The sequence below is a fragment of the Schistocerca cancellata genome, chromosome 10 (assembly GCF_023864275.1).
Source record: "Schistocerca cancellata isolate TAMUIC-IGC-003103 chromosome 10, iqSchCanc2.1, whole genome shotgun sequence".
Lineage (NCBI taxonomy): Eukaryota > Metazoa > Arthropoda > Insecta > Orthoptera > Acrididae > Schistocerca > Schistocerca cancellata.
The window spans coordinates 101368810-101657167 of record NC_064635.1 but is presented as its reverse complement, the minus strand read 5'-3'; the positions used below and the strand labels follow the sequence as shown (position 1 = coordinate 101657167).

General features: G+C 41.0%; 1 protein-coding gene and 1 non-coding gene across 3 annotated transcripts; one reads left to right on the top strand and one right to left on the bottom strand.

Annotated features, from left to right (window-relative positions):
- The first annotated feature begins 66106 nt into the window (after positions 1 to 66106).
- LOC126106855 (nuclear RNA export factor 1-like) lies at positions 66107 to 230135 on the top strand. 2 transcript variants are annotated; one of them, XM_049913250.1, is made up of 16 exons: positions 66107 to 66652; positions 66741 to 67057; positions 67965 to 68067; positions 68155 to 68492; positions 87273 to 87607; positions 110297 to 110380; positions 113038 to 113142; positions 131752 to 131878; positions 142573 to 142775; positions 151918 to 152027; positions 155610 to 155646; positions 164148 to 164377; positions 171193 to 171361; positions 190832 to 191005; positions 197735 to 197880; positions 227299 to 230135. In XM_049913250.1, the coding sequence occupies exons 1-16, from the start codon at positions 66582 to 66584 to the stop codon at positions 227417 to 227419; spliced, it is 2670 nt and encodes an 889-aa protein (XP_049769207.1). In that variant the 5' UTR covers positions 66107 to 66581; the 3' UTR covers positions 227420 to 230135. The 2 variants fall into 2 exon arrangements, with proteins under 2 accessions (XP_049769207.1, XP_049769208.1); XM_049913251.1 differs by lacking the exon at positions 66107 to 66652 and having other exon boundaries at positions 66794 to 66921; positions 227299 to 230134.
- Trnal-caa (transfer RNA leucine (anticodon CAA)) lies at positions 224045 to 224119 on the bottom strand. Its single transcript has one exon. It is a non-coding gene; the product is annotated as a tRNA-Leu (tRNA).
- Positions 230136 to 288358: the final 58223 nt, after the last annotated feature.

The window sequence follows — 288358 nt, the reverse complement described above, 5'->3', positions numbered from 1 at the left end:
ACCCATTTTATAGGTTCATTTATCAGCTTCTTGATGAACTGCCTATCATTTTGTTAGTAGTCATAGTCAGTGTGATATTTCTATATTAGTTAAACTACTGCAAGAAATTCTTCAAGTTTGCAGTGAAAAATAGAGGTCACTACCAATATGCATTTGGTGCACGTTATGAAATGTAGTTAACATATTGAATTATTCTTTAAACTTTGAAGGATATTATTATCTATCACCAATCTCAAGAAAATGGATTGTATATAAAGCACTACATCCTGAAAGCCAGAATGAAATATTCATTTCTCATAAATGGTTTCAGATATTAAAACAAGAATTTGGCAAATGATAGTATGGAAAAAGTGGAGTATTTCACCATACAAGTTGTTGTGACTTGCCGATCTTTCAAAGTGCCGCCGCACAGTTACGCGTGTCCTCTACATGCGGCGCTGTCTGCCAGCCATGCAGCAGCAGCGCCACCTAAGCGGCCAGCCAGCCAGTGGCCGCTAGACTCGGACTCAGTTGCGATTTGACTGTTAAAGTGTACACACGTCTTACTCTGTTTACTTGATCTGTGATTTTCATGTATTGTGTCTTCCTTGAAATATATTTCTTCATCTTGAAGTTATAACACAAGTAATATGTGAAATTTCCATATCTAGCATGATATTCAAGCAACTACAGACTTTTCCATTGAAATAATGTAATATCTAAGTGCCATCGGTAGCTGGTGAACCAAGAATTGCTCTGAGTTTGGAGCAATATACCAGAAGAAATTATAGTTTATTTTTATATCGAGACTAGGCATTTTCAAAAAATATTTACCTGTCTTTACCTCAGTTCCCAGTTTAATAAAAAGCTCTTCCACGTTTCTGATGCAATTTTAGTTGCATTAGAATGTTAGTAATATGAATATTTATGAACTCTGTTGTATTTTGGTGAAAGTAGCAGATTTTAACGTGGCAAGAAGGGGACTTACCTATTACTCAGACGTTGTCACCGATAATGTTTCTCTGAAGGAAAATATGGGTAATAATAAGTCTGGGGAAAATAAATCATGACTTTTGTTGAAATTGTGGTGGAATCCTGTACCCCACTGAATTTGCAATTACAAATGGCATGGACTGAACCTGGCCAAAAGATTTTATTTCATGTCTCAATTATCCTTTCCTATCCATATAAAGAATGAAGGATTGTACTTTTTCACCCCAAACATCTAGTTCATCATAGACACTGACAATCTGTTCACACCTAGAAAAGTAGCTGGCAGGATTCTGCAAATTTAAATGTTTTCATATTTCTCAGATCATTAAGATACAGAAATAAAATTCTTTGGTCACTGGTTCACTATTGTGGAAAACATCTTCACCACGAATGCTGCCATCACCAACGATGTGAAATATGTCGCCTTGCTGAGCCACCTGGGCAGCCAAGCAAACACCATTAACATCATTCTCACACACCCCTTGAGTGACAAGTACCGGGCAGTGAAAACTATACTCTTATGGCACTGTCATGCACACCCAAAGAGCAGCAGCATCATGTGCTGTATGACAAACTTTTTCAAAGTCCGACTAAACTCTAATTGTGGCAGAGCCTCTGCACAAAGATTGACCTGCTTCCACCCCTGATGAGACATTATGAACGTTTTGAATGGTTGCACTACCCATGCGAGTTCAAGCCATGATAGCAGCAACCTCTAGATATCCATCTTCACTTGGCTGATAAATTTTTGAACTTGTTCAACATCAACAATGCCATCAATAATGGTGCCAGGTACGACAAACTGCCACCACGTATCTTTCCTCCTGCTGCCTCTGACTGCTATCAAGCACTTTTGACCCCTCCTGATGCTGATGTCACTGCTGGCAGCACAGTCAACCTCCTGAGTGTTGACAAAACAGACGCTCCCACCACAGTCGGCTTGCTATGCTGTACACCTTCCCTACCGACAACAGTTGCACAGCAGCTCCAACTAACGGCTGCTAATGAATCTGTCTTTACTGTTCATGGTTCTCATTCCCACACACTCGACCTATAACTCTCTATTGCTATTAAAGAATTTGGTGGATAGATTGACTGACAGTGGACCTACAAATTTAAAAGCTGCTTTTCAGAAAATCAGGATTCTACCATCTCAAAAGCAGTAAAGTTCTAAACAGGTTTTTGAATAATGATCTTGTTCATCGCTACCATTGTTGAGTGCTTCCTTCACAGATCATCTCGAATCAGTGCAGGCACAAGAAACTCGTACCAACTCTGGTGATACTGTCAGAAGGAGGAAAAAAGTCAATGTCAAACCAGGAAAAAATGTACATTCCAGTTCAAGAACTTTAAATAAAGGAAAAAAGAGATTTACAGTGTGTGTATATTACACACAGTATTCTCCTTTACTTTTATTATTTGTATTAAGGTGACGAGATTCATTTTCAGATTTCCAAGAAGACAGTGACCGCTAGGAGTGACGAAGGTTTATATCAGATGATAATGGCTTTGACTTGAGCAGGTCACAAGAAAGTGATGCTGTATTAAAGAATTCTATTGATGGGACCAAACTACATGTGCCTCAAGTGGGAGATAATGTGATAGTTTAATATGAGGGAGATCACTGTCCTGGTGTTGTACAGAAAGTGCATAAATCAGGCATCACAGTCATCTGCATGGAGAAAAAGGGGGTTTTTGGACATAGCCGAACCTAAAGGAAGTTTTAACATATAACCCATCAGAATTTGTATGTAAAGTTAGTGTGTTTTAGTTTATTATTCGTTGTATCTCCTTGGGTAGAAAACATCAATTATATCAATAGTATATGCATATGTGGAAACAGCAGCATCACTGACCAGCAAGAACTTTAAACCAGATTCTCTCTGACAGGGGCAGTGCAGTCTTGAACATTGTAATGGGCAGGTGTGTACTGTTATATGTATGGCATTATCAAATTGCTTGTTATACTCAGTACCTACAGTGTGACTGTTCCTATTATGTACCCAAGTTCCACACATCTTGATGACAAATTAATATTTTCACACAACTTTGACATTCATTCTTCTCATCAAAAACAAGTTCTCAGTGCACTGGCTGATAACAGTATTGTGATAAACAAATGGCAACTACACCAAATACAAATGACTGTTTTAGGCTATCTTGCGGATGCCACGGACATCTGACCCATCCCTGAGGACATGGAACGAGTTTGCAGCCTACCAGCACATATCATCTATCACAAAATTCAGTGGTTCTTAGGAATGATTAATTTCTGCCACCATCTATCCCATTCTGCCTCTCTCCAGGTCCTTATCACCCAAGTTCTAAAGGGCAAGAACACTTCTGGCCAAAGCAAACTTACATGGACGCTGGATAGGTAGCAAGCCTTCAAATGCATCAAGGACATCCTTCTGCAAGGTTTCACCTTAGTATATCCTTTCCCCAATGCATCACAAATGCATTGATCCAGCCATCAGTACCATATTGCAACAGGAAATTAACATCTCCCAAAAGCTTACACAGTCACAATGCAAATGGTCTGCTTTCGACAGAGAACTCTTAGCAGTCTATGAAGACATCCATTGTTTTTGAAAGGACATGCTTTATAGTGTACAGTGATGACTGACCGCTCGTGGATACTATCCGCAACCTCCGCAAAGGCTAGTGCCATAGACAATACAGACACTTAGAGTACAGTACACAGTACACAATTGATGTCTGGCATGTAAAAGACACTGACAACATTGTAGATGATTACCTCTTGTGCATTACTGGTATTTCTGTGTACATTGATTACAAGGAATTTGCACAGGCACAATATAATGACTAGCACCTCCAAGATATACTTAAGCATGTGTTCCCTACCAACAAAGCAAAACCTCACATCACACCAAACTCCCTCTTGACCACTCTAATGTACTGAAGAATCAGTTCCAGCATATACATGAAAACCTCATAGACCTCTCCTTCCCTCAGTCAGTTACTGTTACACCCTGTCAATCAATGACTGCATGACACGATTGGTGGAAGCAGCCCACACTTCCAGGAAGTATGGCAGAAATTGTTGTGAAGGGTCTAATGTCTACTTGATTCACTCATTTTGGAAGCCCTTTGCTCGTCATCACAGACCAGGGCAGACAGTTTGAGTCAGTCTTATTCTTTGAACTTTGCAACTTGTGTGTCATCACCAGCTGCATATCATCCACAAAGTAATGGGCTCATTGAGATGTGGCATCATACCCTCAAGGCAGCCCCAATGTGCCATGGAGGTGAATGGGCTGACACCTTCCCCGGGATCTTGGGCTGTGTATGCAGCTCATAAACATGACGTGGACTCCTTACTTGCCAAGCTGCTGTATGGCAAAACATTGTCCCTCTCGGGCTATTTCATTTTGCACCAACCTCCCACTGTGCCCTCCCTTGCCCAACAAATGGGAAACACTCCCCAAAGACCTTCCCCATACCCTCACTCTATGCCGAAAATCTTTATCTCCAAAGAACTTGCGATCTGCAGAATTGTCATGCTCCATGATGATATGATGAGTGCTGCCATTCAACCCCCTTATTTGGGCCTGTCATGGTGCTTATGCATTTCATATCTTGCTGCATGGCAAAGCCCATCACTGTCTCTCTCTTAGCAGACCCAAGCCAACCTGAACACTCAACAATGAACTCATGGTTACAGCTACCTAGAAGTGGAGACATGTGGTAGCACCGCTTACAGTCATTAACGTGCAGCGAACCGGCTTTATTGTCGTGTCCACACACTATGTTCAAGGGGGATGTTTGGTGATGGAAATGACTTGAGCAGTTTTAGTCGTGACACATTTATTCTTCACAAGTCTTACACTAAGTTGCAAATACAATTCATCACTAATGCCCGTCCGCATAGGCATGTTGCACTAGTGGTACGGCTTGATCACCAATCCCAGAGGGTATACACTCCAGTGATGAGCCATGGTATGACCCCATGGACCGAGCAAGACAAAAGCCGCGTCACCAAATATTCATCTCCTGCCACGACCGGAGGCGCCGTGATGTCCACGAAAGGGAGAAAGGCACTGCCAAATGGAAGGGTGCACAACACGAAATGAGCAACTGCGTTTAAGATTGTGCATACACGTATGCAGGGGAGTCGCGTTAACTTGATGCATGTGGTCAGCAATGGTAGAAGTCTGAGACGTGTGTCGAGTTGTGTTGATGAGCTTGGGTTCCATGCGGTCTGGTGTGCAACACACAGTTGCCGAAGTTCGCCATAATGGTATAGCTGCACTCATGGGCATCGTTTACTTGTGTCAGCTGTGCCATCGTTCAGCCCTTCGCGCGTTTGAACGGTACCCCCTTGGACAGCAGAGCTCCGTAGCTGCAAAAATGCGGCGATTGTTCTGTGGCACGCATGTGTTTCAAGTTCGCATGCTGCATGATGACAGTGTGACAGAGTTGGTGGGGGTCAGTCAGTGTTGGAAGGCCGGTGGCCTGTGAAGTCATCAAGCCGTACCGGTGAGAGTGCGGTGGGAGTGTCCACGGGCGGTCAGCTAGTGACAGTGGCGGCAGGCACTGGCTACAATTGTTTGTAGCAATGCGCGGTGATGGTGCACGCTGCAGGTCATTTGGTATGACATCTCGAAGGCACTGGCATCTTAATAACAACGCTGAATATTCACAAGAGCTATAGTTCAATATTTACATTGTTCAGAGTGGTGTCGAGAGTGGCAAGTCCAAGTGTTCATACATTGCACTGTTCCACAAGTTTGCCGAGTGACTCAGTCGCAGGAGCACAGCGCAGCACTCGAACCTACCTCGACGCTCGAGACAATGGAGGTCCAGAGAATATGTGCGAGTGTGGTATCGATGGGACTCGAACGTGGGTCCAGGAGCTGCTACAGACAAGCTGGGCAGTTGGAGCAAGATATCCAGAGCTCGATGGCGACGCGAATACGGTAAACTGGCACGGATGCCGATTCAGCATCAATGCCCAACATGGTGGAGGCACAGGGATGCGAACGTGGGTCCAAGAGCTGCTACAGACACGGGAGATGTTGTCTGGGGCTCGAATGGAGTTACTTACTGAAGGCGCAGGCAGCTGGAGGCCGGGTCTCAACAGCAGACAGCAGCTCGTGGATGCCGGATTCTGATAGTGATCGGTGGCTCGGGCATGTTTGCTGTTTTGGGCGGCATGGCACGTTGGCGACACAGCATGGCTGTTTGGATTGGATGTGGTGGCCGAGGCGTGTGACATAGTCCCCTGGTGGCTATGGTGGGGGCAACCGGTGCGCCTGTGGAGGGCGTGGTCTGGGTGGCTATGCCGGCTGTCTGGGCGGGGTGGTGTGAGGTGCAAGTGGCAGCACGATGACAGCTGGCTGCAGCTGTGCACCACCAGCAGCTACGGGTGTGGACTCCGTCTGACTGCTGGCAGGGGAGTGTCGTCTGTAATCAGATCTTCCGCCGGGTCAAAGGAATGTGTGGCTGCTGGAGCGGGCAATAAGCTGGCTTGACGCAGTCAATTGACACTGTAGACGGCTTCCCATTGCACTTCATGACCAGTGTTTTGTCTCCTCGGGTGATCATGCAGCGCAATCCGCAGTAGGGTGGCCAGACAGGTGGGTGTACAGCGTTGGTACGCAACATGACATGCGTACAGCGCTGCAGGTCGGCATGCACAAATACCTTCCCATTACCATAGTGTACACTCGGAGGCCAACCATGTGAGTGCGCAGATGTTCTGCCAGAGTGAATGCTGCGGCATTGTGTGGGAGTGGTCCTTCTTCGACAAATTCGCCCAGGATTGTCAGAGGTTGTCCATAAATGAGGTCGGCAGGTGACGCGCCAATCTCCTCCTTTGGTGTTACAGGCGCCAGTGGGAGTGCCTCCAGACATGAGGTGTCGTGGCAAGTTAGGGTGGCTTCAGAGTCCTGTGGCACCGTTCGACCATGCCATTCTATGCCAGATGGTAGATTGTTGTCCTGTGTAACTGGATGCCACACAGTCTGGCAACGTGTGTGAACAATGTACAGGCAAACTGGCAGCCACAGTCACTTGTCACATGACTGGGGCATCTGAAGTGTGCCACCCAGGTGTTGACGAATGCCGTGGCGATGGTCTCGGTGGTGATGTCTGCGATGGGCATTGCTTCCGGCCAGCGAGTGAAGCGGCCCACCATAGTTAAGAGATTTCACTTGCCTTGAGAGAGAGGAAGTGGGCTGACGAGGTCCATGTGAACACGCACAAATAGGCGTGTCACATCAGGGAAGATGCCCATGGGTGTGTGGGTGTGCCTCCCGACTTTGGTGTGCTGACATGCTGTGCAAGTGCGCGCCCATTCGCAGCAGTCCTTCAGACACATGTGCCAGACGAAATGTGCAACCACGAGCATCACAGTGATGTTCGTGCCTGGGTGTGATAGTCTGTGGGCACGGTCGAAGGCACTGCACCGGAATTTCTCTGAAAGGAATGGTCAGTGCATGCCAGTTGAGATGTGACACCAAATCTTCTGGGCAGAGCCAGAGACAGGCACCAGCTCCAGTTGCAGGCCACTGGAAATGTCATGACGGAAGTGGTGCAGTTCTTCATCACTCTCCTGTACTTGTGCGATGTCCTCAAAGTTCACAGGGGGGTGAGGAAACAGCACACACTCGGAACAAACAATCGGCAATGATATTGTCTATCTCTGAAATGTGTTGGATGTCTGTCACGAATTGCAACACATACTCTAATTGCTGGAGTTGGTGCGGTGAACACTTAGTGTAATTGTTCTGGAATGCGTGAGTAATCGGTTTGTGGTCGGTGAAAATGGCGAATTGTCGGGCTTCTATGGACGCACCAAAGTATTTCACCACTGCGTACACCACAAGCAACTCTTGGTCATAAGTGCTCCAATCACATTGCAATTTGGATAGCTTCTTAGAGAAAAAACCGAGAGGCTGCACGCTCCCGCTGACGTGCTGTTGTAACGCCTCACCGATGGTGGCCTGGCTGGCATCCACAACCACAGCTAAGTCCGCGTCGTACTGGGCGCGCGAGGACCGTCACTTCTGCAAGATTCTGTTTGGAGTCCGTGAAGCTCTGCTCCATTGCATCCGTCCAATTCACAGGGGTCTTTCCCTTTCAGGTAGGACCATGTAACCCCCTAGTCAATGGCTCTCGCACGGCGGCAGCGTTGGGCAGGTGTCGGCGATAAAAGTTCAACACACCGAGGTGAGGGCGTAATTCTTTGTGTGTCTGCGGACGTGGCATTTTCAGTATCGCCTGCACTTTCTCTGGTACCAGCGTCATTCCGGTGGGGGTAATTAAATGGCCAGGGAACTCGATTTCCATCACACTGAATTCGCATTTCGCTGGATTAATAACGATGCCGGTTTCACTCAGGCACTGAAATACGGTCGTTCGGTGGTGGCGCTGGAACTCAGAGGACTTGAGATACACCAGGACAGCGTCAAGGTACGCGAAACAAAATGGCAAGCCTCACAAGACACCATCCAGGAACTGCTGCCAAGACTGGGCAGCATTCAGAAGGCCAAAAGTCATAAACAGGCTTTCAAAAAGCACAAAGGGGGTTACGATAGCTGTTTTTTCAATGTCTTCAGGCGCCACCAGAATTTAGGTGTACGCCTTGGCGCAGTCTATCTTGCTGAACACAGTGCAGCCCGCCAGAGGATAACTGAACTCTTGAAAGTGTGGGACTGGGTATCAGTCCGGTGCCACTCGCAAATTACGGGTGTGATAGTCCCCACACAGGTGCAACGTATTGTCTTTTTTGGTACTAAATGTAATGTCGATGACTACGGGCAGCTCAATCGTTGAACACTGCCTTGCCGCAGCATGGCCTCGAACTCTACCTTTTTTGCTGCAAATCTATCAGGTGCGAGTCAACGTGGGCGACACGATGTGGTGGGTCCGGGTGTGGTTATTATGTGGTGCACCATTGAATGTTTAATGTCTCTCGGTGTGCCGGCTGGGTGAGTGAGGTTGGGGAATTTATCGAGGATGTCTGCGTAAGGTCCGGGGCATTTCACGGGCTTAACACTGTGGAATGCAGCCTGCTGGCACTGTCCCGCTGTCTTTAAATTTGTTGTCGCATCAATGAGCTGGCTGTCTGCGATGTCGGCTAGCAGCTCGTAGTGGCCGAGAAATTCCCCGCCCAGGATCGGATCATTGACATCGGCCACAGTAAAAGTATACAAGAATGTGCGGCGTAGAGTCAGATTTAAATTGCAGCTGTGTGTGCCATAAGTTTTAATAGCTGAATTGTTTGCCACTTTAAGGGAGAGTGCTTCGACCTGCCTGTGGCCTCTTAACATAGAATGGGAGAATATTGAAAGGTCTGAACCTGTGTTGACAAGGTACCTCATGCCCACGCCCCGTTTCAGGACAAACAGACACTTCGGTATCATACTGCAGCCCAGTGAATCTAGGTTGGGTAGCAGATGGCGTTTGGGTGCGAGGAAGGAGTGTGGCACCTAGTTGCTTCGTTGCCAAATGGGCGAGGTACCAGCAGTGAGCCACGCCCCCTATAGCCTGGTCTGCTGCCGCTGTGTTGCGTGCTGCCCTCGTGCATCGAGCGTGCCAACCGGTCGCCTTGCATCGAGAGAGCTGCCACCTGTGCAGCAAAGTTTTGCAATAGCTGGTGCAAGTCGGCATCCGATGCGGGTGCCGGAGGTGTGTGCCACCACGGGGGTGGCGGAGACTGTGTCATAAACTGCCACGGCCACAGTGCTAGACGCCGATGCCAGCGCATCGTGCACCCGGTCGGCCAAGTTAGCAACGCCGTCCAGCCGCATCTCTGTCTGTGCTGTTATCACTGCCAGCACCTGCGCTGGGAGGCTGCACACCCAGATAGTGCGTAACACCGAATCTGGCACCATGTCGGACTGCACGAGGTTCCACAAGTGGCGCAGGAATTGTGAGGGCCTCCGATCGCCGCATTCCTCTTGCCGTAGCAGCTGGTGCATTCGATGTTCTTTGGACAAGATTGCCTGGTCAGCTCTTCCTTGAGTGGTTTGTAGGATTATTGTGTCGGTGCGGTGGTAATTATATCCTGCACTTCGTCCACATATTTCTGGTCGAGCTAGCTCACTATGTGTCCAAATTTTGTCAGGCCACAGGTTACAAGGTTGCTCATAAAGACCCCTCCACGTGGCTGAACCACATTTCAGAGTCACAGGGCCAAAAGAGAGATAGCCTGATCAACACATGCCCAATGCTTGTGGGCACTCCAGCGATTGTAGGAGGCGTTAGTGTGGCGGGGATTTTCGCGCCAGATTGTCCTGGGCTGTCTGTGGCTGCGCAGCGTCTGCGCGTGTAGTCTGTGGTTGTAGCTCACTCTCCAGTCCCTTGTGGCATGCGAGCAGGTCTTGACAGTCTTTTGCAACTCCTCTAATGTCACCATCTTAGCTTAGAGTCGAGTCCTCGCACAAGGGGAAAGCACACAACGAAAATAACGAGACAAAGGAAAACACACAAAAAGAATAACAGTAGACAGTTCACGAACGAAACATACACACACAAAAACAATACAAAAAAAGAGTTCATTCAAAAAGAAAATACTTTATCACTATGGAGCACTCTTTGGGCATGGGCATGTATGCGCCGACCTACTCACAGTTCCACATCACTTGTACCGATGAACATTCGTCACCATGTGTTTTTAGCCTCAGATCGCGTCGGGTTCACCAGTGAAGCAGAGACGTGTGGTATCACCACTTACAGTTCAAATGGCTCTGAGCACTATGGAACTTAACTTCTAAGGTCATCAGTCCCCTAGAACTTAGAACTACTTAAACCATACTAACCTAAGTACATCACACACATCCACGCCTGAGGCAGGATTCAAACCTGCGACCGTAGTGGTCAGGAGGTTCCAGACTGTAGCGCCTAGAACTGCTCGGCCACCCCGGCCGGCTCACCGCTTACAGTCATTGAAGTGCAGTGAACCAGCTTTATTGCCGTGCCCACGCACTATGTTCAAGAGTGAGGCTAGGTGACGGAAACAATTAGAGCAGTTTTGGTCGTGGCACATTTATTCTTCACAAGTCTTACAGTTACAAATACAATCCATCACTAATGCCCATCCGTACAGGTGCGTTGCATTAATGGTACGGCTCGATCACCGATCCTGGAGGGTATACGTGCCAGTGATGAGCCATGGCAAGACCACGTGGACCGAGCGAGACAAAAGCCGCGTCGCCGAATGTTCAGCTCCTGGCGTGACCGGAGGCGGGAGGCGACATGATGTCCACAAAAGGTAGAAAGGCACCTCCAAATGGAAGGGCGACTGTGGTTAAGGCTGCATGTATGCATTTGCGGGGGAGTTGCTTTAACTCCATTCACGTGGTCAGTGGGGGGAGAAGTTGGAGACGTGTCTCGTCATGTTGACCAGTTCACCCTGTGTGCTTGCTTTGTCCCATGTGGTCTGGTGCATGACGCACCATTGCCAAAATTCGGTGTAATGGTATAGTTGCACTTGTGTGTTGGCTGTGCCATAGTTCAGCCGTTCGCGCATTTGAATTATGTGACCACCACAACCTTCCACCTACCGACCTCTCGCCACCTGACACCTCCCCTCCTTGTGTCACTAACATGTAATACTTCCATGGGTGGATGTGTCAGGTGACTCGCGGTGGTTTATGGCCAGTGTGGGGCAATAGGTAGCAGCAGGAGGTAAGGAACAGAGGCACTTGAGGAGACAGCGTATTTCAGAAAGTTCATCTTTAGACTGCAAGGATGCAGTGGCGAAGCATTATGTTCATATTCTGGAATTGAGCCCATTCTGCATGAGTATCCATGTGGAGCTGCTGAATGTCTTGGATGCATTCAATATTAACAACACAGTGTCCTGTGGAAGTTGAGTCGGTACGATCCCATCAGTGGTTGATGATTCCCTTGACAAAGCGTCTGGAAAGCAAGTGTATTAAGTCACCTGTGTGCAGTGAGGGAACAGAGTGAAAGGCCTGAAGGAAATCGGTATCAAGAACATGTTAGCTCATGTCGGCAATTAGAAATGCCCAACTGAATGTCTTGGAGAGTTATAGGTCGAGTGTGTGGGAATGAGAACCATGAACAGTAAAGACAGACTCATTAACAGCCTTTAGCTGGAGCTGCTGTGCAACTGTTGTCGGTAGGCAAGGTGAAGGTGAAAAGTGCAAACCAGAGAACTGCTGTGGATGAGAAAGTGGAGGGCGCTGGGCCAATTGAGAACATATAGTCTGATGAGCAGGAGACATTCTTGTGAGGATCGAGGAGAGTTCTGCATCTGGCAGGCCGTAAGGCGAGCTTAGGTGTTGACAGTTATGCAAAGCGTCCCCGAAGTGCGTGTGATACCAGCACTAGCGTGACTGTGCATTCGTGTTGTACAGCATAGCAAGACGACTGTGGTGGGAGCATCTGTTTTGTCAACACTCGGGAGGTTGACTGTGCTGCCAGCAGTGACATCAGCATCAGGAGGGGTCAAAAGTGCTTGGTAGAAGCCAGAGGCAGCAGGAGGAAGGATACGTGGTGGCGCTTTGTCGTACCTGGCGCCATTATTGATGGCACTGTTGATGTTGAATAAGTTCAAAAATTTATCGGCCAAGTGAAGATGGACGTCTAGAGGTTAATGTTCACTCGCTGCTATCGCCGCTTGAAGTTGCATGGGTAGTGCGACCACTCAAAACATTCGTGAGGTCTCATCAGGGGTGGAAGCAGGTTGATCTCTGTGCGGAGGCTCTGCCACAATTGGAGTTGAGTCATGCTTTGAAAAAGTTCATCATACAACACATGATGCTGCTACTCCTCGGATGTGCATGACAGTGCCAGAAGAGTATAGTTTTCACTGCCAGGTACTTGTCATTCGAGGGGGTGTGAGAATGATGTTATGATGTTAATGGTGTCTGTTTGGCTGTGCAGGAGGCTGGGCAAGGGGACATATTTTGGGATTACTGGATATTTTCTTTCACAAGATGTTTGTTTATATTCATATAGTATCTGATACCAGCATATATTATATTTCTCTAGTAGCTACTAGCGGTACAGTCAGGTGTGCTGCATTTGAAGATATGGCAATGAATGAAATATTATTGGCTTGACACACCTTAATAACTAATGTAACAGCTTAGCTTGTCCCCTATAATGGCCTTCCTTCCTTCTTTGTTATTCAGCTCAGGTAAGATGAAAGTCATGAACCAGTCTTAAGAACTGATTCTGTCAAAACAACCGCTTTTCATCTTGTTATACATGCTTCCTAGAGGGCCACCTTCCATTCAAGAAGCCCACATTTTATCTACCTTATAACTGACATATGTTGGTAAGATGATACCAGCTGCAGTCCCACACATCACGATAGACACCAATGCTTTGGTTGAACTCATTATGACTTCAGGATATTTACATCCCCATTTAGTTTAAACCCTCCTCTCTTCCAGGTTATCAACCAGTTTTGTCTCATTGTAATTGTAAATACTTTTAGGAGCAATGCCTTCCAGTTCTTTACCAATGTTCCAATGTTATTGAAACTTTTGTATGTCCATCCTTTTAGCAGGATGTCTCTGGGACGATGGCCATTTACTATCGTGACAAAAAATAAAAACACCTATTTTTTGTCATGAATGTTATCAAAGTATAAATGTAGGACATTTCAGTTCATGGCAGCTGTATTCCTCTTAACATTACTTGTAAATCATTGTGATAATTGATCAAGGTGTCACAGAACAAATAATTCAGCCCAACATTTTCCAGGAAAATTGTTGGTGAACTTTAATTCTTCACAGCCACATGAATACAGACACATTTTTACATTGCAGTAGAAGTCAAATGTGGAAAAAGGGAAGACAAACTTGCCACTGTATAACTGATTCCTCCTCTTGAGATGTAAATAGAGAGTTTCATCCAAGTTGTGCTACATTATTTTCCCATACAGCCTTCGTTTTAAAAATAATAGAAATATGTGCTGTGTGCTGTTTCCTAGACTGATGCAGTTTTACAGGAGGATAATCTTTGTGCATTGACATTTTCCAAACACTGCTGCATCACTTCAGAATAAAGTTTGTATGGGTGACTCTCAGTCTTCTGCCGTTAACTCTTACTGTTGACTGAGTAATTTTTATTTGGTCCTATACAATTACCTTAGGAACACAGTGTGTACTTGTAAATATATGATAGGTCAACTTAACGTAATATCTTATAATATTTAACCTACATTTTACAATATAAAACAACATACTATGAAGTATTTAAATACATCAGAGTACAGTATTTTCAATTGATCACAATACATACAAACAATTAATAAAAGCACTTCTCATTCTTAACAGACATACTCCTCCTCATTATAAAATTCCTTTTTCATTAAGCAATCTGTAAGATATTTTTAAAATGTTGTTACACTCATACTGTCATTATTGGGAAGATGCTTTATCAATTGTACACCAGAGTATTGAGGATCTTTTTCAGCATACTGTCTGTGAGGAATGCTTCTCAGCTGATCTTTATTTCTAGTGACATTCGAATGAACAGTTGTGTTTTTTTTTTGGGGTTCCATGCTCCAAATCTGTAAAAAAGGAACTCTTATAGCATCGCATTGTTGTCCACCTGTCTGTCTGACTGTTAAGAATTCTTTTTCTCAGGTACAGGTTGAAGCATCAAGTTCAAATTTATGTCTTTTTAAGGTCTATTGTCCGTCGGAGGCATAAAAATTTTAACCTTCTAAGTCACTTCACTTAAAAGATACTGCCATGTATGTCACATATTTTGATACTCGGAAGACTCACTCGTTGAAACCTATAGAGTGCTTCCTGCGGACCTACAATCATGAAATTTGGCAAGAAGCAAGGTTTCACTGTACAACTAAAGTTAAATACCCAAAAATCATAACTTGTCATTGTATAACACAAAAAAATAATTTTTGTCATGTTTTTAAACGTTTGTTTGTTCGACTTTCCATCACATAAGACTCTTTTCTCTGGAACAGTTGGGCGTATCAAGTTGAAATTGATATTACGCGATAAAGTCACAGTCTAACATAGCAGTTTTTTTATTTTAACCAGCGTGGCAGGCAGGTGGCGGCAAGGAGGGCAGGGGTCAATTAGTCCGAGGCCTGGCCACGGTGCCGCCCACATACCCATCACCACTCACATTGACTGTAAAGGAACTTTGAATTTTTTTTTTTTTTGAGGGGGGGGGGGGGGGGGGGAGCATCAATACGGGATTGGAGCCAGGCTATTCGCTTGATACATAAATGGGTGAAGGTTTTAGAGTTCGAACAGCTATCCAGTACCTGTTCTATTGAATGCAATATGGAGCATATTACCGTACTTGCGACGGTGATCTGCGTAGTGTCTAATTTTAATATATTCCATTTCCATGATTACAGAATTTCGCTGTAATTGTCGCCCGTCAGCTGATTGAAGACATGACTTGTATAGTGGCCCAACAGTCACATGACGGCATTATTTTTAGTTGGCGGAAAGTATTTGACGTTTGGTCTGTGCAGTAAGGTCGTGTCTATGTTATTTTCAGAAACCCTAGTTATAAGGGCGACTTTTTGACGATCCCATTGCCAATTGCGCATGCGGTGACTGCAAGTATATCTGTGGAGAACAGTATCCACTTGGTGACAACCTGGACAATGGGCTGTGTCGCTTAGCCCAATCGCATGCAGGCGCTCATTTGTGCTGATAATGTTGTTGACCGTTTTGTATCGCGTCGACCTGACCAAGGATGGAAGTACACTGCTGCTGATGTTCGCCCACAGGACATCCCAATTGACAGCAGTATGCTTTTGTTCGATTTTGTTCTTGCCCTCTTATTGTTTCCTGTGCTCCAGAATGTCCTTGGCAGTTAAGGGGCGGTGTTGGAGAAGGACCTCGCTCAAGTAGCTCTTTTCCAGATAATATGTGCGGATGTGGGAGAGCCGGTAGTCGATCGTCTGCACATTGATCGGCGCGACTGCCTCAAACAACTTTGCCGTAAGGGTGTCAGAGTAGCTTTGGATTAAGGATGTCATCTGTTTAATGTACAAAGCCATTGCTTTGGCATTCAGATCGGTCAGATCCATACTGCCATGCAGAGGGTCGATGGTCACAGTCTTCGTGTCAACTCGAAATATTTCCCCACGCCACAGAAAATTAGTCAACTTGCTCATTATCTGACAGTTATCATGATAGTGGAGATTGGAAAGACCTGTGCCACATAATATGCTCTCGACAGGATACATGTATTTATAAATTTAACCCTCTGAATTTGGTCCATGCTGCGATAGACGTTATCTATTAAAGCACCCTTGACTTTGAGCGAGACATCCCGCCAATTCGCCGTTATCATCCTTTGTGGGGGGACCGTCAGTATCGTCCCAAGAGATTTGTGTTCTGTAACATGGTTAGCCCATTCGAGGCCGACATCGTCAAGTCCCCTTATACGTAGAAATTTGCTTTTAATTTCATTCATTTTTGTGCCAGAAGCGGAACAATAGCTTCTGAGGTCTGCCTCCAGTTGAATCACATCTTCCCTGTACCTCACGACGATGCCGACATCATCAACATATGCACGAACTGCAGTTTTATCCCCAGCGATCGATATGCCCGTCATGTGCTCTTGTACTAGCCGCAGAAATGATTCTAGTGAGATGACAAAGAGCAACATGGAAAGGGGGCTACCTTGGGGGACACCACTTGCGATGGTAATTGGTCTTGTGAGCTGGCAGTTGATGGAGATCATGGCGGCCAGACCAGTGATCATACTGCGCACGACAGCGATGGAATCCTGCCGGAAGCCCATCCTCCGCATCGTTTCGAAGAGGTATTTATGGCTGACACGATCAAAAGCTTTATACAAATCGACAAAAAGTACGCCACAATTAATGGTACTGGCAAACGTCAGAGCGACGATATCTCTATATTGTGCTGTAGCCTGAAATATTGATCGCTTATAAGCACAAGTTTGCTGTTGCCCAATAATGTTTGCGGTCAACGGCATCATTCGTTTGTTTAAAGCTCTCGCAATAATCTTATAAACTGAATTAAGAAGAGAAATTGGCCGGAAGTTGTTAATCTTTTTACATCCCTTATTTTTAGGAATCAACACAATTTTACTTTCTTTAAGTTCTGGTGGTACAAGCTTTCCCTGCAGGACGTCGTTGACGGCTTGGGTCAACTTATCACCTATGATACTCCAATATCGTTGATAGAATTCTACCGGAAGGCCATCAGGGCCCGGCGATTTTCTTTTAGGGGAGCCGCGAATTATTTCAAAGACGTCATGTAGACTAAGAGCCGAAAATAAGCTGGCGTTGTCGTCGGCCGTAATTGTAGAGGTTGTAAACGCAAATAGCTCATCCGAATCCACCTGTTGCATTGCTCCTGCCTCATACAGGGCACTGTAATACCTGTGGATTTCTCTGCTTATCTCGTTTTGCACAGTGAGGACAGCACCGTTTTCTAATCTAAGTTCGTCCATGAATATCCGTCGTCGGTTCTTGCGGTGTTTAATCAGATGATATAACGCAGCCGTTTCGTCCTCGCTGACAGATCTGGCTTTTGACTTAATTTAAGACCCTCTAGTTGTTTTCTCTTTAAGCTTAATAATGTCGCTTTAATTTTCTTGATGTCGGACAATCGCCTGTCTGAGTCATCTGCATGATCATACAATTCCCGTAAAACCATGTAGTAAAATTCCATTGTACGGTGAACTGCCCGAGATTTCTCTACACTGTAAGATATAATTACTTTCCGTAATTTGGGCTTCGCCTTGCGGGTCCACCACTCCAAAACACTCGGAAAGTTGTTTACAGAGCGGAAGCAAAATTTCCAAGCTGTCGTTAGTTCGGCCTCGAGCTCGTCGTCTGTTAAAAGGCCGACATTCATGCTCCACTGATTCCTAAACCAGTGAGTTGGTTGCCGGTCTAAGTTTATGCAGGCACTCATACTACAGTGGTCAGAAAAGCTGACTTGAGTTATTTCCACTTGTAACAAATTCCTCACTATGTGACTCGACATGTAGATTCTATCAAACCTGCTGTTGGAATTATGTGAAATATACGTGTATTTCACAAGCGTGGGATACTTAACTTCCCACGCGTCGCTCAATTGCATTTGGGAGACAAGAAAGTTTAATTCATGGGAATAATTAAAATTGGGGGATTGATCTTTATGGTGTAATACACAATTAAAATCGCCTGCAATGATCAAGTTCGGAGAGTGTCTCCGTAATAAGTAAATGATATTTTCCTTAAAAAACTTTGATCTGTCAGCGCGCCCTGCACTTCCGGATGGTGCATACAGATTGATTACACTGACACCCATGATATTCACGCCTATCCCCCGTCCAGAGTCTAACTTTTCGACATCGGTTAGAGGTATTCCTTCCGTGGCTAAAATCGCTGTGCCTGCACTCAATTCGGGAGCGAAATTGATTATTGCAACATATCCGGGAATGTTAATTTGCCGAGTGGCGACCTCTTGTAAGAGGGCAATATCCGTACCAGAGTCAAACAAAAATTGTTTTAATAATGCAAGTTTTAATTCAGACATAATCCTATTGATATTAAGGGAGGTGATAGTGTAGGCCTGTAGCATATAGATAATGAGATACAAAAATACAACAAAACAATGGCATGGAGCTCAAGAGGGCCGTCTGCAGGATTAAAAACGATATAATGTGAGCCGCCATGGGAGGATTGCAGTCGTGACACTCACTGCTGTTAACCGGCAATGGTTATAAAAACACTACAGACGACAGAATGCTGCAGCGATGCTAGCGCTCCATGTGGTAACATGTCAGATTATAGTGAACAGAAGACAAGCGGTTTCTTTGATCAAATATACAGCGAGGCCCTAGATTTGATCAAATATTGGACGACATTTGACAAAGTCCCTATTACACTATCAAATATCTTTGACAAAGATATTGGACAAAGAAATTTGATCGTGTAATACCGGCCTAAGAGTTGTTACTTGTTACCGCTTGACAGCTGGAGCGACACTAGCGCTCTAAACGGCGAGAAAGGAGAACGTCTGATGCGTCGTACGCGTAGTGTTTGTGTTTCATCCCATTCCTACATGATTTACGGTATATTTGATTTTTTTTTTTGCCTCCAAGAATTTGTGTGATAGCAGAAGACATGGGTGTTTCTAAAAATGAGCGCCAGGAGGGATAAAAATCATGAATCCAGACGAAAGCTACAACACAGTAGTATAGAAACTCTTGCGATATTGGATGGAACAGCAACTTACAACGTTGATATCAAAAGAATATAAACACCAGAGTCACACGTAAGCAGCAGATACGTATTTTTACATGCAAAAGGGATCGACGCCTCATTTGTCGTGCCGCAGACCTACTGTGATTTAGTCATTGTCGTCTGCAATCCTTGTAATGCCAGTATTGTAAATGGGACACGCAAAAGTCAAATGACGGGAGAAATATTTTGAAAACATTATAATGAGCTGATGACATTACATTTCACGCAAAATCAAATATTTAAATATTTTTCAGTCTGTTAATGAACAACGTGCAAAACAAAACAATGCCATCACACGAAGGAAGCAAGGAAAATTAGTAACTTAGCAACACAAGTGAATGAAACACATACCAAAGAAATCAGCAACCCAAATGTGCCAACAACTTCAGTTCCTCATTTGGTTTCTTGTTGTAGATTGTAAGTCATGATTCCAATATTTGAGACAGTAAAAGAGTCTCACTTTAACAAATAACCTGATCGGCAGCAGCTTAGTTTCTTCACCACATCCAAGAGGAAAATTAGGAATAGCCATCAACAAATCCCAAATAATGCACCACAGTTTATCTTGTGAGCATGTTCATCAAAAACTGAAGCCTTCTGATCTTCACAAGCCCTCAAAAATAAACCAACTCTTTCATTGCAAACAACCAAGCATCCAAAATTGTGAAACTTCCTGGAAGATTAAAACTGTGTGCTCGACCGAGACTCGAACTCGGGACCTTTGCCTTTCGCGGGCAAGTGCTCTACCAACTGAACTACCCAAGCACTACTCATGCCCCGTCCTCTCAGCTTTACTTCTGCCAGTACCTCGTCTCATGCCTTCCAAACTTTACAGAAGCTCTCCTGCGAACCTTGCAGAGCTAGCACTCCTGAAAGAAAGGATATTGCAGAGACATGGCTTAGCCACAGCCTGGGGGCTGTTTCCAGAATGAGATTTTCACTCTGCAGCAGAATGTGTGCTGATACGAAAGTTCCTGGCAGATTAAAACTGTGTACCGGACAGAGACTCGAACTCGGGACCTTTGCCTTTCGTGGGCAAGTGCTCTACCACTGAGCAACCCAAGCACGACTCACGCCCCGTCCTCACAGCCTGACTTCTGCCAGTATCTCGTCTCTTACCTTCCAAACTTTGCAGAAGCTCTCCTGCGGACCTTGCAGAACTAGCACTCCTGAAAGAAAGGATATTGCGGAGACATGACTTAGCCACAGCCTGGGGGATGTTTCCAGAATGAGATTTTCACTCTGAAGCAGAGTGAGCACTGATATGAAACTTCCTGGCAGATTACAACTTTCATGTAGCTCAATTTTTTTTATTGTTCCTTCATTTATTTTATTTTTGTTATAAGTACTGAAGCCACTGCAATGTCCGTGCGGCGAGCGTGGCAGGCAGGTGGCGGCAAGGAGGTGAGAGGTCAATTAGTCCGAGGCCTGACCACGGTGCCACCCCCATACCCATCACCACTGACACTGACTGCAAAGGAACATTGATTTTTTGAGCCAGACTATTCCCTTGATACATAAACAGGGGAAGGTTTGAGAGCTCGAACAGCTATCCAATCCCTGTTCTATTGAATGTAATATGGAGCATATTACCGTACTTGCGACGGTGATCTGCATAGTGTTTCATATCAGCGCACATTCCGCTGCAGAGTGAAAATCACATTCTGGAAACATCCCCCAGGCTGTGGCTAAGCCATGTCTCTGCAATATCCTTTCTTTCAGGAGTGCTAGTTCTGCAAGGTTCGGGGGAGAGCTTCTGCAAAGTTTGAAAGATAGGAGATGAGGTAATGGCAGAAGTAAAGTTGTGAGGACGGGTCGTGATTCGTGCTTGGGTAGCTCAGTGGTAGAGCACTTGCCCGCGAAAGGCAAAGGTCCCGAGTTCGAGTCTCGGTCTGGCGCACAGTTTTAATCTGCCAGGAAGTTTCATATCAGCGCACACTCCTCTGCAGAGTTAAAATCTCATTCTGGAAACATCCCCCAGGCTGTGGCTAAGCCATGTCTCCGCAATATTCTTTCTTTCAGGAGTGCTAGTTCTGCAAGGTTCGCAGGAGAGCTTCTGCAAAGTTTGGAAGGTAGGAGACGAGGTACTGGCAGAAGTAAAGCTGAGAGGACGGGGCGTGAGTAGTGCTTGGGTAGTTCAGTGGTAGAGCACTTGCCCGCAAAAGGCAAAGATCTCGAGTTCAAGTCTCTGTCCGGCACACAGTTTTAATCTGCCAGGAAGTTTCATATCAGCGCACACTCCTCTGCAGAGTTAAAATCTCATTCTGGAAACATCCCCCAGGCAGTGGCTAAGCCATGTCTCCGCAATATCCTTTCTTTCAGGAGTGCTAGTTCTGCAAGGTTCGCAGGAGAGCTTCTGTAAAATTTGGAAGGTAGGAGACGAGATACTGGCAGAAGTAAAGCTGTGAGGACGGGGTGTGAGTCGTGCTTGGGTAGCTCAGTGGTAGAGCACTTGTCCGCGGAAGGCAAAGGTCCTGAGTTCGAGTCTCTGCCCGGCACACAGTTTTAATCTGCCAGGAAGTTTCATATCAGCGCACACTCTCTGCAGAGTGAAAATCTCATTCTGGAAACATCCCCCAGGCTGTGGCTAAGCCATGTCTCCGCAATATCCTTTCTTTCAGGAGTGCTAGTTCTGCAAGGTTCGCAGGAGAGCTTCTGTAAAGTTTGGAAGGTAGGAGGCGAGGTACTGGCAGAAGTAAAGCTGTGAGGACGGGGCGTGTGTAGTGCTTGGGTACCTCAGTGGCAGCCGGCACGGTAGCTCAGCGTGTTCGGTCAGAGGGTTAGCTACCCTCTGTAGCAAAAAAACTGAGTGAGTGGATCAATAACGAACTTCAGCGGGCGTCAGGGGACGAACAATTGCAACGAACAAAATGAACCAAACAAAAAAAGTGCTAGAGCACTTGCCCACGAAAGGCAAAGGTCCCGAGTTCGAGTCTCGGTCCAGCACACAGTTTTAATCTGCCAGGAAGTTTCATGTCAACGCCCACTCCGCTGCAGAGTGAAAATCTTATTCTGGATAGAAAATTGTCTTCGTAAATTTTGAAATGGTTATAAAATTTGTCATTTGCATCTTAAGTCCTGGCTGTTCTCTACAAGCAGAGTCCTGCATTTGACACAGTTATGTAAAGAAAAAAGTTTCTTCAAGACTTAGCCAAATACATATCTCATACTATTTTGTTCTCCGACGTCCGCTGGAACATCCACATTTGATAGCTTTGTTATAAGACTTGTGTCACTGTTTGATAACAAGAGTGTGACCTGTAATTTGTGAGCAGATTTCATGTCCGGTATTGCCTGACCCCAGTCAATTCCTTCGCAATTACTTCTTGCCACATTCGAAGAGTTTGTCAATTTACATATTGTACAGTGCAGCACATAACTGCCTTGGAGATGGGTTGCTGCAAAAACCACTGCTCGGCCTTATAGGTGAAAGAAAGCTTTCTAATGTGCCTTGGTTAATTTTACATGAGAATAAGTATAATTTGGTTCCAGTCAGTTCCTCAGCAGCATTTTCAAAGCACATATATGACTTAGAAGCCCCTTTACACATTTTATCCTCATGGGGTAAACTTTCCTATCACAGTTTACAAATTTCCAAGAGTGAATCCATGGCTTCATCACATGTAGAACATCCAACAGCTCTGAATTACTTCTAGTACCGTTTCTTAAAGGTACAGGCCCTTTGACACTGTGTGTGCTAAAGATGTCATTAACTTTCTGACAAAAGTCTGAAGTACCAATCACAGAGAATGGTGTACTAGCACAAAAAGCACGTGTGTAATTACCAGCCACCACTGTGTGGCTTAACACACAAACTGCAGTACCCACTTTCATTTTTGAAAATGCTGGCAGTTCCACAGCTTTTTTTGTCACCTTGATACCTAACTTGTATTTTCTGGGCAAGTAATTTGAATAGAGCTGGGAAATGTTCTTTGGAGAAGTAGTACCAATCAAATAATCACTTGATGTATGAATTATGTCATACCTATACAGATTGTTTCTGATGCTCTTTAACAAATGTGGGGTGTCATAAAAGAAATAGATCTTCTGCTCCTTATTTAACAAACTTGGATTGTCTTGTGTAATTCGCAGTCTCTTTCTCCAGTCCACAAAATTTGAACCCTGGTCAGTCAGACACATCTTCACAACCAAGCCAATTTCCTTAACTATCCTGACTATTTCATAAAATGTAGCAGTCAAATTCATAGCTCCCACTGTTCCTTTACAAAAACGGTACAGCAATGGTTGTTTGAAACATGACAAAATGCCATTAATCATTATCACCAACACACTATTGGCAATTTTAGCTGTGCTTGTAAAACCGAAGTCCTCACAGGCAATAACACTGCCAGAAGTGCTGTCATGTGTTAAATCTGCTATTAGAGACATTCATCCAATGCCGTATTCACAGGTTTACCAGTGTCGGAGAAATGCTGTACCATCTGCTTTAAAAGGTGGAATACATTGTCACTTACCCCACGTTTTATTTGTATGCATTGCACACACCACTATAATGTACACACTGATGGGAACATAAAATACTGTGACAAAAATCTGCATGCCCGAATGCTGTAATGTGATAAATTTAGAGGAAACAGCTTATTTTCGTCTTTCGATCTTGCAGCATGTTTCTCCTTCAATGGTATGTTAATCTGGCCTAACAACATCTCAAGGGCATCTTTTTTCAAATATCGTGATCCTATAATCTTCAAAATTTGTTTGCCCTTCTTCACTTGATCCTTCTGACATAGTTTCTGTTGCTGTCTGTACTTACAATGATAGGCACTTTCCTTGCCCCATAATACACTCCTGAAAATGGAAAAAAGAACACACTGACACCGGTGTGTCAGACCCACCATACTTGCTCCGGACACTGCGAGAGGGCTGTACAAGCAATGATCACACGCACGGCACAGCGGACACACCAGGAACCGCGGTGTTGGCCGTCGAATGGCGCTAGCTGCGCAGCATTTGTGCACCGCCGCCGTCAGTGTCAGCCAGTTTGCCGTGGCATACGGAGCTCCATCGCAGTCTTTAACACTGGTAGCATGCCGCGACAGCGTGGACGTGAACCGTATGTGCAGTTGACGGACTTTGAGCGAGGGCGTATAGTGGGCATGCGGGAGGCCGGTTGGACGTACCGCCGAATTGCTCAACACGTGGGGCGTGAGGTCTCCACAGTACATCGATGTTGTCGCCAGTGGTCGGCGGAAGGTGCACGTGCCCGTCGACCTGGGACCAGACCACAGCGATGCACGGATGCACGCCAAGACCGTAGGATCCTACGCAGTGCCGTAGGGGACCGCACCGCCACTTCCCAGCAAATTAGGGACACTGTTGCTCCTGGGGTATCGGCGAGGACCATTCGCAACCGTCTCCATGAAGCTGGGCTACGGTCCCGCACACCGTTAGGCCATCTTCCGCTCACGCCCCAACATCGTGCAGCCCGCCTCCAGTGGTGTCGCGACAGGCGTGAATGGAGGGACGAATGGAGACGTGTCGTCTTCAGCGATGAGAGTCGCTTCTGCCTTGGTGCCAATGATGGTCGTATGCGTGTTTGGCGCCGTGCAGGTGAGCGCCACAATCAGGACTGCATACGACCGAGGCACACAGGGCCAACACCCGGCATCATGGTGTGGGGAGCGATCTCCTACACTGGCCGTACACCACTGGTGATCGTCGAGGGGACACTGAATAGTGCACGGTACATCCAAACCGTCATCGAACCCATCGTTCTACCATTCCTAGACCGGCAAGGGAACTTGCTGTTCCAACAGGACAATGCACGTCCGCATGTATCCCGTGCCACCCAACGTGCTCTAGAAGGTGTAAGTCAACTACCCTGGCCAGCAAGATCTCCGGATCTGTCCCCCATTGAGCATGTTTGGGACTGGATGAAGCGTCGTCTCACGCGGTCTGCACGTCCAGCACGAACGCTGGTCCAACTGAGGCTCCAGGTGGAAACGGCATGGCAAGCCGTTCCACAGGACTACATCCAGCATCTCTACGATCGTCTCCATGGGAGAATAGCAGCCTGCATTGCTGCGAAAGGTGGATATACACTGTACTAGTGCCGACATTGTGCATGCTCTGTTGCCTGTGTCTATGTGCCTGTGGTTCTGTCAGTGTGATCATGTGATGTATCTGACCCCAGGAATGTGTCAATAAAGTTTCCCCTTCCTGGGACAATGAATTCACGGTGTTCTTATTTCAATTTCCAGGAGTGTAGCTTTGCACAAAGGCCAGAGATCTGCACATTCTGACACCTCACACACTTTTGCATGACATGAATAACTGCACTTAATCTAACAACTTCATCGTCAAAGCAGGTCTGTGCTGACGATTTAGATAAATCTTGCACTTATACACGGACAGCTGAATTGGTTGCTTCTATGCCATAGGACTGTTTTGCAAGTTTAGACGCATTGTTGAACCTTCGCGGCAGCTTCGTCTTCATTGTCAGTTAAGGTGGCTTATTTGGGATGTCAAACAGTGTGGGTACTGCATTCCACATGAGTTTATTATTGTCTGCATTCATTGAACTGGTTTTGTTTGAACTGTAGCAAACAAAACTTAACATTATTGTGATAGTAGACAGGGTCTTTATTCATAAGATCTTCTCGTTGCTATTCGCTAGCCATTTTCTGCTCCTAAATCGAAACATGGATCATTAAAACACGTGTAGTTCGCAAACGAATCTTAACGATACAGTTTAGTAACATGATGGTATATACCTCTAGCCTAAAAAAGACAAACGTGGTGTCTTCTTATTGTTGTTGCTCCAGTTTATTGCGCTACAGATGCTCCCGTTTGTAAAAACCACTGTACAAGCCATAAACAATTATCTGTTTCTAGTCTCGAGAAAGTGGAATGTACATAAAGAGCTCTGACACGAAGTTCGTGTGTCAGTGAAAAAACTGGGCCGGCCGGAGTGGCCGAGCGGTTCTCGGCGTTTCAGTCTGGAACCGCGCGACCGCTACGGTGTGTGATGTCTTTAGGTTAGATAGGTTTAAGTAGTTCTAAGTTCTAGGGGACTGATGACCTCAGATGTTAAGTTCCATAGTGCTCAGAGCCATCTTGAAAAAACTGGAATGCGATGTTTTGAGATATCAAAACAGGCTTTTGGCAAATGATAACGATTACGAGAGTGTTTTGCCATATGATTAATATGCGGAATTTCCATACCTACAGCGATATTCAGGCGACTACAGATTTTTTTCAAAGAAGTAATGTAATTATTGAGGTCCTTGTTGAAATGAGATCTGTTGTTTGTTTTGTAACAATATGAGTGAATAAGTTACACGTTTACTTTTATACTGAGAATTTGCTGATTCATAAACTATTGACCTGACTTGCATTCGGTTATTAGTTTAATAATACACTATTTCAGGAGTCTGTCGCAATTTCAACTGCATTACAATGTTGGTGAGATGAATATTCCCAAACTCTGCTGTGTTTTAACAAGAGAAGCAGTTTTTAACGTGGCAACCGTAGAAGTTATTACACGCGCAAACGAAGTTGACACTCGCCGTGGTAGATAATGGGAGCGATCATAAAGGCATTTCCCATTTACAGTCGCTCCCATTAGCCACAGCGCCGAGTGTCAACTCTGTCTGCTCGAACAATACTAATTCCTCAAAACTGGCAGTCCTTCACGAATCAATGTCTGCTCAACTACTTTCTTCGTATTATTGCTGACAACTGAAGACAAGCCCTGTCGTGTAACATTTGCAGTGGCTTCTTTTATCAGCATTTCAATCTCAGTGTCCGTAAACTTCTTGGCACATTACTTTTCACCTACCCCTCTGTCGGATTTAAATGAGCATGATACGGATGAAGTCTGATTAAACTATTTCCTTTACTGTCAGCCTGATCGTCGATATGGTAGCATGACGTTTTGGCTTGTGCAACACAAAAAGTTCCGTTAACTGCCCTTTATACATGGTAGGTTAAACTTCATCTCTTGGAACATTTCTTTGTACCCAGAGCAAAATATGTACTTTCATCCACTGCACTGTTGGAAGTTAATGCATCAAAACAGGGTGGTATGGCATTTTGGGCGTTACTATTGACGAATTATAAGGAATGTTTTGCAGCAGAACATTATTTTCCCAGCTGGTGAACGTGTTCTTAGACAACTGTTTTGCTGCACATCTCGTATTGAGATTTTGATTTTATCATGGATTTTCCTGTCTGGTTTGAAATTATCAGAGAACATACAAGCAATAAAAGTAATGATAATAGTAGACCATGAACCATGGACCTTACCATTGGCGGGGATGCTTGCGTGCCTCAGCGATACAGTTGGCCTTAATGTAAGTGCAACCACAACGGAGGGGTATCTGTTGAGAGGTCAGACAAAAGTGTGGTTCTTGAAGAGGGGCAGCAGCCTTTCCAATAGTTGCAAGGGGCAACAGTATGGATGATTCGACTGATCTGGCCTTTTAACACTAACCAAAACGGCCTTGCTGTGTTGGTACTGCGAAAGACTGAAAGCAAGGGGAAAATATATCCGTTTTTTTCCCGGGGGCATGCAGCTTTATTGTATGGTTAAATAATGATGGTGTCCTCTTGGGTAAAATATTCCAGATGTAAAATAGTCCCCCATTCGGATCTCCGGGAGGTGACTACTCAGGAGGACATCGTTATCAGGAGAAAGAAAACTGGCGTTCTACGGATCGGGATGTGGAATGTCAGGTCCCTTAATTGAGCAGGTAGGTTAGCAAATTTAAAAAGGGAAATGGATTGGTTCAAGTTAGATATAGTGGGAATTAGTGAAGTTCGGTGGCAGGAGGAACAAGACTTCTGGTCAGGTGAATACAGGGTTATAAATAAAATCAAATGGGGGTAATGCAGGAGTAGGTTTAATGATGTATAAAAAAATTGGAGTGCAGGTAAGCTACTAGAAACAGCATAATGAAACCATTATTGTGGCCAAGATAGACACGAAGCCCACGTGTACCACAGTAGTACAAGTTTGTATGCCAACTAGCTCCGCAGATGACGAAGATATTGATGAAATAGATGATGAGTCACTCATATAATGAAGGAAGACGAAAATTTAATAGACGTGGGTGACTAGAATTCAATAGAAGGAAAAGGAAGAGAAGGAAACATAGTAGGTGAATATGGACTGGGAGTAGAATTTTCCACAGAGCATAACTTATTCATAGCTAACACTTGGTTCGAGAATCATGAACGAAGGTTGTATATATGGAAGAGGCCTGGAGGTACTGGAAGGTTTTAGATAGATTAGATAATGGTAAGACAGAGATTTAGGAACCAGATTTTAAATTGTAAGACATTTCCTGGGGCAGATGTGAACTCTGACCGCAATCTGTTGGTTATGAACTGTAGATTATAACTGGAGAAACTGCAAAAAGGTGGGAATTTCAGGAGATGGGACCTGAATAAACTGACAGAGGTTGTAGAGAGTTTCAGGGAGAGCATTAGAGAACGACTGACAGGAATGGGGGAAAGATATACAGTAGAAGAGGAATGGGTATCTTTGAGAGATGAAACAGTGAAAGTAGCAAAGGATCAAGTAGTTAAAAAGAAGAGGGCTAGTAGAAATCCTTGGGTAACAGAAGATATATTGAATTTAACTGATGAAAGGAGAAAATATAAAAATGCAGTAAGTGAAGCAGGCAAAACAGAATACAAACGTCTCAAAAATGAGATCGACAGGAAGTGCAAAATGGCTAAGCAGGATTGGCTAGAGGACAAATGTAAGGATATAGAGGCATATCTCAGTAGGCGTAAGAAGGATACTGCCTGCAGGAAAATTAAAGAGACCATTGGAGAAAAGGGAACCACTTCTATGAATATCGAGAGCTCAGATGGAAACCCAGTTCTAAGCAAAGAAGGGAAAGGAGAAAGGTAGGACGAGTATATAGTGGGTCTATACAAGGGTGATGTTCTTGACGACAATACTATGGAAATGGAAGAGGATGCAGATGAAGATGTAATGGGAGATTAGATACTGCTGCCAGCCTATGTGGCCGTGCGGTTCTAGGCGCTTCAGTCTGGAACCGCGTGACCGCTACGGTCGCAGGTTCGAATCCTGCCTCGGGCATGGATGTGTGTGATGTCCTTAGGTTAGTTAGGTTTAAGTAGTTCTAAGTTCTAGGGGACTGATGACCTTAGAAGTTAAGTCCCAAAGTCCCATAGTGCTCAGAGCCATTTGAACCATTTTTTTTAGATACTGCATAAAGAGTCTGACAGAGCACTGAAAGACCTACGTCGAAACAAGGCCACGGGAGTAGACAATGTTCCATTAAAACTACTGACAGCATTGGTAGAGCCAGGTCTAACAAAACTCTACCATCTAGTGAGCAAGATGTATGAGAAAGGCGAAATACCCTCAGACTACAAGAAGAATATAATAATTCCAATCCCAAGAAAAGCAGGTGTTGACAGATGTGAAAATTACCGAACTATCAGTTTAATAAGTCACAGCTGCAAAATACTAACACGAATTCCTTACAGAGGAATGGAAAAACTGGTAGAAGCCAATCTCGGTGAAGATCAGTTTGGATTTTACAGAAATGTTGGAACACATGAGGCAATACTGACCATACGACTTATCTTAGAAGACACATTAAGGAAAGGTAAACCTACGTTTCTAGCATTTGCAGACTTGGAGAAAGCTTTAGACAATGTTGACAGGAATACTCCCTTTCAAATTCTGAAGGTGGCATGGGTAAAATACAGGGAGCGAAAGGCTATTTACAATTTGTACAGAAACCAGATGGCAGTTATAAGGATCGAGGGGCATGAAAGGGAAGCAGTGGTTTGGAAGGGAGTGAGACAAGGTTGTAGCCTATCCCCGACGTTATTCAATCTGTATATTGAGGAAGCAGTAAAGGAAACAAAAGAAAAATTTGGAGCAGGAATTAAAATCCATGGAGAAGAAATAAAAACTTTGAGGTTTCGCTGATGACTGTAATTCTGTCAGAGACAGCAAAGGACCTGGAAGAGCAGTTGAACGGAATGTTCAAATGTGTGTGAAATCTTATGGGACTTAACTGCTTCGGTCATCAGTCCCTAAGCTTACGCACTACTTAACCTAAATTATCCTAAGGGCAAACACACACACCCATGCCCGGGGGAGGACTCGAACCTCCGCTGGGACCAGCCTGAACGAAATGTCTTGAAAGGAGGATATAAGATGAACATCAACAAAAGCAAAATGAGGATAATGAAATGTAGTCTAATTAAGTCGCGTGATGCTGAGGGAATTTGATTAGGAAATGAGACACTTTAAGTAGTAGATGAGTTTTGCTATTTGGGGAGCAAAATAACTGATGATGATCGAAGTAGAGAGGATATAAAATGTAGATTAGCTATGTCAAGGAAAGCGTTTCTGAAGAAGAGAAATTTGTTAATATTGAGTATACATTTAAGAGTCAGGAAGTCGTTTCTGAAGTATTTTTATGGAGTATAGCCATGTATGGAAGTGAAACACGGACGATAAATAATTTGGACAAGAAGAGAATAGAAGCTTTTGAAATTTGGTGCTATAGAAGAATGTTCAAAATTAGATGGGTAGATCTCGTAACTAATAAGGAGGTACTGAATAGAATTGGGGTGAAGAGGAGTTTGTCGCACAAATTGACTAGAAGAAGGGATCGGTTGGTAGGACATGTTCTGAGGCATCAAGGGATCACCAATTTAGTATTGGAGGGCAACGTGGAGGGTAAAAATCGTAGAGGGAGACCAAGAGAGGAATACACTAAGCAGATTCAGAAGGATGTAGGTCGCAGTAGGTACTGGGAGACGAAGAAGCTTGCACAGGATAGAGTAGCATGGAGAGCTGCAGCAAACCAGTCCCTCGACTGAAGACTGCAACAACAACAACAACAACAACATTAGTATGTGATCAGTTTATACAAACTTTGAGCGCTTGACAATGGCTTTTTGCTTAAGGTCTGTTCATTGTAAGCTTGACCGATTTTTCTGAAAATATCTGACTTCGTAGATTGAATAATTCCAAAGCTTAGGTTCGTATTGGACCTTTAACACGATTTGTAATACGGAACCTTTAGCCTTGCCAAGACTCTATTTAAATGGAACAACAGCTTGTAACATAAATGAAACACAAGATTAAATAATATCACTGTATACACAAAATTTTATACTAAATTAAATAACATAGACACTTTGCTGTGTGCTGTTGTGAGTACGCCTAGTGAGATTGTGTCTCAATATATGTATAACAATGGCCATGTGCGATAGTAGATAGGCGTCCGATCAGGACGGCTTCCTGAACAAAAAAATTTGCCGTCTTCTCGGCAAGACAACTGAACTGCATATATTATTCTAATGTTTTAGCGGTTGCACGCCACACTCGATACAACCGCTTATACTAATTAATATCTTATGTAATTCTTTATTAATATTCTGAATTTATATCTACGTTTTTGCTCTATATCCACTCCCGTCCTGCAAATGTGCCTTTAAATTACCCCCTGAATAGCGAGGCAAAAGGACGCACCTGCAGGCGAGCAATTCACCCTAAAGCACATTCAGCACAGCATTTACATACATATTCAAATACAATTCATGACATACAGTATTGCGTCAAGATTTCAATTTTGGTACTGCGGCTGCCGCGAATGCGTAGTCGCATGTATTTCATTGTAACATTAGCCGTTTTGTACTCACGACACGGTAATCACAGTTGATATACAGTTCGTATGTGCTTGTGCGCAAGACATCACTGTGACAAGACATTCCAAGAAGTTTTTACAAAAAATATGCACTCACATCTAGCACAGGCACAATAATCTTAAAAGTACAACATATGTTGAAAATACATTTCATTATTGGTCATTGGCTCTAAGCACTATGGGACTTAACATCTGAGGTCATCAGTCCCCCTAGACTTAGAACTATGTAAACCTAACTAATCTTAAGGACATCAAACACATCCATGCCCGAGGCAGGATTCGAAACTGCAACCGTAGCAGCCGCGTGGTTCCGGACAAGCGCCTAGTACCGCATGGTCAAAACGGCCGACATTGGTCATTGTCTATCATGGAAAGTATAGCATTTAAAATGTCTTTCTGTTACAGATTAGCTGTTCTTGTACGACGTGTCGTCCCTTGCAGTCCATATACATAATAAATACAATAATAGCGCAAAGGAGAGGATAGTTTTGGTAGTTTGCCTAACGTAAATGACATTGCATATCGACGTCACTGTTCACAGATTTGATAACCGATATGTGGGCATGCTCACTCGTTGCACTGTTTATTTCCGTTGCTAACACTGTTCTTCCTAGGTCATGCGACTCGTGATTGAAGACCAGTGAATTTCCATTCCACAACATAAGTTCCGTGAAGGCATGGATGCAAGACTTCGGACGGCAAACTGCTGGCATCGATCCTCGGTCTGTCCAGGTAAGAGTGGCCGTCGTATTCCGAGAACATTACATTCCCTGAAGTCCCATCCAAAATTCCTCCAGCTGTGGAGTTGTCTTCAATGCTTTTGTGCGTCGCAACTGTAGGTCCAGTGGTTTACCAATTCCTTATTTTGCACAGCTGCATCGCGGTAAATGTCATTAGGTGATACACTACAAATGTTGTTACACTTTACATGCGCATTTCCATCATGCTCACAGTTTATCCGGCGACATACAAAGAATGTTTGTTATCAAGTTTTTAAATAAATATTTAATCGCGATTATTCTCATAGCGATACAAGAAAAATAGTTTTAACAATTTTGCACACATGCGATTACAGGCATTGCGATGTATATAGAATGTCTTTAAAGCAGTCTCTTTCACATAAATCTCGTATTTATACACATTTTGATAGATTTTACAAATTATGATCACATATACATACCAACATACTACATTTTGCTTTACATCAATATAGATAATTACATATAAATACAGGTATTACATTTTGGATTTATATGGAATACAAAAATTTACATAATTTTACAGACATTACAGATTTTTGAACCAAATTTTGCAATCACGCAATGATGTCACCTGAAATTGAAAAGGTTAGACTTAACATCTGGATACATCAGCAAACAAGCCCAAGTGCACATATACTAATGGACAAACGTCTAAAGCAACACACTAAAATCAAATCTACAGAATTCTTGCATTACAAGTGGCAGAGTGTGTATATGGCCTTGGCTTCACATAAACATGTGTTATGCAGTATGAAGTGCATCTAGTCCATTCCTAAGTGATAGTGTTTAGTTGTCACGTGGTTTTGTGTATATGTCAGTCAGTCATGAATATTCCTCGACTGACACTACGGTTAGTCAATTATGTTGTCTCAAAAATATTTTCATTGAACTTGCGTAAATGTCATCATAACATTTGCATTAAAATTTAGGTTGATGTTGTTGATGTGCATTTGGCGAAGGCGAAATCTCCTCTTTCTTCTTCTGCTGCTGGCTCAATCAGCTGAAATAAAATTTCTTATGCTACCTAATTTCTTTGCAATAGTACTGAGAGGTACATGTGTTTTATAAACATAAAGTTTACTGACTCTTTACTTATAGATATACGTCTACTGCTTAGAATGAAATACTCTTAAGTTTTGATCAGCGTAAAGCCCAATTATTCTATTTGTTTTTGTGTTCTGCAACAGGAATGCACCAGGATGTTGTATGTTGACAATGGACCATTGTACAGCAGACGCCACTTCGCATTGCGACGCTTTAGTGCAGAATATTTGTGGTGAGTATGCAATAGTACTTGCATGCCTACCTTGAATTCCTGCTTTCGCTTAATGGTACTAGAGTAGTATCTGTTTCTTTCATTAGCATGCTGTGTCAGCGAAGTTATCTTTTCTTCGTGTGACTGCTGCTGAGGTGAAAGCTTTGGCAGTGGATCGCTCCACTCATTTGATTCTTTGCGGTCGAATATAAACTCATTAGGTATGTAGGTTGTATCATATATATTCAGATTGTTATGAACTTCTTCCAATAATGACAAATAATTTATCCAATTAGAATGTTGTGTAGGTATATATGTCCTTATGAATCGGTTCAGTTCTCTGAAAATTCGTTTAGTAGGATTAGATTTTGGGCTAAACTTCGAGATAAAGATACTCTTAATGCTATTGTCCTTAAACAATTTACGTCATTTGTAGGCTGTGTAGTACGTGTCGATGTCAGATAAAATTGCCTTGGGTTTTCCCACGTGAGGAATGTAGTCACGTGAGAATCGTCTGATGGCTGCATTAGCAGTTGCAGATTTTATGGCGTACAGCTTAACATGTTTATAAAATATGTCATAAAATGCAAAAATATACTTCACACCACCACTACTTACTGGAAGTGGATCACTTATGTCCATACTTAGAGTCTCCAGAGGTTTGCTGGGTAGTATGGAATGTAGATCTGTCTTTGAAGATAGTTTCTGAGGTTTCGATTTCTGTCAAGATATGCATGTTATAAGTACATTGTCAATTTTTTGTCTCGTATTTGCGAAATAACAATACGTGCTAAGTTTTGCAAGGCACTTCTTCGTTCCATAATGTCCCGAAACTAAGTGTGTGTTCCAGATTAAACTGTTTTCCGAGTCCTTGGGAATGCATATACACCAGTTTGAGCCGTCAGGATGACGCCGATAGAATAACACATCATTATATATAAGATAACGGCTACACATTGGATGGTCAGGTGGATCTATTAAGTTCTTACCTTGTTCCAGTGTGGATCAGATTTTTGTAAAACTGCTATATTTCTGCACAAATCAATATAATATTGGTAATATTGTCTATCCTGCATTAGGAGTATTCTGTAGTCGTTGACATTATCAAGATGAGTGTTACAGTCATCCATACCTTGTGGCAGACAGGACAAAGCATCAGCAATGATGTTGTTTCTATCTTTGATGTACAAAATTTCAATTTCAAGTGAGTAATTCTGCAGAGATAAAGCCCGGAGTGATAATATAGGATGAACTAACTTACATATTAACAAAAATATCAGAGCTTGGTGATCTGTATAAATTTTCGTGTGTTTACCATACAAATAATAGTTAAACTTTTTTGGAAACCCAGACAATAGAAAGAGTTTCAAGTTCAGTGGTTGAATAAGTATGTTCTCATTCACTTAAAGTATGGCTTGCAAATCCAATGATTTTCACCTTTTCCTCTTCTCCGTCTTTAACTACTTGAAATAGGCAACAACCCAAGCCACTGCATGATGCGCCACACATCATACAAAAATCTAAACTAAAGTTTGGATTTTTCTAAAATGTTTGCATTGACCAATGTGTGCTTAATGTTATCAGAATCTGCTGGTACTGCTCAGACCAGATCCATATCTGATTCTTCTTAAGTAAACATAGGAGATGCTTACTGTTCAATAGTAGTTGCGACAGGAAACATCGAACGAAAGAGCAGAGTATTAGAAATGACTTCAGTTGTTTTTTAGTGCGAGGATTCCTAATAGCGTCCTGCTTACCTGGATCAGAGTGTATACTTTGTGCATTAATTATCTCACTACATGCAGATTTTGACTTCTTTAGGTTAGCTGTTACACCAGCCTGTGCAAATTTATCCAGAATCTTTTCAAGTTTGCCAAGATGGTCATTCCAAGACTTAGTAGCTATCAAAAGATCGTCGACATAATGTGTAACAGTCTAAACTAACTCTTCACCAAGCACAGTATCCAAAGCAGTAATAAATTCGCCTCAACTGACGCTCAATCCGAAAGGAAAAACACAGAATTGATATGTTCGCCCCAGAATATGAAAGCAGTATATTTTCTGGAATCAGGAGTGATTGCGACTTGCCAAAACGAATTTTTCAAGTCGATCGTGGAAAAGTATTTCGCATCTAAAAATTTCTGTAATGGTTCCTCTAAATTTTATGGTTTAGTATGTACAGATAGTGTAATTTCATTTATGCCATGTGTGTCCAACACCACTCTAATATTTCCGTTACATTTCTTGACAACAAGTAATGATCTACAATAGGGAGATGTGGAAGGTTCGATGATCTTCCACTCTAACATCTGTTTAAGTTCTTGCCACACCACAGGTCGTTGGGATAGTGGTACATTATAGGCTTTGTTATAGAAAATTTGGTGAGGCTTGACTTCAGTTTTATAAACATATGTCTTAATGACACCTAGTCGTTTAGTGAAGACCTGTATATACTTAGATAGTACTTGATAAAGCTCATTGCGTGGTTTCACTTAACTTATGGCTAATCAGTGTTTTCATGTCATCATATTCTGTATCAGGCGCGAGTTTCTGTATGTTTGTTTCGTCGCTCTCTTGCAAAAATTGAATTTTTACCATGTACAATACTTGTCATGTTTGAGAGTCCTGGTATCCAAATCAATTGTGATTTATAAGGAAACGTTTACGTTTCGAGAAGTCAATAATACTGTCCTTCTCATATAACATATCTGAACCTATAATACAATTAGTAACTGTCTCTGGACCACGAGTAATGGCCATTGTACTGTTCCATTACCTGTCTTAATGGTCACGAAAACCTGTTTTGTAACTCTCCTAGACTTATTATCTACGGCAGTTAAAATTTTTCACTTTTGAACAGGAAACTGTGGTACAGGTTCAAATTCAGTCATTTTCTTATAGAAATTATACGACAAAACATTCACAGCCTCTCCTGCGTCCAAAATAGTACTGGTTGGAATATCTCCTACTATACCATTAATTGTAGCTAAAACTATTTCATTGCTGCATGAACGACATTGTGTATTTTCCTGCAATAGTTCGTCAGCTAAGCTTTCATCATGATTGTAGAGTATAAGCAACAGTGGATGCTGCTAACTCTATTTCCTACATAATCATTGTGTTGTTCATCAGTGGATGTATGATACAATGTTTGATATTGAAGTCGCCTCCCAAACCTTCTTCAGCCACGACCTCGGACCCAGTAGTGACTGTCCTTAGTTTGACGTTGTCATGATTGGTGCTGATGATGACACAGGCGGAGACGGAGTTTCACTTGACAGTTGTATTACTTCTACATTGGGGTATTGTGTATTCCTCTCTCCAATCCGTTGTGGCTTCTGTGGTTGAACACCTTAACTTATCTGCTGTTGGTGGGTAAAGCCCAATTTTGATTTTATACAGGCTGTGGCGGCGTTTGGCACGAACCTGTGTTGATGTTGTACTGGGGTTGTGGATCAGTATTTTGGAACGCATTAACGCAGTTTCTGTTCCAGTTTTGATGTTGATTTTGTACAGGCTAATAATTGTTTCTGTTTAAGTTCCAGTTTTTGTTGTTTCCATTTCTGTTATTTCCATTATTATTGTTGCGGCGTGGGTTGTCGCTTGTTGTGGATGATATGTTATGATTATTTTTCTTCATAATGGGGTGTGTCTGCTGATTTTGGTACGTGTACTGGTTTGCGAAAGGAAGCTGTTGATTCTGCTGCGCTATGTAACCGACAGCAGCTGTTGCGCAAGGATTAAGATGGCTAGCCTGTGCGTTTTGCATGCCACTGACGTAACATTGTGGCAGCTGTTTGCCGTGTGGAACGTCGATCCACATACATCAACAGAATCAAGCACGGTCAGAAAATATTCTGCATCATTGTCTGGAATGTGCAGTAACTTCTCTTTGACGTTAAAAGGCAGTCTGACTTTCAGTGGAGTATGTCATACAAAGCTACAGGTTCATCAAGAAAGTAGCCCATATTCAAATATTTCGCAAAATACCAGCGCAAACTGCCATGTTTAGCATTGAAAGGCTCTGGTTCCACATCTGTTTTCTTGGACGTTCTTGTACCGACTATGACCAAAATTTCGCCAAGAAAGCTCTTTGAAATTGCTCATACATCACACATCTGACGGTTTCATTATATGCCCAGACAGTCACCCTGGATGTAACCTACAACGTAAAAAATTCTCTTTTGATCACTCCACGCTCTTGGAAACGCATTTCTAAATGCTTTCAGAGAAATTACTTGATGTACAGTACTTTTTTATGGGATGAAAGGTTGAAATTGCAGGTTTTTAATCAAGACTTTCTTCTTCTTTGGCACTGTAATGTCGATTTATTTCACTGTAATTATAGTAGTAATCGGCTTGTGAATGGAAAGGAATGTACTGCCCACAAATGTCGCGACTGTAATTAGGTGTCATGTGTATGGGTGTGTACAGCTGTTACTGTGAGGTGGGTGTTGTGCATGGGGAGTAGGTGTCATACATATATCTCTTTTCATTACCAAAGTGAGCACTTTGATTATTAGTTTTACTACACTCCGGCCGTATGTCATCATTTACTTGTTTCTGTCGTGGTACGTTGGATTGAGCTGACTCAGCTATGACATGTTTATTATTTTTAACAAATTCGACTACAGTGTTGTGCACAACCGTCGGTACATTTTCCTCTATACATTGGTCAAAATATTTATTTTTCTGATCAACCCAGTCATGAAATTCTTTGAAACTTGCTGGCAGATTAAAACTGTGTGCCGGACAGAGACTCGAACTCGGGACCTTTGCCTTTCGCAGGCATGTGCTTTACCGTCTGAGCTACCCAAGCACGACTCACGCCCCGTCCTCACAGCTTCACTTCTACCAGTACCTCGTCTCCTACCTTCCAAACTTTACAGAAGCTCTCCTGTGAACACTCCGCTGCAAAGTGAAAATCTCATTATGAAATTATTTATTTATGTTCGCAAGATAGATGTCAGTGTATAATTGCAGTTTGCCTGTAAGTTGTTTACACATAGTGTTAACTTTGCCTTCAAATACAGTAATGCATGTTTTTACTGAGTCATAAACTGACGGATAAGATTTCACTTGAGTGGCCACAGCTTCGCATGTAGCGTTTAAATGTTTGACTTCAGTTTGAATACCTTTAACATCTTTTATGGTTTTTTCCTGCTGCATTTTAAAACTGTCATGTGTTTGTCAATGTCTCTTTTGTTTTTGGTCATCTGATTATGTATTGATAACATGTGTCCATCGATGTCTTACTTGTTTTGTAGTCATTTGCTTGATAATAGCGTCAAACATACTGGCAATATTTCTCAGCTGAAACTGCTCTGCTCCGCCACGTCGTTTGACATGATGTCACGGACAAGAATGGGCTCTGAGTTGGATGTAGCCATTACCTAGTGGTCGGCCTATTTATGAAATTTCCGTCACTAGGTATGTTAACTGCTGATTGATCGTTACTATTGGAGTCAACTCTGGAGTCATTGTCAATGTTTTGACCAATGTCCAAGTTGGATTCGGTTTGTGCCTGTTGTCTGTCATGCTCCATTTTTGCTAATAGTTTATGTGTTACCACCATGCTACATGTAATGTATATTGCAATAAAAATCTTTAAACCCATTTAAGAATGAATTCATGAAATTAAATCCGTATGGCAACAATGTTGGCTTAACTGAGTAAGAATTGCAATTTATGGTGAAAAAAGTAACAGTAATGGCTGCTCGCCATTTTTCGTTGCACATGACGCCAATAGGACATTTTGTGGAATGGTACGCCTGTATTGTTGTAAGAAACTGTATGATAAACTTAATTTGGAATATGCGAATTTGTGCAAAAATTACTGCTACGGTTACAGAAAATTTTCACAAGACTAGAAAGCAAGTTACAATTACTGAAAGTGCTTGGGCTAGCGTGCTAAGATGAAAATGCAATGTCTTACCTTGAATCCAAGTATTCAGCGTAGATTCCAGGGTTCATCAACAAATTCAATGGTACGCTGGGGCGGTGGCAAGGGGGCAGCTATGGGGGGCTATAACCTCCCCCCCCCCCAATGGAGTTTCATATTACACTGGATAAAACGGCTTCATGAATCAGCGAGTATATTAATCCAACAGATTCAATCATTTTTTTAAAATAATTATGTAGCAATATAGGTACAATGTATTTAAAACACATTGTTTACCCTGAACTCCAAAACAGTTACCAAAAACTACTTTAAGCAGCACTAAATTTTATCAGTTTGTCGTTAGAGGACCCGAACTCTCCTTTTGTTAAGCGATATTCCATTTCTCCAAACCCCCCTCCCCCATTAGCCCCCTCCTTGACTGACTTCTGGAATCGCCCCTGGTGGTTTGTCTTTTTATTTTGTCTTTACAAGTATTCAATGGCAATGGCTCGTCAGATATGATCTCGTTATCCATGCAACAAAGAAAAACAATGTGGCAAATACAATAAAAGGTCCAGACACGAAGTCGCCAGTTTGATTTATCGTGGCTTTTCCTGTCCGGTCTGAGTATATCGAAGAATAAGCAAATAATAATAAGTAATGATAATAGCATGTGATCAGTTTATACATACTTTGCGCGCTTGACAATGGCTTTTTGCATAAGGTCCGTTGATTGTAAGTTTGAACGTGTTTTTTTTCTGAAAATATCGGACTTTGTAGTTTGAATAATTCCAAATCTTAGGTTCGTACTGGACCTTTGATATAATTTGTAACATGGAACCTTTAGCCTTACCTAGACGCCGTTTAAATGGAACAATAGCTTTCAACGTAAATGAAACACAAGATTAAATAATATCACTGTATTCAAAAATATTATATTAAATTAAATAACATAGACACTTACATCAATTCTGTTGCTGTACGCAACAACGCCTAATGAGACTGCGTCTCAATAAATAAACAAATAAATATATAATAATAATAAAGACAATGTGACAAATAATAGATAGGCGTCTGATCAGGACGACTTCCAGAACAAAAAAGGTGCCGTCTTCTAGGTAAGATAAATGAACTGCCTAATTATCCTAATGTTTCAGTGGTTGTGCTTATACTAAACAATATCTTACATGATCTTCATTTATATTCTGAACTTATATCTACGTTTTTTCTATATATTCACTTCCATCCTGCAAATGTGCCTTTAAAAGATGTGCAGCACTGTTGTCATTGATGCAATGTCAACACAAAACACTTGTTGACAATACCTGACGACTACAGAACACTTAACCGTCAGAAAATATGATTTTACTACTAGAGCAGACGAAAGTTGATGCATCTAATGTGTGAAACCACATGGTACTGTTTACTCATGGTTTGGCAACAGGGGTGCTTTACCAGCCAAGCCGCTGGCGGCGTGGTAGGGAAAGCCGTCTCGCCATTGATGTTACCTGGGCAATGGGGTCACGTCCCAATCTGGTCATCCAAACATCAAGTCGCAACAAATTTGAAACGCACTATAATATTCGCTTTCGCTTTCACGATCATGCCGAACTCAACAGTTTTACTTACTGGCCACTTGGCGTGCTTCTTGCGCAGTAGGTAACAAAGCCGAGAATTGCCTTTATTTGTACACACACCACAAGAGATACTACGGCTGCACTCCTTTCGAGGATATACTTTGGCTAAAGCATCTGGATGAGGCCATATTGGATATCGTCAAGCTCGTGTTTGGCGTGTTTTACATTATAAACAACTTATAACTTACGTGTACAGAAAGCAGATGGCAGTTATAAGAGTCGAGGGACATGAAAGGGAAGCAGTGGTTGGGAAGGGAGTAAGACAGGGGTGTAGCCTCTCCCCGATGCTATTTAATCTGTATATTGAGCAAGCAGTAAAGGAAAGAAAAGAAAAGTTAGGAGTAGGTATTAAAATCCATGGAGAAGAAATAAAAACTTTGAGGTTCGCCGATGACATTGTAATTCTGTCAGAGGCAGCAAAGGACTTGGAAGAGCAGTTGAATGGAATGGACAGTGTCTTGAAAGGAGGATATAAGATGAGCATCAACAGAAGCAAAACGAGGATAATGGAATGTAGTCGAATTAAGTCGGGTGATGCTGAGGGAATTAGATTAGGAAATGAAACACTTAAAGTAGTAAAGGAGTTTTGCTACTTGGGGAGCAAAATAACTGATGATGGTCGAAGTAGAGAGGATATAAAATTTAGACTGGCAATGGCAAGGAAAGCGTTTTTGAAGAAGAGAAATTTGTTAACATCGAGTGTAGATTTAAGTGTCGGGAAGACGTTTCTGAAAGTATTTGTATGGAATGTAGCCATGTATGGAAGTGAAACATGGACGATAAATAGATTGGACAAGAAGATAATAGAAGCTTTCGAAATGTGGTGCTACAGAAGAATGCTGGCGATTAGATGGGTAGATCACATAACTAATGAGGAGGTATTGAATAGAATTGGGGAGAAGAGGAGTTTGAGGCACAACTTGACTAGAAGAAGGGATCGGTTGGTAGGACATGTTCCGAGGCATCAAGGGATCACCAATTTAGTACTGGAGGGCAGCGTGGAGGGTAAAAATCGTAGAGGGAGACCAAGAGATGAATACACTAAGCACATTCAGAAGGATGTAGGCTGCAGTACGTACTGGGAGATGAAGAAGCTTGCACAGGATAGAGTAGCCGGCGCGCTGCATCAAACCAGTCTCAGTATTGAAGACCACATCAACAACATAACTTATGTCCTGTAAATAAATACTGTTTCAAAATAGTAGAAATCTGAGGAGCTCTCGAAAAGGTACAATTTATTGACACTGAATGTCAAAAAGTTATTGGCGTTTAAAAGGTTTTGTAGTCATATGACACAAAACAAAGCTTAAAGTTGTTTGTCACCACTGTGTTGTCGTAAGCCGCACAGTAGCTCAGCATGTTCGGTCAGAGGGTTACCTGGCATCTGCAATAAAATACTGAGTGAATGGATCATTGATGAACATGAACAGGCGCCACGGGACATCCGCCCTAAAAATAGTGGGTAACGACATTAGCAGCACAAGAGGTGGATGAGTCACATTTGCGGTATTTTTGGTTTGTGTCATGCTATCCGCAAAAAATTTTGTTATTCATTTTCACGTTCCTGATAGCTTCTGTGACTTGTTATTGTCAATCATTTACGAATTAAGTATGAAATATGGAATTGAGAGTGAATATCCGAAACAGACCGATTATCTGGCAAAAATAAACTACCACTCATCGTCAGAGCAAAAAACATAAACAAGACTGAAGCATGCGAGAAAGAATTAAATGGTGACTTAGTCTCACTGTCAGCCAACTATAACGTATAAAAGAAAATTTACAAACTAGTTATTTTCGGAGACTTCCTTTCCAAACAAGACTGTCTCCAAATTAAGCATATATGCATGTGAAATATATTCTGGTAATGGAGTAGCCATATTTCTACTGATGTTTTTTCTAGTTCTTTTACTTTCAAGAGCAAAGGAAGAAGTTTAGTTTCCTGGCAATGAATTGTAATTTTTGCCAAAATTAGAATATTCTTCACACAACCAGCACACTTATTTAGCGTTGGGGGAGCTTCTTACTTACTATTCGTGCTACATACCACTTTGTAAATAATGGGTATGAAGCGGGCAGATTGTCACATTCAGAGAAAGACAAGTCAGCGACAGCTTACGGATTTGCAATTTATCAAGTAGCTGAACAACTGTAGGGGAGGAGTGGGACAGAGTGAGCAATGGGACGTTTGAAATTTCCCGTTTATTTCGTTTCAGTTGTTAGTTCAATACCTCCTCACCAGATGGTGTTGGTCTGACGCACTTCCAGTTCTATCTTGGTCAACGAAGCTCCTGTTGTTAGGTGAGGAGAGAACATAATCAACTTTAGTTCTTAAAACGTAAGAATTCATCACAGAAAACAACTCTATTGTTTTTCATTATTTAGCGTGACTTGAAAATGTGAATTCGAATGTGGGGTCGTTGGTTATGTTCCTGAATCAACAAATAAAATTTCGTAGATTTGTAGGTTTCTTTTCTGAATCTTACTTATTAAAGTGCTCCTAAGGGAGGACTGGGACATCATGTCTCAGGAGGAGTGGGACATTCCTCCCACTATAATCATTATGATAGTTACTGTTCTTATACATTGACTGTGTGGTACTTACAGGACATAATGACCCATAAGTGGATCAAGAAGTTCCCTGACAGGATGGCTCCAGCAAAAAGTCTTATTTTGAGGCTATAATGGAAGTCAACAACGGTCACAGCAAAAGACAAGTGGCAAAATTATTTGGGCTCTCCAGGTCAACACTCCAGCGTCATCTTCAGAAATATTTCCAAGCAGACAATAAGGAGACCATTGTCTTTCAATGTAATTTGGTACGTGGCCTGGTATTTTCCAAAAATCAGGAGTCAGCACTAGTGGAGTATCTTTTGACTGCCAGTAGAATGCATTATAGGTTGACTCCAATTCATGTGAGAATTCTAGGTTACCAGTATGCTTGTGCTTTACAGTGCAAAATCCCTAAATCATGGGAAGCAACAAAACTGGCAGGACATGCCTGGTTCAAAGAATTTATGGGACAACACAAGGAACTAGCATTGAGGACCCCAGAAGCAGCAAGTTTAGGGCGAGCAACCACCTTTAACAAACCAAATGTTGAATAAATAATCTCAAGTCTGAAATGATAATTAAATCAAGACGCTACACTGTCGACAGGCGTTGATGTACATCAATGGGGACAGTTGAAAATGTGTGCCTTGACCGGGTCTCGAACCAAGAATCTCCTGCTTACATGGCAGACACACTATGCATCTGAGGCACCGAGGGCACGGAGGATAGTGTGACTGCAGGGACTTATCCCTTGCACACTCCCTGTGAGACCCACAATCCCAACTTAAATTCCACACACTACATTTGTAGTGCCCCTGCCCATTACACTTTTTACTCGTGGCAGACAATCTTACTGAGTCCCATAAGCCTTTGGGCAATATGTGTGCATCCACATGGAAGAAGAACGTCAATGGCCAGTTAGCCTTAAGTTGAGAGTATATGAAGATGGTATCTGTTCTTTTGGACATGTCCAAAAGAAAAGATACCATCTTCAAATACTCTCAAGTCTGTTTATGAAAAATATGTACTTACACCAGATCGCACATTCAGTTACGATGAAACAGGAATATCTACAGTCAATCACCATCGAAGGATATTGCAAAGCATGGTGAAAAACAAGTAGATCAGGTATCATTTGCAGAAAGAGGGGAGCAAATTACGGCATTATTCACTGTAAATGACACTGGGAATGTTTAGAGGCCAGTTTTTATTTTTCCAAGAATTAGGTATAAAGATTTCTTTTTAAAGGGTGTTCCTCGAGGAAGTCTTGTACTAACTAGGAGGACAGGTTGGATGTCCAGTGCACTTTTCAAGCAGTGTTTAGAGCACTTAATTGACCATACCAAGTGTAGAAAGAGCCAACCTATACTACTAATTTTGGATAATCACGAGATACATGTAGCAGAAAACGGAGTTATTTTCTTAACCTTTCGACCACATCGTAGCTATCTAGTCCAGCCTCTTGGTGTGTAAATATTTGCTCCATTTAAAAGCCATTACAACAGAATTTGTGATGACTGGTTATGAAACCACACAGGGAAAATTATTTCCATCTATTCCTTAGGTGAGCTGGTTGGACAAGCGTATCCTTTGGCTGTCACACAGAATACTATTCTTTCTGGCTTTAGGAAATCTGGCATCTCCGTAAGTTTCCCTTGAATCAGGTGGAAAGAGCCTACTACATCTAAAGAATGCATTCAGTCAATTGTTTCTTCACGAGTTTCTTCTGTTGTAGTTGAAAAAGAATTCACAGTGGGCAGTCCTTCAGTGATGCAAGCAGTAAGTCCTAAACAGGTTCGTACTTTTCTGGAAGCAGAACCACGAAAATAGGCTAAAAGAGGAAGTAAGAGGGGTAACAGTCGGATTTTAAATAGCACTCTGGAAAAAGCAGAGGTGAATAGATTAGCACGTGATCGGGAAACCAAGCAATCAGAAAAATCAAGTAGGCCTAGGCCCAAAGTGGCCATGGTTGTAAGAAATCTTTCAAGAAAGAAAGCACTTGATGACGATTCCGAATCATCAGAGGATGTAAAGTACGAAGATGCTCATGATGATCTTGAAATGTACCTGAGCTCGGAGGATGATGAAATGGAAGAAACAGACTGGAAAGGCAATCCGATAAAGATTAAGGATGAAGACTTTGTTCTTGTAAAGTTTTCCCCAAAAAATCTGTTATTTATAACGTTTGGGGAATAATTAAGTGTGATCCAAACAATGAAGTCGAAATTACATTTATACGGAAAAAGTGGAATTTCCAAATTCTATTTTCAAGGTGAAAAAATGTGAGTGTTGGGTAAGAAATAGACATTTTAATGAAGTTGCCAGCCCCATTATGTTCTGAAAGCATGAATAGTTGCAGGGGGGATAATATGTAATATATAATGGAAATTGATCAATAATTACTGTTTATAGAATTAAAAAAAAATTTTGAAAGAAAAATTGGAAAAAAATTGGAAAGTGAACATATCCTGAGTGAACTTTAACTGGCACTACTATCGACAGACCCTCAACATTCAATACATATATTCAGCATTTAAATTAACGCACTTCTTTTTCTTGTTACCGCCATTGTGCATAGACCTTGGTACAATACTGGTTCCGCATCGCCTCTCTTCTGCTCATGCAAATTATCTTGTCTGCTTCGATCCTCTTGATGCAGGATTCTTGGCACGTTGCTGAATGATGAACAGTCGGGTATGGTCATTGTGATTGTACGAATAAACTTTTCTATCTCGATCAGTTTCTATTACACCTTTTAATGTACGATTGGAATACACTTTTTTAACTCGTCATACATCCACCCACTACCACCTATACAGACAGACAGATGAATATAAAGAAATTTAAAATTTGAAGATCATATCTCTACTTGTTTTGTTTGTGACCCAGTAGTATCACTGGTACAAAATGACTTTTATTTTTTATATATCTTGTATGTATAAAAAGAAAAGAACAGGGAAGAAAAGAAAAAAAAATATGTTACATTACAAACATTGAATGTGTGAAATCTTTATATACATTTTCCGTAAATATTTTTTATTATTAAATCAAATCTTTCAATGTCTAATGTACAGTAGTGCTACTGACCAATAAAAGTTACATATTCAACAGAATCTTGACAAACTAGCACTGTATGATATCATCGCATACCTCTCTAGTTCTGTCCTGTTCCTCCCTCAGGCATGGTAGGTATGGGACATTTGTCCCAATTCACAGCACACTTCATAAATCATTGTTGAGGTGAATTATGCTATCCATTTTCGTGAATTTATGTGCACCAAAGATGTATGTACCATTATCTATAATTAACTCTGTTGTAGAGTCTTTCGGAAATGAATGAGAATGAATAATTTAAATAACATCCCATTCCTCACACTCTTCCCCTACGTATAAAAAGCTTCTACTTTTATTCATCTGCTAGAATGGTTGCCGCAGTAAGGGCGATACCTGGGCAACAGAGACATCTTTTGATGCCTTCGAGAAAGCCAAAGTGCGAGGGTGAGTCAAATGTAAACCTTAAATATTTTTTTAAATATTATTTATGTGCAGAAGTGGTACAAAGCTGTATCACTTTTCAACATAATCTCCCCCACGCTCAATGCAAGTCCTTGAGCACTTACAAAGTGCATAAATTCCTTTAGAAAAAAATTCTTTTGGTAGTCCGCACAACCACTCATGTACTGCGTGGCGTAACTCTTCATCAGAACGGAACTTCTTTCCTCCCATTGCGTCTTTGAGTGGTCTAAAAATATGGAAATCATTTGGGGCAAAGTCTGGTGAGTATGGTGGATGAGGAAGACACTCAAAATGCAGGTCTGTGATTGTTGCAACTGTTGTACAGGCAGTGTGGGCCTGTCATGTTGCAAAAGAACACCTGCTGACAGCAATCCACGTCACTTTGATTTGATTGCAGGCCGTAGATGATTTTTTTAGGAGATCTGTGTATGATGCATCGGTGACAGTGGTCCCTCTATGCATGCAATGCTCCAAAATGACACCTATTTCGTCCCAAAAGAGACTCAGCATAACCTTCCCTGCTGATGGTTCTGTTCGAAACTTCTTTGGTTTTGGTGATGAAGAATGGTGCCATTCCTTGCTCGCTCTCTTCGTTTGCGGTTGGTGGAAGTGAACCCAGGTTTCGTCCCCAGTAACAATTCTTGCAAAGAAGCCATCACCTTCTCGTTCAGAGTGCCGAAGAAGTTCTTCACAAGCATCAACACGTCGTTCTCTCATTTCAGGAGTCAGCTGCCGTGGCACCCATCTTGCAGCGACTTTGTGAAACGGCAGCACATCATGCACAATGTGGTGTGCTGACCCATGACTAATATGTAAACATGCCGCAATATCATTCGGTGTCACACGGCGGTTTTCCTTCACTATGGTTTCAACTGCTGCAATGTTCTGTCAAGTCACATCTCGTTGTGCCTGACCTGTACGAGAGCATCTTCCACTGAAGTCACGCCATTTGCGAACTTCCTACTCCATTCGTAGACTATCTGCTATGACAAACATGAATCACCATACTGATCCTTCATTAGTCGATGAATTTCAATAGATTTCACATCTTCACTTTGCAAAAACCGAATAACAGAACGCTGTTCTTCCCTGGTGCAAGTCACAAGTGGGGCGACCATCTTTATACTGATACTGCTACCTACAGGTCATTCTGCACGCTGTTTGTAGCACGCTTACCAACTTACAGGATAACGGCGCGAAATTTCGATGTATTATTACAAATTTAAAGTTTTCATTGGACTCACCCCTGTATATCTTTGAAAGCAGCGCAGCCACGGTACCTCTCGTGACGTATATGTGCAAATAAAGGCACGTAAACTGAGGTGTATGTTAGAGTGTGCTAAAGTGTATAGTCCCTTGTCGGAGTAAGGAATTTAAGCTTCTAAGTCAATGCAATCAGAAGGTATGGCCGTATGTCACATATTTTATACAAATATACTCATCAAAACGTGTATACTACTCACTGACATAGAATCATGAATTTCAGCAAGAACCAAGGTATCACAGTAGCAATAAAGTAAAAAATCTGAAACCTGATAAACTGTAATTATATTGTTATATCTTTTGCCATTTGAATATACATTGCAATCATCATCCTTCAAACATTACTGCATGAGAACATATGATGTAAGTTGTAGTCAAGTCTTAGTACATAAACAAAACAAACGTTTAATTAAGTCTTCTACCACCACATCTGTAAACGGAAGTCCCCTGCCCACTTCTATTTGTATGTTTGGGGTAGTTTGAGGAACTACTGTACAGATTTGGTACGATATTTGAATTTCCTGGGCCAGTATCATGCCAGTGTCGATATCGATAAGAGACAAAAATAGTTGAGATTCTCGATTACCAGTGTATATATATATAAAACTTCGTTTGCACAGAACCCTCAGTGCTTAAGTCCTACTCACACTTGGGCATTTCTTTAGTAATGTACTTTCTTTGATTAATGAAACTGTTTTGAAAACATAAATGGATGGAAAAGTCAACATTTATTGGTCACAGAAGGCAGTTCAACATGAGCTTGTTTGCTTTTTCATTTAAAATGGTCCGAATGCCCTTTTTAGCAATACAAAAATTGATGGAGTTTCCCCAAACAATAATGTTGTTGTTGTTGTTGTGGTCTTCAGTCCTGAGACTGGTTTGATGCAGCTCTCCATGCTACTCTATCCTGTGCAAGCTTCTTCATCTCCCAGTACTTACTGCAACCTACATCCTTTTGAATCTGCTTAGTGTATTCATCTCTTGGTCTCCCTCTACGTTTTTTACCCTCCACGCTGCCCTGCAATGCTAAATTTGTGATCCCCTGATGCCTCAGAACATGTCCTACCAACCGATCCCTTCTTCTTGTCAAGTTGTGCCACAAACTCCTCTTCTCCCTAATTCTATTCAATACCTCCTCAGTTAGCCGAAGTGGCCATGCGGTTCTAGGCGCTGCAGTCTGGGACCGCGAGACCGCTATGGTCGCAGGTTCGAATCCTGCCTCGGGCATGGATGTGTGTGATGTCCTTAGGTTAGTTAGGTTTAACTAGTTCTAAGCTCTAGGGACTAATGACCTCAGAAGTTGAGTCAAATAGTGCTCAGAGTCATTTGAACCATTTGAATACCTCCTCATTAGTTATGTGATCTAACCATCTAATCTTCAGCATTCTTCTGTAGCACCACATTTCGAAAGGTTCTATTCTCTTCTTGTCCAAACTATTTATCATCAATGTTTCACTTCCATACATGGCTACACTCCATACACATACTGCCAGAAACGACTTCCTGACACCTAAATCTATACTCGATGTTAACAAATTTCTCTTCTTCAAAAACGCTTTCCTTGCCATTGCCAGTCTACATTTTATATCCTCTCTACTTTGACCATCATCAGTTATTTTGCTCCCCAAAAAACAAAACTCATCTACTACTTTAAGTGTCTCACTTCCTAATCTAATTCCCTCAGCATCACCCAACTTAATTCGACTATATTCCATTATCCTCGTTTTGCTTTTGTTGATGTTCATCTTATATCTGCCTTTCAAGACACTGTCCATTCCGTTCAACTGCTCTTCCAAGTCTTTTGTTGTCTCTGATAGAATTACAATGTCATCGGTGAACCTCAAAGTTTTTATTTCTTCTCCATGGATTTTAACTCCTACTCCGAATTTTTGTTTTGTTTCCTTTGCTGCTTGCTTAATATACAGATTGAATAACATCATGGAGAGGCTACAACCCTGTCTCACTCCCTTCCCAACCACTGCTTCCCTTTAGTGCCCCTCGACTCTTATAACTGCCATCTGGTTTCTGTACAAACTGTACATAGCCTTTCGCTCCCTGTATTTTAACCCTGCCACCTTTAGAATTTGAAAGAGAGTATTCCAGTCAACATTGTCGAAAGCTTTCTCTAAGTCTACAAATGCTAGAAACGTAGGTTTGCCTTTTCTTAATCTTTCTTCTAAGATAAGTTGTAAGGTCAGTATTGCCTCACGTGTTCCAACATTTCTATGGAATCCAAACTGATCTTCCCCAAGGTCGGATTCTACCAGTTTTTCCATTCCTCTGTAAGGAATTCGTGTTAGTATTTTGAAGCTGTGACTTATTAAACTGATAGTTTGATAATTTTCACATCTGTCAACACCTGCTTTTCTTGGGATTGGAATTATTATATTTTTCTTGTAGTCTGAGGGTATTTCACCTGTCTCATACATCTTGCTCACTAGATGGTAGAGTTTTGTCAGGACTGGCTTTCCCAAGGCCATCAGTAGTTCTAATGGAATGTTGTCTACTCCTGGGGGCTTATTTCGACTCAGGTCTTTCAGTGCTCTGTCAAACTCTTCACGCAGTATCGTATCTCCTATTTCATCTTCATCTTTATCCTCTTCCATTTCCATAATATTGTCCTCAAGTATATCGCCCTTGTATAGATCCTGTATATACTCCTTCCATCTTTCTGCTTTCCCTTTTTTGCTTAGAACTGGGTTTCCATCTGAGCTCTTGATATTCATACAAGTGGCTCTCTTTCCTCCAAAGGTCTCTTTAATTTTCCTGTAGGCAGTATCTATCTTACCCCTAGTGAGATAAGCCTCTACATCCTTACATTTGTCCTCTAGCCATTCCTGCTTAGCCATTTTGCCATTCCTGTCGATCTCATTTTTGAGACGTTTGTATTCCTTTTTGCCTGCTTCATTTACTGCATTTTTATATTTTCTCCTTTCAGCAATTAAATTCAATACATCCTCTGTTACCCAAGGATTTCTACTAACCCTCGTGCTTTCACTTACTTGATACTCTGCTGCCTTCACTATTTCATCCCTCAAAGCTACCCATTCCACACTTTAAATGCCATTCAAACAGTGCATGGTGCACTGTACATATGAATTGTTTATTATCGTAATGTGTAAGAAGTTTCATAATAAAAATTATTGTGCTTCATTTGCAACAGACATTGTCTGTATGTTGTTTCCATTGGAGCATTTTGTCAACAGGCATGCTAAAAAAGTGTACAGAGATAATTGATTTCAATATTACTTAATCTATGAATAGATCCATGTGATCTTCCTTTCCTCTATTTGTGAGCGACATGAACATCATCTTTTTTAGGTTTATAATTAAGTCATTCTCCATGAGCCACTATACTGTGTTATCTGTCTACATACAGGGTGGCAGTTATTGAATGATATGTAACAAAATCGAATAACTTCTGAAAGGTTTGCATTAGGACGTTCAGAATGCACGATTGGCCAAAGGGCGTGTTGGGAATTAGTATGCATATACATGTTTGGTTTAGTGACAACATCCACTTTCATTTGTATGGGTTCCACAAAAAGCAAAATTGTGGCATTTAGGGAACTGTGAATGCGGATTTCGCTATCAAGAAGTCTCCTCACCCTCAATGGGTGACTCTGTGGTATCCTATGTTCAGTCATGGAATAATTGGAGCGATATTTCTTGATGCCACGGTGACTACTGAACAGTACACGAAAGTTTTGGAAGATGATTTCATCCCCATTATCCAAACTGACGCTGATTTCGACAAGATGTAATTCATAAACGATGAAGCTCGACCCCATCGCAACAGGAGGGTGTTTGAAATCTTGGAGGAACACTTTTCGGACCGCATTTCGGCTCTGGGATACCCAGAGGCCACTGGCATTGGTCTCAAGTGGCCACCACATTCCCTAGAAGTGAACACATGCAACTCCTTTTTATGGAACTATATTATAGGCAATTTTTACAACAAAGATCCGAAAACCATTGTTGTTGTTGTTGTTGTTGTGGTCTTCAGTCCTGAGACTGGTTTGATGCAGCTCTCCATGCTACTCTATCCTGTGCAAGTTTCTTTATCTCCCAGTACCTACTGCAGTCTACATCCTTCTGAATCTGCTTACTGTATTCGTCTCTTGGTCTCCCTCTACGATTTTTACCCTCCACACTGCCCTCCAGTACCAAATTGGTGATCCCTTGATGCCTCAGCACATGTCCTACCAACCGATCCCTTCTTCTAGTCAAGTTGTTCCTCAAACTCCTCTTCTCCCCAATTCTATTCAATACCTCCTCATTAGTTATGTGATCTACCCATCTAATTGCCAGCATTCTTCTGTAGCACCACATTTCGAAAGCTTCTATTATCTTCTTGTCTAAACTATTTATCGTCCATGTTTCACTTCCATACATGGCTACACTCCATACAAATACTTTCAGAAACGACTTCCTGACACTTAAATCAATACTCTATGTTGACAAATTTCTCTTCTTGAGAAACGCTTTCCTTGTCATTGCCAGTCTACATTTTACATCCTGTCTACTTCGACCATCATCAGTTATTTTACTCCCCAAATAGCAAAACTCCTTTACTACTTTAAGTGTCTCATTTCCTAATCTAATTCCCTCAGCATCACCCGATTTAATTCGACTACATTCCATTATCCTCGTTTTGCGTTTGTTGATGTTCATCTTATACCCTCTTTTCAAGGCACTGTCCATTCCGTTCAACTGCTCTTCCAAGTGCTTTGCTGTCTCTGACAGAATTACAATGTCATCGGCGAACCTCAAAGTTTTTATTTCTTCTCCACAGATTTTAATAACTACTCCGAACTTTTTTGGTTTCTTTTACTGCTTGCTCAGTATACAGATTGAATAGCATCGGGTAGAGGCTACAACCCTGTCTCACTCCCTTCCCAACCACTGCTTCCCTTTCATGCCTCTCAACTCTTATAACTGCTATCTGGTTTCTGTACAAATTGTAAATAGCCTTTCACTCCCTGTATTTTATCCCTGCCATTTTAGAAACCATTGTTGAGCTGAAAACGGCCATTCAGAAGGTCATCAACACTATCGATGTTCTGACACTTCAGCAGGTCATGCAGAACTTCGCGATTCGTCTGAGCCAATGATAGCAGTCGTATCGAACATGTCATAGCCTACATCTGAATGTCTGTGCTGACATTAACATGTTGAATAAAGTTTGTTATTGGTGTAGTTCGTGACTAATTTACTTTTTCACATAGTTCAATAACTATCACCCTGTAAACGCACTTTTCTCCAATGTTTCAAGATTTTCTTCTACAGTCAATAATGTTATGTCATCAGCATACATTATTTTTGATCCTTCTCAGTGACTTCAATATTTTTTACAAACAGATTGAACAGAAGCAGGCCAAGTACAGATCCTTGAGGTTCACTAAACTAAATATCGCTGATTTCTGATGTGCATCCAGATTATGTTGCCACCTACTGACATGATTTTGTCCATTGCATGCATGTCCACATATGCCATAGCTTCCATGTTTCCAGTTAGCACTGTACGGAGAATCTGTCAAGAGATTTACACATATAGAGAAACATAGTAGGTAATGAGTTCCTTTTTTTCTAATTCATCTATAACAGATTCTGATAGGCTTGCATAGTAGTTTCTGTAGATTTCTGTTTTTGGAGACCACGTTGACCTGGAATCAGGATCCTGTGCTTCACTAGGAATGTGGTCATCCTACTACAGATGAGAGGCTCTAGTATTTTTGAGAAACCAGTGATTAAAGGCAGTGGTCTGCAGTTATTCAGGTCGTATTTGGTACCTTCCTTACATATTGCTTAACTTTAATTTTTTTCTGTAAAGATTCCTTCTCTGAATAAACTGTTTGCTACATTCAAAAGATGTTCACTTATTTCTCCATTTACATGCTTTATTACAGAATTTGATATTTTATCATCTCCTGCAGACTTCTTGGATTTTATTTGGTGGGTTACTGTTATGAGTTCTGTGTTTGTTACAGGTTTCAGGAACACTGATTGGGATGGTTGTCCAAGTAGGTACTATTAATGGAGATATTTGCACTACAAAAATTTTGCACCAGAATGTTCAGAATGTGTGCAATAAACTTGATGAAATTGAGATATTATCAGCAAGTGAGGCACCACAAATTTTTGTTATGTTAGAACATGGCCTTAAACAGAATAAAATATGTGCTCATAATCTATAGAAAAGAATAATTCATTTCTGTAAGGATAGGCGTGATCGAGGGGTAGTTGCTACGTATATAAGCACTGTGAGGAAGGAAATTTTTCCATGATCAGTTGAAAATAGCTCATAAATGTTTTCTGCAGCAGTAGCTATGCAAATAAAGTTGCAGTTAGGGAAATAGTTGATATTGGATCAGTACTTATCACCTACTTCACCAATTAATAGTTTTTTAAAAGAACTGGAAGTGTTTCTAGATAGGGTCATAAATGACTGCCCTTATGTACACACATAAAAAAATTTTTTACGTCACCCCGGTTTCCAAAACTCCTGAAGACAGATGTTGGCTGTAGTTGTTATATCACAGACACAGTCCCTTTCACTGTTCAGAGATGTCACTAAACCCGCCCAAAGACGTAAATAACCATGCATGCGCAGTGCTTATTACACAGAGGGGTCCAACAGCCGATTAGTTTCAGTCATTCCACCAGCAAGGAGGTATGTGGCTCGTGTTATCTGTAGTCAAACCATGCCTAAACGTAAATACCGCGGTTCGATCGCGTCCACATTGTTACTTTGTGTCAAGAAGGGCTCTCAACAAGGGATGTGTCCAGGCGTCTCATAGTGAACCAAAGCGAAGTTGTTCAGACATGGAGGAGATACAGTGAGACAGTAACTGTCGATGATATGCCTCGCTCTGGCCGCCTGAGAGCTACTACTGTAGTGGATGACCGCTACCTACAGATTATGGCTCGGAGGAACCCTGACAGCTACTTCACCATGTTGAATAATGTTTTTCCTGCAGCCACAGAACGTCGTGTTATGACTCAAACTGTGCACAATAGGCTGCATGATGAGCAACTTCACTCCCGACGTCCATGGTGAGGTCCATCTTTGCAACCAGGACACCATGCAGGGCGGTACAGATGGGCCCAACAACGTGCCAAATTGAACGCTCAGGATTGGCATCACATTCTCTTCACCAATGAGTATCGCATATGCCTTCAACTAGACAATCATCAGAGACGTGTTTGGAGGCAACCTGGTCTGGGTGAACGCCTTAGACACACTGTCCAGCGAGTGCAGCAAGGTGGAGGTTAGGGGTTAGGTTAGGGTTTGTTTTAACGTCCCGTCGACAACGAGGTCATTAGAGACGGAGCGCAAACTCGGGTTAGGGAAGGATGGGGAAGGAAATCGGCCGTGCCCTTTCAAAGGAACCATCCCGGCATTTGCCTGAAACGATTTAGGGAAATCACGGAAAACCTAAATCAGGATGGCTGAAGACGGGATTGAACCGTCGTCCTCCAGAATGCAGATGGAGGTTCACTGCTGTTTTGGGGTGGCATAATGTGAGGCTGATATACTCCACTGGTGGTCATGGAAGGCGTCATAATGCCTGTACGATATGTGAAAGCTGTCCTCTGACCGACAGTGCATCCTTATCGGCAGCATATTGGCGAGGCATTCGTCTTCATGGACAACAATTCGCGCCCCCATCGTGCACATCTTGTGAATGACTTCCCTCAGAATAACGACATCACTCGACTAGAGTGGCCAGCATGTTCTCCAGACATGGATCCTATCGAACATGCCTGGGTAGATTCAAAACGGCTGTTTATGGACGCTGTGACCCACCAAACACCCTGGCGGATCCACGACGAATCGCGCTGAGGAGTGGGACAATCTGGACCAACATTGCCTTGATGAACTTGTGGATAGTATGCCACAACACATACAGGCATGCGTCAATGCAAGAGGATGTGCTACTAGTTTTTAGAGGTACCACCTCTAAAGGTCTCACTGCACGGTGGTACAATATGCAATGTGTGGTTTTCATGAGCAGTAAAAAGGGCGGAAGTGACGAATATGTTGATCTCTATTCCAATGTTCTGTACAGGTTCCGCAACTCTCGGAATCGAGGTGATACAAAACTTTTTTTGATGTGTGTAGTTATAGTGGGGGATCTAAAGTGATACATTGAAAGATAGTTGTCATACAAGAAGTTTCTGTGATCTGCCTACAATCCCCATTTAGGTATACAAAGCCCAACAAGAAGTTGTCAGACCTCACAAACACTGATGGGTCATGTAATTAATAATATTCCTCACAGTTTTAAACATGACTGCTTTTTGCAATGACCGTTTATAAATTAAAGTTGAAACAAGTGATCCCTCAGTCACAATTTTTAGTTTTATTAACCAGGTTTCAACACTTCTAAGAGCGCCTTCATCAGAACTGAAACGTTTAAAGTGGCATATAACATAATTACAAATGTAAGGAAAAAGCAATTTTTATACAAAAGTGTAAGTACAAGACATGTCATATATAAAGCAACTAACAGGCCAAAAGGGCTTTAGTAACAAATTTTTTTTAAAAAGAATGCACGAAGGTGAGCCACTATGGGCTGCTCGCACCTGTACAGCCACAGGTTGTAATTGCTACATGGTCGGTGCGCAATTCAACTGACGAAATAATTAGTCATTTTGGGGGGGGGGGTGGAAGGAGGGGCAATGGGGAGAATACTGTGGTGACTAATGCATATAGTGAAAATTAAGGTGACCCAAAGTGTTCCAAGTCAGATGTGTAATGCACGTTATTCGGTGTTTGTGTGACCATTAATTTTTATTCTTCATTTCTCCCTGTTGTTACGTGTATTTAGACATTTCACTTATTCATGTTTTTCTGTATCTTATGTTCATTAAACATTGTGAATAAATATCTTGTTAAGAACCGAACAGGGTTATCACTCATATTAAATACACAGTTTCAGCACACAATAACTAAATATTTAAATAATCATGAAATGACCCATGAAAATACCTAGTGTTGGTATATCCACTGGGAAGGGGAATAGGAAACAACATGTGGAAATAGGGGAAAATATTATAGTTGGATGCAGCCTAACATACCCAACTTACACAGGTTTCACAATATATCTATACACCACAGAACTATTTCTACAATGACAAGGATAAGATTTAATCACGCCAGATTTCCTTCTCATTTACTTAGTCTTCAACTTAGGAATTGTGACACCTTTGATGCAGAAGCTTTGGACAGCAATCGTTTAATCTTTGCCAACAATTAGCATTTTAATAATGAATGATGGAGCAGTTCTTCGATGTGTGACAAGATTTATTTTTGTGTGCAATTTTAAAACCTAACCACAAATTATAGACAAGGTATAATCAACATCACACAGATAGTGTGGTGTTGGTGACATATACACCTCCACAATACAATCACCATTTCACAGGAAATCCTTTAAAACTCAAAGACATAGCATAGACAATAAAATGAAATCAGATCATTGAATATACAATGCAAGAAAAATAACTGACCACATATTGCCAACAAGCTGACTTGGTACATGAAAAACGTGGTCTGGTATAAATATCAGCTGATTCTTGACTCAGAGGTAAAATCAGTAGGAAGAAATCAACCTCCACACTGGGCCTACACACAACTACATAAAAGCATATATCATGCAGCAAACGAATCCATCTCAAAACGACCTTTATCACCAAAAGCAAGACGACTAGATAATCAACGCTGGAATGAAGACAGAAGACAGAAGCCATACAAGACAGAAGGGCACGTTATTTGAAAATGTTAAACAACCTAACATGAACGACTTTTTGCTCAGTAAACAAACAGCAACTAGAACCAAGATAATACTTAAATCCACCAAGAAGAATAGCTGGATAAAATATTGTAATAGTATGACCAAGAATACTAAATTATCAGAGATATGGCAGAATGCCAACAGATTTAGGAATATCGCCTATGCAGTCAATAATATACAATCATATGAGTGGATACAAGAATTCTGTGATCTTATTGCCCGACCAAGTGTTTGCAATAAGTTATTCAGGAGACAAAGGGAAACTCCTGCAACTCAGCATGTGCTAACTACACAGTATGGTATTGATGAGTTGACATCAGTCATCAAAGAGAGCCCTAAAACTGCCCAGGAATGGATCAGATCACATATTCCATTGTACAAAACATGCCTGACAATCCTGCAGATTTAGTTCTTCAAATCTGATAGAATTTGCGTGCATCAAGAATTAGTTCCAGAATGGAAGACAGATCATAGTCCTCCTATGTCAACGAGGGAAAGATGCATTATTAGCCACTTCTTACAGACTGATGGCGCTGTCATCATGTATTGCTAAAACATTGGAAAAAACAGTATAAAGACGATAGGAATAGGGGTAGAATCATCATCCTTACTAACTGGATCGCAACTGGGTTTCTGTAGCGGTAGAAGCTGCATGGACAACATTTCAGTACTGATTTCGTCGGTGCTAGCTGGCTTTGGTAGAGAACATATACAGCAGCACTATTTTTGGATATCACAAAAGCATATGATAATATTCATACAAATATACTACTAGATCAGTTACTACTATTAGGGGCTCCACTTCAGTTTATAGAACATATATCGTCATTAATCAGTGAACAAACTGCAAATATTAGAAAGGATACTAGATTCAAGTGCCCATGCATGGTGAGCAATGGCACACCACAAGGATCAGTACTCAGCCCACTACTGTATGCAATATATACCTACGATAAGGAAAGGGTAATAACTCAACTAATTGGGATTATGCAGTTTGCAGATGATATGTATGTTTACTTTCCACTTAGTATTACAGGAGGTAATATACAACATTACATCATCGATAAAGAATCTGAATCGGTGGCTTCATGTTAATGGCCTGATGATGACACCAGAGAAATGTTTGGTAGTAATATTTACTAGGAGTGTTCATATACCAAGAAATTGTTTAATGCATGTAGATGAGAAAATAATACAAGTTAAAGCACTTGTTCGGTTCTTAGGAATGGCACTTTACAGCAAGCTTATTTGGACAGCATATATTAATATCTTGATCGAAGCCAGAGAATAAGCTCTTAATAATTTTTTAGATTTGCAAGTTATTGCTCCCGGCCCCTATGGAATCCCTGTCAGATTCTATACTGAATTTGTGTCTGAATTACCCCTTTTCTAACTAAACTCTATCGCAGATCCCTCAAACAAAAAACTGTTTGCAGTTCTTGGAAGAAGGCACAGGTCATGCCCATCTACAAGAAGGCTAGTAGAAGTGACCACAAAACTACTGTTCAATACCCTTGACATCGATTTATTGAAGGATCTTGGAACATATACTGAGCTCAAAATTAATGAGGTATCTTGAACAGAATGACGTCCTTGATGCCACCAGCATGGATTTCGAAAACATCGATCATGTAAAACTCAGCTTGCACGTTTCTCACAAGGCATACTGAAAGCTTTGGATCACATCAGTCAGGTAGATGTAACATTTCTTGATTTCCAAAAAGCATTTGACTCAGTTCCGCACTTACACTTATTGTAAAAGGTACGATTATATGAGGTATCAAGTGAAATTTGTGACTGGTTTTAGGACTTTTTGGTAGGGAGGACACAGCATGTTATCTTGGATGGAGAGTGCGTTGGGACCCTTGCTGGTTATGCCATATATTAATGACATTGAAGACAATATTAATAGTAAAATCAGGCTGTTTCCAAAAGTGTCTATAATGAAGTATAATATGTAAGAAGCTGGAGAAATATACAGGCAGAGCTTGATAAGATTTCATCATGTTGCAGAGATTGGAACTTGCTCTAAATGTTAATAAATTTTGCACTTTAGAGAAAGAAAGAACGTAGTACCTGTGACTGTAACATCGATGACTCACTGTTGGAATCGGCCATCTTACACAAACACCTGGGTGTAACATTTTGTAGGGATATGAAATGGGATGATCCCATAGGTTCAGTCATGGATAAAGCAGGTAACAGCCTTCGATTTATTGATAGAATACTAGGGAAGTGCAATCAGTCTATAAAGGAGATTGCTTACAAATCGTTCATGCGACTAGTTCTAGAATATTGTTCAAGGGTGTGGAACCCATTCTAGACAGGGCTAATGGGGGATATTGGACGTATACAGAGAAGGGCAGCACTAATTGTCACAGGTTTGTTTAATCTGTGGGAGAGTGTCTCAGAGATACAGAAGGAACTGAACTGAAAGACTCTTGAAGATAGAAGTAAACTATCCCAAGGAAGTCTATTATTAAAGTTTCGAGAACTGGCTTTGAATGAATACTCTAGAGCTATACGATAACCCCCTATATATTGTTCATATAGGGACTACAAGGATAAGATTAGAGTGATTACTGCATGCACAGAGACATTCAAACAGTCAATCTTCGTGCACTCCATATGTGAAAGGAACAGGAAGAAACCCTAATAACTGGCACAATGGGACATACCCTGTGCCTCGCACCTCACAGTGATTTGCAGAGTATAGACGTAAATTATTCGATCACTTATAGCTCCCGCCTTAGATTCAGATTGGGTTATGGATGTATATACTACAAATACACGACTTGCAAAATATTAGAGATGCTGGATAGATTACACTATCGCTATGTACGCATATGATTAGGAGTAATGAAATCCACACCAACAAATGCACTCCTGATGGAAGTGAAAGAGGTGCTCCTCCATATAAGGAGGAAGTTTCTCTCAGAACGAATAGAAGTGACATTATCATGCTCATGGCATCCGAGTTACCAGACTCTACGACTGTACCGTCCTTCTCAAGGAAATTGGCGGAGAAAGCGTTTTGATTTGATTTCAGCATGTAATGAATTGGCAGATGAGTGCAGAGATATTACCACAAGTACAGAGTGACCTGTTTACCAGTTAACGATTTCATAATCAGTGATTGCATCTCTTTCCAAACGATGAAGGGAACATCTGATTTCTTGGAGACAATTACGACAGTGCAAAGACAAATGGAGGAAACAAAACAGCAAGTAACCCACATATACACAGACAGATCGAAGACTACAGGAAAGGACAACACAGTATGTGCTATATTCAGTCCACAACTGCAGATAGTAGAAAAATATAAATTATCAGCATCTACTTCTGCCTATCTGGCCGAAACAATCGCAGTATTAAAGGCAATACAATGGAGTACAAATGAGAAATACACATCCTATGCAGTATTATCAGACTCGAAAAGTGTACCTCAAGCAATATGAAACATAAAAGTCTCAGAAACCACCAATGAGTACATACTCAAAGTTCGTTCTTGGTATTATGAATGTCTCAGAAGGCAGAAAGAAGTTGCCTTTATGTCGGTGAAAGCCCATTGTGGAAACCCAGGCAATGAAAATGCAGATCAATTGGCAAAACAGGCTATGAGCAACGGGACACCACGAAGTATAAACTTTCCTTATATGGAATAAGGACAACTTATTCGGAAAAAGGCATTAGAATTCTGGCAGAAAGAATAGACGCAGAGCTCATAACGCAGAGGAGACGACGGCTTGTAAATACAGACACAGATTCCGAAACGACCTTGTTTGAGTACGTTTATGGGCCCGACATTGGGTAAAATAAAGCAAAGATCAACCTGTGGTTGTAATGATATTACTGAGGGAGATATGTACCATATATTATTCAAATGCAGAAAATTAGTGAGGAGAAGAACAAGTTTTCTGTATTTGTTATCAAGAATAAAATTCCGCAAACAATGTCAGTCAAGTCCATGCTATCTGAACCCACCATTAAACCCACAAGAAGATAACTGAATTTATTTGTAGTTGACAGACAAAGAAATGAAGTTCAATAGTAAACTATAAGGAGCAGGAAAACCGAAGCTACACAAAAAGAAGTGGGTATGGAGTGAACAGGGATATTATTATTATTATTATTATTATTATTATTATTATGCAGCAATGACTGAATACGTGGATTGACACTTGCCAGAACGTCACTATCACGTCTTTGAACTTCGAGGAATTTCTGAGCATTCACACTAAATGCACGTCAAACTCAAGAGAACGTTGTGACCTTACAGCTGGTTCATAAAATACTGGCCAGAGGCGGTGTTTCGTAGTTCGTGGTAGATTGTCAGAAAATGCCGAAATGTACTTTAAAGCAGTTTGGAATGATTGCTGTTGCACCGATGGTGAGGAACAAAGACCAAAGAGAACCCGTGTTAGAAAAATGTTAAAAGATCGAGACTGTGAAGAAGTGTTCCACACTCTTTACAAGAAGCTGGAAGGAGAGAAGTCATCGCTCTATATTTCAGAATGTCTAAAAAACAGTTTTTTTGCCTGTTAAGCAAGATATAAATAAAAATTACGGAAAGACATTCAAGATTTAGGCGTCCAATATCACCTCAACAGCAGCTGATGGTGTCTAAAGTGGCCGTTTTAGTGTACTTGAACTATGTTTACATATATTTATGCTACCTGCTGTTCGTCGTTAATTTGTTACGAATCTTATTTTAAACTTCTGCATGCAGCATCAGCTTTACTCCCGGTTTTTCTTTTCGCTATTTCACTGGAAAAATCGTTAGTAAAGCTGGAATACTCGCCAAGTAGGCTACATTATGGCCCGTCGAAATTTTTTCTTCCCGAGAAACCTTACATGGAGTGACTTGTCGACGATGTTCAGTTGCCGACGTGTGTGAGTGCCACCATTTGAATTACAGAGGAGAGTCTTTCTACGCGATGTTGACGTTCCGTTAAGTGCGAATACATTTTATACGGTACAGGAGATACTGTGGCCGCTCTCCTTACATAGATGTACTTTGGCTGAAACATCTGGTACAGGCTGTAGTAGATTTCGACAAGCTCATATTTGGTGTGTTTCACATTATAACTGAATTGTAACCTATGTCCTATAAATAAATGCTGTTCCAATACACTAGTACATTGAGGACCTCTCGAGGACATACAGTTTATTGATAATAAATTTCAGATAATAAGTTATCGGAGTATAAATATTCTAGGAGGTGTATGACACACGACATAGCTGCAAGCTGTACATCACAGTATGCATAACGTGCATGGAGAATGAAAGAGACAATTTTGGTTCGCGTCGTGCCAACGTCAAAAATTTTATTAATCGTCTTCACCATTTTGAGAGATTCTGGTATTTGTCTTTGTCATTAATTTACAAATTAAGCATAAAACATAGATGGGTGAGTCAATATTCAAAACACATTGATTAAATGGGAAAAACAAACTACCACTCATTGTCAGAACAAAAAAAATGAAAAGGGCTAATATATGTGATAAATAATTAAAACGTGACTTTGTCTTACTCTCAGCCACCTATAAAGTATAAAAGAAAAGTTACAGGGAGGGCATTTTTAGGAGATTTCTTTTACAAACAAGTGTGTCTTCAAATGAAGCAAATATGCCGAAGAAGTATATATTCTGGTACTTGAGCAGGAATGTTCCTGCTGGTATTTTTCTCGTTGTTTCACTTACTCTCAAGAGGAAAGGAAGAATTTTCTTTCCTGGCAGTGAATTTTAATTTTTCCCACAAATTAGAACATTGTATTGTATTGTATTGTATGTTAACCGGGGACCTAGAAACGACAGAGAGGTTCCGTCCCCGCCGCAGCCGCAGTGGTCCACAACCTCACGACGACTACCGCAGTCCACTTCACCCCTCCGCCACCCCACACCGAACCCAGGGTTATTGTGCGGTTCGGCCCCCGGTGGACCCCCCAGGGAACGTCTCACACCAGACGAGTATAACCCCTATGTTTGTGTGGTAGAGTAATGGTGGTGTACGCGTACGTGGAGAACTTGTCTGTGCAGCAATCGCCGACATAGGGGGTAACTGAGGCGGAATAAGTGGAACCAACTCGCATTTGCTGAGGTAGATGGAAAACCGCCTAAAAACCATCCACAGACTGGACGGTTCACCGGACCTCGACACAAATCCGCCGGGCGGATTGGTGCCGGGGACGTGACGCTCCTTCCCGCCCGGAAAGCCGTGCGGGCAATTAGAACATACTTCGCACAGCCAGCACATTTATTTAACTGTTCTTTTCATGCTGCATAGCACTACGTAACTACGAATATGAAGTAGACGGCTTCACACTTTCAAAGAAACAAAAGACAGCAATTGTTTCCAAATTTGCAGTGAACGATTCAGCTAAACATTACAACAGCTTCTGGTATTTATTCGTCTGCTGGAATGGGTGCTATAGTCACGACGATTCCTTGACAGTTGAAAACAGACACAGCCATGGATACAGCTATCGACGCTTTCGACAAAGTCAAAGTATAAAAGGCGCGCAGGCACAGTGCTTCGCGTACTCCGCCTCGCCTTCCGTATCCGCCTCCCGTCCCCCACGCGGATCCTCTATGATCTCATTCCTTTCCCCCATCTGCTCCTCTTCCTCGAACATATCCGCATCCTCTACACCTCCCGCCGTCTTGAACCCCCTCACCCCCTGGTTGCTCCTCTCCTCTCCCATCCTCGCCCCCTGCCCCGTCTTCACCGTTGTGTCCCCCCTACCCTCCATCTCTACACCCTCCATCTCCTTTCCCAAGGTGGCTTCCGTCAACTCCCCCTCCCGGATGATGCCCTCTCTCCCTCCATTTATCCTTCCTATCAACTCTGATCCTCCCTCCCCCTCCTTTCCTCTGTCCTTTCCCTGGGCTCCCTCTCCCCCCCCCTTCCGTCCTGTTTCCTCCCCACTACACCTCTCCCTACCTCCCTTCTCCCCCCCCAGTCCTTTTGTATTCCCCTCCTCTGCCTACCCCCCTCCCTGTCGCGTCTGCCCCCCACCCCTCTTATGGGTCCTCATCCTCCATCCGCTCCTTTCCCGGTTCCCCCCCCCCTTCGCTTTTACTCTCCTTTCCCCCCCTTTTTGTTTTCCCATCTCCTGTCCAGTTTCCCCCCACCTGCTCTCGACTGTGGTGTCACCTTTGCCGCCTTTTTCGTGCTGTGTTCTAGTGACTATTCAGTGTTGTGTTGCGAACAGAAACCATGCTGTCGCTGGGTGTGTATTTTATATATTTTGCGAACAGAATCCAGACTGTCGCCGTGTTTTTTTTTTTTTGTTTTTTTTTGTTTTTTTTTTTTTTTTTTCCCCTGTCTGCTCCGTATGTATTTTTATTCGCTTCATCATCACTCTGTTGTTTGTTTTAATTTCCCCATTTTCTTTTCTCCTTGTTACTCACTAAGTCCCCGATTTTATCGCCTGTTTTTTATTATTATTTATTCTCCTGCTCTTTGTCACAAAATCTGTAGGCTGAAGAGCGGCGTCCTAAGCTGCTGCCAGCCCGCCCCCTTCGGGGGGGAATTGAAATTCAATAAAAAAAAAAAAATAATAATAAAAAAAAAATAAAAAAAAGTGCTTCGCGTGGACGTGAAGAATATACAAATCAAATAACAGCATTGAGCATATGAATGAGGGTAGTTTCTGGGGGGGGAAATCGAAATTCAATATAGGAAAAAAATAGGGAAGTCATCATTGGACCGAAGTCTAAAAACAAAAGTATCAAACAAACAATTAATCTATGGGCGTCGTGGCGGACAGCAGACTGCAATTGTTCTCAAGGTGTCTGTGAGTGTGAACAGTTCCGTGGTAAACATATGGGCAGCTGTACAATACTGTATGAATCAGTTTTTAATGCCAAGGTGGAAGAACTACCTCACAGTTTTCCTAATTTTGTATGGTGAGCGGGGAAAGAGTTCAGCGTGCTATTATTGCAGTGTGTTGATGCGTTGTAAAATTCCTGCTGGAGGTGTGTATGTTTGAACTGTGATTTTCCCGCGGAAATGAGGCGAATGTGATCGGATACAAAAGTTGTAGGACTTTATATTGAAGCGGCAATGGGGAGGAAGAGGAAGGCGAAGAGGCATGAGGACAATCAAGGAATTCACCCTGTCACCGCTGATTTCAAGTATTTATATCTTATGAACAGTAGTTTTAATATTGTACTTTTCTGTTGATGAGATAAACAAAAAGCTTATATTCTGTCTATTTTGCAGCCATGAAATGAAATCTGTCAAGAATGTGCAGAGCTCTGGCAATACCATACACAGACCTGGCACGAGTGTACATAGCCCTGCCACGAATGTACATAGCCCTGCCACAAATGTACATAGCCCTGCCACGAATGTTTCCATCCAGCAACCGATCGCGCCGGCAAATCCGAAGAAGAAAAAGAAGGTAAAGCCAAAGCAGAAAACGCAGGTCACCGGGAATAATAATCAGCAGCTGGCAGCACAGTCTGCTCACACGCTGCAGTCATTGGTGCCGTATCCTCTTTCGTCAGTATTTGTGCCTTCCACATCTGGAGGAGCAGGTAATTGCAGTGCAGACCTTATTAGAGCCTCTTTGTAAACGAATATTTTAATGCAGATTTCTATGAAAACTTGTATAGTGAGCTCATTCATATCTGTTCATTCTTTTGCTGTGTCTGTATTTTCTAATATTTGCATTTTCTCTAGCGTTTTCCGATATTGATATTAGGTTGAAAGATGAAAATATGGTTGTCAGTTCCCAAAGCCAACTGCTGTGAATGCGGAATAAGGTTTTGGCAACCGATCTGTAGCCCAGCCTAATGACCATGTTTGTGCCCTGTTAAAACTACTATGCCACATGTAAAGCAGTTTCTGTTATGAAAGCTAAAATTGCTGTGTGAAGTCAGAACACATCTATTACACAATGGCTAAGTCTCCGTCGAGTGTTTTGGTGCATGATATATTGTACTGCAAATGAGCCCGGTACGTAACTTTTCCCAAGCTTTGTGCCTGATAAAGTTTCCATTTTCTGACCCTCTGAAATTCAAGAGGGGAAGGTCCAAGAGAGCAATGGCTGTTTAATGTTCAGATGCTTCCATCTGCACTACATCAGAAGCTTAAACTGTAACAGGAATAAGTTTGTTTCAGATTTCCACAACTTTTGTCCAACTGAACCATGCTTGCTGATTTTCTCATCACATGCTTCACTGGTATCTCATTAGCTGAGCTAGAAATATCTGAGTCTTCTATTACTCATTTATCAGATTCATACAGAAATTTTGAATGTAATCTGTAATAGTTGAGTGGAGAAAATCTGTAACATTAAATTATCTGACAGGGAAACACAATGAAGCATAGTGTAGGATAGTGATTTATTCATTCGAGGATAATTTTTACGATGATATAAAATTATTCAGTTTAAGACAATGGGGTGTGAGCTGTCACTATATTTTGTGCCCTGTTTTCCAGGTGTAGCTGGAAATTACATGGAAGTGCCTATGAGGAAGAAAAAGAAGAAGAAACCAAAGAGACTTAATAATAAAGGAATTCACCCTGTCACTGCTAACTTCAAGTATGTGTATATTTTTAACGTTGTTTATTAATATGATTCTTTTTTATGATGATATAGAAAGAAGATTATATTCTGCCTGTTTTATAGCCATGTAATGAAGTCTGGCAAGAATGGACCAAGCCCTGGCAAGAATGTACAAAGCTCTGGTACGAATGTGTGTGCCCAGCGACCAATAGTGCAGCAAAATCCAAAGAAGAATCAGCAGGTAAAGCCAACGAACAACACACAGCCCACTGGGAAGAATATTCAGCAGCTGGCATTGAAGTCAGCTCACACACCAGTGCTTCAGTCTAAGGAAAAAGCACAGCCCCCCGGGAAGAATGTTCAACAGCTGGCATCGCAGTCACATCACACACCTGTAATGCAGTCTTCAGTGCCATGCCAAAATTCATCAGCAACTGTGCCGAGCAGATCTGGAGGTGCAGGTAACTGCTGAACAAACATTATTTGAGTCACAGTGTAAAAGAGTGTTTTAATCCAGATTCATATGAAAATTTTATAGGTGTCTTATTTCTATTAAGCACATTTTTATACATGCTTTTGCTAATTCTACATTTTCTGATATTTGGCTTTTTCTGTAGTGTAGCCCTAGGCTGACATTAGGTTGAAAGGTGATAATTTGGTTGCGGGTAGGTGATGCTAACAATTGTGAATGCGAAATTGGGATTGTGGCAAGTGATCCGTAGTGTAGCTTTAAGTCTGTGTTTGCGCTGTGTTAAAAGCACATTGCCCCATGTAATACATTTTTGTTATAAAACACTAAAGTGACTGAATGAAGTCAGGACACCTGTATTATTTAATGGATAATGCAAGTAAGTCTGATACTTAACTTTTACCGAGCTTTGTGCCTGGACAAGTTTGCGTTTGCTGATCCTCCGAAGTTAGAGGTGCAACACCCAGGGGTCGACAGAAACGTCCGATCCCACGCGTCGGCTTTGACCCGTGACGTAAGGGTGTTGTCGTGTGTGACGTCATGACGGCGTGGAGTTTGGTTTGAGTGTGGCGTGTTTGTAGATGTCGTCGTGTTGTGGTTTGTTGTGCTCTCTGGTGGTATGTTCAGGGTTTTCGTTCGTGCAGTGTAATGGGCTCATATTTTAACTAAAGTTCAGTCTTGATCACACCATTTGTTTCAATGAAACAATGAAACCCATATCATTGAAACATAAATGGTGTGATCAAGACTGAACTTTAGTCAAAATATAATAATCTATTGATCACTGTATTCCAAAAATGTTTACCAAAATTGTAATGGGCTCAGTTTGCATTTGCTCATTATCCAGAATTGTTAGTGTGTCAGCTGTGTTTGTAGTGGAATTCGTTTCAGTGAGTTAACGATTTTGTGTGAAGGTTAATTTAGTGTTCGCTGTACGTCGTGTGGTAATTTTAGTAAAATTAATTGGTTGTTTTTGTTCAGGAATGGATATGACGGATAAAATTAAGTGCTTAGGTCAAGGGAAGTGTTCGATCCAGATGTGTGGCTGTGTATGTTGGTATCAGGAGATGTTTTTGAGCTATATAGGCCAAGGGACCTGTTTGATCCTAATGTATGGGATCGGGAGCTGCTGTTGAGCTATATAGGTCAAGGGAAGTGTCCGATTCCAGACGATATTGTTTAGTGGTATTTGGGGAGTTTTGTGGTGTCGGTTTTTTCGTCTTTTTGTGCAGTTTTGTATGGGGGTGTGCGTCTAAATTTGTTTATATTTAGTTTGCCCCCACCCGAAACACTCCATTTCCCGCACTTGTACCGTTAGTGTCATTACGCTTCTTGTGGAAAGTGTGTGTGTTTGTTTTTCGATGTATATTCGTCCTCACAATGTGTACATAATGACTTTATATGCGCCATATTGGAATCGTGGTTTATGGTTGTTTCCGCCACATCTGTGACGTCATGGGTCAAAGCAGACGGGCGGGATCGGACGCTTCCGTATTACTGTTTAACTGTCAGATGTTTTCATGTGCACTGCATCAGAAGCTTAAACTGTAAGAGGAGTAAATTTGTTACGTATTTACACATGACAAGTTAATCTCAACTTTCGCCCAGCTGAACCATGCTTGCTGATTTTTCTCCCATGTGATTTGCTGGTGTTGCATTAGCTGAGCTAGAAATTTCTAAATCTTATATTAGCCACTTACTAAATATGTACATAAGTTTTGAACAAAATCTCTGATAGTTGAGTGGAGACCATCTCTCGAATCAAGAAGTGCCAACATCAGTAACTTAGAAGAAGATATCCTCAGAGTAGTGAAGCAACTTAAAACACTTAATAAATGTAAGTCTTCTGGTCCAACCTGTATATCAGTTAGGTTCCTTTCAGTGTATGCTGATGCAGTAGCTCTGTACTCAAGTCATTTACAACCGCTAGCTCGACATAAGATCCATACCCAAAGACTGGAAAGTGGCACAGGTCACACCAATATTCAAGAAATGCAATAGGAATAATTCACTAAATTACAGGCCCATATCATTAATGTTGATATGCGGCAGTATTTTGGATCATATTTTGTGTATGAACATTATGAATTACTTTGAAGACAATGGTCTATTGGCATGCAGTCAGTGTGGACGTCATTATTATGAAACACAATGACCTCTTCACTCACATGAAGTGTCGTATGCTATTGGCAAGGGATTTCAAATTGATTCTGTATTTCTAGATTTCCAGAAGGATTTTGACACCTCTCGAGTTGCTTCTAATCAGTTTGCATGCTTATGGAATATTATCTGTTGTATGACTGGATTTGTGATTTATTGTCAGAGAGGTTACAGTTCTTGGTAACTGACAGAAAGTCGTTGAGTAAAACATTCCCCAAAGTAGTGTTATAGGCCCTCTGCTGGTCCGTATCTGTATAAACAATTTAGTTGTTTGTGGAAGATGCTGTCATTTATCATCTAGTAAAGGCATCGGAAGATCAAAACAAATTGGTAAAGATTTAGAAAAGATATCTGTAAAGATTTAGAAAAGATATCTGTATGGTGCAAAAATTTGGAACTGAGTCTAAATAATGAAGAATGTGAGGTCGTCCACATGAGTGCTGAAAAGAATCCGTTAAACTTTGGTTACATGATAAAGCAATCAAATCTAAAGCCGTTAAATTCAACTAAAAGCCTAGACTGTGTGTCAATAGACCATTGTCTTTGAGAAATTACGGTTAGGAACAACTTAAATTGGAAAGAACACACAGAAAATGTTGTGGGGAATGCGAACCAGACAGTGCATTTTATTTGCAGAACACACAGAAGATGCAACAGATCTATTAAAGAGACTGCCTACACACCACTTGTCCATCCTCTGTTAGAGTACCGCTGTGCGGTGTGGGATCCTACCAAATAGTGTTAACGGAGTACATCAAGAAAGTTAAAAAAAAAGGCAGCACATTTTGTATTATTGAAAAGTAGGAGTGAGTGTATCACGGACATGGTACAGGATGGGGGTGGACATCATTAAAACCAAGGTGTTTCTCATTGTGGCGGTATCTTCTCACAACATAGCAGCCACAAACTTTCTCCTCGAAATGCGAAAATATTTTGTTGACATTGACTTACAGAGGGAGAAACTATCATCATAATAAAATATGGGAAAGATATAGTTGCTCATTTTTTCCACGCATTGTTAAAGAGCAGTATAATAGAGACTTATTGTGAAGGTGGTTCGATAAACCCCTTGTCAGGAACTTAAGTGTTATTTTCAGAGTATCCATGTAGTTGTAGATGTAACACACCTGATGTGGTATCATGATGAAGTGTAGTACAGTAATTTATCCATTCAGGTTTCATGTTTATGATGATGTATGGTTAGTCAGTATAGTACAATGAAGTGTGAGCTGCCTCTGTCTTTCATGCACTGTTTTCCCGGTATAGCTCTTATAGCTGTAATTAACATTATACGTGTAATTAACATTAACAGATTGCATTAATCAAACCCAGCACTTGGTGCGATGGTATGACGTGCTATAGCATAGATACAATCACTTATGGTTTGCACAGACAGTAATTTTGACAGCAATCATTGCATTTCTGACATTTAAAAATTGGTGGATGGACCCTATCTTTGAGGTCTAGCGAATGCAGTATATGTAACAGAAAAACGTAAGTTAGCATATTACTCACACTGTCTTGATCTACCCCAATGCAGTGAGTGTTTGGTGGTTCCCTGCCAGCACATTTTTCAGCTCTGTCTCACACTGAAACATTTGGTCATGAGTTGCTAAGTGGCCAGCTCACTACTGCATGTGAGGCCCTACGACTGATAAACTTGGCGTAGAGCTGTACCAGTCTGGAATGACATACCTTTGTCATCTGAGCTCAGTTTGACTCAGTGCCCAATGGAGGTATAAGAATTGTTGGAGCCACAAGAGGTGGTAATTCTGTATTCTTCCAAATCACAAATATAGTCACATATTCTTGCCAATATACTATACATACACAATAAGTAAGACTTCATTGTTTGCTATCATTCCAGATGTTGCTGTTTTAATGGTTTAAACCAGACTGATTTCTGTGTTTGTGGCCACCTTGCAAGTGTAACATAAACCATTCCAGTTAACATGGTTGGAGCGGAGCAGAGCAGAGAGTTATCAGTGCCTGTAAAGAATTTTGAAGGGTGTATCATAATTAATGGTGTAAATATGTACAGTTGAAAGCACACAATACTAGAAGCAAAAAGATCTCAATAAATGGAGGTCCGTAAATGAACCATTTGTAAGATAATTGGGACTTTCTGCTTATCACCCACTTCTTATGTCGTCTTTGTTTACATTGTCAAGACGGAGTTGTAACCAGTATGGATATGACAGTACAGTACACAGTCAGAGTGCAACTTGTGTCATTTGTTTGTTGTGTTTTACGAGTGTTGGTGGTAATGTTATTCATTCCAGTAACGAGGATTATGCGGGTATGCATTTTGTGTACAACAGGACTAACAGCAATGCATGGGAGTAAGTGCTTGTACCAAGAAGCATGCTCTAGCCCAAGGCACACTGAGGCCGGAATGATTATGAGGGTGCATCGACCACTCCGAGAAAACAGGAGCTTTGCACAAGCTGTGGGAGTGGGTTGACCAGCTTGAATTACCCCTGTTCTTGAATATGTGGTGTTGGAAACAATCAAACACACACCAGTATTCTTGCAGGGTGTATACGACCCGGGAGATCCGGGAAAAACCAGGGAATTTTTTCATCCGGGAGAAAACCGGGAAAAACCCGGGAATTTTTTAGAATTCCTGGAATTTTTCATTGTTTTAGTTTTCAGCTAATTTTTTTTTTATTTTGACTGGTAAGAACCAACACTCTAACAAAGGATATTATTGTATCCCGCTATTGCAGAATAATACTGCAGCAACAAAACATGAACGAGAGGAAAAAAAACGAAAATAAAATTTAAGTTGCAAAGGAAATGCACCGTATAAAACAATAAAACACAGTGCTTATACAAGCGTCTGCCAACAGCAAAGTGTATCAAAGGCTTTAGGAAGACTATGCAATGCTTCCTAACAACAAACTGCCTCCGATGACCGTGACGTGACAACTGTTAAAATTAGATTCGTTTGAGCAGTGGGGGAGGGGGGGGGGGGGGTTTGCGCATGCGCAGTTGAGTCGTATATGAGTAGTACCTTCTTTCGCTTCTGGTTACAGAAGTACGGCTGGGCGCCACTACTTAATATTGCCCCGGTTCGGAAACATAGTAAGTCTGGCGCTGATGCCCAGAACAGTCTGAGTTGTGGGGAGATGGATTGTCTCCACGTGACCTGTATTTACGTTCAGTGATTTTGTTGTTCCCTCTTAGTTTTATTGCTCTCACGTTAAATGATAGCAAACGGAGTTATCAAATGAATTAAAATACGTTCGCATAATTACGGAAGGCTAAAATATGTTACTAGTTTTAGATTTTATTTCCACCTTCCTGACAGTCAAGCATTAATTGCCTTGTAGAACAATGAAGTTATTTTTGTTGGTTTGCTAAAGAGATTTGGCTTTCATTAATCTTTTCTGTTTTATTTGAAACGAAGTGTTTAATTTCACACTATTGGCTAGTTTCAACTGTTCGCTGCCTTTCAAGTGCACGTATGGCATTGTGCCATAATAAAGAACCAAACATGAGATAATAAAGTACTGGTACTCCAAGAAAATTTACATACGAATCTGGACATATGAATGTGCATTTTAAGCCGAATTATGCTTTTAGCATGGTTCACGAAATTCCGATGCTCTTGAAGTATCCTCTGATGTCTTGTTTCTTGTACGACATAATGTAAGATCTTTTAATGTTTTACACGTACGAACATATGGGCTTCCTGAGTCATCGTAGCTGCGTAAGCGCGGTGACGCCTATTATCTGGCGCTTTCTTCCAACTGCTGAAACGAACATATTTCTAACAGGTCGCGGGAAAATATTGCGAATGGCGTTACATTCAAACCAAATTTCCTTTAACGCAAGATTAAATATGTGCGAGAATGTACGATGAATTACTTAAATCACAAAACGTTTGACTCTCATTTAAAAATCAGATCTTTGAGGACGACCATTCAGAAGAATTTCGAACCCATAAGATCAAACATTTACGTCGTTATTAAAAATTTTACTGGCACATTTATGTGATGTATCTTAAAATGTAACACGCGCGAAAAAGATCAACATTATATGTGGAAGCTTAGCATCTCTTCCAGCTTATTAATCTTAGAGACCAATATTATATGTGAATGCTATGTATATTAAATTAAACCATGAACTTTTCTTAATTGTGTGTTCACGCTACTAAAGAGTGATCTTGCTATTGGCTTACTTATCACGTGTCCGTGCTGTCATCAGCTGGCGAGATCACGTGACAGTGAGCTATGACTGGCTTACAGAAGCGCCTCGCAAACTCGACTGCAATGCTTCGGAAAGTGACATGCGGTGGAATTCAAATTTATACCTTCGTAATACGGAAATATGCAGCATACATGTTGCTGCACATCAAAGGTCTTTCAAAATGTCGGTATATAAAAACATAAACATTCAAAGAATTGATGAGTTTTACAGTGCCGAGAAGAGTATACTGTCACTTAACACAGAAAAAGTGTATTTTCACCTGGGAGAAAGTGTATTGTTAACCGGGAAATCCAGGAAAAATCCAGGAATTTTTTTTCCTTGTCCACGTATACACCCTGTCTTGGCAAGGGAACTTGCTGCACTAATTCCTGGCAATCGTGTTTGGAGAATAACTAATTGTGATTCAATGCACCTTACCACCTCCAGTGAGTTCTGTATTTGTGAGGCGGACTTTGTTTCTTTATTAATGTTGTGTTAGTGGATGCAACAACAAGCTATGGGCAACCCTAAATTTGACAATAACATGTTATTTACTGACGAAGTGGAGTCCACTCATGACAATGTGTTTAATTATCACAATTCTCACGTTTGGAATCATCTAGGCTCCAACCCACATGCTGTGCATGAGTCTCTACATGAGTGATGCAGGGGTATTAGGTGACCATCTTATTGGGCTGGACACATTAGCAAACTAACTCGATGTACTGAATTACGTTCAGTTTCTTTGGCATCATCTTGCAGGCTTGCTGGCGGATGTTCCCCAGAGGATGTAGTACATGCTAATGGGGCACCGGCGCATTTGCCTACTATGGTGAGATGACATCTAATGCGCCAATATGGCCACTGGTGGATTGGGCGAGGAGGTCCTGTGTCATGACCTCAAAAGATGACCTGATCTGAACAACACAGATTTCTGTGTTTGTGGCCATCTTAAAGGTGTAACATAAGCCATTCTCGTGAACATGGTTGGTTCAGAGCCAAGAATTTCAAAATGATCCAGGCGTATTTGAAAGGATTCGAAACTCATTGTGGCGACGGGTTCAGATCTGACTCTGGCTTCAAGGATGACACTTTGAACACCTCTTTTAACTAAAGGTACATTAATATAACTGTTATGTTCATTCAGCACTCCTGCACCTCTAGCAAACTCTCTCTTATAACTTTTTTTTTATTGTTGCACAGTATTGTTACCTTTTCCTAACTGGGATGGCATTTATGCAGAATGAGGTCAATGGTGGCTGGTAACTAGCTATTAGTTTGTAATGGTTTGTTTTCGGATCTTTGTTTACTGAGACTTTTCTGCTTGTAGCTTCATGTACTTTCAACTGTGTGTGTTTATACAATTAATTACGACACATCGTGAATAAAAGTACAAGGAGACAGAATGGCTGGCCACTACTTATCTTTAACCTTTTGGCAGCTTGTGAGGGGTACACTTACCACTAACTGTATTTCTTTACTGTGTTTGTGAGTGTATGTAAATGCTTCTGTACATTCCTGACATGTAGTGGTAGCCCACTGCACCAGCTGTAGTTTCTGTTTGTTGTAAAATATAGTTTTTAGGGGTGTGGGAAGCATACATCCACCAAGTAATGTAGTTTTAAAGGTTCTTGGAAAGTGTACTTACCACAGTAGTGGTTTCTCATGGGGGGGATTGGGACATACACGTACCACAAACTTGATGTCTTTCGTGGTCCTTGGGAAGCTTGTTTACCACCAACTTAAAGGGTTTAGAAAGCTTTTGGGAATATGTCATCGCCTTGGATGTACCTGACACCTTGTGGTAGTTCACTATCAGGTGATTGAAAACTAATGCAACAACAAGTTTTTTAAGCTCATTATTTTTGTCATTTAGAAAATGTGGAAAAGATTGCATTGCTTCTGCTGTGGAAACACACTTGCAACCAGAATAACAGTGCAGTGGGGTGGGTTAGAAATGTTGTGTGTAAATGTTTGATCACTATCTCTTGTCATACTGTGCACTACACAAGTTACACCATACTTCAGTATGGCGTCTGATCACCACCCCGTTTCTGTACACATGTAGATACTGTTCAGGTGGTGTTAAAAGCAATGTTAATACTTATGTTTGCAAAGTCTGTACAAACTATCCTGTAATATCTTATAACAATTTTCGGGTGGAGGGCGATTGATTCATCTCTTTAGAAAAATGTCAAAATTCTGCAACAAGTTCTTCTATTTCTTTAGGTTCAAAATAAAACTTGCCATCAGCCTTAATTCACGAATAATATTGCTGTCCTCAGCTCACAGTCCATACAACCTCGTACACACACAAGGCAGTCAAGAATGTACTTCAGTCCGACCCGAATTATTAGGCAATTTAAAGTCATTACTCTGCCACAATATACGAGTTTCACATTCGGTCCTTTTTCAGTGGATATCTAATAAAGAAATTGCTCACGAAATATTCCATAGACGAATATGAAACATGCCACACGGAATTTTACAAAGGCTAAAAGTTCACATGCGGTTCTCTTTCCAACAAAACGATCCAAAAATTTCCAAACTTCACAAAACTGCCCGTAGATGCAACTGATATTACGGCCACTAAATCTGGATGCGAGAAGCCAAGTATTTCTTCATTTTGCACATAATAAAGACGCAAGTGTTCAACACGACCTGAACGTCCGATAGCTGACTAGGGACTGACTAATGCTGTTCCTTCCAGAGCCTATAACTACTTCCATTGTATGGGAAATGCTTAACTCTGATTGGTTGTTCAAAATGACCAACCACATACAAAGTGACCAACCAATCAAAACAGTCCTTAGAGATCATTTTCCTGCTAAAACTGTCCTACGCCAATCATTATTCACAATGCATTTACGTCACTTCATCATGCAAATATTAATAAAATGTTTAACACCACCAAACAAAAAGAAAACTAATCTTGAAATAACTTTAAAAAACTATTACTCTACAAACGACTATTCTGGCTGCCATCTTACAAAATCAAGTACCCTTGGACATACGCCATCAGCAAGGTGGAGATAACACAGCACAGCTTTCCCATGACACATCATATTATACTGATCTTTATGTATGTCCCACATACACACTCTCACTCATTCTCAATTGCTCATGCCACAGCATATTAACTATATAATAATCTTTTCTGAATTGTATATTACGAAAAATGAAAAGTAGTTAAAATTTTTTTTATTTATGAAAATCTAAGTAAATTGTTCTGCCATTTTGTGACCGTCAGTAATGATTCCAAATTATACTAAAAGACAAACTGTTATGAATCCTAACTGACTTTAATCTTACAGGTGTTGGTTTGGGGTGTTTTAGGCAATTTTCCCTAACTCTGAAAGTATCCCAGCTGGAAAGCTGAGATTTTTGTACAATCTTCTTTTTAATAACAAAGGGCAGTATATAGACTTTTAACTAAATTGAATAATATTTAATATAGTTTATTTAGATTCTTAAGGGCTTCAATATTCTGTCGTTCGAATTGACACAGGTACCGCTTCCCATGGCTAGGCTAGCGACAGGTGCGAATGAGTTGCACTAAGATACAAGCGGCTGTTTCTATCACCAACATTAATTCCAAAGCTACGAGTCGTACTGCAAAGTAGTGCATTAAATGCTATTGTATATTGACTTGTGACATTATAACAGGTCACAAGAGAGGCGTGTGGGATATGCAGAGTGATTATAATTAAAGTTAAACTTTCAAACTGTTGTAAAAATAACAGCACTGGTCAGAATGACGTCAAATTGGTACAGAATATTATCGGAGGAGGGGGAAAACATATGGCAGAAGAAAAATAAATTGTTACAAAATGTAGCAATAGATGACAATGTAAGCATCATAATTAAATAGTGGTAGACTACAAATGACAAATGAATCCTACAACAATGCCAAAGGTGTATGTTTGACGTTAAACAAACTGTGCTACTCAGTGTGCATGAGTGTACAGGTGGGATAGTGTTAGTTACATCAGCACATCCACCACAGCAAGGTCGTACCATATCGGGTGGGAAAAATTGGTTTTTAATTGCCCTGAGGCCAAAAACCACATAAAAAGCATCAATCAAAATCAAATTGGATTATTGATTTTCGTATGACTGGCGCAAAACATGTTCATATGCTGTCCACCGTTTTCTGCAACAAGTTGAAATCGAGAAACAGCATGTTCGACAACTGATCAAAGTGTTTCCAGGGTCATGTTCAGAATGTGTTGCGCAATGTGTGCCTTCAGTGCAGCTAAGTTTGCAGTCAAAATACTGAACACAACATCTTTCAGATAACCCTACAGCCAGAAGTCACACGGATTAAGATCAGGTGATCGGGACAGCCAGGCTGTAGGGAAATGGCAGCTGATAATTGTTGCAGTGTGCAGAGGTGCACCATCTTGAATAAAAATGACCCCATGCACACATGCTTGCTGTTGGAGAGCTGGAATGGCGTGGTTGCACAAAAGACACACATAGCACTTGCCAGTGACGGTACAGGTAACAGGACCAGAATCACCTGTCTCTTCGAAAAAATATGGCCCTATCATAAATGCCGTAAATGAACACCACACAGTGACCTTCTCAGGATGAAGTGGTATTGATTGATTTGCGTGCGGATTTTCCTTTCCCCAAATTCAACAATTCTGTGTATTGACATATCCTGTCAGATGGAAGTGGGCTTCGTCTGTCCACAATATCTCCCATGGCCAATCATTGTCCAATTCCATGCGAGCAAGAAATTCTAAAGCAAAGGTCTCTTACTGGTAGGTCAACAGGAAGCAACTCGTGCACATGGGTAATTTTAAATGGATAACAAAGAAGAATGTTTCATAGGATTTTATGCACCGTGCTCACGGGTGTGTCCAATGTTCGTGCGATTCTGTATGCACTACACGTTTGCACGCCGCCACTCATCTCCTCCTTCATAGCTGTGGCCACTGCTTCCATTGACGTCGAGTCAGTTCATTCCCTCCCTCTTCCACATTGCACGCCCAAAGAACACGTCTTATCGAATTTCAGAGTCATTTTCTCCAGACCCACGGCAGTCTTCGGATAGACATCTTTTTTCAAACCCTTCAGTATCTGGAACTTCTGCAGAGCGACATGTGTCATCGTTCTTGTAATACAGCTTTACAAGCAGAGCGCGATCCTGCATTGAGACAGTCACAGTGAACGTTGCAGGCACAAAAGAAGGATAATCCTTGTACCCGGCATGTTTATACCAACTTCAATAGGTCATGTACATGACGTGTTTTCATTTACTTATTCTGACACATACAGCACTGTCTCTTGATCAATTTTCACACATTGTTTTTCTTCTGCCATATGTTTACCCCCTTCTCCGATAATATTCCGTTGCAATTTGACATCATTCTGACCAGTGGTGTTATACCTACAGCGTTTTGAAAGTTTAACTGTAATTACAATTACCCTGTACATACTGCCAAAGTTTTTGGTCCTAAATCACAAAATAACTGTAAAAAAAGTAGTTGATCATAATTCTAATATGATACAAAAAAAATTAATTTTGGCAAGTCACTACAAATAATGCACCTGCGAAATGGTTTATGCACAAAACTCCAGTATTGTTGATTGACACACACACACACACACACACACACACACACGCACACGCACACGCACGACTGGAATGAACTATCATAGCTTCTGAAACTGTTGGTTCCTTCACCAGGGAAAAGAAGGAATGGATTGCAGGGGTGATGGATCCCTCACACGCTTTAGGATGTCAAATCAAACACCTTTCAGCCATCTAATTTACAGACTTATTTTATTTGGCTACCAGTTTTGGTGATTTACTACGCCATCTACGGACCCTATGTACAGACAACAGTGGTACCAGTATGAAATAGATAACAAAAAAGGGGGAGGGGGTGTAAGTGTCGTATACAGTGGTAATATGTAATAACATAAGAATACCAACCAGTACAGGGAGTTATATAAAGTTACAGGTAAATTAAGGAATAAAAGAAGAGAATAGTTGCACACTGTATTAACTTAAACTAGTGAGCAAAGTATATACGTTGTTATCGTAAAAAAGGAACCTACTAAATGGAGGTCAATATTGCATATTATGCATAGATAATCACAGTATAATGCTAATACAGTGCCCGTGAAACAACTGGAGTAAAACAGTATATTCATATACTGATGAGTACAGACTGAAGATAAAACATTTGATTACATGCCATCATATACTAGTGAAACACAATGCCATCATATACTAGCGAAACACATACCACTTACTGGAGGTCAGCCCCATAACTAACTATATCATCATGTTTCATATACTACTAATAACTAATAAAAGGAGAGTATAAAAATACAGCAATGAAATTTATCGATCATGAACTCATAAGATGCAACTTATTTAATAAAACATTTCTGGTGATCCAAACTATACTGCGACAATTTCCCACTAGGCAGTAAGTATTGAAATATATGGAAAAGGCATAACCAACATTATCAAAAAAGTGATAACTCTGCTGGTAAGCAGGCATGTGGCTGGGTGAAATGTACCAAACCATAAGCAATGAAGTAAGTCTAAAGAAAAGTACTGCGATACATACGCAGTACATTAGAAAGTCACTTGTTACAATCGGAACAACCAAAATTGCATTGTTCTATATGTCATCTAGCTGTTAAGCAAGGGAAGAGAAAGGGGGTATCAAGGAATATACCAAAACACTGTGTCGGGTATTATCAAGGCATTTAAGGTTCAGGTGTGCAATCTGTATAAACACCCATGTCAACTAATAAAACTTGTAGTTGCGTAAAACAAACAGTCGTCAATGTAAAGAGCGAAGAATTCGCAACACTGACACCATAATGCAACCAATGTAGTGTAGCAACTATTGTGGTTACAAGTTGAAGAATAAAGGTAAGCAAGTAAGTAGGTTAAGGCAACATTAACCTACATCACACAGGACTTGTGAAAAAACTAGGAAGCTGCAAAAAACTAACATCATCTGTATAATTCGAAAAATGGTAATGTCATGATTGTAGTGCTGCCTAGAAAAGTGACATTACACAACAAGTAAAAAATATGTGTAAATAAATATTCTTGTACATGTTCAAGATCAGTAAAAACATTATTGTGTGTCATTTCATGTTTAGTATATGAAATTGTTAGCGAGAAGTAAGACAGTCACAGACTACAATTATGTATTGCTCATAGAATGGTGTCTCATATGTACAGTACACTTGAAAGTGTTGCACTCAGTGGAAATGGAAATGAGTGTTTGGCGTCATTGGCCTGGAGGCTCCTCACGGGGCAGGTCCGGCTGCCTCGGTGCAGGTCTTATTACATTCGATGCCACATTGGGCAACCTGCGCGCCGGATGGGGATGAAATGATGATGAAGACAACACAACACCCAGTCCCTGAGTGGAGAAAATCCCTGACCCAGCCGGGAATCGAACCCAGGCCCCTTAGGATGGCAGTCTGTCGTGCTGACCATTCAGCTATTGTGGCAAATGTTGCACTCAAGGCATAACCAGGAAACTATGTTGATCCATTTTAATATACAGTCAAACACAAATGTAAAATAGTCAAATAAAATACACTCCTGGAAATTGAAATAAGAACACCATGAATTCATTGTCCCAGGAAGGGGAAACTTTATTGACACATTCCTGGGGTCAGATACATCACATGATCACACTGACAGAACCACAGGCACATAGACACAGACAACAGAGCATGCACAATGTCTGCACTAGTACAGTGTATATCCACCTTTCGCACCAATGCAGGCTGCTATTCTCCCATGGAGACGATCGTAGAGGTGCTGGATGTTGTCCTGTGGAACGGCTTGCCATGCCATTTCCACCTGGCGCCTTAGTTGGACCAGCGTTCGTGCTGGACGTGCAGACCGCGTGAGACGACGCTTCATCCAGTCCCAAACATGCTCAATGGGGGACAGATCCGGAGATCTTGCTGGCCAGGGTAGTTGACTTACACCTTCTAGAGCACGTTGGGTGGCACGGGATACATGCGGACATGCATTGTCCTGTTGGAACAGCAAGTTCCCTTGCCGGTCTAGGAATGGTAGAACGATGGGTTTGATGACGGTTTGGATGTACCGTGCACTATTCAGTGTCCCCTCGACAATCACCAGTGGTGTACGGCCAGTGTAGGAGATCGCTCCCCACACCATGATGCCGGGTGTTGGCCCTGTGTGCCTCGGTCGTATGCAGTCCTGATTGTGGTGCTCACCTGCACGGCACCAAACACGCATACGACCATCATTGGCACCAAGGCAGAAGCGACTCTCATCGCTGAAGACGACACGTCTCCATTCGTCCCTCCATTCACGCCTGTCGCGACACCACTGGAGGCGGGCTGCACGATGTTGGGGCGTGAGCGGAAGACGGCCTAACGGTGTGCGGGACCGTAGCCCAGCTTCATGGAGACGGTTGCGAATGGTCCTCGCCGATACCCCAGGAGCAACAGTGTCCCTAATTTGCTGGGAAGTGGCGGTGCGGTCCCCTACGGCACTGCGTAGGATCCTACGGTCTTGGCGTGCATCCGTGCGTCGCTGCGGTCCGGTCCCAGGTCGACGGGCACGTGCACCTTCCGCCGACCACTGGCGACAACATCGATGTACTGTGGAGACCTCACGCCCCACGTGTTGAGCAATTCGGCGGTACGTCCACCCGGCCTCCCGCATGGCCACTATACGCCCTCGCTCAAAGTCCGTCAACTGCACATACGGTTCATGTCCACGCTGTGGCGGCATGCTACCAGTGTTAAAGACTGCGATGGAGCTCCGTATGCCACGGCAAACTGGCTGACACTGACGGCGGCGGTGCACAAATGCTGCGCAGTTAGCGCCATTCGACGGCCAACACCGCTGTTCCTGGTGTGTCCGCTGTGCCGTGCGTGTGATCATTGCTTGTACAGCCCTCTCGCAGTGTCCGGAGCAAGTATGGTGGGTCTGACACACCGGTGTCAATGTGTTCTTTTTTCCATTTCCAGGAGTGTACATTTGGAAACTCGACAGTTGAAAGGTGTTTGATTTGACATCTTGCAGTCAACAGCTGAGTGCTGAAACCATCTCTGAGAAGACGGACATACAGAGACCTCAGACCCTGGCCAAGAGTGACCCATCTGTTGTGATGACAAGGGCTAACATGAATAATGTTTTGTTTGTGATGACTGTTGTTCATATAATGGTGCAGAACATGCCCAGTCTATGAATGCTAAGCACATGTTGCAGCTCAAAGGAAACAATCATGTCATCCATCCAGAAAGTGCTGGGAATTCAGCTGTAACCAAAGTGTGCCTGCTGGTGATATCTTGTTCAGCCATGTACATAGTGAGCTTAAAAGACTGGCAGTAAAAAGCTCCCATCCACTTTATACGTTGGTATGGTGAGCCAAGTGTGTGTGAATAACGTGTAAAATTATTGCGGAATAACTATGGCATGGGTAGCAGACGTATAAGCTACTATGACATGCTCTGTGACGGATGCCATTTCATGAATTCTGTTGACGGGGACAATACCATCACTTGTGAGAGTTAATTATTGCCAGTGCCCCATGACGTTTTGTCAAGGTTAAAACGATTTATTAAATCATTTATCAATCATATTTCAATAGCTTTCCTGGAAACTGAATCCCAGAAGGATGAAACAGATAGTAAAATGTATTCTAGCGGTCCGAAGCGTGATTCACCAATATATAGTGCTTGGCTGCTGTAGATTTATCAAGTTGTAGCAAGTGGGAGTAGCATCGATGTTCTGAGCAACATTCTCGAACTTTATATGTGATGTATGACAAATCACAGTGACAGGTAATCGTATACACTCCTGCCTTTCGTAGAATTAAGTCATCCAATACAGAGCCATCGAGTATGGCAATCTGTGGTGCTGGCAGGGAAATTATTTTGACTTTATATTTAGAGAGTAAACAGCCTATTTAAAAAAAAAGATTCCGTATGAAGGGTGGGGATGCCATGGAACCTTTCCTCTTCAGCTCTCGAGCTGGGATGTGCACCTTTGGTTTGATTGCAATACCTTGCAAATCTTCCACGGGGGACAGCCATTATCTTCAAAAACTGTTTTGAGATGGAAAAGCTCTTGCTGTAGATAGTCTTTATCAACATTCAAGTGCGTCCTGTGTACCACAGCATTTAGGACACCATTGGTGTGCCCAGGATGATGATAGTTGTCTGGTAGTAGGTGCAGGTCTGGATGTGAAGCTTGTGAATCATGGCCATGTCCCAGGATGCGATCGGTGTTACCATAAACTGCAATGTTAGCAGGAGTCAAAATTTGGTTATGCCTGAATTTCTGCAATTTTTATGGGTGAAGTAATACACTGTGAGACTATGAAGATTCAAATCATATCACGTTTTAAAAATTTTTCATAAAAAATTTATTTGATAGTCGTTACTCTCTATCGCTTTACCAGTTTGAAACAAGAATTCTACTGATAAAATATTCTTGGGTGATCACCCGAATGGTGGCGTCATCTTGTCACATTTCAATGAGTTATGTACCCGTCATCTTCAGACAAAGCGGTGGATGCTGTGTTCTGCCTATCTATATAGCTGCCTGACTGCTGACCTCATCTGTGGACAAGCCAATTGAGCCTCCAGAAGCAGGTGGGGGAATGCATCGCGGGCCCTGGTGTTAGCATCGAGTCGTGGTCTGTTCATTCTGTTTGCAGATGCCACCGCCTTCAAAACAGATCATTCGTCTGATATTTTTCTAATTGCAGAATCCCATGCTGTGCTGAGTTGAAACCCACTATCTCGGTTTACTAAGTGGTTGTGCAGATGTATTTCTGCCGCCTCTTTGACAGTTGAGAAACTGTTGACACCGCACAGTTTCTTCATTTGTTCAAAATCAGAGGTGTTTTCCTTGTCGATGCTATGCTCTGCCACTGTGGACTTGCCTCTCTGCTCTAGTTGAGCCTTTCTGATGTGTTCTGTCTGTGGTGAAAGAGCATAGTTCCCAAAGGGAATACACCTTTGGTTTTGAACAAACGAAGACTTTGGAGCACCAGTGGGTTACGGGACTCGATTGTCAAAGAGGTGGTAAAAATAAGACAGCACAAAATAATAATAATAATAATAATAATAATAATATAGGTTAGTGGATTTCAAGTTAGCACAGTGTGGGATTCTGCAGTAACAAAAATACAACACTAACAGGTACAGTTGTCCATGCAGGTTCAACATGATACCACAGTTCATCAAAAGTAGTGACTGGCGTATTGTGACGAGCCAGTTGCTCGGCCACCATTGACCAGACATTTTCAATTTGTGAGAGATCTGGAGAATGTGCTGGCCAGGGCAGCAGTTGAACATTTTCTGTATCCAGAAAGACCCGAACAGGACCTGCAACATGCGGTCGTGCATTATCCTACTGAAATGTAGGGTTTTGCAGGGGTCGAATGGAGGGTAGAGCCACGGGACGTAACACATTTGAAATGTAATGTCCACTGTTCAAAGTGCCGTTAATGCGAACAAGAGGTGACAGAGATGTGTAACCAATGGCACCCCTTACCATCACGCCGGGTGATACGCCAGTATGGCGATGACGAATACACACTTCCAATGTGCGTTCATCGTGATGTCGCCAAACACGGACGCGACCATCATGATGCTGTAAACAGAACCTGGATTCATCCGAAAAAATGACGTTTTGCCATTCGTGCACCCAGGTTTGTCTTTGAGTACACCATCACAGGCGCTCCTGTCTGTGATGCAGCGACAAGGGTAACTGCAGCCATGGTCTCCGAGCTGTTAGTCCATGCTGCTGCAAACATCGTGGAACTGTTCGTGCAGATGGTTGTTGTCTTGCAAACGTCCCCATCTGTTGACTCATGGATCGAGACGTGGCTGCACGATCAGTTACAGCCATGCGGATAAGATGCCTGTCATCTCAACTGCTAGTGATACGAGGCCGTAGGGATCCTGCACGGTGTTCCGTATTACCCTCCTGAATCCACTGATTCCATATTCTGCAAACAGTCATTGGATCTCGACCAACGCGAGCAGCAATGTTGCAATACGATAAACCGCAATCGCAATAGGCTACAATCTGACTTTTATCAAACTCGGAAATGTGATGGTACGCATTTCTCCTCCTTACACGAGGCATCACAACGTTTCACCAGGCAATGCTGGTCAACTGCTGTTTGTATATGAGAAATCGGTTGGAAACTTTCATCATGTCAGCATGTTGTAGGTGTCGCCACTGGCGCCAACCTTGTGTGAATGCTCTGAAAAGCTAATCATTTGCATATCACAGCATCTTCTTCCTGTTGGTTAAATTCCGCATCTGTAGCACATAATCTTTGTGGTGTAGCAATTTTAAAGACCAGTAGTGTAATTAGCATGAACTAAATAAATTACTAACTGTTGCTTTTTTTCTATTTTGTAGGAAGTGTAGCAGCCCTGAAACAAGGGACAGATGTGGACCCTACAGATGATGTGATAGTGGTGGAATATACAAAAGAGGTGGTACTTGTGGACCTTACGAATGAGGACACAGAGGAGGACAGTACCAAGGAAAGGACAGAGGTGGATAGTACAAATGAAAGGAGTGAGGTGGGAAGTATGCATGAAAGGACAGAGGTGGTCAATTCGAATGAAAGGACAGAGGTGAACAGTAGGAATGAAAGGACAGAGGTGGACAGTATGAATGCTGCGTGCTTACTCACTGCAAGACCCGGTATTCTGTCAGATACCAAACTCGACATCTGGCATAAAGTTACCGTAAGTAACAACGAACTTCTAAAATTCCGAGAATCTGACATGTGGGCTTACAACGTAATCACACTCCATATTGTTTATTCTTTGTTGTAATAAAAATAAAAACCCTTCCGATGAAAAGCATACTTTATATTGAAAATTGTAGACGCTGGCTATGCTGGGAACATATTCGACCACTTATTGACCTGCAGTAAACGTCGGATATTGGTGAGACACGTAATGATGTCGAGAGTGCCAAGTAGTGTCAACCCCAGTGGCAGGTGGGAAGGTCAGGAGTAAACTTGTCGAAGCTGCCAGGTCGACACACTCACCTGTGTCGTGTGGGTTCTGTACTGGGTGCAGCAACTACGGCCACACTGAAGTTGGAACTAGTCAGATTATTTCTGCAGCACTGCATATATCACAGGTTCTCTATCCTCATCCAGTGGATAGAAGGGACGGTTGTCGACCCCAGAGTCCTCGGCGGTGGCACACTTGTCAGAAACCTGGCTACAGCCGCGCGTGCTCACTAGGCAGGAACCGTGTGTAGCTGACATCGAGTCAGTGCCGGCTAAGAATTCCTGCCCCGCCGGTTGGGTGATGGCCACATTGTGCTCCCAGCTCGGCTGACGGCAGCTTGTGGTGATCGTGGTGTCATCCGGGAAGTGAAAGCCGTCCCGCGACATCTGGCTAGTGGCCTCTGGCAATGGCAGTCGGTAAGCGGATCTTTGGCGAGAAGTGTCCTAGTTTGACCCTCAGCCCGGGACCATTTTGCAGGTGGCCCTGTGGATTGTTTGCGCCAGTATGATGACTACAGAGGGATTGTGCTTCTCCTGGCCACACGGGATAGACTGTGTTGCTGACCCGATGCCCTCTGCCAGCTGGGTGGCCAGTGCTTAATATAGTCTGTGGCCGAGAGTGTCAACACTGCCGGTCGGAGACCGAGTGGTCGTACTGACGTACAGAGGCTGACTGTGGTGGTGAATTGGTGTGACAGAAGACTGCTGCAATTAGACCCCTTCTGGCAGTGGTGTCGTGTGTCGACCAGCACTGCCACAGAGTGGTGCTGCGTTACTCGATAGCTGGAATAAATGCAGCCTTACTGCTGATGATGCTGTTCTCACCTTTCTCTTCTGGACTTACCAGGCACTGCCAGAAGGTCATAACGGTAGTTGTGCCTCCTAGTTCTTAAAACTAGCCAAAGGAGGTAGTACAAAGAGGGAAGAAATACTGTTGACATTCGTGCGTTGTACGAACATTCCTTTATCGATTCCCTAAAAATGTGTTCCCAGAAAGTTAAGTTATTATAAAGTTGCCATTTTGTTGTAGATCATTTTGAAATCTTATCAAAGTTTGGCTGTATATTTGGGCAAGTATTTGTTTGTGTGTTCTCCTGCCACCGCTTGGTGAGTAGATTTTTGTCTCTATCCATTTACATTACATTATCTTTAGTATTTATGCAGCTTTTTACAGACCAAACTCATTAGGCATTGATAATGTGCCAGATTTGCATTAATTGTGTGACTGTTTAAATGAATTAATGTAATAAGAAACAGTCTTGAGCACTTGTGTCTAAGATTGTGTTGTTCCAATCTAATAATGTAAAAATCACTTTGTCGTTGCTAAAGAAATTTAATTTTTTCAATGGCTTGCTCAGGTCACATTAAAGGTTTTTTTTATACAACAATGTTAGGGTTCAGTAACCTTTGCCTTTCATTGGTATTCATCGAAGAATGAGCACGCCAGTGGATGATTGTTCGAAACTTAACACACTGGAACTGTTTTTGTGTTAAATATATATTTGGTGCTACACAGTTCTTATGCAGAATTATGTCAAGAGGCATGACAAAGGCTTCCACCAAGTGCTGACAAATTACAGCTCTCTTTGTAAAAAGTGTTATTTGTAATCTAGAATGCTACTTGGCAATTACAGAGCTTTACAATTGTGAGTAGTATAAAACAGTTCCCTCTCCACCTTGTATAAGTATGTTTTGGAGTGTATTTGTACCAATAAGTCAAAAATTATTTAAATAATGTCATTTTATGGTAATGTAATTGTAGTTGATAAGATATTAATTACCTCTGAGTGAATTGTATGCCTGCTCCATTACTAGACAACCACTTTCTGCTTAGTTGGAGCAGAATTTAAGCTGTAGTATTATTATATTTTTCTATAAACAAAGAAATATTTAGTTTAAAATCATTTTCAAGTTATTGCACAGTACATAAAATGAAACATATGCTATAGCCAGGACAGGGTGTATACAACCCGGAACAATCGGGAGATCCAGGAAAAAGCCAGTAATTTTTTCATCCGGAAGAAAACCAAGAAAAACCTGTGAATTTTTTAGAATTCTGGGTGTTTTTCATTGCTTTAGTTTTCAGTTAAATTTTTGTAATTTTGACTGTTAAGGACTGATACTCTTACAAAGGATATTACTGTATCCCGCTACTGCAGCAATAAAACATGAACCAGAGGAAAAAAATGAAAAAAAAAAAAACAACTTAAATTATGAAGGAAATGCGCCATATACAACAACAAAACACAGTGCTCAAACAAGCATCTGCCAGTAGCAAACTATGTCAGAGACTTTAGGAAGACTATGCAATGCTTCATAACAACAAATTGCCTCCGATGAGCATGACGTCATAACTGCTTACATTAGATTTGTTTTAGCAGTTACAAACAGGCTCATGCACATATGAGTCGCGTATGATAAGTACCTTCTCCCGCTTCTGGCTACAGATATGTGGCTGTTGGCTATGCAAGCAGTCACAGCAAGCAGCTAAGTGCTACTGGGAAAAATTTTAGTGGCACGCCCAAGCTGCCAGAGTCACGCATGTGCAGCAGACCCGGTTCTGGGTGGGGGGGGGGGGGGGGGGGGGGGGTCCAAACTGAGGTATCTGATCTGTGTGACAATTTGGGGAGGGGGGGGGTGCCAAATTCATATTCTTGAGGGGAAAATACCTCATTTCACAAAGCGCCTAGCATCCAGGGCACGATGGTCTATCAATTATTCATATGATTTTGAATTGATGGGATTCCAATTCGGTTTTACAGAGAGTACTCTACTGCATTGGCTCCTTGCTTAGCTTGCATTTATCGCGAATCTCTTGTCCAACGTAAAGTCCTGAGCGACTGGAAAAAAGCGCAGGTGACGCCTGTATATAAGAAGGGTAGAAGGACGGATCCTCAAAATTACAGACCAATATCCTTAACATCGGTTTGTTGCAGGATTCTCGAACATATTCTCAGTTCGAATATAATGAATTTCCTTGAGACGGAGAAGTTGCTGTCCATGCATCAGCACGGCTTTAGAAAGCATCGCTCCTGCGAAACGCAATTCGCCCTTCTTTCACACGATATCTTGCGAACCATGGATGAGGGGTATCAGACGGATTCCATATTCCTTGACTTCCGGAAAGCGTTTGACTTGGTGCCCCACTGCAGACTCCTAACTAAGGTACGAGCATATGGGGGTGGTTCCCAAGTATGCGAGTGGTTCAAAGACTTCTTAAGTAATAGAACCCAGTACGTTATCCTCGATGGTGAGTGTTCATCGGAGATGAGGGTATCATCTGGAGTGCCTCAGGGAAGTGTGGTGGGTCAGCTGTTATTTCCTATCTACATAAATGATCTTTTGGATAGGGTGGGTAGCAATGTGCGGCTGTTTGCTGATGATGCTGTGGTTTACGGGAAGGTGTCGTCGTTGAGTGACTGTAGAATGATACAAGATGACTTGGACAGGATTTGTGATTGGTGTAAAGAATGGCAGCTAACTCTAAATATAGATAAATGTAAATTAATGCAGATGAATAAAGAAAAAGAATCCTGTAATGTTTGAATACTCCATTAGTAGTGTAGCGCTTGACACAGTCACGTCGATTAAATATTTGTGCGTAACATTGCAGAGAGATATGAAGAGGGACAAGCATGTAATGGCAGTTGTGGGGAAGGCAGATAGTCGTCTTCGGTTCATTGGTAGAATTTTGGGACAATGTGGTTCATCTGGAAAGGAGACCACTTATAAAACACTAATATGATCTATTCTTGAGTACTGCTCGAGCGTTTGGGATCCCTATCAGGTCGGATTGAGGGAGGACATAGAAGCAATTCAGAGGTGGGTTGCTAGATTTGTTACTGGTAGGTTTGATCATCATGCAAGTGTTACTGAAATGCTTCAGGAACTCGGGTGGGAGTCTCTAGAGCAAAGGAGGCGTTCTTTTCGTGAATCGCTACTGAGGAAATTTAGAGAACGAGCATTTGAGGCTGACTGCAGTACAATTTTACTGTCACCAACTTATATTTCGCAGAAAGACCACAAAGATAAGATAAGAGAGATTAGGGCTCGTACAGAGGCATATAGACAGTCATTTTTCCCTCGTTCTGTTTGGAAGTGGAACAGAGAGAGAAGATGCTAGTTGTGGTACGAGGTACCCTCTGCCATGCACCATATGGTGGATTGCGGAGTATGTATGTAGATGTAGAAACGCATCCCTGTTGGTTCTTGAACATATTTGAACACATTTTGGTGAAGTTGATTTCTGAATGAATCGTAAGTTGATCTTCAAATGTACACATAGTGTATGTGAGGTCTCTGCCAGCGGAAACCTCGTTGCATCTAGAAATAAACTTTCCTGCAGACAAAAGGGGACAAGGCTATATGAGCTGAGCCGAATAAACCTGAAAGGGTGAATGCCAATCGCTGTCTGATTATATGGTTGATTGGGTTTGCGAATGATCAGCTTCGTTATAGTTACTAATGAAATCCATAGATTCAGACTACCAGAGTGGAAATAAATGACTAACAGGTAAGAAAGATGACATATCTTCTCGGTGTATCTAAGAAAATGAAATTTTGGCAGAATATTTTTGGCCAGATCACTACATTAGTAAGGGCCAGTTGTACAGTCCCTGGCTAACAGCCGCTGAAGTTCTATTCTGTAAGTACCACGGAAAATGCATTGTACAAACATGTAACAACGCCTAACTGGAGAATAATCGCGAGATAACTAAACTGGTGATTCTGGTAGCTTTAGTGAAGTTAACCGGCTAATAAGTTTTGACAACGGCAGGAGTGGTTGCAGAATTAGTGATGATAAGATTGTTTGTTAGAACGAGGAAGGAGAAGAAACAGCGACATCACACAAATTATGTCGGAATATGATGATTCTAAATTTATATAAAAATTTCGTGCTGCTGCTTTTTGTTGTCGTGCTTGAGAAAGTGGAGAGTATAATGAAACGTGAAACTGTTTCCTAACATAAAGCTTTTTGCTTTTAGTAGGCCTAATAGGCATTTGATATTGGTACTTTGTGAATTATATTCTGTTGTGTTATAAAAATGACCATTTGTGCCAAAACAGTCTCATTTATTTGGTGTGTATTACAATTGCTGGCCTATCGACGTAATCAGATCGAGAAACCACACCAGTCTTGGGTACTATTTGTATTAACAGCTTTTTCAGTGTTAGACAACTACATTTCAATTTTTTGTGTAGCAAAACATTTGACGAACTTTGAGGTAATAGATTCTTTTGCAGAAAGGAAAGCACGCCATGTAAAGCTGTAGCAAGATTAGAGAGAAAAAAAATGCTAGGAGCTAAGGATTGAAGAAATGTGTACTGTCTTGCTTGTCTTTTGTCTTTACTGGTTTTATGTACCCTATATTTAATTTTATGTCACACAATACAGCAAGTTATTAGCTAATAGGTAATAAAGAGTGCAAATTTTCTGAAGAGTTCTTGTTCTCACAATTACAAATAATCCCATCCAGTATTAATTTTCTAAGTGTTAAAAAAAAAGAATGGGGTCAGGTTGTTAAACTGACCGACTGGGAGCAGGAGAGGCACCACAGCATCCATTACAAAATATACACTTTTCAATTCCACAGAGTGAAGTACAGTGATGTGCAATAGAAGAATCCTGTGTGAAGAGGCGTGGCACTGCACTTTGGCTCACTGAAGACCAGACAACATGTCTTAAATTTCCTCGGATTCTGCCTGCTTAGCTGGGTAGTAACGTGCTTGCCTCCCATGCACTGGGCCTGGGTTCAATTCCCGGTCGGGTTGGAGATTTTCTCCACTCGGGGAGTGGGTGTTGTGTTGTCCTCATCATTTTATCCTCATCATCGGTCGCAAGTCACCCAATGTGTTGCTGACTGAAACAAGACTTGCACTTGGCAGCCTAACCCGACTGGGACATCCCAGCCAACAATGCCATATGATTATTTCATTTCCTTAAACACACGTCTTTTAGAAAATTCGATTTTTTTTTTTTTTTTTTTTTTTAATTTTTGATGCCCTATTGCAAACGCTCGAGGGAGGGGGGGGGGGGGGGGCTCCACTATCTAGTATTGCCCCGGTTCAGAAATATCGTAGATCTGGGGCTGATGGGCAGAGCAGTCTGGGTTATAGTGGGTAAGTGGGTAGACTCCCTGTGTCCTGTGTTTACATTTAATGATTTTGCTGTTTCCTCTAAGTTTACTGCTTTCACGTCAAATGAAAATAAAAGGGCTTTCTGTGGCTGGGAGCTATCAAGTGAATTAAAATACATTCACATAATTACAGAAGGCTAAAATATGTTGTGTGTTTCAGATTTTATTTAATTTTCATCTTTCTGAGAGTCAAGCATTAATCGCCTTGCAGAACAATGAAGTTAATTTTGTCAGTTTGCTAAAGAAATTTGGCTATTATTAATCTTTTCCACTGAGGCAGTCAATGTATTTGAAACAGAGTGTTTAATTCCACATTATTGGCTAGTTTCAACTGTTCGCTGCATTTCAAGTGCACATTTTCATATTCTAGCACTTGTGACATTATGCCATAATAAAGAACCAAACATGAGATAATACAGTAATGGTACACCGAGAAAATTTACATCCTGAAAACCACGCTGAAAAGCTTAATATCACGTTGAGGCCTACCTCATTGGAAATCTGGACATACCAATGTGCACTTAAAGTATGCACTTTAAATGTGCACATTTTAGTATGGTTCACAAAATCCCGATGCTTTTGGAGTATCCTCTGATGTCTTGTTTTTTTTATGACATAACGCAAGATCTTTTAATGTTTTACACGTACAAACATACGTGCTTCCTAAGTAATCGTTGCTGCGCAAGTGTGGTGGTGCCTGTTACCTGGTGCTCTCTGACAGCTGCTGAAATGAACCTATTTCTAACATGTCGAGGTAAAATATTGAGAATGGTGGTTTGAAAAGTGTTACTTTCAAAGTAAATTTCCTTTTACCCAAGTTGAACTATGTGTGAGAATGTATGATGGATTTCTTAAATCGCAGAGCATTTGACTCTCATTTAAAAATCAACTCTTTGATGACAAGCCAGTTAGAAGAATTTCAAGCCCTGAAGATCCGAAATTTTATCATTATTAAAAATTTTCCTGACACATTTGTGTGCTATATCTTGAAGTGTAACACGTGCAAAAAAGATCAACATTATATCTGAAAGCTTAGCTTCTCTGCAGCTTCACTAAGTACATTAATTTAAACCAATAACTTTTCCTGTTGGTGTGTTTGCGCTACTTACCAGTGATGTTATTATTGGCTGACTGCATCATGTGTCCTATGCTCTGAATATCCTCTTGTTATCGGCTGGTGAAATCACGTGACATGAGCTATGTCTGGCTTACAAAAGAATATCCCAGTCTCAATTTCAATGCTTCAGAAAGTAACATGTGGTGTTTGGTGGAATTGAAATTTATACTTTCATAATACGAAAATATGCAGCATACATGTTGCTGCACATCAACAGATCTTTCCAAAATGTGTGTGTGTTTGTGTTTTTTTTTCCCCCTGAGTTTCAGATTCTAAAGTGCTGGGAAATTCTACGCACGTGTATAAAATCATAACCAATTGAAGGATTGTAAGTTTTACAGTTCCGAGGGAAAAATATAGTGTCACTTAACACAGAAAAAGTGTGTTTTCACCCGGGAGAAAGTGTCTTTTTAACTGGGAAATCCAGGAAAAATCTCGGGAATTTTTTTTTTTTTGTCCGCATATACATCCTGTCAGGAAGCCTAGTACTTTGTCAGTAGCCTTATAGCCCTATATTCTGTCAAACATTTATTAGTAAGATTGAATTTTTGAAGTATGTGGTACTATTGAATTTTAAATATCAAATTCACCTGTGAAATAAAAATCTCTCAGCAACATTAACTGTTTCACAGTATGCAGTAATACAGAAATGACATCCTAAATAATAAATTCCTGCAAAACATAATCTTTCAAATAATTTTGATTATCTGCTAAGTAATTGTTGCTCTTGTAATTTTCCCAGTGCAAATAGTATTCCAACAATTTTCGAGATTGCGGCTGGATTATGTCAACTTCTTGCCATGATATTTTGGCTGGCAGCTTCAGGTGAGTGTTTTGCTCTGGAGATTGCATGTTCACATCACTAAATTTATACCAAAAATTGGTGTGAAAACACATTTACAAAGGCAGCCACTACGTGAGTGGCCCCTTCGAATATTGCTCCATCTTTGGCACAGAGGCATGCATGATGGTGATGCTAAATGTGTGCTTTCATTGAGAAGGTGTGTTTGCAAAATTAAAATTCAGATGTCAAAATTAATAAAATTACAGTTGCTAGACATGTCATTACTCATTAAATGTTTTCATTCTGTAGAAATTAGAAAAAATACTGGGCCCCACACATTATTCTGTTGAAAGCTGCCATCACAATTGATAAGATCTTCTGCCAACTACATTTCCACTGATTCCTTAATAATTAAATCCCAGAAGGATATTATCGAAGCCAAGATTTCCATGGCAGAATAATCCATGGAATGTCTTGTGGAGATACAATGTTCGGCTATAGTTGACTTACTTGACTGCAAAAGGCAAGTGTGCCAATCATGTTCAATGCATCTTTCATGCACTTTGCTCTTGACTCGCCACTGAAGGCTTTGTCACACTGGCAAGGTATCCTGTAAATTCAGCCCTCCACAATCCAAAATCGTTCTTCGCCGAGGTGAGAAGAAAGCAAGTTTTTATAAGTGGGCACAATATATTAGTTTGACATAATGTTTCCTTAAGATTCTGCCTAATTTCTACAAAATATTGCTGACTATGGGAGGAACGCCCTCAACTTGAACTGCTCCTTCTCCTCTTAATCTTGTGGGTGGTTAAGTTTCTTCTTCCTTAATGCCATGCTGATCTGATGAGAGAATATCCGTCATCTTTGAACACAGAATGTGTGTGTTCCAGCTCCTTTGCAAGTCTGTCTCCATCAAACACAATACATGCCCAGTGCCTGCAAATACAGGTCTGCATGTGTGGGCTAATAGTGAACAGAATTCCCTAATGGACCATCCACTTGGCACGTCAGCAATATTTTGTCGAAATTAGGGTGGATATTAAGGAAATGTTACCTCAAAGTAATCTTCTGCTCATCTACAAAGACTTTTACTCTTATTGGTTTGACAAAGGACGATCTGGGATTGTGGAGGGCTAGAATCTACAGAAAACCTTGCCAGTGTGGGAAAGCCTATGTTGGCCAGACAGTGTCCACAGTGCATGAAAAGTGCATTGAACACGAGTGCCACACTCGCCTTTCTCATCCCACTAAGTCAGCCATAGCTGAGCTTTGTATCTCCACATGAGTCTATGGATTATTCCGTCATAGGAATCTTGGCCTCTGCAAGATCTTCTGGCATTCAGTTAGTAATGAATCGGTGGAAATGTGTTTGGCAGAAGATCTTATCAAACGTGATGGCGTCTTTCAACTGGATAATGCATGGGACCCAGCGATTTCTTTAATTTCTTCAAAAAGAAAACATTTTATGATTAATGACACATCTACGGGAATAATTTTGTTAATTTTGACATCTGACTTCTGACTCTGTGAGCACACATTCCGACAGAAAGCGTGCATATAGTATCACCATTACTTATGCACCTATGCGCTGTAAATGGAGCAATATTTGAAGAGGGCACGAAACTCGACAGCTTTTGCGCATGCCAGTTATGGTATAAATTTAGTGATGTGAACTAGCAATCTGCAGATCAAAGCACTCACCTGAAGAAGGGTGAATGGTTGTTAGCTGAAATATTGTGGCAAATTAATCCAGCTGCATTCCCAAAACTTTGTGGAATAAATAATTGTTGTTTGAAAATAAATTTTGAAAAAAGGTGGTATATATTTATCCCAAAAGTGGAAATCTTTCAGCCTGATATATGTAAAATTTCATCAGTGTGTGGCACTTGTCTTACCCCATTCTATGAAATTCGACTGGGCACTTAAGAAAGCTGCTACCAAGAACATATTTTTGGAAGTGAACAAAGCCAGCACAAGAATCGCCTACCAGAAGTGATGCTAAACAACAAATTGTTTTCTTATTTTGTAGAAATTGACTGAGCTTGTCATTGTACCCTCATACAGGTTACGTCATGTTTTGTATAGTGATTTAACTTTTTGTTTTCCTTTGTACTGATGAATTGACAAGAAGAGAGATCAGGTTTGCTTCCATGGGAATAATTGTGCACCACTACTATGATGTGATCCAGGACTGAAAGGTCAGCATTGCTTGTAATATTGCTGCTGTTTCATTACAGATCTAGATTTCAGCTAACAGCACAGCTGTTGCCAATGCTATAAATACAGGATACCACGGGAAGCAGACAGTGAAAAAATGCACTAACTGATAACCATGGGAAGTTGTACAAAATGCCAGTTGCACAACTACCATTGTTCGTAGTAATGTGTACTCGGCAGTTATAACGACACATATTATGATATAACTTTAGTGTGCCAGTCAAATTGAAGCTGCTGTTTACATACCTATACAGCTAAGCTCAGCTTATGCCATGTTGGTTGGCCAACACACTCTATTTTCACTATTCATATTAAAAGGTGTATTAAGATAAATTTTATATGTAAGAATAAAATGAATTCAGATGGTTCAAATGGCTCTGAGCACTATGGGACTTAACATCAGAGGTCATCAGTCCCCTAGACTTAGAACTACTTAAACCTAACTAACCTAAGGACATCACACACATCCATGCGTGAGGCAGGATTCGAACCTGCCATTGTAGCAGTCACACGGTTCTGGGCTGAAGTGCCTAGAACCGCTCGGCCACCATGGCCAGCTAAAATGAATTCAATAATAATTATAGCAAAATATAATTTTGCTCGGTGGCATATAAATTAAAATAAGCTTATACAAATATTGCAATACATTGAGTTCATTGTCATGAAAATGTATTAAAAAGCTTTATATTCCATAAAATATTAAAACAGAGTAACAAACTGGTGTAAGAGTTATAATTTTCCATTATTTATTTTATAATGTGAAAATATAAAATACATGATCACCAATACAAAAGTATGGTGATGCTACATAATGAAATTTTGAAATTAGTGTTATGGCTGCTAAGCAAAAGGGAATGCTGTAAAGTATTTATAATTATGCTTATTAGCAGATTTCAAAAAAAATCAGTAGCGTACACTGATGTTGAAAAACTACAGTACAAAGTGTGGATCCTGTAAATACTGAAAGGACAACTTAGATGTTTCGCTATACAGTTTTTACCCGTATGGCACGCAGTTACTACATAAGGATGGGTCCATACATTGAGTGCATCCCTGCTGGGTCACCACTGTATCATCTATTGAGAAAGCGGCTTTCAAAAAGCTCCCAAAAATGGATGCTTCTCCTTACCACTTGTTCATTAAGAAAGCTAGTGTGATGAAAAAAAATCTCCATCTCCTCAAGTGAATCTAAAAATCTCTCCTCCTCGCCTCTTCGAAGCAATTTCAGTTTGAGGTCGGATCCAGAACACTGTGTCCGCAATCATTCAGGTGGACGGCAAAATTAGATTTCTCAGCCACTTCCCTTCTTCCCAGCACCACATGCTCCTGGAATCTGACCTCAAGTTGTCTCTCAGTTTGGCCCACATAACAGGTGTTACAGTCTGAGCACTCCAATCTGTATGCATCAGATTTATGAAAAATGCAGATTTTTTTTTTTGCACATTGTGTAATAGTAACCGTCAATGAATTGCAATATTTGTCATGATGAGTATTTTAATTTACATTACTCCATACAAAATTGTATTTTATTGTAATTATTATATGAACTCTTTTTGTTCTTATATATAAATTTTGTATTAACACACTTTTATGTATATGAATAATGGAAGTAGAGGGTGCTGGTAATCTGACATGTCATAAACCGAGGTTAGCTCTGTGGGTTGGTAAATGGCAGCCCTAGTTTGACTAATTCTTGTACATGCCACAGTTAAATTGCAATATGTGCTGAATCCACATGACTATCTATAACTTACCAAACGAAATTGTTGGTATGTTGATAGAGACACAAAAACACACACAAAATTCAAGCTTTCGCAACCCACGGTTGCTTCATCAGGAAAGAGGGAAGGAGAGGGAAAGACGAAAGGATGTGGGTTTTAAGGGAAAGGGTAAGGAGTCATTCCAATCCCGGGAGCGGAAAGACTTACCTTAGGGGGAAAAAAGGACAGGTATACACTCGTGTGCGCGCGCACACACACACATATCCATCTGCACATATACAGACACAAGATAAGCTGTGAATTTCCCCTGTTTCTTTAATAATGCTGTCCCAGTACAAAGACACTGATGAAAGAATTTTGGTGTTTTTGTATTCCACACTATGTCCATGTCCTGTGCTGAGACAATGCTCAGCCACTACAGATTTCTCAGGCCAGTCCAGATGCGTGTGTTGTTGACGTTTGAGACGTCTTTCCTCCACGGTGCGATAAGTTTGTCCAATGTATGATGTCCCGCAGCTACAAGGAATCTTAGAGGCATGAGGGCTTCTGAAACTGAGAGGCCTACAAGAACTCTGAGTTTTGTTGGTGAACAAAAGGTGCATTTATGTTTCTCCAATAATATTCCTATTTTCAAAGAAAAGCTATCGACATATGGCGAGATGACCATTTCTCTTTGTTCTTCACCTTCTTCCAGTTTGTTTATTTATCTAGTGTACACAGAGTGTAAGGTGTGGTGAATCTGTGTTCAGACTGACCATTGTCTAAAAATATGGTATGGAACTGGTATAACTAATCAGACAAGCTTCCTGAGTCTAATATGGCTCTGCTCTGTGGACCATCCTAAGCATGTCGCTTCATTGTGGAGGATGGTGGCAGCTGGTGGCCTGTAAGTATAAATCCGAGTATGTAGGTTTACGGTATACAGCATGAGCCAAGGTTCCAGCATCTTTTCTCTGCAGCAACACTTCCAGGAATGGTAGTTTGCTGTTTTTCTCCACCTCCATCATAAACTTGATGTCCAAATGAAAAGAATTTAGACATTACAAAAACGAATCCTGTGATGGAGTGCCATGGAGCCAGATGACAAAGGTGTCATCCAAATATCACCGAAGCACATGGGTTTCAACTTCGCTGACTGGAATGATCTCTCTTCAAAATCTTCGGTAAAAAGACTGACCACAGTGGGTGACAAGGGATTACTCATTGCGACACTGTCGGTCTGTTCAGAGCATTGGTTGTCAATAAAAAATAAATTGAGAAGAGCACATGGTGATGCTTACCAGAGCACATGGTGATGCTTACGGGTGCTCAAAGCAAGATTATCAACGGAGGGGAGCACATGTGTAAACAAATTGACAAGTTCCCATTCCAGCTTCTCACCAGTGAGCAATAGTGATCCCTGCAGTGGTACTTGAGTAAAAACTAACATGGAAACTAACGAGAATATCTGATTATGCAAGTCACAGGTTCTTGAGCTGATGAACTAAATCTGAGATGCGGATGTTGTGCTCATATTTTCCCTCTAAAGGGCTTAGTTGTGATGCTAGATGTTTAGCCAAATTGTATGTTGGTGCCGCAGTATTGCTAACAATTGGTCGAAAGGCATGGTATGCTTATGAATGTTGGGTAGCCCATATAGTCTGGGAGGAAGAGGTGTCTGTATATGAAGTCACATTTTAATAGTGGAGTCTTTGTTTAGAAGACAGTGTGCAGGGTTGTTCAATAACTGGTTCATCTTGCTTAAGTAAATGTATTTGGAGAGGATAACGGTTGCGTTGCTTTTATCTGTTGGTAAGATTACAATATTAGGATCCTTATGCAGAGATTGAAGCACTGATCTCTCTGCAGCCGAGACATTAGTTTTGGGTGCTGGCATGTCAGAGCATGGAAAGTAACTAGTCTTGCTTACTTGACAGTGTTCCTAATCAGTTTCAGGAGTTCTATTTCAATAGAGATAGTAATATCCTGAACAGGTGGTGTCCTAAGAGTGGTGTGAAGTCCACTGATTTCTCAGAGACTAAAACTGCTGTGCCAGGCACAGGTTTGTCCGTAAGTTTGTACACGGTCTGCCTTCAAAGTCTATTCTGAGGCAGTTATAAATAGGAGGCTTCGATCACAGCCTCAGTAGAGTGTTCCCTGCACCTGAAGTTGTTGGTCTGTTTCACCAATGGAAATATTGTGGAAATTTCACGATGACATCCGACATCTCACCTGAGAACCGTATTTACAACTACACCATCAGGAAAGCCTCGAGTTATAGGTCTGTTTGACTTCCAGGTGTCACAGAGACGCTGAAGAAACTGAACTGGCAGACACTTGAGGATATGTGCAAGTTAGTACCAGCTTTAATTGATGGCTGTAGGAATATATGACAGTGTCCTGTAGGGATTGTGCGGAAAATATTAAATTAATTACATTGCTCACAGAGGCAATTAAACAGTAATTGTGGCTGCGCTCCATTTGGGAATGGAACAGGAAAAACCATGAAAACAGGGTATGTACACCCCGGGACAATCAAGAAATCTGGGGAAAATCAGGGAGTTTTGGCATCCAGGAAAAATTTGGAAATTTTTTTAGAATTTCTGGAATTTTTCATTGTTTTAGTTTTCTGTTGGATTTTGATAATTTTGACTGATAAGAACTAACACTCTAAAAAAGAAATTTACTGCAGCAGTAAAGCAGAAATGAGAGAATAACACCAATATAAAACTTTAGTTGCAAAGAAAATGCGTCATTTACAACAACAACACAACACAGCCCATATTCAAGTGTCTGCCAACAGCAAAATGTGTCACCGACTATGCAATACTTTGTAACTACAAACTGCTTTTGATGCGGGGCCTGCATCATTTCAATTAGCATGACATCATAGACTGTTTACATTTCTAATGGATCTTACATGTTAGAATGCACAGTAAATTGCTTAAATTGCAGAGCAATAGACCCTCATTCAAAACTTAACACTGAGGATGTTAAAAAAAGTTTTGGGCCCATAAGACCAGACATTTATGCCGCTATTTAAAATTTTACTGTCACATTTGTGTTTGATATACACTCCTGGAAATGGAAAAAAGAACACATTGACACCGGTGTGTCAGACCCACCATACTTGCTCCGGACACTGCGAGAGGGCTGTACAAGCAATGATCACACGCACGGCACAGCGGACACACCAGGAACCGCGGTGTTGGCCGTCGAATGGCGCTAGCTGCGCAGCATTTGTGCACCGCCGCCGTCAGTGTCAGCCAGTTTGCCGTGGCATACGGAGCTCCATCGCAGTCTTTAACACTGGTAGCATGCCGCGACAGCGTGGACGTGAACCGTATGTGCAGTTGACGGACTTTGAGCGAGGGCGTATAGTGGCCATGCGGGAGGCCGGGTGGACGTACCGCCGAATTGCTCAACACGTGGGGTGTGAGGTCTCCACAGTACATCGATGTTGTCGCCAGTGGTCGGCGGAAGGTGCACGTGCCCGTCGACCTGGGACCGGACCGCAGCGACGCACGGGTGCACGCCAAGACCGTAGGATCCTACGCAGTGCCGTAGGGGACCGCACCGCCACTTCCCAGCAAATTAGGGACACTGTTGCTCCTGGGGTATCGGCGAGGACCATTCGCAACCGTCTCCATGAAGCTGGGCTACGGTCCCGCACACCGTTAGGCCGTCTTCCGCTCACGCCCCAACATCGTGCAGCCCGCCTCCAGTGGTGTCGCGACAGGCGTGAATGGAGGGATGACTGGAGACGTGTCGTCTTCAGCGATGAGAGTCGCTTCTGCCTTGGTGCCAATGATGGTCGTATGCGTGTTTGGCGCCGTGCAGGTGAGCGCCACAATCAGGACTGCATACGACTGAGGCACACAGGGCCAACACCCGGCATCATGGTGTGGGGAGCGATCTCCTACACTGGCCGTACACCACTGGTGATTGTCGAGGGGGCACTGAATAGTGCACGGTACATCCAAACCGTCATCGAACCCATCGTTCTACCATTCCTAGACCGGCAAGGGAACTTGCTGTTCCAACAGGACAATGCACGTCCGCATGTATCCCGTGCCACCCAATGTGCTCTAGAAGGTGTAAGTCAACTACCCTGGCCAGCAAGATCTCCAGATCTGTCCCCCATTGAGCATGTTTGGGACTGGATGAAGCGTCGTCTCACGCGGTCTGCACGTCCAGCACGAATGCTGGTCCAACTGAGGCGCCAGGTGGAAATGGCATGGCAAGCCGTTCCACAGGACTACATCCAGCATCTCTACGATCGTCTCCATGGGAGAATAGCAGCCTGCATTGCTGCGAAAGGTGGATATACACTGTACTAGTGCCGACATTGTGCATGCTCTGTTGCCTGTGTCTATGTGCCTGTGGTTCTGTCAGTGTGATCATGTGATGTATCTGACCCCAGGAATGTGTCAATAAAGTTTCCCCTTCCTGGGACAATGAATTCACGGTGTTCTTATTTCAATTTCCAGGAGTGTATATTAGAGAGTAACACACACTAAAAAAGACAAAACTTCAATGTTAGTTTTTCATATTTATTTTAGTTCTTTCATAGATTACAAATTATTCAATAACAGCAGCAAAATGTCTAATTATACTTAAAAAATAAGTGTGAAGTGGGTGTTCGACAGAACATACATTTGGCCAGGTGACCCATGAAATGTTCGGCGCACACCTGTGAATCAGTAACAGTGCTTGTCAGAAATTTTCAGCTGCTGCAGTTTAAGCTATGCTCTTGGGATCCTGCCTAACCTCACACTTGGACAAAAAACAGCAAAACATTTTTTAAGACCAGTGTTATATGTGAAAGCTTAGCTTTTCTTGTAGCTGTACGGCATGTATATTAACTTACACAATAACTTCTCCTGTCTGTGTGTTCATGATTATTAACAATGATACTGCTCTTGGCTGACTATGGCACGTGTCTGCTCTGAATATCTGCTGTCATTGATTAGTGATATTGCGTAACATGAACTATGATTGGCTGACAAAAGCGCATCGCTATCTAGATTTCAGTGCTTGGAAAACTGCCATGCTGTATTTGGTGGAATTCATGTTTATACTTTCGTAATACAAAAATATGCACTGTAAATGTTGCCGCCCATCAAAGATCTTTCCAAATCACATTGTCTCCTAAAGTGCCGAGGAGTTCTATGCTGGTGTATAAAACCTTCTCCACTCAAAGGAGTGATAAGTTTTACAGCTCTGAGGGGAGTATATTGTCACTTAACATGGAAAAAGTGTACTTTCGCCAAGGGTATCGCGTATTTTCACCAGGAAAAAGGTGTATTTTCAACTGGAAAATCGAGAAATTTCTTTTTCTTGTCCACGTAGACACCCTGTAATAACTGATACAGTAGGAAGGTTAAGAGCCGCAGTGTGTAACATCATGCTGTTTTTGTGGGTGCTATGGTATGATGCTGACAGATTGTGCTCACAAGGGGCGTATTACCAAAATCTCCTGATCATTACAAGAGGCTGTCAAGATGACACATCACAGGAAGCTATGATGTGCTGATTCTGCTCCGAGGCAAAGCCCCATCTGATTCTGCTCCGAGGCAAAGCCCCACCTCATTCTGCGCAGTTATGAGCTTTTGTCTCGGCCGATGCCCCCCCCCCCCCCCCTCCTCCCACCCCAGCACCTGCGCCCCTCCTCACGTCATTTTCATGGAACAGTACCCAATTACTTTTGTCTGTTTACTCGGATGCAGAAACTGTTATGTGGCAGGCATTTTTGGAATGATAACGAGGTAATTTTTGAGGCGGAAAGTTTTGTGAAAAGCCAAAGTAGTCCAGTCATATGGAATGGAAAGTCTTGTAGAAGTAAGTGTCACCATAACAACACACCACCTTATCTACATTTATACTCCACAAACCCCTGTGAGCTGCATACCAGGGGTATGTCCCACTGTAACACTTATTAGGGTTTTTTCCTTTTCCATTGATGCATGTTGCTTGGGAAGAATGATTGTTTGAATGCCTCTGGGTGTGCAGTTATTATTCTAATCTTATCCTCACAGTCCCTATGTGACTGATACTTAAGGGATTCTAGTATATTCCTAGAGTCATTTAAATGTGGTTCTTGAAACTTTGTTAGTAGACTTCCTTGAAATATTTTACATTTATCTTCAAGAGTCTTCCAATTTGGTTCCTTCAGTATCTCTGTGACACACCCCCATGGATCAAACAAACCTGTGACTATTTAGTGCTGCCCTTGTCTATATGCATTCAGTATTCCCTGTTAGTCCTATTTGGTATGGGTCCCACACACTTGAGCAATATTCTAGAACCAGTTGCATGAGTGGTTTGTAAGCAATCTTCTTTGTAGACTGATGGCTCTTCCACAGTATTCTACCAATAAACTGAAGTCTACCACCTGCTTTACCCACGACTGAACCTATGTGATCATTCCATTTCATATCACTACAAAGCGTTATATCCAGGTATTTGTATGCGTTGGCTGATTCCAACGGTGAGTCATTGATATTATAGTTATAGCAATTTTTTTACATTTCTGAACATTTAAAGCAAGTTGCCAGTCTTTGTACCATTTTGAAACTTTATCAAAATCAGTCTGAATATCTATGCAGCTTCTTTCAGATAGTACTTAGGTATAGATAACTGCATCATCTGCAAAAACTCTGAGGTTACTATTAATATTGTGTGCAACACAACATGAACATCAAGGGTCCACTTGTACGCACCTGAAGTTACTTCTACATCTGACGATGACTCGCCATCCATGAAAACGTGCTGTGTCTTCCCTGTCAAAAATTCTTCAATCCAGTCACAAATTTCACTTGATAGCCCATACCATTGTACTTTTGACGATAAGTGTAAGTGTGGTACCGAGTCAAATGATTTTCAGAAATCGAGAACTACTGCATGTACTTAACTGCCTTATCCAAAGCTTTCAGTATGTCATGTGAGAAAAGTGCGAGTTGGGTTTCACGTGACTGATGTTTTCGAAATCCATGCTGGTTGGCTTTGAGGAGGTCATTCTGTTCAAGATAGCTCACTGTGTTTCAGCTCAGAATATATTCTAAGATTTTATAACAAGTCAATGTCAAGGATATTTTCACGGTAGTTTTGTGGATTACTTTTACTACTCTTCTTGTAGATGGATGTGACCTTTGCCTTTTTTCCATTAACTGGGCATATTTTTTTATTCAAGGGATCTAGGATAGGTTATAGTTAGAAGAAAGGATAACTCAGCCGTAAATTCAGTATAGAATCTGACAGGGATGCCATTAGGCCCTGGAACCTTGTTCAGTTTAAATGCTTTTAGCTGTTTCTCAAAACCAGTGACACTAAGACTTATTTCACTGATCTTTTCAGTGGTACGAGAATTAAATTGGGGCAATTCTCCTGGGTTTTCCGTGCTAAAGAGGGAGTTAAGCATTTCAGCTTTTGTTTTGCCACCCTCAGTTTCAGTTCCTATCTCATTCACTAGGGACCGGATACTAACTTTGGTGCCACATACGACCAGAATTTGTTTGGGTATTGTGTAATATCATTTGACAGTATTCCGCAGTGGTAGTCATTGAAGGCATCATGCATTGCTCTCTTGACAGTCAAATGCCTTTGTTTCAGCATTTCTCTATCTATAGTTGTACGCTTTGTTCTACACCAGTTGTGCTGTAATCTCTATTTCCTTAGAAGTTTCTTTACAGTGAGTGTATACTGTGTAGGTTCTCTCCCATTGTGAAATGTTCTACTGGGTGCATATGTATACTGTGCACGGTCAACTATTCTTTTAAGCTTGAGCCATAGTTCCTCTACATGCTCCTGCCCTGTGCTGGAAGTTTCAAGTTCATTACTGAGATGTGACTCTACTGGATTTTTTTTCTCTAGTTTACTGAGCATGTGTATCTTTCTGCTTGTTTTAGTTGTTTAGTTATCCTGCAGTATGCTGTGATGTTCATTGAAAGGATAAAATGAAAGTTCTTGTCACTCGCACAATTAAAAGGTGTTATGATAACTTATGTAAATTGCATAATAATTATGCTTTATTTGGCAGTAATAGTAAATATTATAATGTTATCTTATTTAGTTGAACAGATAAAAAATCTATTCACCAAGTTGCGACAGGACACACACATGAAAGGCTGTTGTCTTTATGTGTGTATTTTGCTGCTGCTTGGTAAGTAGATTTTTTATCTATCCAATTAAATACTTTGTCAGTAATTGATTGGTTTCATTGTTATAATATTATGTTAATAATACAGCAATTGTAAAGAAATTTCAAAGAACTTTCGCCCTCTTTGTGCACCTCTGTCCTCGTCTTTACTTAGTTCATCTTCAAAATGAGAATATATATGGGTGTGGTAAGGTAAGTAAAATAATGGATGACTAATTTCAATTCATACCAGATAATATGTAAATATTTAAGAGCTGAAACCAGTGTACAGTGTTTGTTAGGCTAATGAGGCCATGAGCTTTCACAAGGAGAATTATAATAATGACAAAGCGAAATATGGCTTATCTTCGTCTGTATGCATTGATGACACGACAGCATTGGATCTGATAGCTGCCATTGTGCTGTGTGCCACAGCTATACTTTTTGTCTTCCACTTATTCTAGTTGCCTCACTCCTTCTTTGTAACTAATTGATTAACGAAATGTTGGACAGTAATGCATATGAGGACCTTGTTCTCTATAAGAAATTGCTCTGGAGTGGGAGATTCCACTGTGTTGTAAATCTGTGATAAAATATCTTCGAGAAGTATGTCTGCTGCTGCTTCAACCACACATTGACGCTCTTCCTATGGAGATGATCTTGACTGATGCCAACTATCTGTAAGAATTTTATACCCAGTGTTTTTGAAACACAACAACTGATTTCTTCACAGATAGGAGAATCACTTTCATAGTTCAACAGTTTGGCTTTCAGTCTTGACATCAGGATGGCAGTCACTGTATATCTGGTCTGTTAACTGCTGAAGGCAAAATTGACACTCTCACTGAGGTAGTTGAAAATTTACTGCATAGCACCATCAAATTCTGTGCCATATGGAAATATTGTCTTCTTTTCTACCTACTTTGGATTGCTGTGCGGGACTGTCACAGATTTGATGTGTTACTTGGCACCTGTTGGAACTAAGTAGAAAGTAATCTAGCCCAATGTATTATTGAGCATCCTAATTCATTGTTTTGTCTGTCACTGAGCTTCAGAGCATCCCCAGCTCGTGCATACAAGACAGTAGGTTCCATCGATTGTGTCGGAGCTCGTTTTGCTGAAATGGAAATTCTGGCCTAGTAGTAGACCGACAGAGGAAATAGTTGCTTTTGAAACAAAAATCCATTGAGCAGTTCAAGTTTCTCTTATACTGCAACCCTCTTAGCCTCCACTGCAATTAATTTTCTGCGCTCTGGAATTAATTTTTCGTTAGTGTTCTTTTCTCACTATGGTTCATGAACTTTGACCACAGTTTTGCCCTTCAAAAATGCAGCTCCTTCCCCCCCTCCCCCTCCTCCCTAAAGCTTCCTGTACCGACTTGATTCAAGAACATTCTTTGAGGCCACTTCTGGTTTGTGTGATGACACTTTTCTCCCACCATCCCATACACCATCACAAAGGACACACTTCTCACTTGAACTTATTATATATGACCATCTTATACATTTAAACTAAATTTACTGAACACAGATGTGTGTTAAGCAACCATCCGAGGGTGAACTTTAATCCAGTTGCAGCCGCAGGAGACTGACACAAAAAACTGGCCTCTCTCCTATCAGGAGGGGAGGCCATGCCATCTCATAAATGTCGTGCCCCTCCACCATGGTAAGTATCAACTACCAACTGGAGGATGGAATTTGGCAATGAAAAGGCACGTGGGAGAGGTCTTGAGGTAGCTCATTCCCTCAGCTTTGAAACTGCACTGACTTCAACATGCGCTACATGTCCTATGGTTTGTCTGACAAAAGAAAAGTCACTAAGCTCTGTTTCGTGGAAAATTTTATCCCCTCTGTTTTCATAAGTAGTGAGATTTTCCGTAAATTGTGCCATTTCAGAGTTACAAGTGGAAAATCTGCAGAAGTCCCATTTTTTGTGGCTACCTCCGGTTTTGACACATTTCCATGGCAGGATTTTGGTGGAACTTTGAAAATTTGGACTCAGCCCCCCTCAAAAACATATAGAAATCTTGTCAAAACAGTTTCTAAATAACTTTCCACACTTCGGTCCTTCTGAGCGCCATTTGACTGGACCAAAGTGCAGACATCTGCAGCTGAGGTCTTCAGCAAGTCATCCATCATTGGTTAAAATGTGTTACACTGAAGGACAGATATGTAGAGAAGTGTGTTTTTCACGATCTTGTATCAAATTTATCATTTTGATAGTTAAAACTTTGACTATTCATCACAAATATTTTAGTATATTGAAACCTGGTGTTGCCATAATTTAACTTACATTTACATGTGATTATTGCATTTTTTCCAGGTGAAACAAACTGTGAATGACAGAGTAGCTGTTCTTAATGCCATCAACCAGCACATTTCTCCTCTGAGGCTTATTCCATATTTTGTAAGTTCATAACTGCAGTCAGACAATTTTGCCACTCTAATTTTTAATTTTAATGTTATGCTTAGAAGTGGTATACAGTGATATTTTTTTCCTTATCTTATATCCACACAACATTTCATGGTTGCAATGGTAGGTTCTTTCAGGGTTTTGTGCAAGAACCATTACTATTTTTTAATACAGTGAGAAGCTGCATATTTTTAAGCCCAAGTGGAAGGCTTTTCTGCAGGCAAACTCTTTCTATTCCCTGTAGTAATACATTTTACCAGTTTAACTGCAGTTCTTAGTAAAGTGGATGATATTTTGCATAAATTAGGTCTACAACTTTGCTTCTGCCATTTTGCAGTAGAGGGTAATAATTGCTAGTGGTGGTGCAGGTAGAAAGTCACAAGTGTTATACAGTAAGTGTAGGCATTTGTAAACATAACACCATCAAAATATTAGCTGAGTTGTGATTACATCGTTAATTTATACTTGATTGAATATGTCAACTTACAAGCCGAATTCCTGTCATTTGCAGAAAGTTTTAATTTTCTGCTTTATCATGAAAATATGTGGTTGAGGTTCATAAAATGTTGGGGGTTCATAAAATGTTGGGCTACACCTTTGGTGAGGTACCTATTTTTGAAAGAACATGCATAGAATGGTTTCAAAATCTTCAAGAACAACGATTTTGATGTAGAAGCCTGGCATGGCAGTAGAAGAGAGGTGTGTGAAGTTACTAAAACAATCACACCAGATCATTATTGAAAACATTTTGTGCATTTGACCCGAACACTGACAGACAAATGGCTGCAATATAGCAAAAGCTACGAATAGGTGGTTTTGCTCCGTGGCAGTGCTCAACCCCATGTCACAAAGCATGTCAAAACATACTTGGAAACATTGAAATGGGAAGTCCTTTCCCACATGCTTTATTCCCCAGGGATTCCCCCCTCTGACTACTACCTTTTTCAACTTTTTTCATCAATGCCACACGGCCTGGCTGACCAGCACTTCCGGTCATTTGAGCAAGTGCAAAATTGGATCAGTTTGTGGATCACCTCTAAGAATGCCTATTTCTACCTCCACAATATTTGTATGCTGCCTGAAAGATAAGAGAAGGTGATGGCCAATAAGTTGAATAGTAAATTTTTGTAAGTTTTTAACAATAAAGCTGAGAAAAAAATTGCGGAAGCAAAGTTGTAGACCTACTATTATTTTTAAACAGTCAAAAATCCAGGATTTAATAGTGACAGTATACCGAAAAGGATAAATTGCTATTCATCATATAGTGAAGATGTTGAGTCATAGACAGGTGCAACAAGAAGACTGCTAAACAATTAATCATTCAGTCAAAGGGCCTTCTTCTGGACAACATACACACATGCACATGCATGTAATAACAACTCACACACATACACGACCACTGTCTCTGGCCCCCAAGGCCAGTCTGCGAGCAACAGAACATGTTGTGAGAAGCAGTCTGGGTGGAGGGGGTAAGGAGGAGGCTGGGGTGAGGATGGGGAGGGGTAGCAGGGTATGGGTGGGGGATATTGAAGTGCTGTCTGTGGGAGCATACAGGATACAGGGACGAGGTGGGGAGAGGGTAGGAGAGCTAGTGCAGTCAGGAGATTTGACAGTGGGCAGGAGTGGTGGTGGGGAGGGGGGGGGGGGGAGGAGAGAAGTAAAATTGGTGGAATAGAAGGTTGTGTAAAGCCAGAATGGCAACAGAGAAAGGGATAGGCAAGTGAAGAACAGTGACTAACAAAGGTTGAGGCCAGGGGGCGTATAGGAATGTAGGGAATATTGCAGGGAGAGTACCCACCTTTGCAATTCACAAAAGCAGGTGTTAGTAGGAAGGATCCAGATCATACAGGCTGTGAAGCAGTCATTGAAGTAAAGAACATTGTGTTGGACAGCATACTCAGCAACTGGATGGTTCTGTCTCACGGCCACAGTTTGTCGGTGGCCATTTGTGCAGACAGACAGCTTTTTGGTTGCCATGCCCAGGTAGAATGCAGCACAGTGGTTGCAGCTTAGCTTGTAGATCCCATGGCTGCCTTCACAGGTAGTGCTGCCATTGTTGGGATAGGTGATGCCTGTGACCGGACTGGAGTAGGTAGTGGTAGGAGGATGTATAGGACAGGCATTGCATCTGTATCTGTTATGGGGATATGAGCCATGACGCAAGGGTTTGGGAGCAGCGGTGGAATAGGGATGGATAATGGTACTGTGGAGGTTCGGTGGGTGGCGAAATACCACTGTGGGAGGGGTGGGAAGGATAGTGAGTTGGACGTTCTCTAGTCGTGTCCTGCTCTCTGCCATCCATCTAACCTCCCAGCTGCACCTAGCTGCCCTACCTTACCCCAACCACCCAGATTGCTTCTCCCATCCTGCACAGTCCATCATTCGCGGTCTGGGTTCAGCGACCAGAGACAGTGCTTTTTTTGTGTGTGTGTGTGTGTGTGTGTGTGTGTGTACTTCAGAAGAAGGCCTTTTGGCTCTGAAAACTTGAAAGTGTAGCAGTCTTGTTGTGCAACTCTTCGTTCCACTATATGGTGAGTAGCAATCTAGCCTTTTCATAATAATATTATTTTTGCATAATATTGTGGAATTATTGCAAACACATAGCAGTAGATAGTCTTGTTTTCTCATAACTATGCGTACTATTTTTACAGTTTCACATGGAAGATGGACATATAACATTCCTAGTGAATAACTGCATTACTTCCATCATTGCGTTGTTCAAAAAGAACCTTAAAGTGCCATACATGTCTACTGAGGTAAGTTTTTAGTGGCCCTTGTTCTGGTATTAGTATGTGTAACTGACAGTGACTTGCTTGTAAAAATAGCTCTTGGTGACTTTAAATTTGGATAAAATTCCAAGCTGCTGATAAAATAGCGACATTGGCTCTATAAGGAAAGCTGCTGTTCAGAGGTAGTCAATGTTTGCCAGTGGGTGTTACCTTATTTAAAAACTTCGTTGGTCTGTTTTGGCAGTTATGCCATTCAATAGAGAGCAATTGCTGCATGTCAGTTCACTACACAGATTCCTATTATGGATTACAGGAACCACTTTAAAGCTTGCCATATTATCCTACTGCATCCGTCACCATCACCACCACCATTCTCCCTGCCCATTACTCCATTTTTCTCTAAATTTTCCTCATGTAGTGGTTGGCACAGTAGTGATGACTGGATTCGTACCCCAAACAGTGGCTGTTCAAATCCCCATCCTGCCATCCAGATTAGATTTTCTCTATTTTCCCTAAATCAGTTCAGGTGAATGCTGAGTCAGTTCCTTTGAAATGACATGGCTGATTTGATTCACCAGCCTTCACCAGTCTGTGCTTGTAGTCAGTCTCTAATGATCTCATCATTGACAGAATGCTAAATGCCGGTCGACCTTCCTCACAGTGGTCCCCTGAGCCAGGGCTTCTCAGACATTTTCATCAACTACTCCTTTTATATAGGAACATTTCTTCAAAAACCTCACTCACTGTCGCAAATGTAATTACAATGAAACCCCACTTATAAACTTTTTAAGGGACTTCAAAAAAAAAATGGAGTAAAATGCGGGAAAATGTAAAATGTGGGAAATAATGTTTTAAGCTGTAAAAGTTACATATAGGATACCCCATTACATTTTTGCACTTTGTGTATGTGCACATAATAGGCATCAAAATACTTTTGTCAGGGACTTTATTATTTAATAAAAACTGCTGATGTAATGATAACAGATGACTGCCTGGGAAGCAGAAACTTTTGGCTCAATTTCATACGTCATAATCGAAAAGCCTGCAGCTGTCATTCATTTTTCAATTACGAAACATTGCACCACTTATGTATTTTTTTATGCTTAGTGCAGTGTTTTAAAAATTTTTTCTCATTGTCAAGTGCAAATATTTACATAAGAATTTTGTGTGGTGTTTGCATATATGCTGTTCTGAACCTCTTGAACTGTAGTCATCTGTTTGAGGTTTTCCAGTACTGTGCCTCCTCAGTTACGTAGAAAACCACACACACAAACTGTCACTCACATTGTTTGTTTGTGCGACATCACAAAAAATACATACTTAAATACTGCATTTGACAACGAGAGTTCTTGAAACACGTTTTGCTCAAAACAAAAAAATATGTAATTGGTGCTATGTTTAAATCAAAAACATTTGAGCAACGCAAAGTGCTTGAAAGTGTCTAGTAGCACTACAAGTGGACAAAAGACAAAGCACGCCAAATATGGTTCGATACAGGTGTGATGATGATGACGACAATCATAAAACTGCGCATGTGCTGTAAAGACAGTTTGGAAATGGTTGTGATTGGTCATGTTATCTTTATTTGAACGAACCTAGCTATTCCCATCAGCCACCACACATTGTAGAGTTTGGCAGCGGCAGGAGATATGACACAAATTATTTCACCTTTTACACATTTAGTGGTTGAAATCTGCTGAGCAGAGCACCCTAGTGTCAAGAAACTTAACCATGTAATGTTTGTACACACTACTTGATGGGCAACATCATGCCAGCATCATTTTACGTAAATTTTTCTCCATAAACATTTTTTTCATAAAGGGTAAGTTGTGGGAAAATTATAAATATTGGGTGTGAATTAACTTTGTGGATATAGGAATCTTGATGGGAGCGATAAAAAAAATGTTGTAAACAGCAGGAAAACATTAATTCCAGGAACATAAAACTGAGGTTATACTTTAATTAGTACTATCAGCATATATGGACAATGGGTATTATAGTTTCTGCCCAGGCACTGCACAACCACCCCTCTTTGTTGAAACTGTAATAGAGTAAATCCTTACATGCAAACAATACATAAGGAAATAATACTAGAACTAGATCATATATGTTGATAAGAATTATGATTAAAATGATGTAATGGTGCTCCAATTATAAGATTGCCAATTGTGATTAAAATCCTGTGTCAGAGCAGCAATAATAAGATGGCCTATAGCAATAGAAAAACACAGAAATTTTAGCAGAAACATTTTAAAAAATTACTGAATTGCGGAGGTCCTCCAGAAATACTACAAATAAACACGGATACCCCTATTAAAACACCAGCAGAAAGTGTAAACCACCAGAAGCCATCAAGTTTACAAAGCTTTGAAAGAGCCCAAAAACTGAAAAGCAAGTGTAAAAGTTCAAACATTAGTGGAACATTGGAAACATGCAGCTGAACCAGTGAAGATATCATTACACCAATGTATACTGAAAGTGTGGAACAAAGAAAAACTACTGGAAGATTGGACTACAGCTATGCATTACACAAAAAAGAAGAAAAATCGGATCCAGACAACTATATAGGAATTTCCCTTTTGGATATCTCATATAAAGTCATGTCAAGAATTCTGTGCAATCATCATAAAGATCAACGTGAACAGGAAGGAGTAGAATATCAAGGAGGATTTAGACCCTGGAGAACCTGTCCAGAACAGATAATACAAAAACAAGAAGTTACTACCTTTGTAGACTTCGAAAAAGCATATGATTGTATCCACAGATCTTCAGTGATGAAGGTACTAAGCAGTTTTGGTCTCCATCCGAAATTCATTAAATTGATAAACTTTACTCCAACAAACACCAACTCTAAAGTAAAGTTCAGAGGAGAATATCTGAACCATGTGTGATTAAAAGAAGGTTAAGACAGATGGTCTATTGCCATTACTCTTCAGCTGTGCACTTTAGTATACCATGAAGGAATGGTACATGGAAAATTCTAAAAACATAAGAATTAGAACCAAAGAAGATGAAATAAACTTAAATTGCTTGGAATTTGCAGATGACTATGCAATACTAGCTAGCGTTACTACCTAATAACATTCAAGAAGTCAGAAATCAAATAACAGGTCTTCAAAATGCAGCACAAAAAATAGGACTCCAGGTATCATTCGAAAAGATTGAGGCAATGGTAGGAGATCCACTAGCAATCAACCACATAAAAGTAAATAACGGGAAGGTAAAAACAGTGAACAGTTTAAATACCTAGGAGAAATTTTTAAATACGGCTTGGTTGAGAAACCTGCATGACAAATAAAAACGAACGTGGTCATACAATAAAAATGTCTGTCAGACAAAACTAAATTAGAACTTTACAAGATGTTTGTTCAACCAAGGTGACATACAGAAGTGAATCTCTTTTCAGAGTCACCCAGAAAAACAGAATCAACAAAATTCTAAAATTAGAGAGAAGAATAGCTAGAACATTCATAAATAAAAAATATCAAAAGGCTGGCCAGTAGTGTATAGTGCCAAATGAAGTGATGTACAATGAACCGGAACCCATTACAGATACTATATAGAAAAAAGGATCTCTTTTCTTGGTCACAGTATGAGGACACCAGAAATCAGATTATCAAGAAAAATTATAAAGAAACTTGGGAACATGAAATAACAAATAGGATGGATAGAGAAAATCGGGGAGGATATGAAACAGCTAGAATTAACACTGGGTGATTTGCAAAACAAAACAGAAAATTTAAAGAAACTGAAAACCAGAAAAATAAGATTTAAACCAGACACAGACAAGTGGCAATCAATAAACAGGGCATTTACAGATGAGTGATGACAAAAAGATCAGAACAAATAAAAGATACTGTGCAATTTGGAAAAAAAATCTATTGAAAAATATGTCCAGATAATGATTTAGTGCACTGGTCCAATGAGGCCATAAAAGCTGAAGAATAAGAAGAAGAAGTACCAAAAATGGAAAGAAATAAGAAGACATAGGTAATTTACATTCTTCAGCATGTCTTTGTTCTAGAGAATTCTGTATATTGTTGACTAAACTTTTACCTGAGCATCTTGCTAGATTACTGAACCTAGAGAATCACGAACTATTTCTAACTGTTAATACACTGCTGCCATAACCTTCACCACAGTTAGCCCACCCCACTATAGTGACAGTTGGAAAGTGATGGAGGCGGCCCTATATCCATGTTAGGAAATGTTGCTCAAAGTGGAAACAACAGAGTAGCCAATTATTGGCATTAAATGCCACCACAAAATAAATTTGAAATTTATATTACTGATACTTTTACTGCAATAATAAAAAAGAATTTAAAAAATAAAAAAGAACTGAAACCAGTATCTTTAACTGGTGAGTGGTTACATTTCTTCACCTTTCACTGCACACCAAACAATCTTAACAATTCTGCCAAATTTAAAGCGTAAGATAAGAATTATAAAGAGCAGTAGTTTCTCCAGATTGTTAGGTGACCCTACTTTGAGAAGCTCTCCCCAACCTACATACCCCTGCATGTTCCACTCCAAAATTATCATTCCTCTCTTTCTGGTGCTTAGTGATTTTCCCCCTATACACAGCCAACCATTAAAATTTCAATGACAGAAAGGATGGAAATAACAAAATTTTTTTATATTGTACCTATATACGAGGGCAGTTCAATAAGTAATGCAACACATTTTTTTTCTCGGCCAATTTTGGTTGAAAAAACCGGAAATTTCGTGTGGAATATTTTCAAACATTCCCGCTTCGTCTCGTATAGTTTCATTGACTTCCGACAGGTGGCAGCGCTGTACGGAGCTGTTAAAATGTCGTCTGTAACGGATGTGCATTGCAAACAACGGGCAGTGATCGAGTTTCTTTTGGCGGAAAACCAGGGCATCTCCGATATTCATAGGCGCTTGCAGAATGTCTACGGTGATCTGGCAGTGGACAAAAGCACGGTGAGTCGTTGGGCAAAGCATGTGTCATCATCGCCGCAAGGTCAAGCAAGACTGTCTGATCTCCCGCGTGCGGGCCGGCCGTGCACAGCTGTGACTCCTGCAATGGCGGAGCGTGCGAACACACTCGTTCGAGATGATCGACGGATCACCATCAAACAACTCAGTGCTCAACTTGACATCTCTGTTGGTAGTGCTGTCACAATTGTTCACAAAAATCTGAACGAACTTCTCCTTCTTCATGACAACGCAAGACCTCACACAAGTCTTCGCACCCGAGAGGAGCTCACAAAACTTCAGTGGACTGTTCTGCCTCATGCACCCTACAGCCCCGATCTCGCACCGTCGGATTTCCATATTTTGGCCCAATGAAGGACGCAATCCGTGGGAGGCACTACGTGGATGATGAAGGAGTTATTGATGCAGTACGACGTTGGCTCCGACATCGACCAGTGGAATGGTACCGTGCAGGCATACAGGCCCTCATTTCAAGGTGGCGTAAGGCCGTAGCATTGAATGGAGATTACGTTGAAAAATAGTGTTGTGTAGCTAAAAGATTGGGGAATAACCTGGTGTATTTCAATGCTGAATAAAACAACCCCTGTTTCAGAAAAAAAATGTGTTGCATTACTTATTGAACTGCCCTCGTAGCATGAAGAATAAATAAATTGTTGGTGTTTCGGGGGTGTACGGGGTGCAAAATTCTGTGCAGAGCTGTCACCTTGGGCAGCAACAGTGACTCCGATCTGGCTGGGCATTGACTTGAACTGAATTTAGATAGCAGATATGGCTATTTCACTCTGGGCTGCTTCATCTCTGTACTCAAGTTCACCTATTGTAGTGGCTATCGAGTTGTGGCATGCCAGTACCTCGAAAACCAATGACAAAGTGGTCTGAGAGAGATCGGAAGTATGTGCTGGCTAGGGCAACAGTCGAATGCCCTCTTATCACGGTAGGTTGTGATGGCATAAATGATGTTTTGCCTGCAGTTAGCTTCTTTGAAAGTGACGTAAATTTCATGTCGAAGATAAGGGCACAGCTGCAGGTCTCGATGTGTCAGAAAAGTAACGCCTGCTGTCCAAAGTACCGAAGATGCCAATGGAGATGATTGTGTTATGTACCCTCTAGCATAGCATACTCTTGAGGCAGATTCTGGGCATTCTTGACGGATGAATGAAGTCAGGCTATTTTCTATCTCCTGAGAGCCTCCACAAACGGCTACACCCATCGTGATGCACTATATAGAACCGAGACTCGACAGTGCATCTCTCTCCGGTGCTGCATCGATGGAACCCTGAAAAATAGTTGCCACACTGACAGTCCGTGGTAGGACTTGCCCAAAGTAATGTGGCCAGTGCGCAGAAATGCATTTTCATTCCGATCCTTAGTTGATTCTGTCGTGCCGTTCCGAAAGGCTGGCCCCCTCAGTCGGCTGTCGCCTTCCGACCTGCGCACTTCGAGCATTCTTGTTGTGATCTCTTTACTATGTTTGTTGATCTCTTTACTGTGTTTGCTGGCACCATAGTCTCACCACACTGCATCGGACCGTTTGTGCTGATACGAGCGCTGCAGAGAGGTTGTAGCCATTCTTCTGGTTGTCAGAATGGTGTAGTCGACCTTCCCCTGGGGTGTCGTGGGTTCGACGGGCTGACGAGGCGGACGGGAGCAAGTCTGGGATGACGACAGCTGCCGAGAGGTGGACTTTTTGACTTCCCTTATTGCTTGCTCAGTGTACAGAGTGAATAACTTCGGGCATAAACTACAACCTTGCCTCACTCTCTTCCCAACTACTGCATCCTACGGCTCATAACTGCCACCTGGTTTCTGCACGAGTAGTACATAACTCTTTGCCTTCTGTATTTTATAACTGCTACTGAGTACAGTCCAGACATTATTATCAAATAGTTTTTTTAAATCCACAAATGATATAAAAGTAGATTTTCCTTTCTTCAACCTTAAATTTATACGATCAGTATTCCCTTGAATGTTTCTACCTTCCTCTCGAACCTAAATTGATCTTCAGCCAGGTTGGCTTCTACCAGCTTGTGTCAGTACTTTGCAGTATGACTTACTAAACTGATGGTTCTTTCAATGGGAACTCCACGTTTGAATATCACTAGTATAAGGAAAAAGATAACTCGCTACTTACTGTAAAGATTACATGCTGAGTTGCAAGCAGGCATAATGAAAAGACTGTTACACATTTATCTTTTGGCCAAAGCCTTCTTCAGAATAACGCACACAGACATTCATTTACACAAATAAACACACCTCACTCCCACATGACAGCTATCGCTGGCAGCTCAGACCGGAATACAGCTGTGATGTTGAATGCAAGTAGCAATCTTGGGAGGTCGGGAAAAGGAAAAGGATAGTGTGGTACAGGTGGGGAGAGAGAAGATGGCTTCTAGTGAAGCGTGGAGGGACTAGGAGGAGGCATGACAAGAATGCCACCAGATGCAGCTCTTTTACCTGGATGCTCCACAGGGATATGATCGCTGTGGCAAGGAGTTTGGATTGGGAGTGGCAATGACATGGACCAGAATGTTGTGGAGGTTGGGTGGGCGATGGAAAACCACTTTAGGAAGGGTGGGAAGGATTTCAGATAGGATGGCTTTCGTTTCAGGCCATTGACCAACAGTCTCCAACAAACTGCCTGTAATCTAGAATCCCACATCAAAAGGTACCAACCACTCCCTTCACCGATGCTCCACCATCTCCACCCATTGACCTCCTGGATCCCTATTCGTCATTGTTGCTGCCAGTTCCCTGTACACCAACATCCCTCGTGCCCTGTGGTCTTGATGCTATTGAACACTACCTTTCCCACTATCCTTAAGACTCCAAACCCAATACTTATTCGTCATACACCTTACTAGCTTTATCCTAACTCACTACTACTTCTTGTTTGAAGGGAAGGTTTACAAACAGATCTGCAGCACTGCCATGGGCACCTGCATTGCATTCGACTGGGACAACTGAACAACATCCTTCATCAAGACCTACTAATTACCTAATGTTCCCTATGGGACTATCAATAACCTCTGGTTTGTTCAGTTTATCCATATCCCATGTCCTTAATTTCCTATCTTTCTGCAATTTCTTTCGTTTTAATCTGTAATTCATACCAATAAATTGGCATGTGTTATTCACAAAATTTTCATCTCTTCTTTTTTAAGACATTCAAGTTTAAAAGGTTTTCACACTGTGTGTCTGAAGATGAAGCCACACTGCTGTGAAATCAACTGTTAAAGAAGTGGTGGTTGGGAAGTTTTTTGACTGGAATGTTTGCTTTTGCAAAGACTTTGATAGCACCTGCCCTCCTCAAAATAGTCTGTATTCTTTTGTCTCTATTTAACCCTTTAATAAATGACATTTTGTTGAGAAGCAGCAGCATTTACCCACTGTTTAACTGAGTGCATCTCTGACTTGGTGTGTGTTGACATTAGTTTTCTTTTCCCCATCCAAGTTGATAATTTCAAAGTTTCAAAAATCTACAAATCTTAGGAAGGCGCCTTGCAACAGTCGCCGAAACGTCGGAATTTTACAGATGACGATGCGGTCTCAAACCCAGAAGAATTTTATAGACTGTGATAACGGCCATGGAAGCCTACATTTACATCTACAAAAAATTAATTTCGATCTCTCACGGGTATTCGTAGCTGTGTGACTGATACTTGACAGTGCTGCAGATAAAACGGACAAGGTACCTAGTGTAAATGTAAAACCAAAAATGAATCTGGTGGCACATCAGGGGAGGAATTTCAGTGCGACTGAAATATGTTAAGTTCTGCTTCCATGTGGCTAAAGTGCAAAGTGTAGATACTATAAACTGGCAGTTGGACATATAAAAAATTTACAACTTATACTACCAGAATTAGTTTTCAGCTGCTGATTGTGATGCTCCAGCAGAGCAGCATGTTATATATTTAGCTTCTTTTATGGCTTAATTTTTAATTTATGTGCTTATTTTTGTATTTAAGAGGTGTAATTTCACATTCTAGTAAGTGTAAAGTGCACATTGGTGCAATCTGTCGTACAGTTGTCATTTATTTGTTTTGAACAGCCAGCAACCGCTTGTTCCAGCTCAGGTGGTCTCCACTGCTGTCTCAAATGTGCCAGCGGAGCAGCAAGTTACATGTTCATCTCTTTGTGTGTTTTTCTTATTGTCTAAATTTTGTGCATTTTTAAGATGTTTTATTTTGATTGTTAGTAAGTGTGAAGTGTTATTCTTTTGAACGATCAGCTACACAGCTCAGTAAGGTGTCAGTCTCAGTGACATGTCAGGAAGGTAGCACATTACGTATTTAGCTTTCTGTGTATGTGTTTATAATTAAATCTTAAGTTAATAGTACTAGAATCGAAAGGATGTATGTATATGTGCTGTGTGCAGATGCAGGAGGAGGTGGTCACAGCTCACAAACAGCTGAAAGCACTTTTGGGCACAGTCACCCATCTTCATTCTGTTAGCTTGTGCAGTAGTGATGACAAAGAATCTGTCGCATTGCACGGGGTACCTCTAGTGTCGCTCGTTTCGCCCACAGGTTCTGCTGCCAAGGCACCTCGCAGAGTACCCGACACGGTGGATCCTTCCCTCACCCCGCAGGATGAGTGGTGGGATGTGACACGTTTGTGTCACTCGATGTGGAGAGGCAATGTGGAGGCTGGCCACCTCTCCATGCCAGTTCACCCTGTGAATGAACAGTTGGCTGTAGTTTCAATAGGATCAGAACAGGGACACAGGGAAATGAGTTTGCTATTTATTGGGACTTCCAATATTTGAAGCCTTATGGAGCCCTTCGGTGAAATAGCATCCAGGGCCAGACCCAATGTATGCCTTCCGGATGGGCTCGCTCAAGATATGGAGGAGGCCACACCTGCGGCTATGGAGCCAGTTTATATGGGCGTCTGGTGGAAATGGTGAAGACTGCTGGCACCTTGAGTGGGTGTAATCAGAGTTTCCAATTTGTAGTATCGTTTCCAGAATTGATAGGGGTCCTTTGGTTTGAAGCAGATGGAGGGTCTGAACCGATCACTCCATCAATTCAATGACAGTCTTGGATGCAGGTTTCTGGACCTGCCTTATGGGTTGGATAATTGTAGGACTCTTCTTGCACTAGGCAAAGGAAGCAGCTACTGGGTAGCAGAGTACTTGTGGAGTGCGCATTGGTTTTTCTTAGACTAGGCAGTGGTTTGAGTCGTCTCACAAATGTTCACCAGTCAATACACTAGGAACAAAATCGGACTGCATACGAAGTAAAGACACGTTGACTGTCACAAAGGTTTAACGGTAAGCTATTGAAGTATCTGTAACAAAGTTCCTGAATTTACTGCCCTCCAGGAAAGTTGGCATGTTCAAATAATTCTCAAAACTGACAGCTGGCAGAAACCCAAAGTAGAAAGTTCTGAAACATTTAGCAGGTATGGAATGTATAATGGACAATCAAAAAGTTTCTGTTTGAGGGCATTGCTGCAGTGTATATGCAGCACAACTGTGATGCTGATATATGAGCACCAGCATGTTGGCAAGGAATTAGTGTGGCATTTGTGTCTTTCCAGAGAGAGAGAGAGAGAGAGAGAGAGAGAGAGAGAGAGTGTGTGTGTGTGTGTGTGTGTGTGTGTGTGGGGTAAATGCGGAACATAAACTACAGTGATGTTATTACCAAATGCATCCAAAGAAGACCAATGTGTGGGTTTTTTTTTCTTGTCTGCCAAATGACAAACACTAATAGACATCCATTGCGGATACAAGAATATGTATGGGGGCAGCATGTCCGTCGGAAACTGTCATTGTGGAATGATGCGCCAAGTTCCGTACTGGTCGGGATTCGACACGAGATACCGATCAATCTGGGTGGCCGGCCTTATCCGTTGTGGACAACAACAAGCAGGTAGTAGATGGTGCAGTTAGGCGGACAGACACGTAACCATTTGTGCGGTGGCAGATAATCATGACATCAACTTCATAAGTGTGCAAGACATTATGTGGCAGGAGCTAGGCTACCATAAAGTCTTCAGCTGATGGATACCCTGCACGTTGAATGCTGAACAAAAATTAAACAGGATGACTGTTTGCCTGAAGCACCTACTAAGTTTCTATGTTGAAGGCAACACCTTCCATGAGCACATTGTTGCAGGTAACAAAAACATGCCACTATTGGGAACTGGAGTTGAAAGCATTGATGATGTAGTGGTGTCGTGCATTGTCCTCGCATCCCAAGAAGGTTGAGAAATCTTTGTCGCTACTATGACAGTACGATCACTAAGCCTTGTCTCTATACTGATATAGTCGATAAGGTAAGCCCTGTTTGAAGCTACAAAGTTTAAAATATTTCAATTTTTGTAGGAACAGCAGATAAGTAATTGTTAGCATCCCACTTGGAAAATGTATGGACATCATTAGTTGCAAAGTGATGGATATAGATGATTAATGAGCCAAGTGTAAACGGATTGTAAATCACTCTCCGGAGATGTATGTGCCACGTAAGTGGACTAAGGATGGAAAAGACCCGCCATGGCTTACTACAAAATTTGGGAAATGCTGAGAAAGCAAATGATGACAGACAAAAGTTCTTAGAGATTTGTGCATGTGTGAAAAGATCAATTCCCCAATCGTACAACAACTGCCACCACCTGACCTGTAATAAGCACCCCTGCCATAGAGAAAAAACTCAGAGTTGAAAGCAGATAAGTCGTGAAGTCCAGATAGAATCACAGTTTGTTTTACAAAGATCACTCTACAGCATTGGCCTCTTATTTAGTGTGCATTTATCACAAATCTCTCACCTAATGCAAAGTCGCAAGAGCGTGGAACAAAGTGCTGGTGACTGCTGTATATAGAAGGGTAAAAGAACAGACCTGCAAAATTACAGATCAGTATCTTTAGTATCAGTTGGTAGAGCTTCCGTCCATAAGCCAACATGGGTTCAGAGAGCATCACTCCTGTGAAACTTGTTTGCCCTTTTGTCAAGTGACATCCTGCGAACTTTGGATGAAGGGCAACAGGCATATTCCATGTTTCCAGATTTCTGGGAAGCATTTGACACGGTGCCACACTGCATGCTATCAATGAAGGTTCAATAGTACGGAACAGGTTCCCAGATATGTGACTGATTTGTAGACTTCTTAGAAAGTAGGACCAGTACATCGTCTTCGATGGCAAGTATTCATCAGAGACAAGGCTGTTGGCAGCTGTGCCCCAGGGAAGTGGAGCAGGACCACCGTTGTTCTCTATCATCGACGAAAGAAGTAGCTTACAAAACGCTTGTTCGTCCGATTCTTGAGTATTGCTCATCAGTATGGGACCCTTACCAGGTTGGATTAATAGAAGAGATAGACATGATCCAGCGAAAAGCAGCGCGATTCGTCATGGGGACATTTAGTCAGCGCGAGAGCGTTACGGAGATGCTGAACAAGCTCCAGTGGCGGACACTTAAAGATAGGCGTTACTCAATACGGAGAGGTTTATTATCGAAACTACGAGAGAGCACATTCCGGGAAGAGATGGGCAACATATTACTACCGCCCACATATATCTCGCGTAATGATCACAACGAAAAGATCCGAGAAATTAGAGCAAATACGGAGACTTACAAGCAGTCGTTCTTCCCACGCACAATTCGTGAATGGAACAGGGAAGGGGGGATCAGATAGTGGTACAATAAGTACCCTAGGCCACACACCGTAAGGTGGCTCGCGGAGTATAGATGTAGATGTAGATGTAGATGTATATAGAGGAACAATCTGACAGACTGGGTGAGGAACAGTCTGCAGCTGTTTGCAGAAGATGCTTAGTGTACGGGAAGGTGTCATTGAGTGACTGTAAAAGGATACAAGATGTCTTAAACAAAATTTCTAATTAGTATGATGAGCGACAGCTTGCTCCAAATGTAGAAAAATGTAAGCTAATGCAGCTGAGTAGGAAAAACAATCCTGTAATGTCCAAATACATTAGTAATATACTGCTTGACAGCCACACAGATTAAATATTTAGGTGTAAGTTGCAAAGGAATACGAAATAGAACAAGATTGTAAGGATGGCAGTCGGGAAGGCGTAGAAGGGAAGATGAATGGTCAATTTTGATTTATTGGGGAAATTTTAGTAAAGTTTGGGTCATCTGTAAAGGAGACTTCGTAATAGACATTAGTGTAACCCATTCTCGAGTATTGCTCGAATGTCAGGGATCCCCACCTGGTCGAATTAAAGGAAGATGTGGAAGCAGTTCAGAGGTGGGTTGCTAGATGTGTTACTGGTAAGTTGTATCAGAAAGTGAGTATTACTGAGACGTTTCATAAACTCGAGTGGGAATCCCTGTAGGTAAGGTGATATTCTTTTTGCAGGACATTGTTGAGAAAATTTAGAGCACTGGCAGCTGAAACCGATAGCAAATGATCCTACTGCTGTCATTGTACATTTCGCGTAAAGACTGTGAAGATAAGAGAAATTAGGGCTTGCACAGAGGCATATAGACAGTTGTTTTTCCCTCATTCTATTTGTGAATGGAACAAGAAAGGAAATGACTCATAATGGTGCAAAGAACCCTCCACTGTGCACCATATAGTGGCTTGAGTAGTACGCACATAAATGTAGATATAGAAGGCAGAAGAGTAGTTTGAGGAAATGGTTTGCCCCACCCTCTAAACTGTCATGTTAAAGTGTCCGCATTGAACTTTAGCTGACAGACAAACATAAAGGTTTTTTTGTTCTAAAATGATAGGTGCCACAACTGAGTACTATGTTACATTATGTGGTGTGTTACATTACACATAACATTCAACCACCCTCAACTGTCCCCTGATGTGGATTGTATTTGTGCACTTTTTACTTTGCAAACACTTTCTTACACACATTATCTTTTCAAATTGGGAAACACAAGATGATGTGGAATACCAGTAATTGAAAATTGGACACATTTCTGATTTTTATATTCAGTCTATCACAGATAAAATAGTTCATCTGGATACAATTTGTCATTAAATAGTGTATATATATATATATATATATATATATATATATAAAAAGAAAGATGATGAGACTTACCAAACAAAAGCGCTGGCAGGTCGATAGACACACAAACAAACACAAACATACACACAAAATCTAGCTTTCCCAACCAACGGTTGCCTCGTCAGGAAAGAGGGAAGGAGAAGGAAAGACAAAAGGATATGGGTTTTAAGGGAGAGGGTAAGGAGTCATTCCAATCCCGGGAGCGGAAAGACTTACCTTAGGGGGAAAAAAGGACAGGTATACACTCGCACACACACACATATCCATCCACACATACAAGACACAAGCAGACATTTGTAAAGGCAAAGAGTTTGAGCAGAGATGTCAGTCGGGACGGAAGTACAGAGGCAAAGATGATGTTGAAAGACAGGTGAGGTATGAGCGGCGGCAGATTGAAATTAGGAATTAGTGGAGATTGAGGCCTGGCGGATAGCGAGAAGAGAGGATATGCTGAAGGGCAAGTTCCCATCTCCGGAGTTCAGACAGGTTGGTGTTAGTGGGAAGTATCCAGATAACCCGGACGGTGTAACACTGTGCCAAGATGTGCTGGCCGTGCACCAAGGCATGTTTAGCCACAGGGTGATCCTCATTACCAACAAACACTGTCTGCCTGTGTCCATTCATGCGAATGGACAGTTTGTTGCTGGTCATTCCCACATAGAACGCTTCACAGTGTAGGCAGGTCAGTTGGTAAATCACGTGGGTGCTTTCACACGTGGCTCTGCCTTTGATCGTGTACACCTTCCGGGTTACAGGACTGGAATAGGTGGTGGTGGGAGGGTGCATGGGACAGGTTTTACACCGGGGACGGTTACAGGGGTAGGAGCCAGAGGGTAGGGAAGGTGGTTTGGGGATTTCATAGGGATGAACTAAGAGGTTACGAAGGTTGGGTGGACGGCGGAAAGACACTCTTGGTGGAGTGGGGAGGATTTCATGAAGGATGGATCTCATTTCAGGGCAGGATTTGAGGAAGTCGTATCCCTGCTGGAGAGCCACATTCAGAATCTGATCCAGTCCCGGAAAGTATCCTGTCACAAGTGGGGCACTTTTGGGGTTCTTCTGTGGAGGGTTCCGGGTTTGAGGAGATGAGGAAGTGGCTCTGGTTATTTGCTTCTGTACCAGGTTGGGAGGGTAGTTACGGGATGCAAATGCTGTTTTCAGGTTGTTGGTGTAATGGTTCAAGGATTCCGGACTGGAGCAGATTCGTTTGCCACGAAGACCTAGGCTGTAGGGAAGGGACCGTTTGATGTGGAATGGGTGGCAGCTGTCATAATGGAGGTACTGTTGCTTGTTGGTGGGTTTGATGTGGACGGACGTGTGAAGCTGGCCATTGGACAGGTGGAGGTCAACGTCAAGGAAAGTGGCATGGGATTTAGAGTAGGACCAGGTGAATCCGATGGAACCAAAGGAGTTGAGGTTGGAGAGGAAATTCTGGAGTTCTTCTTCACTGTGAGACCAGATCATGAAAATGTCATCAATAAATCTGTACCAAACTTTGGGTTGGCAGGCCTGGGTAACCAAGAAGGCTTCCTCTAAGCGACCCATGAATAGGTTGGCGTACGAGGGGGCCATCCTGGTACCCATGGCTGTTCCCTTTAATTGTTGGTATGTCTGGCCTTCAAAAGTGAAGAAGTTGTGGGTCAGGATGAAGCTGGCTAAGGTAATGAGGAAAGAGGTTTTAGGTAGGGCGGCAGGTGATCGGCGTGAAAGGAAGTGCTCCATCGCAGCGAGGCCCTGGACATGCGGAATATTTGTGTATAAGGAAGTGGCATCAATGGTTACAAGGATGGTTTCCGGGGGTAACAGACTGGGTAGGGATTCCAGGCGTTCGAGAAAGTGGTTGGTGTCTTTGATGAAGGATGGGAGACTGCATGTAATGGGTTGAAGGTGTTGATCTACGTAGGCAGAGATGCGTTCTGTGGGGGCTTGGTAACCAGCTACAATGGGACGGCCGGGATGATTGGGTTTGTGAATTTTGGGAAGAAGGTAGAAGGTAGGGGTGCGGGATGTTGGTGGGGTCAGGAGGTTGATGGAGTCAGGTGAAAGGTTTTGTAGGGGGCCTAAGGTTCTGAGGATTCCTTGAAGCTCCGCCTGGACATCAGGAATGGGATTACCATGGCAAACTTTGTAAGTGGTGTTGTCTGGAAGCTGACGCAGTCCCTCAGCCACATACTCCCGACGATCAAGTACCACAGTCGTGGAACCCTTGTCCGCCGGAAGAATGACGATGGATTGGTCAGCCTTCAGATCACGCATAGCTTGGGCTTCAGCAGTGGTGATGTTGGGAGTAGGATTAAGGTTTTTTAAGAAGGATTGAGAGGTAAGGCTGGAAGTCAGAAATTCCTGGAAGGTTAGGAGAGGGTGATTTTGAGGAAGAGGAGGTGGGTCCTGCTGTGACGGAGGACGGAACTGTTCCAGGCATGGTTCAATTTGGATAGTATCTTGGGGAGTTGGATCATTAGGAGTAGGATTAGGATCATTTTTCTTCGTGGCAAAGTGATATTTCCAGCAGAGAGTACGGGTGTAGGACAGTAAATCTTTGACAAGGGCTGTTTGGTTAAATCTGGGAGTGGGGCTGAAGGTGAGGCCTTTGGATAGGACAGAGGTTTCGGATTGGGAGAGAGGTTTGGAGGAGAGGTTAACTACTGAGTTGGGGTGTTGTGGTTCCAGATTGTGTTGATTGGAATTTTGAGGTTTTGGAGGGAGTGGAGCTGGAAGTGGGAGATTGAGTAGATGGTAGAGACTGGGTTTGTGTGCAATGAGAGGAGGTTGAGGTTTGCTGGAAAGGTTGTGAAGGGTGAGTGAGTTGCCTTTCTGGAGGTGGGAAACCAGGAGATTGGATAGTTTTTTAAGGTGGAGGGTGGCATGCTTTTCTAATTTGCGGTTGGCCTGTAGGAGGATGCTCTGAACAACCGGTGTGGATGTGGGAGAGGAAAGATTGAGGACTTTTATTAGGGACAGGAGTTGATGGGTGTGTTGATTGGCTGAGTGGATGTGTAGGTGAAGGATTAGGTGGGTGAGGGCAATGGATTGTTCGGTTTGGAACTGGTATAGGGACTGATGGAAAGAAGGGTTGCAGCCAGAGATGGGAACTTTAAGTGTGAGGCCTTTGGTAACCCGGAAGGTGTACACGATCAAAGGCAGAGCCACGTGTGAAAGCACCCACGTGATTTACCAACTGACCTGCCTACACTGTGAAGCGTTCTATGTGGGAATGACCAGCAACAAACTGTCCATTCGCATGAATGGACACAGGCAGACAGTGTTTGTTGGTAATGAGGATCACCCTGTGGCTAAACATGCCTTGGTGCACGGCCAGCACATCTTGGCACAGTGTTACACCGTCCGGGTTATCTGGATACTTCCCACTAACACCAACCTGTCTGAACTCCGGAGATGGGAACTTGCCCTTCAGCATATCCTCTCTTCTCGCTATCCGCCAGGCCTCAATCTCCGCTAATTCCTAATTTCAATCTGCCGCCGCTCATACCTCACCTGTCTTTCAACATCATCTTTGCCTCTGTACTTCCGTCCCGACTGACATCTCTGCTCAAACTCTTTGCCTTTACAAATGTCTGCTTGTGTCTTGTATGTGTGGATGGATATGTGTGTGTGTGCGAGTGTATACCTGTCCTTTTTTCCCCCTAAGGTAAGTCTTTCCGCTCCCGGGATTGGAATGACTCCTTACCCTCTCCCTTAAAACCCATATCCTTTTGTCTTTCCTTCTCCTTCCCTCTTTCCTGACGAGGCAACCGTTGGTTGCGAAAGCTAGAATTTTGTGTGTATGTTTGTGTTTGTTTGTGTGTCTATCGACCTGCCAGCGCTTTTGTTTGGTAAGTCTCATCATCTTTCTTTTTAGATATATTTTTCCCACGTGGAATGTTTCCCTTTATTATATATATATAATAGTATATATATAGTATATACTTTTCCACACTGAGGAAGAATTTGCACTGATATTCAAATTTATCGCAAAATGGGAATTTTTCAGGTCCGTACCAATAAATTATGACCAGGATCCACATCAGCACCTGGAAAAATTTTACGATTTAAAATCTAGTTTTGAAATCTCTGTCTTATTATTACATAATATAACTGAAACCTTGCATTGTCTCTAGACTTCTTCCATACACACAAGCGTATTAAACCAAGTGATAATAATGATTAAATTAAGCTCTGTGTGAAATTCTACCTGGCATCTTCCCTTTTCAGTCCTTTCCCTTATTCCATGTTCTACTATTTTTTCTTCTCTTCCTTTATCTGCTAGTCCACTCAAAATTAAATTTTTGTCTCCTTTAACTATCTGAATTGTTTCCTTTCTCTTATCATGCCTTCTTTTAGTCTTACCATCATGTGTCATATGAACTTGTAAATTTATCCTACCCCTTGGGAATTTCAGTTTTAATAAATGGATTCCCAAAACGTTCATTATGATCTACATACCTTTCACAGTGAAACCATTCATTTAATTTATTTCTGTAATATTTAATATTTACCATAATTCCTTCTGCACGAAGCTATCTAAGTATTTCTGTATTTTCTTTAGTAGCACTTTACATCTTAACCACTTAAATTCGTTTAGTTTACCTGTCTGCGAAGTAATCATTTACTGTGGTGTTTTATTCTGTCAACCAATTTTGATAGTTTTTTATTTGCTATCTAATACTTATTTTTGATGACCGTAGATTGAATTGAAAGTCCAGCTCCATGCCAAGAAAATGAACATCTCTGCAATTTTGCAGAGAATTATTGGTAAAAGGCTCAGTTCTGAGAAAACAGTTTTAGACCTGTCGTACCTGGCTAGCGTGCCTGGTGAGTATCTGCCTTCAACATACATGTTAGTGCTAAGAGCCTTGTGTAAATTTTATTCATTCTATAACTATTGTTTCTGCAAGCAATTATATGATAACAAATCTTACAATGACTTATGTGATATGTGTTGAATCCTTCATGTATCTGTTGTTCCTTAGGTAGTTTGTCAGTAACTTTTTGAGTTCCAACTTTTCCTTTGGTCCTTCTCCTGAGTAAACACACTTTTGAGAGGTGGAGAGTCATGAAATATTTGTGTGTACAGTGGAGTCTGCGACTGTCGGACTCTTCTCTATTTACCAAAAGTTGTCAAACACCCGACAGAGACTCCTTAGTTATTCATTAATTTGCATCTCTATTAAAGAAATAATTCAAAAGCTTGAAAATAAATGCATGATTCATTCTTTTCTTAACATACAGTGACTCTTACCAGTAGTGAGCTTAAAATTTAACTGATAAAATGAATGCCATTACAAAACCATCAATTTAGTTGACATTATTGTCTGTCACACATTTGGGTCATCGGAATTTCTCGGAGAAGCGTACGACACAGTAGGCCTCTTCGTCATTCTTGCTGTGAGTCACCATTACGTTTTATATCCTCTCTACTTAAGCCATCACCATGTAATGGTCTGGCCTATCGCAGGCCACTAGCTGTTAGAACGGTAAGAGAAATGTTGAGGGAGTGTGTAGTGAAATAGTGGTACTATTGATAGGTGTTTATTAGAGCAGCCTTTTACAGCACTATGGTCAGTGTATGTGAAAATGCTGCTGATCGTGGAATGCACTGATGTCCTGACCACACAGGTGGCACCTGTTGTCCAGGGTTGCGTGTGGTAGCTATTGCAATGCCACACGTTTGGCCAGTAGTGAAGAACGAGCGCAGCCCGCCCTGGTCCCCCGGAGCTCTGCTGGCCATTTACTTCTGCGCTCATTCGTGGTCTCTGTGCTGCCTGCTCTGATGTGATAGGCGACAATAGACTTTTGATGACAAGGAGCAGTGTCCTGTTCATCCCCTGTCCTCCGTCCCCCCCCCCTCCCCCTTCCAAGGAGCCGCCAGGACATTTGGCAATGATGTCAGGTGGCTGTGAGGCCACAAGGGCCTGCCTCCCCCAACTGGATCGTAGACAGCGTGCAGTCCATCAGCTGAAGTCCCTCGGAGGGCGGAAGCTGACCACACACCAGATCCCCGCATTGGTGCAGTTTTCCAAAGTGCTATGGCCATCACACCACAGGTAGGGTGCACCTCATGCCAGAACTCGATGAGTCAGTCAGTGGACAGGTAGCCAGACAATCTTTATCACTGAGGATGGTTCTCGTTTCACTGCATCTCAAAAGCGCGTCATTCTCTCCAGGTCAAGATGTGAACGGAAGGATACCATGACTGAATGCTTGAGCTCCTAATCTTGGTTATTTATACTCTTATAGCAATGCTTCTGACATCATCATACTTGGGGGCGGGGGGGGGGGGGGGGGGGGGTCATATTACTTGCCCTGTCAGATTTTCCTGGCTCACTCTGCTCTGAGTGTGGGTTACTAGGCCCAGTTAAATTTGCAGCAAGTGAGTTTCTCATAGCACACAAGTGTTCCAAGGTATAAAATGTTACTTCATTCTTGGTCACATTGTGTTACAGTTTTAGTTGTTCCACACACTTTGACCATGACTGGTGTCACAAACGCCATTCCATCAATGTGTTTTGATGTAACATCGACAATACTGCCCAGCGGCCTACTCGATTGCCATATTGGTGGAGCTGGCCTCTACTGTCTGATCGCAGATTCTTTAAAAATTTACAATTCTTGCGCCGAACTTTTTCAGCATGCAGCAATCAGTTATTTTGCTGCCAAAACAGCAAGACTCCTCACTGCATTTAGTGTCCCATTTCCTAATTTCCTCAGCGCTGCCCAGTTTAATTCGACCATGTTCCATTACCCTTGTTTTACTTTTGTCGGTATTCATCTTATAACCTCCTATTGAGACCACGTCAGATCTGTTCAACTGTTTTCCAGTTCCTTCGGCGACGTGACATAATTATAATTTCATCAGTGAACCATACATTTTTAAATACTTCTCTTACCAAGTTTTGCTTTGGTTTCCTGCAGTGCTTTTTCATTGCACAGATAGAACATCAGAAATACACTACATCCCTTTCTCACTTACTTCTCAACTGCTGCTTCCCTTTCACACTCTTACAATTACAGTATTGTTTTTCTGCCAGTTTCAGATAACCTTTTGCTCCCTGCATTTTATATCTGCTACTTCGAAACTTTTTGCCTTTGTATATGTCTGCTTGTGTCTGTGTATATGTGGATGGATATGTGTGTGTGTGAGCGCGAGTGTGTACCCGTCCTTTTTTCCCCCTAAGGTAGGTCTTTCCGCTCCCGGGATTGGAATGACTCCTTACCCTCTCCCTTAAAACCCACATCCTTTCGTCTTTCCCTCTCCTTTCCTCTTTCCTGACGAAGCAGCCGTTGGTTGCGAAAGCTAGAATTTTGTGTGTATGTTTGTGTTTGTTTGTGTGTCTATCGACCTGCCAGCACTGTTTTTTGGTAAGTCACATCATCTTTGTTTTTAGACATATTTTTCCCACGTGGAATGTTTCCCTCTATTATATTCATGTTTCAATAATATAATGCAGGTCACTGTTCTAGTCGTGTTTCAAAAAGGCTATGAACGTACCATTTACAAATGCCCGAGATGTAGATGAAGTCTGATGTCATTATCTGCTTTTGGTAATAGTGCCATTGATGTGTGGTTTTTCTGCCTTTTAATGTAAATAAAATGTAGATTCTTTTCAAAAAGTTAAAGGGGATGGGTCCCCGAGAGTACCGCCCGGAAATTTGGCATTGCCTGTAAATAGACTCAGATATTTTCCTAAGTTGACGGCAGCTTCAGAAAAGTCAGAATGCTCTCAGAGGAGATGTAAGATTGTGCAGAAAGAAACAAGGCAATATCTGGCAAAGTGGCAAGGAGGGATACCAGGTGCTATTGTGAAGAATGTGATGTAGGACTTTGTTTTCCAGATTGCTTCAATATTTTTTCACAATGAAGCAAATGTAACTAAGTCATTTCCAGTAGAGGAAACCATATTTTCAAACAGCTTTAATTTTAGCACCAACAAATTCTTATCTTTTCTCCATTACGGAATTGAAGACAAAAAGTGAAAACAACATTTTTTCATTTCAATATAAAAAAATTGTCTATAATAGAGGGAAAATTCCACATGGGAAAATATATATAAAAAGCAAAGATGGTGTTAACTTACCAAATGAGAAAGCGATGGTATGTTGATACACACAATGAAAAACACACAAATTTCAAGCTTTCGCAACCCAAGGTTGCTTCATCAGGAAAGAGGGAAGGAGAGGGAAAGACGAAAGGATGTGGGTTTCAAGGGAGAGGGTAAGGAGTCATTCCAATCCTGGGAGCGGAAAGACTTACCTTAGGGGGAAAAAAGGACATGTATACACTCGCGCACACACACACATATCCATCTGCACATATACAGACACAGGCAGACATATATGTCTTTCTGCTCCCAGGATTGGAATGACTCTTTACCCTCTCCCTTGAAACCCACATCCTTTCATCTTTCCCTCTCCTTCCCTCTTTCCTGATGAAGCAACCTTTGGTTGTGAAAGTTTGAAATTTGTGTGTTTTTCATTGTGTCTATCAACATACCATCGCTTTCTCGTTTGGTAAGTTAACAGCATCTTTGCTTTTTATATATAAAAAATTGTCTTTAATATAAGTGTACTTCTTTGAAGCATTTCACAGGAAAAAGATCCATTTTTAAAAAAATTGATTAAAACTGATCTAAGTTCTGAGCAGTAGGGCCTGCTACACAAAATTCTGAAAAACTGTGAAAATAAGCAGTATCAGCCAGACCTCAAAGTGTTACTGTGTTGAATCAGGTTGTCCATCATACGCTCAAAACTCGATGTAATGTTACGCAGTTCAAATGACATAACTTTGTACTCTTAGAGCTGATTGTATAAAGCACTTAACTTAAGATTAAGACAGAAAATAACCTCAAATCTAGCTCAACCTAGAAATTTGTGTTGTATAAACGTTACCCAGAACTGTACCGCCGTGATGTAGGATCATATTTGACTGGTAAAAATTCACAGTTTAAAGTCAAGTTCAACTGTAATCACCAATTTACAATATAGTTACATTACGAAACAGTGCTTTGTTTTCAGAAAACAGCAATTGAAATGAATAAAAACTAGTATTAACACAGAGAATAGTAAGTAAATTCACTGAAGTGCCAAAGAAACTGGCATGGGCATGAATATTCAAATACAGAGATATGTAAACAGGCAGAATAAGGTGCTGTGGTCGGCAATGCCTACATAAGGCAACAAGTGTCTGATGCTGTTGTTAGATCAGTTACTGCTTATTTGTGAGTTTGAGTGTGGTGTTATAGTTTGCGCACGACCGATGGGACACAGCATCTCTGAGGTAGCGATGAAGTGGGGATTTTCCCATACGACCATTTCTCAAGTGTACCACGAATATCAGGAATCTGATAAAATATCAAATCTCCAAATTTGCTGTGGCCAGGAAAAGATCCAGCAAGAATGGGACTGATGATGACTGAAGAGAATCGTTCAGTGTGACAGAAGCGCAACCCTTCTGCAAATTGCTACAGATTTCAATGCTGGGCCATTAACAAGTGTCAGTATGTGAACAGTTTAACGAAACATCATCGATATGGGCTTTTGGAGCCAAAGGCCCACTTGTGTACCTTTGATGACTGTGTGACACAAAGCTTTACGCTTCTCCTGGACTTGTCAACACTGACATTGGACTGTTGATGACTGGAAACATGTTGCCTGGTTGGATGAGTCTCGTTTCAAATTGTATTGACCAGATGGACATCTATGGGTATGGAGACAACCTCACAAATCCATGGACCCTGCAAGTCAGCAGAGGACTGTTCATGCTGGTGGAGGCTCTGTAATTGTGTGGTGTATGTGCATTTGGAATGATACGGGACCCTTCATATGTCTAGATACGACTCTGACAAGTGACACGTATGTAAGCATCCTGTCTGATCACCTGCATCCATTCATGTCCATTATGCATTCTGATGGACTTGGGCAATTCCAGCAGGTCAATGCAACACCCCACATGTCCAGAATTGCTACAGAGTGGCTCCAGGACCACTTTTCTGAGTTTAAACACTTCCGCTGGCCACCAAACTCCCCAGACATATACTTCATTGAGCATATCTGGGATGCCTTGCAACATGTTGTTCAGAAGAGATCTCACCCCCCCCCCCCCCCCCCCAATACTCTTACAGATTTAGTGGACAACCCTGCAGGATTCATGGTGTCAGTTCCCTACAGCACTACTTCAAACATTAATTGAGTCCAAGCCACGTCATGTTGCGGCATTTCTGCATGCTCATGGGGGTCCTACACAATATGATGCCGGTGTACCAGTTTCTTTGGGTCTTCAGTGTTTATAACTGTGCCACTCCCACACTGCTGATGATTAAAATATTTTTTTTTTTTCATTCTTTAGGGTTAGGTTTAGAAAATTATTGTTTATGTATGTAATGAGTGCAGATATTAATTGAGCTCATAACAATTCTTGGGAGATGACTTGTAATGTGTGTCATTAGTTTAACGGCATTTTATAGACACCTAATTGGCATAGTAAGGAAGGAAAATTCAAAATATTTGCAGTGAACAGGTAAGTATGTGGATTTTGAGAGAAGCCAATAATGATTTAACATGTCTTACAAATGTGCTCTTCTTGTTTGAGTAGCAGTAACCAACAAGTTGTGTTAAATTCTTAACTACCGAACACGTGCTTAAACTGACATGACAACTGCACACACATTTATGAATATAACATAGGCAAGCATCAGTAACTCATTCGGTAACATAATATTTATCAAGGAGTGTTTCTGAAAATGAGTCGGTGGCTCAGTGGTTCTGTTTTAGCATCTAGTGCAGAAGATCTCAGGTTCAAACCCAACTCAATTCCCCCCCCCCCCCCCCCTCTCCTCTCTCTCTCTCTCTCTCTCTCTCTCTCTCTCTCTCTCTCTCTCTCTCCCTCCCTCCCCCTCCCTCCCTCCCCCCCACCTCTCCATCTCCATCTCCCTCTCCCCTCGTTCTCTCGCAAATACTACTTTTTCTACAGGTCATAAAGAAAATTATAAGAACACTATGTTTTGAAACCATACCATAATTTTCATTTTTTGAGCACTCTGGGCAAGTGTAATGGGCAGCATTCTAGGTACAGGAACCTTATGTGATGCGAATTACATTGTTTACTTTCATTTACTTTACAGATACCTGAGTATTTTGATGTGTCTACTGAATGTGACTGCGATGAGATCCAACAAGCTCCCCATATATTCCGTGAAAGAGCAGACCTATTCTTCGAGTTAAATGAGAAATCATTTAAGCTAAGCTTTCTCTTGGACAAAAATACTGTGCAGCAGTTAGAACTGAGGGTGAGAGAGTTTTTGCTGAAACCAATCAAAAGAAACCTACCATTGAGTCCAATGTGCATGCTGCTATTAGCATTAAGATTTCATGCTACCATTAAGCTTTCAGATGGTGGTTAGTGATATGTTTAGTATAGCTGTAGCAACTGCTTGCAGAGGTGTGCTCAAGGTATTGGCCTACATTGCCTCAGTGAAGAAAGAATTCATCAAAATGTGTACTAATGAAAATAATATGAGGAAAACACAGCATGATTTTTATGAAATGGCGCATTTTCCTGGTGCTTTTATCCCCATCTCCTGGTGGTGGAAGTGCAGAGATATTTTGGAATCGTCACGTGTGGTTTTCGTGAAACGCGCTAGTGGCCTCAAACACTAGTGATGTTTCAATATTGTAGCCAAATGGCCAGGATCTGCCTGCATCAGCAATATTTTTAGAAAAGAGTGTGTACATGTGCTGAGTTGGAAACAGGAAAAAATCCAGAAGGCGTACTTCTAGGAGACAGTTACTGTCAGTGTTGCAGGTTTCTGTTGATGCCGGTACGCTGTGGAGAAATGGCAGCTGAGCAAACTTGTAATCGAACCCACACTAAAACCAGATCAGCAGTTGAAAGAATGTTTGGAGTGGCAAAAGAAGATTTCTCTGTTTAATTTTAAAGCATAGAGTATGAGTAAATCATGCGGCAGTTATTATCGCTGCAGCATTTTTGTTGCACAATATAACTGTCAGTGCTTCAGATGAGGAGCCTGAGATGACAGTGTATTTGTTGGCAGAAGCGTGTATGAAGAAATTCCAGTACCTACAGAAAATTAAGCTAGCAGGGGTCACAGCACAGTGAGGGCAGCATTTATGAACTATGTATTTTGTAAAAAGTTAATAAAATCAAAATGAACTTACAAATTGTCAGCTTGAAAGCCAGATTTTCTTTTAGTTCTATTTCTCTTTTTCCTGGTTTTATAACACTGTATCAGAAAAAGAATGTCACAAATAATATTATGAACTACATTTCACACAACAAGTTCAGCTCAAAACATTAATCCGAGTGTATTAAAATGTATGCAAAGCACTGCTTATGACTTCAGGATGAAAATCTGTCAATGAAGCAATTCCAGTACCATCAGAAAATGAAGCTAACAGGAGCCACAAAGCAATGATTGCAAAACTTATTCACAATATATTTACAAAAAAACAGTTACAAAATTGGGATGAATTTACAAACTGTCAGTTTCGAAGCCTGTCATTTCATTTCTTTTAGATACAGTTCTATAATTTCTTTATCTACTTTCGGTGTTTCAGAATTACGCAAGTGTACAAAGGTTGAGGGTCGGCTCACGCAAGTGTGCTAGATTCAGACCGTCAGGTATTTGAAAATAAGGAGAGAAAAAAAAAAGGTTGGATACTTTTCTAAGAGACCTTGTATATGTATAATCTTGACATGGTTTTGTATGCTGTTTTGGAAAATACTATTTCATCTGTCTGGATCATTTTAAAATAGGTTCAGGTAACCAGAAATGAATCATCAATAAAATGAAAAGTGTATCTTGGAACTTTGGCTGTTTCTGTTTTAAGTTGCTTGTGATTGTCACCATATGTTTGAAGTCATTCAGCCTGGAATTTGTCCGAGCTGTTGAGCTCTTCTTCGTGTTTTTTTTTTTTTTTTTTTTTTTCCGGCCTTTGCCAACTGAGCAAAAGTACACTTTTAGTAAACAAAACATGTCATCCTGCCTGTTGTATTTGATAGCTCAGTCGAATCCTTTCAGCAGTTCGTAGGGTCCTGACCAGTATCTCTGGAAAGCACTGATGGATGCCTGATGTGCAGCTGAGTTACTGCTGTTTTGCAGTGCATGGGTCTCCTGAATATATGGACCTGAAGAACGATGTCTGTTTGTATTCTGATTCCTGCCTGTGCAGATGATGTTTATGGCATGTAGTAATTCCATGGAAATGTCTTTTTAGTTATCAAGACATTTCCGTCTTGATGGTTGCACACCTTACAAAAGGAAGACTTCATCAGTCAATTGGAAGATTACATTTATGCTACCTCATTTGAGCCACTGTGATATAGATGTTTTGGAGCAATACCATGTTGTAACTGGAATCAAAAACAGGGTCATCAATGAAGTATAACACTTAGCTCTGAAAGCACGTTTATTATGGAAACTTATGTATGGACAGAGCGGAACTCATAGAAGGAGAGTGCAACTGTGTGTAAAAACATCAAATAATCCAAAATATGTGTACATTACAGAAAAAGAAATTTTGAGAAACTTCTAGAAATGCCAAATACTACATGAAAAATATGTTTGAGTGTTTGGATACGAATCGACGACCCACAGCATGCTAGCTAGCCGAGCTGACTGTTACTGCACTTTGCATGTGCCACAGCTTGCTGCAGTATTCAGTTCACCTTTCAGTATACCCTTCTTTGCTTAATTCTAGCTTGCCACCTGAGCTCTTAATATTTGTACATATGCTGCTCTTTTCTCTCTCCAGTTTTCCTGTACGGGATGTCTAGCTTTTCACTAGCCATGCATTATTTACAACTGTACATTTGTTCTCTAACTATTCTTGCTTTGACACATTACAAATGGTGTTTAACAACTGTTAAGTAGATACACTGAGCTGACAAAATTCATGTGATACCTTCTAATATCATGTCCCACCTCCTCTTCCTCAGTGCAGTTCAACAAGTCCCCTACAGAAATATTCAGCCGTATTGCCTTGGGAACATGAAGTCCATGAATAGAGAGCAAATGGGCTCCCAAGTAGTGGAAAATAATCATTTCCAGCCTACAGTCGGTTCCATTGGACCAGAGGACCCAGTCCATTTCATGTAAACATAGCCTACACTATTATGTAGCCACCACCAGCTATCACAGTGGCTTGTTGAACTTGGATCCATGGCTTCATGGGGTTTGTGCCACACTCAAACCGTACCATCAGCTCTTACCAGCTGCAGTGGGGCTCATCTGACCAGGCCACAGTTTTCCAGTCGTCTAGGGTCCAATCGATGTGGTCATGAGCCCAGGTGAGGCAGTGCAGGCGATGTCGTGCTGTTAGCAAAGCCACTTATGTCGGTCGTCTGCTGCCGTAGCCCATGAACGCCAAATTTCACTTCATTTTCCTAACAGATACATTTATCGTACATCCCACTTTGATTTCTGCACTTATTTCACGCAGTGTTACTTTTCTGTTAAAACTGACAATTCTACGAAGCACCGCTGCTCTCAGTCGTTAAGTGAAGGCCATCGGCCGCTGCGCTTTGTGTGGTGAGAGGAGTGCCTGAAATATGATATTCTCAGCACACTTTTGACACTATTCATTTTGGACTATTGAATTCCCTAATGTTTTCTGAAATGGAGTGTCCCATGAGTGTAGCTCCAACTACTCATTCTTGGTCCAAAGTCTGTTAATTTCCGTTGTGTGGCCATAATCACTTCAGAAACGTTATTGCATGAAACACACTGGACTTGCATTGGGAAGGACAACAGTTCAAATCTGTATCCAGCAATCCAGATTTAGGTTTTCCGTGATTTCCTTGAATCACTCCACTCCAGGAAAATACCGGGATGGTTCTTTGAAAGGGCACGGCCAATTTTCTGCCCTATCCATGACACAGTCCGAGCTAAAGCTCCATCTCTGATGACCTCAATGCTGACAAGGCATTAAACGCAATCTTCCATCCTTTCTTTCATGTGAATCACCTGAGCACAAATTACAGTTCCGCCAAAGCACTGCCCTTTTATATGTCGTGTACATGATACTATCGCCTTCTGTATATATGTGTATCGCTGTCCTGTGACTTTTGTCACCTCGGTGTATAATGTTCTACTATCCTACCTTTTTTTTTTTTTACTCTCTGATTTACAATAGAATTCTACCTTTTTTTTTACTCTCTGATTTACAATAGAATTGTGATCACTGCTGTAGCCCTTCCTTTGTGTTAACTGTATCGTAAAGTTCACTAAAGGATAAAAGGTATAGCCTTTACATGTCCTGATGACTCGACATCATATGGTTTTGCCATTAAATGTATGTATTACGACTGAAGGTGAATTAAAAGTGCTAAGCCCATTTAATATTATTGACAATTTAAAAGATTATTAAAAAAGGTGTTTGAAATTTATTTCTTTTATTGTTTTTGTACAATAATGGAGTTTCCACATATTTTGTGGCATAAACTTCTTTACATACCTTTTTTGCATTAATTGTTGTTTCTCTACTTGTTTTAGAATTTCAGAAAGTGATGTACGACCCATCAGATACCTCTCATTTACAGCAGCAGTTGCTGAAAATGGCACAGGAAATGGCCCCGAACCTCGTCAGCCTCAGTCTGGCAGGAAACGAGCTGTCGTCGCTGAAGCATCTCGCTGGTCTCTTTGTCAAAAACAGCAAATGGAAGTCAATAAAAGTATTAGATGTGACTGACAACAAGGCAAGTGTGTACAGAGTTTTAGTAGTTTTTAATGTGTTGTTGAAATATCCTGGTTGGAATACAAAGTAATGGAAAGAGTAAGCACACACCATTTAGTTGTGACAGTAAACACACACCATTTAGTTGTGACATTGTGCCATTGGCAGCCACATGTACAAGATTGGAAACATCATGCTAACGTCCTTCAGAACTAAAACACATACACAGAGTGACATTTTACCAGCGTGGCAGTCAGACTGGGGAAGAGGGAGAATAAGGTTTAACATTCCATCATTAGAGACTAAACAGAAGCTGTGACTGGGGCTTCTATCTAAGGATTTGGATTTCTAGGTAACCTAAATGATATTTGTGCATTAAAATATATATGTCAGTATGGCAGTACAAAATTTAAAATATTACGAAGAATTTAAAATATTTTCCACATCTATTTAAACAATGACAACCAAGTAACTTTTACACTCAGGTGATGAAAGTCATGGGATAGCAATATGCACATATACAGATGGCGTTAGTATCTCGTACACGAGGTACTGCATTGGAGAAGCTGTCATTTGTACTCAGGCATTTCGTGTGAAAAGGTTCCCTACGTGATTACGGCCACACGACAGGAATTTACAGACTTTGAACGCAGAATCGTAGTTGGAGCTAGATGTGTGGGAAATAGTTAGGGAATTCAACATTGCAAGATTCGCAGTTTCCAAAGAGTGCCAAGATTACCAAATCTCAGGCAATACCTCTCACCACGAACTACGCAGTGGCTGACAGCCGAGAGCAGTGGCATTTCCATAGAGTTTTCAACGCCAACAGGCGAGGGGCACTGCATGAAATAACTGCAGAAATCAATGTAGGACACATGAAGAGTGTGTCCGTTAGTACAGTGCGTCAAAATTTGGCATTAGTGAGCTACGGCAGCAGACGATTGACATGCGTGCCTTTGCTGACAGCACGACATCACCTGCAGTGCCTCTCCTGGGTTTGTGACCATATTGGTTGGACCTTAGGTGACTAGAAAACCGTGGCCCAGTCAGGTAGGTCCTAATTTAGGTTGATAAGTGTTGACGGTAGGGTTCAAGTGAGACACAGATCGAGTGAAGAAGTGGACTCAATTTGTCAACAAGGCACTGTATGAGCTGATGTGGCTCCATAATAGTGGGGGCCTGTGTTTACATTGAACGGACTGGGTCCTCTGGTCTAACTGATTCAATCATTCAGTCATTCCTGGGCTTCACATTCCCAAACAACTATGGAACTTTGAGAATGACAATGCACAATATCACCGGGCCACAGTTATTTATGTTTCATTTGAAGAACATTCTGGACAGTTTGAGTGAATGATTTGGCCACCCAGATCACCCAGCATGCATCCTACTGAACATTTGTGAGACATTGTTACATTCCATTCTGGATTTTCCATTGTTTGAACATTTATAAGACATAGTTGAGACGTCAGTTCGTGCAAAAAAACCTGCACCAGCAACAGTTTCACAATTATGGACGCCTATAGAGGCGGTATGGCTCATTATTTCTGCGGGGACTTCCAACGGCTTGTCGAGCCCACGCCATGTCGAGTTGTTGCACTACACCGGACAAACGAGGCCTGACATGATATTAAGAGGTGTCTTTTGTCACCTCAGTGTAATGTCCAGTGATGTTTTTCAAGCTGGCAGTAGCTGGTCTTAAGGCTGTTACTTGAAATGCTGGTTTACTGCTTGTAGCAAATGTGTGGTGTTTGTGGCTTCTATGGGGTTTGCAACTAGGTGAGCCTAAGGGAGTTGTACTAATAACTACACGATATTCAAGTTACACTGCTTAAATGAAATAGGAATCAAAAGAGTGGCTGAACTTTCACTCTGTTTCTGTATCTCTCTGTTATAATTTGACGCACCATTAATTGACATTTAGCATTAATGTTTTGATAGTAATGAAGATACTTTTGTAGTTTCTGGAATTAGTAATTCTATCCACTGTAGTAAACTTAAGCTAAGTCTGGAAATGTCTCTCGAGAGTGCAACAGAGCTGGCCCATTCAACAATTTGTTTGTGGGAACCAGCTTGCACTCAAGCCACGGTGGTGAGCATTGGGCCGGCTCGTGGCGATGTATGGTGGGGAGAGGAGCAGTGTGGGCTGAGGTGTAATGGGGAAGATGGGTTCGGAACGTGACGCTTTGCAATGAGTCCTGTGGCCAATAATGTCACTTTATATGGAGATGTATCCCTTCACAATAGCTCACTTATGTGTTTTGTGGTAAATTTATTCTGCAAGACAGTTGTATTAATGAGAAATGACAATTAAATGGAAACACCTCTTCTCATATTTTGATGAAGCAAAGAACACAGGGCAGCTAAGTACGTAATGTGATTTTTCTTACAACTGAAGCAGCCTCACAAAGAATGCCATTTTAGGACAGAACTTATATTTCATTACAGCTTGATTTAAATGTTAAACACAGGATGTCTCCTGTTCTTATTTTGGTTTTCGCTAAACCGTCAGTGTTTGATACCACTGTCTTAGCGCTGCAAATTCAGAGACGAGCTTCTGAGTTGAAGCCTGTCTGTGAACCTCTGCAGGTAGATTTCATTCTCTTCAGTGCGGGACAAGGTTTCTCAGATGAGTATGCAGACTTGTAAATTTACGTTGAAGAAAATACTTATGAAACTCTGCAAGTCTAATTATGTTATGAAACCACACATCTGTTACACTATAGGTCTGTAAGTCCTCACTGTAGCTGAGTTTCTACATGACCCACGCAAACTGAAAATCAGCAGAACTGAGCAATGCTTTATCAGTCTGAAAAACACTATGGTAACTTACTCGATGTGCAGGTTCATTTGTCAAGTGTTCCTCATGAAAACCAACCTATATTTTCATAGTGAATATGTCAATAAAAATTATTCAAATGGTTATTTCTGTGCTCCCCCCCCCCCACCCCACCCCCCCCACCCCAAAAAAAAAAAAAAAAAAAAAAAAAAAAAAAAAAAAAAAAAAAAAAAAAAAAAGAAGAAGAAGAAAGAAAGAAAGACTTTAGCCACATTGCTTAATAGTACTTCCTTTAATTTTTGCACAGAAGGTATTATAATATCGCTTTAAATTAAATTTTTCGGTGTTTTCAGAGCTTGGAAGCACATTAAGAAACCATTGCATATGATAAGAATACAGGTATCCTGCATTGGTGTGTTTTAAATTGACGCCACTGTGTCTGATCTTCACTTTGAAGTTCCTAACCCAGCCACCGTACAACGTTTCATCGATTTAAAAAGAGTTACTCTCCACTTTAAGCTGTGAGAATATATACTCATATCTAAGTCTATATGGCATCTAACTGTGGTCATTCCTGTAAAGGCAATAGACGGTTTGTCCTTCTGCTGGACTATGTAATGACGCCTGACCATCCTGTTTTGCTTCAAGTGCTCACTCGCCATGTGGCAAGCGAGTGTGAGCAATCTTGTTCACCTATCCGCATCCTAAACAGGACTGCAGTAGAGTATGATAACAAAAAGTGTCACCACATAGTGAGAGTTTTACAAAGGATTAGGTGAAATAAGAGCACAAAATGTGTCTCATTACTTTCAGTTGCTGAGTAACAGATTCATCAGTTGCTAACAGTGTTTACTCGATAAAGTGCATTACACTAGACTCTTCCTAGACCAGCTATTCCTTGTACATATGGGTGCAGGATTGGCGGAAGTGCCAGATTATTGTGAGTGTCTTAAATTTAGTGTAAATATATGTGGATTACACTTTATTGAATCTGATATCTTTACTTGATAAAGGATAGAATTTCATTTTGTTACATGCCATAGTTACTGTGCTGCATCAAATTAAGTAAAACATTGCACAAAATTTTAAAGAGTTTGCAGAGGTAAGAATACATTGTGTAAACTTCTACATCTACACTCCGTAAGCCACCTGATGGTGTGTGGTGGAGGGTAGGGTACCATGAGTACCTCTACGGTTCTCCCTTCTATTCCAGTTTTGTATTGTTCGTGGAAAGAAAGATTTTTGGTATGCCTCTGTGTGGGCTCCAATCACTCTGATTTTATCCTCGTGGTCTCTTCGCGAGATATACGTAGGAGGGAGCAATATACTGCTTGACTCCTCGGTCAAGGTATGTTATCGAAACTTCAACAAAACCCCGTACTGAGCGACTGAGCATCTCTCATGCAGAGTCTTCCACTGGAGTTTATCTGTAATCTCCATAACGCTTTTGCGATTACTAAATGATCCAGTAACGAAGCACACTGTTCTCCGTTGGATCTTCTCTATCTCTTCTATCAACCCTATCTGGTGCGGATCCCACACTGGTGAGCAGTATTCAAGCAATGGGCGAACAAGTGTACTGTAACATATTTCCTTAGGATTCTTCCAATGAATCTCAGTCTAGCATCTGCTTTACCGACGATCAACATTATATGATCATTCCATTTTAAATCACTCCTAATGCGTACTCCCAGATAATTTATGGTATTAACTGCTTCCAGTTGCTGACCTGCTATTTTGTAGCTAAATGATAAAGGATCTATCTTTCTGTGTATTCACAGCACGTTACACTTGTCTACATTGAGATTCAGTTGCCATTCCCTGCACCATGCGTCAATTCGTTGCAGATCCTCCTGCATTTCAGTACAATTTTCCATTGTTACAACCTCTCGATAGACCATAGCATCATCCGCAAAAAGCCTTGGTGAACTTCTGATGTTATCCACAAGGTCATTTATATATATTGTGAATAGCAACGATCCTACGACACACCCCTGCGGCACACCTGAAATCACTCTTACTTCGGAAGACTTCTCTCTATTGAGAATGACATGCTGCGTTCTGTTATCTAGGAACTCCTCAATCCAGTCACACAATTGGTCTGATAGTCCATATTCTGTTACTTTGTTCATTAAACAACTGTGGCGAACTGTATCGAATGCCTCGCGGAAGTCAAGAAACACGGCATCTACCGGTGAACCCGTGCCTATGGCCCTCTTGAGTCTCGTGGACGAATAGCGCGAGCTGGGTTTCACACGATTGTCTTTTTCAAAAACCCTGCTGATTCCTTGTGTATGGTTGATTTTAGCTCATACATTATAGTGAATGAAACGTGGGTAACATATGAAATATTATTTAAAATTGAGAGCAGAATGATATCTCATTTTGTTCTTGAGTTATTGGGCTTTATGTCTGAAGGACAGTCAGGTGCCACACACTCACTCACATCTTGCAGAGAGCAAATCATGGCGTCATAACAATCATCGTATCTCATAATCGATTCAAGAAATCGAAACAAGATTTTGTTGCAAATGATAGCATGCAATGAGGCATACATGTTTTACAATAAATACTTAAAACTTTTTTGTTCACGGACATAATGAACTAAATTGTCCACAGCAATAAGTGGTCAGTGGCTCAGGATGCTCTCAGACGTCCATCCACAACACCTGGGGAATGGCGTAGCAGGACATGTATACTTCCCCACATAAGTGAAAGGGTTAATTGACCCATTTAAGTGAAAATGTAACTTGTAAGCACTATTTAGTGCATTTGAGTCATCTTCAAACCTTTGTGTTGGAGGTCACTGTCATCACCACTATTTCATACAATTCGAATTTTGAATCCAAGTATAACATTTTTGTCATGGCCTTTAGACTAATCTGAGAACTACTTGCAAATCACATTTGACAGAAAGGAAACAAAGAGTTATTGTAAGAGCAAATGCAAAAAGATACTTCTTGGACTGGAAGAACATTTGCCAAGGAGTCGCTCAAGGATTGGTACTGGGTCTGTATCTGTGCCTGTTGTATCTGTTTTTATCTAATGCCAATCACAGAAGTATAGATAAAAAAAAGGGTGTTGCAGCTACTTTGTGTCTGTTAGTGGGTCTGAGAAATTCAGCCAGAAACATTAGATTTCTGTTTCTTCAAACGAAAACCATCAGAAATATAACCCAACAGAGAGTCATGTCTCCTACTATTTAAAATTTTTTTAAGATTTTAACCAGTCTGCCTCTATACATTCATGACCTTTTGATTTTCATCTAGAATAACACCTATATACTGGTAAGCTACCATTGCTACCACAATTCTAGCACTCATCGCAAAGAAAATTTCAAACTGCGGACACACAGATTAAAGCTTCACGGTCAGACACCATCACATCCAAGACTCAAGATTTATAATAAACTAAAAGGTGGGAATATGTTTACCGTGAAGCTTGGCTCGCTGAAATTATGCCTGTACAGCCTTTTAGTGGAGAAGTGGTACAATCCCACTGAAGAATTTATGGAAGACTAATTGGCAGTTTGAAAACAAGACAAAAAAATACATTTCTACATACATTTAAAAATGGTATTGCATCTGTTGTAGCATGATAAGTCTGTAGAAATATTGCAACTTTTCAATGTAAGAAAATTAAGTAAGTTATGTTTTATTGCTTCAGTTGCTTGTTATTGTAAAACTAATTAGAATCATAACTGGTACTGCAGTAATGCCTGCAAACTAACATCATGTGTTTCATTCTTTTGCATTTACTTTTTTTGTATAAAAAGGGCACTTACATTTCTTTTTCAACTTGACTCATCTCCTGTATAACAAATCAAACAATTTTAATGTTGTGCTGTTTGAGGCTTTCCCGGCGCTGCATCTGCTTGATAGGTTCCCGGGAATTACGCCGGATAATATTGTAGAAACCGCACAATATTTCAGTAGCACCTGAAGATGGCGGGCAGTTGTCTTTCTGAAATATTGTGCGGTTTCTACAATACTATCCGGCATAATTCCCGGGAACCTATCAAGCAATTTTAATGTTGTTCATTTTGAGACAGATAAATTATACGCTACTGGCCATTAAAATTGCTACACCAAGAAGAAATGCAGATGATAAACGGGTATTCATTGGCCAAATATATTATACTAGAACTGACATGTGATCACATTTTCACGCAATTTGGGTGCGTAGATTCTGAGAAATCAGTACCCAGAACAACAACCTCTGGCTATAATGGCCTTGATATGCCTGGGCATTGAGTCAAACAGATCTTGGGTGGCGTGTACAGGTACAGCTGCCCATGAAACTTCAACATGATACCACAGTTCATCAAGAGTAGTGACTGGCGTATTGTGACGAGCCAGTTGCTCGGCCACCATTGACCAGACGTTTTCAATTGGTGTGAGATCTGGAGAATGTGCTGGCCGGGGCAGCAGTCGAACATTTTCTCTATCCAGAAAGGCCTGTACAGGACCTGTAACATGTGGTCCTGCATTATCCTGCTGAAATGTAGGGTTTTGCAGAGATCGAATGAAGGGTAGAGCCACGGGTCGTAACACATCAGAAATGTAATGTCCACTGTTCAAAGTGCCGTCAATGCGAACAAGAGGTGACCGAGACTTGTAACCAATGGCACCCCATACCATCACGCCGGGTGATACGCCAGTATGGCGATGACGAATACATGCTTCCAATGTGCGTTCACCACGATGTCGCCAAACACGGATGCGACCATCATGATGCAGTAAACAGAACCTGGATTCATCCGAAAAATTGACGTTTTGCCATTCGTGCACCCAGGTTTGTCGTTGAGAACACCATCACAAGTGCTTCTGTCTGTGGTGCAGCATCAAGGGTAACCGCAGCCATGGTCTCCGAGCTGATAGTCCATGCTGCTGCAAACATCGTCGAATTGTTCGTGCAGATGGTTGTTGTCCTGCAAATGTCCCCATTTGTTGACTCAGGGATCGAGACGTGGCTGCACGATCCGTTACAGCCATGCAGATAAGGTGCCTGTCATCTCGACTGCTAGTGATACGAGGCCGCTGGTATCCAGCACTGCGTTCTGTATTACCCTCCTGAACCCCATATTCTGCTAACAGTCATTGGATCTCTACCAACGTGAGCAGCAATGTCGCGATACGATAAACTGCAATCGCGATAGGCTTCATTCCGACCTTTATCAAAGTCGGAAACGTGATGGTACGCATTTCTCCTCCTTACACGAGGCATCACAACAACGTTTCACCAGGCATGCCATTCAACTGCTGTTTGTGTATGAGAAATTGGGTGGAAACTTTCATCATGTCAGCACATTGTAGGTGTCACCACTGGCGCCAACCTTGTGTGAATGCTCTGAAAAGCTAATCATTTGCAAATCACAGCATCTTCTTCATATCGGTTAAATTTCACATCTGTAGCACATCATCTTCGTGGTGTAGCAATTTTAATGGCCAGTAGTGTATTTACATGTTGATGTGTGGATCATCTTAGACTCATGATTACCATTACCTCTCTCACAGTTGTCATGTTTTCAGATGTCCTCACATTTTTATTTCCACCTAACAGCTTCTTATTAATAATAATGTTTCCTTTTATTCCGGAAACTATAGTCCATTGTAACATCATTTTGTGAAGAAATATCTGCCTCGCTGCAGCGACAGGTGCGGCATTTAGTACTGAGATGCACAAACACACAGTGCTCTGTTGTCTGATGTTCCACTGCTACTAAAAGGGCACACAGCTCCGGTGTTGACATATATGCTCTTTCCTGATCAACAGTGAATAGCAGTGTGCTAGCCAAATTAAAACCATCTGTTTTCCATAGGTCTCTTTTTGCTCCCTACTTCTAACAGGGTGTCGCTATGACACGATCCGCCAATCATTGGCTGACTACTGGCTATAAAAAGCTTCAGAAACCCAGACAGACAGTTGCTCTGGATATTTACTATGGGAAAATCACCAGAATCTTGTTTTCTTTTTAAAATTAACTTACAATACTTGAGATTGAAGCATTACATGTCATCAAGAAACAGTAAATTTACTAATGAAACAACTTATTTAGAAATCCAGTGCCAAGAAATTGACTGTGGGGTTGCATATGAAACAGTTACGTGGAAAATGCTATGACCTGCCTGGTCACAAGGAAGTTCATAAAATGGCAGCTCAAAAGATGAAATGTGCTCTCTCACTGTGCGTTGAGAAAAATGACATCATTGTGCCTTTCCCAGAGTTACAGGATGTTTAAATCTAATGATTCTTTTGTAGTGACCATGGATGCGTAAGATGAATTGTGGTATTCCCACCTAATTCCATGAAGAAGGTGAGGTATTAATGTCCAATATGAGTGGGTGTGTTATTTAATGTTCCTTAAATCTGTATTTGTTTTCAGATTAAGACATTTTCTGAACTGGTGATCTTCAAGTCTTTACCTGTCACGGAATTGTACTTGCATAAAAATCCTTTCTGTGGGAATTATAAAGAAGAACAGACTTACACAAGGTTAGTACTGCTTGCTTCTTCTTTATCCCCAGTGTGTGCCATGGCGTGCTGAAAAGTAATGTTTCCAAATTTTTTTTTATTCTGCTCTTACAATCAGTTGAGGTATTACACTTCATGCATATTACTTCGTTGATGCAAGTTGCAACTCTCTGAATTGTAGTGTGTAACATGGCGGTGTTTAACCTAACTATGCCGGTGCGTGAGAAACAATTCAGAAAACTGAAAGCACAAATTAAAGAGTTCGTCCACACATGGACCCCTCTCTCCTTCAGCGTGACACCACACCACACACAAGTGCTGTGAAACCTGCAACAATTTGGCACCTTGTGTTCACTGTAAACGATCATCCCCTATACAGTCCTGACTTGGCCCCTTCGAATTTTCATCTGTTTCCAAAGCTTACAGACCAGCTTTGAGGACTTCACTCTGATAGTGATGAAACAGTGCACGTAGAGGTGAGGTCAACAAAGTCTAACATTCTACAGTGATGTGAATATAATAGAGGGAAACATTCCACGTGGGAAAAATATATCTAAAAAGAAAGATGATGAGACTTACCAAACAAAAGCGCTGGCAGGTCGATAGACACACAAACAAACACACAAAATTCAAGCTTTCGCAACAAACAGTTGCTTCGTCAGGAAAGAGGGAAGGAGAGGGAAAGACGAAAGGATGTAGGTTTTAAGGGAGAGGGTAAGGAGTCATTCCAATCCCGGGAGCGGAAAGACTTACCTTAGGGGGAAAAAAGGACAGGTATACACTCGCGCACACACACACATATCGATCCGCATATAGACAGACACAAGCAGACATTTGTAAAGGCAAAGAGTTTGGGCCATCTTGGCTGCCAGCAATCAGAGCCCAACAGACCACACTGTCAACACAAGGCACGAGCACTACCAGTGAGTAACTGCCACCGCGTGGCTGACGTCCAGCATTTGGTAAACAGCAGCCAACTTCTCATTTGATGGTGACCGCCAACCGTGGCACATAACACGAGAGCCAATAGACAACAGAGGTTATGTTCTCCCTCCACCACAATAACCTATTTTAATAAAGTTCCCTCTCCTCCTTAAGCGACCAATGAAACTACCTACCTTTTTAAAATTATGAACAGGGAACAGGGAACAGTAACAACAAAATATAAAGGACACTGCATAGCTAGAACGCACCATTAGACCCAGAATAAGGCCGCTGCAACCATGGCCGAAACATTGGTTTTTCTCCAGTAGCAGTAGTTTTATGCATTATGACGCGGTACAATACCCAGAAAACTTTTATGTTGATGGTCTTTCTGTTTTAATCTTTTCAGAATGACTTTCAGTGTTTCAGATAACAATCAGCTTTCATAGTATGCTTGCCTGCATAGTAGTGTATCGAGCTGATACTAATCTCACACCAAACTTGGACTTCACACAATTCTTAACATGTCCATTATATACAGGGTTATTACAAATGATTGAAGCGATTTCACAGCTCTACAATAACTTTATTATTTGAGATATTTTCACAATGCTTTGCACACACATACAAAAACTCAAAAAGTTTTTTTAGGCATTCACAAATGTTTGATATGTGCCCCTTTAGTGATTTGGCAGACATCAAGCCGATAATCAAGTTCCTCCCACACTCGGCGCAGCATGTTCCCATCAATGAGTTCGAAAGCATCGTTGATGCGAGCTCGCAGTTCTGGCACGTTTCTTGGTAGAGGAGGTTTAAACACTGAATCTTTCACATAACCCCACAGAAAGAAATCGCATGGGGTTAAGTCGGGAGAGCGTGGAGGCCATGACATGAATTGCTGATCGTGATCTCCACCACGACCAATCCATCGGTTTTCCAATCTCCTGTTTAAGAAATGCCGAACATCATGATGGAAGTGCGGTGGAGCACCATCCTGTTGAAAGATGAAGTCGGCGCTGTCGGTCTCCAGTTGTGGCATGAGCCAATTTTCCAGCATGTCCAGATACACGTGTCCTGTAACGCTTTTTTCGTAGAAGAAAAAGGGGCCATAAACTTTAAACCGTGAGATTGCACAAAACATGTTAACTTTTGGTGAATTGCGAATTTGCTGCACGAATGCGTGAGGATTCTCTACCGCCCAGATTAGCACATTGTGTCTGTTCACTTCACCATTAAGAAAAAATGTTGCTTCATCACTGAAAACAAGTTTCGCACTGAACACATCCTCTTCCATGAGCTGTTGCAACCGCACCGAAAATTCAAAACGTTTGACTTTGTCATCGGGTGTCAGGGCTTGTAGCAATTGTAAACGATAAGGCTTCTGCCTTAGCCTTTTCCGTAAGATTTTCCAAACCGTCGGCTGTGGTACGTTTAGCTCCCTGCTTGCTTTATCCATCGACTTCCGCGGGCTACACGTGAAACTTGCCCGCACGCGTTCAACCGTTTCTTCGCTCACTGCAGGCCGACCTGTTGATTTCCCCTTACAGAGGCATCCAGAAGCTTTAAACTGCGCATACCATCGCCGAATGGAGTTAGCAGTTGGTGGATCTTTGTTGAACTTCGTCCTGAAGTGTCATTGCACTGTTATGACTGAGTGATGTGAGTGCATTTCAAGCACGACATATGCTTTCTCAGCTTCTGTCACCATTTTGTCTCACTGCGCTCTCGAGAGCTCTGGCGGCAGAAACCTGAAGTGCGGCTTCAGCCGAACAAAACTTTATGAGTTTTTCTACATATCTGTAGTGTGTCGTGACCATATGTCAATGAATGGAGCTACAGTGAATTTATGAAATCGCTTCAATCATTTGTAATAGCTCTGTACATTATTGTATTTTCAATGGCAGCTCTCGTTTGTTACTCAGAGACCCTCCTTCACAGTCCAAGCAATGTTGGTAGCTCCACGCGGAACCTCCTGTGACAGAGTGACATTTACTGGCAAACTCCAACCACCACATGCTGCACAAGGAGTACATCAAGCAAATAGTAAAATACAAAACAAATATTTGAACTAATACTGAATACCAGATACACAAAATGACACATTTCTGTGATATTTAAATATCATAATATTTATTATAAAATTAACAACAGACAAGCTTTTTATTTTATAGATGACATGGTTACAGAAAACTTCACACACCTGTAAAAAAAAATTATATTCAGTGTAATTCTGTCCCCTCCAAGTGTCTGGATTTTTCCCATTTTTATACAGGTCATCAGCTTGCCACATTAATTTGATGTACTCTTTAAATTAATATCAATTTATTATTAGATTTAAAATTGAGAAGTATTTTATGTCGTACCTACTTCTGTTGTTCTGACATTTTGAAAATAGAAATTTGTATGGGCACCAAGAACTTAAAAGTTCTGTAGCCTGACCCCCAAATATGTAACCCACATCTGTAAGATTTAATTCTAAGATGCAAGTGCCCAACTGTAACATTGTAATGAGTCTAGATATTGGATCTTTATAAGTGATGTTACTGAATGGATACACCAACCATTTTTAAATGCTGTTGCCATATATGGAGGCAGTTCTTTTGAAACTGTGTTGTATCTAATGTTTTACTTCAGGAAAATAGCTGCCAAATAATATTAATATTGTTGTTTACATTCCAGCATTGTCAGAGCGAACTTCCCCCATCTCATTAAATTGGTAAGTTACAAAGTATGCATGACCTTTTAACTTCAGTTCTTCTTACTTTAGATTTTAGAAGTCCTTAAGAATTGGTATTAATGGGCCATGACAGCAGACGACTGACACGAATGTCTTTGCTAACAGCACAACATCGCCTCCAGCACCTCTCCTGGGCTCCTGATCATATCGGTTGGACCCTAGGTGACTGAAAAACTGTGGCCTAATCAGATAAGTCCCAATTTCAGTAGGCAAGAGCTGATGGTAGGGTTTGAGAGTGGTGCAGACCCCACAAGCCATGGACCTAGTTGTCAACAAAGCAGTGTGCAAGCCAGTGGCTCCATAATGATGGGGTCTGTATTTACATGGAGTGTACTGGGCTGTCTGGTCCAACTGTACCACTCAATGACTGGAAATGGTTATGTTCGGCTAGTTGGAGAACATTTGCTGCCATTCATGGACTGCATGATCGTGAACAATGAAGGAATCTTTGTGGATGACAGTGTGCCATGTCACTGATCCACAAGTGTTTGCAATTGGTTTGAAGAACATTCTGGACAATTTGAGCGAATGAATTGGCTACCCAGACCACATGACGTCAACCCCATCAATCACGTATGGGACATAATCAAGATGTCAGTTTGTGCACAAAATCCTGCACCAGCAACACTTTAGCATGTGCCGGGCAAAAGCAGATGCAGCATGATATTAGGATGTATCTCACCGCTTTTATCACCTAGGTGTAATTTTTATTTATTTTTATAGTGGGGTTTTGTAGGTTTCATTTATTGAGCTGTGGCTTTGGTAACTTCCACATTAACATGGTACAGGGTTTGTGTAAAGAGAAATTATTCTTTTTGGAATTGTGTGAATAATAATATTGCTTCAGTTTGTATAATTTTTGAAGGCTGCTTAACTGCAGCTTATTCTCATTTTTGCCATATGTAACAAATTTAAGAAAGGGCAGCATGTGGGCTAATTACTCGGTTCAGTTTGTAGTCTGGTTCAAATGCCAGACTGAAGTTACTATAGCAGTGCATCACTCTCCATAGGCTTTCCATAATAGGGTGTTAGAACTTTTGCAGGGCATGTGAGGATTAAGCTGGTGGGTGTCTGTTCTGTGACACTGATGAGCATCTGTATCCTCCTGTTCACCACCGAAGTACCTTCCAGGAAGGGATCCCAGATTGTAGCCTAGGAAGGACATCTGTCTTCAGGGGCTGTCTTATTTTTATATTTAGTCCTAACATTCCTAACCTTTCTTTTCATTTCTTGCTTCCCCTTATGGGGTACCATTCTTTTGTTTCATCCATATTTGAGCATTCCATCACGTGAACCCATCTACTTTCTGGTACCATCTTGAAGCAGCTTCGAAATAGCCTCTAATCAACATATTTCTTAAGATTTTTCTAAGTATGAAATCATATTAAATATTATATTAAAAATATTGTGTCTGCAATTTTGTCATATGATGACATGATGGAGACTGTCGCTGTTATTAGAAGACAAATGTTGATGGCGTTGGGACAGCAACCAGCCACAAATTTACTTTCAGTTCCTTTATTCAAAGGGTACCGTTACCGGTTTTGAATCGTTGTGATTCATCTTATTGTGTCTATCAAATATGGAATATGTATTTTTTGTAATAGAGTAAAATAAGTGAAGAGTGTGGTATGGCCAGATGTGACAGGTCCCTCAAAGTAGAACATAGTGGCATTTGGCATACATAGAGTTTCATTTGTAAAGAACAGATGATGATAGTGAAGAAAAAGTAAACATGATTATTACTGCTGTATTTACTGTATAATTAAAGGAAGGATTCTTGTTACGACATTTCATATTTGAATTAAATGACTGAGAGAGTATGAAATTTGCTGTTTTTTTTTTTTATCGGTAATTATTCCTTAGTCGATTGATCGGTTACTCCCATATTGTAGTAGTCTAAAAATGAACAAGTGTGACGAATCTCACGTTAGTGAGATATTGGTCATAAGTTGCATAGTGTCATTTTCATGGTATTTAAAGTTACCTTTAGTTTGTATAGACGTTAGTTTAGATCACATTCTGTTGTTTTTGTGTTTGTCAGTCTGAAGTATTCCTTTTGGCCTTTGTGTGACAGCGAGAGTAGTCTTGTGTCACCTGACGTCATCACGAATAAAGCGCGGTCTCCGCATTGTACACTGCTCTGAGGAATAGCGATGACTCGATCCTCCCGCAGACAATAATGTCAGATTTATTGATGTTTCTAATGGCATTTATTTTATCAGTTTAATGTTAGACTCAACAAATCAGAGTCACTGCATGTTAAGAGAAGAATAAATCATGAGTTTATCTTCAAGCTGTTGGACTATGCCTGTAGCACAATTCCAAATTAAAGATTGGGAGCTTAACTTTTACCACTTACAGAAGTATTTGACAGTCACAGGATCTCAATATGACTTAGAAAATAGAAGCACGCTTACTCATTTGTGTGGGGGCAGCCTATGTGAGCATATAGAATTTGGTTGAATTAAATTCTGAAATTTTCCCACAAGCTTTAGAGACATGAAAGTTTGTGTACCCTCATCACCTATTAAAAGAGCTAGCGTGTGTCCAACTAATGCAACTAACAACAAAAGGACGAGGGTAGTCCAGAAAGTTGTTACTTGTATGGATATGATAGCCTATACTTGTTCAAATATTAGTTTTGTACTGTTGTTATTTGTCTGAGGTTCTCCTCAGGAGTCATGCAACAAATGGAGTTTGACATCAGAAATCACTACATCACAGTAGATGTCTCACGGAGCTGCCAGTGCTGTACAGAGTGTCTACGAGGACCTCAAAGTACACCATTCCTAAGTAATACTGACGATGTGGACGCAGATGGAAAAGGGCAGGGCAGCGCAGTGATTGTTTTTGTGACTCGCAGCTGTAAATACGACAGCACAAACTGAGGCATGCGGTGGGGCAGGGCTGCACGTTGCCCGCTCCTACCTTCAGCACGCAGTGTATTGGACCCAGTTTACTGTGCAAGTGCCACAAAGTTGACGGGTCATATACAGATCAGGTGCTCTCGCGGGTCGGGCGTGGCAGTGGGAACTGCCTCCCAGTATGTGCAGCCACTGTGTCGCAAAGGAATTTCCATCGTTGCACTGCCATGTCCAGCCCTTTGTCAGTTTTGTCCCACTTTGTGCCTGAACTGACTGTAGTTTGAGCATAGTTGCACTCAAACCAGATGTTAGTACTCCTATACAGGTAATAAAATTTCATCAAAATTCAGAAATTAAACGAAATATTTCAATTTACAACCACTAAATCATTACTGATGTTGATTTTATTACTGAATATGCTGAAAAATGGAGTAATTGGTAAAAGAAACTAAAGAAGAAACAGTCCAGATTAGATATATTATACAGGTGTTGTTTCCGAAAATCCAGAAAGGGAAGAGATGTATTGAAAAGTAAATACTAATCATTTTACTTTCGATTCTGGTCCTGGCAGAATTTTGTCACTTCACGGGGTAAGTAATGGCTGAAACTTGTGGCGTCAGAGACTGAGGACCCGCTCACAATGCCACAAAGTATGGTCCAGATTTGATGTATATTATACAGTTGTTGTTTCCAAAAATCCAGAAAGGGAAGAGATGTATTGAAAAGCAAATACTAATCATTTTACTTTCGACTCTGGTCCTGGCAGAATTTTGTCACTTCACATGGTAAGCAATGGCTGAAACTTGTGGCATCAGACAGAGACTGAGGACGCACTCACGATGCCACAAAGTATGGTCTGTCTCTCTGTCCAGAAACATGTCACGTGCCCACTGGTGAAAGTAGCTGTCCTGTGTGATTAGCTCTGATCTTTACAATACATTGTACAAAGCTGCTTCTGAAGTATTACTGTGCCATCTTCAACACTTTTTCAGCCTCGAGTTTCTCAGTCTTCCAATAGACCTTTTGTCATATTCTCTCCTTCAATAATAAGCTGTAGTAATCGATATCCCACATCCCCCCATAATATGTACTCAGTACTGTGTCTTTCTTTGTTTTATGCACTGTAACGGTACTTTTTGCTGTTTCATCTGACCAAGGGCATTCACATCCACATTCGTATCCCCATCCGCGTAAAATGTTTCGGTGTTCTGCGAACAGTCTTTGATACTTAATTTTTGTATCAGTTTTACGTTGAGCAGGTGGTGTAGCTCTTCAAAAATAAATTTTTTTTCCTTTATGAAACATGCCTGATATTCACATCTAGCATTTTCGAGACAGTTTTTGTGGTATATTAATTATTAAATGATGTAGGTGACACATTGGAATTTTATTTTCTGCATATTTTTGTATGAAACTATGAGCTGTTATGAAACTAATTGCAAAATTTAGTTTGACAGATAGTTGCAACAAGTTCGATAGAATTAGTACATTGAAATAAATCAGTTTTCACTCTGAAATTCCATGAAATATTCACTGTCAATATTCGATTGGCTACATCCTTTAATTACTCTGTAATTACACCATGAATTTTGATACTAATATGATTTTGGTGTCTGGACATTGAGTTCTATCATTATTTCTACCATTTTTATTTTATTTTATTTTATTTTTTTTGTATCTTTTTCCTGCAAATATTCCCAGTGCGTATTTATATTTGGTCTAATGTATTTTGAGTTTACACTGCAGTGTGTCCATAAGTCAATTGCATTGGTATATTACCCACCTAATTTTGTCTCAAGTTAAATTATTTTCATAGATATAGAAGTGTAAGACAATACAACTGAAAGGTCTGCATCGCATAAACATCACGAGATATTATGTCCTCGGCATCGATCTTTTCACTATATACTGCCCATTCTATTGCCTTATACAGGATGTACGCAAGAGACAAGATACAAATCAGCACAAACTCTGCTGCAGGGTGAAAATTCATTCTGGAAACTGTCCCTTAGGCTGCAGCTAAGCCTTTTTTCCTGCAGTGTCATATCTTCCAAGAGCACAACTTGCATGAGGTGTGCTGGAGAACTTCTTGGAAAGTAGGAAAGATGTACTGGCAGAAGTAAGGCTGTGAGGGCAGGCCATGAATCGCCTCGATAGCTCAGCCCGTAGAACATCGTCCCCCCCCCCCCCTCCCGCCCCCCCTCCCCAAGGGGCAATGATTTTGGTTCAAGTCCTGGTCCAGCAAACAGTCTTAGTGTACCAGTCAGTTTCAAATTGGTGCACACTTCTAGCAGAGTGAAAATTTGAAAATTCATTCTGGATACAAATACTTTTCAAAAGCCCCAATACTAGTCTCCACGGTCTAAGTTTCACACCTAAAGGAAGACAGAGAGTATGCAGTGGGTAATCATTCTGGTTGCAAATTGAAGTCTGACTTGTGCAAAATTTTCTCATTTTGATGAATTGAATGTCTAGCTTGTTCATTGTAGATTTTGCCTCTCACTTGGAGTCACATTGTTGATCTGGAATGCTGCCCAAGTGTTTGGAGGAAGACACTCCTTCAGTTGCATTACCCTTTTTATTGTGAGATTGTTTTGGTTTACCCTTTTTGAGAATACTGCAATTTTGGTCTGTAGGGGTTATTAGATAGGCCAAACTTTTCACTGCACTCAATAGGTGGTTTATCGTGCACTGAAGGCAGACGAGATCCAGAGAAATGAGATATTGTAAAATGTACAGAAAAGTCGGTTTGTCTTCAGGACGACAGTACCGATAACCTGAGTGTGACACTGAGTGCTGGGAAAGCATGCTAGGGACTGTGTGTATGGGAGGCAGTAAACCAGGCATATAAGTGTCTGCACAGTGCCGGCAAGGATACAAAGGAGAAAGCCAATGTCCCTTAAGAAAGCCCAGTTGGGGTACGTAGCAGCGATACTGGAGCCCCAACAGAGAGAGAAAGAGAGAGAGAGAGAGAGAGAGAGAGAGAGAGAGAGAGAGAGAGACCCGTCAAAGCAGGTAGAAGGAGTGCAGCAGAGGGCAACGAGGTGCATAATGGGATACTACAGGAAAATAAGGAGTGTCATGGAAATGATAGGGAAACTGAAATGGGAGAATCTCACAGGAGCTAGACTGTGAGAGGGGGAGGAGAGAGAGAGAGAGAGAGAGAGAGAGCAAGGGGCGAGGGGGATTGAAACTGCCAATGTCGGGTAGTATTTGAGATCATGATCCCCAATTAGTATACGGGCTGATACTGTATGTATATTTCATACTTAAATTAATTTACTAATGTCAGTTATTAAAAATATTAAGTTTTGTTAACAGTGGCTCATAGATAAGATACTCACTATTTCAGCAGTTACAAATAACATTCAGGAATAATAAAAATGTTGTTTGAACAGAATTGTAAAGAATGACATAAAATCCATTTGAAACTTAGGTACCAATTTAAAATACAGTCAACCACTATGTATTTCATCATTTGTTTTCCGAGTTTTGTAAACAATTATACTTTCAAACATTAAGATTGAGATTTAAACACCCAAGTACCACGAGAAGTCGATAACTCTTTGTAAAATAACAACTTTAATTGTAATTAAGCTTGTTGACAATGGAATATTATTTGTATTATTAAATGTTTTATAAATGTATCTTGCGCTTATACCGGTGCTGTAGTATTTGGTTGGTCAGTATTCAAAAACAATATTCAAGGTACAGTATTCAGTCAGCCAGTATTCAAGATATTTGATTGGTCAGTATTCAAGAACAGTATTCGATTGTTTGAGGGCTACCCCATGTAAAAACAACTTGACATGTGAGTGGAGGAAGATAAGTTTGAACATATTTCTAATGATGTTTTTCACCTGTAAAAAGTATGGAGGTGATCAAAATAAATGTATCAGGTTATCAATTTATGACAATCGCCTTGGACCAATATGTCTTGCATCGAAGAAATGGAATTTTAATATTGTTATAAAAGTATCCATTTCAGTGCTGCCATATTTGGGTTATCATACCAAGCACACTCACCTGCTGGTTAGTTTTGCATAAAGATAAAAATAAATTACACTAGAGGATTCAAAGACATGTGATGTACGCTGGTCTGTGTTGGGGTGTATAAGGGAGAGGAGTAAACAAGTGAAATAATTTACCAGGACGTATCTTCAGTCCATTCCCAGAGAGCTGCTTTAAATTTGAACATGTGGTCCAACAGTGGGGAAATAACAAAGGTTATAAACAATAGAATAATGGTAAATTTACTTTTATAGTAAATTATTGTGTAGTAATACTAGGGATATAAAGCAATTAAATGAGTTAAAAATATTATGTTCATCGGCTTGGCAACTGCTGTATTTGTGACCAAATAAAAATTCTCTATCTAAAAGCATGCCCTGTCTGGTATGGTGACTAATCTGTGATGCAAAATAAATTCTGTACACTGGTCTTTCCATTACATTATACGATTTTAGGATGTTGTTGTTGTTGTGGTCTTCAGCCCTGAGACTGGTTTGATGCAGGTCTCCTTGCTACTCTATCCTGTGCAAGCTTCTTCATCTCCCAGTACTTACTGCAACCCACATCCTTCTGAATCTGCTTAGTGTATTCATCTCTTGGTCTCCTTCTACGATTTTTACCCTCCACACTGCCCTCCAATGCTAAATTTGTGTTCCCTTGATGCCTCAGAACATTTCCTACCAACTGGTCCCTTCTTCTTGTCACGTTGTGCCACAAACTCCTCTTCTCCCCAATTCTATTCAATACCTCCTCATTAGTTATGTTATCTACCCATCTAATCTTCAGCATTCTTCTGTAGCACCACATTTCGAAAGCTTCTATTCTCTTCTTGTCCAAACTGTTTATCGTCCATGTTTCACTTCCATACATGACTACACTCCATACAAATACTTTCAGAAACGACTTTCTGACACTTAAATCTATACTCGATGTTAACAAATTTCTCTTCTTCAGAAATGCTTTCCTTGCCATTGCCAGTCTACATTTTATATCCTCTCTACTTCGACCATCATCAGTTATTTTGCTCCCCAAATAGCAAAACTCCTTTACTACTTTAAGTGTCTCATTTCCTAATCTAATTCCCTCAGTATCACCCAACTTAATTTGACTACATTCCATTATCCTCGTTTTGCTTTTGTTGATGTTTATCTTATATCCTCCTTTCAAGACACTGTCCATTGTAAATAGCTTTTCGATCCCTGTATTTACCCCTGCCACCTTTAGAATTTGAAAGAGAGTATTCCAGTCAACATCGTCAAAATCTTTCTCTAAGTGTACAAATGCTAGAAAAAAAGGTTTGCCTTTCCTTAATCTTTCTTCTAAGATAAGTCGTAGAGTCAGGATTGCCTCATGTATTCCAATATTTCTACGGAATCCAAACTGATCTTCTCCAAGGTCGTCTCCTACCAGTTTTTCCATTCGTCTGTAAAGAATTTGCGTTAGTATTTTGCAGCTGTGACATATTAAACAGATAGTTCGTTAATTTTGCACATCTGTCGACACCTGCTTTCTTTGTGATTGGAATTAGTGATATGCGCCTCTACATCCTTACATTTGTCCTCTAGCCATAGGATATACAGCTATTTTTTATCCTCTCTCTAGGATGGGACTTACGTCCAGAGAGTGTTGCACTTGCCACAGTGGCGGCCGAATTACATTTTGTGGAGCAGCCACGGTAACTCAGCTGAGCTGGCTGACCAGTTTATCGAGCACTTTTTCACACTGTACGATGGTGAAGACCGGACTTGGCTTTGGGATCTGTACCATGAGGATGCCTACTTCTCTCTCTCTAGCACGTATCTTCCTGGACAGAGCACGGCAACTAGTGCGAGGTAAGTGCAACTCCACCAGTACTGTGTCATTGTCTGTTGCAGGCTCCTTGAGAATATAACATGTGCAAATACAGGGTGACCAAAGGGAAAAATTGATGATTTTTCAGAAGAGCAGTTGTATATTGACCTTTAAGGAAAACATTTTGAAAATACAAAAGTGAAAGTTATCGTCCTCTGTTTCAGTTAAGTGGTCTCTCATTAAAAAAAATTATGTCATCCTGGTGTCAGCCATTCTCCCAAATACAATTTTCAGCTCTTCACTAGAAGTTACTCTTGACTTGGACCAACAGGTACTGATCAACCGGAGCCACTGTGTCCTTATCTGCAGCTTTCAACTCCATTAAAATTTGGGGTTTGCTAACATAGACACACTTTTTGAAATACCCCCACAATCAGTCAAATCTGGTGATCTTCCTGCCTTGAATGTCACTGAAAAGGGAAAAGATACCATTGCTTTCTTTTAAATAAACTTTTTAAAATTTTGCAACTGTGTAAGTCTTTTAGGTGACAGATCTTCACATATTAATAGTGCAACAACAGATAATCTTTGACTGCTTTATGCCTTGTAATTTTATGAAAATACTTTTCTCGTTTGGTCAGTCATTTAAAGCTTCCATATAAACAGGAAATCAATCGGAATAACTTCTTCAGACAGTGTAGGTTATTTGCACGATTCACCTATAAGATATTTATTTTCGCGCTTTGCAGTAGTATAAACTCGATTATAGAAGGAGTTAGCATCCCACTCAGTGTTATACAGTTTTCCAGTAAAGTACGAGAAATACAATTTTCAGTTTGCAGTACAATATAAAACTTTCTATCACAAATGTTAAATTCATACAATTTTTCTCATCTGTCTTCTTTGTTTTACAATTATGACAACAGAAATATGGTCACAGGAGATATGGTAAAATGTCAGTACCTTCTGTCCTGCGTATCTTGCTAGACAAGGACTTCTGAGTATCAGAAGAGTTCATCTCGCAAAACGGGAGTGCAGAAGAAGCATCTTGCTCAGACATCTGGTTAGGTCTACGTTCAAGTCCTGACCCTAAACCCAGTGTTCAGCTTTCAGGGAATTGCAAGGTTAGTGTAAGTCTGTCGCTGCATGGTGAAGTCTTAAATTTAAATTTTTGTCAGCATTTGGTGGAATGTTATGTATGGGTTACTCTGCTGTATGAAATCAAATGTTGTACGTAAATGAGGCAGCTGAAAAGTTATGGACGCTCTGGAACTGTGCCTTCGAAGGAGAGTGCTATGCATCTCATTGGTAAAATGCAATGGCAGTGAGAAAATACCATTATGGTGAAATTGCAAAACAGGGCTGCCAAGTGTCATCAGTCACAGGTAGATTGTGTACCTGAGACATGTGTTGCATAACAAGAAATACGAACTTCAATATTTTGTTTTGAACATGGTATCACCATTGAGTACTCAGAAGATTGACATGTAGTTTGTACAGTGATCACCATTTTGTGTGAGGCTGGGTGTGGCCTACAGGGGAAGGGGATGAAGGGCAGAATAGGAACTGTAGGAAACCTAGGTATCAGTTTAAGCAAGGCTTGGAATTTGGCAATAAACTTACTGATATCTAGATAATCATCTAATGTATCTAAAAACAAAGATGATGAGACTTGCCAAACAAAAGCGCTGGCAGGTCGATAGACACACAAACAAACACAAACATACACACAAAATTCAAGCTTTCGCAACAAATAGTTGCTCCGTCAGGAAAGAGGGAAGGAGAGGGAAAGACGAAAGGATGTGGGTTTTAAGGGAGAGGGTAAGGAGTCATTCCAATCCCGGGAGCGGAAAGACTTACCTTAGGGGGAAAAAAGGATAGGTATACACTCGCACACACACACATATCCATCCGCACATACACAGACACAAGCAGCAAATGTCAGACATTTGCTGCTTGTGTCTGTGTATGTGCGGATGGATATGTGTGTGTGTGCGAGTGTATACCTATCCTTTTTTCCCCCTAAGGTAAGTCTTTCCGCTCCCGGGATTGGAATGACTCCTTACCCTCTCCCTTAAAACCCACATCCTTTCGTCTTTCCCTCTCCTTCCCTCTTTCCTGACGAAGCAACTGTTTGTTGCGAAAGCTTGAATTTTGTGTGTATGTTTGTGTTTGTTTGTGTGTCTATCGACCTGCCAGCGCTTTTGTTTGGTAAGTCTCATTATCTTTGTTTTTAGATATATTTTTCCCACGTGGAATGTTTCCCTCTATTATATTCTAATCATCTAATGTGTCAGACTAAAAATGCTGCCTTGGCATTTGAGCAGCTATTTTTCCTTTTCTGTATAACATGGGAGTGCCAAACTCAGAGTTTCATAACTGAGAATATGGTGAGAGTGGTACCCTAGATGACTGCACAACATGAAGCTTTACGCCTCGCCTGGAGCTGTCAACACTGACATTGGTCTGTTGATGACTGGAAACATGTTGCCTTGTCGGACGAGTCGCATTTCAAATTGTATCGAACAGATGGACATGTATGGCTATGGAGACAAACTCATAAATCCATGGACTCCGCAAGTCAGCAGGGGACTGTTCAAGCTGACGGAGGCTTTGTAATGTCATTGAGTGTGCAGTTGGAGTGATATGGGATCCATGACACGTCTAGATATGACTCTGATGGGTGACACGTGTGTAAGCATCCTGTCTGATCATCTGCATCCATTCATGTCCACTGTGCTTTCCAACAGACTTAGGCAATTCCAGCAGGTCAATGTGACACCCCACATGTCCAGAATTGCTACAGAGTGGCTCCAGAAACACTCTTCTGAGTTCAAACACTTACGCTGGCCACCATACTACCCAGACATGAACATAATTGGGCATATCTGGGATGCCTTGCAACGTGCTGTTCGGAAGAGATCTCCACCCCCTCACACTCTCATCGATTTATGGACAGCCCTGCAGGATTCATGGTGTCATTTCGCTCCACCACTACTTCAGACATTAGTTGAGTTCATGACACATCGTGTTGCGGCACTTACGCGTGCTTGTGGGGGCCCTACACTAGGCAGGTGAACCAATTTCTTTGGCTCTTCTGTGTACATCAGTGCTGATGCGAACAAATTCCGTGGGGATAATGCTGTGAACATCGAAAAAGGCAATTAGCGTTGTCTATCTTCACTTTGGATTAGTGATCCACACCTTCTTCAGTCTCGATGAACCAGCGGCTGGCTTATCCTGGTTTTGTCGTTCTGTGGTAGGTTCATGCTGTCAGCACCAAGTCTCGTCAACCCTGACAAATTTTTAAATAGAAATATTGTCAGTGTTTAGCATTTCGATCAAGTCACAGCAGACAGCCGTGTGTTGTTGTTGTTGTTGCTGTTTTTGTTTGGGAGTCGAGGTGTGCAGGAAAAGCTTTGCGCACACTTTTGTCTTCTTTATAACATTTAGGTGAATGTATTCAATGCTTGATTTAAAGGTGTTTAGTTCTTCAATGATAGCTCTGTATGAGAAATGATGGTCAGTTTTCAGGAGGTCACAAATTTTCTCTATATTTTTGTCAGGTGAACTCAGGGCAGGATGCCTCGAACTCATGTTCTCTAGTGACACCTTGCAATGACACAGGCTAGTGTAGAATCTGATTTCCTTATTTCAATGAAGAATGAGCTAGAAAGATCAGAATTGTGCAAAATTTTCCTGTTTACTGTAATCCTTGATCATTCTCAAATTACAATGTGTCATCAGCCTGCACATGTGATTATTGAAAATACTATGCCATTAGACAAAAAATTGTTATTATTCTATGTAAAACTGCTTTCTAGAACATACTGTTAGAACTTGAAACTACTTTCAAATATTTGGACAATTTATGCCAAACATTTGACTGTATAAATTTGTTAAACATGTGTCAAAAACTCGGATATAATGTTAGCAATAAAACAAATGTGTAATTAAAATTTAAATTAACCTTTTCCTGTATCAATTGCTTACAAAACGCATTTCTCTAATTTGTAATCTAAATATTTATTGCTATCTAAATTCTGCTTGTATAATATGTGTTATCATATTTTGCTATAATGAATCGTGTATGCTTCTAAACAGCGTATATTTACCATTGTTGAATGTAACAATATTATGAAAAGGATAGTTGCTACTCACCATGTAGTGGAGATGCTGAGTCGCAGATAGGCACAACAAAAAGACTTCACAAAATAAGCGTTTGACCAACAAGACCTTTGTGAAAAACAGACAGATGACCACTGTGTGTGTCAGCTGAAGCCAGACTACGAGCAGCAGCACATAATGGGAGAGGCAGCTGGGTGGGGGATGAGGAGGAGGCTGGGGTGTGGAGGGGCAGGGATAGCAGGGCAGGGTTTGAGATGTTGACCTCCACCTCAAAGAAAGGTACATCAGTACCTGTGTCCATATCGAACCTACCAACTGCCAGCAATACCTCCACTTAGACAGCTGCAACCTGTTCCTTACCAAGAAGACCCTTCCGTACAGGCTAGCCATCCATGGCCTTCACATCTACAGTGACGAGCAGTCCCTCTCAAAATATGCTGAGGGTCTCACTGAGGCCTTTGCAGATCATAGTTAACCTTCCAACCTTGGTACAAAAACAAATCTCCCGTCACAAAACAAATCTTCCCTGTCACTCGCCACCTACCAAATTCCCACTGTCCGGCCACAGAGGAGCATTTCCCTTGTAATTCAGTACCATCCAGGACTGGAGCAACTGAATTACATTTTCTGCCAGGGTTTTGACTACCTCTCGTTGTGCCCTGAAGGGAAGAATGTCCTACCCACCCCTCCCACAGTCATATTCTCCCACCCACCGAACCTACACAATATCCTTGTCCATCCCTACACAACACCTGCTCCCAATCCCTTTCCTCATGGCTCATATCCCTGTAATAGACTTAGATGCAGGAGTGTCCCTTACTTATTCCCACCACCACCTGTTCCAGTCCCTTCACAAACATCACCCGTCCCATCAAAAGAAGGGCTACCTGTGAAATCAGTCATGTCAGCTACAAACTAAGGTGCAACCACTGTGCTGCATTCTACATGGGCATGACAACCACATGAATGACCACCAACAGTGTGTGGCCAAGAAACAGCTGGACTACCCTGTTGCTGAGCATGCCTCCCAACACGACGTTCTTCATTTCAATGACTGCCTTACACCCTTTGCCGAACGGATCCTTCCCATCAACACCAGCTTTTCTGAGTTGTACAGGTGGAAACACTCCTTGAAATATATCCTACGTTTCAGTAACTCTCCTGGCCTCAACCTTCGTTAGTTGCTGTCCTCATCCATCTAGCCCCTTCTCCATTCCTATTACAGCACTACACAGCCCTCTATTTCACTTGTCTCCTTTCCCACTCGCCCCACCCTCCCCCTTACTATCTGTCTAACGTCCCGACCGCACCTAGCTAGTCTACCCACTCTCCACCTCATCCCTGCACGCTCGCCAGCAGCGCTTTTCCATTTACAACCGCTACTGTGCTATTCTTCCCACTCCGCGTCCCAGGTCCCTCCTCCTCACCCCCACCCAGTTACCTCTCCCACCACGCACTGCTGCTGCTGCTCGTAGATTGGCTTCAGCTGCCAGAGGCTATAGTCGTGTGTGAGTTGTATTTTCATGAGTTTTTTGTGTGTGTGTGTGTGTGTGTGTGTGTGTGTGTGTGTTTTGTCTGTTTTTGACAAAGGCCTTGTTGGCCAAAAGCTTATTTTGTGACTGTCTTTTTGTTTTGCCTATCTGCGACTCAGCATCTCCGCTATATGAGTATCAACTATCCTTTTAATAATGTTGTTACAGTCCATCCTGGATTTTCCATTGTTTGATTTTACCATTGTTGTATGTTAATTACACAATAGCATCTCCTGCCAATTTAATGTGTCTTTAGTTTTTACTTTGATTTTAGTCCACATTGAATTGAAGTTGTGTCTTGTCTCAAGATGTAATTGAAGCTATATTAAAGTTCATTGGCATGCAGTGTTGAGTGTCGAAAGTGGAATTATAATCTGCTACAAAGTGAAATTAATAAATGGAAGAACATGTAGACAAAAAAGTATCCGATTAATTATTGCAGTGATTGACCTTGGGCAATAATTGAAACCCCATGGTTCAGTACAATTTGTGACCCACCAGGGTAGCCGAGAGCGCTAACGTGCTGCTTCCTGGACTCGGGTAGGCGCACCGGCCCCGGATCGAATCCGCCCGGTGGATTAACGACGAGGGCCGGTGTGCCGGCCAGCCTCGATGTGGCTTTTAGGCAGTTTTCCACATCCCACTAGGTGAATACTGGGCTGGTCCCCACATTCCGCCTCAGTTACACGCATCACAGACATTTGAAACACGTTCGCACTATTTCACGATTTACACTATATGCAGACAGCTGGAGTACACTGATTCCATCCCTGGGGGTAGGGGGTGGCGGCAGGAAGGGCATCTGGCCACCCCTCAAACTAACCTTAACAAATCCGTTCTAACCTCGCCGACCCTGTGGTTGCTGCGGGACTATGGCGTAAGCGAAAGAAAGAAAGGTTCAGTACAATTTGTAGAAGTAATTTTAATTCAACATTACCATTCAATGCTATCAACTCGCACTGATATTCATCTGGCTTGATCCAATAATATCACCTGAAAATAAAAATTTAGCCACTTGTGAAACTTCTATTAATGAATACATATTTCCCACCTTTAATCAGAGTGTAGTGTTCGAACCTGTCCTTGAAAATGTTTTAAACAGTCCTGGAGTACATCACATTTTGGAAAATAATGTCAGCATAATATACCGTGTTTTATCTGTGTTACCCCTGTCTCTGTTTCTCCTCTTTCTTTAGGCTGAGCTCCTACCTAACAGAGTGCCGTAATCTCTTACACAAATCTAATAAACAGAAACTTCAGGCCGCACTGTGCCATGGCGCGGAGAGCGTTCTCGCAAAACTTGAGAAGCTGCCACGGACTCAACACGACCCGTACTCCTTCACTGTGGATCTCCTACATCATTCTGTAAGTAGAAAATTTTACTAGTGCTGTATTAGCCATTCTTTACAGTTTCATCATTTACAAATATTGTTTTCGCTCTGACATTATAAATCAGAGGAAGGATGCAAGTGAAGCTTAAAGAAAACTATTATCACTAACAGATGAAAGTGGCACAGTCTGTTCTTTCCTCCACCTCCTATTTTTCTTCTTCTTCTTTGGGTGACTCGAGCAAACAAAATTGGTGTGATCTGTTTTGATTTACTCCATAACATGTTGCATTGTAAAATTTGCAATTAATAACTAAATCTTAAATGGTATAATTTTTTACATCTTTGCCAGCTCTCTCTCAGATATCAAACAGGACAGTGATTGCAACAACTTTTAGCAAAGGGCATATCATAAGGCAATACTATGTGAAGAACTACATATTTATAAGAGTTGGAAATTTAATAGCAGCAACTACACTCCTGGAAATGGAAAAAAGAACACATTGACACCGGTGTGTCAGACCCACCATACTTGCTCCGGACACTGCGAGAGGGCTGTACAAGCAATGATCACACGCACGGCACAGCGGACACACCAGGAACTGCGGTGTTGGCCGTCGAATGGCGCTAGCTGCGCAGCATTTGTGCACCGCCGCCGTCAGTGTCAGCCAGTTTGCCGTGGTATACGGAGCTCCATCGCAGTCTTTAACACTGGTAGCATGCCGCGACAGTGTGGACGTGAACCGTATGTGCAGTTGACGGACTTTGAGCGAGGGCGTATAGTGGGCATGCGGGAGGCCGGGTGGACGTACCGCCGAATTGCTCAACACGTGGGGCGTGAGGTCTCCACAGTACATCGATGTTGTCGCCAGTGGTCGGCGGAAGGTGCACGTGCCCGTCGACCTGGGACCGGACCGCAGCGACGCACGGATGCACGCCAAGACCGTAGGATCCTACGCAGTGCCGTAGGGGACCGCACCGCCACTTCCCAGCAAATTAGGGACACTGTTGCTCCTGGGGTATCGGTGAGGACCATTCGCAACCGTCTCCATGAAGCTGGGCTACACACCATTAGGCCGTCTTCCGCTCACGCCCCAACATCGTGCAGCCCGCCTCCAGTGGTGTCGCGACAGGCGTGAATGGAGGGACGAATGGAGACGTGTCGTCTTCAGCGATGAGAGTCGCTTCTGCCTTGGTGCCAATGATGGTCGTATGCGTGTTTGGCGCCGTGCAGGTGAGCGCCACAATCAGGACTGCATACGACCGAGGCACACAGGGCCAACAACCGGCATCATGGTGTGGGAGCGATCTCCTACACTGGCCGTACACCACTGGTGATCGTCGAGGGTACACTGAATAGCGCACGGTACATCCAAACTGTCATCGAACCCATCGTTCTACCATTCCTAGACTGGCAAGGGAACTTGCTGTTCCAACAGGACAATGCACGTCCGCATGTATCCCGTGCCACCCAACGTGTTCTAGAAGGTGTAAGTCAACTACCCTGGCCAGCAAGATCTCCGGATCTGTCCCCCATTGAGCATGTTTGGGACTGGATGAAGCGTCGTCTCACGCGGTCTGCACGTCCAGCACGAACGCTGGTCCAACTGAGGCGCCAGGTGGAAATGGCATGGCAAGCCGTTCCACAGGACTACATCCAGCATCTCTATGATCGTCTCCATGGGAGAATAGCAGCCTGCATTGCTGCGAAAGGTGGATATACACTGTACTAGTGCCGACATTGTGCATGCTCTGTTGCCTGTGTCTATGTGCCTGTGGTTCTGTCAGTGTGATCATGTGATGTATCTGACCCCAGGAATGTGTCAATAAAGTTTCCCCTTCCTGGGACAATGAATTCACGGTGTTCTTATTTCAATTTCCAGGAGTGTATTTATTTACAACTTATACAAAATACATACAATTTCAAGGTTTTACTGTCCTTCAAAGTAGTCACCACCACTATACATAAACCATAGTCAGCAGTGTGGAAGTCATAGGATAGCCTTAGCAGTGCCAATGTGTCAGTAGTTTGAGAGGAGCAGTCTGTCTTTGTAACAGTTATGAGGCAAATTCCATGAAATGCTTCCTTCAATTTAAGAACTAATTTGTAGTCACAAAGGCTTCAGCCCAGGGAATGTGGTGGGCGGTACAGCACTTCCCAGTTGTATCTATCCAACAAATCGATCACAACGTGCACCGTATACGCCAAGCAAAATGCTGCGTGGGTCCTGCACAAAGTGTCGCTGTCTCTTTCTCTAAGCTGGTTGCGAGTTGTTTTTCGAAAACCATTCATCAGTCTACGTGAAAAGTGTGATGATTATACAGCATGCAACTCGTTGTAAACCATTGGAGTCCTTGCTGTTGAAATGGTTTATACCAGCAGGGGTTATCCTTGGTCGACTAGTCCAGACTCGGTCTGTCAATCCCTATGTTGATACAAAAATTAGTCCCAATCGCTTTAGAAACAATGTTACAGGTAAAGTTATTGACTTACATTTTGTCATTATTTATATATTTTTTACGACACAAGCACATATTGCAATTTTAAGCCCCATTTAAATTAGCCGCTTCCTTGTCTCAGTCGACTGCTCATGTCGAGTGAGTCTACTGCAATATCCATAGCATTTAATTCGCGTACTGAGAATCATGTGTCACAAGTGGTTGTTTTCATTTAAAAGTCAGAGTAAAATTACTTGTGCTGTGAGAACTGTCTGCAGTGAAGTTTGGCACCTGAATGATAAAAGCGGGGTTACGAGGGATAGTTGTTTTTATGAAAAAATTTGAAGTGTAGCGACAGGATACAGGAAGAAACAATAATAATAGTGTTTATTAATGACAAAAGCAAAATTCTTGACAAAGATTTATAGTAAATTCTCCACACTCTTGAGAGCTGGAAGGTTAGAAAATGTTTCACAAACCATTTCAAAATACATATGTGTTTATTTTCTTCAGAAATTATATGCGTATAAGCACAGCAAACACTATTTGGAGGGCTGTAAATTGTGCCTTTAAAATTTATCCTTTGTAAATGCTAGACAGCATCGAAACTATTTTTCTATTTTAGCATAGCTGTCTTTTACACTGCTGAAGCAATTTTCATTTAAAAAATATATTTACTCAAAACTGGTTATAATGACATCAAAGAGACTGGTCGCTGTAGCCGATAGTGGCATAGACTGGCTTTTTGCTTCATTTTTACCATCAGCTGTTGCTGAAAACATGTTACCTTCACTGTGAGATGGTGAAGAAAGGTCTCTTGAATCCTGCTTGTTAGAAACAATAGTTACTTGTGCTGTAAGTGACATTTTTGCTTACTTCCAATATCATTAAAATTGCACCAAGAGCATTGAAAACTGTTTCTTTACCTATTTTGAGTTTTTGCAACATGTCTATTCTGATTGATGTTTGGAGAATCAAAACACAAGCTGTATGCCCAGCAGATTGTCAGCTACTGGACAAACAGGGCAGTTAAGAAACCAGGAGAACATTTCTTCATTTAATTGATTTCAGCTGAAAGTCCTAGTTATGCAACCATTTTTCAAAAATTATAGATGTCATGCAAGATTTGGCATTTTTTCATAAACTACAGATAGGAAGTGAATGTTTTCAAAACATATACATTTTCTCTATTTTCCGATTACCAAAAGCTTTTCTCTATATGGTCCTGTCATATTTGCAGAAACCATAACTATGATTCTTGCCTTAGACACTTTTCCATGCGAACATTGTTCTCCTTTAAATTTCAGTGTCTTATCTGCAGTTATGTTATAAAACAAGCCAGTTTCATCTGCACTGAATGTATCATCTGGCTCAAACCTTCACAAAAAACAGGCCACTTCTCAGATAGCCACTCAGTCGTCTGTTACGCCATCAGGTACACCAGCAGCTTCCTCACAAATATTTATAGTAATAATTTCATGGCAAGCTCGAGAACATCGCATCCGAGGTGAAGAACAATTGAAGTTCAGTTTTCCCGACAGATGTGCAACTTCATTGGTTTTTGCTTGACGACTAGATCCATTAATCAGCACATTATTTGGTTTTTGCCACTTGAACCATGTAAGTGAAGCTCCTTCTGTATCTCTTTTAGATGATATTGCCCATTTGATTTTTGAAGACTTGCAGTCAAAAAGAGACTGTATTTTCTTTCTGACCTTCCAAATTGTAGAAATCACTGAGTTGGGACATCCAGTTCCTTCACATTGCTGACATTTGTTTCCTCGTTTTGTAATTGCTTTATTATGTGTGACACTTCTTTAACATCAATTTATATTCGAGCTGGCTGTTCAGTTCGCATATTAATTTGAAACTAATAATCTACAGAAAACAAGCATTACACTGCATTTAGTAATTCCCAAATAGGTAACAAACAAAAATGAATGTTGGATGTTATAGCTGATATACTTACCTGAAAATATAATAAAAATATGTTGTTTTATGTGATAAGTCACAATAAGGAGTTTCATAGTAAGTAGTTTTTTTTTTAATATAACATTTACGGAGGATTTAGACATGGCTGCTAGGTTTTGTTGTTATAGCCAATATGTCATCAAAAGCAATGTCACTATAAATGGTATACCTAAACTGTATTTATATTCCTATTTATGCCTAGTGTAGGTTTTTTTCTTTTTGCAGGTGTTGTTAAAACCAACATACCATTTTGATGACGAGATGTTTGGTTTCTTTTGTGGGAGAACGATAGTAAGAAAAGTATTGAGTCCTTGTGCCAGCTTTGCATTGTGTCAAGAAAGATAATGAGGACAGGCGTTTACAAGATTGAATGCGAATGTGGAGGGGCATATATCGGCGGGACTGGTAGGCCAATAGCAACACGTATTCGCCAACACAAGCGCTATATTCATCTAGGGCAACACAACAGATCTGCAGTGGCAAGACTGCAGAAAAGAAATAAAATTCAGTGAAGCCTGTGTGTTGGCCAAGCAGCCAGTTATGACGAAATGCAAAATCAGAGGGGGCATTGAAATATTTAAACACCCTAATAACATGAAAAGGGAGAGAAGGAAACATAGTAGGTGAATATGGATTGGGGCTAAGAAATGAAAGAGGAAGCTGCCTGGTAGAATTTTGCACATAGCACAACTTAATCATAGCTAACACTTGGTTCAAGAATAATGAAAGAAGGTTGTATACATGGAAGAACCCTGGAGATACTAAAAGGTATCAGATAGATTATATAATGGTGAGACAGAGATTTAGGAACCAGGTTTTAAATTGTAAGACATTTCCAGGGGCAGATGTGGACTCTGACCACAATATATTGGTTATGAACTGTAGATTAAAACTGAAGAAACTGCAAAAAGGTGGGAATTTAAGGAGATGTGACCTGGATAAACTGAAAGAACCAGAGGTTGTACAGAGTTTCAGGGAGAGCATAAGGGAACAATTGACAGGAATGGGGGAAAGAAATACAGTAGAAGAAGAATGGATAGCTTTGAGGGATGAAGTAGTGAAGGCAGCAGAGGATCCAATAGGTAAAAATATGAGGGCTAGTAGAAACCCTTGGGTAACAGAAGAAATATTGAATTTAATTGATGAAAGGAGAAAATATAAAAATGCAGTAAATGAAGCAGGCAGAAAGGAATACAAACGTCTCAAAAATGAGATCGACAGGGAGTGCAAAATGGCTAAGCAGGGATGGCTAGAGGACAAATGTAAGGATGTAGAGGCTTATCTCACTAGGGGTAAGATAAATACTGCCTACAGGAAAATTAAAGAGACCTTTGGAGATAAGAGAACCACTTGTATGGACATCAAGAGCTCAGATGGAAACCCAGTTCTAAGCAAAGAAGGGAAAGCAGAAAGGTGGAAGGAGTCTATAGAGGGTCTATACAAGGGCGATGTACATGAGGACAATATAATGGAAATGGAAGAGAATGTAGATGAAGATGAAATGGGAGATACGATACTGCATGAAGAGTTTGACAGAGCACTGAAAGACCTGAGTCGAAACAAGGCCCCGGAAGTAGAAAACATTCCATTAGAACTACTGACAGCCTTGGGAGAGCCAGTCCTGACAAAACTCTGCCATCTGGTGAGCAAGCTGTATGAGACAGGCGAAATACCCTCAGACTTCAAGAAAAATGTAATAATTCCAATCCCAAAGAAAGCAGGTGTTGACAGATGTGAAAATTACCGAACAATCAGTTTAATAACTGCAAAATAGTAACGCGAATTCTTTACAGAAAAATGGAAAAACTGATAGAGAGCGACCTCGGGGAAGATCAGTTTGGATTCCATAGAAATATTGGAACACGTGAGGCAATACTGACCCTACGACTTATCTTAGAAGGAAGATTAAGGAAAGGCAAACCTACGTTTCTAGCATTTGTAGACTTAGGAGAAAGTTTTTGACAATGTTGATTGGAATACTCTCTTTCAAATTCTGAAGGTGGAAGGGGTAAAATACAGGGAGCGAAAGGCTATTTACAATTTGTACAGAAACCAGATGGCAGTTATAAGAGTCGAGGGGTATGAAAGGGAAGCAGTGGTTGGGAAGGGAGTGAGACAGGGTTGTAGCCTATCCCCGATGTTATTCAATCTGTATATTGAGCAAGCAATAAAGGAAACAAAAGAAAAGTTCAGAGTAGGCATTAAAATCCATGGAGAAGTAATAAAAACTTAGAGGTTCGCCGCTGAAATTGTAATTCTGTCAGAGGCAGCAAAGGACTTGGAAGAGAAGTTGAACGGAATGGACAATGTCTTGAAAGGAGGGTATAAGATGAACATCAACAAAAGCAAAATGAGCATAATGGAATGTAATCGAATTAAGTCGGGTGATGCTGAGGGAATTAGATTAGGAAATGAGACACTTAAAGTAGTAAAGGAGTTTTTGCTATTTGGGGAGCAAAATAACTGATGATGTTCGAAGTAGAGAGGATATAAAATGTAGACTGGCAATGGCAAGGAAAGCGTTTCTGAAGAAGAGAAATCTGTTAACATCGAGTATAGATTTAAGTGTCAGGAAGTCGTTTTTGGAAGTATTTGTATGGAGTGTAGCCATGTATCGAAGTGAAATGTGGACGATACATAGTTTAGACAAGAAGAGAATAGAAGCTTTTGAAATGTGGTGCTACAGAAGAATGCTGAAGTTTAGATGGGTAGATCACATAACTAATGAGGAGGTATTGAATAGGATTGGAGGATTGGGGAGAAGAGGAGCTTGTGGCACAAATTGACTAGAAGAAGGGATCGGTTGGTAGGACATGTTCTGAGGCATCAAGGGATCACCAATTTAGTACTGGAGGGCAGCGTGGAGGGTAAAAATCCTAGAGGGAGACGAAGAGATGAATACACTAAACAGATTCAGAAGGATGTAGGCTGCAGTAGGTACTGGGAGATGAAGAAGCTTGCACAGGATAGAGTAGCATGGAGAGTTGCATCAAACCAGTCTCAGGACTGAAGTCCACAACAACAACAACAACAACAATAATAACATTAACAGGGAGGATGAACTCAGGCTTGCCCCATCTTGGCTTCCAGCAGTCAGAGCCCAACACACCGCACTGTCAGCACAAGGCACGGGCACTACCGGCGAGTAACTGCTGCCGCGCGATTGACATCCAGCATTCAGCCAACTTCTCATTTGACAGTGACCACCAGTCACGGCACATAACCGCAATAACCTCTTAAAATAAAGTTCCCTGTCCTTCTTCCTTAAGTTACCAATGAAACTAACTACCTTTTTAAAATTATGACATAATGGCATGTGCAGTGAACAATAACAACAAAATATAAAGGACACTACATAGCTTTAACGCACCATTAGACCCAGAAGAAGGCCGCTGCACCCCGGACCAAAACGTTGGTTTTTCTCCAGCAGCAGTAGTTTTAGACATCAGCATGCGGTACCGTAGCCAGAAAGCTTTTATTTTGACTGACTCTGGCCACGGAAGCCTACGCAATTATCTTACTATCGCTTTTGTTATCAGCTGCCTGTAAACTGTACTCTGATCAATAAAAGTTTTGAAAAGTACAGCTCAGATAAGTTTTGAGATTTCATATATACTTGGTACATGTGTTATGAATGGTACAGAGTGCAAAAAGTATTTATATTGGGGGTTGTGTTATTGTAAGTGGAGTTATTCCATGTCACAATATTTCATTGTTGTTGTGCTGTAAAAATTATAAAAATAAAATTCCCATCACACGTCTCGGAGAGCCAGGCACACATTCAGCAATCTGTGATGCAGATTGTCTGCCACTACGGAATGCAAGTGTTACAGTATTAATTAACAAGTGAAATTTGCCTTTCAGAGCATCATGATTTTCAGTTTAGGAAACTAGAGATTTCACACTGGAGTATCATTTAAACCCCTTTGGACTGTCATGCGCTTTGAGGACCACTGCGCCCCGAACACCTCTGTCAGTGTGACCCCATGCCCGGAAGTTGTCCCGTGCTAGTGTCACAAACTTGGTTTTCTTTTTTAACACACTTCCCAATACATTTATGCTGTAATGGCTTTTGTTGCTGATGGTAAAAACCTACCAATTTAAAAGAAATCTCTCTAATCACTCTTTCAATAAATAAGTGAATATCTAGATTCAAGAATTGGAAAATTCTGTAAACTGCATCGTAAGTAACAGTGTCTGCTGTAAAGCTGTATGAAAAATTCCACTACAGTCAAATGAATATTAAGCAGATAAACAGCAGTTGTGGAGTAGAACTTGGGCAGCAGCTTGTTTCAAAGTAGCACAGTTCTTTGCAATCTACTATATTAAGTTTAGATTATATAAGTGTGAATAGTGCTAAGCAGTGTATTGGTAGCTTACTTTTGATATAATGTACAACATATACTTTGGCTCGTTCCACATCCCTGAATATTATCCTTCTTGTCGGGCTCTATGGAATATGACGAATGGACAAATGAAGAAATAAACGAATAGTGTTGACCAACTCCCTGATAATCTGTGATAGCAGCTAAAATGTTTCTCATTTATCTACCTGCCAGTCTGTCTAGTTGATTACTAAATTGTACATAATACATTCTGTGACACGGATGCATTGATGAAATGTTCCTGTAGTAGTTTTTACGTCATTAAAGGGCCCTTGCATTCACCAGATATTTCAAGTCTCCACAGTCAAAAATCCAAAGGATTAAGATTGAGGGGAGTAGCTGGCCAATGTACTGGAATTACCCATCCAACCCATTGCCCATTAAATATTAGTGTGGCACACTTTTGGACATTTAGGAAAAGATGGGCTGATGCTCTGTCATGCATTAACTACATTGTTGGAAGGGTACCTCCTCTAGCTGACGGGCAAGTCATTTGATAGAAACTGATAATACCTTGCACCAGTCAACGTGTTATGTACTATATAAGGTCCTGTTTGTTGCCAATGATTCCTGCCCATCCATTAACTGAAAATAAGTACTGATACCTTCCTTCTCCAACTGTGAGCAGATTTGCACCAATCCAAACATATTGGTTGTGAAAATTGACTGCCCCGTCTTACGTGGGATACTTTTCTCCAGTCATCGACAAGTCTGTATGGAATTTGCATGGAGAATGAACAGAATGACCTCTTCAGTGCTGACCAACGTGGTTTTCGAAAACATTGATCATGTGAAACCCAACTCGCACTTTTCTCACATGACATACTAAAAGCTTTGCATTAAGGCAGCCAGGTAAATGCAGTTTTTCTTGATTTCCAATAAGCATTTGATTTAGCACTGCACCTAAACTCTTTCCCAAAAATACGATCATATGGGGTATCTAGTGAGATTTGTGACTGGATTGAGGATTTTTTGGTAGGGAGGACACAGCATGTTATCTTGGATGGAGAGTGATTGTCAGATGTAGAAGTGGGTGTGCCCCAGGGAAGTGTGGTGGGACTCTTGCAGTTCACATTGTATATTAATGACCTTGCAGACAATACTCATAGTAAAGTTAGGCTTTTTGCAGAAGATGCAGTTATCTATAATGAGAGAAGCTGCACAAATATTCAGTCAGATCTTGATAGGACATGGTTCAGAGATTGATAACTTGTAGTATCCTGTGACTACAAATCAGTGAGTCACTGCTGGAATCGGCCAACTCATACAAATACCTGGGTGTAACACTTTGTAGGGATATGAAATGGAATGATTACAAAGATTCAGTAGTGGGTAAAGTATGTGGTAGACTTTGGTTTACTGATAGACTACTGGGTAAGTGCAATCTGTCTGCAAAATAGATTGCTTACAAATAACTCGTGCGACCAGTTCTACACTCCTGGAAATTGAAATAAGAACACCATGAATTCATTGTCCCAGGAAGGGGAAACTTTATTGACACATTCCTGGGGTCAGATACATCACATGATCACACTGACAGAACCACAGGCACATAGACACAGGCAACAGAGCATGCACAATGTCGGCACTAGTACAGTGTATATCCACCTTTCGCAGCAATGCAGGCTGCTATTCTCCCATGGAGACGATTGTAGAGATGCTGGATGTAGTCCTGTGGAACGGCTTGCCATGCCATTTCCACCTGGCGCCTCAGTTGGACCAGCGTTCGTGCTGGACGTGCAGACCGCGTGAGACGACGCTTCATCCAGTCCCAAACATGCTCAATGGGGAACAGATCCGGAGATCTTGCTGGCCAGGGTAGTTGACTTACACCTTCTAGAGCATGTTGGGTGGCACGGGATACATGCGGACGTGCATTGTCCTGTTGGAACAGCAAGTTCCCTTGCCGGTCTAGGAATGGTAGAACGATGGGTTCGATGATGGTTTGGATGTACCGTGCACTATTCAGTGTCCCCTCGACGATCACCAGTGGTGTATGGCCAGTGTAGGAGGTCGCTCCCCACACCATGATGCCGGTTGTTGGCCCTGTGTGCCTCGGTTGTATGCAGTCCTGATTGTGGCGCTCACCTGCACGGCGCCAAACACGCATACGACCATCATTGGCACCAAGGCAGAAGCGACTCTCATCGCTGAAGACGACACGTCTCCATTCGTCCCTCCATTCACGCCTGTCGCGACACCACTGGAGGCGGGCTGCACGATGTTGGGGCCTGAGCGGAAGACGGCCTAACGGTGTGCGGGACCGTAGCCCAGCTTCATGGAGACAGTTGCGAATGGTCCTCGCCGATACCCCAGGAGCAACAGTGTCCCTAATTTGCTGGGAAGTGGTGGTGCGGTCCCCTACGGCACTGCGTAGGATCCTACGGTCTTGGCGTGCATCCGTGCGTCGCTGCGGTCCGGTCCCAGGTCGACGGGCACGTGCACCTTCCGCCGACCACTGGCGACAACATCGATGTACTGTGGAGACCTCACGCCCCACGTGTTGAGCAATTCGGCGGTACGTCCACCCGGCCTCCCGCATGCCCACTATACGCCCTCGCTCAAAGTCCGTCAACTGCACATACGGTTCATGTCCACGCTGTTGCGGCATGCTACCAGTGTTAAAGACTGCGATGGAGCTCCGTATGCCACGGCAAACTGGCTGACACTGACAGCGGCGGTGCACAAATGCTGCGCAGCTAGCGCCATTTGATGGCCAACACCGCGGTTCCTGGTGTGTCCGCTGTGCCGTGCGTGTGATCATTGCTTGTACAGCCCTCTCGCAGTGTCCGGAGCAAGTATGGTGGGTCTGACACACTGGTGTCAATGTGTTCTTTTTTCCATTTCCAGGAGTGTAGAATATTGCTTTACTATGTGGGATCCATACCAAGCAGGACTAACAGGGGATGTAAAATTTAAAATGTGTTCTGCGAATCAACTGTTCAAAGAGATTTCAGGCTTGCAGCCGGTCATCGTAAACTTCATTACGCGATATTTCGGCTGGACAAGCTGAGTCTTGCAGTTTCACCAGCAAGGGTGCTGCCATTGAGCGGTGTGGTCCTTCTGTCTTCACGACTTCAGTGCATGCACGGCAGTATCGTCAGCGCACTATATAAGTCGGAGCAGAGAACGTCTTTGTCAGTCCTCATTCGGATCACCTGAAGGTGGCTGGCAGTTGTCCAGCCGAAATATTGTGTAATGAAGTTTACGACGACCAGCTGCATGCCCAAAATCTCTCTTAACAGAGGATATTGAACATATACAGAGAAGAGCAGCACAAATGGTCACAGGTCTCATTAATCCATGGGAGAGTGTCACAGAGATACTGAAGGAACTGAAATGGCAGACTCTTGAAGTTCCTGAGAAAGTCTGTTAACAAAGCTTCAAGAACCGGGTTTAAATGATGACTCCAAGAATATTCTACAATGCCCAACTTATCACTCACACATGGATTGTGAGGATAAGATCAGAATAATTACTGCACACGCAGAGGAATTCAAATAGTCATTCTTCCTTTGCTCTGCCATGCACCTTATGGTGGTTTGCAGGATATAGATGTGGATGTAGATGTAGAAGTGTGAGCGGAAGTCATTTTGTGTGGGGCAAGTACAGTCCTAAATCGAGAGTTTTGACTGACTGCCACCTTGGTTGCTCCATAGGCCCAGAATAAATTTAGATTTATTGCAGTGCAGGAGAGGTTGCATTCCTGCATACATTTTAAGTGTAATATTATCCTACATTTTAAAGGAACACCACAACTTTGTAGCTGTGTTCACAAGTGGGTATAAACAGAGGGATTCTGATGGCTGCTCTGTTGTTTTTCCTGATTGAGCCCTCTGTGTTCAGTCGCTTCAAGGATACGCTGTCTGCATTTCCAAATTTACGAAATATTGAGAGCGCTGGAGCAGATGAGATTTGTTGTGCCTGCTAAATTCCTCCTCTTTTTCATCTCCCTGAGTGCCCTCCAATCTCTACAACACTTTCATCCAGCAGATGAAGTAGCCCAGGGTGTCACTCTCCATGTACAAAGGCTGGGAAAGGAGGTTTCTTTCTGCTGGGTGCCAGACCACACAATTATTGATGGGAATGAAATGGTGGACAAGGCAGGTGACGTGGTGTCACGATCCTCAATTAGTTCAGTGTGCCATCTCCCTGCATGCTGTCAACTCGTTGTCGAGGTACGGAGTCACGTGTCAGTGGGGAGACTAGTGGCTGGAAGTTTCAAACAACAAACTGCACATGGCACAGTCCACAACTCGGCTGTGGCATGTCTCCTCTCAGCCACACAGACGGGCTGAGGCTCTTTTCACTCATCTTCACAAAAGGCACAGTCCACTGAAGCACAACTTCTTGCTCCAAGGAGAGGACCTTCCGATGTGTACTTGCTTATGGTGCACGTATCACACGGCAGCAAATGTTAGTAGACTGTGTTTTATATCCACATCACAGGGCAACAGCTCGATTTTGAATGACAGTGACACAAATGTGGTACATCCTTCAAGGTTCCGTGCAGTGTCCGACGTGTTCCATAAAATTTTATAACTAGGTGTTTAATGTTTTGTCAGGAAGACTGGCTTATCTATGTTTCTTGTAAGTGATCAGTCAGCTGCATATTCCCGTGAATCTATTTTAATTTTGCTCTTGACTTGTACTTGGAAGTTTTAGAACATCTGACAACATTTAACACTGTCTCACATGGTTTGTGCTAGTGTGATTGAGCGTGTGATTGTGGGTGAGATGAGGAGAAAATGAGTGCAATTTTATGTCAGATAGCTTTTTCTTTCTTTTATCATATTTTCTACGCTTTAACCACATTCGTGCCTGCTCATTTTCGTACGAGTGCTGACAATTCGTCATCGAGTGCCCCCAAACCGACAAACTGCCACATGACAAATCTCACCTGAAAACGGCTTTGCCTGTGAACAGCACTTTTGGTGCAAAAAGTGGATCTGCACTACATTTTTGCAACAGCCTTTGGCACAACTGCATTCCAGCAGGCTGATTTTGTGGCCAAAGAGTTCAAACTTGCTGTATGTGCTACGAATATAGCAACTGTTCGTGCAAGGTCACCCAGACTAGAGGATGACTAAGACTGATAGGTGCCAAAATTCTACATTGCACGACAAATTAAAGGATAACTTTTTCAAAACCCCGTAATTGTCTCGCACTGTGACACAAAAGTCGAAATTTGGCGCAAACACGTGTACCTCTGTAATGGTGATAAAGCTTGGCACCCTGTGACATCACCCTCAGGCTCGACAGTGCTTCAAATAGCTAGTAGCAGGTGGATTCGCAGAGGTGTCAAGGGGTTGCCTACTGGCAGGCGCCTCAGACTACTTTACAGGTTGTTTCTGCACCTGGGTGTTTTTTTACTCCCAATAAAGGTGGGTGGATGCCGTCTAGTGTTTTGTCACACTGATGGTCTCAGAGACCCTTTGCTATTTTATTCACACACGCTGTCTCTACCTACCAACCCCCCCCCCCACCCCCCCACCCCGCCCCTCTCCCCCAATCATGCCACAGTTGGATATGAAATAGGAGGGATGAAAAGCACCCTTTGCTACTTCAGATCACATTCAAATCTTTTCACATGGTTTTGAATAGCCCCTAGTAGCTCCGACATGTACATGAGAGCAAAAATTGTGGTCACATTGTGCTCCAAGAGGGTGCTATCACGTTCCATGAGGATGAAGCCCCACGGTGTCCTTAGAGAAAGGTTGAAAAGTCCGAGAATATCAGCAGTGTCAAAGGTTGTCAGGATCATCTTCTTGTTGCTCATTGCATTGCGAACTGTCATTTTTGACCTTGAAATGTGTGAGAATTGATGCCTCACAGAATGGGATGGTTTCGTGGCCACCCATTATGCCCTACTGAGACCCTGTCGTGCTGGTTCTGAGTGACAGGGTTTCCCAAATGTTTTCCTTGTCTGCTTGAAAGAAAACTGCAAGATTTCAACATCAGGTGTTACAGTTCTAACCCTGGGTTAGAGGGGCTGTGACGACTTTCCTGTCATGTGTCCACAGTGACATTTGAGAGAACTGTGGGAAAATTGATGCTAATATGACATCATTAACCCACCTTACACATCGCATGAACTTCTGAGCTGTGGCCTTTTTTTTCACAGATGTCGCCCCGTGCCATTTGAAGTGTCGCCAAGCCCAAGGGCAACGTCACAGGGCACCATGCTTTTATACCATAACAGAGGAAGGTTTTAGGCATCTTTGCACCAAATTTCAAACTTGTACATAGCGATGGGTGAGAATTATAGGGTTTCAAAAAAGTGATCTTTTTATTCTGTTGTGCCATGTACGCCCACTAGTTCCAAAATCTTCCACGCATCGAATACTTGCTTCTCCTTGACAGGAGACAAATGGTGCAAAGTCTGCCACAATTCGCTATTGCTGGAACTATGGAGCCAGAGTTTGCTAATCACTGGAAGAGATGGCAGAATAATTGTGCATATGACACCAATGTTCTGGTAATTTTTCAGTATGCGGGACACGTGCTCAGTAGAGCACCCATTTCCAAGATTGTAATGGAAGATCGTGTCTGTCATTTCCCATGTAGAATAATAAGTTTCCATTGTGCTCGTAAGTGAATTATAAAACTAAATTGAAAAATTCATTTCACAAACTTATCACAGCACAAACCAGTTCATTAGAACTAATGTATATGCTGCACTTACCCAGAACTGTCAACACAGTTTACAGTGAACACACTAACCAATGTTTACTGCCTGCTTTGTCTATGGACAGTAACAAAGGGAGATATCATCATTTGTTTGGTGCATTCTGCAAGTAATTTGCCATAGCAAAGCACTTCCAGTAGAATAGATATGTGTCACAGTGATCAAGATGAGCAAGTGCTCGTAGCTTGTAAGATGTGCATTGTAGAGCTCATGTTTACTGAATGTTTTTGTCTTGTTTTTATCCATACTACCAATTCTCAAAATATGGAATACCTTTTTTCAACATCCTGTACATTCTGCATTAAACATCACAGATGATTGAAAACTTTTCTCTCTGTGAGTAATAACATGTTATTGTGAAACATAAAGGACCTAGCTAATGGGGTAGTAAGTAACATCTGAGAACATATTAACACTTAACTGCAACAAAATGCACTGTTTACACCATCTGACACTCTTGCAAAAGCAAAATTTAATTGATCCCAGGTGGTCAGACAGCCAAAGAAGGTGACCATTTTTAATTCTTAGTACTGAGATCAGATGAAAAGCTGGCTTGGAATTACCACTTTCAAGATCTTGTGGAGAAAACTGGAGAACACACACGTTCGATGTTTTTGTCGGTTTTTGAAGTTGAAGGTCTCCCTGAGCGAGGTTCATCTTCAATATGTTCTCGGTCTTCCAAAAATGATTTGCGCCAGTAAAATCTTGTGCTCTTGATAAGGAATGTTCCCCATAGGCCTGTTTCAACTTTTCGAAAGTCGCACTCATAGGTTTCCCAATCTTAACACAAAACTTGATTGCTCTAAATTCCAGTGTTCCATTTTCATAACACATGATGAAAACACAACTTCACTGAAGACCCTATCAAAAATCAACATGATGGCTGTAATGAGCTGAAACTTGGACTGTGCATCTGGAAGGGATGAACACCCTGGTCTAAAAAAGTATAACACAGTGTTGCCAGATTGCTCACAGTGTTGTCAATCTCATTACTTTGCTCACACACCGTGGCTTCAGCTTAGAAGAAACTTGCAGACTCTCTTTCTGAATGCCGTTACCAAGTCTAGAGACAGTGTCACATGTCTTACGGGCAGATTATTTGTCTATTGGCCAAATCTCGTATGTACTGTTGCAGCAACTGCTTGCAATCTCGTGTGTTGAGGAGAGCTGAGGATGGGTATTTGACATTGAGAAATGGCTCACCACCTTTGGCCATATTCCTGTTGTGACGAGGTGAAACTACTATTGTCCGGCCACAACTGTGGGTTCTCTGATTGCTCGGTCAAGTGGTTGATTTTTAATTACAACAGTTGAAATGTTAGTTCACTTTATTAAAGGAATGAATACAAGATTTACTTAACTGCGGCACACTTCTTTGCCACATATAATAAATTAATAAAATAATACACTATGTGATCATAAGTATCCAGACATCACCAAAAGCATATGTTTTTCATATTAGGTGCCTTGTGCTGCCACCTATTGCCATGTACTCCATATTAGCAACCTCAGTTGTCATTAGACATCGTGAGAGAGCAGAATGGGGCGCTCTGCAGAACTCACGGACTTTAAATGTGGTCAGGTGATTGGATGTCACTTGTGTCATACGTCTGTACGCGAGATTTCCACACTCCTAAACATCCCTAGGTCCACTGATTCCAATGTGATAGTGAATTAGAAACATGAAGGGACATGTGCAGCATGAAAGCATACAGGCTGACCACGTTGGTTGACTGACAGAGTCCGCCAACAGTTGAAGAGGGTCATAATGTGTAATAGGCAGATATCTATCCAGACCATCACACAGGAATTCCAAACTGCATCAGGATACACTGTAAGTACTATGACAGTTAGGCAGGAGGTGAGAAAACTTGGATTTCCTGGTCGAGCGGCTGCTCATAAGCCACACATCTTGCCGGGAAATGCCAAACTACTCCTTGCTTGGTGTAAGGACTGTAAACAGTGGATGATTGAACAATGGAAAAATGTTGTGTGGAGTGACGAATCATAGTACACAATGTGGTGATCCGATGGCAGAGTGTGGGTATGACAAATGCCCAGTGAACGTCATCTGCCAGTGCGTGTAGTGCCAGCAGTAAAATTCGGAGGCGATGTTGTTATGGTGTGGTTGTGTTTTTCATGGAGGGGGCTTGCACCCCTTCTTTTGCATGGCACTATCACAGCACAGGCCTACATTGATGTTTTAATCTCCTTCTTGCTCCCCACTGTTGAAGAGCAATTTGGGGATGGCAGTTACCTCTTTCAACACTACTGAGCACCCGTTAATAATGCACGGCCTGTGGTGGAGTGGTTACACGACAATAACATCCCTGCAATGGGCTGGCCTGCACGGAGTCCTGACCTGAATCCTATTGATCACCTTTGGGATGTTTTGGAATGCCAACATCGTGCCAGGCCTCACCGATTGACATTGACACCTCTCCTCAGTACAGCACCCCGTTAAGAATGGGCTGCCATTTCCCAAGAAACCTTCCAACACCCTATTGAATATATGCCTGCAAGAGTAAAAGCTGTCGGCAACCATATTGAATTCCAACATTGCCGATGGAGGGTGCTACAAGCTTGTAAGTCATTTTCAGCCAGGTGTCCAGATACTTTTGATCACATAGTGTACATAGATTGTTGTTGTTATAGGAGACCATACAAGAAAAAAAGTTACATAAGTTTGTGTTGACAGTCCAGTGTCTGTAAATAATGTAAAAGTTCAACTTTTTACCTTTTATTCTTCTGACGATTCCTTGTAAGTTCTGTTATCTCACTACTCTTTCCAACAGTTGTTGCTGTTTTAGCCGTAATGGAGGCAAATCGAACACTACTGTCGCTAAGTCTTCTAGGTTCAGAACTTCAGAACTGACATTGATTACAGCAATTGATTATGAATTAACTCATAAATCCACATATATTTCACACTGCATATTTTATTTGTACGTTACACAGAACACAGCTTTATTCTTTCATACAAATCAGTTGGTTCAAATCACTTACATTAGAACAAGACAAGAGACAATCATAAAAAAGACAAGAAGAAGATTTCAAAACATTTTTTTTTTCTTTCTCTGACATGATTCTCTGACATTTTCAATGATAATACTGTGTTTGTAATATAGAATTGCAGTTATGTTTCCCTAATAAATATGTACTTCTTATAATTTTTTAGAATGATCCTTTTTCCCCATTACAAAATTTTTTGTCACCTACTAAGGAGCACCACACACAGAAGTACAGGATAATTTACAACTGTTATAGACTTGCAAAGCATCACTTCATGCACTGGTTAACAACTGTTCTCTTAAGGCACAATGTTTAACATTATGAACGGCCACTCTCCTCCTTAGTGATGTCGAATGCTGTAGCTGAGGTCTCAAACTAGGCCGAGCTCTCACACGCTCGAGACTGTACTGACTTCACCGTGAGCACTCTGCCATTGCTGAGAGGGAGGGCACATCTTCTGGAGCACCTCCCGTATGCCATTGTGGGCTGCAGCAATCCCTCGCTAATGTCTGTGGTATTGACTCATGTTTCTGACTTTAATGTGGCACTGCAATATCTGGATCATACCACACTTTCCACTGTGGTCATCCTGTGGTGGCTATAGCATCCTAATGTAAATGCATCAGTATCTGTGAAGTCACTCTCTCAGTTACACAGGCACACGCCTTTGTCAGTGATGAGAGCAACAGTTCCTTCATGTGAATCCTCATCCCACTCACATGCCATCTGGTAGCCGTTTTACACATAAAATTATTCTTTTTCTTTGCCTTCCGCTTCCTCTGTAGTTGAAAAGCACACATTATAGAGATATAATGGAATTATATATGAATAATACAGTTTCAAGTATAAACTGTCTGTGTATCTACTCTTGTTGTAACATGTATTAGACTATTATGAGCTCTACAAAAAACTTAATTTTTTTTTTTTTTAATGTGCACAAACCAACCTTTAGAATGCTTGTATGATTGTGAGATGATGTTGCAGTGAACATTTCCCTATTTTTTGTTTGCAGGACACAAGTGCTATATTGACTGTTACGGGTGTCTTCAGAGAGCAAAACCGAATACAAGACATATCACCTCGACATTTTATGCGCACCTTTGTCCTCGTCAGTTTAGCAAATAACGAGTACCAGATAATTAATGACATCATGTATGTAACAAATGCGGCAACTGCAGAGGCAGAGGTAAGCTGCATTACTCGAATTGTATTCTGTAACATATATTTATTTCTTTGGCTACAAGACACTGAGACAGGCTTGCATCAGGGTGTAAGCATGTTACGAGATACAGAATTGCTGTAATTTATTTCTCCTTTTGGAGACTTCGAACAGTATACCGTGTATCTACAATTCAGGGTGAACTACTACTCCTTTTTCACTGCAACAGCTCTGCTTTTGCCTGTCAGATTCAGAGATGATTAAATAATTATAAATTGCAGTGCCTTTGTTATTAACGAGTATGATGCAATGTTCCTTTGGACATGCATCTCTCATGGGACAGGCACTGCAGCGATTATAGCCGTCAAGAAATACGGGCAACGTATTTGCAGTTGCAAATATGAACCACCTTTGGCTGTATAATGGAATGACGACACTGAAAATTTGTGCCGAACTGGGACTCGAATTTAGATTTCTTGCTTTTATGTGAGCAGCCACCTTAACCACTTTGGCCATCTTTGCACAAATCACGGCCAGACCCTAACTTCCATATGTTGTTGTCTACTTATATGTCTGAAGGAACATAGCACCATTTTTCTTAGCAATACAGGCTCTAGAATTTTGATTTATTCACCAGTATCAGGTCCTCGAATCTCAATAAATATGCACTTCATGGACAGGAATTTATGTAATGTACAAGTTCGGTTGTGACACATGTGCGACAACTTATGGAAGTTTCGGTCTGGCCTTGATTTGTGGTCAGGTAGCCAAACCAGTTAAGGTGACCACTTACGTAAAGCAGGAAATCCAGGTTTGAGTCCTGGTCCGACACAAATTTTCATTGTCATTCCAACATAAAGCTGGAGGTGGTTAATATTTACAGCTGTGAATACATTTCCTGACTTAGATAATTATTATTTTTTCTTTTCTTTTCTTGGTGTAATCAACAATTACTTTCTCAGTTTGTCATATGTACATAGGTTTGTTCAAGACAAACATGTTTGCTGTTATTTTATGAACACTATCCAGACTCATGCTGACAGTTTCTTTGATGAATATTTATGTAAATGTTCTCTTACAAGGAGAGGGCATGACTTGGGGAAATTTAGATTGGAATGAAGTTTGGTTGGCTGTAGTGTACTACCTATAGTGGTAGTAAACCGCACTGGCCAAACAGTTCCCAGAAAAATGCTTTCAGAGTTTCACCCACACTTTATATACTAGTTTAATAAATGGTGGAATGTGTGTAAAAGTAGCTCATTGGCAGCACACTTGATTTTTAATTTGCTTATCCAGGTTCAATCCCAGCTCCCAATAAAAATATTTTTTTCTTTAGTTATAATTAGAAGACAATCAATAGTACATCATCAGCTGTCATCACGAATTTTTAATCAAATGATGTGATATGCTTCCAAACTTTGTGATGAAAGAGGAATTTTTATGAATATCAGTGAAGTGTGTTTTCTCACAGACCGTTTACATATATGTTGTTTAAGTAAAAATTCGTCTTTTAAAAATTGTGCCACATTTCAGGATAGTTTTTGTTTTCAGTGTTTTTATGATAAGTGTCATTCAAGTTCTTGCATGTAAAAAACAGTTGTAATATAAAGATGATATTTTTATTCTACCAGATAATCTGTTATAATTGCAATAAAAGTTATATTTAGCTCTTTTAAAGTGTAATATTAATTTTAACTCATTTCATTAGTTCTAACAAACAGTTGTATCATATTTAAAATAAATTCATTAATGATTTCATTTATGATAGTTTTGGTTATTCATTTGATTTAAAAATCCTTCTAATTAAACTAAAGGGAAAAAATAGATTTTTGGCGGAAGCTGGGGTTGAACCCAGATCAGCAGATTAAAAATAAAGTGTGCTGCCAATGAGCTATTTTTCACAAGTTCCACTGCTTATTAGACTAGTATATAAAGTGCGGCTAAAACTTTAAAATCTTTTTCCTGGGGACTGGCTGACCAGTGTGTTTTACTACTGCTACAGGATAACACCCTTTAGCTAAACAACAGCCAGCCAGCCAAGCCCCATTCCAATCTATATTTCCCACAAGTTGTGCAATCCCCTTGTTAGACTTCAAGGGAAGCACAATGAACTGGAATATTCTGAAGCCTCTTTGACACACCCCTGCAACACCTGCTGTGATATTGGGATTTGTGCCACTTCATCTGCTGCACATTGCCTGAGGAGTACCTCTGATGTAATATTAAAACACAAAACCAGTGTGGGAACGTACAAAGAAAGTTTCATGTATAAATAACAGAACTTACAGGTCTACTTGCATAATTTTCTCTCTTTCAATAATTATTTTCCAGTTGATGTAACAAAAGCTTGTCCATTTATAAATGAACAAGGTACAGAAATAATTACACCTTTAATACATATGGGAAATTTCACAGATTTTAATTCTGCTGAATTTTGTACCCTATCACTACATTATTTACTGTTTACTCTTCTATCCCCTTTTTAAATTCTGTCCATCACATTAATGACTACTGTTCTTGTACAGCTCTCGGTCTGATTGTGACAGTTTTCCACCCTCCCATGCGCTGGCTCCCCACCTCTGCCACATATTACAGCACACAAACTGGTTTAATACCAACATGTCCAGCAGAAAGTTTCTGCTATTCGCACACAGTCTGTGGTGTTCACAATTTTCCTCTCTTTGAGTAAGTGGCAATCCTGATGACAGTAAAGGCATGTTGTTGTTGTGGTCTTCAGTCCTGAGACTGGTTTGATGCAGCTCTCCATGCTACTCTATCCTCTGTAAGCTGCTTCATCTCTCAGTACGTACTGTAGCCTACATCCTGAATCTGTTTAGTGTATTCATCTCTTCGTCTTCCTCTACGATTTGTACCCTCCACGCTGCCCTCCAATATTAAATTGGTGATTCCTTGATGCCTCAGAACATGTCCTACCAACCGATCCCTTCTTCTAGTCAAGTTGTGCCACAAACTCCTCTTCTTCCCAATTCTATTCAATACCTCCTCATTAGTTATGTGATCTACCCATCTAAACTTCAGCATTCTTCTGTAGCACCACATTTCGAAAGCTTCTATCCTCTTCTTGCCCAAACTGTTTATCGTCCATGTTCCACTTCCATACATAACTACACTCCATACAAATACTTTCAGAAAGGGCGTTCTGACACTTAAATCTATATTCAATGTTAACAAATTTCTCTTCTTCAGAAATGCTTTCCTTGCCATTGCCAGTCTACATTTTATATCCTCTCTACTTCGACCATCATCAGTTATTTTGCTCCCCAAGTAGCAAAACTCCTTTACTACTTTAAGTGTCTCATTTCCTAATCTAATTCCCTCAGCATCACCCGACTTAATTCGACTACATTCCATTATGCTCGTTTTGCTTTTGTTGATGTTCATCTTATATCCTCCTTTCAAGACACTATCCATTCCGTTCAACTGCTCTTCCAAGTCCTTTGCTGTCTCTGACAGAATTACAATGTCATTGGCGAACCTTAAAGTTTTTTATTTCTTCTCCATGGATTTTATTACCTACTCCGAATTTTTCTTTTGTTTCCTTTACTGCTTGCTCAATATACAGATTGAATAACATCAGGGAGAGGCTACAACCCTGTCTCACTCCCTTCCCAACCACTGCTTCCCTTTCATGCCCCTCGACTCTTATAACTGCCTTTCGTTTCTGTACAAATTGTAAATAGCCTTTCACTCCCTGTATTTTACCCCTGCCACCTTCAGAATTTGAAAGAGAGAATTCCAGTCAACATTGTCAAAAGCTTTCTGTAAGTCTACAAATGCTAAAAATGTAGGTTTGCCTTTTCTTAATCTAACTTCCGAGATAAGCCGTAGGGTCAGTATTGCCTCACGTCTTCCGACATTTCTACGGAATCCAAACTGATCTTCCCCGAGGTCGGCTTCTACCAGTTTTTCCATTCGTCTGTAAAGAATTCGCGTTAATATTTTGCAGCTGTGACTTATTAAACTGATAGTTCGGTAATTTTCACATCTGTCAACACCTGCTTTCTTTGGGATATAAGCATATGCATAAGCATATAAGCACTGAAATAAAATAAAAAGTAACTAGCAAATTGTAGCTGGGTGGTGTTAGTGGAACATGCCGTGGACAAATGCTGAAGAAGAATGTTGTGGTTTAAAGAAAGAACAATAAGGCTTGCTTGTGGAGGTTTGTCCAGATGAGGGTATCCACATAACTAATTATTACAGGTAAAAGCTCAGTCAAAAATGGATATCTGCGGTCATACCTATAACAGTTATCACCCACCTACCCATTGCAATAATTGTAGTACAGTTTTCATTTACTTGTGATTATTGCACATGACTGTAACAAGCAACACCACATTAAAATTTGACCACAACCAGCTTCTACATTGTTACTCTATGGGCACTAAGCTAGAAGATCTGTTTGTATATCATACAAAATGAGTCTAAGATTTCCGCTCATCAAATTGCCAGAATCTGACTACAATTTTGTTCTGTGCGACTGATAGACACAGGTGGAAATTAATTTAAATTTGATTTGACTGACGTTCCAGTGGGACCAGGCATTGGTCCGTGACAGAACTCCACAGCTTAGTGTATGCACTGCAGTAGATGAAAATAATTCAGGCCAAGAGCTGGCCTACTGCGTGAACTTATCAAATGGGCTAAAGAGATTTAAAAATTTCGTTCCATGGACGGGGTGTTCGAGGCTTTCTGATGCCGATTACGAACTTGCGGATCCAGAGTGGATGTGGATAACATTTATCTTTTCTACACAGGCCTAAATTATTAATAATCAGCTGTAATGCTTTTCTTCTTCTTCTTCTTCTTCTTCTTCTTCTTCTTCTGTTATTGGCCAGCTAACATTCAAGCAATTAATTTAGCTTTATGTTTTTCCCCAGTACTCTCTTTGAAACCTTTCCGCCACTTAATTTTATTCTTTCAAGCTGGCCAAGAGAGCCAAGTTCTGATCCCATATCCCTCCTTACCGTATCCAGACACACCACTGGCAGAGGACCATGCGGTGGTCGGTCAGTCCCGATTGACCCGTCAAGGCCAGAACGAGGAGCTTTGCTTACTTTCTGCTTTGCTTCAGTTTCTTGCTTTTTTTATGCCAATTTCTTATAGTTCTTGAAGCATGTGGGTCATTTGTGTCTGTTTATCATAATTTTATTATGTTTTTTACTTCCTTTGCCAATGCCTGTCTTGACTGCATGTTAATAATGTCTGTGTGAAAACAATACTAGGACTGATTGTTGAAATGGCACTATAGCCTAGTGGTTAGATTATTTGACTGGTATGCTGTGTGTTTGAATCTTGTCGGGTGCTCTGTATTTTTCTTTGCATCTTTATTGAAAAGACTGATCATCATATTTATTCAATTAATTTGTTTAAATATAGTTTTTTCTTTCATTTGTAATTCTTTGGCTCATTATTTTGATGATCTTATTTTAATCATGGTATTAGCTTTTTTATTTGCTCTTGTTTTTTTCTTTCATTTCATTCTTTTTTTCGTGTTTTCTTTGCTAGTGTGACTTTAATTATATTTAAACAATGGAAAAGCTAGGATGGAATGTGATAGTATTATGAAAAGGACAGTAGGTACTCACCATATAGCACAGATGCTGACTCGCATATTGGCACGACGAAGAGATTGTCAGAAAGTGAGCTGTCGGCCGACAAGACCTTCGTCAAAAATAGACAAAAACACACACACACACGCAAACACATCTTAGACACACATACCACAGTCTCTGGCTGATGAAGCCAGACCACGAGCAGCAGCGCATGATGGGAAAGGCACCCGGGTGATGGGGGTAAGGAGGAGGCTGGGGGAGGGATAGCTAGGTAGGGGTGGGCGACGGTAAAGTGTTGCTTCTGGGAGCATACGGAGATGAGGTGGAGGAGGGTAGGGCAGCTAGGTGCAGTCAGAAGGTTAGATGGATGGGCAGGGGAGAGGGGGGTGGGGGGAGGGTAGTGGAAAAGGAGAGAAGTAAAAAGACTGGGTGCATTGACGGAATGACGGCTGTGTAGTGCTGGAATGGAAACAGGAAAGGGGCTAGAGGAATGAGAAGCATGGATTGTATAGCGATGGACAATGATATTGTGTAGGTTCGGTGGGCACAGAATACCATTCTGGGAGGGGTGGGAAGGATAGTGGGTAGTACATTCCTCGTTAGAGGGCATGGCAAGAGGTAGTCAAAACCCTATGGGAGACTGTGATTAATTATTTTTAACAATATTATGAAAGGGAAAGTTGCTACTCACCATATAGCAGAGATGCTGAGTTGCAGATAGATTAATTATTTTTATGTATGTATTCCTTTTTATGCATTTATATTTTTGTCCATGGGGCTGGAATCATTATTTCTATTACTAATTTTGCTTTAATTTTATTTATTAAAACTTATTTCATTCAAATCTTTATCTCCATTATTTTATCTGTGGTGCAAGAATTTATGTTTTAAATGTTTGTTTGAGGATTGCCATCTGAAAAAAAATATATACCTTGTAATGAAAACTAAACTTGTAGACTATTGGATAGCCAATATAAATACATTATTTCATCTTTTACTTTTTATCAGTAGCTCAGTATTTTTAAACATTTCAGTATTATGATAGATAAATAAAAATAACTAAAATCATATGGACAAATTTCCCTAGTTTCCCCTTAACCTTTCAATATTGTAAAACAACAACTAACTGTAGATACAGTAATAAAACATGATAGTTTTTTTTATTTGTCTTTCCCTGCAGGGTGCATTTAGGTACGTGAAGCCATGTACAAACCAAAAGAAAATTACACCACTGAAACGAATAACACAGGTGACGGAGTGTGAGAAAAATTCCATGATACAAGAGTATTCACAACTTACTAACATGACAATTCCTTGGTCACGCACGTATGTATATTTATTTTTGTACTGTATTCCTACAGAGAAAGTCTTCTATATTATTTTTAATCTGCTACACCTCTGTTTTAATTTTTAATGTCAGAATCATGAAACATGTAGTAACATATCCAGAACTTCTAGTGGGTAAGAAGAGGAAGAAACTCATTAATAGACAAATAATAATGTGCTGGTCTGTGAAATTTCAGAATAAGCAATAATGATAAGAATAAGTATAATATTCCAAATAAAGTCTGTCATTTTACAAATATAATGAAACAGCACGATTTTGATTATTGCATGAAGTAGAAACGTTTGTATCATTTGCCTTAAATTACTTGGGAAACCAAACTTGGTGCTGAATCAGATAAATAAGCCTGAATAAATTTTTGTATACTTTTGGGGAGCTAATTTGACCCTAGTACTTATATATGTACTGTATATTTGCTTTAGTGAATAACATCCTCACAATTCAAAAATGTTGACCTAAGGTATCTTCACAGGCAATAGAAATAGCTTGTCAGGAGGGAAGCTTTCAAGTTATACTTGAGAACAAGTGATTTAGATTTACTGTAATGTACAAGTGTTCTGATCTTTCTCTGAAAGCATAAGAATGCACCTCATTAATAGCCCTGTGCATTATCAACATTATCATCATTTTAACCATATAAATGGAGCTCTGAACAGTTGGCAGACACGTAGTGAAGATGGAAAATTGCTAAACTTCTGACAGAAGTCCTTTCCCTTTTCATTAGCTGTGAGTGGCTTTGCTGCATTCTGATACTTTCATCTGTAAATTTGAAAAGTACTATATTCAGATACATTCTGACCACATTTTTTAATATGACTGTTTCTGATTTCAACAATATGTTGAAAGGTACAGATTGCTACTCAGCACATAGACGACTCATTGAGTCATAGGCATTCACAACAAAAATACTGCTGTACTTTTAATAAGCATTTGACCAAAAGGCTTTATTTTGAAGTTGACACACTCTCTCTCTCTCTCTCTCTCTCTCTCTGCAGCGGCCACAGGTACAGAAGTATTTTTGTTTTGCCCATCTGCAACTCTGTGTCTCCTGTATGGTGAGAAATTATCTATCCTTATTATAACATTGTTGTTGTTCCACCATGGACATTCTCTTGTTTGATATTGCTGGTCTCATCTATATTGATCGTCCTCAAATGGTAGACTTCCCATCAAAACAGTCAAATGCGTTGCTTCTTTTTCTTTCACACAGTATCCGCTCATTACTGGTTATCCAAATACTGAAGTTTGTGACAATTTTCTCCCTCTCACAATATTTAAAATTACATATAGCAGTCACAGATTTGATGAGACATCAGAAATGATTTAGTTTTAGTGAAGCAGGAATGTATAGGTGAACAAGGGAACATTGGTTGCTGTGACTGTGTATCCATTACCAACACGATATCCCTATTTCTGTCTTTTCATATCAGTGGTTGAAAAATAATATAATGTTCTTGGGATAGTTGATACAAGGGCTGTTCATGAATTAAACTCTCAATTGTTTAAACATCAACTGTGTTTACATGTTGACATCGTTGCTTCTCCACATAGTCACCACCTAAATTCATACATTTGTCGTACCGTGCCACAAGCTTATTTTTCCATTCATCAAAGAATGGTGCCGCTTGCTACTTCAGGCAGTCTCGGTAGCATCCTTTAGCTCATCGTTTGTCATAAAGTGGTGAGTACCCAACCAGGCCTTCACTTTGATGATAATCCAGCACCTTTTGTTTTTGGACTGGCCTTCAAAGTTTTGTAAGAGTCTCACAGTAAACCTATGACGTCACATTGTTCTCATCCCTTACTCTCGCGAAACCTGTTGTCAAAATTGCTTTGCATTCCCAAAAAATTGCAGCCTTCATTTTGTGGTTTGACAGCATTTGTTTAAATTTTTTTGGCTTATTGGGAGAATGAGTGTGCTTCCACTGCTTTGGATTGCTTCTTAGTTTCAGAGTTGACATGCTGCACCCATGTCTCACCCCCAGTCAAGATTCTGTTCAGAAATCTTAAGGTAGAACACATTCATTCAGTATTGTGAACATCAGTTAGACATTTTGATTCTCACTATGAAAAAACAATATGGTGGCTTGATCTCTCGGTGACAGTGTTTAACAGCATGTGTACAATTTTGTCAACATGTTGCACTAGTTTGCCAGTCGCCTTCCTTGTCCACCTTCATGGTGCACAACTGAGCAACCGTCCCAGAGTTTTCTGCACCACTCCAACAACACCACCACTTATAAACTTATTCCCGTACACACAGTACGATTAACGATGAATCTTGGCAGCTCTGACACCTCCTGCTTGGAGGAAATGAATGGCAGAATGTACCTTGACACCTGGCAGGAGGTACAGTAATACCGTCCATTTCAGCCAATTGCTGCTTTCAGACTGACTAATGTAAAGAGAGCTGAGCGACACGACATGACCTCCAAAGTCTCCTATTCCAAATGTGCAGACAACATGAAGCTAGAAGCATTTGTTCATTTTTAATAGCCAGTTGGAGGTAGACAGGTGAATAACACTCATAATTAATAAGAATACTTGCATTTGAAGCCACTGTTTGTTAGATAATAGTTTCAGCCTAACAATGTTTCAGTTCACCCTCTCACTCTTCATTGCCTTAAGAACTCTAGTTTTATTGTAGACACCATAACTCTGCAATATGTCGCATGAAATTTATTGAATTTTAAATGTATATGTACATCTACATACATACTCCGCTAGTCACTGTACAGTCCATGTCGGAGGGTACCCTTTATCACTACTAGTCACTTTCTGTCTTGTTCCACTCCCAAATAAAGCGAGGAAAAAATGACAGTTTATACAGGGTGTTACAAAAAGGTACGGCCAATCTTTCAGGAAATATTCCTCACACGCAAATAAAGAAAAGATGTTATGTGGACATGTGTCCGGAAACGCTTAATTTCCATGTTAGAGCTCATTTTAGTTTCGTCAGTATGTACGGATGAGGCTTCATTCCAACATGATCAGATTGTAAATTTTCACAATCAACATGTGTGGGCTGACGAGAATCCGCACGCAATTGTGCCATCACTTCATCAATACAGATTTTCTGTGAACGTTTGGGCAGGCATTGTTGGTGATGTCTTGATTGGGCCCCATGTTCTTCCACCTACATTCAATGGAGCACGTTATCATGATTTCATACGGGACACTCTACCTGTGCTGCTAGAACATGTGCCTTTACAAGTACGACGCAACGTCTGGTTCGTGCACGATGGAGCTCCTGCACATTTCAGTCGAAGTGTTCGTACTCTTCTCAACAACAGATTCAGTGACTGATGGATTGGTAGAGGCGGACCAATTCCATGGCCTCCACGCTCTCCTGACCTCAACCCTCTTGACTTTCATTTATGGGGGCATTTGAAAGCTCTTGTCTGCGCAACCCCGGTACCAAATGTAGAGACTCTTTGTGCTCGTATTGTGGACGGCTGTGATACAATACACCATTCTCCAGGGCTGCATCAGCGCATCAGGGATTCCATGCGATGGAGGATGGATGCATGTATCCTCGCTAACGGAGGACATTTTGAACATTTCCTGTAACAGAGTGTTTGAAGTCACGCTGGTACGTTCTGTTGCTGTGTGTTACCATTCCATGATTAATGTGATTTGAAGAGAAGTAATAAAATGAGCTCTAACATGGAAAGTAAGCGTTTCCGGACACATATCCACATAACATATTTTCTTTCTTTTTGTGTGAGGAATGTTTCTTGAAAGTTTGGCCGTACCTTTTTGTAACACCCTGTATGCCTCTGGATGAGTCCTAGTATCTCATATCTTATCCTTGTGATCCTTACACAAAATGTATGTTTGCAGCAATAGATCCATTTTGATTCTCTAAATTTTCTCAATACTGTTACTTACAAACAATATCTCCTTCACTTCAGGGATTCCCATTTGATTTCCCGAAGCATCTCTGCAATACTTGTGTGTTGTTCAAACCTACTGGAAATAAACAATATTATGAAAAGGAAAGTTGCTACTCACCATATAGCGGAGATGCTGAGTTTCAGGTAGGCACAACAAAAAGACTCACAATTAAAGCTTTCGACCATTGAGGCCTTCGTCAACAATAGATGACACACGCACTTGCACTCGCATTCACGCAAACGCCACTCGTACACACAGCTGCAGTCTCAGTCAACTGAAACCACACTACTAGAAATAAATCTGATGCTCTACATCTGAACTGTTTTGATGTCTTTCATTAATCCAACCTGGTGCAGATCCCAAACACTCAAACAGTACTTAAGAAAGACTAGGTTACATCAGTGTCCTATATGCAGTCTCCTTTACAGATGCATCACACTTTCCCAAAACTATCCCAGTAAAATGAGCGGTCCTATCACACTTCCTGGGGTAACTCCTGATCTCTGAACGCACGCTCGTCGTCGTGGACAACGTGCTGGGTTCTGTTACTTAAGAAGTCTTTGAGCCACTAACGTATCTGCAAATCTATTCCTTATGCTTGTACCTTCATTAACAGTTTGCAGCGGGGCACCATGTCAAATGCTTGAATCTGCCTGTTGCCTCCATAGTTTGAATCTGAATACATTTTAATAAAGTAACAGTCCTCATCATACACGCAACTGTTAATCTTAAATACTCAAGCCACTAAGTGCCCAATGTGTTTCATTTGTGATTTATCATTACATTTATTTCCTTGACTTCTTTAATTAATATGTTTCCTTTCATCTCATTTCCACTTCTTACCATCCATCAACACTTCTCTTGCTTTGAACAGTCACAATATTCAATAGAACTTATGTCCCTTAAAAGCTCTCTGCACATCCCGTCATGACATGTTCTGTACTCAACTCTCACCTCAGACCCTCGTACTTGTACTGGCTACTTGGAAACTCAAAAAAATCAGCAATTTTTTCTCTGCAAAGAAATCAGAAACCCAGCTGATATGGTATCGTTGCAAGTTCTCAGGCAATAGTTAAATACACTTGAGAATACCAGGTAATAAACAGTTCATCGAAAATGGTTTCACACACCTCGACGGTTATATTTCCTTTCGCTGTGGCCACTGGGCCTAGTGTTAACCATCATCTGAACTCCAGAACCTCCACCATGCTGCAGAGTTGCAAGAAGACAGTGTGTCTTTCACGCCTACCTTGGTGTTCTCCTCATGGTAGACCAGTGTAAAAGCATATTTGTTGGGCAGCATTGCATTTTCCCATTGTTCAGTACTCCAAGCTCTGTTTCTCTTGCTGCACTCAGATCTCTCTCTCTCTCTCTCTCTCTCTGTAATTCAACTAGTTTGCAAGCAGGGTGACACAATATTACGGTGATTGCAGAACACTTCTCCACTACAATATAGTGTGAAGGGGTAACGAAATACAATGCTGGTGTCAGAAGGTGAGCTCCAAAACTGTGGTGCTCGTAGTAGCTTGTTCATATTATTTGGCCAATCCCTGTATCACAGCCAAGGTGAAAAACTGACGCAAGAAATTGGAAAAATATGAGTGGCTACAAAATCAAAAACAACATGTTTCATTTAATTTTGTGCTTTCAGGTGTTCAACACAGTTGTTTCCATCTTACCAAACCACTACATAACAACAAAGTACATATTTTATTTTAAAAGCTACTGCGAGAAAGAAAATGCTACGCTGTGAAATTGTATAGCTTTGGTTTCTTTCCCACAGACAGTTTAAACTAAGGTAGCAGGGTATTTAAACCATTAACAGGGTGTATACGACCTGGGACAGCCGGGAGATCCGGGAAAAACCCGGGAATGTTTTCATCCGGGAGAAAACCAGGAATTGTTTAGAATTCCGGGAATTTTTCATTGTTTAAGTTTTCAGTTAAATTTTTGTGATTTTGACTGGTAAGAACCAACACTCTAACAAAGGATATTACTGCATCCCGCTACTGCAGAATAATATTGCAGCAACAAAACATGAGAAAAAAAAAGGAAATAAAACTTAAGTTGCAAAGGAAATGCCCCATATACAACAACAAAACAGTGCTCATACAAGCGTCTGCCAACAGCAAAGTGTGTCAAAGGCTTTAGGAAGACTGCAGTGCTTCATAACAACAAATTTCCTCCGATGAGCGTGACGTGACAACTGTTTAAATTAGATTCGTTGAACAGTTGCGGGCGGGCTCTTGTGCATGCGCAGTTGAGTCGCGTATGAGTAGTACCTTCTCCCGCTTCCGGTTACAAAAGTGTGGCTGGGCGCCACTACTTAATATTGGGAAATAATAGTAAATCTAGAGCTGATGCACAGAGCAGTCTGAGTTGTTGTGGGAAGGTGGGTCGTCTCCACGTGGCCTGTGTTTACGTTCAGTGATTTTGTTCTTTCCTCTTCGTTTGTTGCTCTCACGTTAAATGATAACAAAACGGATTTTTGTGGCTGGGAGCTGTCAAATGAATTAAAATACGTTCGTATAATTACGGAAGGCCAAAATATGTTATTAGTTTCAGATATTATTTCCACCTTTCTGGCAGTCAAGCTTAATTGCCTTGCAGAACAATGAAGTTATTTTTGCCGGTTTGCTAAAGAGATTTGGCTTTCATTAATCTTTTCTGCTGAGGCAGTCAATTTATTTGAAACGAAGTATTTAATTTCTCACTATTGGCTAATTTCAGCTGTTCGCTGCATTTCAAGTGCACGTATGGCATTATGCCATAATAAAGAACCAAACATGAGATAATACAGTACTGGTACTCCAAGAACATTTACATACTAGTGTGCATTTTAAACCGAATTATGCATTTTAGTATGGTTCACGAAATTCCAATGCTCTTGAAGTATCCTCTTATGTCTTGTTTCTTTTATGACATAATGTAAGATCTTTTAATGTTTTACACATATGAACATATATATGTGCTTTCTGGCACTCTCTCACAACTGCTGAAACGAACCTATTTCTAATAGGTCGCGGGAAAATATTGCGAATGGTTGTTTCAAGAGTGTTACATTCAAAGCAAATTTCCTTTTACGCAACATGAAGTATGTGCGAGAATTTACGATGAATTTCTTAAATCACAAACCGTTTGACTTTGATTTAAAAATCAACTCTTTGAGGATGACCATTAAGAAGAATTTCGAGCCCAGAAGATCAGACATTTACGTCGTAATTAAAAATTTTACTTTTACATTTGTGTGATGTATCTTAAAGTGTATCATGTGGAAAAAAGATCAACATTATAGGTGGAAGCTTAACTTCTCTTCCAGCTTATTAATCTTCGAGACCAATATTATATGTGAATGCTATGCATATTAATTAAAACCGTTAACTTTTCTTATTTGTGTGTTCGGGCTACTTACGAGTGATCTTGCTATTGGCTGACTATATCACGTGTCCTATGCTGTCATCAGCTGGTGAGATCACGTGACATGAGCTATGAGTGGTCCACAAAAGCGCATCATAATCTCGATTTCAATGCTTCAGAGTGTGACATGTGTTGTTTGGTGGAATTCAAATTTATACCTTCGTAATACGAAAATATGTAGCGTACATGTTGCTGCACATCAGAGGGATTAAAAAACGTGTCCCCCCCCCACCGAGTTTCGTTTTCTAAAGTGCCGGGAAATTCTACATCGGTATATGAAACCATAAACATTCAAAGGATTGATGAGTTTTACAGTGCCGAGGAATAACTTAACACGGAAAAAGTGTATTTTTAACCGGGAAATCCGGGAATATTTTTTCCTTGTCCACGTATACACCCTGATTATGCAATTTGTTTCCACCAAAATTATTCGTTCTCCTTATACATAATTTTAAACAGAAATTGTATACACAATAATTTGCTGTTCTGTTTACCTCCTAGCAACCTGTTTTAGCAGAAAACTTTTAAATTAGGAAAGTTGTATTTATGGCCTATAAGTAAATGGAGAATACTACTACAGAATCTGAATCTTCTGAAACTTTGTAATCCTGCCCATTTGCAGATTAAAACTAACTGAAATACTGTCATTAAAGCTACTACCCAGACAGATTTAGCAGCTGGAGAGGTCTCTCTCTTACCCCATACACCAATGAGTCCAATCGATTTACCCATACATTTTAAATGACTTTAATTCCCAATCGAGGTTTTGTTTGTAATAACACTAAACAAAAACTCAAGGTCCGAGAGAGAGAGGGGGGGGGGGGGAGATGATGGACAGAGAGGAGACAAAGGAAATGGACAGAGGGGAAAGGAGGAGGTGGACAGAGAGGGAGATGAGAAGATTGACGGAGAAGAGGAGGGGGAGATGGAGATTGACAGAGAAGGTGGAGGTGGAGGAGATGGACAGAGAGAGGGTGGAGGAGGAGATTAGGATGTATATACAATTTCCATTCATGTGTAACAATTGCGAAGCATTGCTGGATTCGCTAGTGTGCAATATTTCGTCGACTGTCCCAGTCGTCTCACGGTGCTGCAAACAGTGCTGTTATGTTTACTGGATGCCTACGCTCTGGCTGTGAACTATTGTTAGCCTTCCGCTGCTTTCCGTAGTCGAGTGTAACTCCCGACGCCCAGTAATGCCACTTGATGCTCTTTTGGATTGAGAGCCTGTACAGATATCCCACGAATTGCTCATTTGGTCTGCATTTCCCACTTTGATTTATGTGATGGCTGAAGGAATCTTAATAAATTGTGTGCTGGACGCTGACTCTTGTTTAAATTGAAACCACTGACCCTTTTTATTAGGTTTTCTAACGTATTTATTTTGATAGACACCTTAATTACTCTGTCCCAGTCACTTGGCATTTGCACTGTGATACTTCTGTCACTGTATTTCATTTTGGGATTATGTTTGAGGCAGCACTTATCAACAACTGATTTGCTCGCTGTTTTAGCCGCTTGTGGCAGTGGGAAACACTAAGAGAACATATGTTTCACAGAATATCAATGCGAGCTCTGAAAAACAAAATAGTATTGTAGACATTAGTTGGTACCATGAGTCAAACTCGTCTATAAATAGGGCTGTGAGACATATCGTAGTTCACAGTCTCGTGGAGTCCAGGCAGTGAGTACACGCAACGCCACAACTCGCAGCACCTAAAAAAGACGGCTGGGTCGGCCATTGAACACACGGCAGCACACCATTAACTTACTGTGCTGAGGAAACATGAGGAACCACAACATATTTTATCTAAGACAAATCACTGTATTGACCTGAATATAAGCCACAATTTTCCCCAAAACTGGGCCAAGAAAAATGAGTGTGCAGCTTATCTGTATGGCCCTGTAAATAATGATATCAAGCAAAACTATATGGTTGCAGAGACCTCTTCAGGTCTCAAACATCTGTGATGTATATATACAGACTGAAGTGATGAATGAAAATTTGTACTGAGGCTGGGATACAATCTCCTGCTTACTAGGCAGGTACACTAATCACTGTGCCACCGTGGTGCAGTGGCTTTGCATAACTGCACGTGCTACACTACCATGTCTCCCTCCTCAGTCCAAATTCCAGTTCTAGCTTCAGCCCACTTGATATTACTGTGAACTCGAACAGCATTGCAGAGGCTCTCAAACTGTATTGGAATAGCACCACAGCACCCTTAAAAAATGTTCCAAAGATCCCTCCCACTCCCATGCTATAATTTACTCCACTCACTCATTCAGGCCAACTCATCGTCATTATCTCTTTGTGTCTCTCTGTCATGGTCTCCTGTGTCACAGCCACAGTTCCATTTGTCATGTCCTACTACTTCTGTCTTCTCCCATTGTCACTGTCTCCCTCTTGACTCTCTTACTGCTAATATCTCATTCCTTCCTTCCTACTGCTGCTGTTTCTTCTCTCTCTTCCTCATGGTCATTGCCTTACACTTTTAACTCTCCTTACTAGTGGCTCTCACCCACTTCCACTTTCTCTTTCTTTTTATTGCTCCACCCCTGGCACTGTCTCATTCACTCTTTTTCCTAGCACTGTTGTGTCACTGTCAACTATGTTCCATTGTCACTGTGTTCCTCTCTTTCTCTCTCACTACCATTGTCTCCTTCGCTCTTCCTATAACACAGCCACTGTCTACTATATTCCAATATTTATTACTTTTCCATCTCTTTGTCTTCTTCTCTCTCAGCATAAAAAAGTGTGAATATGTTTGCATGCCAAAATTTTTAAGAAATTTTTTTAAAAGTTCCCTTTTTTTCCGGCTGCAATAGGATACATAATGCTTATGGAAAGAAATGTCTTGGTAAGTAAAATTTAAATAATTTGCTTACGTGAAATTGAAATAACCCAAAGTAAATTTTACACACACACACACACACACACACACACACACACATATATATATATATATATATATATATATATATATATATATATATATATATATATATATATATATATATTTAAAAAGAAAGATGATGAGACTTACCAAACAAAAGCGCTGGCAGGTCGATAGACACACAAACAAACACAAACATACACACAAAAATCTAGCTTTCGCAACCAACGGTTGCCTCGTCAGGAAAGAGGGAAGGAGAAGGAAAGACAAAAGGATATGGGTTTTAAGGGAGAGGGTAAGGAGTCATTCCAATCCCGGGAGCGGAAAGACTTCCCTTAGGGGGAAAAAGGACAGGTATACACTCGCACACACACACATATCCATCCGCATATACACAGACATATTTAAAGACAAAGAGTTTGGGCAGAGATGTCAGTCGAGGCAGAAGTGCAGAGGCAAAGATGTTGCTGAATGACAGGTGAGGTATGAGTGGCGGCAACTTGAAATTAGCGGAGATTGAGGCCTGGTGGATAACGGGAAGAGAGGATATATTGAAGAGCAAGTTCCCATCTCCGGAGTTCGGATAGGTTGGTATTAGTAGGAAGTATCCAGATAACCCGGATGGTGTAACACTGCGCCAAGATGTGCTGGTCGTGCACCAAGGCATGTTTAGCCACAGGGTGATCCTCATTACCAACAAACACTGTCTGCCTGTGTCCGTTCATGCGAATGGACAGTTTGTTGCTGGTCATTCCCACATAGAATGCATCACAGTGTAGGCAGGTCAGTTGGTAGATCACGTGGGTGCTTTCACACGTGGCTCTGCCTGTGATTGTGTACACCTTCCGGTTTACAGGACTGGAGTAGGTGGTGGTGGGAGGGTGCATGGGACAGGTTTTACACCGGGGGCGGTTACAAGGGTAGGAGCCAGAGGGTAGGGAAGGTGGTTTGGGGATTTCATAGGGATGAACTAAGAGGTTACGAAGGTTAGGTGGACGGCGGAAAGACACTCTTGGTGGAGTGGGGAGGATTTCATGAAGGATGGATCTCATTTCAGGGCAGGATTTGAGGAAGTCGTATCCCTGCTGGAGAGCCACATTCAGAATCTGATCCAGTCCCGGAAAGTATCCTGTCACAAGTGGGGCACTTTTGTGGTTCTTCTGTGGGAGGTTCTGGGTTTGAGAGGATGAGGAAGTGGCTCTGGTTATTTGCTTCTGTACCAGGTCGGGAGGGTAGTTGCGGGATGCGAAAGCTGTTGTCAGGTTGTTGGTGTAATGCTTCAGGGATTCCGGACTGGAGCAGATTCGTTTGCCACGAAGACCTAGGCTGTAGGGAAGGGACCGTTTGATGTGGAATGGGTGGCAGCTGTTGTAATGGAGGTACTGTTGCTTGTTGGTGGGTTTGATGTGGACGGACGTGTGAAGCTGGCCATTGGACAGGTGAAGGTCAACATCAAGGAAAGTGGCATGGGATTTGGAGTAGGACCAGGTGAATCTGATGGAACCAAAGGAGTTGAGGTTGGAGAGGAAATTCTGGAGTTCTTCTTCACTGTGAGTCCAGATCATGAAGATGTCATCAATAAATCTGTACCAAACTTTGGGTTGGCAGGCCTGGGTAACCAAGAAGGCTTTCTCTAAGCGACCCATGAATAGGTTGGCGTACGAGGGGGCCATCCTGGTACCCATGGCTGTTCCCTTTAATTGTTGGTATGTCTGGTTTTCAAAAGTGAAGAAGTTGTGGGTCAGGATGAAGCTGGCTAAGGTAATGAGGAAAGAGGTTTTAGGTAGGGTGGCAGGTGATCGGCGTGAAAGGAAGTGCTCCATCGCAGCGAGGCCCTGGACGTGCGGGATATTTGTGTATAAGGAAGTGGCATCAATGGTGACAAGGATGGTTTCTGGGGGTAACGGACTGGGTAAGGATTCCAGGCGTTCGAGAAAGTGGTTGGTGTCTTTGATGAAGGATGGGAGACTGCATGTAATGGGTTGAAGGTGTTGATCCACGTAGGCAGAGATACGTTCTGTGGGGGCTTGGTAACCAACTACAATGGGGCGGCCGGGATGATTGGGTTTGTGAATTTTAGGAAGAAGGTAGAAGGTAGGGGTGCGGGGTGTCGGTGGGGTCAGGAGGTTGATGGAGTCAGGTGAAAGGTTTTGTAGGGGGCCTAAGGTTCTGAGGATTCCTTGAAGCTCTGCCTGGACATCAGGAATGGGATTACCTTGGCAAACTTTGTATGTGGTGTTGTCTGAAAGCTGACGCAGTCCCTCAGCCACATACTCCCGACGATCAAGTACCACGGTCGTGGAACCCTTGTCCGCCGGAAGAATGACGATGGACCGGTCAGCCTTCAGATCACGGATAGCCTGGGCTTCAGCAGTGGTGATGTTTGGAGTAGGATTAAGGTTTTTTAAGAAGGATTGAGAGGCAAGGCTGGAAGTCAGAAATTCCTGGAAGGTTTGGAGAGGGTGATTTTGAGGAAGAGGAGGTGGGTCCCGCTGTGACGGAGGACGGAACTGTTCCAGGCAGGGTTCAATTTGGATAGTGTCTTGGGGAGTTGGATCATTAGGGGTAGGATTAGGATCATTTTTCTTCGTGGCAAAGTGATACTTCCAGCAGAGAGTACGAGTGTAGGACAGTAAATCTTTGACGAGGGCTGTTTGGTTGAATCTGGGAGTGGGGCTGAAGGTGAGGCCTTTGGATAGGACAGAGGTTTCGGATTGGGAGAGAGGTTTGGAGGAAAGGTTAACTACTGAATTAGGGTGTTGTGGTGCCAGATTGTGTTGATCGGAATTTTGAGGTTTTGGAGGGAGTGGAGCTGGAAGTGGGAGATTGAGTAGATGGGAGAGACTGGGTTTGTGTGCAATGAGAGGTGGTTGAGGTTTGCTGGAAAGGTTGTGAAAGGTGAGTGAGTTGCCTTTCCGGAGGTGGGAAACCAGGAGATTGGATAGTTTTTTGAGGTGAAGGGTGGCATGCTGTTCTAATTTGCGGTTGGCCTGTAGGAGGATGCTCTGAACAGCCGGTGTGGATGTGGGAGAGGAAAGACTGAGGACTTTTATTAAGGATAGGAGTTGGTGGGTGTGTTCATTGGCTGATTTGATGTGTAGGTGAAGGATTACGTAGGTGAGGGCAATGGATTGTTCAGTTTGGAACTGGTATAGGGACTGATGGAAAGAAGGGTTACAGCCAGAGATGGGAACTTTAAATGTGAGGCCTTTGGGGGTAATGCCAAATGTCAGACAAGCTTGAGAAAATAAAATATGGGAGTGTAATCTGGCTAGGGCGAAGGCATGTTTGCGGAGGGAATGTAAATAAAACTTAATGGGGTCGTTGTGGGGGTGGTGTGAGGGTGACTCTCTGCTGGAAGTATCACTTTGCCACGAAGAACAATGATCCTAATCCTACCCCTAATGATCCAACTCCCCAAGACACTATCCAAATTGAACCCTGCCTGGAACAGTTCCGTCCTCCGTCACAGCGGGACCCACCTCCTCTTCCTCAAAATCACCCTCTCCAAACCTTCCAGGAATTTCTGACTTCCAGCCTTGCCTCTCAATCCTTCTTAAAAAACCTTAATCCTACTCCAAACATCACCACTGCTGAAGCCCAGGCTATCCGTGATCTGAAGGCTGACCGGTCCATCGTCATTCTTCCGGCGGACAAGGGTTCCACGACCGTGGTACTTGATCGTCGGGAGTATGTGGCTGAGGGACTGCGTCAGCTTTCAGACAACACCACATACAAAGTTTGCCAAGGTAATCCCATTCCTGATGTCCAGGCAGAGCTTCAAGGAATCCTCAGAACCTTAGGCCCCCTACAAAACCTTTCACCTGACTCCATCAACCTCCTGACCCCACCGACACCCCGCACCCCTACCTTCTACCTTCTTCCTAAAATTCACAAACCCAATCATCCCGGCCGCCCCATTGTAGCTGGTTACCAAGCCCCCACAGAACGTATCTCTGCCTACGTGGATCAACACCTTCAACCCATTACATGCAGTCTCCCATCCTTCATCAAAGACACCAACCACTTTCTCGAACGCCTGGAATCCTTACCCAGTCCGTTACCCCCAGAAACCATCCTTGTCACCATTGATGCCACTTCCTTATACACAAATATCCCGCACGTCCAGGGCCCCGCTGCGATGGAGCACTTCCTTTCACGCCGATCACCTGCCACCCTACCTAAAACCTCTTTCCTCATTACCTTAGCCAGCTTCATCCTGACCCACAACTTCTTCACTTTTGAAAACCAGACATACCAACAATTAAAGGGAACAGCCATGGGTACCAGGATGGCCCCCTCGTACGCCAACCTATTCATGGGTCGCTTAGAGGAAGCCTTCTTGGTTACCCAGGCCTGCCAACCCAAAGTTTGGTACAGATTTATTGATGACATCTTCATGATCTGGACTCACAGTGAAGAAGATCACCCTGTGGCTAAACATGCCTTGGTGCACGGCCAGCACATTTTGGCACAGTGTTACACCATCCGGGTTCTCTGGATACTTCCCACTAACACCGACCTGTCAGAACTCTGGAGATGGGAACTTGCCCTTCAGCATATGCTCTCTTCTCGTTATCCACCAGGCCTCAATCTCCGCTAATTTCTAATTTCAATTTGCCGCTGCTCATACCTCACCTGTCTTTCAACAACATCTTTGCCTCTGTACTTCCGCCTCGACTGACATCTCTGCCCAAACTCTTTGCCTTTACAAATGTCTGCTTGTGTCTGTGTATGTGCGGATGGATGTGTGTGTGTGTGTGTGTGTGTGTGTGTGTGTGTGCGCGCGCGCGCGCGCGAGTGTATACCTGTCCTTTTTTCCCCCTAAGGTAAGTCTTTCCGCTCCCAGAATTGGAATGACTCCTTACCCTCTCCCTTGGAGTAGGACCAGGTGAATCTGATGGAACCAAAAGAGTTGAGGTTGGAGAGGAAATTCTGGAGTAGTTCTTCACTGTGAGTCCAGATCATGAAGATGTCATCAATAAATCTGTACCAAACTTTGGGTTGGCAGGCTTGGGCAACCAAGAAGGATTCCTCTAAGCAACCCATAAATAGGTTGGCATACGAGGGGGCCATCCTGGCACCCATGGCTGTTCACACACACACATATCCATCCACACATATACAGACACAAGCAATACATGTGTCTGTATATGTGTGGATGGATATGTGTGTGTGTGTGTGTGTGTGTGTGTGTGTGTGTGTGTGTGTGTGTGTGCGCGAGTGTATACCCGTCCTTTATTCCCCCTAAGGTAAGTCTTTCCGCTCCCGGGATTGGAATGTCTCCTTACCCTCTCCCTTAAAACCCACATCCTTTCGTCTTTCCCTCTCCTTCCCCCTTTCTTGACGAAGCAACCGTTGGTTGCGAAAGCTAGAATTCGGTGTGTATGTTTGTGGGTCTATCGATGTGCCAGCGCTATCGTTTGGTAAGTCACATCATCTTTGTTTTTAGATATATTTCCCACGTGGAATGTTTCCCTCTATCTTTCCTGACGAGGCAACCGTTGGTTGCGAAAGCTAGAATTTTGTGTGTACGTTTGTGTGTCTATCGACCTGCCAGCGCTTTTGTTTGGTAAGTCTCATCATCTTTCTTTTTAAATATATATATATACCAAATGAAAGTGCTGGCAGGTCGACAGACACACAAACGAACACAAACATACACACAAAATTCAAGCTTTCGCAACAAACTGTTGCTTCATCAGGAAAGAGGGAAGGAGAGGGAAAGACGAAAGGATGTGGGTTTTAAGGGAGAGGGTAAGGAGTCATTCCAGTCCCGGGAGCGGAAAGACTTACCTTAGGGAGAAAAAAGGACGGGTACACACTCGCGCACACACACACATATCCATCCACACATATACAGACACAAGCAGACATATTTAAAGACAAAGAGTTTGGGCAGAGATGTCAGTCGAGGCAGAAGTGCAGAGGCAAAGATGTTGCTGAATGACAGGTGAGGTATGAGTGGCGGCAACTTGAAATTAGCGGAGATTGAGGCCTGGTGGATAACGGGAAGAGAGGATATATTGAAGAGCAAGTTCCCATCTCCGGAGTTCGGATAGGTTGGTATTAGTAGGAAGTATCCAGATAACCCGGACGGTGTAACACTGCGCCAAGATGTGCTGGTCGTGCACCAAGGCATGTTTAGCCACAGGGTGATCCTCATTACCAACAAACACTGTCTGCCTGTGTCCATTCATGCGAATGGACAGTTTGTTGCTGGTCATTCCCACATAGAATGCATCACAGTGTAGGCAGGTCAGTTGGTAGATCACGTGGGTGCTTTCACACGTGGCTCTGCCTTTGATTGTGTACACCTTCCGGTTTACAGGACTGGAGTAGGTGGTGGTGGGAGGGTGCATGGGACAGGTTTTACACCGGGGGCGGTTACAAGGGTAGGAGCCAGAGGGTAGGGAAGGTGGTTTGGGGATTTCATAGGGATGAACTAAGAGGTTACGAAGGTTAGGTGGACGGCGGAAAGACACTCTTGGTGGAGTGGGGAGGATTTCATGAAGGATGGATCTCATTTCAGGGCAGGATTTGAGGAAGTCGTATCCCTGCTGGAGAGCCACATTCAGAATCTGATCCAGTCCCGGAAAGTATCCTGTCACAAGTGGGGCACTTTTGTGGTTCTTCTGTGGGAGGTTCTGGGTTTGAGAGGATGAGGAAGTGGCTCTGGTTATTTGCTTCTGTACCAGGTCGGGAGGGTAGTTGCGGGATGCGAAAGCTGTTGTCAGGTTGTTGGTGTAATGCTTCAGGGATTCCGGACTGGAGCAGATTCGTTTGCCACGAAGACCTAGGCTGTAGGGAAGGGACCGTTTGATGTGGAATGGGTGGCAGCTGTTGTAATGGAGGTACTGTTGCTTGTTGGTGGGTTTGATGTGGACGGACGTGTGAAGCTGGCCATTGGACAGGTGAAGGTCAACATCAAGGAAAGTGGCATGGGATTTGGAGTAGGACCAGGTGAATCTGATGGAACCAAAGGAGTTGAGGTTGGAGAGGAAATTCTGGAGTTCTTCTTCACTGTGAGTCCAGATCATGAAGATGTCATCAATAAATCTGTACCAAACTTTGGGTTGGCAGGCCTGGGTAACCAAGAAGGCTTCCTCTAAGCGACCCATGAATAGGTTGGCGTACGAGGGGGCCATCCTGGTACCCATGGCTGTTCCCTTTAATTGTTGGTATGTCTGGTTTTCAAAAGTGAAGAAGTTGTGGGTCAGGATGAAGCTGGCTAAGGTAATGAGGAAAGAGGTTTTAGGTAGGGTGGCAGGTGATCGGCGTGAAAGGAAGTGCTCCATCGCAGCGAGGCCCTGGACGTGCGGGATATTTGTGTATAAGGAAGTGGCATCAATGGTGACAAGGATGGTTTCTGGGGGTAACGGACTGGGTAAGGATTCCAGGCGTTCGAGAAAGTGGTTGGTGTCTTTGATGAAGGATGGGAGACTGCATGTAATGGGTTGAAGGTGTTGATCCACGTAGGCAGAGATACGTTCTGTGGGGGCTTGGTAACCAGCTACAATGGGGCGGCCGGGATGATTGGGTTTGTGAATTTTAGGAAGAAGGTAGAAGGTAGGGGTGCGGGGTGTCGGTGGGGTCAGGAGGTTGATGGAGTCAGGTGAAAGGTTTTGTAGGGGGCCTAAGGTTCTGAGGATTCCTTGAAGCTCTGCCTGGACATCAGGAATGGGATTACCTTGGCAAACTTTGTATGTGGTGTTGTCTGAAAGCTGACGCAGTCCCTCAGCCACATACTCCCGACGATCAAGTACCACGGTCGTGGAACCCTTGTCCGCCGGAAGAATGACGATGGACCGGTCAGCCTTCAGATCACGGATAGCCTGGGCTTCAGCAGTGGTGATGTTTGGAGTAGGATTAAGGTTTTTTAAGAAGGATTGAGAGGCAAGGCTGGAAGTCAGAAATTCCTGGAAGGTTTGGAGAGGGTGATTTTGAGGAAGAGGAAGTGGGTCCCGCTGTGGCGGAGGACGGAACTGTTCCAGGCAGGGTTCAATTTGGATAGTGTCTTGGGGAGTTGGATCATTAGGGGTAGGATTAGGATCATTTTTCTTCGTGGCAAAGTGATACTTCCAGCAGAGAGTACGAGTGTAGGACAGTAAATCTTTGACGAGGGCTGTTTGGTTGAATCTGGGAGTGGGGCTGAAGGTGAGGCCTTTGGATAGGACAGAGGTTTCGGATTGGGAGAGAGGTTTGGAGGAAAGGTTAACTACTGAATTAGGGTGTTGTGGTGCCAGATTGTGTTGATCGGAATTTTGAGGTTTTGGGGGGAGTGGAGCTGGAAGTGGGAGATTGAGTAGATGGGAGAGACTGGGTTTGTGTGCAATGAGAGGTGGTTGAGGTTTGCTGGAAAGGTTGTGAAAGGTGAGTGAGTTGCCTTTCCGGAGGTGGGAAACCAGGAGATTGGATAGTTTTTTGAGGTGAAGGGTGGCATGCTGTTCTAATTTGCGGTTGGCCTGTAGGAGGATGCTCTGAACAGCCGGTGTGGATGTGGGAGAGGAAAGACTGAGGACTTTTATTAAGGATAGGAGTTGGTGGGTGTGTTCATTGGCTGATTTGATGTGTAGGTGAAGGATTACGTAGGTGAGGGCAATGGATTGTTCAGTTTGGAACTGGTATAGGGACTGATGGAAAGAAGGGTTACAGCCAGAGATGGGAACTTTAAATGTGAGGCCTTTGGGGGTAATGCCAAATGTCAGACAAGCTTGAGAAAATAAAATATGGGAGTGTAATCTGGCTAGGGCGAAGGCATGTTTGCGGAGGGAATGTAAATAAAACTTAATGGGGTCGTTGTGGGGATGGTGTGAGGGTGACTCTCTGCTGGAAGTATCACTTTGCCACGAAGAACAATGATCCTAATCCTACCCCTAATGATCCAACTCCCCAAGACACTATCCAAATTGAACCCTGCCTGGAACAGTTCCGTCCTCCGTCACAGCGGGACCCACCTCCTCTTCCTCAAAATCACCCTCTCCAAACCTTCCAGGAATTTCTGACTTCCAGCCTTGCCTCTCAATCCTTCTTAAAAAACCTTAATCCTACTCCAAACATCACCACTGCTGAAGCCCAGGCTATCCGTGATCTGAAGGCTGACCGGTCCATCGTCATTCTTCCAGCGGACAAGGGTTCCACGACCGTGGTACTTGATCGTCGGGAGTATGTGGCTGAGGGACTGCGTCAGCTTTCAGACAACACCACATACAAAGTTTGCCAAGGTAATCCCATTCCTGATGTCCAGGCAGAGCTTCAAGGAATCCTCAGAACCTTAGGCCCCCTACAAAACCTTTCACCTGACTCCATCAACCTCCTGACCCCACCGACACCCCGCACCCCTACCTTCTACCTTCTTCCTAAAATTCACAAACCCAATCATCCCGGCCGCCCCATTGTAGCTGGTTACCAAGCCCCCACAGAACGTATCTCTGCCTACGTGGATCAACACCTTCAACCCATTACATGCAGTCTCCCATCCTTCATCAAAGACACCAACCACTTTCTCGAACGCCTGGAATCCTTACCCAGTCCGTTACCCCCAGAAACCATCCTTGTCACCATTGATGCCACTTCCTTATACACAAATATCCCGCACGTCCAGGGCCTCGCTGCGATGGAGCACTTCCTTTCACGCCGATCACCTGCCACCCTACCTAAAACTTCTTTCCTCATTACCTTAGCCAGCTTCATCCTGACCCACAACTTCTTCACTTTTGAAAACCAGACATACCAACAATTAAAGGGAACAGCCATGGGTACCAGGATGGCCCCCTCGTACGCCAACCTATTCATGGGTCGCTTAGAGGAAGCCTTCTTGGTTACCCAGGCCTGCCAACCCAAAGTTTGGTACAGATTTATTGATGACATCTTCATGATCTGGACTCACAGTGAAGAAGATCACCCTGTGGCTAAACATGCCTTGGTGCACGGCCAGCACATTTTGGCACAGTGTTACACCATCCGGGTTCTCTGGATACTTCCCACTAACACCAACCTGTCAGAACTCTGGAGATGGGAACTTGCCCTTCAGCATATGCTCTCTTCTCGTTATCCACCAGGCCTCAATCTCCGCTAATTTCTAATTTCAATTTGCCGCTGCTCATACCTCACCTGTCTTTCAACAACATCTTTGCCTCTGTACTTCCGCCTCGACTGACATCTCTGCCCAAACTCTTTGCCTTTACAAATGTCTGCTTGTGTCTGTGTATGTGCGGATGGATGTGTGTGTGTGTGTGTGTGTGTGTGTGTGTGTGTGTGTGTGCGCGCGCGCGCGCGCGCGAGTGTATACCTGTCCTTTTTTCCCCCTAAGGTAAGTCTTTCCGCTCCCAGAATTGGAATGACTCCTTACCCTCTCCCTTGGAGTAGGACCAGGTGAATCTGATGGAACCAAAAGAGTTGAGGTTGGAGAGGAAATTCTGGAGTAGTTCTTCACTGTGAGTCCAGATCATGAAGATGTCATCAATAAATCTGTACCAAACTTTGGGTTGGCAGGCTTGGGTAACCAAGAAGGATTCCTCTAAGCAACCCATAAATAGGTTGGCATACGAGGGGGCCATCCTGGCACCCATGGCTGTTCACACACACACATATCCATCCACACATATACAGACACAAGCAATACATGTGTCTGTATATGTGTGGATGGATATGTGTGTGTGTGTGTGTGTGTGTGTGTGTGTGTGTGTGTGTGTGTGTGCGCGAGTGTATACCCGTCCTTTATTCCCCCTAAGGTAAGTCTTTCCGCTCCCGGGATTGGAATGTCTCCTTACCCTCTCCCTTAAAACCCACATCCTTTCGTCTTTCCCTCTCCTTCCCCCTTTCTTGACGAAGCAACCGTTGGTTGCGAAAGCTAGAATTCGGTGTGTATGTTTGTGGGTCTATCGATGTGCCAGCGCTATCGTTTGGTAAGTCACATCATCTTTGTTTTTAGATATATTTCCCACGTGGAATGTTTCCCTCTATCTTTCCTGACGAGGCAACCGTTGGTTGCGAAAGCTAGAATTTTGTGTGTACGTTTGTGTGTCTATCGACCTGCCAGCGCTTTTGTTTGGTAAGTCTCATCATCTTTGTTTTTAGGTATATTTTTCCTACGTGGAATGTTTCCTTCTATTATAACCATATATATATATATATATATATATATATATATATATATATATATATATATATATATATATATATATATATATATATATACCAAATGAAAGTGCTGGCAGGTCGACAGACACACAAACGAACACAAACATACACACAAAATTCAAGCTTTCGCAACAAACTGTTGCCTCATCAGGAAAGAGGGAAGGAGAGGGAAAGACGAAAGGATGTGGGTTTTAAGGGAGAGGGTAAGGAGTCATTCCAGTCCCGGGAGCGGAAAGACTTACCTTAGGGAGAAAAAAGGACGGGTACACACTCGCACACACACACATATCCATCCACACATATACAGACACAAGCAGACATATTTAAAGACAAAGAGTTTGGGCAGAGATGTCAGTCGAGGCAGAAGTGCAGAGGCAAAGATGTTGCTGAATGACAGGTGAGGTATGAGTGGCGGCAACTTGAAATTAGCGGAGATTGAGGCCTGGTGGATAACGGGAAGAGAGGATATATTGAAGAGCAAGTTCCCATCTCCGGAGTTCGGATAGGTTGGTATTAGTAGGAAGTATCCAGATAACCCGGACGGTGTAACACTGCGCCAAGATGTGCTGGTCGTGCACCAAGGCATGTTTAGCCACAGGGTGTTTCTCATTACCAACAAACACTGTCTGCCTGTGTCCATTCATGCGAATGGACAGTTTGTTGCTGGTCATTCCCACATAGAATGCATCACAGTGTAGGCAGGTCAGTTGGTAGATCACGTGGGTGCTTTCACACGTGGCTCTGCCTTTGATTGTGTACACCTTCCGGTTTACAGGACTGGAGTAGGTGGTGGTGGGAGGGTGCATGGGACAGGTTTTACACCGGGGGCGGTTACAAGGGTAGGAGCCAGAGGGTAGGGAAGGTGGTTTGGGGATTTCATAGGGATGAACTAAGAGGTTACGAAGGTTAGGTGGACGGCGGAAAGACACTCTTGGTGGAGTGGGGAGGATTTCATGAAGGATGGATCTCATTTCAGGGCAGGATTTGAGGAAGTCGTATCCCTGCTGGAGAGCCACATTCAGAATCTGATCCAGTCCCGGAAAGTATCCTGTCACAAGTGGGGCACTTTTGTGGTTCTTCTGTGGGAGGTTCTGGGTTTGAGAGGATGAGGAAGTGGCTCTGGTTATTTGCTTCTGTACCAGGTCGGGAGGGTAGTTGCGGGATGCGAAAGCTGTTGTCAGGTTGTTGGTGTAATGCTTCAGGGATTCCGGACTGGAGCAGATTCGTTTGCCAAGAAGACCTAGGCTGTAGGGAAGGGACCGTTTGATGTGGAATGGGTGGCAGCTGTCTTAATGGAGGTACTGTTTCTTGTTGGTGGGTTTGATGTGGACGGACGTGTGAAGCTGGCCATTGGACAGGTGAAGGTCAACATCAAGGAAAGTGGCATGGGATTTGGAGTAGGACCAGGTGAACCTGATGGATCCAAAGGAGTTGAGGTTGGAGAGGAAATTCTGGAGTTCTTCTTCACTGTGAGTCCAGATCATGAAGATGTCATCAATAAATCTGTACCAAACTTTGGGTTGGCAGGCCTGGGTAACCAAGAAGGCTTCCTCTAAGCGACCCATGAATAGGTTGGCGTACGAGGGGGCCATCCTGGTACCCATGGCTGTTCCCTTTAATTGTTGGTATGTCTGGTTTTCAAAAGTGAAGAAGTTGTGGGTCAGGATGAAGGTAATGAGGAAAGAGGTTTTAGGTAGGGTGGCAGATGATCGGCGTGAAAGGAAGTGCACCATCGCAGCGAGGCCCTGGACGTGCGGGATATTTGTGTATAAGGAAGTGGCATCAATGGTGACAAGGATGGTTTCTGGGGGTAACGGACTGGGTAAGGATTCCAGGCATTCGAGAAAGTGGTTGGTGTCTTTGATGAAGGATGGGAGACTGCATGTAATATTTTTATTTTCATTTTCCTTTTGGCCTCATGTTACACTTTCCACCTTCTAACACTATGTCACCCTCACACCATCCCCACAACGACCCCATTAAGTTTTATTTACATTCCCTCCGCAAACATGCCTTCGCCCTAGCCAGATTACACTCCCATATTTTATTTTCTCAAGCTTGTCTGACATTTGGCATTACCCCCAAAGGCCTCACATTTAAAGTTCCCATCTCTGGCTGTAACCCTTCTTTCCATCAGTCCCTATACCAGTTCCAAACTGAACAATCCATTGCCCTCACCTACGTAATCCTTCACCTACACATCAAATCAGCCAATGAACACACCCACCAACTCCTATCCTTAATAAAAGTCCTCAGTCTTTCCTCTCCCACATCCACACCGGCTGTTCAGAGCATCCTCCTACAGGCCAACCGCAAATTAGAACAGCATGCCACCCTCCACCTCAAAAAACTATCCAATCTCCTGGTTTCCCACCTCCGGAAAGGCAACTCACTCACCCTTCACAACCTTTCCAGCAACCTCAACCTCCTCTCATTGCACACAGACCCAGTCTCTCCCATAATCTCCCACTTCCAGCTCCACTCCCCCCAAAACCTCAAAATTCCAATCAACACAATCTGGAACCACAACACCCTAATTCAATAGTTAACCTTTCCTCCAAACCTCTCTCCCAATCCGAAACCTCTGTCCTATCCAAAGGCCTCACCTTCAGCCCCACTCCCAGATTCAACCAAACAGCCCTTGTCAAAGATTTACTGTCCTACACCCGTACTCTCTGCTGGAAATATCACTTTGCCACGAAGAAAAATGATCCTAATCCTACTCTTAATGATCCAACTCCCCAAGACACTATCCAAATTGAACCCTGCCTGGAACAGTTCCGTCCTCCGTCACAGCGGGACCCACTTCCTCTTCCTCAAAATCACCCTCTCCAAACTTTTCAGGAATTTCTGACTTCCAGCCTTGCCTCTCAATCCTTCTTAAAAAACCTTAATCCTACTCCCAACATCACCACTGCTGAAGCCCAGGCTATCCGTGATCTGAAGGCTGACCGGTCCATCGTCATTCTTCCGGCAGACAAGGGTTCCACGAACGTGGTACTTGATCGTCGGGAGTATGTGGCTGAGGTACTGCGTCAGCTTTCAGACAACACTACTTACAAAGTTTGCCAAGGTAATCCCATTCCTGACGTCCAGGCGGAGCTTCAAGGAATCCTTAGAACCTTAGGCCCTCTACAAAACCTTTCACCTGACTCCATCAACCTCCTGACCCCACCAACACCCCACACCCCTACCTTCCCTTATCATGGGTCGCTTAAAGGAAGCCTTCTTGGTTACCCAGGCCTGCCAACCCAAAGTTTGGTACAGATGTATTGATGACATTTTCATGATCTGGACTCACAGTGAAGAACTACTCCAGAATTTCCTCTCCAACCTCAACTCCTTTGGTTCCATCAGATTCACCTGGTCCTACTCCAAATCCCATGCCACATTCCTTGATGTTGACCTCCACCTGTCCAATGGCCAGCTTCACACGTTCGTCCACATCAAACCCACCAACAAGAAACAGTACCTCCATTATGACAGCTTCCACCCATTCCACATCAAACGGTCCCTTCCCTACAGCCTAGGTCTTCGTGGCAAACAAATCTGCTCCAGTCCGGAATCCCTGAACCATTACAACAACAACCTGAAAACAGCTTTTGCACCCGTAACTACCCTCCCGACCTGGTACAGAACAAATAACCAGAGCCACTTCCTCATCTCCTCAAACCCAGAACCTCCCACAGAAGAACCCCAAAAGTGCCCCACTTGTGACAGGATACTTTCCGGGACTGGATCAGACACTGAATGTAGCTCTCCAGCAGGGATACGACTTCCTCAAATCCTGCCCCGAAATGAGATCCATCCTTCATGAAATCCTCCCCACTCCACCAAGAGTGTCTTTCCGCCGTCCACCTAACCTTCGTAACCTCTTAGTTCATCCCTATGAAATCCCCAAACCACCTTCCCTACCCTCTGGCTCCTACGCTTGTAACCGCCCCCGATGTAAAACCTGTCCCATGCACCCTCCCACCACCACCTACTCCAGTCCTGTAACCTGGAAGGTGTACACGATCAAAGGCAGAGCCACGTGTGAAAGCACCCACGTGATTTACCAACTGACCTGCCTACACTGTGAAGCTTTCTATGTGGGAATGACCAGCAACAAACTGTCCATTCGCATGAATGGACACAGGCAGACAGTGTTTGTTGGTAATGAGGATCACCCTGTGGCTAAACATGCCTTGGTGCACGGCCAGCACATCTTGGCACAGTGTTACACCGTCCGGGTTCTCTGGATACTTCCCACTAACACCAACCTGTCAGAACTCCGGAGATGGGAACTTGCCCTTCAGCATATCCTCTCTTCTCATTATCAGCAGGCCTCAATCTCCGCTAATTTCTAACTTCAGTTTGCCCCGCTCATACCTCACCTGTCTTTCAACAACATCTTTGCCTCTGTACTTCCGTCCCGACTGACATCTCTGCCCAAACTCTTTGCCTTTACAAATGTCTGCTTGTGTCTGTGTATGTGCGGATGGATATGTGTGTGTGTGCGCGTGAGTATATACCTGTCCTTTTTTCCCCCTAAGGTAAGTCTTTCCGCTCCCATGATTGGAATGACTCCTTACCCTCTCCCTTAAAACCCACATCCTTTCGTCTTTCCCTCTTTCCTGACGAAGCAATCGTGGTTGCGAAAGCTTGAATTTTGTGTGTGTGTGTGTGTGTGTGTGTTTGTTTGTGTATCTATCACCTTCCAGCACTTTCGTAGATGATGTATCTAGAACGAAATTTTCACTCGACAGCGCAGTGTGTGCTGATATGAAACTTCCTGGCAGATTAAAACTGTGTGCCGGACCGAGACTCGAACTCGGGACCTTTGCCTTTTGCGGGCAAGTGCTCTACCAACTGAGCTACCCAAGCACGACTCACGCCCCGTCCTCACAGCTTTACTTCTGCCATTATCTCGTCTCCTACCTTCCAAACTTTACAGAAGCTCTCCTGCGAACCTTGCAGAACTAGCACTCCTGAAAGAAAGGATATTGCGGATACATGGCTTAGCCACAACCTGATTTGCTTCATTTGCCTAAGCATGAGGAAGTGTGTTATTCGTATTGTAGGATGATAGTAACACTAAGACGATCCTTCTGTTGGGTGTACAAATGATCACTAGCCCAAAGGCTATTCAAAACAATTGACCCTGCCATTTTATCACCAATGGAAACAGAAGTATGCACACTGGAAATCCCATTTTTATGTGTGGCATTTTAGGACCTGTTAGGTACAAAGACTTAAGATGACTCTCTTGTTTCATACAACTGTGTCTGTTTATGGCCGCTGCTATTACATTTTCACCTCTCCAATAAACTGACGGGATACCAATTCGATTCTACACAGAGTACGCGAAAGAACTTGCCCCCCTTCTAACAGCCGTGTACCGCAAGTCTCTAGAGGAACAGAAGGTTCCAAATGATTGGAAAAGAGCACAGGTAGTCCCAGTCTTCAAGAAGGGTCGTCGAGCAGATGCGCAAAACTATAGACCTATCTCTCTGACGTCGATCTGTTGTAGAATTTTAGAACATGTCTTTTGCTCGAGTATCATGTCGTTTTTGGAAACTCAGAATCTACTATGTAGGAATCAACATGGATTCCGGAAACAGCGATCGTGTGAAACCCAACTCGCATTATTTGTTCATGAAACCCAGAAAATATTAGATACAGGCTCCCAGGTAGATGCCATTTTCCTTGACTTCCGGAAGGCGTTCGATACAGTTCCGCACTGTCGTCTGATAAACAAAGTAAGAGCCTACGGAATATCAGACCAGCTGTGTGGCTGGATTGAAGAGTTTTTAGCAAACAGAACACAGCATGTTGTTCTCAATGGAGAGACATCTACAGACGTTAAAGTAACCTCTGGCGTGCCACAGGGGAGTGTTATGGGACCATTGCTTTTCACAATATATATAAATGACCTAGTAGATAGTGTCGGAAGTTCCATGCGGCTTTTCGCGGATGATGCTGTAGTATACAGAGAAGTTGCAGCATTAGAAAATTGTAGCGAAATGCAGGAAGATCTGCAGCGGATAGGCACTTGGTGCAGGGAGTGGCAACTGACCCTTAACATAGACAAATGTAATGTATTGCGAATACATAGAAAGAAGGATCCTTTATTGTATGATTATATGATAGCGGAACAAACACTGGTAGCAGTTACTTCTGTAAAATATCTGGGAGTATGCGTGCGGAACGATTTGAAGTGGAATGACCATATAAAATTAATTGTTGGTAAGGCGGGTACCAGGTTGAGATTCATTGGGAGAGTCCTTAGAAAATGTAGTCCATCAACAAAGGAGGTGGCTTACAAAACACTCGTTCGACCTATACTTGAGTATTGCTCATCAGTGTGGGATCCGTACCAGATCGGGTTGACGGAGGAGATAGAGAAGATCCAAAGAAGAGCGGCGCGTTTCGTCACAGGGTTATTTGGTAACCGTGATAGCGTTACGGAGATGTTTAACAAACTCAAGTGGCAGACTCTGCAAGAGAGGCGCTCTGCATCGCGGTGTAGCTTGCTCGCCAGGTTTCGAGAGGGTGCGTTTCTGGATGAGGTATCGAATATATTGCTTCCCCCTACTTATACCTCCCGAGGAGATCACGAATGTAAAATTAGAGAGATTAGAGCGCGCACAGAGGCTTTCAGACAGTCGTTCTTCCCGCGAACCATACGCGACTGGAACAGGAAAGGGAGATAATGACAGTGGCACGTAAAGTGTCCTCCGCCACACACCGTTGGGTGGCTTGCGGAGTATAAATGTAGATGTAGATGTAGATGTAGCCACCAGTGAGAACAGTTGATTGCATGTGGTGAATCTGCTCCAAAGAAGGCAACAGTCCATTGGCAGGAAAAGTTATGAAGCCAATATTCAATATTGTGGGATGCGAAGGATGTAAAGCTCGTAGACTTCGTAGAAAAAGGAAGAATAATATTGGACAGTACTACAATAACATATTGGACCAATCCAACTAGAAACAGGAGGAAATAGGTCTTTTTTTGTGAAGAAGAAACTACTGTTTCATCACAATAGCATTCCAGCACATTTGTTTGGAGTTGTCCCTGAAAAACATCACAAAATGCATTAAAAATTGCTGCTGCATCCCCCATTATTCTCCGACTTGCTTTCCCGTGATTTCTTCCTGTTCTTAAATATGCAGTGCCTTAAGGCAAAAAATTCTGCTCCGATGGCGTCATTTTCAAGACAGATGCATATATCGTAGGAGAAGTCAAGAAATACGGCCACAATGTTGGAAAAAGTGTATATTCCTAACGGCAGTGTACATAAAATGTGTTCCTTCATAATAAAACACCCCAAAAAAAATTAAGTATTGCCACACAAGCAACATGGAATCAGGAAATACCATTCTTGTGAAATCCAACTGGCTCTTTATTCACACGAAGTAATGAGTACTGCCGCCAGTGGATATCGAGTTGATTTCATATGTCTAGATTACCAGAAGGCTTTGTAACTGAAATTATATCTAAGATTCTCCAAGGAAGTTTGATAGGCCCTCTGTTGTTCTTAATTTATTTTAACAATTTAGGAGACAATCTGAGGAGCCCTCTTAGATTGTTCGCAGATGATCTGTCATTTACTGTCTAAAAAAGTCATAAGGAGATCAAAAAGAGTTATAAAATGATTTGGAGAAGTTATCTGGATGATCCAACAAGTGACAGTTGATCGTGAACAATAAAAAGATTGTACTAAAATATTCATACTGTGAATTAATGGCTGGACAAACTTCAGTGTGAAAGTCAGGTGTATGCTCTAGCACATGATAATCGAGTCAGGTACAGACTTATTGTCAGTGCACACACAGAAAGATTCAAGTGTTGAGTGTGGAACATTGGAGATTTAGTCTGGAAGTGGTTCTAGACACACTCTGCTAAACACTTAATTGTGAACTTCAGAATAATATGTATGGGTAGATGTAGCAGAAAAAAAGGCATGCATAGAAATTCTGCAGTAGATATAAGAAGCATTTTTCATTAATGTTTCTGAGGATTCTGTGGCCTTAGACAGTAAATAACACTCTTTTTCTTTTCAGGTGCCTGAATTTGGCGGGCTGGAATCTAAAAGAAGCCCTTGAGAAATTTATGGAACTGTACAAAGCGGGCAAAATTCCAGCAAAAAGATTCAATAAATCAAAAGCAGCAGCAAAATTTTAAAAGCGAGAAATCTTTTGCCCCTCATCAAGTACCTGTGTCTGTATAGTGTCTGAAGTAGCTACTGAGTAACATTGCATCCTTTGTGAAATTGGTAATTGCTGGAGCTGCACCAGCACCATTGCAGAAAAAGCTGATGCAAGTTAGTTTTGTGAGTGGTCAGCAAAGGTGCATCAGCAGCAAAAAGTGTGCTGAGAGCAGTCAAAAAAAAATTCAAGTTAAGAAAACTTAAATTATGAGACAGAGTTGCTTGGCAGTGCTGAGGTTGTGAAATATTTAATATTGCTGATACATATACACACACAAATAAAAGTTTGTGGCACTGTACACGCTTTTGGAATTAATGGGGAATTATTAGTTCCTTCCTTGGGAACTCAAGACAGCTAGGTGGGGGAAAATTACAAAAAAGACCAGCTCACTCAAGACACCCAGGTGAGACGAATGACCAGGAACGAGGATGTATCTTCAGTGTTCAACTGAGACACTCTTTATCTAGGTAAGGAATGTTGTGGCAGAGTGTAAATAATTTAGGAGCAAAGGAGACAACTCACCAAATAGTAGAAGTGTTGAGTCATTAGGCACACGCGAGAGAATGAGAACTTTGCTAGCTATTGAAACGTCCTTTAATGAGCTGGATCAGGGAGTTGTAATGGGTAGGGTGGGTGGAGGGAGAAAAGACTGGAAAGTGGGAGGAGGCGTCGGGAAAGGTTGCCTGACAGCTCAGAGGTAGGCAGCTGGTGTGTCGGATAAGAATGAGAAACACTGGCAGTGATGCCAGTGACTTGGAGGAGTAGATTAGAAGGGGTGACAGGGCGGAGGAAGGGGAAACTGTTGGGTAGAGGATGTGTGTGCAGTGAAATAGCGGAGGTTATGGAATTACGGGAACAGAGGATGTGTCATAAAGATAACTCCCATCTGTGTAGTTCAGAAGCAAGAGCAGAATTGACCACCCAGCAGTGGAAAACTATGCTGACCACAACACACTTTAGTTCAATCGCTGCTTCACAACCATGGCTTCCCCCTGGCACGAGTTTTTTTGAACTACAAATATGGAAGTTATCTTTGAAACACATCCTTCATTCCATAATCCCCGTAGCCTCAATCTCCCCTATCTCAATGCACACACTGCCTCTACCCAACAAGCTCTGTCCTGTCAACCCTCCGAATTCTCTCCTCCACATCATCGCCATCATCCACCCCACCAACTCACTCACTTCCGGCGTCCGTGTGTCTCATTCCCCTTGCCTCAGCCACCCTTCCCCAACCCTTCTTGCACTTTCCATCCCTTTTGTCCATCTGCCTATTCCACTCAACACAATGCTTCATTCCAGTCTACCTGCCAATCTGCAGCCCAATACTGTGATTTCAGTCAACCGGCACAATATGTGAGGGCAGGGGGGGGGGGGGGGTTGTCTGGAAGCTAGTAGTGTTTTCATTCCTTTTTGTGTGCCTGTCAATGACTCAATGCCTATGTGATTCAATAAGTTGTCTCCTTTCCTCCTAAATTATTTACATCTCTCTTCAACTAACTTTGACCAGTGTGCCTTGCTAATGCCAGTGGACATCCAACTTTCAGTAACTCCATGGCGGAAATAGCTCTGTTAACAGACTTTCCCTCAAAGCAGATAAAATCAGTAGAGCCATTAAGCTCACAATTTACACTACATTGCAGTAAGACAACACAAGTCTTAAAACAACTCAAGTTTATTAACCAAACCCTGGTGTCATCTGACGTCGCTTTGGCTTTGTAACTTACAGAACTAAAGTATCATTGATTGTTCTACAATATTAATTTGTTACATGGACTATTCATATTATTAAATTATATTTTATAAATATGAAGTCCACAGTAAGAGGCCTTCCAGTCATGTTTCCATGGTGTCCCGGAACCAGGCAGCTACAAGATGCATATGCCTGTCTGTTGTTTGTAACTCGGCCATACACTGTCATTTCTCAGACACCTGGGGATCTCTGAAACATCATCCGAACAAACTACTAATAGAAGTTGTTCCAGCATAAAATTATTCAACAGTTAATTACTCAGAATAGTTATGAAGTTGACTTACTGCAAACCGACCTCTGTTGTATATTATTTCTATGTCGTGTCGTGCAATTTGCAACATAATTTACAAACAACTGGTTCATGGCTCCCTCTCATCCTTCAGTGTGATTTGTTCTCCCTTTTTAATCTCCCACAACGTATTTCTCTCTCCTGCCCCGGTAGTATCTAATACTTCTGAAAGCTAGCATAGTGCTGTGGACATTTTCTTTTATACACGTCTATCAACAACACTGAATATTTCACATCCTGAAAGTAAATACCAGCTAGCATTTGTGTCTGATAATTTAATCTAATGTTCATTATATTGTATGTAAATAAACGGTTTCTTGTGTGAAATCAGTCTGAAAACAAAATCTTGAATCAGCTATATTTATTTTGTCTGTGTACATACAATGCATGGCTCCCAGGAGTCTCTGTGATATGGAAGACAATAAAATCTGAAATGTTACGTTGCTAATATGAATTTTAATGTATGCAAATACAAGATGTGATCAAAAGTAATGGGAATATATTAATTTTGTAGGCTTTATACAGCTGATTCTCAGTATTTTTTATTTTTATTTATTTATCTTGTTAGAATGCATGTTTGCATTTTCAGCTGTTTTGAATATTTAATTTATTGTAGACAGTCAAAAACATTATACATGTTTTCAAGTGCTCGAAGAATTTTTTCTTTCAAAAAAGATAGATTGAAGAATGTGCATTAAATTTTGCTTGAAAAATTGAATAAAGTGCAGCACTGTATTTGAAATGTTGAGTGTGGCTTTTGGTGAACCTACAGTAAGTAATACAAGAATTTATGAATGATGTAAACATTTCAAAAAAGGTCGGGAAGATGTTGAAGATGAGGAAGATGTTTAAGACGACAATTGCCCTGGACGCCCCACCTCGTCAGTACTGATGACAGTGTGGAAGAAGTAAAGAAAATTTTTCTGGAAAATTGCTGAATCACAATCAGAGAGGCTGCTGATGACGTCAGCAAATCCTTTGCCTCATGCCAGGCTATTTTTTCAGGCATTTTGGGCATGAAACTTGTAGCAGCAAAGTTTCTTTCAAAATTATTGATTTCAACTGAAAACAACATCGTGTAGGCATCGCTTGAGAGTACTGAATGAAATTGCCAACAATCCAAACTTCTAAAGACAGTTGTAACAGGTGGCAAAATGTGGGTATACAGGTATGGTGTTGAAACCGAGGCCCAGTCATCCCAATGGAAACTGCTTGAAGAGCCAGGACCAAAAAAAATTTGACAAGTTCTATCACATTTGAAGGTTGTTCTCACTATTTTCTTCGGTTGCTATGGGTTCTTGCTTATGGTCATACAGTCGTTACGGAATACTGTCTGGAAGTTCTATGCCATTTGCGTGTAGCAGTCTGAAGATAGCAACTAGAGTTGTGACAAAACCACTCACGGAAACTGCATCACAATAATGCTCTTATTCATGCCTCAATACTTGTTCGTGATTTTCTTTTCCCCCAAAAACAAAACTGTCATGTTGCCTCAGCCACTGAATTTGCCAGACATGGCCCCCTGCGGCTGCTTTCTATTCGTGAGGCTGAAGAGAATTGTGAAAGGATCTCATTTTGCCGCCATTGATGAGGTAAAAAAGAAATCACCGAAGGAGCTGAACACCATAACGTAAAGGGAGTTCCAAAAATGCCACAAGATTGAAAAAAGTGCCGGCACGAGTGTGTTATATCAGAGGGGGGATTACTTTGAAGCGGACTAATTATTCCTTGCACAACAGAAATTCCTTTATCAGCTCCTAACTGTGCTGTATTATCTTCAAGACATTTCATATACGCTCCCAAGTTGTTGAGTACATGTGTATGCTTTAGACTCCTTTAATATTAAACTTCTTAAACCTTTGAGGTCTTTGTAGATATTATTATTAGTCTTAGTAATGCAGGCTTGTGCTCTGCTCAATAACACACACACACACACACACACACACACACACACACACACACACACACACACAGACACTGTCATTTCCGGGCACTGAGGTGTGACTGAAGTGTACAGCAATTGCAGTATGTATGTAGTGGTGGTATAGGAGGGGCATGGGGTAGGGAGGGAGAGGGATACCAGAGTAGGGGTGGGGGAAGATGCTGTACTGCTGCCTACAGGAGCGTGTTAGGAGGCGGCAGGCACAGGATGGTGGGCTGCTAGCTGCAGCATTGAGAGACTGTGCTCTGGGGCAAACGGAGTGTGGAGGCACAGTGGGGTGTGCCATGCACGTGTGGGCCTGGAGAAGGAGCAGGGAAGGCGACAGAGGGAGGTGGGTACAGGGACTGGCGAAAGTAGAAGCCAGGGTGGCAGGAACCTAGGGAGAGTTCCCACGTGCACAATTCAGAAAAAGCTGGTGTCGGTTGGTAGAATCCAGAAGTCGCGAGCTGTGAAACAGTCACTGAAGTCGGGCAGAGCGTGTCAGGTGGCACACTCGGTCACTCTCTGACTGACAGTTTGCCAGTGGCCATTCGTACATACGAGTAGCTTGTCGATCGTTGCGTCCACACGGAGTGCCACACAGTGGTTGCGTCTATGTTGGTAGACCACATGGCTGCTTTTACAGGTGGCCCTGCCTCTTACGGTGTAGGACGTGCCTGTGTAAGAACTGGAATAGACACTACCGGGATGATGCTTAGGGGAAGGTAAGACAAAGCCATTGTATATTTTTTGCCCTAAACAGTGCTGCTGCTGGCCGCAAAGTGGTCACACTAGTCTAATATACACCATCGTTGTTGTCAGTGAATTTTCTGAGGAAGTTTGTTCCATTACTTTTTAGTATAATCTGTTGTGATTTTCAGTTGCCTGATGTAAGGTAAGTCATTTATATTATTTATGTTACCTCACACATATGATGAGTGGTACTTTTTTACTATATCAATGTTTAAACAATGTCTTTCGGCCTACATTGGTGACAGATGTGTATAGTGTTGCAGAACTTTTTAACAAACATTTTATAACTGTTACTGAAAATATGGGGTTGTCAGGTTCGGTTGATGCTGCTATGGATTACCTTAGACCAGACATTTCAAGTAACTTCCATAATATGAATTTGACCCTCACTACCCCAACAGAAATAATGTCCATCATAAAATCTTTAAAATCAAAAACATCTAGTGGGTATGATGAAATATCAACAAAGTTAATTAAAGAATGTGATTCTGAGCTAAGTAACATATTAAGCTATCCGTGTAACCAGTCGTTTATCAGTGGAATATTTCCTGAATGGCTGAAATATGCTGAAGTTAAGCCACTGTTTAAGAAGGGAGATAAAGAAATAGCATCAAATTTCCGTCCAATTTCACTGTTGCCAGCATTCTCAAAAATTTTTTAAAAAGTAATGTACAGTCGTCTTTATAACCATCTTATCTCAAATAACATACTGTCAAAGTCACAGTTTGGATTTCTAAAAGGTTCTGATATTGAGAAGGCTATCTACACTTACAGTGAAAATGTACTTAATTCATTAGACAAAAAATTGCAGGCAACTGGTATATTTTGTGATCTGTCAAAGGCATTTGACTGTGTAAATCACAATATCCTTTTAAGTAAACTAGAATATTATAGTGTAACAGGAAATGCTGCAAAATGGTTCAAATCTTATATCTCTGGCAGGAAACAAAGGGTGTTATTAGGAAAGAGACATGTATCAAGCTATCAGGCATCATCCAACTGGGAACTAATTACATGTGGGGTCCCACAAGGTTCCATTTTGGGGCCCTTACTTTTTCTTGTGTATATCAATGACCTTTCATCAGTAACATTACCAGATGCCAAGTTTGTTTTGTTTGCTGATGATACAAACATTGCAATAAATAGCAAATCAAGTGTAGTCTTAGAAAGATCAGCCAATAAAATATTTGTGGACATTAATCACTGGTTCCTAGCCAATTCTTTGTCACTAAACTTTGAAAAAACACACTACATGCAGTTCAGAACTTGTAAGGGGTGTCCCAAGGGTATATGTCTAACGTACGATGACAAGAAGATAGAAGAAATGGACAGTGTTAAATTCTTGGGATTACAGCTTGATAATAAATTCAACTGGGAGGAGCACACTACAGAACTGCTGAAGCGTCTTAACAAATCTCTGTTTGCAATGCGAATTTTGTCAGACATAGGGGATATAAAAATGAAAAAGCTGGCATACTATGCTTACTTTCATTCCATAATGTCATATGGGATTATTTTTTGGGGTAATTCATCAAGCCAAGCTAAAGTTTTCCGGGCACAAAAACGTGCAGTAAGAATTATATGTGGTGTGAACTCAAGACATCCTGCAGAAGCCTGTTTAGGGAACTAGGGATACTAACTACAGCTTCCCAATATATTTATTCCTTAATGAAATTTGTCATTAAAAATATATCACTTTTTCAAACCAACAGCTCAATTCATGGAATCAATACTAGAAATAAGAATAATCTTCACAAGGATTTAAAGTCACTTAGTCTTGTACAAAAAGGTGTGCATTATTCAGGAACACACATTTTCAATAACTTGCCAGCAGCCATAAAAAGCTTAACAACCAATGAAATTCAGTTTAAGAGAAGCCTAAAGGATTTATTGGTGGCCAACTCCTTCTGCTCCATTGATGAATTTCTTAGTAAAACCAACTGATTTGTATATAAGTACAACATAACTTCTGCACAATTTCAGTGCAGTAATGTGTTCACTGAAAATGTGTGTGTGTGTGTGTGTGTGTGTGTGTAAGTATAATCTTAACTTCTGCACCATTTCAGTGCAGTAATGTGTTCATTGTAAATAAGTATTACAGTAGTTGTATTACATGTTTATTACCTTATAAATGTTACTTGTGTTGGCCGTCGAATGGCGTCAGTGTCAGCCAGTTTGCCGTGGCATACGGAGCTCCATCGCAGTCTTTAATACTGGTAGCATGCCGCGACAGCGTGGACGTGAACCGTATGTGCAGTTGACAGACTTTGAGCGAGGCGTGTAGTGGGCATGCGGGAGGCCGGGTGGACGTACCGCCGAATTGCTCAACACAGTACATCGATGTTCTCGCCAGTGGTCGGCGGAAGGTGCACATGCCCGTCGACCTGGGACCGGACCGCAGCGACGCACGGATGCACGCCAAGACCGTAGGATCCTACGCAGTGCCGTAGGGGACCGCACCGCCACTTCCCAGCAAATTAGGGACACTGTTGCTCCTGGGGTATCGGCGAGGAACATTCGCAACCGTCTCCATGAAGCTGGGCTACGGTCCCGCACACCGTTAGGCCGTCTTCCGCTCATGCCCCAACATCGTGCAGCCCGCCTCCAGTGGTGTCACGACAGGCATGAATGGAGGGACGAATGGAGACGTGTCGTCTTCAGCGATGAGAGTCGCTTCTGCCTTGGTGCCAATGATGGTCGTATGCGTGTTTGGCGCCGTGCAGGTGAGCGCCACAATCAGGACTGCATACGACCGAGGCACACAGGGCCAACACCCGGCATCATGGTGTGGGGAGCGATCTCCTACACTGGCCGTACACCACTGGTGATCGTCGAGGGGACACTGAATAGTGCACAGTACATCCAAACCGTCTTCGAACCCATCGTTCTACCATTCCTAGACCGGCAAGGGAACTTGCTGTTCCAACAGGACAATGCACGTCCGCATGTATCCCGTGCCACCCAACGTGCTCTAGAAGGTGTAAGTCAACTACCCTGGCCAGCAAGATCTCCGGATCTGTCCCCCATTGAGCATGTTTGGGACTGGATGAAGCGTCGTCTCACGCGGTCTGCACGTCCAGCACGAACGCTGGTCCAACTGAGGCGCCAGGTGGAAATGGCATGGCAAGCCATTCCACAGGACTACATCCAGCATCTCTACGATCGTCTCCATGGGAGAATAGCAGCCTGCATTGCTGCGAAAGGTGGATATACACTGTACTAGTGCCGACATTGTGCATGCTCTGTTGCCTGTGTCTATGTGCCTGTGGTTCTGTCAGTGTGATCATGTGATGTATCTGACCCCAGGAATGTGTCAATAAAGTTTCCCCTTCCTGGGACAATGAATTCACGGTGTTCTTATTTCAATTTCCAGGAGTGTATTTGTCATGTATTGTTGTTTTTCTGACATGTTCCACATCCTGGAGGACCTCCTCACTACGGATCAATTGGAATGAAAGTAAATCTAATCTAATCTAATCTAAAAATCTAAAACAAATATAGTTCATTGTTATTTCCTTCAGTTTGAGAGTTTCACCTGTTGTGAACCGTTAATGGTTACACATTGTCCGATCAGGAAAAGTGACCACATTACTCGACTGAAAAAGTGGTCAAGCATTTTACCCCAATGAGAGTTGGTTACTCCCATACGTGACATGTAATACTTCAGACCACAGTGAATTCTAAACCCTTTTATATAAAAAAAAATTATCATGTATTATTCTGTCCCTTTGTGACAGTTTTAAGTTAATTTATGTTCTTTCATTCTGTCACATTTGGAGTATCGTATTTTATGGACTATAAGATACACTTTTGTCTTCGAAAAATTGCCTCCAAAATTCAGATGCATTGTATACTCAAAATTATTATAAAAATGATCAGTGTTTGATTTTACTTTCCCACCAGTCTTAAAAATGACCATATATTCGATGCCGTGGGAAACCTATCATTATCTGGCAACATTGGATTCAAATGGTAGTGATTCTCAAGCTTGCTAACACAGTCTCCCTCCTGCTGTGCCATCACAAACCAAGAACACTTTTAACTCATGATGTGACATTGAGGACTACGGTGCCAGTGAACTTGAATAATTGAAAATGATTTGTGTTGTCAGTAATGGTATGATATTTTTGTTAGTAGCTGATTTTGTAAGGGAAAAAAATAAAAAGTATTTACATGATGCAAGCTATAAATTGAACAATGATGATAAAGAGGAAGAGGAAGAAGAAAGTTCAGATAATGATTTTCAGGGATTTCAAAGGTCAGTTCAGTTTTATAAACGTGAGGTTTGGTTTATGTATTTATTTATTTATTTTGCGACCTAATAACAAAAATGGTAATTTTTTTTTTATTCTATAGATTAAGGTGCATCTGTATCGTCTTATAGTCCGTAAAATACAGTAATTGTCTGTAAAATATGGTAATGCAAAAATCTGATTAAAAATAGCTTCCTCCAACAGCCTGATATTGTTTCAGGTACCATGGCACCAAGATGGCTAGGAAATATGTCTGTAAATTGGATAACAAACATGGGAAGCTGCTGTGGTGGCATTGGCTATTTTTTGACTCACTTAAAAATATTTGGTAGATATTGTATAATAAGTAAATTCAAAATGTGTAAGATGCAAGCATCTGTCAATAGCCGTGGTTTGGTGAAAATCAGTTTCCCATGGAGTGACCACTTTATCCCCACCATCTCCGATATTAGGCACAGTTTTTTTAATTCTACTTTTCCTTAAAGTGTCTTTCTAGAAGTTTTAGGATTAACACTGGATATAGTTCTTATAATGTATTTCTGTGTTCTGAAATGCCCATTTGTGCATCACATTTCCAAAAATAATAATTTCATGACTTGAGAAGTTGTGTAAATGCACAAATAAAATAATTCATCTTTAAATCGGACATTGTTGTGTTAATGTGTATAATGAATGTGGTAAAATGAACACCATCTATTTAGCTTAAGGTGTGGGTTTTTCATTTTGGATTGTGTTTGTAGTTCCAAAATCTGATCCCTATCAACTTTTTTTTGTTAAATTGCTTGGATAGATTTTAGTTACAGGTTCTTGCATTCTGTGAGAAATAGTGAATTAATTATACTTACAAGGGGAGGGTCTGATATGTGCGTCACAGTTTTTGATAAAGTTTTCCATGAATGATCTGTATTGAAAATAGACACACGTATGTTCCAGCTTTTCACCAGATACTTCCTAGTTTCAAAAGAATTGAGGTGAAAGTTTGTGACAGAAAGCTGTGTTTTCAGTGCTATACATTGGAAGATCGTCTAAAAACAAACATTTTTGTGAATATAATAGGCAGTCCTAAGTTGCTAACATTCAAGACATTAAGATTTTTTCAGTTTCGTGCTGTAGCAAAGATACCTGTCATTATACATATCTAGCAGAGCGAGATTGGCGGTCAAGTGGTTAAGGCATTAGATTACCAACCTGCTGGTCCGTGTTCGATTCTTTGTCTTGGCTTTTTTTCATTTGATATTTCTCCTGCTGTATCTGATGATATTCTGGTAATTGGAATATTTTTCTTTGTCTTTTTAAGTAAAACATCGGGAGATGTGATTAATAATCAAATAAGTGATTCTCATAAATTAAGGATAATGCTGATACATGGTGAAACAATGCTCTGGTGGGCGGTTTGCAGGTTTAAATTGCCTCGTGGTTTGACCACGCGCTGCATGTGACCTATGGTCGTCACATGGTGGTGCTGGTAGCAGTCTACATACGCAGAGGTGTGTTGGTGCATGCCAAAGTATGGTGCAGCGAGTAAGTGTGCAGACGTTTTAAGACGTGCTAATGGTGACTGTGTGTTGAAAATGGCTCAAAGAACACATATTGAAGGCGTTATAAGGGGTAGAATACTAGAGCGATTGAAGGCTGGTCAAACACAGCAGGTCGTAGCACGGGCCCTCCGTGTGCCACAAAGTATGATCTCAAGATTATGGCAATGATTCCAACAGACAGGAAACGTGTCCAGGCACTACAGTACGGGATGTCCACAGTGTACAACACCACAAGAAGACCGATATCTCATCATCAGTGCCTGCAGGCGGCCACGGAGTACTGCAGGTAGCCTTGCTCGGAACCTTACCGCAGCCACTGGAACAGTTGTCTCCAGACACACAGTCTACAGACAGGATTTATTCATCTGCAACGTGCATTCCACTGACCATTGGTCACAGGAGAGCCCATAAAGCCTGGTATCAAGAACACAGTACACGGTCATTGGAACAGTGGTTCCAGGTTATGATCACGGACGAGTACAGGTGTAGTTTGAACAGTGATTCTCGCCGGGTTTTCATCAGGCATGAACCAGGAATCGGATACCAACCGCTTAATGTCCTTGAAAGGGACCTGTATGGAGGTCGTGGTTCGATGGTGTGGGGTAGGATTATGACTGGTGCACATACACCCCTGCATGTCTTCGACAGAGAAACTGTAACAGGTTAGGTGTGTTGGGACATCATTTTGCACCAGTATGTCTGCCTTTTCAGGGGTGCAGTGGGTCCCACCTTCCTCCTGATGGATGATAACGCACTGCCCCACCGAGCTGCCATCGTGGAAGAGTACCTTGAAACAGAAGATATCAGGCAAATGGAGTAGCCTGCCTGTTCTCCAGATCTAAACCCCAACGAGCACGTCTGGGATGCTCTCAGTCGACGTATTGCTGCACATCTTCAAACCCCTACAACGCTTCAGGAGCTCCGACAGGCACTGGTGCAAGAATAGGAGGCTATACCCCAGCAGCTGCTCAACCACCTGATCCAGAGTATGCCAACCCATTGTGCGGCCTGTGTATGTGTGCATGGTGATCATATCCCATGTTGATGTCAGGGTACGTGTGCGGGAAACAGTGGCGTTGTGTAGCACGTGTTTCGGGGTGGTTTTCTCAACTTGTCACCAATACCATGGACTTACAGATCTGTGTCGTCGCCAGTTATATATATATATATAAAAACGAAAGCGTTGGTACGTCGATAGAGACAAAAACAAACACAAATTTCAAGCTTTCGCAACCCACGGTTGCTTCATTGGGAAGAGGGAAGGAGAGGGGAAGACAAAAGGATGTGGGTTTTAAGGGAGAGGGTAAGGAGTCATTCCAATCCCAGGAGCGGAAAGATTTACCTTGGAGGGGGGGGGGGGGGGCAAAAAAGGGACACGTATACACTCGCGCACACACACACACATATCCATCCGCACATATACAGACCAATGTGTGTGTATATATATATTATTATTATTGGTGTTTTGCCCTTAAAGAGCGCATTTGGACTAAACTACATGGCCAGTTCCTTTTGCTGCCTTCCTTGCTGCCCAAACTTCCCTCATTCGCTCGCTGTGTTTCTGTTTCCGGTCCTCTGTCCATGCTTCTTGTCGGCTTCGTGTCTTCGGCTTCATCTTGATTGCCTTTTTGGTTGCCCATATTTCTTTCATCTTCTGGCTGTGATCTTGCTTTCGTTCTTCGGTCCATTTTATGGCTGTTCGTTTGTCGCATTGTATCTCATGTAGTTTACTTTTCTTAATGATGTTTCTGAACTTTATTCTGTCGTTTATTGTGTCTGCTGTTATGTTGAGCTGGTTAGGTCGTTTTCTACCTCTGCCACCCATTTGTTGTTTCTAGTGGTTACCCAGTCAAAGATCTGTTTGGTCAGCCTGTGTGATGGCATTCTGTATAGGTGTCCATAGAATTGTAGTCTGCGTTTTCTAATCTTTTCTGTGATTGTCTCCGTATGTTTGTACAGTTCCTCTGTAGGTTTCTTGATCCATATTCCATTGTTGTTAGTTGCGCCAAATATTTTCCTAAGTATTTTCCGTTCTACTTTTTCTAATTGTCTGATAACGTGTATGCCCTCGGATTAGTGTGGTCTCTTCTGCATATAGTGCCTCGGGGAGCACCACCGTGTCGTAATGGCCTAATTTGGCTTTTTGTGTGATAGACTTCTTGTTGTAATGATTCCACACTACTTTGTATGCCTTGTCCAGTTTAGTCTTCCTTTCTTCATTTGAGTCTCTGTTATGTCCACTCATTTGTAGTGTTTCACCGAGGTATTTGAAGTTTGCTGTTTTGTAAATCGTGCCATACTTTGTGTTCAGAGATGAGAGTTTCTTTGTGCTCATAAACTGTGTCTTTTCGTAAGAGATCTGTAGTCCAGTTTTGGAAGCGATTTCGTGCAGTTTTTCAATAGCGTCTTTTGTTTCCTTTATACCTTTCGTGACAATCGCCAAATCATCTGCAAAAGCCAGGCATTTAATCTGTAGGTTTCCTAAGGTTATCCTCTGTTGTGATGTTTCCCATTCTTTTATGACCTTATCTAACACCAGATTGAAAAGGAGAGGTGAGAGGCCATCGCCTTGTCGGACACCTGTGCGAATTTCGAAGGGCTCTGATAGTTCCCCACAGAACTTTACTTTGGAGGTCGTGTTGGTTAAAGTTTGCTCTATGATAGCTCGTGTTTTGTTGTCTACTTTGTATTCTGCTAGAATTTTGAAGAGAGTTTTCCGGTCGATAGAGTCGTACGCCTTTTTGAAGTCAACAAAGGTAATGATCAGGTTCTGTTTGTGTTGTAAAATCATTTTCAGGTTCCAAATTTGTTCCGCACAAGACCGCCCTTTACGGAAGCCTGCTTGGTATTCCCCAATCAAGTGGTCGGTTTGGCATTCTAGTCTGTTCAGTAAAGCTTTAGAGAGGATCTTGTATGTGACCGGTAGTAGGGATATTCCTCTGTAGTTGTTCGGGTTAGTCTTGTCACCTTTTTTGTGTAGTGGGTGTATCAGGGCAGTTTTCCAGTCGTCAGGAATTTTCATGGTTTTCCAGATGTCTTCCAAGATCCTGTGGATGTCTTTGGTGAGTTCTGGGTCTTGTAACTTCCAGATTTCCGCGATGATGCCATCTTCTCCTGGTGCTCTACGATTCTTGAGTGACTTTATTATTTCTTTAACTTCTTCTAGAGTTGGAGGTTCACTATCTGGATTGTATGTGCTCGTTTCTGTCATCATTTCTTCCATGGGGGGGGGGGTCCGTGTTGAGCAGTTTTTCAAAGTACTTTGCCAGAATGTCACAATTGTTTTTAGTATTGGTTTCTAGGGTTCCATCCGGTCTTCTGAAGCACAAGTTGGGTGGTTGATATCCAGTCATATTTTCTCTGAACGTTCTGTAGAAGTTTCTTGTATTGTTCTTCATGAAGTCCGATTCGATCTCTGTCAGTCGCCGTTTGTCATACTGTCGTTTTTCACTGCGAATGATTTTGCTTGATTGCTTCTGTGTTTTCAAGAAGTTCATCCAATTCTCTTGGGATTTATGGCAACTAAATTTTTTCCATGCACTGATTCGTTGGTCAATAGCTTGGTCACATATGTGGTTCCACCAACGGTGTTTCCGTGTTCGTGGTGCTTGTGCTAGTTTCATGGCCTCTCGGATTCTTCGTGAAAGTTGTGTCCAGTCTGTCGTTTTCTCCATTTTAATTTTGTGTAGTATTTGTGTCTGGTTTAAAGTAACGTATTCTGGATCTGGTCTAACAATTTTGTTCTTCTGGAGCTTTTTCTTGGGCAAAAGACGAATCCTGATCTGTAGTAGGTGGTGGTCTGAGTCGAAGTAGCCTTTACGGGTGTCTATGTTCAAAATTTCTTTTTGTGAGTCTTTCTGCACTATTACGTGGTCGATTTGTAGTTCTTGCTTTCCGCTGGGGAATTTCCATGTGGTAAGTTTTCGTGTTGGTTTCTTGAATTTTGTTGACATAATGGCGAGGTCGTGGCTTTTGCAAAAGTCTATCAGATGTTTTCCGTTTTTGTTGGTGTCCTTGTGTGGAGTATGTTTTCCTGTGATATGTCTGTATATCTTTTCTTTTCCGAGTTTGGCGTTGAAGTCTCCCAGTATTATTTTGACTCTATGTGCAGGAATTTTTCTAATAGTTTCTTCCATTGTCGTCCAGAAGTCATCAATTTCGTCCGGGTTTTTCCTGTTGTAGTCATTAGTTGGTATATATATATATATATATATATATATATATATATATATATATATATATATATACAAGGATGATGTGACTTACCAAAAGAAAGCGCTGGCAGGTCGATAGACACACAAAATTCTAGCTTTCGCAACCAACAGCTGCTTCGTCAGGAAAGAGGGAAAGACGAAAGGATGTGGGTTTTAAGGGAGAGGGTAAGGAGTCATTCCAATCCCGGGAGCGGAAAGACTTACCTTAGGGGGGGAAAAGGACGGGTATACACTCGCGCGCGCCCACACACACACACACACACACGCACACTCACATACAGACACAAGCAGACATATATGTCCGGAGCGGGTCGTCTCCGAAACTTTGCTTAGTTTAACTGTTCAGAATCTCGCTGATTGCGATCGCGGCATCTTGCACGTTCTGGCGATCGATACTGTCATCGTTTGGCCGGTTCGGCGGATGATTTGACCTGAATCCGTCTCGTACATTGTATTCGTTTCTCCTGTTCCTATCATCGTCTCGGCGATCAAATACTTTCGGTCATTCGTAACTTGGGATTCCTTCCCGTGCTGCGCCGTTATGACGATTCGGGTAATAGTTATTACTGTGTCGCTCACGTTGATCGCGTTCGGCATTGAGCGATTCCATCCGGTCAATTAGCAAACACACTTGCCCCATTGTTAACTGTGGTGTGACTGCTAACTTCTCAAGCACCAAAAATAGTAATTTCTGGATTAATATAAGCACTAGCTCTTCTTCTTTAACCAGATCGTCCAAGAATGCATTGTCGTTCCAGTACCTTTGCACAAACTCACGCATTGTACCGTAATGTCTTGCATAATTTGGCGGTGTGGGAATTTTTGATTTTACGTCCCACTGTTTTTCTTTCGACCAAATTTTTTTAAAAAAATGCTGTTTCAAATTCTTCATACTTGGTGTAATTGTCGGATACACTTATACCCCAAATATGTGCCTCACCCTTCATGTGACTGACGCAAGTATCAATTTTAGCACGTTCCGTTGCGTCGGAAACGCGTGTTTGAATTGTCTAATGAACGCAACTGCGTGGATGCCTTGTTTCGGTTCATATTCATGAAATTTTCGACCGTTAAGTCCATTGTCAACAATTACTTGCGGCGAACCAACAATATTGTCATCTGGTTCACGTAATACTGCATTAATTTCATCGCGCAAATTTTATTTATTAATTCCATTTGACATTGTGTCGTTGTTCTTTACCTTTTGTTGTATCCCATGTACCCCATCACTTAGTTCATCACATTGAGTGTGTACGCCGTTAACCATCTTAATTATCGACTCTTTGTTGGCTTTAAAAGAACTTTTAATTTCGACGATTTCGTCATCTTGAGCCTTAACTTTGTCATTAACTTTGCAAATAAAATCTTCCGTTTGCCTACACCGTCCGTTAACTTGTATTTTAAGATCTGTAATGTCGCTGCCAATGGCCTCATGTTTGTCTTGACATTCTTTTCGGAGCTCATCATGCTTTTGTTCAAATAAGCTGGTGAGTTCCGTTCACAAATTGCTAATCGCATTAGTTGGTGTCTGATAATTATTTTTGATTTCCTGTTGAAACTTTCTTGTTTCCTCATAAAATTTTGTTATTTCCTCACGCATTATTTCCTCATGAAACGCTCTTGTTTCTAAACGCGCCTGTCTGTTTTCTTCATGAAGGGCTTTTATATCTACACGCGTCTGTCTGCTTTCTTCATGAAAAGCTTTTATTTCTACACGCACCTGTCTATTTTCTTCATGAACATTTTTGATTGCTTCCAACAATTGAGATATACAATCTTTGCTGACAATAGCAGTTTTGTTTGCTGGATAACCATCGGTGTTGAACTAAGAATACCACTGTCCTCTGTCGAATTAACTGTAGTGTTTTCCCTCACACTAACTTGTTCTCCGTCAACCACGTTATTAAATAGTCCTCCCTCGTCTTTAGTTGTTGTGGTCTTCAGTCCTCAGACTGGTTTGATGCAGCTCTCCATGCAACTATATCCTGTGCAAGCTTCTTCATCTCCCACTACGTACTGCAACCACATCCTTCTGTATCTCCCTTGATGTCTCAGAACATGTCCTACTAACCGATCCCTTCTTCTAGTCAAGTTGTGCCACAAACTTCTCTTCTCCCCAATCCTATTCAATACCTCCTCATTAGTTATGTGATCTACCCATCTAATATTAAGCATTCTTCTGTAGCACCACATTTCGAAAGCTTCTATTCTCTTCTTGTCCAAACTAGTTATCGTCCATGTTTCACTTCCATACATGGCTACACTCCATACAAATACTTTCAGAAACGACTTCCTGACACTTAAATCTATACTCGATGTTAACAAATTTCTCTTCTTCAGAAACGCTTTCCTTGCCATTGCCAGTCTACATTTTATATCCTCTCTACTTCGACCATCATCGGTTATTTTGCTCCCCAAATAGCAAAACTCCTTTACTACTTTAAGTGTCTCATTTCCTAATCTAATACCCTCAACATCAGCCGACTTAATTCGACTACATTCCATTATCCTCGTTTTGCTTTTGTTGATGTTCATCTTATATCCTCCCTTCAAGACACCATCCATTCCGTTCAACTGCTCTTCCAAGTCCTTTGCTGTCTCTGACAGAATTTCAATATCAAACTTTTTATTTCTTCTCCATGGATTTTAATACCTACTCCGAATTTTTCTTTTGTTTCCTTCACTGCTTGCTCAATATACAGATTGAATAACATTGGGGAGAGGCTACAACCCTGTCTCACTCCCTTCCCAACCACTGCTTCCCTTTCATATCCCTCGACTCTTATAACTTCCATCTGGTTTCTGTACAAATTGTAAATAGCCTTTCGCTCCCTGTATTTTACCCCTGCCACCTTCAGAATTTGAAAGAGAGTATTCCTGTCAACATTGTCAAAAGCTTTCTCTAAGTCTACAACTGCTAGAAACGTAGATTTGCCTTTCCTTACTCTAGCTTCTAAGATAAGTCGTAGGGTCAGAATTGCCTCACGTGTTCCAATATTTCTACAGAATCCAAACTGATCTTCCCCGATTTTCCATTCGTCTGTAAAGAATTTGCGTTAGTATTTTGCATCCGTGACTTATTAAACTGATTGTTCGGTAATTTTCACATCTGTCAGCATCCACTTTCTTTGGAATTGGAGTTATTATATTCTTCTTGAAGTCTGAAGGTATTACACCTGTCTCATATGTTGCTCACCAGATGGTAGAGTTTTGTTAGGCCTGGCTCTCCCAAGGGTGTCAGTAGTTCTAATGGAATGTTGTCTACTCCCTTGGTCTTGTTTCGACTTACGTCTTTCAGTGCTCTATCAAACTCTTCACGCAGTATCGTATTTCATCTTCATCTGCATCCTCTTCCATTTCCATAATATTGTCCTCAAGTACATCGCCCTTGTATAGACCCTCCTTATACTCCTTCCACCTTTCTGCTTTCCCTTCTTTGGTTAGAACTGGGTTTCCATCTGAGCTCTTGATATTCATACAAGTGGTTCTCTTTTCTCCAAAGATCTGTTTAATTTTCCTGTAGACAGTATCTATCTTACCCGTATTGAGATAAGCCTCTACATCCTTACATTTGTTCTCTAGCCATCCCTGCTTATTCATTTTGCACTTCCTGTCGATCTCATTTTTGAAACGTTTGTATTCCTTTTTGCCTGCTTCATTTACTGCATTTTTATATTTTCTCCTTTTATCAATTAAATTCAATATGTCTTCTGTTACCCAAGGATTTCTACTAGCCCTCATCTTTTTACCAACTTGATCCTCTGCCGCCTTCACTACTTCAACTCTCAAAGCTACCCATTCTTCTTCTAATGAATTTCTTTCCGCCATTCCTGTCAATTGTTCCCTTATGCTCTCCCTGAAACTCTGCGCAACCTCTGGTTTAGTCAGTTTATGCAGGTCCCATCTCCTTAAATTCCCATATTTTTGCAGTTTCTTCTATTCACATATGCTGTAGGTGAAGTTATATTTTAATTATTTTAGCATAATATATATCTTTCCTCCTCGTCATGAGACTCATTGTTGTCCACTTCTGTTATTGTGAAAACTATTAAATGATAACATCTCGTTTCTCAAATGCTGGAATTTATTAATTAAATCACTTAATTTATAAATATTTATGAACATCAAACACTGTGTGCCATCTCCGGCCTCGCTACCGAGCAACCTCCCTCTCTAGCCTCTCATGCCCAACTTTCACCCATGGACTGCAACACTCGACTTCTGCTTACCCATTCGCACATTGTTGACTGCACTGCAGTCTTTGCTTAAACCATGTATGATCTCTGCATAGTGCATAATCGATACTACGTAAGGGTACTGTACCCTTATATGCTGTCTCCCAGACTCAACAGACGCAGCTATCTTTGTCTCCCTCATGACTTCTTGTCAGCTCATGTTTCAATACCTATGAACTGGTGGTGTCCTACTGGTGACTGTACACCGAACTTGAATGAATATTCTGCTTCTGACTGTCCCGAACAGCTAGGTGTCAGCCTCGTGGGAACTTCAAGTGTTCGATCGCTTTGTAAGCAAAATATTCAACAAATTATGGCTTGGTTCCATGACCTGAGATCTGTATTAGTACGGAACCTGACGTTCTACTCAAGACTGTGTAGTGCACCAGCCACTGTTACACGTTAGCGCCAAGAGCCAGAACAGAACACCTGATGTCTGCCACGATTGTGTCCATGTACGCAGACCGTCCTTACACTGCACCATCAAAGAAGTTCGGGCGGCTCTCCGCGCGTGTCACTGCGTGGTCTACACCAGTGGCGCCCTTTGCTGTGCTGTACAGAAATCTTCCCTCGTCATCTCGAAGAAGAAGCTGCCACCTGATGACAGACTGCAGAAATCGCTATCCTCGCCATTGCGTTATGGCTTACGCCGTCAATGCTGTGGAGGTCCAGGATCAACGTCAAGGTCTTCCACTTCCAACTAGTGCTCCCAGCGTCGTCGACGCAGCGCGACGACACTCAACCGCCGTTCCTACCACGTCCGTCCTTGCCGCCTTAGCCTCTGACGCCGTCTCCACCGCCTCTGACGCCACCTCCGCCGTCTCCGACAGCGCGGCCACCGCTGCCGTCGCATACATGCTCCCAGTGTCTTTGCAGCTGTCTCTACAAACAATAAGTTCCACCTACAATTTATCTTTTGGTGAACAATTACGTACCCAGTGTCTGTTGTAGGAGTTTCTTTATTTTCATCGTACTCGTATTATTTCGTTAAGTGCCCTCATATTTGTAACCATACCTCAAAAACTATAATGAGGTCATGAAGCATTATAGAAACCCCATTTCTCAATCTGGCAGAAGCTTTTCAAGAACAAGCAGAGCGATTAATACAAAAGAACTAAAGAATAGAAGAAAAGTTAACCAGGATGTTAGAGACAAATCAAGAGTTAACCTTCCAAAATGAGATACTCCAAGCACAGACAACCGCCACTAACGCAAATGACGATGAAGGATAGAAATCGTGGTTCATGCCACTGCTGATGACAAACAGGTTTTAATTACTATTAAAAACAGTCTTGATCACGATTTATTTAACAAGGTGACCGGTTTCGACCACTACTGTGGTCATCTTCAGACCATTGAGTAGGAACCCCTTTCTGTTGTGATTCTCCAACAGAAAGGGGTTCCTACTCAATGGTCTGAAGATGACCACAGTAGTGGTCGAAACCGGTCACCTTGTTAAATAAATCGTGATCAAGACTGTCTTAATAGTAATTATTTACAAGACATTGATCACTGCTGTTCCCGTAATGCATTCAAAAATAAACAGGTTTTAGTTCAGAGTTCAGAATTGAAGAAACAGCTTGGGGATAGTAGTATACATATGGCTCACTTTGAAAAATCAATTAAAATATAAAATTTTAACAGTTAAATTTTAAATTCTTGACTTAAAAGACCGTTTGAATAATCGTTAAAATATTAAACAAATGAAAAAGGATTGTGAACGAATATGTTAAATTTATAATTCAAGTTTAATAAATGCATTGGTTTAATAATTATAGTTGTAACCATTCGTCTTCATTTGATTGTAACAATATTTCACCAGATAAAATTATTTTTACATGTACTGGAACATTTTTAACAGAATCTTTTAATCTTGCAATTGGAAAACTTGATTTATGTATGATTTTTATTGATTGATTAGTAAGAGTAATTTCATGAAGGTTGTAAAGCAGACTTATCGACACACCAAAATTGTTAAAAGATAATTTTTTATTTACATTTTCACCAGTAACATTAACTTTCTTAAGAATAAAATCATACTCATCGAAATAATATTTTTTGTTCATTCCTTTTATAAACGAAAATACAACCGTTTGTTTATCACAGATTTTATTTTAAACATTACTTATTTGAGTTATGTATTTTAGTTAATCTGTCTTTGAGAAGTAATCTGACAAAAATTGTTCAAGTTCCTTTTTTGTAAAGTAATTAGTTACATTAGTTTTATTAAGTTCTTTAATCTTTTCATTAAAATATCTTTTAGTAACTTAATTGTTGAACTCCATTAAAGTACTCATGTATTCAGGTTTAGTAACAAGACTGGTTAATTATTTTTCTAAATACTGTTCGTTAAGAAAGTCATAAACTTTGTTGGATCTTTTACTTCAACTAATCTTCTTCACTTAAAATTAATATAATTTGTACTTTTTTTTTTAGAAATTTTATCTAATTCTTTACGAAACTGTTTAATCAAGTTTCCTAGTTTTGAGTTTACTCATGACTGAGAACTCGATATCTTTAAATTTTGTTTTTCAAGACTATAATGACACTTTTGATTTTTCAATTCTAATTCTTTCTTAATTTTCGGCTCTAGTGATTGAATATCTTTGATTTTTGATTGTATTATCTTCATCAGCATACTAAGATTAGATAATTCTTCCTTAATTTTCGGTTCTAGTGACTGAATACCTTTCTTTATCATCTTAATGATTCTTTGTTAACTTTCGATTCTAATAATTGAAACTCTATGATTTTTTCTAATTCTCCAGTGTCTTCAGGACACATTTCCAAAAATGTCCATGTATTAAAATAAAAATTTGATTAAATTTTTAAACATTTGGCATATAAGTAAATACATAAATAATTTACTATTTCTTTTGGTATATTTCCATCAAATGAATTAAAAACAAAATACATAATTTTCGACTTATAATTAAAAAACTACAGTGAGTACCAATAATGTCGGAAATGTCTAATTTAATTATTCCACATGCTCTTTTCAATGGTTTATCAGATAATTGATCACCCATGAATGCCCCACAAGTGTATAATTTTTAACTGTTTAACTAATTCTTCCAGTCCAGTTGTTATCTACTACACCATATAATTCTTCAATATCAAAATTAAGTAAATAATAATCCTTTTTTTCATTATTTGCAGATTTGTTTTACTTTTTTCAGTTCTGTTCCTTTCTTTTCTATTGTAAAATTATGTCTTCTTTTTTTCTTTTAACTCTTTATCATTTTTTCTATAATCTGAACACATGAAACAACCTAAAAACTATAATCAATTAACAAACCAATTGTATCCAAAGAAGCCAATAAAACTGGTAAAATCCGCCTTCATGTTTTGTTAAGCTTCTCCCATTTTGTAATTGATATTCAACAATTTTTTCGCAACAAAACTCCTAATGCAATGAGTAAATTTCCACCGATTTCTTTATTTATCATTTTTTGAGTATCACTTAAAAATTGTCGATACTGCTTTATTATTCACTGTTTAATTTAATTTTAATTGATTTTCGTTAATTTTACTTCTTGGAAGTACAGTATAATCCGTAGTAATGGTATTTATCTATATGAGTTAAAAATTAAAAATGATTTTATGGACCCCATCTATTTTCATCGGTTTCAAACCTATTCATAATTTTCTGTTTCCTCTAACCAGTGTAGAAGCCAGTTTTTCACTAATCGAAGAATCAGCAGAATACATTCTCTCTTTTGCAGTTAACTGAAGTCCTTTATCAGATTCGTGTTTTATTCCAAATCTTTATTATGTTTAGAAAAGTTTTATGTTTGTTACAAGCTTTGTCTAATAGATTAATTCTCTCATCACTTCTTGATAATGTTTCTTCGAATCTTGTTCCAGGACCACAATAATTTTAACTGCGAATATGTAATTTAAAAGGTAATTTATTAATTAAAGTATTAACTAATCACTTTCCATATTGCTCTGATTTACAGAACAGGAAGATTGTTCAAAAGCTAATCAAGTATGAAATTCCTTTTGGATTATTAATAATAAACACACTAAATTTGTTAGTTTTTGTTATTCCAAATTTTTCATTGTGATAATTTTTATTTCCAGATAATTCAACACCATGGTTAACTGTTAATCTATTGGTTAACTTACGAAAATCGTTTATTTATACATATTCAATTGGTTTTTCTGTATATTTCTCCATTAAACCTTCACCAATTTTTTCTAATGAATCGTCAATATTTCTTTCGGAAAACTAGGTAAATATTTTTCAACAATTGCTTTTATCGAATTATTATATTCATTTCCTTTATTTATTTTATTTGTATGTTTTCGTTGGATACTGCATTTGAGCCAAATACAATTTGAGATTAATTTTGACAATCAACAGAATCAAATTTCTTATATATTAGGGGGCATCTAAAAAGAAACGAGACAGAGACATAATTACCGAAACCAATACCTGTATGTTAGAAGTATTCAACCTGGCTGTTGAGACACTTGTCCCACTGTGACATAAGGCGACGTGAATCGTTTGCCACTCAGAGCCTTTTTAAGGGGCCCAGAAATGGCGGAATCACAAGGAGAGAGGTCCAGACTATGTGGAGGGTGGCTGAGAGCATCTCATTTGAATTTCTACAGGAGTGCCGCGACTGTGTTGGCCATATGAGGCTTTCCATGACCCCACGGGTGAGATTAACAGGTTGTTTTGATTTCATCAATCGGCAAAGGTTGGTCAAGGTATGCGAGTAATGCTGGACATTCACTGTTCTCCCATGCTGCAGGAACTGAATCACAAGGGGGCCATCTTGGTCAAAGAAGGAGGTCAGCTTAGGGGCAAAAAATTCACATTGGACGACGACGTCCAGCTGCATGTGTGGAACTGGTTAACACTGCAGACCCAGGAATGTTATGAGACAGCCATTCACCACCTTGTGTCACAGTGGGAAAAGTGTGTCTACAGCCAGGGTCCATACTTCTATCATACAGGTACTGGTTTCCGTGATTTTTCCTCTCACTCGTTTAGTTTTCAACGCCCCTTATAAATCATAAACAGTAATCTGTTGTTTGTTAAAAGATTCATTAATTGGTGTGTACTTTCATATTCTTTTTCGCCATTTTTTAAGTTTTGCCATTGACTTCAAATGATTATTTACCAATATATTTAAAAGTTCCAACAGGTCTTAATCCAAAAATAGTATCTTCACTATAGTTGATAAATTCTAATATTATTTCACAAATATTTATTTTTTGTTTTTAACTTTTCTTTCTTTAAACTCTTCATAATTCCTTAAAAAACATTTATTTCTGATTCCCTTAACGTATAATAACACTGTTAACTTTCATGTTGATTAATTAGAGGAGTATCATCAATTTTTTAATATTTTGATTAAAAAGAACCAATTGTTTTTCTAGTTCTTTATTTTCTTCAGTTGCTTCTAAAAATTTTCCTCCTATACATTAGACTGTATCAACAATAGGTTATGTTTTCTATTTTTTTCATTCCTGTTCTTGGTTGTTTTTCCATTTTTAGACTCTTTTTTAATATTTCTTTTATTTTTCCAGTTCCTCTAGCTGTTTTAACAACTTTTACATCTTACATCGAAGGATGATTGTTTTTTGTAAACATTTATTGAAGATAAAAAACGATGATCAATTATGTTTAACTTTGAATGATTATTTTCAAAATATCTAAAATAGTAAGATTATCACTAACTAATTGTTTTGGTATTTATGAATATGTTTGATTTAAATGAAAACAACCTGTTCCTTTATATCTATCTCTCAGTAAAACATTCTCTAATTATATCTTTTCATTAAATTTATTTTCAATTTTTCACACCTTTTTTATAAATTCTTGATATCTTGGTTGATCTAACATTTTAGAATAAATATTCAAGTGAGTGATATTATTTCATTTCAACTATCCAGGAGCTGGAATATAATTATCGATTATTAATGTGGATTTCCAAAATTGGTTGGAGTAATTATCGAGCACCAAACAGTATGCAGTAAAGGCTTCCCTTCGTTTATTAATCGGTCTCTTTTCGGGTATTCTTGTTTTCGATTCCGAATCAGGTTTCATTTATTTATGTAATTCTCATTAATAATAAATGAGGTGTCTTTTTCAGTTGAGTGACAATTCATCTGTCCTTAAAAAAAGAATGAATCTACCCCTCAGATATACTTATGAAACTGCTTCACACAACTTCCTATCAGCAAATGTTATATTGAAAAATAATTAACAGTATTGTTATCAAGATATAATAAAAATTCCTGTAGGTCAATATAGTTTGAAAAAGTTTGAGAAGAACATTCATTCAGAAAAACCCAGCATACACATACATAATGTAAAATTTTAAATAGAGTTACTATTGAAAGAGTCATTTTCAATTAAAAAGGCAGTATAGATCAAATTTTGAGTTTTAATTGTCTAACTATTGAACCCATGCAAAAAACAGTTAGTAATAATTTACCAAAAATAATATCATTCGTAATAATAAATACAAATTTTAACCTAAACAATGGAATGTTTGTGAAAAATACTGATCATTTTCACTGTGAAACTAATATTATTTCTTCTCATAAAACAAATGCGGAATTTGGTGGATCAATAATATATGAACCAAAATATGTTATAAATGAACCAATTTTGGATAGTATTCAGAATTTATAAATTACTGTAACTGATGAAAATAACAATTGATTGACCTTTGCAGTTCAACTGTTAGTAATTTTAAAAATGATTTTTTCCTTAAATGAATAATATTGAAGGTTCCCAGTGTTTCTTTTTTCCCTTAAATGAAAAAAACCAAAAGTAATTTACGTACTGAAAACATGGAAATGAAAATTAATGTTAATATTGGAGACTGATTTATTCATCCTAATCATTCACTAATGTATAGATGAACTTCAGTATTATTGGGAGTGATGGATAAGATACATGGAAAATCAATGGAAAATCTAATAAAAATTAATTTTTTAGAAAAACTGTTTGAAGTTATTACAATCAAAAAAGGATTCAATATTCTGTCCAGAATACAATATCCACTCATTTCTATATAGGTTCTAATTCGATTAACTACGTTTCTGTCAAATGAATTAAGTATGGAAGGACATATTCTTGTTGTTGTTGTTGTGGTCTTCAGTCCTGAGACTGGTTTGATGCAGCTCTCCATGCTACTCTATCCTGTGCAAGCTGCTTCATCTCCCAGTACCTACTGCAACCTACATCCTTCTGAATCTGCTTAGTGTATTGATCTCTTGGTCTCCCTCTACGATTTTTACCCTCCACGCTGCCCTCCAATGCTAAATTTGTGATCCCTCGATGCCTCAGAACATGTCCTACCAACCGATCCCTTCTTCTAGTCAAGTTGTGCCACAAACTTCTCTTCTCCCCAATCCTATTCAATACCTCCTCATTAGTTACGTGATCTACCCACCTTATCTTCAGCATTCTTCTGTAGCACCACATTTCGAAAGCTTCTATTCTCTTCTTGTCCAAACTAGTTATCGTCCATGTCTCACTTCCATACATGGCTACACTCCATACAAATACTTTCAGAAACGACTTCCTGACACCTAAATCTATATTCGATGTTAACAAATTTCTCTTCTTGAGAAACGCTTTCCTTGCCATTGCCAGTCTACATTTTATATCCTCTCTACTTCGACCATCATCGGTTATTTTACTCCCTAAATAGCAAAACTCCTTTACTACTTTAAGTGTCTCATTTCCTAATCTAATTCTCTCGCCATCACCCGACTTAATTTGACTACATTCCATTATCCTCGTTTTGCTTTTGTTGATGTTCATCTTATATCCTCCTTTCAAGACACTGTCCATTCCGTTCAACTGCTCTTCCAAGTCCTTTGCTGTCTCTGACAGAATTACAATGTCATCGGCGAACCTCAAAGTTTTTACTTCTTCTCCATGAATTTTAATACCTACTCCGAATTTTTCTTTTGTTTCCTTTACTGCTTGCTCAATATAAAGAGTGAATAACATCGGGGAAAGGCTACAACCCTGTCTCACTCCTTTCCCAATCACTGCTTCCCTTTCATGCCCCTCGACTCTTATAACTGCCATCTGGTTTCTGTACAAATTGTAAATAGCCTTTCGCTCCCTGTATTTTACCCCTGCCACCTTCAGAATTTGAAAGAGAGTATTCCAGTCAACATTGTCAAAAGCTTTCTCTAAGTCTACAAATGCTAGAAACGTAGGTTTGCCTTTTCTTAATCTTTCTTCCAAGATAAGTCGCAAGGTCAGTATTGCCTCACGTGTTCCAACATTTCTACGGAATCCAAACTGATCTTCCCCGAGGTCGGCTTCTACCAGTTTTTCCATTCGTCTGTAAAGAATTCGCGTTAGTATTTTGCAGCTGTGACTTATTAAACTGATAGTTCGGTAACTTTCACATCTGTCAACACCTGCTTTCTTTGGGATTGGAATTATTATATTCTTCTTAAAGTCTGAGGGTATTTCGCCTGTCTCATACATCGTGCTCACCAGATGGTAGAGTTTTGTCATGACTGGCTCTCCCGAGGCCATCAGTAGTTCTAATGGAATGTTGTCTACTCCCGGGGCCTTGTTTTGACTCAGGTCTTTCAGTGCTCTGTCAAACTCTTCACGCAGTATCTTATCTGCCATTTCATCTTCATCTACATCCTCTTCCATTTCCATAATATTGTCCTCAAGTACATCGCCCTTGTATAAACCCTCTATATACTCCTTCCACCTTTCTGCTTTCCCTTCTTTGCTTAGAACTGGGTTGCCATCTGAGCTCTTGATATTCATACAAGTGGTTCTCTTCTCTCCAAAGGTCTCTTTAATTTTCCTGTAGGCAGTATCTATCTTACCCCTAGTGAGACAAGCCTCTACATCCTTACATTTGTCCTCTAGCCATCCCTGCTTAGCCATTCTGCACTTCCTGTCGATTTCATTTTTGAGACGTTTGTATTCCTTTTTGCCTGCTTCATTTACTGCATTTTTATATTTTCTCCTTTCATCAATTAAATTCAATATTTCTTCTGTTACCCAAGGATTTCTATTAGCCCTCGTCTTTTTACCTACTTGATCGTCTGCTGCCTTCACCACTTCATCCCTCAGAGCTACCCATTCTTCTTCTACTGTATTTCTTTCCCCCATTCCTGTCAATTGTTCCCTAATGCTCTCCCTGAAACTCTCTACAACCTCTGGTTCTTTCAGTTTATCCACGTCCCATCTCCTTAAATTCCCACCTTTTCGCAGTTTCTTCAGTTTCAATCTGCAGTTCATAACCAATAGATTGTGGTCAGAATCTACATCTGCCCCAGGAAATGTCTTACAATTTAAAACCTGGTTCCTAAATCTCTGTCTTACCATTATATAATCTATCTGAAACCTGTCAGTATCTCCAGGCTTCTTCCATGTATACAGCCTCCTTTCATGATTCTTGAACCAAGTGTTAGCTATGATTAAGTTATGCTCTGTGCAAAATTCTACAAGGCGGCTTCCTCTTTCATTCCTTCCCCCCAGTCCATATTCACCTACTATGTTTCCTTCTCTCCCTTTTCCTACTGACGAATTCCAGTCACCCATCACTATTAAATTTTCGTCTCCCTTCACTACCTGAATAATTTCTTTTATCTCGTCATACATTTCATCTATTTCTTCATCATCTGCAGAGCTAGTTGGCATATAAACTTGTACTACTGTAGTAGGCATGGGCTTTGTGTCTATCTTGGCCACAATAATGCGTTCACTATGCTGTTTGTAGTAGCTAACCCGCACTCCTATTTTTTTATTCATTATTAAACCTACTCCTGCATTACCCCTATTTGATTTTGTATTTATAACCCTGTAATCACCTGACCAAAAGTCTTGTTCCTCCTGCCACCGAACTTCACTAATTCCCACTATATCTAACTTTAACCTATCCATCTTCCTTTTTAAATTTTCTAACCTACCTGCCCGATTAAGTGATCTGACATTCCACGCTCCGATCCGTAGAACACCAGTTTTCTTTCTCCTGATAACGACATCCTCTTGAGTAGTCCCCGCCCGGAGATCCGAATGGGGGACTATTTTACCTCCGGAATATTTTACCCAAGAGGACGCCATCATCATTTAATCATACAGTAGAGCTGCATGTCCTCGGGAAAAATTACGGCTGTAGTTTCCCCTTGCTTTCAGCCGTTCGCAGTACCAGCACAGCAAGGCCGTTTTGGTTAATGTTACAAGGCCAGATCAGTCAATCATCCAGACTGTTGCCCCTGCACATACTGAAAAGGCTGCTGCCCCTCTTCAGGAACCACATGTTTGTCTGGCCTCTCAACAGATACCCCTCCGTTGTGGTTGCACCTACGGTACGGCCATCTGTATCGCTGAGGCACGCAAGCCTCCCCACCAACGGCAAGGTCCATGGTTCATATTCTTAATAAACGAAAAATAATAAGCGAAAAAAGCGGAATACTTTATTCTTTAGAATTTTTGGGTGTATTTTTTAAAGATTACAAAACAGTAGTTTAGGAAGAAGATTTAACACTTATTTTCACTCTGAGTTCAGGTTGTGGAGATCAGCTCTTAGATGTTCGATAAAAATCAATCTGGATTTGAAATAAAAGGTACATTTCCAAAAGAAAATAAAAATGTTGTAAAAGTGATGGCAATACTTGTGAAACGGCAATATTCACATGAACTGGAAAAAGAAAGACTGCAAAAACCGAAAATTCCCGAAAATTTCTTTCAATCTAAAACTACAGAAATTGCAAAATTAAGTGGAAAAAGAACATTTGATCTAGATGTTACTAATTATTATAATTTTTCAGAATTTGATATGCCTTCTTTTGATTTTGTTATTTTCCAAATGAAACGAAAAAGTATTCAGTTAATAGATTCTTCCTTATTTGATCATGTTAAGTTACAAAAATTGTATATAAAGAATGATAGAGAGCCAGTTTTGCAATCTCGGGTTAAATTCAGGGCTAGCTTACCTTGGAACAGGCTAACCACTGGTTAATACGGAATGCAATGTACATCGTCATTTTACTCCATGGCTAGTTATTCCCAGAATGGCGTTCATGTCGAGTTAAGTTGGCAACAACTGAAGAGCACTCTCAGTATTTTTGCGTACATCATTTCATATTTACGTATTAGCGGTCTGCAGAAATAGCATGGAGTGATAAACGTTCCAAATCGCAAAACTTTTCGCTTGAAGGTACCTTGAGACTGGTAGATACTGTGAATGAGTTTATGACTATAATAGGAAACACGAAAACTGTTGCATTCATTGAAAATATTAGTGTAAAACATTTAACTAAACTAGTACGGTACATATATATATATATAACTTCCTATCTCGAATTTAGCTAAATGATCGGCTATTTATTATTTGGCCATGTAATGACACATTCCCACGCAGAGACATACAATACCTTATAGGCTGCACCAAAGATTAAATTGAGACCCATGTAGATTATAATCTTTTAATGTTCGCATTGGATTCTCTTTTGCTTCATACTCCAACAAGCAGCTAAGAGACACTTTCGATTGTTGCCTTGTAGACGATGGATGTAATTTATGGTGTGTGCGGAAAGGCAGCCATATTGATAGTATTTATGGTTTGTGCGACGTGCAGAGCAAGTCCTATTGTGTTGTGAATAAAAAATAGTGAGAAGTAGCTAAGTTTTACGAGAATTATTTGAAGCGACATAGCATTTTATTCCTTGGTTTCCACTGTCTTCGTGAAGTGAACCGATGCCGACTCAAGACAATACACATGGTCAACAAAGAGAAGAACATCGATGGCGACTGATGAGTTAATATTGTGGCAGAAGGACTAATTCTACGTCTAAGGTGAGAACTCTGGTAAAATCAACAATGACATAGAATTCAAAAATGTAATTAATCGGAATGGTAAATTATATTACAGGCAAATTTCACACGGCACTGAATTTGTCCACATTCAATACGGTCAATACAGTCCATGAAAAAAACCTCTCAAAAATTCTAAAGATACAGTTCCATGTCCATAATTTTTCCTCTTTTCAAAAAACCAATAAATTTAATTTTTTTTATTTATTTCGCCACAACCATTAAGAGATCGTCCTAGATTTCTGAATAAAGTATACGAAAAAATATTCAACAGTTTCCATTCACAAACGACTTTACATAGATCGACAGAGCAGTTACAACAGACATACGATGATTTATTATTACTATTTAAAGGAAGAAACACGTAAATATTAAGCACAGGAAAGAGGCTGTAGATTCTTGTTGCCCCATATGTGGAATATAAGTTCCAAACTGTGTGCAAGAAGTACCCAATTTGATAAAGTTGTCAACAGAAGGACGCCAAGGTCAGTTCGACTCAAATGCAACTTTTTTACACGATAGTATTCCATGAAACGTAGCTGTAGGGCATATGGTGAATTGTGAGTAGGCACATAAATAGAAGCAACTGTGAAATGCTGTCTGCTTTGTGAAATAGTTGGTCTTCACAGCCTCTCCAACGAACTGTGACAACATAGACATCATGGAGTTTGATTTGACTGTGAGCTGTGAATGGTGTTACTGGCTAGCTTGCTGTTGTATTTATGTCTCAGAATGATTCAGTCATTACAGCAGCAATGGGTGTTATACAGAAAATGCCATTGCTAAATTATTGAACACTTTTGCAGTTTTTGGGCATATATAAATCATGTGTCTGTGATGTGACGATTATTAATTATATTGACAGTATATATAAAGAATCAGATGCCAACATTTACAGTAAGTATCCATTCTCTTTTTTCATATTATTAGAGTGGAAATGTAGTTATGGCACATACTAAACTGGAGTCTGCGGTTATTGTATTTCACTATAAATGGTTGAGACATTTTTCATACATAATTTTGGGTCATGCAAATATCTCGAGACCCTGTGTGTAATCTGGGAGGAGAAGTGGAAGTAACCAGAGGCCTGGCACCTTGATTGTGTTCTTCTTTCTTTTCTTGTCATGTCACTTTAGAACTGTCAGAATAAAAATACCTGTACTCAAATGTGAAAGAATTAGCAGAGTTGCAGATGGTGCTGCTTCAAAAGTACCATGACAAGAACCAGAGAAGGCAGAAAGAACTGGATGGGTCAAAAGACGATCATAGAGCTAAAAATCACGATTAGAAAAAAAAATTAATAAAATTATTTATGAATAAAAATATATTAATCCATGTACATTCGTTTATTTTATTTTATTTTAATCGCATCAGAGAACTGAAATATTGTGGATATTCTCCACTGTGATACACAAGTTTCCAATTGATAGGAAGAAGTCACCAGGGGTAAAATTTTTGAGTGTGTGTAGTAGATGGTTCATGGGTAGAATACAGTCATTTCTGAAAGGAAAAAAGAATAACATGAAACAATTCAAGAGAAATTTAAAATCATGTTTTGCAGCCACTCCTTCCACTGTTATGATTATGCAGATCCAATAACTAAAGATTCCTGTTAACTGAATGAAAAGAACCTATGTTATCACACAGAGATAATCACTTTATGATAAATATGTATGTAGTTCTGTGGATAATGCTAATAACTAAATATACAACAGCATTCTGCTATAGATTTCTTTTTTTTTTTTTAAAAAAAGTACCTCCCTATTAATTTTACTCTGTTAAACTTAGTTTGAGTATATACAAATAATTTACATGTTTATGGGAATAATACTAGGTGGGGGATTATTTTTTTGCTCTGAAGCATTCAGTAAAAGATGGAAAGTAAATGTCGCAATTGAATATAAGAGTAAACGATATGTACTGCTACACATTTGGCTTAGTGACCTAAGAACATTAGTGTGCTAGCAAACCTTTTGTTAATTTAAACAGTCATAATAATCCATCAATTTCAGAAAAATTGCAATTCAGACAAGGACAATTGAAGATATTTCACTTTACGTTGCCTTCAACTAGCTACAGTTTGACATAAATGAGAACACTGACAATAACTTGATATTCAAAGAAATTTACAAATATAGCATTCCAGGCACTCCTTCCACATGCTACTTCTATGCAGGTAACTAGATTCCTGTTCTGTCCTTACAGCATACAAATACAGCTATTATTTTATGATAAATATGTGTGGGCATATGTGGGTAATACTAATAACAGGGAAACAACAACTACATTCTATAGCTCGGGAAGCATCATTTATAATAAACTTAATTTCCTCTTAAACTTGCAGTGTTAAACTTAGCCTGAGTGAGAACAAATAGTTCACTGGCTTCAGTGAATAATGGTAGGTGGGAGACAATCTTCTTACTCTGAAGCATTAATGGGCCTGTAATCCTAACGTTTTCAATAAAAGGTGGAGAGTTTTTGACACTGCTTTGGTGTTAACAAAAAGAGGCATTTCTAACAGAAAGCATAATGGAACAATATTTTCTGCTATTGATTTGACTGTGACACTACTGTTTTGTGAAAAGGTTTAGAACACGACAAATCGATGTTTCGATGGAACAGAAAAAGCTGTTAATGTAAATTGTACACATAACTGGCATGGTTTTTCGATTTGGTTAAGACTATTATTCCGCTGCCTCCTGAATAAAACAAAATAGTGCATTTCGTTTCAGCAGAAATTTTAACAGATGCCAGATAAACAAGACTATTCTGTCATGAATCGTCATTTTAATATGAGTAATTTACATGAATAACGTGATGGAACAGGCATGAAATATTAAAAATCTGCACTTTACAACAAATAAAGAGTATTATTTCAGAAAACAGAGAATTTGTCTCACATGTCCGTCATATGCACCAGTTTCCCACGCACAACACTGCAAAGACGAAGTACAGCTCCCTCTGACACACGAAATCTGCATATAAATACAGAATCGTCGAATTCTTCCAAATAATTGGCGTCTTAGTTTCCTCGCCTTCCTCATTTTCGTGTTCAATTCCGCCAATATCTCCTCATTGTTGTCAGAATCTATCAACATCTCAGCCATCTTAAAGAGTTACTCCACGGTTAAGCTCACTAACCAGCCAGAAATTTCTGATTAAGTTATTCCAAGTTAATTCTCTGGTTAAGCATTATTTGGGATTCATGCAGCGCGTTTCCAGCGGTATTCCGAGAATAGGGCTTAATCGGCTGCTAACCGGTGATTGTAAAACTGGCCCAGAAATGAAGTTTTTCCTCAAGAATTATGGAATCTTCAAGAACTGAAAACCTTTTGAAAGATTATGACGCTTTTCGAGATTTTAGAAGAATAAAACAGTTGGATATCGACTTTAATATTATACTGAAAATTATCTGTCAATATAATGACTAGACAAATGAAAGTGTTTAACTACACAAAAACATCAACAAAATTAAGTGCCACTTTTAATGAAAACATACCAAACGATACACTTTCATATGTTGTTATGTATGGTAAAGGTATGTAACTTACGATTCACAACAGAGAATATTACCTGAAAATTTTTTATCTATATTTAATTTACCATACTCGGTTTTTGAAGGTGAACTCAAAGATACATTTTTAGGTAGCCGTTTTAACATTTAAAAATTTAAATTTTTTATATATAAACAAATGGAAAAAACTCAGAGGTACATTTCAAACACAAATGTTTTAATTTTTTTTAAATCTATATTCTTTCTATAAATGAAATGCATTTAAACCCAGATTTATTGCGCAGGTTACAATGTTTACGAAATTACTGCAAAGGGAAAGTTTATAAGAATAATTCTGAGCTTAATAAACGATAGTTAATTGACCTTATTGAAAACAATGATAATAACATCGATGAAGTGAAAAATATGATTGTGAAAGAATTACTCTACATTTATAAACAAAGATTGACCGATCTTACCGAAAAATCGGTGGCCAAATCAATCAAAAATCATTAAGAGAATATTAACAATAATGATAATGTATTGAAATATAACATTACACCAAAACCTCTAGTGGATAAATGTCAAGAAATTAAAAAAAAAACCTATCATAACAATTTTTCAGGTCATAAAACCTGAAAAATTTTACAGTAATAGATGTCAAAAATATCTTCTTTCAGTTATTATATAAAGTCAAACACATTTACAATCTTCTTTCATTTATTTTTTTACAGTCATATTGACCAACTAGGATCTTATTAACAATCTCAGTTCCTCTTCTTATTTTGTTGTTGTTTCCTGTTTCTCCATTATTCCCTCATTTTCTGGTCATGAAATCTCTTCCTTTCTTCTGTCTATGTTGTCCCCAATTATTGATTTCTTCTGCTTTTAAAGCCTTCCAAATTTATTTTACTTTTAAAACAGTTTCTTTCATCTATTTCTGATTCTTTGATGTTGATTCTTTTTAGATCTTTTCTTACTTCAGTAATTCATGGTATTGTTGATTTCTTCTCCCAGAAATTTTGGAGTATTGGTTTTGTTAGTCTATTTCCATCCACTCAGTAGAGATGTACAAAAAAAGTTAATCTTCAGTTGGCCATTACTTCAGATATTTTCTCCATATATTTCTAGATGTCCTCATTACATTCAGGTCCATATAAACATTCTGGTCATACCACTTTAGTTTTGTTTTTCTAAACATGCATTTCTTGTTGTAAATATTTTTTGTCCAACCATATGCTCTTTCCATTTCATTAATTCTTATATCTACAGCAGTTTTTTCTAGTCCATACTGTTGCATAGTTTCTCAAGACATTTGAATTTATTTACTCACTCTATTTTACCTGTTTCTGTTTCTATGAATTTTGGCGTATTTTTTATATTTGTCATGAATTTTGTTTTTACAGCAGAAATATTGAGACCAGTTCTGTTTGCTATTTTTTCCAGAAAGTTTATTTGAATAACTGGTTCTGTGAGGTTTCCTGAAAGAATTGCAAATTCATCCGCAAATCTTAACTCAATTCTATTTGTTTTCCTTTACAGAGGTATTGGTTCAATTTTGTGATCTTTAGCTCCAAATTCCAGATCCTTACAATTTTTGTAGAACACAATTTACCAGTTTTTATTTCAAATGACTGAGATACTTCTCCCATAAATTTGACTTTGCATATAATACCTGTTAGTGTTTCATGAATTACATTCGCTAATTTTGATTTAACACCAAATTTTGTAATGACCTTATCTATTGTTTCTCTGTCTATACAATGAAATGCTTTCCTGAAATCAGTAAATGACACTATTGTTCCTTTGCTAATTAATATTCCATGGCGAATTATTGACCATAAGTTAAAAATTTGCTCTGCACAGCATCTTCCCTTTTGAATTTTCGATATTTTGTATGTCACTGTCAGAAATGACCCTCCTCTGTAATTATTGACATTTTGTTTGTCTCCCTTTTTATGTAGTAGGTAGATTGATGCTATTTTCCATTCAACTGGAATCCTTTCAGTTTTCCAAATGTTCTCAAAGAGCAGCTGTAGATCCTTTACGAGTTTTTGTCTGACCACTTCAATAATTCTGCTGTAATTTAGCCTTCACCACTTGCTTTATTGTTTTTGAGTGTTTTCATGGCTTCATGAATTTCTAACTCTGCTGGTGTGAAATCTTCCTCTAGATTTTGATGTGCCACTGGCAATTCTAATTTATTTGTTGGAACTGGACAGTTTAACAGCTTTTCAAAAAAATTGGTAAAGTTTCACAATTTTCTTTGTTATTTAATCCCATTTTGCCAATTTCTTATTTGAAACAAATACTTGGTGCCTGTTGTTCTTCAAGTATGTGTTTAAAATTTTGGTAAAAGTTTCTAGTATTATTTTGGTGAAATTTTCATCTACTTCAAAAGGCTGGGAATTTTCAAAGTTTCTTTTGATTTTCAGATTATTTTTGATGTTTATTTTCTTAGTTAACTAAATTGTTAAATGTCTTCCTTTTTTTTGAACATCTCCATTTTCTCCATTTCTGAGCTCTTAGTGCTTCTCCACACTCCTCATTCCACCATGTCTTCCATTTATTCTTTGCCAATCCTTAAGTTTTTCTGCTGCTTGAGTTATTTGCATCTGGAGTTCATGTCAATCAGCTTCTTTACTTGACTCAATTTCTTCTCTAAATTTTTCTATATTCTCTTTTATTTATTATATAATATATTGTAATGGTAATTATAGACCATCGTAATGTATCCTGGTAAAGGTTCAGTAAAAAACTTTGTTAATATGTTAAAAAAAGAATCTAGAGAAATTAAAAATTATATGAACAAAATGTAACGATAATCATGATTAACGAAGAGAAAATAAATTTTAAATATTGAGATGTATGGTTTATTTATGACAAAAAATTTACTATTGGAGAAAAAAGGAGGAGATCACTGTCATTTAAGTGGAAAATATAGAGGAAGCAGGCATGAAGGCTATAATTTTATCTTTAAAAATCCTACATTTATTCCAGTTTATATTCAAACATAACAAATTATTACATTATTTCTTTATCAAAAAATGGCAGTAGATAGTAAAAATATTAATGTTATTCCAAATAATGAACAAAACTATATTTCTTTTTTTTTAAAATAGTTGAATGTGGATTAACTTTAAGATTTTTGGATGCAAACATTGCAATAGGTGGCAAGCCAATTATAGATTTAGAAAATTTCTGGCAGATTTAGAAATAGCTGTTCATCAAATTTTCACTGACGTTAACAAGTGTTTTAAAGCTAATACACTGTCATTAAACTTTGAGAAGACACACAATAAGCAGTTCAGAACCTGTAAGAGACTTCCTTCCAGCAAGTATATAACATATGAAGACATGCAGATCAAAGTGGTTGACAGTGTTAAATTTCTAGGATTACAGCTCAAAATTAAATTCATTTGGGAAAGGCATACCACAAAATTGCTTAAGCATCTAAACAAGTATGTTTTAGGTGTTAGAATGATGTCAGATGTATGAGATATAAATATAAAAAATTTGAATACTTTGCTTACTTTCATTCTATTATGCCATATGGGATCGTATTCTTGGGCAACTCATCAAATCGAGCAAAAGTTTTTAGGGTGCAAAAGAATCATTTGTGGCATAAATTCAAAAACATCATGTAGAAACCTGTTTAGGAACTTTGTATTCTAAGCACTGCCTCTCAGTATACTTTTTCCTTAATGAAATTAGCCGCAAGTAATACATCTCCATTTCCAACCAATAGTTTAATACATAGTATCAATACTAGGAATACGAACAATCTACTTAAAGACGTAAAATCACTTACCTTGGTCCATAAATGGGTCGAATATTCAGGAACACACATTATGAATAAATTGCTAATAGCTTGGTTTCAGATAAAGCACAGTTTAAACAGAGTTTGAAAGACTTTATGATAAGCAATTCCTTCTACTCCATAGATGAATATCTTAACAGAGACTGTTAAGAGAGTTTAAGCAAAAACATCTGTTAGATTTCAGTTTGGACAGCACTTGGTCACAACAGTCAAGATAGGGTATTTTGTGTATGATAAATTTATTAATAGTGAATAACATTGTTTCATTCTGACAGCACATTAATTCTGAAAATATTAGTTGTTCCAGTTTACTGCATTGTGTTCACCTGTTTCGACAATCTCCTGACAAATGATGAAGGTAGTAAGTATTGCATTGAAATGTTTTATCTTTTTATGTTATATCTTCTGATATGTTACACACCCACGAGAATAATCTCATTTTATGGGTCTATGGAGTGACAAGTTAATCTACTCTAATCTTTAGTGTTTATGGCCTCAAGGATTGAAAAACTATTTTTAATCTTAAAAAGGAACAACTTGAAAAATATCAAAGTATGTCAAATATGAAAAGTTACATCTAATAATTAAAAAGTTGTTTATCTTTTCAAATATAAGCATTAAGAACGAAATTCAAAACAAACAAAATTATCTAATATAGAATATTTTTATTAGAGGCTTCATAAATCCAACATTTCAGCCAAAGTTTAGAATCATGCAGAAATAGTTCGGTAAAAATTTGTTATTAATAATTTGTATGAATGTACAAGATTAAACAATACATTTGACATTTTAATATTACCAGATATTTACGTAAATTTTAGAGATACTCGTACTAAATTTTATATACTCAATCCAAGTTGGGATTTTACTGTCCCAAATGTACCTTGGGGTTCTATGTTAAAAATGATGGAAATTAAATTTTGCAACATAGGAATCACACAGCCAACTGGCTGCAAACAGTTGGCTGTGGAATTATATATGATTGTTGAGAAACAGGCATCTTTAAAACTGTGAAAATTAAATTAGTTTTACTAAACTATTTGGATGTGACCTTACGTATTAAATCTCATTCTGGAAACATCCTGAAGGCTGTGGCTAAACCATATCTCCACAATATCCTTTCTTTCAGGAGTGCTAGTTCTGCAAGGTTCGCAGGAGAGCTTCTGTAAAGATTGAAAGGCAGGAGATGAGGTACTGGCAGAAGTAAAGCTGTGAGGACGGGGCGTGAGTCGTGCTTGGGTAGCTCAGTTAGTAGAGCGCTTGGCTGTGAAAGGCAAAGGTCCCGAGTTCGAGTCTCGGTCCGGCACCCAGTTTTAATCTGCCAGGAAGTCTCATATCAGCGCACATTCCGTTGCAGAGTGAAAATTTCATTTTGTGAACAACTGCCGAGGCTGCACAATTAGCAGACCCCATAGCACAGGCGTCACTTCCACTTATGGCTGATGCCTTGTCTACGGCCATTGGTGCTGTACTGCAACAACAGGTCCAGAATTGTTGGCAGCCCATAGCATTTTTCAGTCAGAAGTTGTCACCTTCACAGCAAATTTGGGCAATCTATGACCGCTAACTGTATGCAGCTTACGCCGCCGTCAAGAAATTCAGGCATTTACTAGGGGGCCGACATTTCATTATTTATTCAGATCACAAGCTGCTAACGTAAGCCTTGGCTGTGAAACCAGAGAAAGCATCGCCGAGGTAACTAGGCCATTTAGATTACATTAGCCAATTCACCACCTGCATTGTTTATATAAAAGGCAAGCAGAACGTACCAGTGGATGCACTATCAAGTGTAGAGGCTGCAGACGCGACAGCAGACACATGCCCATAGGTTGAAGCTGTAACGGCTACCATTGATTTTGAGGCCCTCGCACAGGCCCAGCAACGTGATAATGAGTTACAAGATTTGCTGAAACAACCGGGACGACTGAAGTTACAATGTGTCGCAATGCCTGAAGAGAATGGTGAATTGTATTGTGACCTGTCTGGAGTGAAAGCACATCCATTTGGACCACAACACTTTCGAGCACAAGCAATTGCATCAGTACACAATCTGGCTCGTCCACGAGTATAAGCTACTACTAGATCAAAGTTTCGTCTGACCTGGACTGCACGCTGACTGCAAAACATTTGTCAAACAGTGCATTGCGTGTCAGGGGAACAAGACGACACAGCATGTCAGAGCACCCCTAGTCGCATTTCTGCCGCTGAATCAACGTTTCGAACATGTATTTGACCGTATTGTAGTACTGTACACAGTCTCAGAAGGCTATAATTATTGATTATTGTGTCACACTGATTTACCAGCTGGCCTGAAGCATTCCCCATGAGGGATATCACAGACGAAACTGTGGCGCAAACATTTCTTCCGGTTGTATCGCTCGATTCGGTACCGCTGCGGATTACTACAGACCAGGGACGACAATTCAAAGATAACCTTTCAGAGCATTAGCTACATTATTAGGCATTAAGCGTATACACACCACAGCCTATCACCCTGCATCAAAGGGTATAGTTGAGCACCTGCATCGTCAACTGAAAAGAGCTCCGCGATGTCTCACGACCCAGAAATCGACCAAGGCACTACCTATTGTGCTCCACAGACTACGGGCTTCAGTCAAATGCGATGTAAAAGAAACGGCAGCAGAGCTAGTGTACGGGCAAATGCTACGTCTGCCAGGATAATTCTTCCACAGCACAACAGACGATACAGTCGATGCATCAGACTTTACTACTAATTTATGAGAGCACATATACCAGCTTAGACCAATCGCGCCCAGATGTCAGGATCGGAGACACTCGTTTGTGTTCACAGATCTTGAGAACTGCACATACGTTTTCTTATGCAATGATGCAGTACGCAAGCCTTTGAAGCCGCCATACGACGGACCATATCTGGTGATTAGCAGATTGGACTACATGGTATGCTTACCACCGTCGCACTACACTGACTCAAGCCCACGTTTTCGACGCATTGGACACATCAAGGACTGCAGGAGGCGAACGAGAAAATGAGAATGTAGCATCAGAAAACGTCCCCATACCCACAGACAATTGCAATGAGACACTACGGACACAGGCGCCTCAGAGAAGAAAACGACGCCGAAGACTGGTATCTCACATCCTGCTGGAACCACAGGCTCCAGTGGCACAATGACACATTCCAAGAAAGCAATGATAACGCCTGCAGGGCGATGAGTGAAGTTTAATCTGTGATATCGTCAACACTAGGAGGGTCACTATGTAGTATTTCATTCTGTGCCTGCAAATACGAGTGTACAGTAGTGTATAAACATTCCATGTGACTAGTATATGTCATTATAATTACCCTGTGACGTTAGTAATATAGACGATTCCAAGCCTCTGTTAACAGTTAGTTGTTCAGCCTTCACGCTTGCAGGCTGTCCTATGTAGATGTGTTTTATGTGGGGATAAATATTCAGTTGTATCAGATACCACAAATATAATATTTCAGGTCATTCAAAAATAAAAATGAAACAAAAAGTTGCAAGTAAAGAAAATGAGAAAATATTACTGAAAACTGTTTACGTAACAAATTTACCAGATATTAAAACTAAATATAAAATAGGAGATAAACTAAGAATTAGTAAATCAAAAGGAATTTTTGAGAAAGGACATACTGCCAATTGGCAAACAGAGATATACGAAATTAAGGTTTTATTCAATCTACTTGAATAATATATAAATTAATAGAGTTTAATAGAGGAGTAAAAGAAATTTTTATGAACAAGAACTGTTGAAAATGAATTACCCAGACTTCTTTCTTGATGAATAAGCTTTGAGATAGAAAATATGTTTAATCATTACGATTCGATAATTCATACAAAAGTCGGATCGATAAAAATTTCGTTCATGTGAAAGACGCTTGTTACTGAAAATTTAAACTTGTTTAGTGTTGATTTTAATATTAGTTCATATAGACTATTTTACTAAAGAATCTAGAGTGTATTTTGATATTAGTATGAAAGTTAACAAAAGGTTTAAAGTCAGTATTGTTTGAAAATTTCAAATATGAGTTATTTGAATGATATTGTTTTAATGAAATTCGTTTTAAAGATGTACTTGAAAATCGTTATAAATGCCATATATGGAAAAAGCAGTTGGATGTTCCATTTTATAGATGCATTTTAAGTTTCATTATTTTTAAGATTTAAAAAAATTGTTAAATTTTAATTGTTTTCGTTTTATTAAATTTTTTATTTATAAATGGAAACTCCCTCCAAGGACCATGGACCTTCCCTTGGGGGGGGGGGGCTTCTATATGCCTCAGCAATACAGATAGCCATACTGTAGGTGCAACCATAATGGAGGGGTATCTGTTGAGACATTCTACAGATCAGAGCTTTGAATGTCAGATCCCTTAATCAGGCAGGTAGGTTACACAATTTAAAAAGGGAACTGGATAGATTAAAGTTATACATATTGGGAATTAGCGAGATTCGGTGGCAGGATTAATACAGAGCTATGAATACAAAATCAAATAGGGGTCGTGCACGAGTAGGTTTAATAATGAATAAAAAAATAGGAGCGCAGATAAGCCACTGCAAACAGCATAGTGGACGCATTATTGTAGCCAAGACAGACACGAAGCCCACACCAGCAACCGTAATACAAGTTTATTTCACAACTAGCTCCGCAGATGATAAAGAGATTGATGAACTGTATGATTCTATAAAAGAAATTATTCAGATAGTTGAGGGAGACGAAAGTTTAATAGTCATTGCGGGCTGGAATTCGATAGTAGGAAAAGGAAGAAAAGGAAAAGTAGTTGCTGATTGTGGACTGGGTGTATTGAATGAAAGAGGAAGCTGGCTGATAGAATTTTGCACAGAGTAACTTAATCAGAGCTAACACTTGTTTTTAAATCATGAAAGAAGGTTGTATACGTGGAAGGGGCCTGGAGACACTGGAAAGTTTCAGATAAATTATACAATGGTTAGAAAGAAATTTAGGAACCAGTCTTTAAATCGTAATACATTTCCATGGGCAGCTGTGGACTCTGACCACAATCTATTGGTTATGAACTGTGGATTAAAACTGAAGGAACTGCAAGAAGGTGGGAATTTAACGAGATGGGACCTGCATAAACTAAAAAAACCAGAGTTGTACAGAGTTTCAAAGAGAGCATTAGCGAACGCTTGACAAGTACAGAGGAATGAAATACAGTACAAGAAGAATGGAGAGCCTTGAGAGATGTAATAGTGAAGGCAGCAGAGGATCAAGTAGGTAAAAAGACGAGGGGTAGTACAAATCCTTGGGTAACAGAAGAGATATTGAATTTAATTGATGAAAGGAGAAAATATAAAAATGCAGTAAAGGCGAAAAGGAATATAAACATCTCAGAAATGAGATCGACAGGAAGTGCAAAATGGCTAAGCAAGGATGGCTAGAGCACAAATGTATGGATATAGAGGCATATATTACTAGGGGTCAGATAGATATTGTCTACAGGAAAATTAAAGAAACATTTGGAGAAAAGAGAATCACCTGTGTGAATATAAAGAGCTCAAATGGAAAACCAGTCCTAAGCAAATAAGGGAAAGCAGAAAGGTGGAAGGACGATATAAATTGTTTATACAAGGGCGATGTACTTGAAGGCAGTATTATGGAATCAGAAGAGGATGTAAATGAAGATGAGGCGGGAGATATGATACTGCGTGAAGAATTTGACAAAGCACTGAAAGCCCTATGTCAAAAAAAGGCCCAGGGAGTAGACAACATGCCATTAGAACTACTGACACCCCTGACAAAACTCTACCATCTGGTGAACAAGATGTATGAGACAGGTGAAACACGATCAGACTTCACGAAGAACATAATAATAACAATCCCAAAGAAAGCAGGTTTTGACAGGTGTGAAAAATACCGAACTATCGTTTCAATAAGTCTTGGCTACAAAATGCTAACAAGAATTCTTTACAGACAAATGTAAAAACTGGTAGAAGCCGATCTCAGGGAAGACAAGTTTGAATTCGATAGAAATGTTGGAACATGGGAGACAATACTGACCTGAAGGAAAGGCAAACCTACTTTTCTAGCATTTGTAGACTTAGAGAAAGCTTTTGACAATGTTGACTGGAATACATTCTTTCATATTCTGAAGGTGGCAGGGGTGAAATACAGGGAGCTAAAGGCTATTTACAATTTCTACAGAAACCAAATGGCAGTTACAAGAGTCGAGGGGCATGAAATGGAAATAGTGGTCGAGAAGGGATTAAGACAGAGCTGTAGCTTATCCTCAAACTCATTCAATCTGTATATTTTGCAAACAATAAAGGAAACAAAAGAAAAATTTGGGGTAGAAATTAAAATCCATGGAGAAGAAATAAAAACTTTGAGGTTTGCCAGCGACACTGTAATTCTATCAGAGGTCGCAAAGGACCTGGAAGAGTAGTTGAACAGAATGGCCAGTGTCTTGAAAGGAGGGTATAAGTTGAATATCAACAAAATCAAAACGAGGATAATGGAATGTAGTCGACTTAAATCAGATGATGCTGATGGTATTAGATTAGGAAATGAGACACTTAAAGTAATAAATGACTTTTGTTATTTGGGGAGTCGAATAATTAATGATGATCGAAGTAGAAATGAAATCTTGACTGGCTATGGCAAGGGAAAGCGTTTCTGAAGAAGAGAAATTTGTTAACATTGGGTATAAATTTAAGTGTCAGGAAGTCTTTTCTGAAAGTATTTGTATGGAGTGTAGCCATGTATGGAAGTCAAATCTGGACAATAAACAGTTTAAACAGGAAGAGAATAGAAGTTTTCGAAATGTGGTGCTACAGAATAATGCTGAAGATTACATGGGTAGATCACTTAACTATCCAGGAGGTACTGAACAGAATTGGGGATAAGAGGAATTTGTGGCTCAACTTGACTACAAGAAGGTATCGGGTTGTAAGACATGTTCTGAGGCATCAAGGTGTAACGCTGGAAATTTCCATCTATTGTACTATAAATTTGTTCCTTATTTTGTTACCTGAAGATATGACATTTCTGTGTCTTTATATATTGCAATTATTTTACTATTTGTATATATATATATATATGCATTTATATATATATATGTATTTATGACAATGTATAATTGCTTTGTTTTGTAAATACTATTTGTATTTTTAAGCTGGGTCTGGCCTAGGGAAAACTATGCTATAGAACGATTACATCGATAGGTCGTGTAGAGAACCAAAGTGTTTAGGATCTTTGGTAGTGTTAACTCTGCCGCATGGAGGGTGGGCAGAGAGAGTCTGGCTGGAGTAGGGCGGTGGAGCAGGTGTGTTGTGTGACGCTCCCGCGAGTTGCCGCTCTTTCGGGGTTTGGCAGCATGTAATTGCGGTCAACTTGTATCATCGTTTCTGATATGGTGTCGCGGACGGGAAGCATTAGCTCGCGCACATCAAGAGCCTGTTTCGCCTGGTGACAGGGACGAGAAGAAGGTGTGCCAACATCCAGCTTCTGCAACAGCGACGGCCGACAATGAGTGACTGTCGCCACCTTCTCGACCGACGACTTCAAACCTTCGATCAACCAACAAGGAAGACTGGAAGCACGTTAAGTTTCAGAACTGTATGGTACACCTCTGCTTTTAAAATTGTCCCATTTGCCTCACAAAATTACAGCAATTTAGCATGAACCTTTGTTGCTCATTGTCCCAATTGTATTACCAAGCAGGGTCCCTTCCTTTTCCGGAATGAACCCGAGTGTTGTTGAAATTCTAATACCAGCATTAAAGTAATATCATTCGATATCACTGCCTTAATTTCAAAGTTCAGTTAAGGTATTCATAGCTGGCTGCAATATTTAGATTACACAAGCACAAATTAAAAGTGCGAGTTTTGTTACCATATTTTTAGCTTACCTCGTATGTACTAAATTTTACTATTGTTAATTGTTCAGAATCATTTAATTCAAGTTCAAAGTTAATTCTTTTATTTCTAAATTACGTAGATTCACGTAGCTTTTCAAATGATTGTTGAGGTAGCCCAAGACCAACCTTATTTTATTGAATTTCTTAGTGCTTCAGAAACTAAGTTCACTATTAATTTGAGTCACTAAATTAACTTTAAATTTTCCGGTTTTATTGATTCTTTTGCTAAATTAAGTCAGAGTGTAGCGAAATTTATTACTTCTGACAAACATTCAGTTTTCACACAACACGTGTCAACCTTCAGTTGCCACAGTTTTAGTGCTAAATATATGTGCATTAATCTTTCATTTTCAGTTATTATAGTAGTTGTCCATGGGACTGGCGACCGCAATTTTCCCCAAATCTCAAATATCTAATTAACGCCAATTAATTGTTAACGTAACGACCACACATTTACTTTCTTTATTAACTTTACCCCTTTTCAAAATTAATTTGAACCAAATTCATTTGCATTTTTCCTTTCATTTAGATGTAACCCTTTCTTCCCTCTTTACTGACAGATTAACTTCGGTGACGATTGCTTTTACCAAATTTCCATTAAGGACACGCCGTTTAATTTTTCACTGTCATTAACGTTGATAAGTGAGGGGGAGGTTACACAGGGATCACCAATTTAGTACTGGAGGGACGTGTGGAGGATAAAAATAGTAGAGGGAAACCAAGAGAATAATGCTCTAAGCAGATTCAGGTTGCCGTAATTGTAGGTTGCCGTAGTTGTCTGGAGATGAAGAGGCTTACACAGGAGAGAGTGGCATGGAGACCTGCATCTAACAAGACTTGGGACTGAATACCACAGCAACAACAACAAATGGAAAGTTCAAACAAAGTGATTTGCCTATTATGTAATCATGAAAAAGAAATTAATAATGACATAAAAAACGAAAAGAAAATTTACCCTAAAAATGGGCTGTATTTATCATACAAATAAGAAACGAAAAGAATATAGAGATAATAATGTAGAACAAATAAATGAAATAATTCATATTTGGAATAATCAAACATATACTTGCTAAAAAAGTACTGAATAACATTCTAAACATACTCATAATTGAACTGAAAAAAAAAGAGAAAATTTTTAATAAAAGACGATTATTATCAGAAACGTAAAGATAGGTATTGTCAAAAAGTTTACTGTTTTTGTGGAAGATTTGTTTGTTAACACATGAAAAATTACGTTATTATGAAAAAAATTTAAAAATACCGAATAAATTTATTTTGTGATTTTTAACTGATTTATTTATTAAACTTGGAACAGAAATTAAACAAAAACTGTTTGTACTGCTTTTTCATTTGTTTAATATTTTAAGTGACTTTTCAAACAGTCTTTTTAATTCAATAACCTCATATTCAATAGTTAAAATTCAATATTTTAATAATTATTATTTTAACTGTTTTTCCAAAGTGAGCCAGAATCCCCAACTGTTATACTGCTAGGAGGAGGAGTTATAACATCAAATCCTTGTCCCCTGAGTGTAGCCACTAATGGATCTGAAGACACAGAATTGAGTAGCTTTCCCAATGTTGACACCACTTGCAAGGCCAACAGTGAGGCTAGGCTGGGTGGATTGCTAGACCAAATTGGATTGCTTGCAGCTGAGCCACAGCAATATCAACCACCACAGCCACAACTACATCCTCATGTTTACCTCAACTTTCCAGCAGTGAATTTCATGCCCTCTTTTCCCAGAAAATCAAATGAAAACTTCAACATATGTAATCAAAATGTTCAGAATACGTAAAATATGCGCGTGGTCCGACGAGTTGATGGTGAACACCACCCACTTGAAGTTCACAGATGATGCTATGATTTATGTTGAGTCTGTAGAAGCGTTACAAAAAGGCAGGGGAGTTTGATGCCCTGGGGTTTGGGTTAGTAGAGCGCTACTCTGACAAAAAAGGAGTGAGTTACTACAGAATCAGCGGTCTACCTTTCGGCAAAAGCCGATTGAGGAGTACAATGCTTTTGCTGACAGAATTCGGTCAGTGTCATGCTGCACCTATATACTGGGGGTCAGATGCTGCGTGAATTGATGGGCTTGGAGAGTAAGCAGAGTATCTGTCTTTATCAGAACCCTCACTTGGAAGTTCAGGTTAAGGTTGTGAGGGGTCCATTTGTACGTGGAGCCCGATTCTGTAACATAATTTATGAAAAATGATATGAAACAGTTGTCATGTTGCATCTTTGACACCATTGGACCAAAGATGTTGCCCGAGTGCCAGAATCGATTGTCAGTAGAAGCACGCAGAACGTGTTAGCAGTGGCTGTTGCACTCTGTTATAGATAGGATCTAAGACTTAAAAATGGTGGCTAGCTGTGAGAGTTTAGTTGTTGGTCTATGAATGCAGCATAATACAGTTTTTATAAAATGAAGTGATGAATGATATTGTTTATGCTCACACAGAGACAGTAAATGTTAGGTCGTAGTTATTCTACAAAAGTGTAAAGTGTGTATTATTAATCTGTGAGGCTATAAGATTACTAGCAATAGAAGTGATACTGATTGTTAACAATTATTGGCCATTGACAATGGCAATTATAGAAGAGTAATGAATATGTTCTGTAACTAAAAGGGAAAGTAACTGGCACCAAATTTGTAAGGTAATGAAATTTTGTATATTTAGTTTTAAATATGCAGCAACGCAATATGTGGATTTGGTTGAATTTTACAATACTGACCCTTGAATGTATAAACCAAGTTTTTTCCATCATATTTAATGTACAGGTTGATTAGGTACATCCGATTTGTAATATTTTTGTGTCTTTTGTTATCATAGTACAGGGAAGTTAAATTTTGGAATCTATTTTGTCAAACGATTGCAGATTCCTCATTCTGCACAGCCACAGTGTTTATGTCTGGTTGAGAAAGTAAACTGTAAGTAGCCCAGTGCAGGGAATACTGCAGTATGCCAAAAACTGCCAAGTCCAGATGTAAAATGAAGCCTTCTGACACCAACCGTTGCTAGCAAGGAGGGAAGGAGCAGAATATGTAAAGAATGTGTAATTATTTTTAATTAGACTGCAGTGAGCTCAAGATGGATAACATACAGTAACAGATGTTAACAGGTGCTGCAGAAGATGCTCATGGAAACAAATGTGTTATTTGCAAGGTTATTCATTTATCAGTCAATTTGCTGACATTATTTGTATGAAGCTATTTTATGGCGAGCATTGCACTTTGTTGTTCCAAGATCGAATATTTTCTATGCCTAGTGTGGAGAGAACAGAACACCAAGATTACATTCGTTGTGACTCTATAGCTAACGAAAATTTATTTCATTGGTTATGTGCACAGGTGATTTTGTCAGTTTAATGTACAGAGCCATAGAACTCAGTGTTCACAAGACTGCGTAAATTTCAGAGGGATTGTTTTCATTATGGGCATTGCTTATTGGTCTTCCAGATAAAGTTGTTTAATTTTTTCGGATTACAGTAAAACGGATTAAGCACACCATTTGCTCAGCAACACATCACACAATAAATTCGCATAACACAAACATTACGCATTTCATATTCACTGCCAACCAAACACAGAATTTTTTAAAAGAAAGTTACACTTTTATAAAAAATGTTACAAGGTCGCCTCCTTCCTTCACTGGATGAAGCTGTCATAGTTGCCTTCCTATAAAACGAGGCTTCTAGATTCGTTGCCCCACCCCCACGTAGAAGTGAGCTATGCAATTTGTTTCCTGAAGTGGGAATCTGAGGCCAATGTGGCTAGACCAGTCATGTCCCTCACCATTGCACAGCTCCTTATTGTCTGAGATCCTGTCAGTTCGACCTAATGAGGAGACACTGTCCACACACACAAGGCCCACGAAGTTTAGGTCGTGGCACTGTACCCAGAAACCAGCCAAATCAGAAAAACACAAGTGGGATAAATGCAGCCATCTCCGCTCAACATCTGAAGAAGCCATGTTAGGGTCCTAATAGTTACGGAAAGAGGAGAAGTAGCAACCAAAAAAATCCCAAAGCCAACAATCCGAGTCAAAAGGATAAGGAAAACGTTTTCTCACCAACTGTTGTGCCAGCAGAGCTAGGAGATGCCCACCCCGTTACTACCAGCCACCCAAGCGAACAGTAATGCAGATCAGAGGAGAAGGCAAGATCAGAAGGATCGGTGAAAAATGTTTAACCAAGACCAAATGGAAGTGTTAGAAACGAATGAAGACCAAAGACAGTATAAAGTAAAAGCTCATGTTAGACTCCTCCCGCTCATGGTCTGGTCAACCAAGAACCTCAGCAGACAGGTTAGAAGCTGTAAGGCAGTCTTTCCTGCAAAGTCCAAAGAAATCGGTGCGCAGGGCCTCACGTGAATTACAGATGCCAAAAAGCTCTCCCCATGGTATTTTACACAAACGTTTATTGTTTCATGCATACAAAGTGCAAATTGTTCAGGCCTTGTTGACCAATGACAGTACACATCGATATGACTTTGCGGTCGAAATGCTATCATGTATTGAGGACGATGCTGGTTATCTCAGATGAATTGCCTTTTCCTACGAAGCGACTTTTTTTGTCACTGGAGTAGTGAAACGCCATAATGTGCGCATTTGGGGTTCACAGCCACCTGGCGATGTCATGGAGTGCACCAGAGGCAGTCCAAAGATGAATGTTTGGTGCGCGCTATTGCACGACCGAATTATCGGGCCATTCTTCCTCGCTGAGGCTACCATCACATCTGCAGTGTATCTGGACATGTTGCAACTGTATGCTGTTCCACAGCTGCTTCAGTCTCACCTCAATGTCTTGTTTCAGCAAGACGGTGCACTGCCTCATTGGGGTTTGGACGTCCGTGCCTATCTCGATATGACCTTTCCTGGGCGATGGATTGGTCGTGATGGGCCAACGGTTTGGCCTCCACGCTCTCCTGACATAACCCCACTAGACTTCTTTTTATGGTGTTATGTCAAGGACGAGGTCTACCAAACACGTGTACCAGATCTTGAAGCCCTGCGGCAACGGATAACCACAGTCGTTGAATCGATTCCTCCAATGATGTTGGCTAATGTGTGGACGGAAATTGAACGCCGCCTAGATGTACTACGTGCTACCAAGGGTGCTCATGTGGAAGTTTACTGATGTGTGAGAAAAACTTTGATAGTTTCTTAACAAATAGACACCAGTTTCATATTTGTATCTTACTTCTAGCCTGAGTTATCAATTTATGTAATCAGGGAAAGACTTTTCGGACACCTTGTAGAATGTCCTTGTGAAGCAACTAACTAAAAATAGAAAATAGAGCCTCTCCCTTCTTTTAGTTGAAAGTCCCCATGCCCAACACCACACTGTCTTAGGGAACAACTCCACTCTTCTTTAAACAACTTCAAGTTGTACTTTATGTGTCTGAATAAAGGGAGGAGAGTGCAGGGCCACTAGTTCAGAAGGAATTATGGCAGAAAAAAAGCAAATTAAAAAAAAAATTATTATCTGTCTTTCAACTTCAGTTAACATAGAAGCCCTCTTTGGAGCCGGTTTAGGCTGGCTAACTACCACAGAAACACCACGAGCAGTTAACATGAATACCACTCAGCTAACCATGTGTAAAAATGATGAGTGCATGGCGCTGTTACTTTCGCAGTCCACTCAGAGGGAACCAGTAGTGTGCAAGGAATGTAAGACGTGGAGCCCTGTGGCGATCACAGAAGAGATGTAGCCACGATAGTGATGATCTCTTCTCTGATGACTCCTGAACTGAACAGAAGAACCTACCCTTGTCTCCCTGATAGCTTCGTCTCATCCCCTGTTTCAACACGTCTTAACTTGCTGCATCATCGTGGTGATGCTGTATTATGAACCTGAATAAATGTTCTTTATGGTTTCATTTAAAATTTTGCTTCAATACGAAGGGGTGCCCAGCCTTTCCTGAACCCCTCTGACTGTCCTGAAGAAAAATAAGAAAATTTTCTTTTATTTTGTATGTCCAGAAACAAAGGGTGTACAGTTACAATACGAGTTACTTTCATAATCTTAGTATGAGGTACTTGTTATTATTGATATTATTATAGATTATTCATTGTGCCTTTAATTTAGTGAAATTCTCAATAATATCTTTGAAATTTATTTGATTTGAAAATTTTCTTTCAACAGATAAACAGACAGATTGGCAAGTCGTTCCTGATTCATGATAGAGCAGAGATAATTTTTTTATTAGTTTCAGTTTGGAAAAACTTCTCTTGCATAATGTGACCAAGGCATAAATAGTCAAGAAGTTCTGACCTACAAGTAATGCACAGGGTAATGATTCACAGAAGTCCCAATCAAGTATAAACTGAAGGAATTCTTGGGCTGTCTATCATGCAGCAATATCAACACTCATATCGGTTACACATTGATGCTTATGATAACATTTTTTATTTCTTATAGTACCTGCTCCTTATCAAACTCATTGCAAATTTCTACCATAATCTCCAACCCTACAGCTGAAGTATCATCAGAAACTTCGTAATGATATTTCAACAATCTGGAAGATTTTGGCGATTTCTCTAACATCGATGTATCTTTTTGAAAATCCTTTTATTAATTGGTCTATACATTCAAACATTGATTGGCAAACTTCTTCTTGAATCAATAATACAGCATCATGAGCTAGTTCGAAAGTGACAAGTTTGAAACTGTAGGTACTTGTGATGAAACCTACTAGCGGGGTCAATATGTCATCTGGTGACATCAGTATTAATAAGCAGTTTGAATTTTTCGTGAAATCAAATGAGAAGCAATTAGAGCAATACAAAAAACGTGAAAGAGAAATAGAGCTAAAAAAAACAACGTGATATTAAAGATAAAGCCCTTAGAGAGAAAATTTGAGAGCAAAACAAATGGTTGAAACATGCGGAAAAAGCTTTTTGGGAGGAGAAACAACAAGATCATCAAGACCAAGAATTTAAAAAAGAGGTATTATAGATTGTTAATGACCTAGAGTAATGTACTAAGAAAAGGGATGAATACTTTTCTGCCGAGATAGATGAATTCACATTAAGTGTAAAATCTTCTAATGAAATGAAGGGAACATTGCAAACTTTGGTCTCCAAATTTGAAGGGAATGTGGAGGCAATAAATAAAGAACAGACTAAAAAAGCTGAACAGGTCGATAAAGTAACTAAACAAGTAGAAGATTTAAAAATCACAGGGCAGGAGTTTATTGATAACTATCTTTGCAAACAGACAACTAAGATAGTGGAGGATACCTCAGAATGGTTAGAGGCAAAGGCAGGAGAAGTTCACACGGAAGTTCAGAATGCTATTGAGAACAGGATGCAACAGAATAAACCATATGCACCACGATGCAAGCAGGTAGACATCATGGAACAAATTAAAGCAGAATTGCATTTTATTCAAGAGAAAGTTTTATCTTAGATCTCTATGTGACAGGAATATGTAACTAATCTTTTGTCAAAAGGTGAAGGTAGCCTTAAAACACAAAACCAATTTGAAAGATATCCAGAATCATATCCTAGAAATCAACAGCCCATTAGGAAGCGAAAGGGGCGAGAGAGCGATCATAGTAACGGTAGAAGTAGCGATGAGTCATATCTTGAAGCTCGATATTATGATTGCAAATGGACTGTTTCGTCCTCTAAGGTTGAACATGGTTTTTTCAAAGTTACACAATTTCAAATATTTTCGAACGACAAAAATTATACACACCCAATGGTGTGTATGTAAAAAGTTTCAGAAAGGTAGTTCCCTGATCTTGGGTCAAACAAGATAAAATAAGGTTTATAGTGTTAAACACCAGTGCAGAAGTTTTTCTGTGGGCATTTCAAGCAGCTGAAAGTTGCAGAACATATAGAGATTTTGAAAAATTATTCATTGCAAAGTGAACAAGTCGATTAAGGAATGAAATTTATAGTCTGGAATTTTACAATCCTAGAAAAGGGACTTTATGAAAACACTTCAAAAAATAAATCAATAAAACTCGATACTGGGATAATCCTATTATTTACAGAGATGTTATTACAATTCTCAAGGGAAAATTACCTACTTGTTTATGTGAGGAATTAATTACCATACAGTAACAATGAATGGAATGGTCAGAATTCTGGGATTCGATTGGTGGTACTCAATGAAAAAGGTAACCACCAAACATACACGACAAACTAAAACCAACTGGCCTGAGCCTTCTCAGTGTAGCTGGCAAAGAGACGGGAGGCAATAAAATCTTACAAGTGTGTGTATTGATGTATAATGATGGTATGGAAATTAGAGAAGAGCTCTTACATAATCCAGAAAAATTAGATAACAATCCTATTGAAGTGGTGGAAGCCATGGTTAAAGTTAAAATCTTATAGGAAGAAATTAGCATCTTGTTGAACACTGCCACAAGTTTTAGTGTGGTGAATATAGGTCTTGATAAATGTTTGAATAGCAAACAGAAGTTGCTACTATTACTGATAGCCAACTGTACTTCGTCTGCAGCATTAGGAACCCATTCTGTACCTATAAAGGCCCAAGTACAGGTAGAAATAGTAGCGCAAGAGGAATGACTTATTAGCACCTTCTTTTTGGCTCCGAATTTAACTTACCCATGCATTTGGGGATGGAATTTTACGAGTGAACACTCGACACTGCGAACTAACTGAAGTACTTTGGAATCATGCTAATATTTTCGATAAACAAACATGATGTTATAAAACATTATGAGTACGAAATGGGTATATATCCTCATCAGACGGTCAGAATTTTATGATGGTTCTTTTTTTTTTTTTTGAAGTTTCTATGAATGTATGCTTTGCGATCTGCTGATGCAGAACTGTGGTAAGTAAACTAGTAAACGACTACCTTCGAAATGTAGGCAAATCCATTGCTACATTGACCGATAATGCTTCGTATAATGCTTGTAAAGCCTGGCATGAATGTGTGGATAATTTAAATATGACACACATCTTTGTATCTCATTATCATGCTGGGGCACCGTCTGCAGATGTCCGCCCCAGTAGCTGAGTGGTCAGCGTGACGGATTGCCGTCCTCAAGGCCCGGGTTCGATTCCCGGCTGGGTCGGAGATTTTCTCCGCTCAGGGACTGGGTGTTGTGTTGTGTTCATCATCATTTCATCCCCATCCGGCGTGCAGGTCGCCCAATGTGGCGCCGAATCTAATAAGACCTGCGCCAAGGCGGCCGGACCTGCCCCGCGAGGGGCCTCCCGGCCAATGACGCCAAACGCTCATCATCATCACCGTCTGCAGATGGGGTACACGGGGACTTCAATATGTTTCTTAGAACATATATAGAGAAAAAGCAGTACAGACAGATAGAATACGTAGGTATGTTTGAAAAGATCCATAACAAACTGCCTCATTCATCCCCACAGTGTAGCCCTGTCGGAATAATGTTCCACAAGAAAGCATATTGGGAATAGATTAAGAACTTGCCAAGAACAGATGATAACGTAATAGACAGCAATGTACTTTTTTGTAAAGTTCAGCTAACCTTGCACAAAGCTCGATGTTAAGGAAGAGAAGGTATGAGAGGAAACTAATTAAAGTTAATACATTTAATTTAAATGATAAACTACTGTTATGGAAACACCTCAAGTCATCCGCAGTGAAGAAGATGAATAAAAAATGGCAACATCTATATACTGGACCATATAAAATAATGAAGATTCCACATCAGGGTAGTTATGTATTGCGAGATATCCGTAATGGGGGCTTGCCAAAAGGTTGTTTCCTCAAAAGGCTTGAAGAAATATTACAAATGAGAAGAGAATTAGGAAGAAGAGTTTAGCTATTGTCTTTAGGATAAGCTATATTTTTTGTGTGATTTCATGTAAATATAAGGAAACTATCTTAGTGTGTGTTTTATATATGGTTATTTGCATTGTTAGTGAATTTATGTTCTAGTATTATGTTGAATAAATGCCTCAGATGTAAAATCAGTTTCATGAGGCCAGTATATGTAAAATCATGATGAGTACTTAAGAAGTAATTCAGTATGTAGCACAAGGACAATTGTTCTAAAAGTTAACAGTGAGTTATTTCCTATTTAATGGGGTTTGTCCCTAATTCAATGGAACAAACTGTGTGAGTTTTTGCAATCTATGATCACCAACTGTGACTGACCTGGTATATCAAGAACTGGCATGAGGACATAATCTTGGTACTATACTTAGTGATTTGATGATGTGTGACTACCTGTTTAAAGATAAATTTAACTGAATCATATTGTGTGAGACAGAAGCTTGGTCAGTTGTATCATGTGTGGTACGTGTTCAGAACTGAATAAAGTACAGAATCTGGCTCGTGACATGCAGGAAGTGGTTAATTAAACAGCATGTCAATATGTTCAAAAATGGTTCAAATGGCTCTGAGCACTATGGTACTCAACATCTTAGGTCATAAGTCCCCTAGAACTTAGAACTACTTAAACCTAACTAACCTAAGGACATCACACACACCCATGCCCGAGGCAGGATTCGAACCTGCGACCGTAGCAGTCCCGCGGTTCCGGACTGCAGCGCCAGAACCGCTAGACCACCGCGGCCGGCTGTCAATATGTGTTAGGAACTGAAAGGACATAATCTGAACTCATGATGGGGGACGTTGATTGATCATGAATTATGACTGTACATGGATAGAACTGAAAGGACAGAATCTGTTCACGCAACTAGTTGTACAATTATTAAACTTAATTAATGTGAGTGTTGCTCTAAAATGAGCCGAATGGGGTGTATTTAATAGATGACGATCTAGAATCTGTGTTAAAGACAGTGTCGTGAACGATTTGGTGAAAAATAACTATGATTAGGTTTATTTCATGAAGCTCACCAGCACTTAAGGAGGTAACTATTTTAAAAGTGACTAATTTTCATTCTATTTCTTGAAGCAATGCAATTGTTGTTACCATATTTATGCACAGATTTTATGTTCCGTATACACACTATCTACGAGACTGAGTTATGCGGAACCACTACCTTTAAGAGTCAGCTCAGTGCAATGTGCCGACGCTGCACAACCTACCTGATGGGCGAGAGTACGCACCAACGCTATCTGCAATGTCTTATGAGAGGAGACAACATGCCGAGCTAGCCACAACTATCTGATGGTCGAGATGATGTGTTGCCACTGCCTGAATTCTCTGATGGGACGAGAGCACATTAAGCCACAGCAGTGAACTTCTACACGAAACAAGATTCAAGATGCTGTACCAGTATCCTGCTGGGTGAAACTGCATGCAGCTAGGGAGCAAGACGTTAAGAAGTGTGCAACAACCACAACATAACAATCAGATGGTCGTCTAAAGCTACTTGTGTCAAGATTAACGATGATGCCAAGAAAGAAACCTGTGGTGGGGGCAACATCTTCAAAATAAAACTCCACGCCAGAAAGCCACAATGCATTAAAACGCAATGGAAGATAAGAAGATGTCAATCAGTACTTCGTCAATCAGCAAGAAGAAATCAGATGCAGCAATGATCAAGATATAACGTCTACCACTGATTAATAATAAAAAGAAGAGATACATCAGCAAATAGTAGTTGAACTAACGTACTCCGCAAGTCATAAGAAGAGGCTGGTACATGAGTTGGCAACAATCTCGACGAGGCGCTGACATTATAAACAAATAATTGAAGTCAGCATGCAAACAAGACTAACACTCTTTCGAGTTGCTAGCCTGTTCAACAGTCGGCTCGAAAAGATGAGTTCCATCTCAAATAATTGCTGCATTCCCCTGTGCAACTGAATGGAGGGCCACACGAAAATTGGACCTACTTTCCCTATGCAATCACACCAAGGGCCTCAACAGAAGGGCGACACAGAGTTGATAAGCTGACATCGCCTGGAAGCTCTATCAGGCTCAAGGCCAAAGACTGTTCTGTTAGATAGCTATTAAACAGTTGTAAAATACTTGTAATGAATTTACTTATTTATGATAGGCAGACTTATTCTGCATAATTTAGCGATGAATTATTTAAATGAACTATATCTAAAATGTAAATACTTATTTATGATAAGCAGATTTATTCTCCATAATATAGTCATGAAGTATTTAAATGACTTATAATATGTAAATATCTATGATGATATTATGTAAACATATTATTTGTAAGAACCATTGTACAAACTAAAGTAAAAAGAAAAATGTAACATAACCATCAACCTAAGGAAAATCAAAGAGGGTTTAACATGGCTACTTTGTTTCTAAAACCTACTGTATAAGCCATGCATGGGTATTGTTAGTTCTCTTGTGTTGTTTTCTGAACTCTAAAAATGGGTCAAATGGCTCTGAGCACAATGGGACTTAACATCTATGGTCATCAGTCCTCTAGAACTTAGAACTACTTAAACCTAACTAACCTAAGGACATCACACAACACCCAACCATCATGAGGCAGAGAAAATCCCTGACCACGCCGGGAATCGAACCCGGGAACCCAGGTGCGGGAAGCGAGTTCTGAACTCTGAATAAGTCTATGTAGCTGCGGCATGCGACATATATTTCCGGGTGATATGGTACAGAAGGGTTCAGGGCACTTCTTTTAAACTACAAGAAAAGTGACTATAGTTGATTTATATGGGACAGACTTACGTTGAAACTCATACTGAGGTCTAGGTAGATTTTTTCCATAAGGTCACAGGCTGAGAATATATGAGGAATTGTGTGTGCGAGAAAAAGTAGCGCTCAGTATTAAACTCTATTATATGCTGAATAATCGATAATAGGATCTGTGGCCTAGACGAAGGGATGTTAAATTAAATATAAGATCGGAATTGCTCACTTAGCTTTGTGAAAGTAAAAGCATACGAAGTTTGAATGACTGAAGCGAAGTATAGTAATGGACCATAGTCCTTGCTATAATGTCTTTGAGCGACGAACTATAAAAATCATAGACATTTTAGTTGCCATAATTGGTGAGAGTAATTGTAGGATAAACCCTCCTTTTCTCTATATACAAAATGCAGTCATTCATGAGCATTTATTTGTTATTAAATACTGTTGATACAAAACAAAATGCTTTCCGCAATAAAATGTCCATCAGTTAACGATAATCATAGGCAAGTGGCAAACTGTATCTCTGGATTATGGAAGATTCGATTATGAAATATTACAAAGAGTAAATAGTGACTTAAAAGCCATTACACGTTTCATTTCCAACTGGACAGAAATGATACAAAATTAGAAGCAGTGTAGATCAGTGGTAACATCGGAAATGGGAAGTTGAAATAACAATTAACATCCACAGACGTTATTAACTATCTTGTCTTTGATAATGCAGCAACAAATGAAGGATGATAGACTGTGCAAGAAGTCAACATTAACTATTATAATGAAAACTCGAAATTTAGATGATGATGATGATGACGATGTTTGGTTTGTGGGGCGCTCAACTGCGTGGTTATCAGCGCCCGTACAATTACCCAATCTTTGCTCAGTCCAATTTCGCCACTTTCCTGGATGATGATGAAATGATGAGGACAACACAAACACCCAGTCATCTCGAGGCAGGTGAAAATCCCTGACCCTCGAAATTTAGTGGACGGTTAAGATGTTTGTGGCTGCTCCATCTGATGTGTAGATATAACGAAAAGTTGGGCATATACAGTAGATAACAACATCAATGTCTTACATCAGAGAAGTCGACGACAGCAGATTGACCAACGGCGGGAACAGAAAACATGAGCATGCATGAACTCCACAAAGATTTAAGGAATGATTAGCAGAGGGTCTGAACAGAGCTTTTAGATTGACATCTCGAATTTTCTGTTGTACTTCCCCATGTGCACCTGACATTGATGCAGCATTGTCATAATCTTCAGCCCTGCACAACGCAATATCAAGCCCATCGTTTTCCAGATGCTGTTGAACATCTTTTGACATATCCTCTCCAGTGTTTCCCAACACAAAAGAATCTCAGAAGGATTCTCGAACTTCCACAATGTCGTCTTTTACATGGAGATAAATAATCATTTGACTCATTTGGTCGGTGGTGATTACATGGGGAGCGCTGTCAAAAATTATTTCGTGATATTTCCTCTTTCTTATGCCTGCAATAATTTTGTCTTTGAAATGCTCACCGAAAATGGAAAAAGTTCATATTGTATCCCTTTTGACAAATAAGAAGGTACTCTGTTTGACCCACCAGCGGACTCTTCAAGCTTCAAACAACGCTCTTTCAATACTGAACCATATTTCGCCATCAACTTCACCAATTCTAAGAAATTTCTTCAGTTTTCTGATGAAACATCTTCACGATGACTGTGGAAAGCAAGGTTTTGCTCAGCTAAAAATAGTGTAATATATAAAAGGTGATGAAAATTTTTTCTCCATTTCTGGTCTCGTTTTTATAAATCTTCTTATGACCTTTGTCAATGCTTTTCATTGCGTTTCAGCTTGTGCAGTATCACTGGAGAAAGAAGAGTAGAACTTAAATCTATCAGAAATATGTTCATTTTTAGTAATTTTCTCATCGTCACTGTCTTTATCATCCTTTCTTTCAGTGTCACGAATGTCACAATCGTCATTAAAGTTAATTGCAGTGGGCTTTTTACCTATGTTTGTAGTCTCAATATCAATAATTGTCTGTATGCTGGAGCCAGATTCAACAGCTCGATTACCCTTACTTACGCCATCTTTGGTTTTCTCCATGAGTGTAAAGATGTTTGATAATGATCCAGCGAGTGATTTAGTCTCTTCAGGTTTTGCTTTTCTTTGCTTTCTATTCTGAGAGCCAAATGGGTGCATTCTTTTCAGTAAAAAAAAAATTATTTATAAGATTATTTCAGTGACACATCATGACTTACACGTTCATTAAAAGTAATTTTTTCTCTCCATGTAGTCTTTAGGTTCAAAGGAGAGAGTGGATATGATCAGAAATGATCAGAAATGCATGAATGTTGCGTACAGTGTTTATATTGTGACTGACATTA

Bases quoted from the DNA above. Each gene is read 5' to 3' on its own strand.
- LOC126106855 (XM_049913250.1), top strand. From the start codon at position 66,582: ATGGGGAGGAAGAGGAAGGCGAAGAGGCATGAGGACAATCAAGGAATT. The intron at 164,378-171,192 runs GTAAGTGCAACT...CTCTTTCTTTAG, and splicing joins AGCACGGCAACTAGTGCGAG to GCTGAGCTCCTACCTAACAG. The intron at 171,362-190,831 runs GTAAGTAGAAAA...TTTTGTTTGCAG, and splicing joins TGGATCTCCTACATCATTCT to GACACAAGTGCTATATTGAC.